At 43.4% G+C, this 288,358-nt stretch overlaps 1 protein-coding gene, 1 long non-coding RNA gene and 1 pseudogene across 2 annotated transcripts; 1 reads left to right on the forward strand and 2 right to left on the reverse strand.

The window, feature by feature from the left end:
- Positions 1–13,545: 13,545 nt before the first annotated feature.
- Positions 13,546–21,417, reverse strand: LOC116974221. Its single transcript, XR_004412310.1, has 3 exons — positions 21,211–21,417; positions 14,437–14,442; positions 13,546–13,560 (listed from the first exon to the last, which is right to left on the reverse strand). It is a non-coding gene; the product is annotated as an uncharacterized LOC116974221 (long non-coding RNA).
- A 16,057-nt stretch (positions 21,418–37,474) lies between these two features.
- grm5 (glutamate metabotropic receptor 5) lies at positions 37,475–215,874 on the forward strand. Its single transcript, XM_033023426.1, has 7 exons — positions 37,475–37,515; positions 38,382–38,617; positions 60,468–60,714; positions 64,389–64,557; positions 119,925–120,051; positions 189,417–190,356; positions 210,026–215,874. Exons 1-7 carry the CDS (start codon positions 37,475–37,477, stop codon positions 210,840–210,842), a joined length of 2,577 nt encoding a protein of 858 aa, XP_032879317.1. The 3' UTR covers positions 210,843–215,874.
- On the reverse strand, positions 178,628–178,764 carry LOC116974769 (annotated as a pseudogene).
- Positions 215,875–288,358: the final 72,484 nt, after the last annotated feature.

The following is a 288,358-nucleotide window of genomic DNA, read 5'->3' on the forward strand; positions in this document are numbered from 1 at the left end:
AGGAAAAAAGTGGCATGAAGCAAGTTCTTCCAACATTCCCAAAGTGAATCTATACCTCTATATTGCTAAGAACATGCCCTGCCTATACCTCAATATATTAAAGGAAAGTTCACCTTATTTTAAGAGCTGTGGTAATTTCAAGCGCACGCATCGCCGGGTGTATGAAAGGCAGCAGTTAATTACCAAGGAATTCACCCCCAGTCACTCATGCTAAATCTGCTGGAGGGACTGAAATATTCAATTGCCCAACACTGTATTTTGCAGGATTACACAACTGAAAATTGACGTTCCTAGGTGCGAAACACAATAAACCGCATTCCTGGCTCATTCTGTTTCTCCCTGAAGATCTGACTGCTTACTTCCTGGGGTGATTCTCCTTTGCTTCTCAGGGCAATTTTGTGGTGGTGATACAAGCAATAATGTTGGCCCTTGATTCACACTCCTTTTTAACGATAGGGATGGGGTTGGAGTCAAGAAATTAGACTCGGCAGAGTCAGGAGAGCCCATCATTAGACACTCTGCGGATATAACACAGCTCCACACTCTGTAAAAAACAAGGAACTGCAGAAGCTGGTTTATACCAAAGATAGACACAAAGTACTGGAGTAACTCAGCGGGTTAGGCAGCATCTCTGGAGAAAAAGGATGGGTGATGTTTCAGGTTTGGACCCTACTTCAGACTGCTGAAATTAGCCAGTCTGAAGAAGGGTCCTGACCCGAATCATCACCAATCCTTTCTCTCCAGACATGCATATGACCCACTAAGTTATTCCAGCACTTTGTGTCTCTCTTCCGCACTATCTGTGCTCTAATGGTGCTTGTATGTGGCACTGACCACCCACAACCAAACTGTCTCCGTGTTGATTCTGTAGACCGCAGACTTCAGTCAAAACTCACGATTCTGTCGTTTCAAACTCTAGGACCGTGTCTCACCTCCCTGAGACCATCATCTTCCCTCCATCAGCTGAATCTTTACCTCTATAGAACATACCATGTCTATACCTCTACATTAACGGAAGGTTCTCCTGCATATAAAAAAACTGTGGCTCAGTTGCCCCATCAATCCATCTAAGCTTGTGGTATTTACTGCTGATATACTGACCATTACCACACCCTATGAGTCGCCATGATCTAGAAATCAATACTTGGCCACTTGCTTGATTGCTGCCTCTGTCCACAAGCACTGAGCTTACTTAAAGGCAAGACTCACTCCTCCACCATCCTGGTCTATGACATTGTTTAGTACCTGATGCTTGGCCACCTCAGCCAGTCCTCGACCTTACCTCTTCCTTCACCTTCCCTCCACCCCCCCAAACCCTGCCTCACCCCCTCCCCTCCCCTCCCCCCATTAATCCCCAGACCCAGCCTTATGAGCCTGTCCCACTTACGCGACTTTTTCAGCGACTGCCGCCACCCGTCATAGATCGTTACAGCTCGCCGTAAATTTTCAACATGCTAGACGCTACGACTCTTTGGACGACTGAGGAGACTATTCACGACCATACAGGCGACACCCAGGTGAAGCCTGTATGGTCGTGAGTAGTCGCCCAAAGAGTCGTACCTTATTCTGGTCGCCGCTAGATTTTCAACAATTTCAGCAACCTGCAACGACCTGTGACGGGTGCTGGCAGTCGCCAAAAAGTCGCGTAAGTGGGACAGGCCCATTAGGCCCAGGCAGCACAATTACATGGAGATTATTTTTTCCACAGGTGGCAGGTGTAAATGTGGGCTCCTCCACTAGATTGAACTGCAGGCAAACCAGATGGTTCAAACCAGAATACTTAAACCATGTTGTGAGTAGGGAAACTGCATTAGAATACCCAAGGCATGCTGTGAGTGGAAGCTGCATACAGCATGCCGCTGGTACGGTACAGGCTGCCTTGTGCTGCCGGCTGGAGATAAATTCCTCCAGTGCATAAAACATCTGATTGAAGCCTGAAATCATTGAAGCATCGAGGTATTCCCCGTAGGACTGGAGCTAAGTAATGAGACAAAGCTAGACGGACCTCAGAGCTGTCAGAATGAAGAGACTGCAGAAAGCTCTGCTGAATTATTGGTTCCATGGTGGCTTTTACAGTTCAGTCTGAAGAATGTGTTGTCAAATCAGAGACAAATGCCTGGGAGGATAGAGTGAGTAAATGAAGAAAATTGAGTTGCTTTGGGAATAAATAGTTGCAATATTTTAATTAGCTGATAAATATATTAAAGTGAACGTAAAACATCAGGGTAAACAATAATGGTTTCTGTTTAGTTTAAGAATGAGATGGGGGGAGGAATTCTCTACAGACACACAGACCTCTCCCACTGCAGACACCATGTCCTTTCCAGCTATCCCTTGCATTGCAGCCTCTATTCTTCCAAAACCCTCCACAGCTTACATACACCTTGGTCACACTTAATATTCTGTCAACACCCCTCTCCCTGTCCTTCGCACAAACCACCTTCTGGCACAATGTGGAACCAAAAAACTGCAGTTGCTAGTCTTCTCTCTTGACAATGGAATAATATGTGGCCTAGTGTATGAAAGATACAATAGTTATAAATTAAGGAGAAAAAATATGGTAACATTATGGTCCTAGAGTAAGAAAGATAGTAATTACAAATTAAAGACAAAATTAGTTTTTTTTTTAACATAATTTGTTAAATAAAAAGTAGCATGACTGACTCCATAGGTTGATTTACTAATGGGCCTGTCCCACTTAGACGATTTTTCAGGCGCGTTGCCGGCAGTCGCCTGAAAAACCGGCAACTGGAACGGCGACTGGCAGAGTGGAACACACACACACACACACACACACACATTGCTTCCTTCACCAGCTCATTATGCAGGCGGGGGACAGTCCGAGTGAAATTCACACAGTGCAAAGCCAAGGTGATACCGCGATGAACAGGAAGGTTGGCGCTGTAATTAAGAGGGCTAAAGCACAGTGTACGGTAAGTCCTTTAAAAGAGTGGGGGAGAGGAGGGAGAAGGGGGGGAGAATGAGTGGAGACAACTTTTAAGAAGCCAGAGATACACGGCTGTGAAGCTCGGCGGACATTTAACATTACCGGTCGGTTATCCTTGGTTCTGAAAACTACTGCTTACTTTTTATTTTCCCAATGAGCCAATGAAATTCACCAGTCAGCACCGGCTACAACCTACGAGAACCTTCGACCTCCTGGCAACCCACTACGACCTCCTGGCGACCCACCTACAGCTGGAGAATTCTCGCTGCTCTCCATGGCGGCTTCATTCTAGTCGCCGCTAATTTTTCAACATTTTGAAAAATGCGCAGCGACCATAATGAGGCCTAGACTAGTTCCCAGAATGCGGGAACTCCTCATGACCTTGAAGGCGACTCTCTGGCAACCACCCACGAACATGTGGTGACCATAGTCTCCTGCAGTGGCCTTAAAAGTCGCCTAAAAGGCCTGTCCCACTTTCACGACCTAATTCACGACCTCTGCCGAGTTTGCCCTTGACTCATACTTACAGCATGGTCGTCACGAGGTCATAAGAGGTCGCAGGAGGTCGTAAGTAGGTCGTAGTAGACCGTGATGCTAGTCGTAGGTACTCGTGGCATCAAGTAGGTCGGGGCGTTCATATCATTCAATGTGATTAACATTAAAATTAACATTCATATTATTCAATGTGATAAGATGTGGCATTCAGTTGCAGTAATTACTTGTACAGAAGCTATAGTTTTTGCAAATTAATTGTGTTTCCCATGTACTGTTGTATGAGCTGCACAATTACATGACCTGCAACTTGATGGCAAAAACACATGGATATCAATAATTTCTACCTTTTCCACTATCAGCTCATTTGGTAGTGTGTTCTGTTGTTAATGTTGCAGTCAAACCTTTGGTAGTGGTGATGCAAACCAGAGGAGATATAAGCACTTTTGGAATGTGTAGTAAGGAACTACAGATGCTGGTTTAAAATAAAGATAGACACAAAATTCTGGAGTAACTCAGCGAGACATGTCTGGGTAGAGGGAATGGGTGACATTTCGAGCTGAGACTGAAGAAGGGCACTTTGTGTCTATCTTCAAAGCACTTTTGGAATATTGGCCAGACTATAATTGCCGTGTATGAATACTGCCACTGCCACTGCTACACGGGTGGTTTTAAACTGAATAAGGGGGGTGGGGTGTCGAATGGGATAGTAGAGGATGGAGTTAAAGGGAAAGGGTTTCTTAAATGTGTGAGCGTAGAGACAGAGGGGTGTAAAATGAGGGTAGAAGCAAGGGGTTTCTGCGGCAACAGACGGGATGCGAGGATGGTGTGCTGCCTTCCTGGTGCCAGGATCCAGGATGTCACGGACAGCGTGCAGAAAATCCTCAAGGGCGAAGGTCGAAGGTGAACATCCGGAAGTGGTAGTGCATGTCGGCACAAACGATGTCGGAAAGAAGGGGATGAATATTCTGCAGCGTGACTTCAGAGAGCTCGGAAAAATGCTGAAAAGCAGGACCTCCAGGGTTGTTATCTCCGGTTTGCTTCCAGTTCCTCGTGCTGGCGAGAGCAGGAACAGGGAGATACGGGACCTGAACGTGTGGCTGAGGAACTGGTGCACGGGGCAGGGATTTAGATTCTTAGATCACTGGGATCTGTTTTGGGGTAAGGGGGAACTGTACAAAAGGGACGGATTGCATCTTAACAGGTGTGGGACCAGCATTCTGGCAGGCAGGTTTGCCACTGCTACACGGGTGGTTTTAAACTGAATAAGGGGGGTGGGGTGTCGGATGGGATAGTGGAGGATGGAGTTAAAGGGAAAGGGTTTCTTAAATGTGTGAGCGAAGAGACAGAGGGGTGTAAAATGAGGGTAGAAGCAAAAGGTAGCAAGGTGAAAAGTAAAAGTGGCAGGCAGACAAAACCAGGGCAAAAATCAAAAAGGGCCACTTTTCAACATAATTGTATAAGGGGTAAGAGTGTTGTAAAAACAAGCCTGAAGGCTTTGTGTCTCAATGCAAGGAGCATTCATAATAAAGTGGATGAGTTGAATGTGCAGATAGCTATTAATGACCATGATATAGTTGGGATCACGGAGACATGGCTCCAGGGTGACCAAGGCTGGGAGCTGAACATCCAGGGATATTCAATATTCAGGAGGGATAGAGAGAAAGGAAAAGGAGGTGGGGTAGCGTTGCTGATTAGAGAGGAGATTAACGCAATGGAAAGGAAGGACCTTAGTTTGGAGGATGTGGAATCGGTATGGGTAGAGCTGCGAAACACTAAGGGGCAGAAAACACTGGTGGGTGTTGTGTACAGGCCACCTAACAGTAGTAGTGAAGTTGGAGATGGTATCAAACAGGAAATTAGAAATGCGTGCGACAAAGGCAAAACCGTTATAATGGGTGACTTCAATCTACATATAGATTGGGTGAATCAAATTGGCAGGGGTGCTGAGGAAGAGGATTTCTTGGAATGTATGCGGGATAGTTATCTAAATCAACATGTAGAGGAACCAACAAGAGAGCAGGCTATTTTAGACTGGTATTGAGTAATGAGGAAGGGTTAGTTAGCAGTCTTGTTGTACGTGCCCCCTTGGGCAAGAGTGACCATAATATGGTTGAGTTCTTCATTAGGATGGAGAGTGACATTGTTAATTCAGAAACAATGGTTCTGAACTTAAAGAAAGGTAACTTTGAGGGTATGAGACGTGAATTGGCCAAGATTGACTGGCAATTAATTCTAAAAGGGTTGACGATGGATATGCAATGGAAGACATTTAAAGACTGCATGGATGAACTACAAAAATTGTTCATCCCAGTTTGGCAAAAGAATAAATCAGGGAAGGTAGTACATCCGTGGATAACAAGGGAAATCAGGGATAGTATCAAAGCGAAGGATGATGCGTACAAATTAGCCAGAAAAAGCAGCAGGACTGGGAGAAATTCAGAGACCAGCAGAGGAGGACAAAGGGCTTAATTAGGAAAGGAAAAATAGATTATGAAAGAAAACTGGCAGGGAACATAAAAACTGACTGCAAAAGTTTTTATAGATATGTGAAAAGAAAGAGATTAGTTAAAACAAATGTAGGTCCCTTGCAGTCAGAAACAGGTGAGTTGATCATGGGGAACAAGGATATGGCGGACCAATTGAATAACTACTTTGGTTCCGTCTGCATGGTCCACTAAGGAAGACATAAATAATCTGCCGGAAATAGCAGGGAACCGCGGGTCAAAGGAGTTGGAGGAATTGAGTGAAATCCAGGTTAGCCGGGAAGTGGTGTTTGGTAAATTGAATGGATTAAAGGCCGATAAATCCCCAGGGCCAGATAGGCTGCATCCCAGAGTACTTATGGAAGTAGCTCCAGAAATAGTGGATGCATTAGTAATAATCTTTCAAAACGCTTTAGATTCTGGAGTAGTTCCTGAGGATTGGCGGGTAGCAAACGTAACCCCACTTTTTAAGAAGGGAGGGAGAGAAAAAACGGGGAATTACAGACCAGTTAGTCTAACGTCGGTAGTGGGGAAACTACTAGAGTCAGTTATTAAAGGTGGGATAGCAGCACATTTGGAAAGTGGTGAAATCATTGGACAAAGTCAGCATGGATTTACGAAAGGTAAATCATGTCTGACGAATCTTATAGAATTTTTCGAGGATGTAACTAGTAGCGTGGATAGGGGAGAACCAGTGGATGTGGTGTATCTGGACTTCCAGAAGGCTTTCGACAAGGTCCCACATAAGAGATTAGTATACAAACTTAAAGCACACGGCATTGGGGGTTCAGTATTGATGTGGATAGAGAACTGGCTGGCAAACAGGAAGCAAAGAGTAGGAGTAAACGGGTCCTTTTCACAATGGCAGGCAGTGACTAGTGGGGTACCGCAAGGCTCAGTGCTGGGACCCCAGCTATTTACATTATATATTAATGATCTGGATGAGGGAATTGAAGGCAATATCTCCAAGTTTGCGGATGACACTAAGCTGGGGGGTAGTGTTAGCTGTGAGGAGGATGCTAGGAGACTGCAAGGTGACTTGGATAGGCTGGGTGAGTGGGCAAATGTTTGGCAGATGCAGTATAATGTGGATAAATGTGAGGTTATCCATTTTGGTGGCAAAAACAGAAAGCAGACTATTATCTAAATGGTGGCCGACTAGGAAAAGGGGAGATGCAGCGAGACCTGGGTGTCATGGTACACCAGTCATTGAAAGTAGGCATGCAGGTGCAGCAGGCAGTGAAGAAAGCGAATGGTATGTTAGCTTTCATAGCAAAAGGATTTGAGTATAGGAGCAGGGACGTTCTACTGCAGTTGTACAGGGTCTTGGTGAGACCACACCTGGAGTATTGCGTACAGTTTTGGTCTCCAAATCTGAGGAAGGACATTATTGCCATAGAGGGAGTGCAGAGAAGGTTCACCAGACTGATTCCTGGGATGTCAGGACTGTCTTATGAAGTAAGACTGGATAGACTTGGTTTATACTCTCTAGAATTTAGGAGATTGAGAGGGGATCTTATAGAAACTTATAAAATTCTTAAGGGGTTGGACAGGCTAGATGCAGGAAGATTGCTCTCGATGTTGTGGAAGTCCAGGACAAGGGGTCACAGCTTAAGGATAAGGGGGAAATCCTTTAAAACCGAGATGAGAAGAACTTTTTTCACACAGAGAGTGGTGAATCTCTGGAACTCTCTGCCGCAGAGGGTAGTCGAGGCCAGTTCATTGGCTATATTTAAGAGGGAGTTAGATGTGGCCCTTGTGGCTAAGGGGATCAGAGGGTATGGAGAGAAGGCAGGTACGGGATACTGAGTTGGATGATCAGCCATGATCATATTGAATGGCGGTGCAGGCTCGAAGGGCCGAATGACCTACTCCTGCACCTAATTTCTATGTTTCTATGTTTCTATGTTTCTATGTGGCATAATACATCATGAAATCTTAAAATTCTCAACACATTAGTTGCCACTCATCCAATCATGTGTATAATTGTGCAAGATTTTCAATTAGAGTTATCTACATATTAAAATTTGTGTCCTTTTTTATATTCTTTACAAATGTACCTTGCTTTGCTCTATTTTGCTATTCCCTGCGCATAATTGTGACATTACCTCTTACTATACTAGTATATGGCCACGGGGTGTATGAATGTTTGTTGACTTCTGAATGAGTTCTACATGCACATGTGTAAGTAAAGATGTGTAAAGCAACACAAACCAATGTTGACCAACATGTGGATGGTGGACCAGACAACAAGCGTCTACGAGCTTTTGCTGTAGATGATGCTTGTGTGTACAAATGCAGCTGTCAAGAGAAAAGTAATTGCACGGAATGCATACAAAAACAGAAGGATAGAAACATACTGACCGACAAAGTTGAAATGTTGGAAGGCAAGGTAGAAGAATTGAAACTAAAACTGAAGAATGTTGCAGCTAAAAAGCATTTTTGTAGCAATATCAAGACCGACAAAAATTTGAGAAGATTGACAGGGCTTTCTTCGAAGGAAGACTTTTAGACAACCTATGCGAGTATGTGAAGCATAAAGCAATGAAAATGCGATTTTGGGAAGGGAAGAAAAAAGTCGTCAGTGCTAAAGTACCAAGAACATTTAAACAATCGCCAAAGATGTCTGGACCAAGTTCAAAACAGCATCAAGGATGAAATGGTACTCGTGTTGATGAAGTTGCGCTTTGGGCTGGTATTTCTCGCTACTTTTTTTGGAGTTAGTGGGGTACATGTTCAGAAATATTCACTACTTGGATGAAATTCCTAGCCATCCAACTGAAACCCCTGATTTTCTGGCCATATAGTGACTTGATAAGGTCCACACAGCCAAAACAGATAATAAATAAATGGCCAGCACTGAGATGCATTCTCGACTGCACAGAGATATTTATAGAACAACCACGGCATCTACAGTTGCAGGCTTTGACATGGTCTGACTATAAGAAACACAACACTGTGAAACTATTGGTTGGAATTGCCCCAAACTACATGATCACATTCTTATCAAAAGCTTGGGGTGGGCGATCATCTGATACACACATTGTTAGGAAGAGTGGATTTTTGAACTTAGTTGATCCTAGGGATTGCATAATGGCGGATAGAGAATTTCCCATTCAAGAAGACTTGATGTTTCGTCAAGCCTATTTTGTGATTTCCCCTCCCAGCAGTAATCATCAAATGACCAGAGAAAAAATCCACAAAACCATAGAAGTTGCCAATGTCCGCATTCATGTTGAACGGGCCATAGGTCGTCGAAGGTTGTTTAACATCCTGAGAAACACTTTACCCATCACTTTAGTTCTGCATATTGATGATATTTTCACCGTCTGTGCAGCATTAATAATAATAATAATAATGGATGGGATTTATATAGCGCCTTTCTAATACTCAAGGCGCTTTACATCGCATTATTCATTCACTCCTCAGTCACACTTTGGAGCTACTTCTGTGGCCACAGCTGCCCTGGGGCAGACTGACGGAAGCGTGGCTGTCAATCTGCGCCTACAGCCCCTCCGACCACCACCAATCACTCACACACATTCACACACAGGCAAAGGTGGGTGAAGTGTCTTGCCCAAGGACACAACGACAGTATGCACTCCAAGCGGGATTCGAACCGGCCACCTTCCGGTCGCCAGCCGAACACTTAGCCCATTGTGCCATCTGTCGTCCCAATATTGGTTGGAATTATGTAATTTACTGCCTCCATTGGTGTGTAAATGAGATGTTTATATGATTTGATATGAACTGAAATCCAGAACTTGCCGAGTTTGCAACATGTACATTTCAACTCAATCAAATTTTTACATCTCTTACATCGTACTTATTCTGCAAAACAGTTTTGTTATCACCATGGATCTATACAGAGCTCATTTCATGCGTTTAATTCATAGTATACATACTTTTTTTCTGACAGTATGACAGTACTGAACTATACATTTAGTTTGTGAAGGCCCAGTGTAGTTGCATTTGCATAAACAATTTTAAGAGAATTTGTTTTTTCAAGCCACAATGACTATTTACTAATAGTTCTACTGTATGTGTGTCTGGATTAGTTCCAGGTTGCATGTCGGGATCTTGTTTTGCATATCTGCTGTGTAGTTTTTAATAGTTCTTCATGTACCAGGTAGAGATAAAATGTTGGGGAAAATCATAGTGCTTTGGAATTGCAAATAATTGATTAAAGCATGCTAGATTATTATTTGGGAGGTGGCATGCCATTGTTGTTGTACGTGCGACAGAGGGTTGCTTGCTAGCATTTTAAGATACAACAAAAACTCAGACCGAAAATGTTATTTTTACACAGAGTTCCGCCCAATACGTAGACACAATTTATGCAGCGCTGCGTTCGCGATTGCTAGCAACGCTCTTTGTTTATCCCAAATGACCTTTGACAAATCCCATGATTCATTGCGCGCGCGAGATACCGAACTCACTTATAGATGCTGCCTTCTTGAGGTAGTGACTCATGTACATGCTGTTGATGAAGGGAGGCAGGGAGGAGGGGTGAGGGGGTTAGACCAGTGCCTATGATGGACCGGGCTGAGACCACCACTCTCTGCGACCTGTTGCATGAACAAGGCATTTTATTGCAGCCTGGTGTATATGACAATAAACTAATCTAATCAACTCATTTGGCCATTCTCATCTTTTTTTCCTTGATGCTATATTGATGACTTAACACTTTAAAAGAAAAGCACTGTGAATTCCAGAAATCTGAAGTGTAAAGTGCTAGAGCATTTATCAGAGAATCCCGTTGAAGAAGGAACTGCAGATACTGGAAAATCAAAGGTAGACAAAAGTGCTGGAGAAACTCAGCGGGTGCAGCAGCATCTATGGAGCGAAGGAAATAGGCAACGTTTCGGGCCGAAACCCTTCTTCAAGCACCTATCAGAGAACCCTAATTTGTAGTACATTGTACTAACACTTCTTACAAGAACACAATGCTATCTGTTACTAATGGTAAGAGACCTTTTTAATTAGGCAACCAGATTAGAGATTTTGAAACTGTTCAGATGAGAAATATAATGCAGTATTACAGGTGGTGCTTGTTAAAAATCTTTTACCCTGTAATCTTGCCTGTATAATTTGCCAAAATCAATTGATGCTTTCAACTTAATTATTTAGCAGTGAAAGCCAGCCTGTTTTTAAACATCTGCAAACTTTCTTTCCTACTGCTTTTCAAAGTTACGTAACCATAAAAAGTTAAAATTATATGTTTTTATTGTGTAACGATTGTAGTACTTCAACGGGGTTTAACTTGAACCAATACAGTTGCTTTGCTAAAACAATGAAGTAAAACTGGTATTTATATCAGCAAGTATAGAATTAAAATTAGCCTGTGCTCTCAGGTTTTGCTGAGAAGAATGGTTTGCAAATTACTCCACATACTGTCAGGATGTGTCTCAGTCTTAATAGAAATAAATAGGAACAAGGCATAATGTACAATTACGCACCCTGACATAGAAATAACATTTTACACAACACATTCTTCGTGCTTGACTAAATTTTTGTGTGTGTTGTTCTGAATAGACCCAATCAAACCAAACCAGACAGAACAAATAGTCTGAGGTAAATTGCTCTGGCACCAACTTCATTTATACTTTATTACTGTTTTAAATTGTGCTCAGCTAAGTGCCAACAAGGTAGATGTTAATGTAGCAGTTTCAAGAGTAGTAATTCAGATTAAGAATGGAAGATGAACTAAAAGCTAAATGATGGGTAACGGCATGGATAACAGGGGCACAGTGGGTTGTGATTAAATGATATCGTAAGTTAGATGCTATGACAATATGTCAGGTTCACCACCCTCTGGCCAAAGAGATTTTTACCCATCTCCATTCTGAAGGTACATCCTTTTATTCTGATGCTGTACCCTCTGGTTCTATACTCTCCAATTACTGGAAACATACTTTCTACGTCTGCTCTATCCAGGCCTTTCATTATCTGGTCAGTTTCAATGAGATCCCCCCCTCAACCTTCGAAACCTTGTTGTGGCTGTTGATACTCAAAATTAACTCAGGAGACGCAGAGAATTCTTCAAGAAGTTCAAACCTTTATTTGCAAATTAATGCTGGAACACTCAAATCACTTGAGTGTTCATTCCAAACCAAGAGCTGTCCCTTTTTATGGCATGTTTAACTCTGTATGTCCCACCCCCGGTGCATTTTCTTCCATACCCAATCACTTGCAGACATTCCCTTATCAATAACCAATCACTTGCAAACATTCCCTCAGCAATAACAAATCACTTGCATTTACTTTTCTCCTCCTTCCCCAGTAATTTTCCATTCCGTAATCCACCCTCGTTTAAACCACATGGCTTCCCCTTTCTTGGGCCCCTTATTTCTCTTAGCTAGGACTTGATACAGAGTTACAAAGGTCATATAACTGTCACCACTGATTTACGCTAGTGGCTGCAAGAGAATCTTGGGCCTCCGTTATCTCTTACAAAAACAATCAAACCAGAATACAAGGGACAAAGGTCTTCACATAAAGCACAAACATGCAGAGTTTCCAAAGTTTTAAAATACAAAGTATAAAACTTAAATATCTCAAGTATTATAAACACCAAGAATATAAAATATAAAGATACTACACTTCTATAACCCCAGCAAGAAAAGGCCCTCATACTTCAAGACAACAATATACAGCACCCAGCACCTCACTTTAAAATCTGCCATGCCCAATCACAACTACAGACTGTGTAGCGAAAGCAGTTAATGTGATATGTAAGAGGTGATGAACATTTGAGGTGGAAATCTGTTGGCAAAATGCTGCATGCAGTTGTCCCTGAGATGACTCAAATGCAAATTCTGGGGAGAAATGTTCCACTCCTGTTACTGTCAACGGATTTTTCACTCATCTACTTGATTCAAGGATGATAAGTGTGAATTAAATAGGGAGTATGGTATTGATTAATTATGATAACTATTGGCAGGGTCAAGCCCATGTAAAAAAATCTGCAGGTATTGCTGCAACAGATGGCACAATTGTCCTGCTGCTGACAATCATGAGGAAGCGGTTGCTAAGAGGTACAGGTATGGTTCACACAGTATCAAATGGAGTCAGTGTCATTCAGGTGTCTGCTAATTTTCCAGACCTGCCTCCCTCCATTTCAAAGTTGAAAGGTCATAACAAGAAGCAGTTTAAATACTATCTACCTCTTTGGTGACCCTCAGGCTGTCCTTGATCTGACTTTGCTGACTTTGCCTTGCACTAAACGTTGTTCCCTTATCATGTGTAGGAAAAACTGCAGATGCTGATTTAAATCAAAGATAGTCACAAAATGGTGGAGTAAGTCAGCGGGACAGGCAGCATCTCTGGAGAAAAAGAATGGGTCGAGACCCTTCTCTTATCATGTATCTATACACTGTAAATGGCTAAATTGTAATCATGTATTGTCTTTATGCTGGCTGGATAGCATGTGACAAGTGCTTTTCATTGTACCTCGGTACACGTGACAATAAACTAAACTAAACTAAGTTGATTGCTTGACAGGTCCATGATATTCAATTAAATTTGAAGAATTTATTACACTGCCAATTTTACTCTCTGCTTCAATTGTACGCCCTTCCTCCCAGTGATTCCCCATGGTTCATTGTCACATAATAATAATTATAATAAAATAAACTTTTTCTTGTGGCATCAAGTAAATTGATTCCAAATAGTTTAAAATAGAAATGATAAAACTTAAATGTTGTCCAAAATGTATTTTCAATTGTTACATAAAAAACAAAATCTTCAAGTTGTAATGAAACAATATTTGTTATAAAACAAAAGCAATGCAGGCAAAGTTTATTTCCTCACCCAAGTGGAGAAATCATACGATACAATGTTTCCATATTGACATATTCTGTTGTGCTGCAGCAAGTAAGAATTTCATTGTCCCGTCCGGGACATATGACAATAAATCACTCTTGGCTCGTGATTCTTGACATTTCACATGTATCTTTTGCAGTTATTTTTCTTGCAATTATTTTACATTTCTTGCAAGAGCTGTTAAGGTTCATTTTCTTGGATGCCTATCCAATTTATTTTTAAATGATAAAAACGAACCTGCCTTCACAAATTCCACACAGCTACCACTCTCTGAGTAAAGAAGTTCCCCCTCATGTTGCCCCTAAACTTTTGTCCCTTAATTCTCAAATCATGTCCTCTTGTTTGAATCTTCCCTACTCTCAATGGAAAAAGCTTATGCACGTCAACTCTGTCTATCCCTCTCATAATTTTAAAGACCTCTATCAAGTCCCCCCCTTAACCTCCTGCGCTCCAAAGAATAAAGACCTATCTTGTTCAACCTTTCTCTGTAACTTAGGTGTTGAAACCCAGGCAACATTCTATTAAATCTCCTCTGTACTCTCTCTATTTTGTTGACATCTGTCCTATAATTTGGCGACCAGAATTTTACACCATATTCCAGAATTGGCCTCACCAATGCCTTGTACAATTTTAACATTACATCCCAACTTCTATACTCAATGCTCTGATTTATAAAGGCCAGCACACCAAAAGCTTTCTTTACCACCCTATCTACATGAGATTCCACCTTCAGGGAACTATGCACAGTTATTCCTAGATCCCTCTGTTCAACTGCTTTCCTCAATTCGCTACCATTTACCATGTACTCCTATTTTGATTTGTCGTGCCAAGATGTAGCACCTCACACTTATCAGCATTAAACTCCATCTGCCATCTTTCAACCCACTCTTCCAAATGGCCTAAATCTCTCTGTAGACTTTGAAAATCTACTTCATTAACCACAACACCACCTATCTTAGTATCATCTGCATACTTACTAATCCAATTTATCACACCATCATCCAAACCATTGATGTATATGACAAACAACAGTTGACCCAACACAGATCCCCGAGGCACCCCACTAGTCACCGGCCTCCAACCTGAAAAACAGTTAACCACCATTACTCTCTGGTATCTCCCACTCAGTCAGTGTTGGATCCATCTTGCTACTCCACTATTAATACCCAACAATTGACCCTTCTTAACCAACCTTCCATGTAAACCTTGACAAAGGTCTTACTGAAGTCCATATAGACAACATCCACCACTTTACCCTCAACAATTTCCCTAGTAACCTCTTCAAAAAATTCAAGAAGAAGTCAAACATGACCTTCCAGGTGCAAATCCATGTTGACTGTTCCAAATCAGATCCTGTTTATCCAGATGATTATATATATTATCTCTAAGTATCCTTTCCATTAATTTGCCCACCACTAACATCAAACTAACAGGTCTATCATTGCTAGGTTTACTCCTAGAACCCTTTTTAAACAATGGAACAACATGCGCAGTACGCCAATCCTCCAGCACCATTCCCTTTTCTAATGACATTTGAAATATTTCTGTCATAGCCCCTGCTATTTCTACACTAACTTCCCTCAATGTCCTAGGGAATATCCTGTCAGGACCTGGAGACTTATCCACTTTTATATTTTTCAAAAGTGGCAGTACTTCCTCTTCTTTGATCCTCATAGTTTCCATAGCTACCCTACTTGTTTCCCTTACCTCACATAATTCAATATCCTTCTCCTTGGTGAATACCGAAAAAATACATTGTTCAATATCTCCCCCATCTCTTTTGGCTCTGCAGATAGCTGTCCATTCTGCCTCTCTAATGGACCAATTTTATCCCTCGTTATCCTTTTGCTATTAATATAGCTGTAGAAACCCTTTGAATTTACTTTCACCTTGCTTGCCAAAGCAACCTCATATCTTCTTTTAGCTTTTCTAATTTCTTTCTTAAGATTCTTTTTACATTCTTTATACTCCTCAAGCACTTCCTTTACTCCATGCTGCCTATAATTATTGTAGATCTCTCTCTTTTTCTGAACCAAGTGTCCAATTTCCCTTGAAAACCATGGCTCTTTCCAATTATTACTCTTTCCTTTCAACCGAACAGGGACATAAATATTCTGTACTCTTAAAATTTCACCTTTAAATGTCCTCCATTTCTGTACTACATTCTTCCCATAAAACAAAATGTCCCAATTCACTCCTTTTAAATCCTTTCGCATCTCCTCAAAGTTAGCCTTTCTCCAATCAAAAATCTCAACCCTTGGTCCAGTTCTGACCTCCTGCATAATTATATTGAAACTAATGGTATTGTGATCACTGGACCCGAAGTGCTCCCCAACACATACCTCCATCAACTGACCTATCTTATTTCCTAACAGGAGGTCCAGCACTGCCCCTTCTCTAGTAGGTACCTTTATGTATTGCTGCAAAAAACTATCCTGCACACATTTTACAAACTCCAAACCATTCAGCCCTTGTACAGAATGTGTTTCCCAGTCTATGTGTGGAAAATTGAAATCTCCCACAATCACTGCCTTGTGCTTACTGCTAATATCTCCTATCTCCTTACATATTTGCTCTTCCAATTCTCGCTCCCCATTAGGTGGTCTATAATACACCCCTATATGTGTTGCTAAACCTTTCCCATTTCTCAGTTAGAAACATAGAAACATAGAAATTAGGTGCAGGAGTAGGCCATTCGGCCCTTTGAGCCTGCACCGCCATTCAATATGATCATGGCTGATCATCCAACTCAGTATCCCGTACCTGCCTTCTCTCCATACCCTCTGATCCCCTTAGCCACAAGGGCCACATCTAACTCCCTCTTAAATATAGCCAATGAACTGGCCTCGACTACCCTCTGTGGCAGAGAGTTCCAGAGATTCACCACTCTCTGTGTGAAAAAAGTTCTTCTCATCTCGGTTTTAAAGGATTTCCCCCTTATCCTTAAGCTGTGACCCCTTGTCCTGGACTTCCCCAACATCGGGAGCAATCTTCCTGCATCTAGCCTGGTGGTGTCTGTCTGTCTGTCTGGTGAACCTTCTCTGCACTCCCTCTATGGCAATAATGTCCTTCCTCAGATTTGGAGACCAAAACTGTACGCAATACTCCAGGTGTGGTCTCACCAAGACCCTGTACAACTGCAGTAGAACGTCCCTGCTCCTATACTCAAATCCTTTTGCTATGAAAGCTAACATACCATTCGCTTTCTTCACTGCCTGCTGCACCTGCATGCCTACTTTCAATGACTGGTGTACCATGACACCCAGGTCTCGCTGCATCTCCCATTTTCCTAGTCGGCCACCATTTAGATAATATTCTGCTTTCCTGTTTTTCCACCAAAATGGATAACCTCACATTTATCCACATTATACTGCATCAGCCAAACATTTGCCCACTCACCCAGCCTATCCAAGTCACCTTGCAGTCTCCTAGCACCCTCCTCACAGCTAACACTGCCCCCCAGCTTAGTGGCATCCACAAACTTGGAGATATTGCCTTCAATTCCCCCATCCAGATCATTAATATATATTGTAAATAGCTGGGGTCCTAGCACTGAGCCTTGCTGTACCCCACTAGTCACTGCCTGCCATTGTGAAAAGGACCCGTTTACTCCTACTCTTTGCTTCCTGTTTGCCAGCCAGTTCTCTATCCACATCAATACTGAACCCCCAATGCCATGTGCTTTAAGTTTGTATACTAATCTCTTATGTGGGACCTTGTCAAAAGCCTTCTGGAAGTCCAGATACACCACATCCACTGGTTCTCCCCTATCCACGCCACTAGTTACATCCTCGAAAAATTCTATAAGATTCGTCAGACATGATTTACCTTTTGTAAATCCATGCTGACTTTGTCCAATGATTTCACCACTTTCCAAATGTGCTGCTATCCCATCTTTAATAACTGACTCTAGCAGTTTCCCCACTACCGATGTTAGACTAACTGGTCTGTAATTCCCCGTTTTCTCTCTCCCTCCCTTCTTAAAAAGTGGGGTTACATTTGCTACCCGCCAATCCTCAGGAACTACTCCAGAATCTAAAGAGTTTTGAAAGATTATTACTAATGCATCCACTATTTCTGGAGCTACTTCCTTAAGTACTCTGGGATGCAGCCTATCTAGCCCTGGGGATTTATCGGCCTTTAATCCATTCAATTTACCCAACACCACTTCCCGGCTAACCTGGATTTCACTCAATTCCTCCAACTCCTTTGACCCGCGGTCCCCTGCTATTTCCGGCAGATTATTTATGTCTTCCTTAGTGAAGACGGAACCAAAGTAGTTATTCAATTGGTCCGCCATATCCTTGTTCCCCATGATCAACTCACCTGTTTCTGACTGCAAGGGACCTACATTTGTTTTAACTAATCTCTTTCTTTTCACATATCTATAATATCTTTTGCAGTCGGTTTTTATGTTCCCTGCCAGTTTTCTTTCATAATCTATTTTTCCTTTCCTAATTAAGCCCTTTGTCCTCCTCTGCTGGTCTCTGGATTTCGACCAGTCCTGCTGCTTTTTTTGGCTAATTTGTACGCATCATCCTTCGCTTTGATACTATCCCTGATTTCCCTTGTTATCCACGGATGCACTACCTTCCCTGATTTATTCTTTTGCCAAACTGGGATGAACAATTTTTGTAGTTCATCCATGCAGTCTTTAAATGTCTTCCATTGCATATCCACCGTCAACCCTTTTAGAATTAATTGCCAGTCAATCTTGGCTAATTCACGTCTCATACCCTCAAAGTTACCTTTCTTTAAGTTCAGAACCATTGTTTCTGAATTAATAATGTCACTCTCCATCCTAATGAAGAACTCAACCATATTATGGTCACTCTTGCCCAAGGGGGCACGTACAACAAGACTGCTAACTAACCCTTCCTCATTATTCAATACCAGTCTAAAATAGCCTGCTCTCTTGTTGGTTCCTCTACATGTTGATTTAGATAACTATCCCGCATACATTCCAAGAAATCCTCTTCCTCAGCACCCCTGCCAATTTGATTCACCCAATCTATATGTAGATTGAAGTCACCCATTATAACGGTTTTGCCATTGTCGCACGCATTTCTAATTTCCTGTTTGATACCATCTCTAACTTCACTACTACTGTTAGGTGGCCTGTACACAACACCCACCAGTGTTTTCTGCCCCTTAGTGTTTCGCAGCTCTACCCATACCGATTCCACATCCTCCAAACTAATGTCCTTCCTTTCCATTGCATTAATCTCCTCTTTAATCAGCAACGCTACCCCACCTCCTTTTCCTTTCTCTCTATCCCTCCTGAATATTGAATATCCCTGGATGTTCAGCTCCCAGCCTTGGTCACCCTGGAGCCATGTCTCCGTGATCCCAACTATATCATAGTCATTAATAGCTATCTGCACATTCAACTCATCCACCTTATTACGAATGCTCCTTGCATTGAGACACAAAGCCTTCAGGCTTGTTTTTACAACACTCTTACCCCTTATACAATTATGTTGAAAAGTGGCCCTTTTTGATTTTTGCCCTGGTTTTGTCTGCCTGCCACTTTTACTTTTCACCTTGCTACCTATTGCTTCTACCCTCATTTTACACCCCTCTGTCTCTTCGCTCACACATTTAAGAAACCCTTTCCCTTTAACCCCATCCTCCACTATCCCATTCGACACCCCACCCCCCTTATTCAGTTTAAAACCACCCGTGTAGCAGTGGCAAACCTGCCTGCCAGAATGCTGGTCCCACACCTGTTAAGATGCAATCCGTCCCTTTTGTACAGTTCCCCCTTACCCCAAAACAGATCCCAGTGATCTAAGAATCTAAATCCCTGCCCCGTGCACCAGTTCCTCAGCCACACGTTCAGGTCCCGTATCTCCCTGTTCCTGCTCTCGCCAGCACGAGGAACTGGAAGCAAACCGGAGATAACAATCCTGGAGGTCCTGCTTTTCAGCATTTTTCCAAGCTCTCTGAAGTCACACTGCAGAATATTCATCCCCTTCTTTCCGACATCGTTTGTGCCGACATGCACTACCACTTCCGGATGTTCACCTTCGCCCTTGAGGATTTTCTGCACTCTGTCCGTGACATCCTGGATCCTGGCACCAGGAAGGCAGCACACCATCCTCGCATCCCGTCTGTTGCCGCAGAAACCCCTGTCCGTACCTCTCACAATGGAGTCTCCCACTACAATGGTGTTGCCTGCCTTAGGCCTTTTTGGTTTTGGCTCAACAGCCCTATTCGCATCACAAGCCAGTCCGCCGCTCAGTGTAAACACCTCTTCTGTCCCGACAGCTTCTAAGTGGGTGAACCTGTTCACAAGAGGTACAACACCCGGGGACGTTGGCATTCCATGCTTCCCTCCCGTTCTCACTGTCTCCCACCTTCTCTCTTCCAGTACCTTAGGTGTAACTCTCCCACCTTCTTTCTTCCAGTACCTTAGGTGTAACGTTCCACCCAAATAGCCTCCTGAGATGAGCCCTCTAATCAATCCTGCCAAAGCACTGCTGTAATATCTTCCCTGACAAGCAATGCAACACCTCTACCTCTTGCCCCTCCAATTCTATCACACCTGAAGCAACAAAATCCTGGAATATTTAGTTTCCAATCATAGCCATCCTGCAACCATGTTTCACTAATCGCCACAACCATACTTCCAGGTGTCAATCCAGGCTCTAAGCTCATCCACCTTTCTTACAATGCTCCTAGCATTAAAATATACCCATTTAAGAACCCCACCACCTTTTATTCTCTGTTTATTATCTTTTTCTTCTTTCTCCCCTACATGTTGGGTCTGACTTCCCTACATTAGTCAGACTTCCTGTCAATCAGGGTCTTGCCACACCCCACAACCATTGGGTCACTCACAAACTCTCCGTCTTTCTCTCTCTCTGTGCCAGAAGTGACTCAAAATTCGAAGGCAACTTTGTTTTAAACAGTATAGGCTGTTGGCTTGTGAGTTAAAGTTTTTAAGCAGCCTCAATTCTCATGCTTTTTTCTCTTCCAATCTTCTTTAATTTATCTGCTGTTTTCTCTCTCTGGTCATCTGCGTTGTTTAACTCTCTCACTGCTGAATTCAATTACTGCTGCTTCTTCCTCTTCTGCCTCAGCCCTTTCCCTTCAGCTTTCTCATCTGCCTTTTCAGTCTCCAAGTCACTATCAGTATCAGTTTCTTCTGGAGGTGCCCTTCCCTGTAGGGGTGCTTGAGCCTCCCCCCCCCCCCCCCCCCCCCCCCCACCCCTACAGGATCTTATATGAGGGAGGTGGTCTACACTATCCCGACTTTGTTCCTCATTTCCCCATCAAATGTGTTCCTTCATCCACCCTCTTCTATAAACAGGGTTGCCTATGTCAGACAAGGGGTCCCCGGGGTTATATCATGTTAGCGCCTTTTATCTTTTTTTTTTTCCTTTTTAACAGTTTCTACATTCCATATTCCTTCGACTGGCAATGATTCATCTCCCAAACATTTGGTTAGCTTATAACTTAATATTCTATAGTCTTTGTTACTTTTAGGATTCAAATTGCACATGTTGCACAGGTGTTCCCCTGTCACTTTAGTACAAATTGTTACCCATTATTGCAGTGTCTTTTAACTCTTACTTAATTGTGAACGACAAGCTTTCTACCTGCGGAGCCAATCATCGACTACTTTCCTAGTAGCAAAATACGGGCGTTCACCCTGTCACTTTTATCCAGATTATTCCTCATAGCTGCGAGACTCTCTCACCCCAGCCACTTTGTGAATGACAACCTTTTTTAGTTTGCAACGCCAATTGCCAACTACTTTCCCAGTAGCAAAATAAAAGACATTAATTTACGACAAACCATTTCTAGTTTGCTCCATCCAATTGCCGACTACTCTCTTGGTAGCAAAATACATACACAATTGGTCTTATCTTTGTCTGTATCAACGATTTTGGCAGGGCACCAGATCAACCTACTACGAAGGACGCAAGTTTTTCCGGGAGCTTCTTCGGGAGGTCGGTCTCAAGGAGTCCGAATAATGCACTTTTTATCCTCCCCATCAGATCCCGGACAAACTATGGCCTCTTACTCAGTCGTCTGTTGATGGTCCCAGCGAAATCCTGCCGACTACGCCAATTTTAAGGTTAATTTTCTTAAAACAGACAACTTACAATAAGTTAGGTAAAACCAATACAAACTTTAATGATCATTTAGCCAGTGAGAGTGCTAGGAGATACAAAGTCAAGCATTCAGCAGATACTTAACTCCTCCTAGGCCATCACTCTAATGAATGAAGACATACAGCATCTTTTTATAGTATTTCAGAAACATAGTCACATGTTTATACAGAGTTGCAGCAATGACGTGTAACATATCAATCACAGCTCTACCCATTCAAAGCATGCTTGTCACTAATACAATACTTCTCATGCTATGGTTATATTGATCACAAACTTTAGTTACGAAACCCCCAAATAACAGGAAGTTAGTGAAAAGTCTATCATCTGCAGTACCTTCTTAAACAATGTAAGGATCCTTATCAATTGCCCACAGAAGTTCATGTATACAAAAACTTCCAACGTTTCAGAAAGCTTATCCTCTCTTAAGGCTTCTGTTTACAGAATCCAGAACCTTCTCAAGAAGTACATCCCCTCTCACCATCATCAATATATTTTCCTTGGGCACAACAGGAAGAAACTTGGGTGCAGTTTGAATGCTGGCCTCCAATTTTCTGATTACCCAGCCCTTCTACAGAACCCAAATTTCAAAGCTTTAATTTACTCAGACCCAAAAACACAAAGAAGTCAAATTAATCTTTACTTAATAAAATACTTAAAATATTCCATTATTAACTAGGATATTATCGGGGCCACCATCATTGGAAAAACCCAAGCTTTGAACTTTGAGATCACAGAAAGCCAAGGTTTGGAATAATTGCCCAGCATTACCAGTGAAACATTATCCAAAATATACAGTCTGTTTTCCACGGACTGCAAAATATACAGTCTGTTTTCCATTGACCTGACAGAAAATAATTTCAGTACACTTAATCCGTTTGAACAAGTGCTCCTACGCTGAGCTTAAATGCGTTGCATTTGATGGTCTGATGGTATAGTGTTCAGTCAATAATCTCGATGTTGTCTCACTGTGGCAAATTCAGTCAATCAATCTGCCGTTTTGAAATAATTTCTCTGAGAGCTGGTGATGTTTTGCAAAAACACAATTGTTTTATAAAAGATTTAAACAGAGACAAATCTACCATCCCTTCAGGTCTAACTTACATCTTTCTGCAGTCCAATAGTAGGAGACTGAATCTTAATGTTTTCAAACAGACAAATAATTGCTGCTCTGCTGTGTGTCATCCAAGTACAAAGCATGCACCATAATGGACACATTTGCACTGATTTTCAGCTGGATTTTTCTTGGACTTTGTTAATTTCCAAAATGCATTTCTTTTCAGTAGCAGCACTGAGTCTAATTGCAAAGAAATATAAATATTTTAACGTAGAACCACAACATAGGATAAAATTTCACATTATTACAGAATGTCAATCTCACAAAAAATGCTGGAGTGACTCAGCAGGTCAGATAGCAACTTTGGAGGAAATGAATAGGTGACTTTTCAAGTCGAGATCCTTCTTCAGAAAAGTGAAACTAGCAGGACGACTAGGTTGGGGGGGATGGAAAGAGAGGGGGAATGCAAGAGTTACTTGATGTTACCCAACACATCACCTATTTTCTGCAGAGATGCTGCCTGACACTTTGAATTATTCCAGCATTTTGTGGCTGTCAATCTCTGACGTGTCTGATGTCATCGGGTGGCGCCGCGCTGGGCAGCCTCGCCAGCAGCTTGTTCGTCCTTTCACCCTTTTTGTTATTTTTAGTCTGTTTAAAAGTATATTCCTGGAGGTTTCTTAGTCTTTTTTATGTGGGGGAGGTGGGGAGGGGAAAGGGGAAACTGTTTCCCAGTCATTTCCTGGTCGGGATGTGTCTATTCTTCCAGTCACATCTTCGCCAGCCCCTCGTGGTCTACCATCTGGATTGGCGTGGCCTTTCCTGCTGGAGACCGGCCAGAGCTTCAGCGGCGCTGCCATTCCATCGCAGAGTGGGCGATACATTACTGGGGATCGCCGTGTGGAGCTCCAGAGTGTTGGCCTACTGATTAACACCGTGGAGCTGTGGTTTGCGGAGCTTCCAGCCGCGGGCCGCGCTGCCTTGAACATCGCAGAGCCTGGGATCTTTGCTGGGATTGCCAATGTTGGAGCTCCGCCCAGCTCGGCCTGTGGACTTCGAGAGCCGCGGTCTCTGGTAGGAAGCGGCTGACCACTGAGTGTGTTCTTCCGTTCCGACGCCGGTGCTCCGATCATCCCGGCGAGAGGCCCTGAAACATCCGGCCGCCGTTGCAGCAAATGCGGAGGGCCCAAAGGCCCCGACCACGGTTGAACAAAGAGGAAGAGGACTGAACTTTATTGCCTTTCCTCACAGTGGGAAATGTTGATTCTGCTGTGTGGGGATGTTCATGTTAAATTCTGTCGTGTATTGTGTTCTTTTTATTCGTAGGGCTGTAAGGTAATTCAAATCTCACAGTACCTATTGGTGCATGTGATAATAAATGTCTCATGAACTCACTGGAACTGTTATATAAGGACCTTTGCAAAATATATTTGATGCTTCTGTTAATAGATCCTTATGCCATCTACTGGCTCAATTCTCGAATTAGACAAACATCATTTATATCTTTCCAATTAAACTGAGATCTCTCCACTGCCCACTGCGAGAAAAATATTTGAAGATGGTAGTGACAGCCAGTATTTATTCTTAGAAAATCATATACCGTAAATGTAATTTACTGAAAGCCCCAAATTGCTCTTAAATTGTAATTTTAGTATTTCAGATTTTAATTTTGCGCTCCTGTGAATCGGCTTGCTCTGCTAGAAGTCTGTTAAAGATTCAGCAGGATTATAATGCAATTATGTTGAACATTAATTTGAACAAGTCAAGATGTGCAGCAACTTTGCAACATTGCTGCCCACCTGCAGCTTTACTCTACTGGAAAATTAAATGGGCATATTCCTAAAAAAACAGTACTTTGAATCACTGACTGGATAATGTGCAAGATACATTTGGGACTGAATCATCCATATAATGCACAGTTGTAGCTAATGTCTGTCTGAAATTCTGTTCAAATTAATTACAGGTTTGGTTTTGAGCTTGACATTAATTTCATTGACCCGTTTGGAACGGTTGAAGCTCATTGTTAAGTGAGGTTTATGGGACTGCAGGGGTGACGGAAAGAAAGGATTTCATACTGTTTGTCCCCTGGTGCTGCGACAAGATGTAACATTCAACCTAGATGCTGAGATAGTAGCAATCCTGCATTTAATAATTTTACACTCTTGCACGTTGGTCTGCATACACAACCCTCCGCTCACCTGCAGAGAATTATCAGAACCATTTTCAATTGAAGCAAAAGCCTGACAGGACTCTTGGCTGTATGCCACTGTTTAAACTGTTTAAATATTCTCAGGTGGTCCAACAATCTTCCTCCAGGTACCTAGTTACAGAGCAGCTGATTAGATGCAACGGCATTCTTTAGCTCTGCATCCTTGAGGCGATTTCACACCACTAGACTGAACTCGTTTTGACTAATCCACCTCTAAATCAGACTGCACTGCCTATCTGGATGCAAATTGTATGAATAATCTCAAAAATTATTATTTCGCATTGTGGCTATGTTCAACAAATAGAAAATTAATTTTATTCATTACCTTATTTATTTATTTCCTCAGCCTGAAGAAGGGTCTCGATCTGAAACGTCACCTAATCTTTTTTCCAGGGATGCTGCCTGACCCTTTGACTTACTCCAGCATTTTGTATCTATCTTCAGTGTAAACCAACATCTGCAGTTCCTTCCTACACGTGAATTTTATTTTATTTTGTATACAAATTGCTGTCAAATAATTCAACCTGGCACTTGCATCCTTGAAGATGAAGACACCCATACGACCATCTAGGGAACAAATCCTGTTTTCATATCTCCTCCATTTGCTTCTGCTCCAACAACCTTCATCTCTTTCACTGAAGATAGACACAAAATGCTGGAGTAACTCAGGGGAACAGGCAGCATCTCTGGAGAGAAGGAATGGGCGACGTTTTGGGACGAGACCCTTCATCCACATATCTCATCACTTTCACCATCCCCTAACGATCAACCTGTTCCATCACTCTCAATTCAAATTTCCTCCCTTCTTTAATCCCGCCCTCTCCCCTCCCCTCTCCCCCATTCTATTCAGTAACATCATGGAAGTATTTCTGATGGTGGTTTGTGTGCAATTGGTTTTGTTTCATTTCCACCTTTTCCCATAACATTTTTAGCTTCTGTCCACGTTCTGTTTTGTATTTCTCCTTCACCCATTACTCTCCGCTTCTCTATTCCTTTTTTTTCATTGCACACTTTTAACCTAAAAGGGAGTCTTGAAGCCAGTGCAGTATTGGTGAGGAATTGGGATGTGATGGGGACGTTGGCAGGGGTGATGCGTAGTATTGGGATGCGACGGGGAAGTTGGCAGGGGTGATCCTTTAGTACGGAGTCTCAATATTCAGTTATTTACCTTTTGTTGCAGTTTGTCAGGATGGTGGGGTTGGTTTCCCTGAATTTATGCCGTGTTAGCCATTGGAGCAGGAATCACATACAGGTTTCAAAAAAAAAAAAAAAATAAGGAAGCCCATCATCTAATGCCAGTGTCAATTAGCGACACCTCCCATTTATTCATTTGCAGTGTGACTTTGGTAAAGTTTTTCCCAATTACTTTGGAACCAAGAAGTGTGCTTGAAAAATGGGGGCTATGCATTCCAATTTCTGGGCGATGAAAGCTCTGGTGAAAATGAACAGAACCTAACTATCCTGAAACCAATTGTTTATGTGTGCCGTGTGTGCGCCCTATGTGCCACCACTGAAGCAATGCTTCCTAGCTGCTCCTCAGATTACACGCTCCTGGTTTCACAACACTCAGATCTCTGTACTTTTCCTTATTACTTTTTACCCAGCTGGGTTCTTCGCTACATGTCCCTGTCATTCTTTTAGCTTATTCGGTTTCATCCATCGTTGTCAGTTTCTTGCCTGTTCTTCCTACTGTTTTCCACCATGGTTCATTGTACAAAGCTTCCTGATGTGCACAGTGGATCCACCACAGCAAGTTGATATCGGAGAAGGAGCATCATGTGGAGTTGATGGGCAGGTCCTCAGGAGCAAAGAGAATAATCAGAATGTGTAATTGTTTCCATTCACCTCTTCAGTGAACAATTTAATAGCAGTCTCACCAAAAGTCAGAGAATATTAAACTCCTTAGCCAGAATAACCCCACAGAGTAAAGAACGTTACAATATATTGAAACAACAAATAACAGATCAAAAAGGAATGTTGGATTTTTGTGACATATAATTAAAGTTTAAGCAGTCAATTTGCAGCTTGATTTGACAATAGATGATTTTGTAATAAACACAGAACTTTATGGCACTTTTCTTCTATTATTTTTGATTGTTTGCAAACGCTGGTAAGATCTCTCATTAACAGCGTGAAATTTGGATAAATAAATTCAAGCTTCTCTAATTTAGATAACACAACTACAGATGAGATGCAATGCTTAACCCACTGAGACTCCATGATAGCAATCCAAAAACAATCTTATTGTTTGGCGCTCAGTCAATAGATCACTGTCTTCTTATCTCAAACTCACATCTACCTTTCCCTTTAAAAATGTGAAAAAAACACCTGCACCAGCTTTCATGTGACAAAGCTGTTCTCAGACTAACAACTTCTGTGGCAGCTCCACATACTGTAGTTCCTCCCAAGGGGATGTCTTAGCAGCACTCGTTATCCACCTGAGGGTGGATTGCTGCTTCTGTGTGAAACTCTGCAATCCGCATCTTTGATGCATGATCTGGGACTGCAGAGAACTGCTCTCAGATGACCACAGCTGAGCTTCCAGTGCACCCCTGTGTGCTCTGTGATAACCACTGCTCTGGAAGGAAAGCTGAGAGCTCAACCATGGTTGTGTGTGGTTTGGGGGGAGGTGTGAGTTGCAAGTTCTGTCTGTTGGATTGGGTTCCTCTAGCTCCTTACCACTGAGCTCAGGTTTTTGGGAAAGCTTCTTCGTGGATCAAGCATTTTATTGTGCATATGCTTCAGCCTCTCTCTTTACTTGACCCACTGAAGTCTTCATCTGAGTCCTTTGCAGCAGAACCCCTGTGCAACTTCATCCCCTACAGGTAGGGCACTTATGATATCGACGCCTTTCAGCTTGGTTGCAGGATTGGGACCCCATTGCTTCCCTCCACATTGATTGTGAATTTAACTATGACTCCAAGTAACCAAAAAAGACACAATGCGCCAGCGTAACTCAGCGGATCAGGCAGCAGTTCCGTAGAACATGGATAGGTGATGTTTTGTGTCAGAACTCTTCTTCAAATTCAAGACACAATGTATTTTCATAGTCTTTGTCATCTTGCTGCCCTCGACTTTAGACAGACTTTAGAGATACAACGCGGAAACAGGCCCTTTGGTCCACCAAGTCCACGCTGACCATAGATCACCCAGCACACTGACCTACCGAAGCCAATTAACCTTCAAACCTGTACGTCTTTTGGAGTGTGGGAGAAATCCGGAGCACCCGGAGAAAACCCACGCAGTCACAGGGAGAACGTACAAACTCTGTACAGACAGCACTCGTGGTCATGTTCATTCAGGAAACTTCCCATGAGTCGAAACAACGTGTGTATACCTCAATATGAACAGCTGCATATAATAATATGAATGATGATAGTGCTTCATAACATTGTACCCAATACACCTTTTGATGTGAATGTCATTATGCAAATTACCATAAGATGTACCAGAAAACAAAATTACATCTATTATAAACCCACTGACTTCCACAGCTATCTGGACCACACTTGTTCCCACCATGCTTCCTGTAAAGACTATCCCCAACTCCAGATCCCTCAATCTATGCCGCATCTGCACCCAAGATGAAATGTTCCATCCCAGGACATCAGAGATATCCTCATTCTTTAGGGAAAGGGGGTTCCCCTCTTCTATCATAGATCAGACCCTCATATATCCTCGATATCCCGCAGCTCCGCTCTTGCTCCCCCTCCCTCCTGTCGCAACAGGAACAGAGTCCCTCTAGTCCTCACCTTCCACCCCTTCAGCTGTCGCATACAGCACATAATGGACATTTTAGCCACCTCCAACGGGATCCCACCACTCACCACATATTCCCATCTCCACTCTTTTCTGCTTTCCTCAGAGACCGTTCCCTCTGCAACTCCCTGGTCAACTCGTCCCTACCCACCACTTTCCCAGGAACTTTGCCCTGCAACCACAGGGGATGCTCCACCTGTCCCTATACCTCCCCCCCTCGACTCCGTCCAAGGACCCAGGCAGTCTTTTCAGGTGAGGCAGAGGTTCACTTGCACCTCCTCCAACCTCATCTACTGTATCGGATGTTCCAGGTGTGGACTCCTATATATCGGCGAGACCAAGCTCAGACTCGTCGATCGTTTCGCTGAACACCTCAGCTCAGTCCGCCTAAACCTACCTTATCTCCCGGTTGCTAAACATTTTAAATCCGCCTCCCATTACCAAACTGACCTTTCTGTCCTGGGCCTCCTCCAGTCAGAGTGAGGCCCAGCACAAATTGGAGGAACAGCACCTCATATTTCGCTTGGGCAGCTTACACTCCAGCAGTATGAACATTGACTTCTCTAACTTCAAGTAACCCTTGCTTTCCCTCTCTCTCCATCACTCCCCCTTACCAGTTCTCCAACCAGTCTTACTGTCTCCGACTGGTCTCTGCTTTGTTGCTACCTTCTCCCAGCCAACAATGATCTATTCTACATTTTCCTTGATCTCCATTCCCTTCGTCCTCTTTCCAGACCTTACAGTCCTTATCTATGTATCTCCCTCTCCCTTGACACCAGTCCGAAAAAGGGTCTTGACCCGAAGCGTCACCCATTCCTTCTCTCCAGAGATGTTGCCTTTCCCGCTGAGTTACTCCACCATTTTGTATCTACTCTATAAACCTACAATGCATCTCCACTGGCCAAAATCTGGCTCAAAAATGGACTTAGGCCACAAATGTTAGGGTAACTCTTCTATAACATAAGGCTAATTGGAAATAACGGTAATATTTTTTCCGCTTGTTTTCTAAATGGTGATGGTAGTTGCTCTGGCATCTCTTGAATGATTTAACATGTCATAAAAACACTGCATCACTTTTCTGGATTTTCATCAACATTGTTGCAGATGAATCTTGGTATCGTTTATTTTAAAGTCTACATTTATGATAATTTGTAATAAAATTCTCATTGTGAAGTGAAGCTAGAGTATTAGGATTGGAAGAGCATGTGATTATGATCCCAGCACCTTGTGAAACCACAACCCCATCTCCTGGGCAAATGGCAGATTCACATGTACCCCCAGATAACAGGTGAGAGTTGATAGGCGGAAATTCCGTGTACAAAGAGGGAAGTTCAAATAAGTGTGATTTTTTTTTTTTTTTTAAAACATGCAATAGTTTTGGGGCTAGGTTGTACTAACTGATGGGCAGGTGGTATTATAAGCCAAGTTCATTTTGGATTTCTGGCCAACTTGAATCAATATTGGAGTCCAAAACGATTGGAGGTCAAGTTCTGTTGCTCCAACTGTTTGCTCCACTGGTAGACTCTAGCAGCGCGGCACTTCACATCACATCCATCCCCTCAGCTCTTTGTCGTGACCAGCTGATGATGGCCAGATGCCCAGATGATGGCCCAGATGAGAAAAATAAAGCATATGTTAAGTATTTAATTATTCTATACCGGTTTAAATTAAATATATCACTTTTTTCAAATCACTGTATGGTTTTCATTACATGATGTAATTAAATTATTTAATAATATTATTCAAATCTATTATGATTTATTTAAACTACTTTTAAATATCTCTGCTTAATAATAAAAACATTTGCCTTTGACACAACTAAAAGATCAGTCAATCCGTCCCGAAGTCAGTGGATCTTAGTTGTACATCACCTCTTCTCTGGGATCCATGCTCCATTTTGTAGGGAACCTCCCGGGTACAGAGGGTCAGCTTTTGCTCCCCTCTGTCTCTGGAGATGTGCATCTCAAGTGGCAGGAGAAAGTGCCTCCAGTGGCAAGATTGAGCATCAAACCAGGGCCAGAGGGTAACAGAAATTATATGGGACAATACCAATCATTAAGTGTAGGATTCATTATCACAAAGGGTGACTAGCAGGTAATATGGTTGGAAGAGGAATAAAATATTTATAAACGCAATAATGATATGTGGAGAAAACAGTATCAAATTGGTGATGGGAAAAATGATCTTGCAGAAACTGAGGAAATGATCGACACACTAACTGGATATTTTGCATGAAGAATCTCAACTATACGATGAATAGAATATGAAGAACATTTTGGTATGGTGGCAATGAATAGGAAACTATTACCGAAAGAAGTTCAAGTTCAAGATCACATTTATTGCCACATGTACAGTGGAATTTGACTTACCATGCAGACATACAATCAAAAAGAGCACAATACACTATAGAATACAACATGAACATCCAACACAGTGGAGTCAACATCCTTCACTGTGGTGGAAGGCAATAATGTTCAGTCAGTCCTCCTCCTTTGTTCATCTGTGGTCGGGGCCGTGAACCCTCCGCAGTCGCCGCTACGGACAGCCCGATTTACAGGCCCTCTCGTCGGGATGCTCGAAACTCCGACGTCGGGACGGACAGACACTCCACGATGGAAAGTCCGCGCTGAGCCCGCTGCTGATGTTCTGGGCCCGACTCTGAGAGAGGCAGCCCCAATCCAGCTGTTGGATAGGAAGAATAGAAAGTGTGCTGCTTAAAAATGTTAATCCCGATATTCTGAAAGTTAGATAGAAGAAGTTTAGGCATTGTTCAATTCAAAAGTTAGGCGAATACACTGGGCAGGCAACACCTGTTATTAAACTGTTATTTAGTTTTGGTCACCCTGCAATAGGAAAGATGCCATTAAGCTGCACATAGTGTCGCCTACTGTTTATAAACGCAAGAAACTATTACCGAAAGAAGTTCACATTCAAGTTCACATTTATTGCCACATGCTGTCTGTAGCGGCGACTGTGGAGGGTTCACGGCCCCGACCACAGATGAACAAAGGAGGAGGACTGACTGAACATTATTGCCTTCCACCACAGTGAAGAATGTTGATTCCACTGTGTTGGATGTTCATGTTGTATTCTATAGTGTATTGTGCTCTTTTTGATTGTATGGCTGTATGGTAAGTCAAATTCCACTGTATCATTCAACAGATGTGATAGATATTCTGTTTATATCACAGAACAGAGGCTCAGCCAGTGTGTCAACGCTCTAACTGCAACTTGCATTTGACTGGTTCCCACCTTCCCTGCTGTGCGTCCAAGTTATAAAGCTATCACCCTGACATCTGATCACTTAACTAACAATGAAGGCCTGCAGGATCTCAGGTTGCAAAATGATTTAGTGCCTCATAGAGAGATAAAAACAAAAATGGAAATTGGATTAAGCTACTTTCTGCCCGATACCGAGATACCCATCCCAAGTAGTAATATCCACATTTTACAAACAGAATATGAAATGCTGAAGAGCCTGAATGAATAATTGATTCAGTGTTAAAATGCAGATCAAATTGTAAAACCAGGCAACAGATGTTTGATAATAAATGTCTGTTGAATAATAAGAGAATAAGCTATTAGATAATGTCACTGCTTGTTATATACTGTAACTTCAGTTTAGCATAACAATCCAAGGCCTTGATTTCAGACAAGGTCATATTTGCCAACTAACTGTTAATGAGCACTGTCATTTTGCTTTATCACCCTGATTATGAGAGATTTATAACAGTAAGGAATTTTATCAGTCAATTACAATTTTTCTTTCTCTTTATTCCCAAGACAGACCTACGGCACACGAGCACAGACATGCATACACACACAAGCACATGCACACGAGCACACAAACACATGCACACACATACACACACACACAGTAAGTTATTAATGCTAGTAAGGATACTTTTTGGAATATAATTCTGCTGGCGGAAAACAGAACAGTAGGCGACACTATTTGCAGCTTAATGGCATCTTTCCTATTGCAGGGTGACAAAAACTAAACATAAAACTCCAATTGCAGAATCTGCATTTATTTTTTTTTTATGCAACTACAACAAAGCTTATTTCCTAACTTAACCTACTTCTGAATGCAAATCCCCAAACTGCTGGAGTGCAGGAAGGAGATTGAGAACTTAGCAACATGGTATCAGGCAATAATCTCTCCATCAACGTTAGCAAGATGAAGGAGCGAGTTATCGACTTCAGGAAGCATGAAGGAGAACTTGCCTCATTCAGCATCAATGGCACCAAAAATGGAAATAGTTGAGAGCTTCAAGTTCCTTTGCATTTCACAGTTTGGTTTGTAAACAACTCTACTCAAGAACACAAGAAATTTGCAGAAAGTTGTAGATGTAGCCTGATCCGTCCACACAGTCCAAGCTCCCCACCATTGATTCCAATACACCATGCTTCCTCGAAAAAGAAGCCAACATAATCAAAGACCCATCCCAGCTATTTCTTCTTCTCCCTGCTTCCGTCCAGCAGATGGTACTGCCAGACTCAGGAACAGCTTTTTTCCCTTCCTTAAGCTAGGATACTGTCCTTCCATAAGCTAGGCTACTGTCCAATTCACCTCTACTACATTGGGGGCATTGGAGTTTGTCTATGGAACTATGCACTACAATGTGCTACAATGCTGAGAACAATACTCTGCACTTTTAACTTCCTCCTGTTCTATCTATTGTACTTGAGTTTGACTTGCTTGTATTTCTGTATTGTATATCTGATTTGTTGGGATTGTGTGCAAAACAAAGTTTTTCACTGTACCTCGGTATATGTGACAATAATAAACCTAAACCTATATCTAAACCTTATCTCTCCACATTTCCTAAACTTTGTGCTGGTAGAATTTTGTTATAAATCTGATTGCTAAACTGACTCGGGAACTTCATACTCTGGTGACACATTTCCGTCACTTCTGAGTGCTGGAATCCCCAATTGAATATGAGTACATTTATCATCACTGAAGCAGGCTCTAACCAGAGAGCAGAGGCTTTGAGTTATTTAAAGGGGTCAATATTAACTGGGTATTGCAGGGGAATCCATGGCATTCATTTTCTCACGTTTTATGTTTTCATTTCTAGAGAGTACACTCCAGCATTATCTGTGGCTTCTGAAGTCTTCACTTCCCTCTAATCCTCCTTCCCCTCAATTTCACGCCCTTACCCAATTCTCTCTGCCTAGTCCTGGGGCCTCTCCCATTCTCACCCCTGATCCGATCTCTCTGATCCCACTTCTGCCCGATCGCTGAATGGCACTCTCACTGTCTGGCTGCAAGCACCCGTCATTCATCCCAATTATCAGTTCTCATCGACTCATCCCTAACCAACCATTATTCCCTGATCCTCTGCCTCCTCCAATTCTCTCGCCTGCAGTGGTTTCCTGCAGTCATTAACTCCCATTCTGAATGACTTCCTCAACTCATCCACTCTTTGCAATAGCCGGTGTTTGCAAATGAAAAGCTTATGAAGTGTTTTATTTTGCCTCCTTCTCTCGTGTGTTACAAGTTGAGTTTAATGCACCATAAACAATGGCTGCCAGTGAGCCTGAACTACAGTAATGTGGACAGTCTGCTCAGTATCATTTTGATATTGATTGGTATTGGTTTACTATTGTCACATGTACCAAGATGCATTGATAGAATTTGTTCTGCATGCTTACCAGGCAAATTATACCATATATGAGTATAACAGGTAATGCAAATAAGCAGAGTGCAGAGTATAATGCTACAGATACAGACAACGTGCAAGTTAAAAATAATTCAATGGCCACAATTGTGGTAGATTGGGGATCGGGACTACATCTTTAGCAAATGGGAGGTTCATTCAAGAGTCTGATAACAGCAGGGAAGAAAGTGTTCATGAATCTGCTGAAACATGATTTCAAGCATTTGTTACTTGTGCCCGATGGGAAAGAGGAGTCAAGTCAAGATGTGTTCATTGTCATATTGAGTCAATGTGGGTATTCAAAACTGCAATTCGGGCAGAACAGTTGCCATACCAAATTGTGATGCTTCCCGATAGAATATGCTTCATCTGTGGAAACTGGTAGGACTGGTTGGATATATGCCAAATTTATTTAGACTTCCAAGGAAGTAGAGGCGTTGGTGTGCTTTCTTGACCATATCTTTATGTGCGAATCAGGACAGATTAGTGGTGATATTTACACCTAGGAACTTGAGCATGCACATTATAATGTCTGACCCGCTGTGTTACTCCAGCTTTTTGTGCCTATCTTCAGTTTAAATCAGCTTCTGCAGTTACTCCCCATACATAATTTCTAGACTAACAGTTTAAAAAAATCTTTGCTATATCCAGGAAGCAAACTGGTTAACTTTGTTTGTCACAACTGAATATGGACTTTATTTTAAATCACAGTGCCAATGCACTAATTAGAATTTAAATGACTTGAAAATTAATTTAATGGATTTGATGGGACCATTTCCTATTCATTTTGTGGTGCATTAATTCAGCATTATTGCACTTTAAAACAATTTACAATTCAAAAGTTCTTAATATGTGCCTATTATTTGTATTTTTCTTTAAATCTTAATGCTTAGAACCTGTTAAGAAGTCCACAAATGGATGGAATTAATACAAAACTGTGATGAATTCACCTGAGGGCAACATGGTTTTTGGGCAAGGTTGGCATCTGGTGTGACGCTTTTTTAAATGGTTCAAAGGAATTTGGAAATAAGAATTATGTCAAGGCACAAATGAAAGAGTTTATTTGTCATATGAACTGGATATGAACCGGAACAATGAAAGTCTTACTTGCCGCAGCTCCAAAGAAATATTAGAGGTGATAATGGAGCATATATGTACACAATAAATTATGAGTTATTCTAGTTAAACTAGAGCATGATGGTGCAAAACCTGAAGTAGTCAGTTCGGGCAAATTGCACTGAGGAACACAGCGGAACAACACTGGATCTCTGCCTCCTGTTCTGCCATATTCACACACCCCGAGGCATGACCTGCTGTTACACTGATCTTGCTCAGCCTGAATGGGCACCACACATTACAAGATCACTTATCCCCTGGCCCATAGATGTGGTCTACTGTCCATTTTGCAATGAGTTTCATTATCAGGAAAAATACTATATTTGGATTATTTTATTTCAGAGTTTTCAATAATTTTTTTTCAAAATATCTTGTCATAGATCTAGAAGTGAGGATGTGAAATGCTGTTTCTTCAGCAATATGAGTAGGAAAATTGAATGTCGCCTATGCTGATATGTCCATGTTGGACATGCATATAAGTATCACTGCTCCTGCAATGCTCCTTTACAGCTCTTTTGGCAAAATTAGTTCTGAGGTAACCTGTTGTTGGGCATTCTCAGACCAACCTTCCCCGTTGCCATCTCTGTGGTATCTTAATTTAAAGGGGCTTCAATAAGTCGGTTCCAGCACAGCACTGGAAACCCTACGAGATAGACTCATTTTAATGTTATCCACAGTCCTCAACACCCCCTTTCCTCATACCACTACCCTACAACAAGCTCAAGCCCCTTTCAGAGCCCTAATCCTTCAAGGCAAGCCCAATTCCCAAGCTCTGATGCTCTGGTACTCTGACTCCAGGCTTCAAACCTTTGACCCCCAGGCCCCAGTCTTCTGATCAAGGTCTCATCCCAGTTCCAAGCTGACCACAAGCCTAGCTCCATGTCCCATTCTTTCATAGTGATCTCCACAGGCTCCAACTCCCGACCCCTCTTCACTCAAAGGTCCAGATTCATGGCCCTGATCACCCTCCCAGACACTGATTCACAGTGTTGATCATTCACCCTACCCATTTCCCAATCTGACATTTGGACACCTGGTAGCCGCATATCTTCCAGACCTAAGATAGACACAAAGTGCTGGAGTAACTCAGCGGGTTAGATGGCATATCTGGAGAAAAGGAATGTGACATTTCGGGTCGGGAAGCTTCTTCAGACTGAAGAAGTTTTCCGACCCGAAACATCACCTATTCCTGTTCTCCAGAGATATTGCCTGACCCGATGAGTTACTCCAGCACTTTGTGTCTACCTTCGGTATAAACCAGCATCTGTAGTTCCTTCCTGCACATCTTCCAGACGTATCTGCTATTTCCCTCTGTGCACTCAGCAACAATAATGTCAACTAACTCAAAGTCACAATGTACAAAGGACATTTTGCGATGAAGAGCCAGCAGCTTCCAACATATTGAATCTCAAGTGGCAGGAGACCCAGCAGAGCATTCATTGCTGCACAGCAGAACAAAGAGTTGATATACTCTATGGCGCTGAAGAACCTCTGGGCTATTTCTCAGCTTAATTTCTACATATATCATAATCTTTATTCATTCACGTGTTAAATGACAATTTTTATTTGAAGGAACTAAAGGATCTGAGAAGGATTTTTTCTCACCCAGAGGGTGGTTGGAATCTCAACCTCAATGCCTGAGTGGGTGATGGTGGTATTCTCATAGCATTTATGAAGTATCTTAATGAACGCTTGAATTACGAAGGCATGTGATAAAGTACTGATAAAGGGGATAAGTGCATTCAGTTTGGTCACAGTGGGCCAAAGGTCTTGTTTCTTTGCTGTATGACACCACAAGATGAGTATATTTGTATACGACAAGCGCATGACATCAGACAAGTATATTCCAATTGAAATAAGAACTCTGTGACAAGACATTGAGAATCCAGTGGGTAAATTTCAGAAGGTTCCTTCATCACAATTGATGCCAAATAACTGGCTGTACAGGGTATCAGGGGTTATGGGGAGAAGGCAGGAGAATGGGGTTAGGAGAGATAGATCAGCCTTGATTGAATTGCGGAGTAGACTTGATGGGCTGAATGGCCTAATTCTGCTCCTATCACTTATGACATTATGACCTGTAGATGTTCAGCATCTCCTGTTTTGAATCCAAATCCTGCACTCACACTTCTTTTTCCCAATAAAATTCAGATAATTTTTTCTGGTTTTATATCCAAAGAAAATAATTGAATTGTAAACTGAATCCACATCAGCTGAGGGTTGACTTGACGGAGGATTTTAAAGTTAAGAACAGGTTTATAGGGTAAACATAATAAAGATATCTCCAGTTTTCAGAAGGGCAAAACTATTGCAAATATGAGAATGACAGAATAACTCTTCGAGGAGATCTAGAAATAATCTCTTTACCCAGTGAATGTACAAAATATGAAACTTGCTTTTATAAGTAGTCAATTTTGAGGAGTTTTTGTCATAATTGGCAGAGATACATTTAAGATAGATAACTATGAATGCTAACCAGATGGGAGGAGGTTGATGTGAAATGTAAGCACAATCGTGGACCAGCTCATGCTGAAGAACTGCTTCCGTACTGCATTCCTAGATTGTTCTATATAAGCAATTACAAAAGCTGCAGGCTTACTGCCTCCCGCATATTTGTAAATAAAGGCCATGTATTTATTGTTGCATCTTTCTGAATTGACATTGGGATACCCTTTTAACATTGACTTTTTTCTTGTGTATCACAGTGATGGCTGGGCGGATAGGTATGATGTGGTAGATGGCTACCAGCGAGAAGCTGCCGGAGGTATAACAATCAAACTCCAATCACCTGATGTGGCCTGGTTCGATGATTACTACCTTCAGCTGCGGCCAGAGAGCCACTTTAATAATCCCTGGTTCATTGAGTTTTGGCAACACAGATTTCAGTGCAGGCTGAAAAACCAACAGCAAGAAGATTCTGACTATAACAAGACCTGTGATGGTAAGGAACAGCTTGGCTGTTGCAAGCTTCTCGTCACCCGTTTCTATTGCAATAATTGATTGGGATTTATGACAGAATATTTTTGTAAATAAAAATGAATAGAAATAGACCTCATGTATCCTGCATTGTCACCTGTCACAAAATATTTCATTACGTATTGTTTAATGAAAATTAATTAAATATCCCTCTTATATAGCCTGTAGAAATATCTTTATCTCCTATCAGGTGAGATTTTATATCAAATAACAACAGAAAGTGCTGGGAATACTCAGCAGGTCAGACTGAATCTATGGGAAGATGAAGACCGTTCTTCAGAACTGGGAAGGAGGCAAAGGAAACGTGTTAAGATGTGAGGAGAAGGGGAGAGGAGTAAGGTCTCTGATAGGATAATAGGGTGACAGTGGGAATAAACTATATACAAGGTTAGCTGACCAATGAATGAACATAAATAAAAGGGCATGGACACAAGAAGGCAGGAGTAGGAGAATGGGCTTGACCTTCACTCCCACAAGGAAAAAAGAAAACAAACAAAAAAACAAACAAGCTGAGCCAATATCACACAGGATGACTGATACAGGCCGAAAAATCAAGTAGCTGGTATTGTAAAATGCAATATTGAGTCAAAAAAGCTGCAAAGTTTTAAGCAGAAGATGAGGCTATACACTTCATGCTTGTTTTGAGCCCCTTTGTAACAGGGCAGAATGCCAGAGACAACAGGAGTGGGAGTGAGACGGAGAGTTAAAGTGGCAGAAATAGGAGCTCAGGGTCATCTCTTTGGACTGAATGCAGGTGCCCAACCAAACAATTGCTCAATAGTGCAACCAGTGTTCACAAGATGGTATCTCTACATTAGAGAAAGCAAATGTATTTCCAATATTTTCTGTTTCTATTCTGGATTTCCAGCATTTGCAATACATTTAAAAAAAATTACTAGCTAATATTTTTTGATTTGAAATCAGTTTAAAGAGGGTGAATTGCTCACATGTTTTGATGTATTTTAGCCAAATGAATCCCCAAAACTAAAACCATGAAATACTGCAAACACCCAGCAGGCCAGGCAGCTTCCACAAAAAGAGAAACAGAATTAATGTTTCAGGTCAAGAACCTTTTGGCAGAATGACCTGAAATGTTAACTCTGTTTCACACAAATGTTGCCTGACTTAGGGTGAGTGTTTCCAAAATGTTCTATTTTTAGTTTGGATATCCAGCATTGCAATTTTTGTGATTTTCAATGGCTCCCCAAGAAGGTTGTAAACATATCCAGTTACAAATGGTACTGAACCTCAGCTGTGTGTTGTTGGCAGGCTGTGAGACGAAACTGTGCATGCTGTGTTGGTTGCTGTATCGCGACCTGCTTACTAGCCAGCCTCATGTTGGGTTAAAAAGTATTGAGTGAGATAGGGGCATACTCAGAAGGGGGTAGTTGGGTGGAGTGTATGAAAACCAAGTTAAACAGCAGGAAATATATATCAGCACATGGTATAGGGGCTTTTCATTCTAAACCTCCCTCATTGATCTCCCCCATTGTCGTGTCCAGTTAATCTTTCACTCAGAACAATGGAGATCACTAGCTTTGTGTATAAAACCATTCAACCAAACTACCCTTTAAAGGGCTTATCTGCTTTACATGTCTTCCAGCATGGACATTGCTAAAATCATTCCCTTTGCTATTTACAATCTGTTTTATGTTGTAATCCTACCCTTTCCTCATTGTAACTAGCTTTATGACCTGTGATGATGGAAGTAAGGCACTTGATGCCAATATGATAATGGAGGCTTCCCCTGACATCTGGTCATTGCCCACATCTCCATAAACATGAGATCATCTGAAGTCCGATGTGTAACTTGGTTTACCAATCCCCATTCATGCCTGAAGAAGGGTTTCGAACCGAAATGTCACCTATCCATGTTCTTTCCAGGGATGCTGCCTGACTTGCTGGGTAACTCCAGCACTTTGAGTCCTTTTCCCATTCTATGCCAAGTTGTCAAATCCTTTTGGTACCCAAGAAAAATGTGACATGAAGTTACTCCCATTAAGATTAACAGTGGTATCTGAAGGGCTCTCATTTCAAGAGCTCTAATGATAAAAAGAAAGATCTCCTTAATATTTATTGTCAAAGGATTTATTTCGTGATTGAGAGAAATATATTCATTTAGAATGTTAATTAAAGCATTGGTCTTTAGACACATCTCAAATCTGAATTCCTTTCAATTGCTCAACGAGTGCTAAACGATCTGTCAGCAGGGAGCAATTCCATGGAATTAGAAAATAGAGTTCAGTCATAATTCTTGGATAGCTATGGAACCAGAGGTTCCACTGATTGGGAAAATATATATCTTGACATTGATAGATTAGAAACAGCTTCAATTAGAATGAAGCCATGAGAAATGAAAAGCCAATCCATCCAAACACATACATATATATATCAATGCCAATATAATATAATACAATATAATATTATAGTAGAATATAATAACTAGTGTAAGCAAAGGCTTCATCTGGTGCAAAAACACTATACAGCTATGAAACAAAGGAGAGCTGCTGATGGTACTCAAGAGGTCAGGAAGTCACTAGTCACTGCCTGCCATTCTGAAAAGGACCTGTTAATTCCTACTCTTTGCTTCCTGTCTGCCAACCAGCTCTATCCTTGTCAATACTCTACCCCAATACTATGTGTTCTAATTTTGCACACTAATCTCTTGTGTGGGACCTTGTCAAAGGCTTTTTGAATGTCCAGATACACCACATCCACTGGCTCTCCCTTATCCATTCTACTTGTTACATCCACAAAACATTCCAGAAAATTAGTCAAGCATGATTTCACCTTCATAAATCCATGCTGACTTTGACCGATCCTGTCACTGCTTTCCAAATGCTCTGCTATTACACCTTTAATGCATTCGGAGGAAACCCTCGTGGTCACAGGGAGAACATACAAAACGACATAAGGACGGCACCTGAGGTCAGGATCGAACCTGGGTCACTGGTGTTGTGAGGCAGCAACACTATCACTGCATTACTGTGCCATCCAAGTTGTGGTTACCCCTTTACAGGAACGACGAGGAAGCTTTGGAGAGGGTGCAGAAGAGATTTACCAGAATATTATCTAGATGAGAGGGTATTAGTTACGAGGAGAGTTTGGACAAACATGGATTGTGTTCTCTGGAGCGTCGGGGGTTGAGGGGAACCTGATAGAAGTATATCAGGCACAAATAAGGATAGACAGTCAGTACCTTTATCACATGGGGAAAATCTCAAAGAATAGAGGGAATAGCTTTAAAGTGAGAGGGGTAAAATGTAATGGTGATGTTACAGGGAAATGTTTTTACACAGAAAGTGAAGGGTGCCCAGAACGTGCTGAAAGCATTTAAAAGGCTTTTGTTTAGGCAGGTGCATCATATGCAGGTCTACGGATCACTTGCAGGCAGAGGAGATTAGTTTAAATTGGCATCATGTTTGGCACAGACATTGTGGGCCAAAGGCCTTATTCCCCTGGTGTGCTATTCTATGTTCTATGTTCTAAGGTCTTGTTTAAATGAGCTGTTGGTCTGATGGGTATCTCCACTGTCCTTGGTCAAACCACTAACTTTGTTTAATTGGCTGCTCTCCTGTCTGTAGACTTGAAGCCTCTGCACTTGATAAAAAAACAAATTTTAACATGAATCCCTCACTATCTTAGAATAAATGGCTTCTAATTTCTATTAAAAGGGTATTAGTTTATTTTGTGGGGGTTTTTTCTACATTGAAAATTCTTGCAGTTTCTTTGCATCATTTTAGGTTGTTTCCATATTTCAGATGTCACAGATTTCTGCAATCGCATATTTGTTGTATTTCTGCATGGAGACGAGGAGACAAAGAGTATAGGACAGAACTGCAGATGCTGGTTTAAATTGAAGGTAGACATAAAATGCTGGAGTAACTCAGTGGGACAGGCAGCATCTCTGGAGAGAAGAAATGGGTGACATTAAGGGTCTCGACCCGAAACGTCACCCATTCCTTCTCCACAGAGATGCTGCCTGTCTCGCTGAGTTACTCCAGCATTTTGTGTCTACCATGCATATTTAGTTTTGTTTATGACTATTGTCACGTGCACCGAGATACAGTGAATATCAGGAGAAATTAGTGAAATTAATTGAAAGGAACTCACATAGATAAGGGGGCTTAGAGGAAGTACAACACAAAGTGCTGGAGGATGTCAGCATATCAAGTAGTATTTGTGCAGGGAATGGTGAGATGATTTTTGAGGATTGGACCATTCACACTTTTTGGTTTGCTCAAGATTCCAGCTTCTGCAGTTCCTTGTGTCGCCTTACCCTTTCGATAGTTAATCAGGAGGAGGATGCGTGTTTCTGGTTGACTGTGGCCAAGGTGGTTTGCATTGTTCCACAAGAACTTCAGTGATACCACACCACTGCATGTATCAGTCATGATCAATGTGGCTTTTTATCTTGAGCTTTCTCAGCCTAGAGCTCCTTGCCAGTTGGCACAGAAGATATCAGCAGGAGACTGATTCCTGGGAATCACTTACCCTCATCACCTTGCAGTGCCCTTCATGAATTGCAAGGCACTTGATTAACATGCAGTAGGTGTGCAATAACCAGCTGCGTGTCACAGAGATTGTTTCCTGTTTCCCTGACAGTTGCTGGGACGTTATGATTTTGCACCAGCCCTTCATGTCCTCCCCTTCAACTTCCATGAAACCACACTTGCTCTCTGACATTGATTTTGCACCAGTCCTTCATGTCCTCCCCTTCAACTTCCATGAAACCACACTCGCTCGCTGACATTGCAAGGTAACTGAAAGGTTGGTGAGTGAGAGATGAGGACAAACTCTTGAGATGTAACCCCACTCTGGAACCTACACTCGACAGCTGAACAATTGACAGATTCTTGATTAATATGGGTTATGGGGAGAAGGCAGAAGAATGGGGAAGGTAGATCAGCCATGAATTGAATGGTGGAGTAGACTCGATGGCCTAATTCTATGCTTATGACAGCCTGATGGTTTCTCCATCCATTGCATGGACCGTACACTGGCATCTGGGAAAGGGAGAGGAGGGGTTGTCTGCCTCATGGTCAACTCTGCATGGTGCTTAGATGTGGCAGTCCTATCCAACTCCTGCTCTCCACACCTGGAACACCTGGCTGTGAAGTGCCGTCCGTTCTACCTACCGAGGGAATTCACCTCCATCTTCCTGACCACGGTCTACATCCCTCCCCAGGCTGATGTCCATCTGGCACTGGGGGAGCTGCACGCCGTGGTCAACAAGCACCAGACGGCTTACCCCGAGGCATATACCACCATAGCCGGGGATTTTAACAGAGCCAACCTTAAGAAATCACTCCCTAACTTCCACCAACATGTCTCCTGCAGCACCAGAGGACCAAACACCCTCACCATTGCTACACCACCATTAAGGATGCCTATCGTTCTATCCCTCGCCTTCACTTTAGTAAATCCGACCATAATGCGGTGCTGCTTCTTCCTGCCTACAGGCAGCAATTGAAGAGCGCACCCCCAGAGGTGAGGACTGTTCAGAGCTGGTCGGGGGGGGGGGGGGGGGGGGGGGGGTTGAGGAACAACTCCAGGACTGTTTGGAGTCTGTAGACTGGGAAATGTTCAGGGACTCGGCAACGGACCTGAACGAATACGCCACGGTCGTTACAGACTTCATAAAGAAATGTGTGGAGGACTGCATCCCAACAAAACCTTCCGAGTGTTTCCCAATCAGAAGCCTTGGATGAACTATGAGATCCGCACTCTTCTGAAGACCAGACACTGGGCATTCATGTCCGAAGATACAGAGGTCTGCAAGAAGTCCAGATACGACCTTGGTAAGGCCATCAAAAAGGCCAAAAGGGAATTCTGCTACAAGCCCAAGGATGAGACGGATATTCGGCAACTTTGGCAGGGCTTGAATGCAATCACCTCCTACAAGGCGAAATCAGGAGGCAGCTCAAATGTCAGCGAAGCATCACTCCCCGACGAGCTCAATGCGTTTGACGCATGCTTTGACAGGGAGAATACTGATGTGCCTTCCCAAGCCCCCATTCGCCGTGATGGTATTTCGGTCACAGTCACAGAGGTTGATGTCAGAAAATCCTTCAGAGGGGTGAATCCTCGGAAAGTGCCTGGACCTGATGGTACACCCGGTCGTGTTCTGAAAACCTGTGCGGACCAACTGGCTGGAGTTTTTACAGACATTCCCACCTGCTTTAAAAGGGCATCAATAATACCGGTGCCCAAGAAGAGCAAGGTGATGTGCCTCAATGGCTATCGACCAGTGGCACTAACGTTTGTGGTGATGAAGTGCTTTGAGAGGCTGATCATGGCACAAATCAACTCCTACCTCGACAAAAACCTGGACCCACTGCAGTTCGCTTACTGCCACAACAGATTAACGGTGGATGCGATCTCGCTGGCTCTCCACTCCATTCTGGACCACTTGGACAACAAAAACTCATATGTCAGGCTGTTATTCATTGACTACAGTTCGGCATTTAATACAATCATCCCCTCCAAGCTGGTTACCAAGCTCTCAGATCTGGGACTCTGCACATCCCTCTGCAATTGGATCATCGACTTCCTCATTTACAAACCACAGTCTGTTCGTATTGGTGGAAATGTGTCAGCCTCTATAGCAATCAGCACATCAGCGCCTCTACTTCTTGAGAAGATTACGGAGAGTTGGTATGTCGAGGAGGACTTGAACTTCTACAGGTGCAAAGTAGAGAGCATGCTGACCGGTTGCATCGTGGCTTGGTTTGGCAACTTGTGCACCCAGGAGCGGAAAAGACTGCAAAAAGTTGTAAACACTGCCCAGTCCATCATTGGCTCTGACCTAGCTACCATTGAGGGGATCTACCACAGTCACTGCCTCAAAAAGGCTGGCAGCATCATCAAGGGCCCACACCATCCTGGCCACACACTCATCTCTCCGCTGCCTTAAGGTAGAAGGTACAGGAGCCTGAAATCTGCAACATCCAGGTTCAGGAACAGCTTCTTCCCAACAGCCATCAGACTATTAAACACAACTCAAACAAAAAATTGAACTTTAATAGCCTATTGCATTTTATATGCTTATTTATGTGTGTATATATATATATATATATATATATATATATATATATATATTCAATGGTATATGAACACACTGATCTGTTTTGTATTTATTTATGCCAACAATATTCTGTTGTGCTGAAGCAGCAAGAATTTCATTGTCCTATCTGGGACACATGGCAATAAACTCTCTTGAATCTTGAACTTGAACTTGAACAATGCCACAACCAGAAGCAGATCTACATGAGTATTCCTGAACAGAGATCAGCCATTAAGGAACAGATCCAATGCAGAAGATAGACACAAAACGCTGCATTAACTCAGCGGGCCAGGCAACATCTCTGGATTGAAGGAATGGGTGCCATTTTGTTCCAATGCCTGCACCATTGGTCTGCAATGCCCTCGACAAAGATTATCCAGTGAGATGACAATTTTCTGATTGATGTTCTGGAATGGAACACAGGTAAAAAAAGTTTAGCACACTGAAAGGGAAATTACGGGAGGGAACAGGACAAACAGAAGAAAGAGTAAAATGATCCTGGTGGTAGGCAAATTTCAACGTCCTCAATTTTAACTGGGGACACCTTACTGTGAAAGGCATGATGAACAAGAGCCTGTTTCTGTGCTCATGTGCTATTAGCAAGCAGTCTTTTGAATTTGAATTCTCATACAGCCACTTTCATGCCCAACTTGGCCCTAAGCCCTCCCATTCTCAAATTACGTTCATCTGCAAAAAGACACCTCATGATATTCATGTCAACGTAGACTGCAAGATCACAACCAGTACAGAGAGGCGCTCTGACCACAAGCATCAGTTATCCCCCTTGTTTGAGAGCTTAAGGGCTAGTTTCTGTTTTCTCTTAGTGAGTACCTTCATTTGACTAGCCCATCCACTTTCACTACCCTCTTCCACCTGTATTTGCATCATTAGTGATGGCAGACCGTGTGGATCTTAAGAAGTTTATGATCAATCTATGACAGAGGGGGACAGGTGAAGGATTCAGTAATTTGCTGTTTCCCAATGTTGGACCCTATCTCTTAGGCCAGCCTGCTTCCGTGAGTTGTATTGGTCCAGTTATGTTCTCATTGCGAGAAATAAAATTAGGTTCCATTCCCAATGCACAACTGCCCTAGTAATGGACTGCAGCTGATCTTGTCCATAAATACCACATCTCTGTCCTTTTTAGCAGAGCTCATCTTAGATTACCCATCGTAGTCTGATTCCTAGTTTGTCCTGGGCCCTCCTCCATTGTCAGAGTGAGGCCCAGCACAAAGAGGAGTAACAGCACCTCATATTTTGATTGGGCAGCTTACACCCCAGTGGTATGAACATTGACCTCTCTAACTTCAAGTAACCCTTGCGTTCCTCACTCTCCATCCCCTCCCCCTTCCCAGTTCTCCAATCAGTCTCACAGTCTCCGACTACATTTCATCTCTCCGTCGTCTCAGGGCATTCCATTCTCTAGGTCCCCATCCCCTCATCTTCACCATGGACTTCCAGTCACTCTACACCTCCATCCCCCACCAGGATGGTCTCAAAGCCCTTCGGTTCTTCCTCGACCGGAGAATCAACCTATACCCGTCCACTGATACTCTCATCCTTACCCTCAATAACTTCTCGTTTGACTCCTCCCATTTCCTCCAAATACAAGGTGTAGCTATGGGCACGTGCATGGGTCCCAGCTATGCCTGCCTCTTTGTCGGGTACGTCGAACAATCCTTGTTCGAGGCGTACTAGGGCCCCATTCCCAACCTCCACCTCCGCTACATCAACGATTGCTTTGGTGCTACCTCCTTCATCCACACACAACTGACTAACTTCATCCGCTTCACCACTAACTTCCATCCGGCACTCAAATACACTTGGACCATTTCTGACACTTTCCTACTATTTCTTGACCTCACTATCTCCATCGCAGGTGATAGACTTCTGACCGACATCCACTATAAACCCACTGACTCCCATGGCTATCTAGACTACTCTTCTTCCCTGCTTCCTGTAAGGACTCCATCCCCAATTCCTCCGTCTATGCTGCATCTGCTCCCAGGATGAGGTGTTCCACACCAGGGCATCGGAAATGTCCTCATTTTTCAGGGAACGGGGGTACCCCTCCCCTAGTATAGATGAGGCTCGCACCAGGGTCTCTTCCATACCCCATAACACTGCTCTCTCTCCCCATCCCCCCACTTGTAACAAGGGCAGAGTCCCCCTAGTCCTCACCTTTCACCCCACTAGCCGTCACATACAACAAATAGTCCTCCGTCATTTTCGCCACCTCCAACGTGACCCCACCACTCGCCACATCTTCCCATCTTCCCCCCATGTCTGCTTTCTGCAAAGACCGCTCCCTCTGTAACTCCCTTGTCAATTCTTCCCTTCCCTCCCTCACCACTCCCTTCCCGGGCACTTTCGCTTGCAACCGCAAGAGATGCTACACTTGTCGCTTTACCTCCCCCCTCGACTCCATTCAAGGACCCAAGCAGTCGTTCCAGGTGCGACAGAGGTTCACCTGCATCTCCTCCAACCTCATCTATTGCATCCGCTGCTCTAGATGTCAGCTGATCTACATCGGTGAGACCAAGCGTAGGCTTGGCGATCGTTTCGTCGAATACCTCGGTCCGCATTAACCAACCTGACTTCCCGGTGGCTCAGCACTTCAACTTCCCCTCCCATTCTGAATCAGACCTCTCTGTCCTGGGCCTACTCCATGGCCAGAGTGAGCACCACCGGAAATTGGAGGAGCAGCACCTCATATGGGCAGTCTTGGGCAGTCTGCACCCTAGCGGCATAAACATTGAATTCTCCAATTTCCGGTAGCCCTTGCTGTCTCCTCCTCTTCACAGCTCTCCCTCAGCCCTCGGGCTCCTCCTCTTCCTTTTTCCTTTCTTCTCTCTGCCCCCCCCCACCCTCCATCAGTCTGAAGAAGGGTTTCATCCCGAAACATTGCCTATTTCCTTCTCTCCATAGATGCTGCTGCACCCGCTGAGTTTCTCCAGCACTTTTGTCTACCTTCGATTTTCCAGCATCTGCAGTTCCTTCTTAAATATTTTATCTCTGTTTGCTTTGTTGTTACCTTCTACCAGCTAACAATGATCTATTCTACATTTTCCCTGATCTCAATTCCCTTTGTACTATTTTCACACCTTACATTTCCTTATCTATACATTTCCTTATCTATGTACCTCCCACTCCCATGACATCAGTCTTAAGAAGGGTCTCGACCCAAAACATCACCCACTCCTTCTCTCCAGAGATGTTGCCTGCCCCGCTGAGTTCGGCATTTTGTGTCTTCTGATTCCTAGCTGTCTTTTGCATCCAGACCCATTTCTGTGTTTTGTGATTTATGACATGTACTACAGAACTAATGAACTTGCCCATTATACAATACTGCATGGACATTTCTCTGCTGGTGTTTGGACACTTCTGAGCGAACAACTGTGCCTTTCCTGAAGGATTGCTCTTCTCTTTCTGCACAGAGGGAGTTAAGTGGCAAACCAAATGTGGCCAAGTGTAAAATGGGACTGCACCCAATTTTCATTTGATAGCTGCCAAACATACTTTTGGATGGATCAAAGCACCCGGACAGAATTCAACTTAGTTTCTAATGTCTATTCAGTGAGCTCTAAGAAATTCAGGAGAATAATTTTTAGTCAGACAATGGTTTAAAAATGTATATTCTTAATGGACATATTTTGGGTTATTGGGTGTGTGCAATGCTGAAAGAAGCTATTCTGGCGACTTTGTTATTAAAACAAAGGACAGTTTACCATTTGTTCAGGGAGTACCTTAATTTTGACTGGGGAAGCTGAGGCCAGGTTCCTGTGTTCCTAATGTAATCTAACTTTAATGAGCGGGACAAATAGGTGCTTTTCCCCTGTTACATTTTTGGCTTGGCTTGGTTCACTTTGAGGCTGGTAATTTCCCTGGTATCTGAGCTACGGAATGGGTGTTTATTTTTAGTTTAGTTTAGAGATACTAAACTATAGTGTGTAATGTATAATTCCTGACGGAGTGATGCCACAATGCTCATCACATCACACTATGCATGAGTGCTTTAACCATTTATTTCACTTATTTCTAATACATGAGCTATTATTTTTGAATTCGCAATTTCAATGTAACAAAGCAACATTTTTAAATTTCTCCTCCCAAGAGGAAACCTACAAATTTTATTTTAGTGGTCAATCATCAACAGTGCTTCATTGTCGCATATACCTGGGTAAAGTGTAATTCCCTGTTTGCATACAATTCAGTAAAAATATTTCTATACATAAGCACTATCATACTCAGGTACAAATGTAAGCATAGTCAGTTACACTAAGACAGTACACAAGTCTCGCCATGTTTCTGGTGCCATTTTGAACCCTTCAAGTTTCAAAATTCTTGTAGATGTAGTGTTGTGACTTGGCCTTAGGAGCCCATTGTCCTGGTGGAGGCCCTGAATCGGAGTTGTGGAGCTCGGCCTGGTGTGCTGATGCTGTCAGTGTCACAAGTTCACAGGTTTTAGAATTAGGCCATTCGGCCCATCTAGTCTACACCATTCAATCATGGCTGATCTCTGCCTTCTAATCCCATCTCCCCATAATCCCATCTCCCCATTGGCTCATAGGGAAAAAAAACCGTAAGCATGAGTTTTCAGAACCAAGGAAAACCGACCGGGAATGTTAAATGCTAGCTAAACTTCACAGCTGTGTATCTCTGGCTTATTAAAAGTTGTCTGGCTTCTTAAAAGTGTCTCCACTCCTTCTCCCCCCTTCTGCCCCCCTTCTTCCCCCTACTTCCCACTTCTCCCCTCCCCGCCTCCCCGCTCTTTTAAAGGACTTACTGTACACTGTGCTAGCAGTCTTTAACCTTCCTGTTCATCGCGATGTGTGCCTGTATCACCTTGGCTTTGCACCGTGTGAATTTCAGACAGCGCTTTCCCTGTCCCCTGCCTTTGCAATGTGTTTGTATGTGTTTGTGTGTGTTCCGCTCTGACAGTCGCCGTTCCAGTTTGCGTTTTTTCAGATGAGTGCCGCGAGCTTGAAGGTCGCAGGCAGTCCGTTGAAAAGTCGCCTAAGTGGGACAGGCCCTTTATTCTTTGGAGTGCATGCTGAGGGGTAATATTATAGAGGTGTTTAAAATCATAAGTGGCATAGATAGGGTGAAAGCACAGAGTATTATTTCCAACGTGGGGAACCAGGAACCATAGTCTGAAGAAGGGTTTCGGCCCGAAACGTTGCCTATTTCCTTCGCTCCATAAATGCTGCTGCACCCGCTGAGTTTCTCCAGCTTTTTTGTGTACCATAGGGCATATGTTTATATTTGCTTTACGGTGCCAGATTGAGCCTTACAGCGCCAGAGACCCGGGTTCAATCCCCACTATGGGTGCTGTCTGTACGGACTTTGTACATTCTACCTGTAATCTTGTGGTTTTCTCTGGGTGCTCCGTTTTACTCCCATACTCCATAGACTTACACGATTGAAGGTTTGGCTTCTGCAAATTGTAAATTGTCCCTAGTGTGTAGGATAGTGCTAGTGTATGGAGTGATTGCTGGTCTGCGCAGCCTCGGTTGGCTGAAGCGCCTGTTTCCACACTGTATGCCTAGAGTTTAAGGTGAGAGGGGAAAAATGTAATAGGGACTTGAGGGGAAACTTTTTCACACAGAATTTGGTGGGCATATGGATTGAATTGCCAGAGGAGGCTAGAGAGGAAAGTGCAATTACTACATTCAAAATACATTTAGACAAGTACATGGATAGGAAGGTTTAGAGGGATAACAGCTAAATGGGAGCAAATTAACTTAGCTTAGAGAGGCCATCTTGTTTGGCATCAATGAGTTAGGCTGAATAGCCTGTTTCCATGCTGTATGAATCTTATGACTTTCTGCATGGAGCAACCAAACATTTTGAAATGGATGGCAAAGCACAGAACACTTACCGTTGCATCAATAGAAAGAAAACTTCCAAATAATTGTATTACTCATACTTTAAAAATCTTTCTGGTTCACTTCACGGTGTATGAGTAGAAACATTGTCAATGCTAAGCACAAATGATCGAATGGTCATTGACATTTCATTCTGTTGAGTCATTTGGGGAATTGATGCAATTTTCTTTTAAAGTATTTCCACAGCAATGAATAGATGTTATTATTATGCATTGGAATATCGAGTGTGCAAGTACCAGCAAAGTGAATGCAAAATGTGGATGTATAAACACTTGATCTAGCAGCAGTATTCTGATTGCTATCCAAGTTAATTTCAATAGACAATAGACAATAGGTGCAGGAGTAGGCCATTCGGCCCATCGAGCCAGCACCGTCATTCAATGTGATCATGGCTGATCATCCCCAATCAGTACCCCGTTCCTGCTTTCTCCCCATATCCCCTGACTCCACTATCTTTAAGAGCCCTATCTAGCTCTCTCTTGAAAGTATCCCGAGAACTGGCCTCCACTCTGAGGCAAAGAATTCCACAGACTCAAACTCTCTGTGGGAAATTTCAAGTTAAAATCTGCTGCCGAGGGGAAATAATGAACTATAGCAAATTGCACAAAGTCTGTAGTTGTTTTCCAGGCCTTCTTCACATTTGACAGACTTAAGTACAAAGGAACAATGGTGTCCATTGACATGTGACACATGTTGAACATCTTTCCTGTGAGCTTGGGCCACACATATACTGTATAGAGGCTAGCCTGAATAAGAAGGGTCTCGGCCCGAAATAGTCTCAAGAAGGGCCTCAACCCAAAACGTCACCCATTCCTTCTCTCCAGAAATGCTGCCTGTACTTCTGAGTTACTCCAGCATTTTGTGTCTATCTTCGATTTAAACCAGCATCTGCAGTTCTTTCCTACACATTTAATCCTTGTGACTGTTCTACTGTTATTTACAGGGGACTTCCATCAGTTTGGAACTGCGCCAACCTCCTTAACGGCTCTCACATGTAGCAGTTCTTACTTCCCATCCCCGTCACTTCAACCTCAATTACTGTTCTGAATAGATGAGATTGAATTCAATTACATAATTAAATATGGAATAAAAATTCTGTCATCAGCAGAGATGATAATGAAACAAGTAGATGACATAAAGATAATACTTGGCTCCCTAATGCCCTCCAGGGAAGGAAATCTGACCATTTCTGGTCTGGCTTGTGGTTGATACTCATCTGCTCTCTGCAAAGGCCTGGCAAGTCATTCAGTTCAAGGGTAATGAGGGATGAGTAATAAATGTTCGGCTTGCCAATGACACCCACATCTCACAATTGACTTAACATAAACAAAAGACAGCTTTTCTCCATTTGAATTATTGACAGTGCACTAAAAATAATCTACTATCAGATCAAATATTTCTTTTGTCACAAGCTGAGTACAGGGAAAACTGCTAATACATAAATAATGCTCTCAGTTTAATACAGCAGTCCTTGCTGCTCCAAACAGCTTTCATTGGCAAATCTAAGTGGAGGATACTTGCACATGGACGTCATTATCCAAAGCTGATAACTGAAAAAGTTAAGGTTCTCTCTCTCTCTGAGACTACCTCACTGCAAAATTCCATCTTCACTTTATATATTTACCACTGATATTTACTAATTCACTAAGTTTTGAATTGACATAAAATATATATATTTAAAATCTGCACCTATTGAGCCAATACCTGTAGATCCAAGTTACAATGAATGCCCTTGTGTGTGTGTATATAAATTCTTATCTTGTCTGTCTGTCCGTCTGTCTGTATGTGTTGTTTGTATTGTTTTGTATGTTTTGTATTTTCCTCAAAACGCAACGCGTTAAAGCCCTATCCCACTGTACGAGTTCATTCAAGAGTTCTCCCTGAGTTTGCCCTGATTCGAACTCGGAAATTTACGGTAATGGCCGCTCGAAAGTACTCGAGGCTCTCATGGACATTTTTCAACATGAAAAATCTTCACGAGTCTTCCCGAGCTTACCTGCCATCAGCGAGTCTTCCCGAGTACCTGCCGTTAGCGTTACGAGCCGCTAAGAGACGTCCCCGAGCTCCGAGGTACCCGCTACGTTCATTCTACGTGCTTACCACGAGTTAGATTTGTTTTGAAACTTGGGAGAGCACTTGAATGAACTCGTACAGTGGGACAGGGCCTTTAGCGCTTACATTTTTACATATTCTGACTCAAGGTTTTGCCCTCCATGCTGTAATCAGGTCCCTTTCAGATTTCGCTATATTTCACGTTATTGATGATTAAAGCTTTAAAAAAGCCAAATTTAACATGAATTTTACTGTTAAAATCCTTCCGGGCAGCTTCCAACACACTTCCATACAAAGTTGCAAGACAGGAACACTCTGAACATTTCACCGCAAATTTGTATTGCAATTGGAACTGCTGTGGAGGCAGGGGAAGTATAATTGGATTTTTTTTTAAAAAGTTCATTGCTGAGGGAGGCAGGGGAGTGCTGGAATCGTACGTTCGGGAACGAGTTGAGTTGGGGGACCACGCCTCCCATGGGGGCTATGGGTTAGTGGTGCAATATTGCGTTGGGGTCCAGGCCTCCCATGTGACAGGGACCCAATGGGTCCCACTTGGTCTAGTATATATATATATGCACACACAAGGGCATTTAACTTTTTCATTTAATTTTTTCAGTTATCAGCTTTGGAAAGTTACTAGACTAAGTGGGACCCATTGGGTCCCATGTTCATACGGGAGGGCTGGTACCCAGACACAATATTCCACCTCTCCACCAATTACTTCAACCCAAACAACCATTTGCAGTGCATTTTTACTTCAACCCAAACAACCATTAGCAGTGCATTTTTACTTCAACCCAAACAACCATTTGCAGTGCATTTTTACTTCAACCCAAACAACCATTTGCAGTGCATTTTTACTTCAAACCAACCATATTTTCATTTTCAAACCACATTAAGGGCACTCATAGTTGAGTAGACATGTGTTCAGTGTTATTCAGAGCTCAGAGAGACATACCATCTGGCTTCCTCCATCTTGCAGAGACTAAGTGAAGCACACCACTTCCGGGTTTTATAGTCCCTCCCCCCTCCCACCAGCAGGGGCAGCAGAGAGAATGGCAATTTAAAAAAAAAGCATTAATATCTCTTTCATTTTTCATCGATGGGAAAAATCCTCCAGTCCCGGAAGGCGGAGGGAGGCTCTGAGCGAGGTGGCCAAAAATGACGGCTGTAGGTGGCGTGGTTCTCTCGGAAATCACAGCACAGCGAGCCAAAAGCGGTCAAGATCGGACTTTTAGTAATATAGATGTACATACGTACTTTTAAAACACTTTCATCTCTTTAATGAAGCATTGTTAGATTCTAACATCAGTAAAGTAGACACAAAATAACATTTTTAATCAATCTATATTTACAGTTTTCTCAGTACTTCAAAAGATGCAAGCAAAATAATGAATAAGAAATGGAAAGGAAAATGAAACCTTTTTAAACAGAGGACCATATAACCATATAACCATATAACAATTACAGCACGGAAACAGGCCATCTCGACCCTTCTAGTCCGTGCCGAACACGTATTCTCCCCTAGTCCCATATACCTGCGCTCAGACCATAACCCTCCATTCCTTTCCTGTCCATATAACTATCCAATTTATTTTTAAATGATAAAAACGAACCTGCCTCCACCACCTTCACTGGAAGCTCATTCCACACAGCCACCACTCTCTGAGTAAAGAAGTTCCCCTCATGTTACCCCTAAACTTCTGTCCCTTAATTCTCAAGTCATGTCCCCTTGTTTGAATCTCCCTACTCTCAGTGGGAAAAGCTTATCCACGTCAACTCTGTCTATCCCTCTCATCATTTTAAAGACCTCTATCAAGTCCCCCCTTAACCTTCTGCGCTCCAAAGAATAAAGCCCTAACTTGTTCAACCTTTCTCTGTAACTTAGTTGCTGAAACCCAGGCAACATTCTAGTAAATCTCCTCTGTACTCTCTCTATTTTGTTGACATCCTTCCTATAATTAGGCGACCAAAATTGTACCCCATACTCCAGAATTGGCCTCACCAATGCCTTGTACAATTTTAACATTACATCCCAACTTCTATACTCAATGCTCTGATTTATAAAGGCCAGCGCACCAAAAGCTTTCTTTACCACCCTATCTACATGAGATTCCACATTCAGGGAACTGTGCACAGTTATTCCCAGATCCCTCTGTTCACCTGCATTCTTCAATTCCCTACCATTTACCATGTACGTCCTATTTTGATTTGTCCTGCCAAGATGTAGCACCTCACACTTATCAGCATTAAACTCCATCTGCCATCTTTCAGCCACTCTTCCAACTGGCATAAATCTCTCTGTAGACTTTGAAAATCTACTTCATTATCCACAACCCCACCTATCTTAGTATCATCTGCATACTTACTAATCCAATTTACCACACCATCATCCAGATCATTGATGTACATGACAAACAACAGTGGACCCAACACAGATCCCTGTGGCCCCAGTAGTCACTGGCCTCCAACCTGACAAGTTGCGACAAAGGTTCACCTGTATCTCCTCCAACCTCATCTACTGCATCCACTGCTCTAGATGTCAGCTCATTTACATCGGTGAGACCAAGCGTAGGTTGGGCGATCGTTTCGCCGAACACCTCCGCTCAGTCCGCAATAACCTACCTGACCTCCCGGTGGCTCAGCACTTCAACTCCCCCTCCCATTCCCAATCCGACCTCTCTGTCCTGGGTCTCCTCCATTGCCAGAGTGAGCAACAGCGGAAATTGGAGGAACAGCACCTCATATTCCGTCTGGGGTCCTTGCGTCCTTATGGCATTAACATTGAATTCTCCCAATTTGGCTAGCCCGTGCTGTCTCCTCCCCTTCCTTAACCCTCTAGCTGTCTCCTCCCACCCTCCCATCCGCCCGCCCTCGGGCTCCTCCTCCTCCTCCCCTTTTCCTTCTTTCTTTCCCCACCCCCCATCAGTCTGAAGAAGGGTTTCGGCCCGAAACGTCGCCTATTTCCTTCGCTCCATAGATGCTGCTGCACCCGCTGAGTTTCCCCAGCAATTGTGTGTACCATCCACCATTACTCTCTGGCATCTCCCATTCAGCCACTGTTGAATCCATCTTGCTACTCCACCATTAATACCCAACCATTGAACCTTCTTAACCAACCTTCCATGAGGAACCTTGTCAAAGGCTTTACTGAAGTCCATATATACAACATCCACTGCTTTACCCTCATCAATTTCCCGAGTAACCTCTTCAAAAAATTCAAGAAGATTAGTCAAACATGACCTTCCAGGCGCAAATCCATGTTGACTGTTCCTAATCAGACCCTGTTTATCCAGATGCTTATATATATTATCTCTAAGTATCCTTTCCATTAATTTGCCCACCACTGACGTCAAACTAACAAGTCTATAATTGCTAGGTTTACTCTTAGACCCCTTTTTAAACAATGGAACAACATGCGCAGTACGCCAATCCTCCGGCACTATTCCCGTTTCTAATGACATTTGAAATATTTCTGTCATAGCCCTGCTATTTCTACACTAACTTCCCTCAATGTCCTAGGGAATATCCTGTTCGGACCTGGAGACTTATCCGCTTTTATATTTCTCAAAAGTGTCAGTACTTCCTCTTCTTTGAATCTCATAGTTTCCATAGCTACTCTACTTGTTTCCCTTACCTCACATAATTCAATATCCTTCTCCTTGGTGAATACCGAAGAAAATAAATTGTTCAATAGCTCCCCCATCTCTTTTGGCTCTGCAGATAGCTGTCCACTCTGACTCTCTAATGGACCAATTTTATCCCTCGTTATCCTTTTGCTATTAATATAGCTGTAGAAACCCTTTGGGTTTACTTTCACCTTACTTGCCAAAGCAACCTCATATCTTCTTTTAGCTTTTCTAATTTCTTTCTTAAGATTCTTTTTACATTCTTTATACTCCTCAAGCACCTCATTTACTCCATGCTGCCTATAATTATTGTAGATCTTCCTCTTTTTCCGAACCAAGTGTCCAATTTCCCTTGAAAACCATGGCTAATTCCGATTTTTACTATTTCCTTTCAACCGAACAGGGACATAAAGGTTCTATACTCTTAAAATTTCACCTTTAAATGTACTGGATTTCTGTTCCACATCTTTCCCATAAAACAAAATGTCCCAATTTACTCCTTTTAAATCCTTTCGCATCTCCTCAAAGTTAGCCTTTCTCCAATCAAAAATCTCAACCCTAGGTCCAGTTCTGACCCTCTCCATAATTATATTGAAACTAATGGTATTGTGATCACTGGTCCCGAACTGTTTCCCAACGCATACCTCTGCCACCTGACCCATCTCATTTACTAACAGGAGGTCCAGCACCGCCCCTTCTCTAGTAGGTACTTCTATGTATTGCTGCAAAAAACTATCCTGCACACATTTTACAAACTCCAACCCATCCAGCCCATTTACAGAATGTGTTTCCCAGTCTATATGTGGAAAATTGAAACCTCCCACAATCACTACCTTGTGCTTACTACTAATATCTGCAATCTCCTTACATATTTGCTCTTCCAATTCTCGCTCCCCATTTGGCGGTCTATAATACACCCCTATAAGTGTTGCTACCCCTTTTCCATTTCTCAGTTCCACCCAAATAGCCTCCCTAGACGAGCCCTCTAATCTACCCTGCCAAAGCACTGCTGTAATATCTTCCCTGATGAGCAATGCAACACCTCCACCTCTTGCCCCTCCAATTCTATCACACCTGAAGCAACGAAATCCTGGAATATTTAGTTTCCAATCACAGTCCTCCTGCAACCATGTTTCACTGATCGCCACAACATCATACTTCCAGGTGTCAATCCAGGCTCTAAGTTCATCCACCTTTCTTACAATGCTCCTAGCATTAAAATATACACATTTAAGAAACCCACCCTCTATTATTCTCCGTTTATTGTCTTTTTCTTCTCTCTCCCCTACATTTTGGGTCAGAGTGCTACCATTCTCTGCCTCCTGCCTCACACACTGACTGCTAGCTTTCCCAATTTGAGTCCCTCCCCCCAACCATACTAGTTTAAAGTCTCCCAAGTAGCCTTTGCAAATCTCCCCGCCAGGATATTGGTCCCCCTCGAGTTCAAGTGCAACCCGTCCTTTCTGTACTGGTCGCACCTTCCCCAAAAGAGGTCCCAATGATCCAGAAACTTGAATCCATACCCACTGCACCAGTCCCTCATCCACTCATTTATCCTCCACCTCGCTCCATTCCTACTCTCACTGACGTGTGGCACAGGCAGTAATCCTGAGATTGTTACCTTTGCAGTCCTTCTCCTTAACTCTCTACCTAACTCCCTAAATTCTTCTTTCAGGACCTCTTCTCTTTTTTTACCTATGTCGTTGGTACCTATATGTACCGCAACTTCAGGCTCCTCTCCCTCCCATTTCAGGATTTCTTGGACCCGTTCAGACACATCCCTGACCCTGGCACCAGGGAGGCAAACTACCATCCGGGTCTCTTGTCTGCGTCCACCGAATCGCCTATCCGACCCCCTGACTATAGAGTCCCCTATTACAATTGCCCTCCTCTTCTTTTCCTTACCCTTCTGAGCAACAGGACCGGTCTTTATGCCAGAGGCCCGGCCGCTGTCGCTGCCCCCAGGTAGGCTGTCTCCCCCACCCTTACTCAAACATGAGTACTTATTTTCAAGGTGTACAGCCACCGGGGTACTCACCAGTCCCTGCCTCTGCCCGTTGCCCTCCCTAACTGTGACCCAGTTTTCTGTCACCCGTGGTCTTGGAGTGACCACCTCCCTGTAACTCCTATCTATGACCTCCTCGCTCTCCCTGAGCAGACAGAGGTCATCGAGTTGCTGTTCCAGGTTCCTAACACGGTCCCTTAGGAGCCCCATCTCGACGCACCTGGCGCAGATGTGGACGTCTGGAGAGCACTCAGCCTCCATGACCTCCCACATCTGACATCCAGAACAGTAAACTGCCCTGGCCCTCATTCTCCCCCTTAACCGAATACAATAAAGCCTTACCCGGGATACAAGCCAATCAGCTGCTTCCTCTAGTCCTGTAACGGCTGCTTCCTCTATTCCGTTCGACCAATCAGAGGCTTCCACCAGCCCCCTTAATTTGAAGTGTGATCTGCGAATGGAACATTGCAGATTTTGGTCGCTCCTCCCTCTGTAACGGCTCCTGGGCCTCTGTTGAGACAAGCCCCGCGATGGTTTTTTTAACTCACCACACGAAGGTCGCTCCTCCCTCTGTAACGGCTCCCGGGCTCTGTGTTGAAACAAGCCCCGCGATGGGTTTTTTAACTCACCACATGAAGGTCGCTCCTCCCTCTGTAACGGCTCCTGGGCCTCTGTTGAGACAAGCCGCGATGGGTTTTTTAACTCACCACACGAAGGTCGCTCCTCCCTCTGTAACGGCTCCCGGGCCTGGACAAGCCTTTTGAGTGGTTCCAACACAGAGACAAGTGTGTAAAAGAATTCAAAAAGGGCATGTAATACAACAGTGGCATTGCAAACTGAAATACTAATTTATCATGATGCAAAGCATTTGTGAAGTCTTAATTAAGACAATATTGAAGGAGAGGAGATCATAATCAGTTCCCTAAAGAAATATGTCAGCGGAGTGTATATAGTGATTATGTGTCTCTTGGGAATACAATAACAGTTGGAACACATGACTCTGATCTAATGATAACATGAGAATAGATAACATCCAAAGGGATCTTATTTAAGCTCCTGTTGCTTTTATGCTCGAAATGTAATTATATAACTTTACGGTGATCTGCGATTTCATGATGAATTAGTTGTAAGTCCAATATGTAAAATCAATCTTTTTGTATTCTTTTTGACACCAGGAAGAGAATCATTACAGGAACAATATGTTCAAGACACCAAGATGGGATTTGTGATAAATGCAATTTATTCCATGGCCCATGCACTACACAACATGCAGCAAAGCCTGTGTCCAGGAGTTAATGGGCTATGCGAGGCAATGAAGCCAGTTGATGGGAGAATACTACTGGAATTCCTCATGAAGATCAATTTTACTGGGGCATCTGGAGATATCATCTCTTTTGATGAGAATGGAGATTCACCAGGAAGGTATGTTATTATCTAACTGCAAAAGCTTTCCATTCATATGGATTATTTGCGATTGTTGGAGATTGTTGGTGCTCAAGGATCGTACTATCATTTATCAAATTGAATAAAGATTGATATATGCCAGCCTGGATAAGAGAAAAATATAGACAAACTGCATAACATTGGCATAAACCATCGCATTAGTCATCATGTACCACCTTAATTTCATAGACTTTTGTAATTCTTAGTTTATTCCCTCATTATCTTCAGTTTTTCTGTTTGGTACAGGTTTTGTTTAAGGCATCATTATTGAATCCCTGCCTATTTTCATTATTTCTATAGTCTCCTAACTCTCAAAAGCTGAAGTGTACATTAAAATGTGGTGTGAAAAATAGTTTAAAGATATTGATTACTAAAGCAAGTGGATTTATTTGGTGTTTAAATGCTAAGTAAATATTTTTGGTAGACCCGTTGAATTTATTCATTGGATGTTATCCAAACTATCACTACGTAAAATATTTATTCCTCATTTTACCCTATTTCTCTTGCCCAAAGCCTTGAACCTGACATTGGTCCTTGTGTTACTATCTCTTTGGAATGGATTGGGTTTTTTACCTACCTTATCTAAACCTGCCATAGTCTTGTATATTTTCATTGTATCTCCCCTCAATTTCCTTTGCTCCACGAGGAACAACTTTGGCTTCTCCAACCTAACCATGTAGCCAAAATCATTCACCACTGGAATCATTCTGAGAATTTTCTTCTGCACCTCATGGACCTTTTAATCCTACCTTGTATGTGATGATCAAATCTGTTACAATGCTCTAAAGGTGCAAGGAATGGTAGATGCTGGAATCATGAGCAAAGCTCAAAGTGCTGGAGTAATTCAGCGGGTGAGGCAGCATTTGTGGAGCGAATGAATAGGTGACATTTTTGTCGGACTCTTCTTCCAACACATATTTCAGGTTGGGACCCTTCTTCAATACTGCAGAAAAGGCATACCCAGAGCTTTATAAAAGATCAATACAACCTCTTTGTCTAGGTACCCAATATGAAGCAAAAGATCCCGTATTCTCTACTAAATACTCTCTCAAAATGTCCAATCACTTTCAAAGATCCATGCACATGAATGTCCCCAAGACCCTCTTTTCCTGATTACTCGTGAGAATTGTACATTATATCTCTATGGTTTATCCATATACTTTCATTTAAAGTGCATCACCTCACACTTCTGTGCATTAAATTCCACCTGCCCCTGGTCCATCCATTCTGTTGGTCTATCTTTTTGCAGCAGCAGATTAGTATCCTCGTGTTTTGACATTTTGAGCAAACATTAACATTTTACTTTGTGTTTGTAAATTAAATGAAATATGTAGAAAATAGCAGTAATGTAACTCTACCATCCACCTGAAAGCAATGACTCACCTTTTCCATGCTTGAGATAATTATTTATACAAGCTGACTCCAACCCTCTTATTCCATGGGTCTCAGTTTTGTTAACTGGACTTTTTATGTGGTGCACTATCAAAAGTTTCCTTAGCATCCATGCAGACAACATCTACTGCATTCCTTCATAAATCTTCTCTGTTTACCATTTAATTTATTTGACACTGGTGTCAATGCGAGAAGATATTTCCAACCAAATTGCCCCCCAGATACGAGGCACTTGTGTCAACCACCTTGTTGGACCTGTTGGACACAAACACCTTGTTGGACCTGTTGGACACAAACACCTTGTTGGACACAAACACCAGGCTGGTCAGGACAGCATATTTCCTCTTTTTAAACAAATGGGATTTTTCAACACTTCAGTAATTTCATGGTTATTGTCACCAGGAGTATGTTTATTTAATTTCTTGAATTTAAATTTCCCCATTGGTGCAATGCTCCGCTGTTAGACCAGCAATTTGACCATTCTGCCACCATGGCTCTTAATTAATTTGCTCTTCATTTCCTCGTCAATTCATGTCAAGTTGTGTTTTTTGTCACATGACCATGTACGGTGAGGTACAGATCCAATGAAAGTCTTGCTTTCAAGAGCATCACAGGTACATCGGTTCAAACAACACACAAAAATATAAATTGTACATAAACTACTAATGAATAACACAAGAGAGTGAAAAGCAAAAGTGTACAAAAATCAAGACAATACAAAAACACAATTTGAAAATCAAGTCTTTGGGTAGTGCAGGAGGTGATCCGTGGTGTTCTGTTGCTGTGAGAGGATTAGTGTTGTACAGGTTCCTTCACAACAGAGTATTTAGTCTAGTTCTTACTCAAAAAATTCACCTGAAATGCATCAGACTCCCTTTCTTTTCTTTTATCAAATTCTTAACCTCTCTCAAGGCCCTGGCATTAATGGATAGTGCACTTAGTCTGTACTGAGGTATTTCCTCTGAAAAGATCACCCATTGTTATGTTGCCTTATTCTTCCTGTTAATCTTTGGTTCCATTTTACTCTAGATCCTTTCTCATCCCATTCAAATTAACACTGTTCCAATCTAGTGGTTTTATATTAGATTGTTCCTTGCCTTCTCCAATGCTAACCTAACCCAAATAATTAGTTTTACACATAGGGCGGTACAGTGGCCAGCGATGGAGTTGCTGCCTTACAGCAGCAGAGACCCAGGTCCAAACTTGACCAGTGGTGCTGTTCGTATGGAGTTTGTACATTCTCCCTGTGACTGAGTGGGTTTTCACTGAGAGCATCGGTTTCTTCCCACATTCCAAAAGTCATATTGGTTTGTAGTTAATTGTCCCTAGTGTGTAGGATAGAACTTGTGTATGGGTGATTACTGGCCAGTGCAGGCACAGAACACGGAGGGCCTATTTCCACACTATCTCTAAATTAAACTAAAATAATCAAGTGTCCTCCATCAGGCATTTAATCCATTTAACCTGCTTCATTCTCCAATACCAGATCCAACAATATCTCCTTCATAGTTAAACTGTGAATGTACCATTCAATACACTTTCCTGGACACATGCAGAAATGTTGTCTTCCCCACCCCCTCCCAATCCTGCCTCTACTACTTCTACCTCTACTTCCTACTTCTTTTGACCAGCATTATCCAGGTCAACATTTGGGTAACTAGAAGCCAACAAAATTGCCACTTTATACCATATAAACATTTCTGACATTTCTCTCCAGTTTTGCTTCCCGGATTCCCACTCTCGAGGCCTTTCTTGTCTTTCTAACAAAATGAATTCCGTCTGTAATCCTTCAAAGATATCCTCTGTTTTCAAACTAGCACAACCAGTCCACCAAGCCTTTTCTCTTTTCCTATCCTTTCTCAGTTTTGTATCTGTTATTATTAAATGCCTCTATCCTCACCATGTTTAATGCAGTTTCTGTTATTGCTCCTCTTTTGTAAGAAGATGATGTTATAAATAGCAGGTATAAAATTCTTTAAGAAATGCAAAAAGTGTTCAAGCTGTTTACTTGCCCCTCTCCTGCCCACCCACAGAAATTAATATACCTGGTCACCTGTATAATTTGTTACAATTAATAAAAAGTGAATATAATTTATCTGCAATTTTGCCTGCCTTGTCCACAATATCAATGTATTTTTTGAAGTTCATCCTGCAGTACTTTCAGCTCAAGTACCATCCAAAACTTATATTCATTCACCTTCATTTTCTTTCATATTTTTAGGATCTTGAGTGATTGTCTAACATTATTTTCTTGCATTTAGGTATGAAATCATGAATTTTAAAAAGCTGAGGAAAGACCATTTTGACTATATGAACATCGGAAGCTGGGAAAACGGGGAACTGAAAATGGATGACTCTAGAATTTGGGTCAATAAAGAACTTGTTGTCCGATCAGTCTGCAGTGACCCATGTGCAAAAGCTGAAATAAAGGTGAGTGGGCTTATTCCTCATGTGCATTGCACATAATATTTAATTTTGCATTGCAAAGGATCAATTTTCATCCCATTTTCTGGACTTCAGGGTATTAGCTATGAGGAGACAAACTTGAATTGTTGGATTTATATATTGTTTTACGTTAATTTGCCTATTAAGCTACAGTAAGAATTTCATTGTTCTATTCCCAGTGCATATTACAGCTAAACACTCTTGACTCATGACACTTGATGATTGACTCTTGAAACAGCAACCAACCACTCCAAAGACGTAAAGGTTTGTAGGTTAATTGGCTTGGTATAATTGTAATTTGTCCCTAGTGCGTGTAAGATAGTGTTAGTGTGTGGAGATCGCTGGTCGGCACGGACTCGGTCAGCCAAAGGTCATGTTTCCGCACTGTATCTCTGAACTGAACTAAACTGAAGGCAATTAAAAATGAGGCAAGAGGGCATCAGTCAATTTAGTTGATTTCTTGGCAATCCTGTGCATGTTTATGCTGCTGGGCAATGCCTTGTTTCAATCGCAAATTGATCACAAATGATTATAAAGCGTGGTGATAGCCATTGATGGGAGATCTTATCTTCACTTCTATGCAAATTATTTTACGTGAAAGCATGACCAAATCGTTCACCTGGTCAAAAAGTATGTTAATGAATTCAGGTAGTTTTTCCTTTCTACTCTTGTAAATAATCGACAAATCTAGAACTAGGCCCTTTGTCACATAGTCTACACTGACCATTAACCACCCATTCACACTAATCTGACATTAATCCCATTTTGTATTCTCCCCACAAGCGTGGCACTATGAATTTGTAGTCACTCAGCCATTCATTAACAGATCTGGGAATACTGCTCTAATGTACAGTATGGTAATTTTTTTCCTTCATGGATAGTGATCTAAATTCTATTTAACAAAGATCGTCCAACTATCTAAGAAAATATGCTCTGGGGCTTACAAAGGCTAATGTATAATACATTATCGCACTTCAAGCAAAATTTAACATTTCTGAAACAAGCAGAATTATGAATTGTATTCCTTCACTTTCTGATGCCTTAGGTCAATAATATTCTATATTATTCTATAATTGGCAACATCAATCAAACTGAAAGTAATATTGGGTCCCACTCACCCAGAAAAGCCTCACTGATTTAGAAATTAATTTGCTACTGCTGAGTCCTAACTTTATTGGTTTTTGTAGTTCAAAGTATTCGAGCAAAGGTTCTTAATATATTTAATTCACAGAATTGTAACTATCCAAGAATGTTGGCTTAGGTAGACAAAAAATGCTGGAGAAACTCAGCGGGTGAGGCAGCATCTATGGAGAGAAGGACTTGGCGACGTTTCGGGTCGAGACCCTTCTTCAGACTGAAGGGTCTGAAAAAGGGTCTCGACACGAAACGTCGCCTATTGTTCAGTCTGAAGAAGTGTCTCGACCCAAAAAGTCACCTATTCCTGCTCTCCAGAGATGCTGTGTTAATGAAGGAACTGCAGATGCTGGAAAATCGAAGGTACACAGGTGCGACAGAGGTTCACCTGCACCCCCTCCATTCAAGGACCCAAGCAGTCGTTCCAGGTGCGACAGAGGTTCACCTGCACCTCCTCCAACCTCATCTATTGCATCCGCTGCTCTAGATGTCAGCTGATTTATATCGGTGAGACCAAGCGTAGGCTTGGCGATCGTTTCGCCGAACACCTCCGCTCGGTCCGCACTAATCAACCTGATCTCCCAATGGCTCAGCACTTCAACTCCCCCTCCCATTCCGTATCCGACCTCTCTGTCCTGGGCCTCCTCCACGGCCAGAGTGAGCAACACCGGAAATTGGAGGAACAACACCTCATATTCCGCTTGGGTAGTCTGCATCCTGGTGGCATGAGCATTGAATTCTTACAATTCCGTTAACCCTTGCTGTCTCCTCCCCTTCCTACCACCCTCAGCCCTCGGGTTCCTCCTCCTCCTTTTTCCTTTCTTCTCCCCGCCTCCCCCTATCAGTCTGAAGAAGGGTTTCAGCCCGAAACTTTGCCTATCTCCTTCGCTCCATGGATGCTGCTGCACCCGCTGAGTTTCTCCAGCATTTTTGTGTACCTCCAGAGATGCTGCCTGTCCTGTTGAGTTACTCCAGTATTTTGTGTCTATCTTTGGAGCATAGAATGTTTGTATATAAACTGCTGACTTTCATTGGAGATATCTTCAGGTGGTCTTGGAAGCTGAACATGAAGCAGCTCTGGGCCTGGAAGTCTCATATAAAAAATAAGCGATCTACACTCTCACAGTCTGCAGTTAGTAAGTCTAGGCCCCTGCAGTGGTCATCCTAATGAAAATCTCCATCATCTGTTTGCCGGGGTCAGTCAGGTGAATGTGGCTGTACCACTTCAGTTTACAGCCCTGTTTATGTGCCACTTAATCTACAAGATAGTGGGAACCCAATTCAAGCCAATTCAAAACAAGGTTGAATATATATGTGGATGATGCAACTCGGGATCAGTTTGCACAAAGTGTGATGTGAGTATGGGACTAGCAGCAGTAATAGCTCCGTTAAAATTATGGAAGGTATGAATTTCAGGTAAATATTTAATTTAATAGGGATTTTGGTTGGTGTTGATGATCATTTATTAACATTAGAGGCTAATGGCACGGCATTTGAAGGTACATTCACTTACATTGACCATTAATGTGAGGTTAGTGAACTTCTTGCAGCTTGGCATCCAGGTCCTCAGCAATTGAATCATGACAGTAACATAGAAACATAGAAACATAGAAACATAGAAACATAGAAATTAGGTGCAGGAGTAGGCCATTCGGCCCTTCGAGCCTGCACCGCCATTCAATATGATCATGGCTGATCATCCAACTCAGTATCCCATACCTGCCTTCTCTCCATACCCTCTGATCCCCTTAGCCACAAGGGCCACATCTAACTCCCTCTTAAATATAGCCAATGAACTGGCCTCGACTACCCTCTGTGGCAGGGAGTTCCAGAGATTCACCACTCTCTGTGTGAAAAAAGGTCTTCTCATCTCGGTTTTAAAGGATTTCCCCCTTATCCTTAAGCTGTGACCCCTTGTCCTGGACTTCCCCAACATCGGGAGCAATCTTCCTGCATCTAGCCTGTCCAACCCCTTAAGAATTTTGTAAGTTTCTATAAGATCCCCTCTCAATCTCCTAAATTCTAGAGAGTATAAACCAAGTCTATCCAGTCTTTCTTCATAAGACAGTCCTGACATCCCAGGAATCAGTCTGGTGAACCTTCTCTGCACTCCCTCTATGGCAATAATGTCCTTCCTCAGATTTGGAGACCAAAACTGTACGCAATACTCCAGGTGTGGTCTCACCAAGACCCTGTACAACTGCAGTAGAACCTCCCTGCTCCTATACTCAAATCCTTTTGCTATGAAAGCTAACATACCATTCGCTTTCTTCACTGCCTGCTTCACCTGCATGCCCACTTTCAATGACTGGTGTACCATGACACCCAGGTCTCGCTGCATCTCCCCTTTTCCTAGTCGGCCACCATTTAGATAATAGTCTGCTTTCCTGTTTTTGCCACCAAAATGGATAACCTCACATTTATCCACATTATACTGCATCTGCCAAACATTTGCCCACTCACCCAGCCTATCCAAGTCACCTTGCAGTCTCCTAGCATCCTCCTCACAGCTAACACTGCCCCCCAGCTTAGTGTCATCCGCAAACTTGGAGATATTGCCTTCAATTCCCTCATCCAGATCATTAATATATATTGTAAATAGCTGGGGTCCCAGCACTGAGCCTTGCGGTACCCCACTAGTCACTGCCTGCCATTGTGAAAAGGACCCGTTTACTCCTACTCTTTGCTTCCTGTTTGCCAGCCAGTTCTCTATCCACATCAATACTGAACCCCCAATGCCGTGTGCTTTAAGTTTGTAAACTAATCTCTTATGTGGGACCTTGTCGAAAGCCTTCTGGAAGTCCAGATACACCACATCCACTGGTTCTCCCCTATCCACGCTACTAGTTACATCCTCGAAAAATTCTATAAGATTCGTCAGACATGATTTACCTTTTGTAAATCCATGCTGACTTTGTCCAATGATTTCACCACTTTCCAAATGTGCAGCTATCCTATCTTTAATAACTGATTCTAGCAGTTTCCTCACTACCGATGTTAGACTAACTGGTCTGTAATTCCCCGTTTTCTCTCTCCCTCCCTTCTTAAAAAGTGGGGTTACGTTTGCTACCCGCCAATCCTCAGGAACTACTCCAGAATCTAAAGAGTTTTGAAAGATTATTACTAATGCATCCACTATTTCTGGAGCTACTTCCTTAAGTACTCTGGGATGCAGCCTATCTGGCCCTGGGGATTTATCGGCCTTTAATCCATTTAATTTACCCAACACCACTTCCCGGCTAACCTGGATTTCACTCAATTCCTCCAACTCCTTTGACCCGCAGTCCCCTGCTATTTCCGGCAGATTATTTATGTCTTCCTTAGTGAAGACGGAACCAAAGTAGTTATTCAATTGGTCCGCCATATTCTTGTTCCCCATGATCAACTCACCTGTTTCTGACTGCAAGGGACCTACATTTGTTTTAACTAATCTCTTTCTTTTCACATATCTATAAAAACTTTTGCAGTCAGTTTTTATGTTCCCTGCCAGTTTTCTTTCATAATCTATTTTTCCTTTCCTAATTAAGCCCTTTGTCCTCCTCTGCTGGTCTCTGAATTTCTCCCAGTCTGCTTTTTCTGGCTAATTTGTACGCATCATCCTTCGCTTTGATACTATCCCTGATTTCCCTTGTTATCCACGGATGCACTACCTTCCCTGATTTATTCTTTTGCCAAACTGGGATGAACAATTTTTGTAGTTCATCCATGCAGTCTTTAAATGTCTTCCATTGCATATCCACCGTCAACCCTTTTAGAATGAATTGCCAGCCTATCTTGGCCAATTCACGTCTCATACCCTCAAAGTTACCTTTCTTTAAGTTCAGAACCATTGTTTCTGAATTAACAATGTCACTCTCCATCCTAATGAAGAACTCAACCATATTATGGTCACTCTTGCCCAAGGGGGCACGTACTACAAGACTGCTAACTAACCCTTCCTCATTACTCAATACCCAGTCTAAAATAGCCTGCTCTCTCGTTGGTTCCTCTACATGTTGATTTAGATAACTATCCCGCATACATTCCAAAAAATCCTCTTCCTCAGCACCCCTGCCAATTTGATTCACCCAATCTATATGTAGATTGAAGTCACCCATTATAACGGTTTTGCCTTTGTCGCACGCATTTCTAATTTCCTGTTTGATACCATCTCCAACTTCACTACTACTGTTAGGTGGCCTGTACACAACACCCACCAGCGTTTTCTGCCCCTTAGTGTTTCGCAGCTCTACCCATACCGATTCCACATCCTGCAAACTAATGTCCTTCCTTTCCATTGCGTTAATCTCCTCTCTAATAAGCAACGCTACCCCACCTCCTTTTCCTTTCTCTCTATCCCTCCTGAATATTGAATATCCCTGGATGTTCAGCTCCCAGCCTTGGTCACCCTGGAGCCATGTCTCCGTGATCCCAACTATATCATAGTCATTAATAGCTATCTGCACATTCAACTCATCCACCTTATTACGAATGCTCCTTGCATTGAGACACAAAGCCTTCAGGCTTGTTTTTACAACACTCTTACCCCTTATACAATTTTGTTGAAAAGTGGCCCTTTTTGATTTTTGCCCTGGATTTTCCGGCCTGCCACTTTTACTTTTCACCTTGCTACCTATTGCTTCTACCCTCATTTTACACCCCTCTGTCTCTACGCTCACACATTTAAGAAACCCTTTCCCTTTAACTCCATCCTCCACTAGCCCATTCGACACCCCACCCCCCTTATTCAGTTTAAAACCACCCGTGTAGCAGTGGCAAACCTGCCTGCCAGAATGCTGGTCCCACACCTGTTAAGATGCAATCCGTCCCTTTTGTACAGTTCCCCCTTACCCCAAAACAGATCCCAGTGATCTAAGAATCTAAATCCCTGCCCCGTGCCCCAGTTCCTCAGCCACACGTTCAGGTCCCGTATCTCCCTGTTCCTGCTCTCGCCAGCACGAGGAACTGGAAGCAAACCGGAGATAACAACCCTGGAGGTCCTGCTTTTCAGCATTTTTGCGAGCTCTCTAAAGTCACGCTGCAGAATATTCATCCCCTTCTTTCCAACATCGTTTGTGCCGACATGCACTACCACTTCCGGATGTTCACCTTCGCCCTTGAGGATTTTCTGCACTCTGTCCGTGAAATCCTGGATCCTGGCACCAGGAAGGCAGCACACCATCCTCGCATCCCGTCTGTTGCCGCAGAAACCCCTGTCCGTACCTCTCACAATGGAGTCTCCGACTACAATGGCGTTGCCTGCCTTAGGCCTTTTTGGTTTTGGCTCAAAAGCCCTATTCGCATCACAAGCCAGTCCGCCGCCCAGTGTAAACACCTCTTCTGTCCCGACAGCTTCTAAGTGGGTGAACCTGTTCACAAGAGGTACAACACCCGGGGATGTTGGCATTCCATGCTTCCCTCCCGTTCTCACTGTCTCCCACCTTCTCTCTTCCAGTACCTTAGGTGTAACAATCGTACTGTAAGACTTGTCAAGGAACGACTCCGTTTCTCGGACGAACCGGAGGTCATCCACTTGCTTCACCAGTTCCCCAACACGGCCCTTCAGGAGCTCTACCTGGATGCACTTTTCGCATTTGTAGCAGCCAGAGGCACCAGCGGTGTCCTTGACCTCCCACATACTGCAAGCATCACACTGAATCAGCTTGCCTGACATCTCCTTCTTTCGTCTCTCCCTCTGCAGTGTTTTGCGTAGTCTCCTCTCCTCAGCCTCCTCTCCGAAGACTCTCGAGCCAAAGACTCGCACTTTTCTCACAGGGCACTTCACTCACTGCCGCTCCCTAAGAGCAGTCTTACTTAAATTGACTGATAAATTGCCTGATTTACCAATTTACAAACCAAATTCCTCAGTTTTCAGCTGTTTTCCCAGCACTGACTCACTTCTCTCCTCCCACTTGGGCTAGAGCCAATCAGTCGTATCTCTTGCTAATCTCCTCCTGCTGCTGCTGTTGTTGCTCCCAAAGCTACAGCAGTTCTGAGTCAAGTCTGCCTGTCCTTGACCTGTACTTAAACTGTTTTCACTTCTCTCCTCCCACTTGGGCTAGAGCCAATCAGTCGTATCTCTTGCTAATCTCCTCCTGCTGCTGCTGCTGTTGTTGTTGCTCCCAAAGCTACAGCAGTTCTGAGTCAAGTCTGCCTGTCCTTGACCTGTACTTAAACTGTTTTCACTTCTCTCCTCCCACTTGGGCTAGAGCCAATCAGTCGTATCTCTTGCTAATCTCCTCCTGCTGCTGCTGTTGTTGCTCCCAAAGCTACCTTCCTGATTTTCTGCACCCACCTCCTGTTGAACACGTGTCTGCAGGATTTCTCGGTCCACTGTATATGTCATGGCTTCTACTTGCACCTCAACCATTGAGGCATCCAGTTCAAGATCATGAAAGCTGGGGCCCTGCCTTCTCACATATTGCACAATGTACTAAAACTAAACTAATAAACTCAGAACTAAACTAAACTAATTTTATTTTGTTCTGTGGCTGAGATGCCCCTAATGCTGGAGGAAATAGTTGAGGCAGATACTATAAAATAATTTAAAAGACACTTGAACAAGTACATGGGTAGGAAATGTTTAGAGTGATATGGGCCAAATGCAAGCAAATAGGACTAGCTTAGATGGGGCAGCTTGGTTTGCATGGACGTGTTGGGCCAAAGCACCCGTTTCCATGTTGTTTTACTCTATGACTCCCTGCATTACTGCCAGTACCTGCACAATGCACCTGAGATGCAGATATGGATTATGCATCACAAACTCACTTTGAGTGGTGAAGCCCTCACATCATATTGGTCCTAAGTTGACATTATCATATTTCCTTATGATGTAGAAGGGGGTCATTTGGCCCACTGAATCAATGTCACCTTAGAGAGTAATCCCATTCCCTGCCCATACTTCTTTGGGATATGGAGCAAATCAGAGCACCTGAAGAAAACCCATACAGTCACAGAGAAGAGTAAAAAATCTCCACACAGACAGCATCTGAGGTGAGAATCAAACTCAGGTTGTTGGAGCTCCGAGACAGCAGCTTAACTGCATGTTTAACATTAACTGGATCTTGGAATCATGATAATGAACAGACAGTTTGAACTGTGTAGGAAAGAACTGCAGATGCTGGTTTAAATTGAAGGTGGACACAAAATACTGAAGTAGTATAGTATAGTATAGTTTCTTTATTGTCATTGTAACATGAACCATGTACAACGAAATTTAAAAATGTCAGCCAGTCAGTGCACCATTCAAACATTTCTAAAAGCTAACGATACATACAAGGTAAAATATTTAAAAAAAGATAAACAACTAAAATAAATATCATGAAAATAGCACGCATAAACACCCAACCCTACATCCTTCTGTCGATTTCACAGTGTACCACAATCCCTTAGTATGTATCGCCCCTGCGTTCCTTGGCGGCTACATTTAGTGCCTTTATAGCAGTGGGGTAAAAACTGTTTTTAAGTCTGTTTGTCCTTGTCCTTGTAGATCTGTACCGTCTGCCTGACGGCAACAGTTCAAACAGGGAGTGTCCGGGGTGGGAAATGTCCTTTATAATACTCTGGGATTTTTTGATGCAGCGGGAACTGTGTAAGTCCTCCAAGGTAAGGAGAGGGCAGCCGACAATCCTCTGGGCGTTGTCAATGGCCCTCTGGAGCGCTTTCCTCTGAGCCGCTGTGTAGCTGGTGTACCATACGCATACACAGTATGTTAGGATGCTCTCAATGGAGCACCAATAAAAGGACAGCAGCAGTCTCTGAGTGATGTTAATCTTCCTGAGCACCCTCAGGAAGTGCAGTCTCTGCTGGACCTTTTTCAGCAGCGCAGAGGTGTTCACGCTCCATGTCAGGTCCTCCTCAATATGGATTCCCAGGAAGCGGAAACCCGCCACCCTCTCCACACAGCCCCCTCTGATAATTAATGGTACCATGTCCGTTTTATTCTTCCTGAAGTCTATTATTATTTCTTTTGTCATTAAGGTGTTGAGGAGCAGGTTATTTTCTCCACACCACACTGTCAGCTGCTCCGCCTCATCCCGGTAGGCGTACTCGTCCCCCCCGGAGATGAGTCCCACCAATCGTAGTGTCATCCGCAAATTTGACAATGGTGTTGCTGTGGTGGGCGGGGGTGCAGTCATGTGTGTAGATGGTGTAAAGCAGGGGGCTCAGCACGCAGCCCTGTGGAAAGCCGGTACTGAGGCTGAGGGCCGTGGATGTGTGATGGCCCATTCTGACTCTCTGGCTGCGACCCGACAGGAAGCTATTTATCCACATGCAGGTGGAGTGTGGAAGTCCCAGGTCCCCCAGTTTGTCCACCAGTAACTCAGCGGGACAGGCAGCATCTCTGGAGAGAAGGAATGGGTGATGTTTCGGGTCGAGACCCTTCCTCAGTCTACCTAGACAGTTTAAACTGATGTGCTGCTGATGTTCCATTCAGCAAACATAATAAACCATGACAGTCCCAGCTTCTATTTTCAGGAACTGTTCAGTTTAACCACCTTATCACAATAGTTCTTCATCAGCCTGAGTAAATAATTAGTCGTGGCTAATTCACTTTTAAGAGCAGTTTGAAATATAGCAGTATTATTCAGTTCATTAAGTAGTTTAGATTCAATTAAAAGTAATTATATACTTAATCAACATCTATCCATTGAGTTTATTTTTTTCCACAGTTTCTAATTAGGTTGAGGTACAGCAATGATCCATTCTCTCTATTTCCAGCATAGTGAGGGACTGACAAGATATTCCCTGTGTCCCTGGGAGCCACATGTACAGGAAGTGTCTAAAGGTGCTTGAAATCATGTATTAAAGTTTCAAAGCTTAAATGGCACCAGTATATTGGCATTTGAATCTTTCCTGAATCATGGATTCCCAAATGTGGCCAATCCTTGGTTTAGTTTAGGAAGGAACTGCAAATGCTGCTTTAAACCAAAGATAGACAAAAAAATGCTGGAGTAACCCAGTGGGTCAGTCAGCATCTCTGGAGAGAAGGAATGGGTGACGTTTCTCGACCCGAAATGTCACCCATTCCTTCTCTCCAGAGATGCTGCCTGTCCCGTTGAGTTACTCCAGCATTGTGTCTATCTTGGTTTAGTTTAGTTTAGTTTAGTTTACTACTGTCACAGATACCGAGGTGCAGTGAAAAGCTTTTTTGGTGCATGCTATCCAGTCAGTGGAGAGGCTATATACATGATTACAATCAAGCTGTCCGCAGTGGACAGATACAGGATAAAGAGAATAAAGTTTAGTACAAGATATAGTCCAGTAATGTCTGATTATAGATAGTCCAAGGGCCTCTGAGGTTGATGGCAGGTGTGGACTGCTCTCCAATTGGTGGTAGCATGGCTCAGTTGCCTGATAACAGCTGGGAAGAAACTGTCCCTGAATCTGGAGGTCTGCATTTTCACACTTCTGTACCTCCAGATGATCGGCCAGATGGAATTCTGTATAACATGAGGGGGATGATTTAAGGAGTAGGATGGAGCAGACTGTGCAGGGATCCACAGGGAATGCAGCACTCTACATTAGCAATGAAATCCACAAGGGCGACCACACCATGAAGATGTACAGTTGACTGCCACGTACCATAAGGCAAAACTCATGTAGCTGCATTAGCGATTTGATTGACTAGCAGTCCCAGTCCCACCCCATATGATATGTTGATCATCACACTGCAGAAGTGTATTTGAGAAGAAAGGGACGAGCCAGAATTCATGATTCTATATTCCTTTTTACTCAGAGGGTGGTGGGCACAGGGAAAGAGCTGCCAGAGGAGGTAGTTGAGGCAGGTGCTATAGCAGCATTTAAAAGTCATTTGGACAGGTACATGGATAGAAAAGGTTTAGAGGAATATGGGAGAAATGTGGACAAATGGGACTAGCGTAGTTGGGGCATCTTAGTCAGCATGGATGTGCTGAGTCAAAGGGCCTTTTTCCGTGCTGTATGACTAGAAAATTCTATGACACTATCATCATGGGTGACATAATAATCGTGAGTTGAAAGCCTACGGTAAGAGTTCTTGGAGCTTTGAGGAAACTAGAAAACAAGATACTAGGAATACACTCTGGATTAGTACTGGTGTCACAGATTCAGATTCAGATTCAGATTCAAACTTTATTGTCATTGTGCAGTGTACAGTACAGAGACAACGAAAAGCAGTTAGCATCTCCCTAGAAGAGCGACAAAGAATATGAGCAATAAATAAATATATTTACGTGCATACAGTCACAGTAGTGCAATTATTTTTTCCTGGTGGAAGGAGTGTTAAGATTCAAGAAGTTTATTGCCATGTCAACAAGTTGATAGGAATGTGTCTTGGTTCGCTCTCAGACAAATACAATACAGTACAATACAACCACCACATACACCACAATAGATAATACAGACAATACCGTACGAAGGACAATATATACAGGATGGACAGTACCCAGCAGCGTCATGTTAAGCGTAAGTGCAAGTGCAAAAGAAAGTGCAGAGTGATTAGTGCAAATTCAAATATCTGATGGCTTGGAGGTAGGTGCTGTCTCTGAAGCGAGATGTTTTACTTTTAATGCTTCTATATCTCCTTCCTGATGGGAGGAGATTAAAGAGGTAATGTGCCGGGTGAAAGTGGTCTGCTATGATTTTTTTGGCCTTTCTGGTGAGTCTTGTTGAGTAAAGTGATGTCACTGAGGGAAGTCTGCTGCAACCGATGATCTTAGAAGCTCGGCGCACTATTCTCTCCAGCCGAATCTTATCCTGCGAGGTTGTGTGACCATACCAGACAAGCATGGAGAATGTGAGTATGCTTTCTATGGTAGACCTATAGAAGTGGGTCATGGCTGGTCGACTGACCCTGAATTTTTTGAGCTGCCGCAGGAAGTAGAGTCGCTGGTGGCACTTACTGATTATGAGACTGGTGTTGAGCTCCCATGATAGGGATTGATGTATGGTGGTCCCGAGGAACTTAAAGGAGGTGACCCTCTCAACCACCTCTCCATTGATGAAGAGAGGGAGGAGGGGGTGGCCTTCTTTCTGAAATCAACAACCAGCTCCTTAGTTTTTGAGATGTTAAGTATGAGGTTGTTGTTCTCACACCACCTTACTAGCTCCTCTACTTCACTACGGTAAACGGTTTCGATGTTATTGGTAATAAGACCTGCCACAGATGTGTCATCTGCAAACTTAAATAACAAGACAGAGTCAGAGTGTGAACAGCAAAAATGTGTGTATACAGAGTACAGAAGAGGTGATAAAACGCAACCCTGGGGGGCGCCGATGTTCAGGAACCTAGCCAGTGAGACATGGTTACCAATTTTTACCACCTGTTTTCTGTCACATAGAAAGCTATAGATCCATTTACATAGAGATGAGTTGACCCCCAGTTCCTGTAAAGTGTGTATCAACTTTACAGGAACGATGGTATTGAATGCGGAGCTAAAATCCACAAAAAGAATGCGAGCATATGTGGATCTGGATTCCAGGTGTTGGAGGATGGAGTGCACACAGAGGGACACTGTATCATCTACACTTCTGTTGGCTCTGTAGGCGAATTGATAGGGATCAAGTGTAATGCTGGAAAGATGTTTGCATACCAGTCCGGGGGGGGGGGGGGGGTGATTGGCAATCGTTGAGGTACAGTTTTGAGTAATGTATCAGCCGCAGGGAAGAAGCTGTTCCTGAAGAAGCTGCTCCAGCAACGGAGAGACCTGTAGGGCCTCCCGGATGGTAGGAGGGTAAACAGTCTGTGGTTGGGGTGAGAGCAGTCCTTGACGATGCTGAGCACCCTTTGCAGACAACGCTTGCTTTGGACAGACTCAGTGGAGGGGAGTGAGGAACCGGTGATGCATTGGGCAATTTTCACCACCATCTGCAGTGCTTCCCGGTCGGAGACAGAGCAGTTGCCATACCATACTGTGATACAGTTGGTAAGGATGCTCTCGATGGTGCAGCGGTAGAAGTTCACCAGAATCTGAGGAGACAGATAGACCTTATTTAGTCTCCTCAGGAAGAAGAGACGCTGGTTCTTGACCAGAGTTGAGGTATTGTGGGTCCAGGAGAGGTCATCGGAGATGTTGACCCCCAGGAACCTGAAGCTGGAGTAACTCAGCAGGTCCGTCAGCATCCTCGGAGAACATGGATAGATGTTGTTTTGGGTCGGGACCCTTCTTCATACTGCTTGCAGGCTTGTGAAACAGGATTGACATGGTGTGAAGGTAGACAAAAGTGCTGGAGAAACTCAGCGGGTGCAGCAGCATCTATGGAACGAAGGAAATAGGCAATGTTTCGGGCCGAAACCCTTCTTCAGACTGATGGAGGGGGGGGGGGGGGGAGGGGCGGGGAGAAGAAAGGAAAAAGGAAGAGGAGGAGCCCTAGGGCTGAGGGAGAGCTGAGAAGGGGAGGAGACAGCAAGGGCTAACGTAAATTGGAGAATTCAATGTTTATGCCGCTATGGTGCTCACTCTGGCCACGGAGGAAGCCCAGGACAGAGAGGTCGGATTCAGAATGGAAGAGGGAGTTGAAGTCCTGAGCCATCGGGAGGTCAGGTTGGTTAAAGCGGACCGAGCGGAGGTGTTCGGCGAAACAATCGCCAAACCTACGCTTGGTCTCACCGATGTAGATCAGCTGACATCTAGAGCAGCGGATGCAATAGATGAGGTTGAGTATGCTGGAATGACTGCTTGGGTCCTTGAATGGAGTCGAGGGGGGAGGTAAAGCGACAAGTGTAGCATCTCTTGCTGTTGCAAGGGAAAGTGCCCGGGGAGGTGGTGGTGCGGGAGGGAAGGGAAGAATTGACAAGGGAGTTACGGAAGGAGCGGTCTTTGCGGAAAGCAGACAGGGGGTGAGATGAGAAGATGTGCCGAGTGGTGGGGTCACGTTGGAGGTGGTGAAAATGATGGAGGAATATTTGTTGTATGTGACGTCTAGTGGGGTGAAAGGTGAGGACCAGGGGGACTCTGCCTTGTTACGAGTGGGGGGATGGGGTGAGAGAGCAGTGTTACGGGGTATGGAAGAGACCCTGGTGCGAGCCACATCTATAGTACGGGAGGGGAACCCCCGATCCCTGAAGAATGAGGACATTTCCGATGCATATTGACAAGATGTGAATTGTGTAGCTAGGAGAAAGAATGTAGGTGGAGGGAAGGGGAGCAGAGGGATCAGTACAACGTCAACTGGGACTCAGGGGAGGGAAGAAAGTTTGGGAGTTTTATGGGGGAGAAAGGGGAGGTATTTTGTAGAGGTTACCTAGAGTTGAGGAATTCAGTGTTCATACAATTGGGTTGTAAGCTACCCAAGCAGAGTAGTTGGTTATTGTTTGGTCAACCAGTGACATTGAGAATAGTTCTGGGTGGTCTGTGTACCAAGTATAGAAGTAAGAATACATTAAAATAGTAAGATTAAACGAGAACTTACCAGTTTGAAGTTTGATCTGTATTTTATGAGGAGTTACGATGAGGGATTACGTGAAGACCCCGTCCAGCACGCATGCGCGACATACTTCAAAGCAGCGTTGTGGAATCACAGAAAACACAATAATTGAAATAAACATAGTAAAGATAAGGAGAACTAAGATACCAGTTGATTTCTATAATTGAGGGTGGGAGCGGAGGGCACGTAATCCCTCATCGTAACTCCTCATAAAATACAGATCAAACTTCAAACTGGTAAGTTCTCGTTTAATCTTACTATTTTACTTCGGAGTCACGTGAGTGCCTACGTGAAGATTTTAAAGCTCTGTGATTTCAAACCGTGTAACAGTCCATACTTCACTCGCTGCCGAAGTCATCCAAGGGAGGAAGTATGTTATCGTAATCAAACCTGAATCGGTTTGTAAAACAACAATGGTATTATTTGAAAATAATAACAAAGAAATTAATGCGCCCCCGGGCTAAATTATATATTTTTTGCAGCGTCTAAAATTCTCTCTGCAAGTGAAACAGGTTTTAATGGCTTGTTGTAGAATGTTTCAAAGTTCTTCCCATGGACCACCCCGTTGTTACCAGGTTAGGTCCAGTGGCACATCCATACTGTTAGCCGCCGACGTGGATGCTGCTCTGGTGGAGTAAGATGTGTAAATATCAGTATCAACTCCAGCAGCTCCCAATACCTGTTTGAGCCATCTAGAGATGGTTTGACTCGGTACCCTGACCCAGTGGCTTTTTTGTGGCTGACCCATTTTGTCTCCCTCGGGAATTTTAGGTTATGTTGATATATTGTGGAAGGTGAGTCATGACACATAACGGTGGTCAGGTGGGTACGCCCAGAATTCCATAATGAGTCCTGAAGTTCCTGGTCTACTCTGTTTTACCAGCTCCTGAATGGTGAATGTTATTTGGTCTGATGTTACGACCATATTGTCCAGTCTGAGTAGGTAAAAGGACTGGCCCCTTATGCTGAGACTAAGCCATCAGCATGGCTGTATACAGGGTAGCTGTTTTCAGAGTAAGGGATCTGGCTGGTGGCCATCCCTTTGGTATGTCAGGACAACGCTGACATCCCAGATCTTGGTATATCTAGGTCTAGGGGGTTTTGAATAGAAGGTACCTCTCATTAATTTGGCCACCAGTGCCTGTCTTAGATAGGCTGACAGTGCACTTCTAGCACATTTGATAGTGCTATAGTTCAGACCTTCATTGTGGTGAAGGCTGGCCAGGAACTCCGGTACATAGATATGGTGGTTGATTAGTAGGTTGTCTCTGTTCTCGAGCAGTATGTTTCCCATTTTCTCACACTGGAGAGATATTGTTTCTTGGTGGAAGTCGGTGAGATGCTGTCATCGTCTCCATGGTCCTATTTGACAATCCCAGGTCCATCAAAAGGTCTTTTTGGAATCTGCAACCCAGTAGGCTTATTCTGTTATGGTATGGGTGACTTTCGCCTGATACAGGGTGGATCAGTAGATTTGGTCCGCTGGGAATGGTCATGGGTTTCAATGACCCTGTCTAGGACCACTGGGAACCATAGTCGGGTAGGCCAGTCGGGTACTACCAAAAAGTCCGAAGCAAAGTTCATCTGTATTTTGCGTAGTACCTGACTGATGAGGCAGAAAGGGGGGGGGGGGGGGAAACATAGAGATTAGTTCCCCCCCGTTCAGCGAGAATGTATCCATCGCCGCTGCCTCAAGGTCTGGTTCCCAAGCGACATACATCGGTACGTGGTGATTCCGTCGGGATGCAAAGAAATCGATATCTCGTGTTCCATATTGCTTTGTAATTTCAGCAAATACTTTGGGGTTTAATATGTCCGCCACAGTATTTAGTTTACCTGGTAGGTAAGTTGCTGATAGCCAAATATGTTTATCGACACACCATTACCAGATTGTGTTGATCAAATTGTCACATGATATCGATTTTATCCCGCCCATGTGGTTAGTATAGGCCACCATTGTGATATTGTCAAATTGTAAATGAACATGCAAAACGGTGCACTTTTGAACAATATGCTTTTAACCCATGGAACGCACCCAACATTTCCAACTAGTTTTTATGTGCAGTGTCTGTAGTAGTGATGACTAGATTAGTCCATCTACCACCTGTTCTGGATATTGGTTATTGATAAATGATGGGACTGGAACTATGCCAAATGTTCTCTTTCCATCATTATAGGTCTGAAATAGGCAATTGCATGGTTCAGTCAAAGTGACCTGTATGTTGTTTAAAACACTAGCACCTTTGCTCTAATGCAAAGGTCCAAGTTAAGTTGCTGATAACACTGCTACTAATTTCCCAATTACTCTTGCCACTTTCTCGAATGGTTGGTTGATTGTTAATCATTAATTTGTTACAGGTTTGTGCCAATTCTGCTGACTTTTCTTTTGGCAACGTTATAGACATGTGGACTGAGTTAATTGAATACCAGATAGTCCATAGTTGTGGATGGTGTCAACGTAGATTTATCTGGATGTATGACAAAGCCCAGGTTAAATACGTTTTTAGTAGCTAATGCTGCTGAATTAGCTAATTCCATGGTTTTGTCTATTGTAAAATATAATCGAGATATGCCATGACAATATGTTTCCTTAATAGTGTCAGGGCTGGTTTAAATATCTTGGAAAACAGTTTTGGCTCATATTAGGCCATTAGTCTATAATTTGTACTGCCATAGTTACCCCATCCAGGTAAATGTTTAGGTATCTTCGATGATCTTTATGAATGGGTACTGAATAGTATGCATCTTTTTAGTCAATGCCTACCATAAAGTATCCTTAGGAAATCCATTGTTTGGCAGTTACAAATGTTTTCCATTAAAGTGTGTATACCTGACGAAAGTATTCAATGTGGTTAAGTCAATGATGGTGTGATATTCACCATCCTTTTTGGTTTTAGTAAATTTAATACGAATTCCAAATGTTCATATTTAGACTTCTTTATGACCCCTTTGTATGTAACTTCTCCAGTTCAGCTTGTCCCTCATGTTTTCTTTTTAGTGAGAGGGTAAACCCCTGTGGGGTGCATGCTGAACTGGTGGCAAGTTTTCTTAAATTCAATTTTTATCCTTGAATACTTTTTGGTATATAACTACCAAGTGTGATAGTTCTTCATGCTTTCACAAACAGGTGTAGTCCCCCCCCCCCCACCCCTGTTAGCACAATCCCCTCACCTTTTATGTGATGGTATGAACCAGACCCACGTACCTCCACTGTTGTTTGGTGGTGTGTTAATTTATTCGGTTTCTGGTTCCTTGTCTGTCGGGGTGGTGCTGTTGGGGGGTGGCGCATTTTCCATGGGGCCCGCTCTGGGCCCTGTCCCGAAAGACTTGCGGGGATGGCATGCGGGCCCCGAGCTTTCACCAGTACCATGAAGTAGACGCCTACTGGTGGATGCATAGAGGTACTGCCGTCTGGGTTTTGCGTGGTTTGCTCATTCCGGGTCCTGCCCTCATGAGGCCGAATGTCTTGGATTCTTCGTCCAGATTTTAGGCTTGATTTGGTAATTCTTTGCCAAATAGCAGGATCTGTGGTTCTGAGGCCGGCGTTCTCACAGTCCTGCGCATTTTTGAGGTTGAGGGCAGGTTTTATGACCTCCTTCCAGTGGTTGCCAATCACATACTGTGTTGCACAGCAGAGTCAGGGTGTTTTGGAATGTCAACCCTGTCTCTGGTATGAGCATGTGAAGTGATAGCCGACGTCAGGGGTATCAACATTTTGCAATTTTAAGTTTTTGGGTTTAAATGCCCTGCTCAATGTACCCCCAGTAATGGCAGGCACATTGAGCAAATGCAATTTTGGGGAGGCGTGATAAAGTCCAACGCCTCAATGACAACCTGTCTTGGAGAGGTTTAAAGGACAGGTAGTAAGCTGGCCGCCAGTTTAGGCTGTTACGGCCGTCTCGCTCGTGGTGTTGCCACGTAGCGGTTCACCACTCCCAGCAGCTCTTCCTGGTCCTGTACCTCAAGCATACTCCCGATGTTGTTCAGCCAGTGACCCCTCTTCTTGACCAGCCCAGCCCTGGTCGCCAACGCTCCCCTCTGTTGAGGGAGATGCGGTGGCCAGTGCTGTTAGTGCACTGGAGCGGTAGTGTTTGTGCTCCCTTGGCGAGCTTGCCCCAGCTCCCGGAGCAAGTCTCGCTGGAGCATTTGCTCCATGAGCCTTTTCATAAGGCTTGAAACGGTCACCTTCTCGCTCTCGGGCGGTAGTCTACCGTGCTGGGCTCTGCTGAGTGAACCAGCTGGTCCGACATCCATGTGCCTGTCTCCAGCCCACTGCTGTTGATCGCCAATGTTACCTTGAGCTGTGCTAGCGGCGCTGGGCTTGGCTCGGAATGCTGTCAGTGACTGTGGACCGCAGCGTTGTGCGGTCCAGGTGCCGCCGGTCGCCCCCCACTGCTGGAATCCTCCTGGTCCATAACAGCCCGATGGGGAACGACCTTCCTTGGTGTTTTCCCCTGTTCTGTTCCTATTTAAAATAAAACAGAACAGGGTTTCGAAAACACCATGTCCTCAGAGTAAGATTTGCTTACCTGAAGGTCCATTTTCAAATTGTTGCGGGAGAGCTCGTACTCCCGTCCGTCGCTATGCAGTGCGTGAGACGCTATGTCGCGCATGCGTGCTAGACGGGGTCTTCACATAGTCACTCACGTGACTCTGAAGTAAAATAGTATAGAGGGTTAAAAGCAGGAGAGGGTTAAAAATACAATAGAATCAGGCAATGTAGGAAATATGAAAGGGTCTATATTTGTGCCAGTACAAAGTGCAGTTTTTGAGATTGGTGAACTTCAGCCAGAAATAGCCACATGGCCATAATAATAATAATAATAATAATAATTATTATTATTATTATTATAATAATAATAATAATATCTTTTATTGTCATTGCACATATGTGCAACGAGATTTGGTATGCAGCTTCCATCCGATGTCATAACTTAAACAACTAATACAATTTAGATTTCGATACCCCGAGAACATGGTTTATAAAGAGAACAGTAAAACAATAAAACAGTCAAAACAGTCTAAAGTGCAAATGTGTCTACCGGGTCGATATGGGACGTGACCATCTGAGGGAGACAGTTCATGGGGGTGGGGGGCACTCAGCAGGGCCGGTTCAGAGCAGCTATAGCTCTGGGGATGAAGCTGTTCCTGAGGCTGGATGTGCAGGCGTAGAAGGCCTTGTAACGTCTGCCGGAAGGTAGGAGTTCGAAAAGTCCATTACAAGGGTGTGAGGAGTCTTTGTGAATGCTGATGGCCTTCCTGAGGCACCGTATGTAGTAGATGCCCTCCAAGGCTGGTAGCTGTGTCCCAATAAACTTCTGCGCTCTGTGGACGACACGCTGAAGAGCTCTCCTCTCCGCCTCCGTGCAGCTGAGATACCACACAGAGATGCCATGTGTTAGTATGCTCTGTGGTGCAGCGGTAGAAGGTTGTCAGCAGCTGTTGGGGCAGACCAGTCTTTTTCAATGTTCTCAGGAAGAACAGTCGTTGTTGTGCCTTCTTGACCAGCGCAGCGGTGTTGGTTAACCATGTGAGGTCTTCTGAAATGTGAGTGCCCAGAAACTTAAAGCTGGACACTCTCTCCACACTTACCCCATAAATGGAGATTGGGGCGTATTCTCCATTATGGGACCTCCTGAAGTCGATAATCAGCTCCTTGGTCTTGGAGGTGTTTAGGGACAAGTTGTTACGTGAGTACCAGTCTGCCAGGTTCTGCACTTCCGCTGTGTAATTTGTTTCATCACTGTTGGTGATCAGCCCGATCACCGTTGTGTCGTCTGCAAACTTGACGATGGTGTTGGTGTCGAATGCAGGAACACAGTTGTGTGTGAAGATGGAGTAGAGCATGGGGCTTAGTACACAGCCCTGTGGTGTGCCGGTGCTCAGGGTGATAGTGGAGGACAGGTGCGGGCCCAGTCTTACTGCCTGCGGTAGTTCCGTCAGAAAATTCAGGATCCAGTCGCATATCGGCTTGGTGGGGGTGACCATGTTGAAGGCAGAGCTATAGTCTATGAAGAGCATCCTCACGTACATGCCCTGTCTTTCTAGGTGAGTCAGGACAGTGTGAAGAGCCAGAGAGATGGCATCCTCTGTGGATCTATTTGCCCTGTATGCAAATTGGTGAGAGTCCAGTGAGGCAGGCAAGAACGGAACTCACTATCAAAACATGGAGGGGACGGGGGACACAATTTTTTGGCGGCCGCGCGCGCATGCGCACACTCACACACGCGCGCGAGGCTTCGGAGGCTCAATCCAGCGCTAAATGCAGCTCAACTGCCTGTCTCACCGGGTTAACTAACAGCCCTGCCTGGCCATATTTCCCGCAAACCCAGGCAGGTTAACCTGGCGGGGATGTCGCCCACCTCTCAAAACATGGGGGGGACGTGTCCCCTCTGACCCCCCCCCCCCCCCCCCGGGTTTTCCGCCCCTGGAGGCAGGGATGCTGGATTTGATGTGGGAGAGGACCAGCCTTTCAAAGCACTTCATGGGTATTGGAGTTAGGGCAACCGGGCGGTAGTCATTCAGGTTGGTGACTTTTTACTTTTTCAGCACTGGCACTATGGTAGCTGTCTTCAGGCACTTGGGGACCATTGCCAGAGATAGAGACAGGTTAAAGATCCTCGTGAATACCTCAGCCAGCTATACAGCACAGTCGTTTAGTACCCTTCCTTGGACTCCATCCGAGCCTGCAGCATTGTGTGGATTGATCCTACGCAGAGCGCACTGTACCTCCTGAGTGCTCAGTGTTAAGACCTGTCCCTCCGCCCTGGCCGGGGTTATTCCACTCCTGGTGGTGTTGCCAGTTTCGAAGCGGGCAAAGAAGGTGTTTAACTCGTTGGCCAGTGTGATATCACTGTGGGGGCAGGCGGGGCTGCTCTTGTAGTCAGTGATGTCCCTGACACCCTGCCACATGCTTCTGGTGTCCGCGGTATTGAAGTGGTCTTCCACCCTTTGCCTGTGGATGTCTTTGGCCTTTTTTATACCTTTGTTCAGGTTTGACCTGGCAGCACTGTATGCAGAAGTGTCCCTGGATTTAAAGGCATTGTTGCGTGCCCTTAGCAGATTCCGAACCTCCTTGTTCATCCACGGTTTCCGGTTTGGGAACATCTTTATTTGCTTGTCCACTGTGACAGACTCCACACAGCAGTTGATGTAGGAGAGCACAGTGGATGTGTACTCCTCCAAGTCTACCTATGTACCACTGGTAGCCTGTTGTGCAAACAGGTCCCAGTCGGACACTTGGTTTTTAAATGAGAATGGTTCAATGGTGGCACAGTGGTAGAGTTCCTGCCTTACAGCAGTTGCAGCGCTGGAGACCCGGGTTCGATCCTGACTACAGGTGCTGTCTGTACGGAATTTGTACGTTCTCCCCGTGGCCTGTGTGGGTTTTCTCCGAGATCTTTGATTTCTTCCCGCACTACAAAGACATACAGGTTTGTAGGTTAATTGGCTTGCTATAAATGTAAATTGTCCCTAGTGTGTGTAGGATAGTGTTAATGTGTGGGGATCGCTGGTCAGTGCGGACTCGGTGGGCCGAAGGGCCTGTTTCTACGCTGTATCTCTAAACTAAAAATGGTCAATAGGCTGGATTCCCGTGAATCACAAGTTGGCCTCAACCTACTGTAGTTCAATTGGATGTGCTGCACTGAAATACATAATTCCATGGCCCTTCTGCGATAGAGTGAGCTACAAATTACAACTAAGATCTGAGACCCTGCCTCTAGCTTCACCTTACAGTATTGGACAGTGCAAGGATATTAGGAGAATCAAAATGGATTAAAATAACAGTGAAAAATATTATTTTAATTAAAAATATATAAATTTAGTTTTCATTTAGTTTAGTTTAGAGTTATAACATGAAAACATGCCCTTCAGCTCATCGAGTCCATGCCAACCATTCACACAAGTTCTATTATCCCACTTTCTCATCCACCCTCTACACATTCGGGGCAATTTTACAGAGGCCAATTATCCTACAAACCTACACGTCTTTCGGATATGGGAGGAAACCATAGCACTTAGAGGCTACTCAAGTGATTAAAGGGAGAATGTGCAAACTCCACACAGACAGCATCCAAGGTCAGGATCTAAGGCAGGTCTCTGGCACTTTGGGGCAGCAGTTCTACCAGCAGTTCTACCAGTGCTACCCTCATGAAAAATACATGACGCTACCATAAAGTAATTAAAGATATAAACATTACAGTGAAATAAAAAATGTAACCAAAAACATTGAGTTAATCTTTCCTTTTTAATGAAGGTCAGTGACTATTTGGATGAGTACATTTCTTGCATATACACAGAATATTGGCTGGCATTAAACTGAGGGTCGGCATTTGAACTGCATCCACCCCCTCAGCTCAGCATGTCTAAACCCACTGCTGGATTCAATGATAAACAGCAAACTACCATTCAGAACAAAACACATTCTGTTTTATAATATCTGGCTGGGGAGAATTCAGCAAAGTAAAGAAAGGAGGAAGGATAAGAACTTTGTTTAAAGGAAATTATCATGGTTCTAAAGATGGATCAATTGTAGAAATTATTTGATTACAGTTCAGATACCGTGAAAGAGTTTTTACATTACTTGTTGTATTTTATAAGCTACCGAATGGCGAGAAACACAGAGGGGAGACTTGTGAGTAAAAAATATGAAAGCTATATGAACTACAATATTCTTGCACTGGGATTAATTTTTAATTCATTCATAGGGCATTGGTATCACAGTATTTATTGTCCATCCCCAATTGTCCTTGATGTAAGTGGTTTGCTGGGCCAATTCCAAGAATTGGTTGTTAAGATTTATCCATATTGCTGAGGTCTGAAGGCAAATACAGTTAATACTCATTATATAACCATGGTGGGGGGGGGGGGATGGTGTCCATTATTGCCAAATGTCTGCTAGAACTGAGTAAGGGGGCGTAAATATGTACAGTATTAGAAAAACGGCCAATGACATACACTAATCAAGATATACAAGTTCTGTTATCCCACTTCCTCACCCACTACCTGCACATTAGGGGCAATGTTACAGAGGTCAATTACTCTGCAAACCCACGTCTTCTGGATGTGGGAGAAAACAATAGCACTTTGGGGAAACTCAAGCAGTCACAGGGAGAACATGCAAACTTCACACAGGCATGATTCAAGGTCAGGATCTGGCAGATAATACTCATTATAATGGACCATGAGGAGGGGGGGGGGGGTGGGGGGGTTGGGGGGGAGTTGTCCATTATTGCCGATTGTCCACTATAACTAAATGAGGGGGGGAGGGAGGTAAATATGTACAGTTTTAGTAAAACAGCAAACAAACATACATTAAACAAGACACATAATACACTGTAATAAAAATGGACTGCTGACGCTGGTTTATACCAAAGATGGACACAAATTGCTTGAGTAACTCAGCGGGTTAGGCCACATAACGGCCGCTCATCTGGTTCCAGCAGGCAGAGGCCCAGTTCAACCTGCGGGGCATCACGGTCGATGCCACCCGCTTCTATTACCTGGTGGGGGCCCTCGACCAGGACACGGTTGAAGAGGTCACGGACTTCCTCGCAGTCCCCCCGGACACTGATAAGTATCTCGGCCTTAAGGAGCTCCTGCTCCAGATTCATGGCCTAAGCAGGATGGAGCGTGCTGCTGGGATCCTGCATATGGAGGGCCCAGGCGACCGACGGCCATCTAGCCTCCTAAAGGAGATGGTGGCTCTACTGGATGGGCACACGCCGTGCCTGCTATTCGAATATACATACCTGCATCTGCTGCCGGACTACATCCGTCTGCAGCTCACAGACGCCTCGTTTGCCGACCTCAGGGCCCTCGGGAGGCGTGCCGACGCGCTGTGGATGGCGCGCCCTGATGACGTCAGCGCGCTGGCCGTCAGCAGAGACGGGGTCGCGCTGAGGCCGACGCGCCCTGATGACGTCAACGCGCTGGCCATCGGCAGGCGCGCCGATGACGTCACCCCGGCAGCTCCCGATTTCCTCCGGTGGGGCGGGGGATCTGTGGAAGGAGTGACAGCTCCAGCCCGACGGCCCGCACGATCGCCCCCAGCGGCAGTGAGGGGTACTGCACCTGCAGTCCATCGCCAGCAAGCTGCAGGCACCACCAGCAGGAGCAGGCAAGCTCCAAGTAACACAAACTTGAGGCGCTGGTGCTATTTCCATCAGCGCTGGGGTGCTGCAGCACGACAATGCCGCCAGCCGTGCACGTTCCCGAGAAATGCCTGGGCCGGCTGCCAATAGTCCCCGCGGCAGCCGGCCAAATTCACCGCCTTTTCGCCTGGGATCAGCGCTCCGGGACCCACTTCCTCGTGGATACTGGAGCGGAGCTCAGCATCCTGCCCCCTTCGCTGGCCGACATTCGTTCCGGTAAGCAGGGGCCCGTCCTCACCGCAGCGAATGGCAGCCCTATCTGCACATATGGAGTGCGCATGGTTCAGATCGTGTTCGGCTCCTGCCATTTCTCGTGGCGGTTCACCATTGCCGACGTCTCCCAGCCATTGCTCGAGGCCGATTTCCTCCGGGCGCATTCCCTCATGGTGGACGTCAGGCGTCAGCATTTGGTCAACGCCGCTACGATGGAGCCGATCACGTTGCGTTTGTATCAACCGGTGGGACGACCCCTGGCGTCCGTGGACTCCCGCTTCGCACGGACCTTGGCCGCGTTCCCAGACATTCTGACCCCGCAGTTTTGATCATCGACCCCCAGCCACGGAGTGGTGCATTTTATAACCATATAACCATATAACCATATAACAATTACAGCATGGAAACAGGCCATCTCGACCCTTCTAGTCCGTGCCAAACACGTATTCTCCCCTAGTCTCTTTAATGAAGCATTGTTAGATTCTAACATTAGTAAAGTAGACACAAAATAACATTTTTAATCAATCTATATTTACAGTTTTCTCAGTACTTCAAAAGATGCAAGCAAAATAATGAATAAGAAATGGAAAGGAATATGAAACCTTTTTAAACAGAGGACTATATAACCTTATAATAATAATAATAAATTTTATTTTTATAGCGCTTTTCTAAGACTCAAAGTCGCTTTACAATAGTAACAGACAATAGCAAACGGAGAAGCGGCGAACAAACAGCGCCAGCGTCCTCTCCGTGCAGCACATAAAGAAAGAATACAGACATAACAATAATAGACATTTAATCGGAATAACATATAATCGGAATATAACAAATAATAAAGACATCACAGAGACACAAATTAAAAACAGAATTCAATCCAAAAACAGAAAATCAAAAACACAGTGTGAAGAGAGAGCAGCGGCAACCAATTCGTGCCAGCGTCCACTCTCCCTTCACGGCAGCCATCTTGGACACAGACCTACAAGACTACAGTTAGACAAAAAAAAATCATCCCCCCACAGTGGATAGCACTGTGGAGGAAGGCACAATGTCCAGTCCCCACCCCATGTTCACCCCAAAGTCAGGCCTATTGAGGCCACCGCAATTGCCTCTACGGAGGCCCGATGTTCCAGGCCGTTCTGGCCGGGTGGTCTTGCCCCGGCGTCGGGAGAGTCCTCACAGCGGCTGGGCCACTTGGAACGGCCGCTTTCTGGTTGGAGCCCGCGGCTGCCGAAGCCGACAAGGCCGCGCCGGTTTGGAGCTCCCAGGCTCCAGATGACAAAGTCGGCGCCGCCTCTCCGCTCCGCAGCCCGCAGCCCGGAGTTGTTGCTCTCGGCGGTCCAGCTCGCCAGAGCTCCAGCGCGTCGCTCCAGCGCGGCGACCCAGGCAAGGCATCGCCCGCTCCGCTCCGCTCCAGCGCTCCAATGCTGTGCCACCGCCGAGGCCGAGGTGCTGGGCGGTTCCCGCCAGGAAACGGCGCTCCAAGCCCGCAGGTAGGCCACGAGGACGGATCGACGGGCAGCCCGGAGAAGAAGCTGCCACACCGACCAGGTAGGGACCTAGAAATTAAGTTACACCTACCCCCCACATTAAAAAGACCATATCCCCTACAAACAAAAAACAGGACTCAGTAAAAACTATAAAAAAAACGGATTTAAAACGGACGGCTGCTGGCTAGCAGCCGTTCACCAAGATGGCTCCTCCTCCTGGTGGAGCCATCTTGTAACCTTATAACCATATAACAATTACAGCACGGAAACAGGCCATCTCGACCCTTCTAGTCCGTGCCGAACACGTATTCTCCTCTAGTCCCATATACCTGCGCTCAGACCATAACCCTCCATTCCTTTCCCGTCCATATAACTATCCAATTTATTTTTAAATGATAAAAACGAACCTGCCTCCACCACCTTCACTGGAAGCTCATTCCACACAGCCACCACTCTCTGAGTAAAGAAGTTCCCCCTCATGTTACCCCTAAACTTCTGTCCCTTAATTCTCAAGTCATGTCCCCTTGTTTGAAACTTCCCTACTCTCAGTGGGAAAAGCTTATCCACGTCAACTCTGTCTATCCCTCTCATCATTTTAAAGACCTCTATCAAGTCCCCCCTTAACCTTCTGCGCTCCAAAGAATAAAGCCCTAACTTGTTCAACCTTTCTCTGTAACTTAGTTGCTGAAACCCAGGCAACATTCCAGTAAATCTCGTCTGTACTCTCTCTATACCTGTACCTGGCAGTGCGCCATTTTCTCTACTTCCTGGAGGGCCGCCCGTTCACCGCCTACACGGATCACAAGCCACTCACTTTCACCCTGGCGAAGGTTTCCAACCCCTGGTCCGCACGACAGCAGCGGCAATTGGCCTACATATCGGAGTATACAACATCTATCCGCTACATCGAGGGGAAAGAGAACCGGGTGGCCGACGCATTGTCCCGCTCCCGCTATCAACGCCGTGTTCGAGGTGGCGCCCGGAATTGACTATTCTGCTCTGGCAGAGGCACAGCTCACGGACGATGAGGTGCCCGCCTACCGGACTGCCATCTCCGGCCTCCGCCTTGAGGATGTCCCTCTTGGTCCTGGGGGAGTGACAATCCTGTGCGATGTGTCGTCCGGTCAGCCGCGCCCCATCGTCCCTGCCACCTGGCGCCGGTGGGTGTTCGAGGTGATCCACGGACTGGCTCACCCTTCAATCCGGGCGACAACGGCACTAGTGGCCGCTCGTTTCATGTGGCGCGGTCTGCGCAAGCAGGTTGGCCATTGGGCTCGCACCTGCATTCCGTGCCAGACGGCAAAAATCCAGCACCATGTCCATGCGCCTCTCCAGGAGTTTGGTCTACCTCACCGGCGATTCGACCATCTCCACGTAGACATTGTAGGGCCTCTCCCGCCGTCCCGGAGCATCACCCACCTTCTTACAATGGTAGACCGCTTCACGCGGTGGCCGGAGGCCATTCCGCTGGACGATACTTCAACGGCTACGTGTGCTCGTGCGTTGTCCGCGCACTGGATTGCTCGCTTCGGGGTGCCGGTGCACATCTCCTCAGACCGGGGGCCACAGTTCACCTCCGAGCTGTGGTCAGCCATGGCTCGCTTGCTGGGGGTGCGGCTACACCACACCAGGGCTTACCACCCGCAAGCTAACAGTCTGGTGGAGAGATTCTACCGGCAGCTAAAGGCAGCACTGAAGGCACGACTCTCCGGCCCGGACTGGATGGACGAGTTGCCGTGGGTCATGCTGGGCATCCGGACTGCTCCCAAAGAGGACTTGGCCTCATCATCGGCGGAGCTCGTGTACGGGTCGCCACTCACGGTGCCCGGGGAGTTCGTGCCGTCGGCGCCGGGGCAGCAGGGAACGCCCTCATCCACCCTAAAGCGCCTTCGCGAGCGAGTTGGCAGGCTCGCACCCGTCCCGACGTCCCGCCATGGGACATTTCGCCCACACGTGCCATCAGCCCTCAGGGACTGCCCATACGTCTTCCTGCGCCGTGATGCCCACCGGACGCCACTCCAGAGGCCGTACGAGGGCCCGTTCCGGGTGCTAGAACACGGGCAGTCGACTTTTGTCCTGGACATGGGGGGCCGGCCGGAGGCAGTGTCGATCGACTGTTTGAAGCCGGCACACCTGGACATTGACCAGCCGGTGCTGGTTGCCCAACCTCGGCCTCGAGGGCGCCCCCCTTCATGGCTCCCTCCGCCTGTCCCTCCACCTGTTCTCCCGCTGGTCCCTCGACCTGTCCCTCCACCTATGCCTCCGCAAGCCCCACAATCGGCTGACTTCCGCACGTGGGCCTGCCGGGTCGTGCGCCCGCCGGTGCGTTTCGTGCCTCTGGTTCTGGGGGGGGGTCCTGTGGCGGCTCCCAAGGGTCGTGCCATCATACTGTCGAACCCCTCGGCACGGGAGTGGTTCAGTCCGGAGGCGGCTCTTAGCCAGAGGGTTTAAAGGCAGGGGTTTGGGTGCCATCTTTCTCTTGTTTGGTCTTCCCTACAACCGGGATAAACATAATTAAAGGTGCCTCTCAAAACACTGGACTTCGTGCTTCCTTTTGAGACCCATGCACTACACAGTAACATTTTACTCTGAGTCAGTGGAACTAGGATGATCCACTGGCTGTGGCCTCCCACTTGTGGAAGGCTGCAGTGAATTGGGAGGGATAGGGTCGGCAGTAGTAATGTCATTAGGAGAAGATGGTGCAATGAGTAAACATTGTAAACAATGCTCTGACACTAAGTGGCGGTAAACACAGACTGAGAAGATTTGCTCCAACCACCTACCACTCCGCAAAACGACTAACTCAATCTGAAGAAGGGTTTCGACCTGCAACTTCACCCCTTCCTTCTCTCCAAAGATGCTGCCTGTCCCGCTGAGTTACTCCAGCTTTTTGGGTCCATCTTCGGTTTGAAACCAGCATCTGCAATTCCTTGCTAAACATTTCAGTCCTGATACAAACAAATGCTTCCGTTATAACTTATTTTGTCCGCTGTAACCATGTGGCCTCCCAGTCTCTGGTACGAGGTTGGTATTGATGGCACTGCCCTGAGCTGGTTCATCTCCTACCTCAAAGGTAGGAGTTTCTCTACTAACATAGGCAATTCTTTCTCCTCCCCAGCTAGCCTCTGCTGCGGGGTTCCACAAGGTTCCATCCTTGGCCCCATTCCCTTCTCCCTGTATATGCTCCCCTTAGGCCAAGTCATTCAAAGACACGGCATTTCCTTCCATTGCTACGCAGACGATACACAACTCTATCTCCCCCTGAAGCCCAACAACCGATCAAATCTACTTAACCTTATCCACTGCCTCGAGGATATAAAGTGTTGGATAGCCCAGAACTTCCTCCATCTAAACGAGAGTAAGTATGAGGTCATCCTTCTCGCCCCCTCGGACTCAATCAAAAATATAGCAGGCAGCCTTGGAAGCCTTACCCCATTACTCAAACCTCACGTCAAAAACCTTGGCGTGATATTTGACTCAGCATTGAAATTTGACAAACAAGTCAATGCCGTGGTAAAAGCTAGCTTCTTCCAGCTTCGGACGATAGCTAAAATAAAACAATTCCTCCAGTTTGACGACCTCGAAAAGATCATCCACACATTTATCTCCTCCCGCCTAGATTACTGCAACTCCCTTTACATTGGCATCAGCCAATCTTCCCTGTCCCGCTTGCAACTGGTCCAGAACGCCGCAGCGAGACTCCTGACGGGCACCCGAAAAAGGGAACACATCACCCCGATTCTGGCATCTCTCCACTGGCTCCCTGTGCGGTTCCGAATAAATTTCAAGATCCTACTTTATGTTTACAAAGCCCTTAACGGGCTTGCCTCCACCTACATCAAAAGTCTACTTACCCACCACACCACCTCTAGGTCCCTCAGATCAGCCGACTTGGGGTTACTGAACATCCCACGGTCTAGGCATAAGCTCAGGGGCGACCGAGCCTTTGCGGTTGCAGCTCCTAGACTGTGGAACAGCATCCCTCTTCCCATCAGAACTGCCCCCTCCATCAATTCTTTTAAGTCGAGACTTAAAACTCATCTTTACTCTCAAGCCTTTCTTGACATCCTCTGAAGGAGGGCTATATGTATGTATTTATGTATGTACTTAATCTATGAACCAATGTTGTATATCGTTAGTACCTCCACCAATGTAAAGCACTTTGGTCAACGAGAGTTGTTTTTTAAATGTGCTATAGAAATAAAAGTGACGACTTTACTTGACTTGACAGTGTTTACTCACTGTTCCTGAAATCTGTTATGAAGAGGTCCATAATACCGACGGTAGTCTGTATTGGCTAGATTGGGTAAGGTTAATGGGTTTGCTTCAACAACAGAAAATACATTTGTTACCCAGAAAATGTTTTTAGAACAATTTGTGTGTTTCATGAAATTAAAACAGAAAATAATTTAATTTTACATTTCAGAATTATCCAATTAAGTTTAATTAAATTTCCCAACTGCTAAGCTAAGATTTAACTGTATGTCTCCAGTTCATCAGTCTAGGACATTGATTGGCATTTAGTAATAATTAACCACTTTGCTACATTATCTGTATTACTCCCACATTGAATGGGGGAAATGGATTGTGTAAACCAGAGAGGGGAGAAACGTTTTTAAGTTGCTGGCCAATAGGGAAGACGCCAATGTTGACAATGGGGAATGAAGTACATCAAGAAAAGAGTCCAGATTAAGTGACCTTGGAAGATCATGCTGTAAGGCTTGGCTAAGATTTGGAGAGGATACACACAAAAAGCTGGAGTAACTCAGCGGGGCAGGCAACATCTCTGGAGAGAAGGAATGGGCGATGTTTTAGGTCATGACCCTTCTTCAGACTGGATCATGCTATAAGGTTAGGCTAAGTTTTGGAGAAGACACTTAATACTGGAGTAACTCAGCGGGACTGGCAGGCTATCTGGAGAGAAGGAATGGGTGATGTTTCAGGTCGAGACACTTCTTCAGACTCTGAGAGGGGGGTGAAAGGCGAACTGAACTGGGAGAAGCATAACTACAGCAAAATAAGGAAAGAGAAATCCACGTTAAATTGGAAAACACGACACTTGTAATTATTAGGCAGCAACGCTTGGCCTTTTAAAGGGGATGGTTCAGATTCAGTCTGGGTGTATTTACATAAGGATGATGCAGAAATCCCTGGATGGCAAATGGATTAGATGACATTGAAAATATCTGCTTGTTTATACAGAGAATCAACCTAAGTGTAAAAAGTACAGAGAAATAAAAAAGATAGGCTGAGAAAGAAAATCTCAAAGATTAGATCTACATGTAATGTTAAAGGAAATCTTAACTTAAAGATTTATCAAAGATAGAGGGAGTAAAATAGAGGTCTATTGATGGACTTGGCTATCAATTCCAATGAGTACTGGTATTGGTTTATTATTGTCATGTGTACTATACCTGAGTGCACATGACAATAACAAATTAATACCAATACCAATAACAGAAAGCACACGGAAGCTACAAACTGACTACCTTGCACCAGTGTTTACCAGTGAGGTCAAGAAAGTCAAGAGTGTTTAATTATCATATACAACAAGAACTGATTGAAATTCTAGATAGACACTAAATGCTGGAGTAACTCAGCGGGACAGGCAGCGTCTCTGGAGAGAAGGAATGGGTGACGTTTCGGGTCGAGACCCTTCTTCAGAATGAAATTCTTACTGGCAGCAGCATAACAGATCTATAAATGCAATACGCAAAGCTAATATACAATAATCAAATAATCAATTAATTAATAGCTGTGATAGTGAGCACACGGTAGCAATAATCCATTTAAGTAGTCTTAAATAGTCTTTAAATAGTCTGTTACAATGCTGATTTACTCTGGGGGTTTTTTTTTAACATGAATTTCAAAATAGCTACATTTGATCTTGACTTGTTCTGCTGCTTGCAAAATGTCACCACACTCTGGCGCCAGTTTTTTTATTGATGCTGCCAAAGCTGTGATAAGTGAAGATGTTGCTGCAATTCTGCATAATATAAAATAGATAAACACAGAAAGAAAGGGCATCTGATGACAGAGAATGGGCAGAGTTCTGACAGAGCCATACATGAGTAAGTGAGTGAGTTGTAGGGAATAAATAGGTAATCAGTTGCTGAATGAGAGAAGACATTGCAGAGACACGGCTTGAGTCTCACATTTCTTCTTAATTGTAAGAGTGATACCAGAGGACCAGAGCATTGTAAGTATTAAATTAAATATCAAATTAAATATTAAATCCTTGTTCAAAGAAGGCAGATGGATAGCCTTTCCTCCTAATCCTCATCTTTCACAGGGACAGAGTCCTCCCAGCCCTCACCTTTCAACCTATCAGCTGTTGCACATAGCACATAATCCTCTGACATTTTTGCCATCTCCAACAGGATCCCACCACCAGCCACGTTCTTATCCCCACATCTTTCTGCTTTCCACACAGACAGTTTGCTTCGCAACTCCCTGGTTAACTCATCCACTCCCACCCAAACTGCCCTCTCCCCAGGTACCTTGCCCTGAAACGTCAGGAGATGTAACACCTGTCCCTATACCTCCTCTCTGTCCAGGGACCCTGACAGTCCTTTCAGGTGAGGTAGAGGTTCACTTGCACCTCCTCCAACCTCATCTTCTGTAGGTCTCTGAAGAAGGCTCTCGACCCAAAACGTCACCCATTCCTTCTCTCCAGTGATGCTGCCTGACCCGCTGAAATACTCCAGCTTTCTGTGACTGCCTTAGGCTTTCCTAGTTCAGTTTGTCTATTGTTGGTTAGCTTTTAAACACAGTTGTATAAAGAGTACATTGGCCTTCATCAGTCTCGATATTAAGTATAGGAGTTGGGATGTTATGTACAAGACATTAGTGAGGTCATATTTGGAGTATTGTGTTGAGCATTAATCACCGTACTGTAGGAAGGATGTTGTTAAGCTGGAGAGAGTGCAGAGAGGATTAGGAGGAACTGAGCCATAGCGATAGGTTGGACAGGTTCGGTCTTTATTCCTTGGAGCATAGGAGAATGAAGAGTAATCTTATAGAGGTGTATAAGATCTTGAGGGGAATAGATGCAATGAATGCAAAGAGTCTTTTACCTAGAGTAGGAGAATCAAGAACCAGCGGACATAGGTTTAAAATGAAAAGATTGAGATTAATAATAAGGGTGTTGGGTGTATGGAACGAGCATTTGAAAGGAGGTAGTTGAGGCAAGTACTCTAACAACATTTAATATAAATTTGGAAAGGTACATGGATAGGAAAGGTTTAGAGGGATATGGGACAAATGCAGCCAGATGTGAATAGCATAGATGGGGAATCAGTCTGCATGGGCATGTTGCGCCGAAAGGCCTGTTTCCGTGCTGTATGACTCTATGACCAGGAAGGTTTTGATCATTTCAGTAGCATAACCTGCATACAGACTGGATTGTATGTTATTTGTTGCTCCTGGTTCCACGTAAGCATTGTTCAAAGATTATGTGTAAAACCTGGTGATGTAATAGTGAAGCATCAAGAAGCCTTAAGGAAGACTGTCACAGACCGATCAACTAGAAAGATATAAATAATATTTGCAAATTGTCTAGCCTCAATAGCTCACTCCACCCTGTCTGTATGTTGGTGCTGTCAGTCAGCTGTCATTAGTGAAGTAATGGAACCCTGGAGCCTTTGTGGTTTTTATGCGTTTTCTGCTGTTTGGAAGCTGATAATCCAGTTTTGAGCTTTATTCCCGACTAATCTGCTTTTGCCACAGATTGCCTTCCAGTCATGGATGTGACCGACAGCCGTGAATTTGTCAATCTTAAGAATAAACAATGTTAGGCTTGAAAGGATGCATCATGAAGTTGCATCTCTATGTTGTGCCAGACGGTAGTCTCCTGTTCATTCATCGCTATGACAAAGCACACAATGAGATTTCATTTAAAACCAAGGCAAAAAGTATTCAATCAAAGAGAGAAAAGGTACATTACAGGACAAGTCTATTTCACCATTCTAACAATAAATGTTTATGTCCAAAACTGCCTCAGGGTAAGATCAGCTTCACCCAACCACTGCACCAGGTGAATGCCTCGTGGAACAGAGTAGAAACATAATTACAGTCTTTCCTCTTCAGAATTTCCCTCATCTGATGAATAAGTCAAGTAACCCTTACACACTGCCTATGAGGCAAGTATAGCTTTCCTCTCATGTGTCCATAGGACCATAGGACATAGAACCAGAATTAGGACATTCGGCCCATAGAGTCTGCTCTGCCACACAATCATGTATGATCAATTTTTCCTTCTCAAGCTCATTCTCCTTCCTTCTCCCTGTAACCTTTGATGCCCTTACTATTCAAGAACCTATCAATCGCTGCTTTGCAAATACCCAATGACTTGCCATCCTCTACCATCTGGAGCAATACATTTCACAGATTCACCACCCTCTGGCTAAATGAATTCCTCTTCATCTCCATTCTAAAAGGTGCATCCTTTTATACTGTTTGTGCCCTCTTGTCCTACACTCTCAGATCTCAAGTAATTGAGATTCTTCAGGTCTGAAGAAGGTTCCTGCCCCGAAACGGCACCTATCCATTTCTTGCATAGATGTTGCCCTACCCATTGAGTTCCTTCAACATTTTGTGTTTTTCTTAGACCTGCATACTGTTCTCCAGGGACAAATTCGCCAATGGCGTATTTAGTTGCAGCAAGACTTCCTTACATTTATATTCTATCCCCTTGGCAATAAGGGACACAGCTCTGTTTCTCTTTTTATTTCTTGTATCAACATACTGACATTTTGTGTTTCTTGTATGATGACTCCCTGATGATTGAATACTCAACCAAAATAGTCTCACACCATTTAAATAATAAACCATCTTTGTCTCCATCCAACAGAAGTGAAAAGCCTCCCGTTGCTCCATTTCATTCTCTAGCTTTCTACTAACACTCCCTTTGTCTACTCATTTAACCTTTCTAGGTTTTTATTTTAATGAGATCCTATGTTGTCGTAAAATTCATCATATCAACCTCAAACGTAGATAAAATACACTTGGTGCCTTCGTCTAAGTCATAAAATGTATAATGTAGATAGTCAAGGCCCTGGCGTTGATCTCTGAGGCACTCCACTAGTTATCGTTTGCCAAAGACCTTATTGTTTTCTATTGTTTTACATGTGTTCGATATGCGCTTGTTCCTTTAATACCACAGCTAGAATAACGCACTGAAATTTATTACTGACAGCATTGTCATGAACATGTTTAATTTACGCATTTTTGAATGATGCATTGCTTTTCATGCATGTAAACCCCTGCACAACACACAAGGTACCTGTACATGCATGGTTACCATATGCGATAAACATTTACGTCAAACTTTTTCAAATGCTTTTGGGAAATCTAAATTTACAATTTTTTTTCCTTTATATAGCCTTCTCATTATATCATCTAATAAGTCAAAACCATTATCTTAAATGAAGAAGTCTGAAGAAGGGTCTTGACCCGAAACGAAATGGGTTACAGAGATGCTGCCTGTCCCTCAGAGTTTACTCCAGCATTTTGTGTCTATCTTTGATTTAAACCAGCATCTACAGTTCTTTGAGAGAGAAGGAACGGGTGACATTTCGGGTCGAGACCCTTCCACAGACTGAGAGTCGGGTGAAAAGGAAACGAGAGATATACGTCACCCATTCATTCTCTTCTGCTGCCTGTCCTGCTGAGACACACCAGCATTTTGTGTCTATATTCGGAAATCCTAATGGTTTGACATCTGGCTAATGCTATGTTCCTTTATGACTCACAATCCCAATGGCTCCTTTCCACTCATTGGGGCCCTGGTTCCCACCCCCACATCTGACTCACCGGCACCTAGTTTCATGCACTTCCTTCCAGATCACCAGGGCAGCAGTTGTTGCTTTCTCTTTCAACTCAATAGGTCCCTATTTCCCTGCACTCTCTAGTAATTCATCTAAACCTACTAGGTTCACTGGAACACATGATTCTACTGAGTATTATTTAAATAAATGTAAATTAAAATTATGTTGCAGTATTAATTTGATTAACATCTATTCATTCCAGAATATACTGCTCATCTGATGCTGCCAAAGTCCTGACATAGTACTCAAGGATAGCATCATAAATTAAAAAAGTTCAATAAATTAAAAAAAAAATTGTATTTGTACAAACAAAGCCCAAAGTCCCTAGTGCAACTAAGACAGTTTGTAGTTCGTAGTTCAGTTGGCATTTGCAGTGCTCAGCTCTGGTTGTTGGGAAGAAGCTGTTCCTGAACCTGGAGGTTATGGTTTTCAGACTCCTGTACCTTCTTCCTAAATGTCAGGAGTGAGATGAGAGTGTGGCCAGGGTGGTAAGGGTCCTTCATGATGTTGGCTGTTTAACAAACACTGTCATTTCCATACTCCCTATATTTAATTATTCTGAATTAATATAAAGAAACAAATGCTTACTTTGGCTATCTGATTTTACCTATTTATAGGAACTGCTAAAAGTAGTTTGTTTTAATATATTTCATGCAAGGTTATAGTAACTTTTTATTTTTTCTTTAAGAATTTATTTCCTTTCCTCCCTGAATCTTCTGGTCTATCAATGTAATGCACAATTTTAAAAGCCATATCTTTCAATATAATACTCTCCTTATCTTCTTTCGTTACCTATTGACAGTTCATTAATCCCACGGGGGCCTGATTCCTCATTTCATTGAAATGAGCAATGAAATATTTCTTTAAATGTCTACCTTTATGCTTTTTAATCCACATTTCCCAATCTACTTCAGCCTACTTGCCTTTTATAACAGTGTAATTCCCTTTATTTAAACTCATAAGCACTATTCCTCAGAGGATCCTTTACTATGAGATTATTATTTCATCTTTTCTCTTTAAACATGTCCTGATGTAAAATAGCTTGCCCCCAGTTGGTTCCACAATTTATCGTTCGAGAAAACTATCTTGAATGCATTCAAAGAAGTCTGTCTCAAGACTACCTGTTCCAATCTGATTTGCCCAGTCATTATGAAAATTTAAAATTCCCATTATTATGCTTGTTGGATACTCTGTCTTCCAGTATAGCTGCTTTTGAGTTATGGCAAGTTATTCCCATCAATGTTATCTTACTCATTTTATTTCTTACCTGCATCTAAATTGATTCTATATCCTGATTGTCTAAGCCAAGAGTCTTTCTTATTAAAGTCCCAACTGCATCCTTTATTATCAGACCTATAATCTCTCCGCCTCTTTCTAATTCTGCCAATCCTAGCCCAGAAACTCTGCAAACATGTCTCAGAAATGACCTTTAGATCAGTTCCATATAATTATTTTGGTGCCATGCATCTTTCCGATTCTGAATGCTTCATGCATTAAGATAAACAGCCTATCATTTTGCTATACTTTCATTTTTCCTGCCTTGATCATATTTTCACTTTATCCGGCCAGCTCATAATATCCTCAAAGGCAGAATGTCAAAATCAATCTTCCTTTCATTGAGAATTTTTTGTGTAATCATCCAATAATTTTCTAAATATGCTGTTACTGCTTCAATAAAAAATCCTAGCATTTCCACATGGCTGGTTAAATAATCTGTATTTCTTTGTTTTCTCCTTCCTATCATTCTTTTTTTCATCATCTACATTATTACCCAGAACCATTACCTATCCTTATGCATAGATATGTTGTAAATATAATATTAATATTATATAAATATACATTTTAAAATGTCTAAGCATTTTACATTTCCCCTGACCTGCAGCCTTTGACATTCCCAACCCTCGCACTATACTTAACTACCACCATCAGCCATTTAGCTTAAAGACAGACCTTGGGCTACAATTTTTTGATTCACCAGGTCACTAGACTCAATCTGATTTGGTGCAGCTTGTGAAATCTTTTTTTTTCCAATACAGAAGCCAATACCTTTTGAATTAAGGGTTTCGGCCCGAAACCAGTCTGAAGAAGGGTTTCGGCCCGAAACGTCGCCTATTTCCTTCGCTCCATAAATGCTGCTGCACCCGCTGAGTTTCCCCAGCAATTTTGTGTACCTTTTGAATTAAATCCCACTTCTGAAGAAGGGTCTCGACCCGAAATGTCACATTTTCCTTTTCTCCAGAGATACTGTCTGACCCACTGAGTTACTCCAGCATTTTGTGTCTATCTGCACTTTTCTTTGAGTACCTTGTTCAAACTTCTAACATTTTAACAACTATGTTAATTTCTATGTGACTGAAGTCGCAATGTTGTGATTACATTTGTGATTCGACGGTTAATTTAAATCTTAGTAATCTGTCAGCAGACCCCTTTTTAATCCAATATAATATCTTACATTTTTGGTTCGTGTTTGGACTAAAACTCCTGGATCTTTCCCTTTCTACTCAAACGTCCTCTCCAACCCCTGCTGATGCCTTTCATCCAGGAACTAGGACATGCTATCAGCCAGGGAGAGAAAAAATCAATTTTCAGAATATACGCTGGTATTAATTTGCTTCCAGTTTGACAATCTACGTGCAAGTGCATTGTTGCTTAGTACGTCCCACTAGTCACTAAATTGGAAAAGCCACAAAAGCATGTTGGAAATATTGCACTGAGAAAGATAATGAAAAAATGTCAGCATGTGATGTTATTGTGATTCACAATTAAATTGAGGGATAGCATATCCAGAGAGCTTGACATTTATTTACAAAGCAGTGCATTTAAACTATTCACGTGTTGAGTCTTCAATCTGCTTATACTGACCAAGCATTCCAGATTGTCCCAGCAATGTTGTATTGGTGAAAAGTGGTTACGCCACATCCTTCTCGTCTCTTACAAGTTCCGATTATGAAAACATATACAGAAACAGAACGAACAACCTCTTCCATGTCGAAAATATATTATACTGCACTCTTCCATTTAAAAAGCAATGGTGAAAGACAAACAACTTGTCAATGTGCACACTTACTAAACAGTAATTACAACAGGGACGGCACAGTGGCACAGTGTTAGAGTTGCTGCCTAGCAGCACCCGAGACCCGGATTCGATCCTGACTATGTGTGCTGTCTGCATGGAGTTTGTACGTACCCCTGTGCCACTTAGGTTTTTCCTGGGTGCTCCGTTTTCCTCCCACATACCAAAGCCATGCAGGTTTGTAGATTAATTCACTTCTGTAAATTGTCGCTATTGTGTAGGATAGAACTGATGTACGGGTGATCATTGGGCGGCGTGGGTTGAAGGGCCAGTTTCCACATTGTATCTCTAAACTAAGCTATTGTAGTGGCGCTTGCTGGCACACACAGGTATCGAACCCGGCGTTCGGAAGCCGCAGTCACGTGACTCGTGAGGGGCCGCTGTTTTTGCGCGGTTTTGCTTTCGCCCCCCATTTGTTTGCTGACCACCGTTGTGGTCAGACGTGTTTGCAGAGACCTGTATGCCAAGGAGTGATTGTGTTAATAAATCAGTTCAGAAAACTTGGTTGTCGTCTTTGCATCCGCCAAAATATTCTGATAATTGTTTTTTTGGAAGGTAGACACAAAATGCTGGAGCATTTCAAGATTCAAGATTTAAGAGAGTTTATTGTCATGTGTCCCAGATAGGACAATGAAATTCTTGCTTTGCTTCAGCACAACAAAATATAGTAGGCATGAATACAGAACAGATTATTGTGCCCATATACCATTATATAAATATATACACACATGAATAAATAAAACAGATCAAGTGCAAATAAACAGATAATGGGCTATTAATGTTCAGAGTTTTGTTTGAGTTGAGTTTAATAGCCTGATGGCTGTGGGGAAGAAGCTTTTTCCGAACCTGGACTTTGCAGTCTTCAGGCTCTTGTACCTTCTACCTGAAGGTAGCAGGGAGATGAATGTGTGGGTCCTTGATGATGCTGCCAACCTTTTTGAGGCAGCGACTGCGATAGATCCCCTCGATGGTAGGGAGGTCAGAGCCGATGATGGACTGGGCAGTGTTTACTACTTTTTGGAGTCTTTTCCGCTCCTGGGCGCTCAAGTTGCCGAACCAAGTCACGATGCAACCGGTCAGCATGCTCTCTACTGTGCACCTGTAGAAGTTAGAGAGAGTCCTCCTTGACATACCGACTCTCCGTAATCTTCTCAGGAAGTAGGGGCGCTGATGTGCTTTGTTTATAATTGCATCAGTGCCGTGGACCAGGAGAGATCCTCAGAGATGTGCACGCCCAGGAATTTGAAGCTCTTGACCCTTTCCACCATCGACCCATTGATATAAACAGGACTGTGGGTCCCCATCCTACCTCTTCCAAAGTCCACAATCAGTTCCTTGGTTTTGCTGGTGTTGAGGGCCAGGTTATTATGCTGGCACCATTTGGTCAGTCGGTCGATCTCTCTTCTATACTCTGACTCGTCCCCATCAGTGATACGTCCCACAACAGTGGTGTCGTCTGCGAACTTGATGATGGAGTTCGCACTATGACCAGCTACGCAGTCATGAGTATAGAGTGCGTACAGCAAGGGGCTGAGCACGCAGCCTTGAGGTGCTCCCGTGCTGATTGTTATCGAGGCTGACACCTTTCCACCAATTCGAACAGTCTGTGGTCTGTGAATGAGGAAGTCGAGGGTCCAATTGCAAAGGGATGCGCAGAGACCCAGTCCTGCGAGTTTGGTAACCAGCTTGGAGGGGTTGTATTAAATGCCAAGCTGTAATCAATGAATAACAGCCTGACATATGAGTTTTTATTGTCCAAGTGGTCCAGAGGTCAGAACCCTTCTTCAGACTGAAAGTAGAGAGGGAGAACTGGAGGTAGGAATAGGCCAGAACAGATCAGTGCTGGCATAGGAAAAGGATTCTACTGCTGGCACCAAAACATCACTTGTTTCTTCTCTCCAGAGATGCTGCCTGACCCGTTGAGTTGCTCCTTAGTGTCTATCTTTGGTATTTTACAGCATCTGCAGTTCCTTCCTATGCTGTTTTCTAGAATGTAGGAAAGAGGAATAAATATGAGGATACCATCATCTCCGGTATTCTTTGGCCCACTGCTTGATACAGACTACCTGACTGCCATTTAATTATCTCAAATACTGTCTCCTTCATGAGAGTGGAGCAATGCCTGCCTGTTTGCCAGCTGGCTGCTGGTTGTGCCTGTGATGTGACACTTCATCCTGTATGAGAGAGGCCACTGTGTTAGTGAGTTTCTCACAGTGTGTGGGTGATGTACTTGTTATGAAAGCTGTGACATGTAGGTGTGAAGTCAAAAGCACTATCAAAACTCACTGAGCCTGGGATTGGAGCCTTAGAAACAGACAGCACAGAAACAGACCGCTCGACTCACAGTCTGCCCTGACCATCAATCACCATTTTTGCACTGATCTTACCCTAACCCATTGTATTTTCCCCAATTCCCAACAACTACATCACATTTTACCATCACCCATACACTTGAGTGGGGAGCAACACAGTGGCCTAATGGTGCTGTTGCTGCCTTATAGCCCTAGAGACCCGTGTTTGATCCTGACTATGGGTGCTTGTCCGTACGGAATTTGTACGTTCTCCCCGTGAGCTACTTGGGTTTTCTCCAGGTGCTCCGGTTTCCTCCCACACGCCAAAGATGTACAGGTTTGTAAGTTAATTTACTTGGTATAATTGTAAATTGTCCTTTGTGTGTGTAGGATAGTGTTAATGTACAGGTATCACTGGTCGACGCAGACTTGGTGGACCGAAAGGTCGGTATCTGTTCTGTTTCTCTAAACTAAACTAAACTACATAGACAAACTCTCTTATCAGTTCATCCCTCACACTCGCTGCAACATGAAACGTAAAGGGCCTGTCCCACTTAGGCGATTTTTTAGGCGACTGTCATAGTCGAAGCAGGTGGTCGAAAAACCGGCAACTGGACCCCCCTACGACAATGTCTACGACAATGTCTACGACAATGTCTACGACAAGCTACCACCTAGTTGACGACAACCGCTGACCCATTAGGACGTCCACCGACGACCAGGCCTACGACAACCTACGACCACACAGGCGACAACCTACGACAACCGAAGTCAACCTACATCCACCAGTGACAAGCTACGACACTGTCAGCGACAACTGAAGACAAATGAAGGCAATTCAGTCGCTGGTACCTGTTGCCGGTTGACGTAGGTTGACGTAGGTAGTCGCCAATGGAATTCACCGAAGTCAGCACTAGTGACAACCTACATCACCTAGCGCCAACATATGTCATCCTGGCGACAACCTACGACAGCACTTACATCAGGAGAAGTCAAGCTACACTCATTGGTGTCAAGACCACTGTCGCCGAAAAATTTGAACATGTTGAAAATCCAGCGGCGACCAGAAAGACGCTACGACTTTATTCAACTACGACGCATTTGAATAAAGGGGACTATGGGGCCAAGAGGGAGGAGCTGGCCAAAGTTGACAGGAAAGATACACTAGCAGGGATAACAGTGGAACAACGATGGCAGGTGTTTCTAGGAATAATACAGAAGGTGCAGGATCAGTTCATTCATAGGAGGAAGAAAGATTCCAAGGAGAGAAAGGGACGACCATGGCTGACAAGGGATGTCAGGGACAGTATAAAAATTAAAGCAAAGAAGTACAACGTAGCAAAGATGAGCGAGAAGCAAGAGGATTGGGTAATGTTTAAAGAACAACAGAAGATAACGAAAAAGACAATACAGGGAGAAAAGATGAGGTACGAAGGTAAGCTGGCCAAGAATATAAAGCAGGATAGTAAAAGCTTCTTTAGGTATGTGAAGAGTAAAACATTAGTTAAGACCAAAGTTGGACCTTTGAAGACCGAAAAGGTGAATTTATTAAGGGGAACAAGGAAATGACAGATGAGTTGAACAGGTACTTTGGATCTGACTTCACTAAGGAGGACACAAACAATCTTCCTGATATAGTAGTGGCCAGAGGGTCTGGGGTGACGGAGGAACTGAAGGAAATCCACATTCGGCAGGAAATGGTGTTGGATAGACTGATGGGACTGAAGGCTGATAAATCCTCAGGGCCTGATGGTCTGCACCCCAGGGTCCTTAAGGAAGTGGCTCTAGAAATCGTGGATGCATTGTTGATAATTTTCCAATGTTCTGTAGACTCAGGATCAGTTCCTGTGGATTGGAGGGTAGCTAATGTTATCCCACTTTTTAAGAAAGGCGGGAGAGAGAAAACGGGGAATTATAGACCAGTTAGCCTGACATCGGTGGTGGGGAAAATGCTGGAGTCAATTATAAAAGATGAGATAACTGCACATTTGGATAGAAGTAACAGGATCAGTCCGAGTCAGCATGGATTTACAAAGGGGAAATCATGCTTGACTAATCTTCTGGAATATTTTGAAGATGTAACTAGGAAAATGGACAAGGGAGAGCCAGTGGATGTAGTGTACCTGGACTTTCAGAAAGCATTTGATAAGATCCCACATAGGAGATTAGTGGGCAAAATTAGGGCACATGGTATTGGGGGTAGTGTGCTGACATGGATAGAGAAGTGGTTGGCAGACAGGAAACAAAGAGTAGGGATTAACGGGTCCCTTTCAGAATGGCAGGCAGTGACTAGTGGGGTACCGCAAGGTCAAGCAAATTTGCAGATGACACAAAGCTGGGTGGCAGTGTGAACTGTGAGGAGGATGCTATGAGAATGCAGGGTGACCTGGACAGGTTGGGGGGGTGGGCAGATGCATGGCAGATGAAGTTTAATGTGGATAAATGTGAGGTTATCCACTTTGGTAGCAAAAACAGTAAGGCAGATTACTATCTAAATAGCGTCAAATTGGGAAAAGGGAAAGTACAACGGGATCTGGGGGTCCTTGTACATCAGTCTATGAAAGAAAGCATGCAGGTACAGCAGGCAGTGAAGAAAGCGAATGGCATGTTGGCCTTTATAACAAGAGGAATCGAATATAGGAGCAAAGAGGTCCTTCTGCAGTTGTACAGAGCCCTAGTGAGACCACGCCTGGAGTATTGAGTGCAGTATTGGTCCCTTAATTTGAGGAAGGACATTCTTGCTATTGAGGGAGTGCAGCGCAGGTTTACAAGGTTAATACCTGGGATGGTAGGACTGTCATATGCTGAGAGAATGGAGCAGCTGGGCTAAACTCTGGAGTTTAGAAGGATGAGAGGTGATCTCATTGAAACACATGTTTCGGGAACATGTTTCCCGCCTCTATTGTGCCCAAGCCCTTAACAATCTTATATAAGGGCTTGGACATGCTAGAGGTGGGAAACATGTTCCCGATGTTGGGGGAGTCCAGAACCAGTGGCCACAGTTTAAGAATAAGGAGTAAGCCATTTAGAACGGAGACGAGGAAACACTTTTTATCACAGAGAGTGGTGAGTCTGCGGAATTCTCTGCCTCAGGCGGTGGAGGCAGGTTCTCTGGATGCTTTCAAGAGAGAGCTAGATAGGGCACTTAAAAATAGCGGAGTCAGAGGATATGGGGACAAGGCAGGAACGGGGTACTGATTGGGGATGATCAGCCATGATCACATTGAATGGCAGTGCTGGCTGGGAGGACCAAATGGCCTACTCCTGCAGCTATTGTCTATTGTCTATTGTCTATTGACTCTTTGGGCGACTGAGGAGACTACTCACGGCCATACAGGCGACTCCCCGGCGACCATGTGGCAACAGCCTAGTCACCTGTAGCCGCCTAAAAAATAGCCTAACTGGGACAGGCCCACTGTCTTCTCTCATTTCCAATTTTGATGAAAGGTCATCAACATGAAATGGAAGGTTTGTTTCTCAGATACTACCTGATCTGATTAAATTCAACCAACATTTCCTATTTTTATTTAGAAACTAGACTAAGTGGGTCCCGTTGGGTCTCAGGCACACGGGAGGCCTGGTTCCCCAACACAACCCATTCCCCAATGCAATATTCCACCACTCACCCATAGCTCCTAACTGCACAGGCGCGGCTGACGGGTTCCCGTTGTGACGTCCCTGATCTCTCCACCCCCACTCTGCCTCTTGCACTTCCCCCACCCCCCCCCCCCCCCCCACGCACTCACTCCATCCCCCCCCCCCACCCCCCATCCACTCTTAGCAGCACTCCGGCAGCGCAGCCATTCCCGCCCGTTGGGTTCGCATTGTGATGTAGAACGTGCAGATATTACTATGCAGACGCAGCTGATGGGTATGTGGGAAGGGGGTGGTGTGTGGGGGGGTTGTGGGGGAGGGGGGGTGTGGAGGAGGGGGGTGTGGGCAGGGGGAGGGGGTTGTGGGCGGGGGAGGGAGGGGTGTGGGCGGGGAGGTGGGTGTGTGGGCAGGGGGGTTGTGGAGGCGGGGGGGAGAGAGCTCGGAGAAAATACGATGGTTGCGGGCGGTATCACGGGGGAGGGGGGCTGAAGCTAGCGATTGGGACCAGAGGGGAAGGGACTGGAGCGGACTCACAGCGGTCGCTGGTCTGCTGGTCGCCGGTCGCTAGACCGCTGGTCGCTGGTCACTGGTCGTTCTCATCCGTCGAGATCAGATTCTCCGGTTTCCGTTTGGCAACATTTCCCGGGACGTGCCGGGCCGGGCCGTTTCCAGTCCCTCTGAAAATTGTGTCCAGTTGTAAACCTCCACCGGCCATCCACCACTCCAGTAAAGACTTGATGGCGCAGGTAGGGGCGGACCGTCCCGTGTAGTGACAGGAGAAAAGACCAATCCACGCGGCGCTGAATGGCAGGAGAGGAGATCGATCTGCGCACATTCTTTAAGATTTTTAAGATTTTTAAACCTCGCTAAAATTTACATTAGACCACCGATTGGAACAAAACTTGTTGCAATCGCAGCGCAGGAGTAAGTAAGTAACGGTGAGTAAGTTGGCGAAAAATCGTAGCACTATTGCGTAATGTTTCTGTAAGATCCACCCTCAATCTTCTAAATTCTAGCGATTACAAGCCGAGTCTATGAAGAAAGACTGGATAGACTTGGCTCGTACTCGCTAGAATTTAGAAGATTGAGGGGGGATCTTATAGAAACTTACAAAATTCTTAAGGGGTTGGACAGGCTAGATGCAGGAAGATTGTTCCCAATGCTGGAGAAGTCCAGAACAAGGGGTCACAGTTTAAGGATAAGGGGGAAGTCTTTTAGGACCGAGATGAGAAAAACATTTTTCACACAGAGAGTGGTGAATCTCTGGAATTCTCTGCCACAGAAGGTAGTTGAGGTCAGTTGATTGGCTATATTTAAGAGGGAGTTAGATGTGGCCCTTGTGGCTAAGGGGGTCAGGGGTTATGGAGAGAAGGCAGGTACGGGATACTGAGTTGGATGATCAGCCATGATCATATTGAATGGCGGTGCAGGCTCGAAGGGCCGAATGGCCTACTCCTGCACCTATTTTCTATGTTTCTAAGATCAGAGCTTTAGTTATGTATAGACAGGAATTGCAGATGCTGGTTTACCAAATAAAAGACACAAAATGCTGGAGCAACTCAGTTGGTCAGGCAGCATCTCTGGAGATCATGGATAGATAACGATTCGGGTCGGGATCCTTCTTTCAGACTAATTGAATCAGTCTGAAGAAGGGTCCTGTCCCGAAAAACAGCACATATCATGTTCTCCTTGGATGCTGCCTAACCCGCAGAGTTACTCCAGCATTTTGTGTTCCGTTTTACATTTTCTCATCAGCAATCTCTGCACAAAAACCTTTTACTATCCACAGCCATCAAGCAGAAGGTCAATCAATGTGCTTGAAGGTCACTTGCTGACACGTACCTGAATTGTGGATTTCTTTATCCTGTCTTCTTCAATTTGCTTTTACAAATAAGCTATGCTAGCCGTTATTCCATTGAATGGACAACTCCAATCATCCTGAATTGTTGCCTGTCACTTCATTGCACACTCCCTCTTTAGCTTTTCCAAAGGACACACTATATTCTGCTGCATCTCAATCCTAAGGCTTGCAGAATTTTACACTGCTGTCTGTAATTGCCTTTTAAATATTCCATTCAACTGACTTTTAGTTACACTCCTTTATGGTCTCAGTTTTATACTAATGTGCTCTATGCAAGTTCAGGCCTGCAGATAGGAAGGACTGCTGTACTAATGAATTTGCATTTATACAGCAAACTGTGCCAGCTTGATTTGGTCATGATATGTTTTCCTCCGTGTCTAATGACCAGGGGTTTGATTCTTAGCACGAGATTGGAGTACAATCAAGATTGTTTTTTATTATGGTATTGTCATGCATATTAGAACCTGTGAGATGAAAGTCATAGAGTTGTGATGTAATATAGTACAATAAAAAACCCTTCAGCCCAACTTGTTCATGCCAGTTAAGATGTCCCATTTAAGCTGGTTCCATTTGATGTGTTTGGTCCATATCCCACTAAACCTTTCCTATCCATGTACCTGTCCAAGTGTCTTTTCAATGCTGTTATAATACCTGTCTCAATCACCTGGCAGCTTGTTTCATACACCCACCCTCTATGTGGAAAAAGGTACCCCTTATGGGCCTGTTCCACTTAGGCGACTTTTTAGGCGACTGCAGGAGACTATGCAGTTGCCACAAGGTCGCCACATGTTCGCGGGTGGTTACCGGGGAGTCGCCTTCAATGGTCGTGAGGAGTTCCTGCATTCTGGGAACTAGTCGCGGCCTCTTTATAGTCAACGTGTTGAAAAATTAGCGCCGACCAGAATGAAGCCGCCACGGCGAGTAGCGAGAATTCTCGTGCCGTAGCTGGGTCGCCAGGAGGTCCTAGTGGGTTGCCAGGAGGTCGAAGGATCTCGTACGTTCTCGTAAGTTGTAGCCGGTGCTGACTGCTGAATTTCATTCGCTCATTGGGGAAAAAAACATAAGCAGTGGTTTTCAGAACCAAGGTTAACCGAACGGTAATGTTAATGTCCGCCGAGCTTCACAGCCGTGTATCTCTGGCTTCTTAAAAGTTGTCTCCACCCCCCTCCCCCCCTCCCCCCCTCTTTTAAAGGACTTACCATACACTGTGATTTAGCCGTCTTAATTACAACGCCAACCTTCCTGTTCATCGCGGTGTGTGTCTGTATCACCTTGGCTTTGCAAAGTGTGAATTTCACTCAGACAGTGCTCCCCCGCTTGCCCTGTCCCCCGCCTGCATAACAGACTGGTGAAGGAAGCGATGTGTGTGTGTTACACTCTGACAGTAACTGTTCCAGTTGCCGGTTTTTCAGGCGACTGCCGGCAACTTAACAATCGCCGACAGTCACCTGAAATATCGCCTAAGTGGGACAGGCCCATTAGGTTCCTGTTAAATCTGTCCCCTCTCACTTTAACCCCATGTCCTCTGGTTCTTGATTCTCCCACCCTGGGTATAAGACTCTGTGCCTTCACCCTATCTATTACCCTCACTATTTTTATACACCTCTATAAGATCACTCCTCAGCCTCCTGCATTTCAAGGAATAAAGTCCTATACTGCCCAATCCTTCCTTGTAGCTCAGGCCCTCAAATCCCAGCAACATCCTCATAAATCTTCTCTGCGCCCTTTCCAGCTTAATTACATCCTTATGTGTGAAGCCACTATTGAAGGATCAGATTTTAAACAAAGGTCCGTTTTGCCGAGGCAGTGAGTGTAAAGGATCCTAAAGACTTTTACAAAATGAATATCGTCCATCCATGTATTAATCAACATTTCTACCTCGCTAATAATATCCAAAACAAATCTGGTGCTTAGGAGGTTTATCGCATGAAAATTGGCTGCTGAATTTTCTGGCATGGAAAATTTGTGACTACCTCAAAAGTAATTCATTTTTATGTATTGCTTTGGGACTCCAGAGAACATTAAATTGGAATGCTTCTTTTTCATAATTTAGATCAGAACATTCACTTATAATAGAAAATTAAAAACTGCTCTTCAGCCAGAATTCTCCCACTGGGGCAGAATTGTTAATTCTTCACAATACAGGAATATTTAATGTTCTGGTTTCTGCTGCAAACAAGGCAGATTCTTTATCATCACCTCTCCCTCCAGCAATAACAAGATCCATAATAAAACATAGATTTTTTTTTTCAAATTCATTTAAAATTAATACATTGTCAGAGTATTTCTCTAACGTCAGTCGTTTACTGGCAATGGTGTTCATTTTTGCATATAACTTCAGATACCTTGTGACAGGCAAAAATTATAATGTCTGTAACCAAAGAGGTTGATGTGGGCAAAACCATAGGCATCATTTATATGGACTTCAGCAAACCCTTGGATAAGGTTCTGCATGGTTGACTGCTCTGGAAGGTTACATCGAAAAAGGGTCTCGACCCGAAATGTAACCTATTCCTTTTCTTCAGAGATGCTGCCTGACCCGCTAAGTTACTCCAGCATTTTGTGTCTATCTTTGCTGGTGGTGGGAGATTGTTTTGTGCACTGGATGCCTGTGACTAGTGTGTGCCGCTGGGCCCATTGTTGTTTGTCAGCTATATCAATGATTTGAATGAGAATGTACAAGCATGATTAGAAAGTTTGCAGGTGATTGAAATAGTTGTATTGTGGACAGAGAAGATAGTTATCAAGAATTACAGCAGGACCTTGAGCTTCTTCTTCTTGCATATGGTGTGCACAGCGTAAAGTTGTAGGACAACATGTTCTATTTGATCTTATTTGATTGTGCATGCTAGGTTGATTGCATTCGTTGAAACAGAGCAGACCACATTAAGGTTGCAATCTCCCACCACAATAGGACCTTGATCAGGTTGGCAAATGGGCCGTGGTATGGTAAATAAGGTTTAGTTCAGATAAGTATAATAGACAATAGGTGCAGGAGTAGGCTATTCGGCCCTTCAAGCCAGCACCGCCATTCAATGTGATCATGGCTGATCATCCCCAATCAGTACCCCGTTCCTGCCTTCTCCCCATATCTCCTGACTCCGCTATTTTTAAGAGCCCTATCTAGCTCTCTCTTGAAAGCATCCCGAGAACCTGCCTCCATCGCCCTCTGAGGCAGAGAATTCCACAGACTCACCACTCTCTGTGAGAAAAAGTGTTTCCTCGTCTCCGTTCTAAATGGCTTACTCCTTATTCTTAAACTGTGGCCCCTGGTTCTGGACTCCCCCAACATCGGGAACATGTTTCCTGCCTCTAGCGTGTCCAAACCCTTAACAATCTTATATGTTTCAATGAGATCCCATCTCATCCTTTTAAACTACAGAGTGTCCAAGCCCAGCTGCTCCATTCTCTCAGCATCTGACAGGCCCGCCATCCCGGGAATTAACCTTGAAAACCCGCAATGCACTCCCTCAATAGCAAGAATGTCCTTCCTCAAATTAGGGGACCAAAACTGCACACAATACTCCAGGTATGGTCTCACTAGGGCTCTGTACAACTGCAGAAGGACCTCTTCGCTCCTAAATTCGATTCCTCTTGTTATAAAGGCCAACATGCCATTCGCTTTCTTCACTGCCTGCTATACCTGCATGCTTACTTTCATAGACTGATGAACAAGGACCCCCAGATCCCGTTGTACTTCCCCTTTTCCCAATTTGACGCCATTTAGATAGTAATCTGCCTTCCTGTTTTTGCTACCAAAGTGGATAACCTCACATTTATCTGCATTAAACTTCATCTGCCATGCATCTGCCCACTCCCCCAACCTGTCTAAGTCACCCTGCATTCTCATAGCATCCTCCTCACAGTTCACACTGCCACCCAGCTTTGTGTCATCTGGTAATTTGCTAATGTTACTTTGAATCCTTTCATCCAAATCATTGATGTATATTGTAAATAGCTGCGGTCCCAGCACCGAGCCTTGCGGTACCGCACTAGTCACTGCCTACCATTCTGAAAGGGACCCGATAATCCGTACTCTTTGTTTCCTGTCAGCCAACCACTTCTCTATCCATGTCAGCTCTCTACCTCCAATACCATGTGCCCTAATTTTGCCCACTAATCTCCTATGTGGGACCTTATCAAATGCTTTCTGAAAGTCCAGGTACACTATATCCACTGGCTCTCCCTTGTCTGTTAGCTACATTAGCTACCCTCCAATTCACAGGAACTTATCCTGAGTCTATAGAACATTGGAAAATTATCACCAATGCATCCACGATTTCTTGAGCCACTTCCTTAAGTACCCTGGGGTGCAGACCATCAGGCCCTGGGATTTATCAACCTTCAGTCCCATCAGTCAATCCAACACCATTTCCTGCCTAATGAGGATTTCCTTCAGTTCCTCCGTCACCCCAGATCCTCTGACCACTACTATATCAGGAAGATTGTTTGTGTCCTCCTTAGTGAAGACAGATCGAAAGAACCTGTTCAACTCATCTGCCATTTCCTTGTTCCCCATAATAAATTCACCTTTTTCGGACTTCAAGGGTCCAACTTTGTTCTTAACTAATTTGTTGCTTCGTTCCTAACAAGATGTTGGGAAGCCAAACCCTGGGGAGGATATTCACAGTGAATGGAAGGACCCTGGGGAGTGTTGTGGGATGGAGGGATCTAGGAGGGTATGAACATAATTTCCTGAAAGTGTCGTTGTAGGTAGATAGGATGATGAAGACAAGTTTTTGGCATGTTGGCCTTCACCAGTCAAGGGATCTGATTATAGAAGTTGGGACAATATCTAACAGTTGTACTAGACATTGGCAAGATTGCTTTTGGAGTACGGTGTTTAGTTCTGGTCAAGCTGCGATAAGAAAGATGCCATCGTGTTGGAAAGAATACAGAAAAGATTTCTGTGGATGCTGCCAGGACTTGTGAGCCTGAGCTATAGGCAGATGATGGGCAAGCTAGGATCTTATTCCTTGGAGCATAGGAGACTGATCAGGTGATCTTATAGATGTGTATAACATCATGTGATGAATAGACCGGGTGAATGCACAGAGACTTTTTCTCAGGGTAATGGAATCAAGAACCAAATGGCATAAATTTAAGGCGAGAGGGGACAAATTTAATGGCAATCTAATGGGAAACTTTCACACAGTAGCTGGTGGGAATATGGATGAATTACTGAATGAAGTCAGGTACTGAGGCAGGTACAACAACAACATTTACGAGACATTTGGAGAGATAGATGGAAAGGAAAGCATTGGAGGGACATGGGCCTGGTGCAGGTAAATATGAATTTGCTTGGATGGGGCATCTTGGTTGGCATGGACAGTTTGGGCAGAAGGGCCCATTTCCGTTCCATATGATTCTGTGACATGACTCTATGGTTCAGATCCTCCAGCCGAACACCAGCATTTCTCTCAGATTACACATACCTGCAAAGGTCCTAGATTCCGAATGACACCCTCACTGCCTGATGTCTAATACTGCATCAATGGTTTTCCCATGGATTTCACCAGGATAACCTCTGCAGGCTTCCTCCATTACTCCCATTGTTTTTCCTCCCAACATTCTCATCAACTCCCGCCTAATTCTACCAGTCACCTCCATACTAAAGACATTAGCCAACCAAACTGCATGCCTTTGGGGTGTGAGAGGAAACCAGACAGGGCCGGCCTTAAGCCAATTGGACCAATTGCTGACAATTGGGCCCCGCGCCTAAGGGGGCCCCGTGCTAGAGTAATCTACTCTCGGCTCGCTAGATCTACCCCGGGTGGAGGGGGGAGAGAGGGGTGGAGAGAGAGTAGAGGAGTGGAGAGGGAAGAAAGGGGTAGAAGGGGAAGGGGTGTGAGGGAGAATGGAGAAGGGGGAGAGTGGGAGGTCCCTCACGGTCCCAGGGCAGCGCTCCCGCCCCTCCAGTCACCGTGCTTCACGCACACAGCACAGGCTTCACCCCTCTCTCTCCTCGGGGAGACATGGTGAACAATACAGGGACGGCCGGGTGTTGGAGGTTTATAAACCTCGGCCTCAGCTCACACCCGTCCGCCCGGACCCCGGCATCCACTCCCGCTGCCGGCCCTCTCCCACCCTTCTCTCCTTCCCTTCCCTCCCTCTCTTCCCTTCTTCCCTCCCTCCCTTCTCTCCTTCCTCTCTCTTCCCTTCTCTCCTTCCCTCCCTCCCTTCTTTCTCTCCTTCCCTCGCTCCCTTCTTTCTTTATTTCCATCCCTCTCTTCTCTCCTTCCTCCCTTCTCTCCTTCCCTCCCACACACATAACGCACAGACAACCAACACACACACATCATGCACAGACAACGAACACACACACAACTAACACACACACGCAACTAGATTATGATGAGGTAGAAGCCCAAAGGGTAGGATGGGGTTGAAGCCCAAAATTTAATGCCTGGACTGGTTTTTTACCAATGGTTATTGGTTTTCAGGATCTATTTAATTAAATTACTTTTTTTTTCATTTCACAGGCACTAAAACAAGTGCTATTGTAACGATGTACTTTTCGTGATCTACACATTTTGTTTGTTACTTGCAGGCTTACATGTATGCAATTTTATATTAAAATGTAGCTTAGATCTGTTTGGTCCATTAACTCGCAGGCACTTTTTAAGCGCACATTTTGATTACTTTCCATTCTACCATAGAGATATAAAGTCTATAATAGACTTTATTTATATTTATATGATTCTACAGACCTTGGCTGGGAACCTGGGGCTCACCAAAATTGTTCCCAATTAGGCCCCACACCTCCTAAGGCCGGCCCTGAAACCAGATCAACTAGTAAAAGCCCACATTGTCACATGGAGAATGTGCAAACTCTACACGGACAGCATACAAGATCAAGATTAAACTTGGGTCTCTGGTACTATGAGGCAATGGCTCTACTGGCGGCACCACTGTGTCTCCTGTATCATGCATCGGATTAAACCTGGCATGCAGAATCAGAAAATGGCTTTTGGAAGAATAGTAAATAATTTTTTCAGAAACAGAAGCTGAAGGTGCTGACAAAAATTCAGGTCAGGCAGCATCTTTGGAAGGAGATACAGTCAACATATTGGGTGTTTGTTTTACATTTTTTCACCGTTGAATAGTGATGCAGTTTTTAAACAATATAATTATTTTTTAGCAGTTTAAAAAAAAATGTTTTTATTCTTATTTAGTCAGGGACATTCAAAACACTTGATTTCAGTGCCCTGGCAGGCAATCAGCAAGTATGGAATCCAACATATTTTCCCTACCACACTGCTTAAATATTTAGTTTATAAGCCTGTACTTGGACTCAGTCATGATGTATTCACTCTGTCAGAGCAGCTGACTTGATGACGTGCAAAACTCGATATAAAAACGAAATCGAAATGTCTTTGTTATATAAAATACAACTGCATGTGAACCTTGCAAATATAGGTTTTGAAAAGTCCTTACAATACAATACAATACAATATTTATTCCATGTCATTTGAAACCTCAGTGAAGCTCAAACGAAACTCTGTTTCTACAGCCATACAAACAAAACAATTCCTACAAGACACACAAACAATTCAATTCACACAAACATCCATCACAGTGAATCTCCTCCACACTGTGATGGAAGGCAAAGTCTTTTCTCTCCCCTGCACCATTTTTCTCCCGATGTTGAAGCCCCAGGAGGGCGATGGTAAGTCCCACGCCCATTTAAGGCCGCGCGGGGCGATGTACGGCCCCGCTCCGGGTTGTTCCAACCCCGCGACACGGGCCGGAGAAGTTGCGTTGCGGGAGCACCGAAAAGCGGTCTCCCACCCGGACCCGCGAGCTTCCGATATCACAGTCCACCGGCCTGCAGCTGTTGCCTCCGAGCTCCGAAGTCAGGCCGCAGCAGCGAGCCACCACCGCTCCCCACACTTCGAGGCCGGCTAGCCCCACGATGGTAAGTCCGCAGCTCCGCGACTGGAGCCCCCAGGTAATTCCGGCTGGAGTGCTAGGCCCCAACGACAACGGAGACTCGACAGGGAAATGGTCGGGTCTCCCGTGCAGGGAAGAGATTTAAAAGTCCCCCCCCCCCCCCCCTCCACATATACACAGTTAAAAACAGTATATAAAAAAACACGAACAACTGCATTTAACTAGACAAAAATTTTTTTTAAAGACAGACAGGCTGTAGGGGGCGCTGCAACGTGAGTCGCGCCACCGCCTTCTGACAGTAGATGCAAGTGCTTCTGAAAAGATGCCAGCGACATCCAAACTCCATGTAGCTTCACTGGTGTGTTTGATTAACACAAATAAAAAGGACACCTTTCAATTATCTCTTACCATTTTCTGTGTTTCTAATTTCTCTGTGTAGGTGATTCGGAAAGGAGAAGTGAGCTGCTGCTGGACATGCACCTTGTGTAAGGAAAACGAGTTTGTGTTTGATGAATACACCTGCCAGGCTTGCCCCCAAGGTTCTTGGCCAAATGAGGATCTCACAGGTAGGAAATGGAACGAATACTACAGTGATGATTTGTCACAAGATCTGAAACTGTCTGGGTGCCGAGTAACCTTTCTGCGATGATAGACTAGAATAAACGGTTGTGTTTACTTAAATTATTTCTGCAGTCCGAGTCCACCACCATCTGACTGGAACTGGGATTCAAGGAGATATTTTATTTGAATTTGTGATTTTGATTAAATGTTAATCTGCAGTTGATAAGTGTCTTCAAAAAGTATTGATTCAACAAGAAATATACAAATGAATTGTTTACTGCAGAAATGGATGAAAATCTGTGAGAAAGAGCGAGTACCTGATTTGTGCTAAAAATAATTGCCCTGTATAAATGTGGAAATCAGGCACACATTTGAAATAACAAATCAATTCAAGTGAAAACAGATATTCAAAGTCAATAAGTGCAGCAAACTGAATCCCCGGAGAAGAATGAGCATAAGTATAAATTGATTGGAGAGTCAAAAACTCAGACTATTTGCTCCATCAATTCATTCTTTTTCTTCTATTTCATTATTTTGATGTGATTGTATTTTTTTTCTCACTGCTTCATTCCTCAAAGAACGGTAATACCTTTGGAGAGTAAATGAATTCAAGAATATTTGGACCACCCTCATATACAGAGTAACAGATCTTTAGAACAGTACGTTATTGGTGAGCTCATTTTGGAGAACAATCCAATGAGCTAATTTCTCCGCTCTTGCACCTTATTGTTAGATCAAATAGTTGGCCAATTCCCTTTTGAAAGCTTCCAATGATTCTAGTTGCACTCCCATTTCAATCACACATGACAATGTCTAACCATTTATTCCATAAACAATGCTTCCCCATAAAACGTATGCATTTGCCATACAAGACTGAGATGCATCCCATCAAAATATTATATCTGGCACATATGTAGAAATTTGAGAGAATCCTTATGAACATGCAAAATTCTCTGCCACTTAAGAAAGTGAATAAGCTGGTGTACTTTATTGATCACTGAATCATTGTGAAGAGACCAAGTTTGGTTACTGCCGATATGGATGCCGACGAACTATAAGCTGTTGACCAGCTCTACAGTAGCTCCCGTGATGTAAAAAGGGATGTGTTCTCCACCTTGCTCCCTGAGGTTATTTTCACCACCGCCACCCACCGCCACCAAATTCCATGTCTTAGTCTTCTCCAAGCAAAAGAGAACAATGCTAGATTTTCCATTCTCTCCACAAAAGTATAATACCTCATACGTTTAACCACTCTATAACTGCGCTAGAACATCTCATCACTGCTTTTAATAGTGTGCTATCTAGGATTGGACACAGTATTACCATTTGAGCTGAATTGATGTTCATGTAGAGATACATAATTAAGCTGACCTTGATTTTTTGGTTTCATCATACTCCCACTGATAATTCATTGGTTTTCAATTGCTATATTGTTGCTTTGTTAGTCCTGCGGTGCTGCCATTATGCACAAGAATTACTCTGTTCCTGCACTTCTTTGTAATAGTGCCTTTGTAAAAAATCTCTCTACTCATTCAAAAAGGTTCATTGTATTTTATTTGGAATGTATCTCACCTTCCATCTGTCCATTCATTCTAACAGACTCTCTATTCACTACCTCTCCCCTCCCCCTCCATTAGATTTCTAAGCTTATGCAAAATTCTGCAAATTCTGCACCTGGTCTAAGCAATTAAAATATTCCATAAAAAGCAGCACAGTGTGTATTGAGATCTATTGAGCACTCTAATGGCATTGTACTATTGGCCTGCCAATAGCAAGATGGAGGTACAGATATGTAGTCCAAAAGATTTCCAAAAGATGCCAAAACAACATGGCTGTCTTAGTGACGACAGATGGCACAATGGGCTAAGTATTCGACTGGCAACCGGAAGGTAGCCGGTTCGAATCCCGCTTGGAGTGCATACTGTCGTTGTGTCCTTGGGCAAGACACTTCACCCACCTTTGCCTGTGTGTGAATGTGTGTGAATGTGTGTGAGTGATTGGTGGTGGTCGGAGGGGCCGTAGGCGCAGAATGGCAGCCACGCTTCCGTCAGTCTGCCCCAGGGCAGCTGTGGCTACAGAAGTAGCTTACCACCACCGAGTGTGACTGAGGAGTGAATGAATAATGCGATGTAAAGCGCCTTGAGTATTAGAAAGGCGCTATATAAATCCCATCCATTATTAGTGGGTGACGTTAACTTCCCCAATATTGGATGGGCCTTGCTCACTGCCAAAGGCTTAAACAGGGCAGAATTTGTGAGGTGTATCCAAGAGTGTTTCTTGAAACAGTATGTGGATAGTTCAACCCGACAAGGGAACATAATGGACCTTGTATTGGGAAATGAGCCTGGCCAGTTACAATTAATGATCATTTGGGGGATAATGATCACAGCTGCATAAGTTTTCAGATTGTGTTGAATAGGGAGAAGGCTAGACTTTGTCGGAAGATACTAAATTGGAGCAAGACAAATGGCAACGTTGTTAGGCAGAGGCTCGGGAACGTACATTGGGAGCAGTTGCTATTAAGTCCACATCTGACAAGTTGAAATCATTTAAATGCCAGTTCATCAAGTTTGTGCTTATGGTCAAAATGAGAAAGGAAGATTTAAAATGATGGAAACAGACAGGGCTTTTGAGGAATATAAAGAAAGGAGGAAAGAACTCAAACTTGTATTAGAAGGGCCAAAAGGGGCCACAAAATTGGTTTGACGATTCGGATTAAGGAAAATCCCAAAGCTTTTTGTACCAACATTAGAAACCAAAAGGAAACCAGGGAAAAGGATGGAACACTCATGGATGAAGGGGGAAATTTGTACCTGGAGTCTGGGAATGTAGGTGAGGTACTAAATGGATACTTTCCATCTGTTTTCACCAAGGGGAAAGATATGGACAATGAGATCAGTGTGGAAAATACTAATATGCAAGGACAGTTTGAGATTAAGGAGGAAAGGGTGTTGGGGCTCTTGAAAAACATTAAGATGGATAAATTCCCAGAACCTGATGGGATCTAGCCCAGGTTATTGAAGAGATTACAGGAATCTTGGTGAAGATCTTTGTGTCTTCTCTAGCTATAGGCGAGATCCCAGGAAACTGGAGAGTAGCTAATGTTTTTCCTTTATTTAAGAAGGAAAGTAGCAAGAATCCAGGGAATTATAGGGTGGTTATCTTCATATCAGCGGTAGGAAAACTATCTGAGAGGACTCTTCGAGATAGGATTTACTCCCATTTAGAGCCATGCGTTAATTAGTGACAGCCAGAATGGCTTTAGATGGCAGTGGACATTGCCTACATGGATTTTAGTAAGGCATTTGATTAAGTCCCCCATGGTGGGCTGATCCAGAAGATTAAGATGCACAGGATTAACAGTGACTTGGTCAGATGGATTCAGAATTGGCTTACTGTTAAAAGGCAGAGTATTGGGGTAGAAACAAAATATTGAGGCAGGAGGGCTGTGACCAGTGGAGTTCCGCAAGGATCAGTGCTGGGACCACTGCTGTTTGTGATAAATATATAAATGACATGGACATAAACAAAGACGGGTTCATTAGTAAATTTGCAGATGACACCAAGATTGCTGTGGTGGCAGACTGAGGAAGGCTGGCAAATTTATATAATGAGTTATAGATCAGTTACAGAAATGGGCAAAGAAATGGCAGATGGTACAGAGGGATAGTAGTCCATAATTCCCTGAAAGTGTCAATGCAAGTAGACAGACTGGCAAAGGAGGCATATTGATGCTTGCTTTCATAGGTCAGGGCATTGAGTACGATTCAGAAAGTCATAATGCAGCTTTATAGGACTTCAGCTAGACTGCATTAGGAGTACTGCATGTAGTTATGGGTGCCCCATTGCAGGAAGAATGTGAAGGCCTTAGAAGGGTGCGGAGGAGGTTACCCAGAATGAGGCCTGGATTAAGGGGTATTAGCTTCAGGGAGTGATTGAACATACTTGAATTGTTTTCTCTGGAATGCTGGAGGTTATGGGGTGACCTGATAGAAGTATAATACTCTGAGAGGCATAGATAGAATAGACAGTCAGAATCTTTTTCCCAGGATGGAAAAATCAAATACTAGAGAGTATAGCTTTACGATGAGAGGGGCAAAGTTTAAAGGAGATGTGCGGGGCAAGTTTATTTTTAAACAGAGGATGGTGAGTGCATGGAACATATTGTAGGGGGTAGGGTGGTTGAAGCAGATATGATAGTGGCATTTAAGATATTTTTGGATAAGCATATGGATGTGCAGGGAATGGAGCAATATGGATTATGTGCAGGCAGATTAGAGTTGATCTTGGGTGTCATGTTCAGCACAGACACGGTGGGCTGAAGGGCCTGATCTGGTGCTGGTCCTGGTCTATGTTCCGTAACATTGCAAGACAGGCAAAAGTTATTCTACCTTTTCTGTTCTGAAATCTAATTTGCTTTCCCTAGAAGACTCAAGACAATAATTTCTGATGTGTTTCATTCACTGTAATAATTACAAGTTAAGGTATTATCAGGAATGTTACCAGGAAATGTCTAAAAGTACAAAGAGTACAATTACAGTATAATAACTCACAATAATCTACATAGATTACTAATAAACATGCTCAACACATTTGCCCAGATAGTAACTCCTAGCTACATTAAGATTTAATAGAAATGCAGTTTAGTGAATGGGCAGATCAATAGTGATTAGAGTAGACTTTAGTGAGTAATTAATCATATTGCCTTCCTCAACTGCAATACCAAAATATGGTGTTTTCATATTTTCTATTATATCCAAGTCCCTCAATTTCCTATTTCACTAGTTTTTCATCATGTGAGAATAATGTGTAGAGTTAGGTTTTTTCTGTCCCCTGCAGCAAAAAAATAAACTGCTGGAACAACACAAGTCAGGGCGACAATTGGACAATTTCTCCCCCCCCCCCCCCTCCCCAATAGAACTGTTGGACCCCCTCGCTTCTTCCAGCCATCTGTTTGCTCCAGATATCGGCGTCTCGTGTGTCTTTCTTTTCTTTCCCTGCTGCATGAATAATTAGCAAAGGTGCAAAGCAGTTTGTTAAATATTCCATTGTCTGAGAAACTTCCTGTCAGAAATTACACAGAAGCATCAGAATGTTTTTCATTCCTTGAAACAAAACCTCTTTGGTTCCTTGATGAATGCTGGTGTATAAAATGTGGTCAATTTATCTGGTCAGTCAAGTTATACATAATATAACTGCAAGAGACCTTTCAGGGGTAGTTAGAGATTGGACTAAATGCTGGCACAGTGATGAGAGAGAGACCTTGCACAAGTGGCATTGCACATGACCACCTTCTGTTTTACTCCATCAAAAAAAACTTAACCTGGTTAGTCAAAGATAAAAAATTAAATCCATAGAAGCTTCCCCATCATTGAAGTGAATCTCAATGGTCAATGGTTCTTTATTGTCACATATGCGCAAAGTGGAATTATTTTGCACAATGCACAAATACAGTCACCATATTATAATAGCATTTATCAAGGAACCAAACAGTTTTATTTCATGAATAATCTGCCTGGCCTATAAATGAGCTGGTTTATCGAATCTCCTTTCTCAAACACCATTGTAAGTTTTGCAATCATACATCTAATGGACTCAACCTTGGTCAGTAACTCTTCAATTTCTATGCTTACTTCTTTTCATCTGCTCCTGACTGATTGCACACATAGTTGCCAGCCTCTTTTACTTAACTCTATTTCAGTCAGTCTCTCATTAACTTCCTTGGTCCAAGTTGCTCAAGCAAATCTCTTTCCATGTAAACACCAGGCCAAAGTGATCATTTTTGTGACATTTGCTTTGCTTGTTTGTTCTCTTCATTTTTTTGCAATCAACCAGATTAACCAGATTATCTCTTGTGTTTTCGAGCTGGTTTAATCAAATGCCCCACATTTTCTGACATTTTATTTGCACTTTTATCATTCAGAGAGCTTTAGAATTTGTTTCTATTCTCTTTTCCTTCCAATCTTTAAAGATTAAAGGGTTAACATTTTCACGCAAAGTGTGGTGGTTGAGGCAGGGACTATCCCAAAGTTTAAGAAACAGTTAGACAGGTACATGGATATGAAAGGTTGGGAGGGATATGGACCAAACATGGGCAGGTGAGACTAGTGTAGCTGGAGCATGTTGGCCGGTGTGGGCAAATTGGGCTGAATGGCCTGTTTCCACACTGTATGACTATGATTCACCATTAGACTAATGTATTCTACCTCTGAAATTTGCCTAAGCCAGAATCTTCTTCAATCTGCTGCAATTAATCCTTTGGCTATTATGCATTTTTATTCTACATTGTTCCTTTCTTTCCCCATAGCTACTTTGAACCTTATGATATCACTATTCACAAGTTCAAAGCTGCCCCACAATTCTGAGATTCTCTGTTCGCTCTATATATGGGTGCCTCTGGGTTTGATCCTGACCGTGGGCGCTGTCTGTGTGGAGTCTGTACATTTTCCCTGTGACCATGTGAATTTCCTCCAGGTGCTCCAGTTTCTCCCAAAGATGTGCAGGTTAATTGGCCTCTAAATTGGCCCGAGTACATGCAAAATTTGGATAGCATAGATCTGGTGTGAACAGATGATGGACGGTTGGTGTGGACTCAGTGGACTGAAGTGCTTGTTTCAATGCTGTATCTTTCCATACTATTCATATTAGCTTATGAAAAGGAACAAATCATACTCATCCTTTCCACTGCAACTTGCTGCCCAATTGCTTAATCAAATGGTCACTGCATTCAACAAATAGCTCATCTCAGTTTTAGCAGCTGAACAGAGTACAGAAGAACAGGGACAGACAGAAGGCAGCTGTAATCAGGCCAGTTAGCAAATACAAGTGGATATAAACATGGCCATAGAGAACCAATAAGTATTATAACTAAATAAGGTAATGACAGATGTCTACAAAACAGAAAGTACAAGCCATTAGGTGATAACAGTGAACTATAATAGTAAGATTAAACAAGAACTTACCAGTTTGAAGTTTGATCTGTATTTTATGAGGAGTTACGATGAGGGATTACGTGAAGAACCCGTCCAGCACGCATGCGCGACATACTTCAAAGCAGCGGTGTGCAATCACAGGAAACACAATAATTGAAATAAACATAGTAAAGAAAAGGAGAACTAAGATACCAGTTGATCTCTATAATTGAGGGTGGGAGCGGAGGGCACGTAATCCCTCATCATAACTCCTCATAAAATACAGATCAAACTTCAAACTGGTAAGTTCTCATTTAATCTTACTATTTTACTTCGGAGTCACGTGAGTGACTACGTGAAGATTTTAAAGCTCTGTGATTTCAATCCGTGTAACAGTTCATACTTCACTCGCTGCCGAAGTAATTCAAGGGAGGAAGTATGTTATCGTAATCAACCATGAATCTGTTTGTAAAACAATAATGGTATTTATTATACAATAACAAAAAGAAAATAATGCTCCCCCGGGATTAAATTATATATTTGCAGATTCTAAAACTCTTTCTGCAAATAAAACAGGTTCTGCTAACGGCTTATTGTAGAACGTTTGGAATGTTTTCTCCATGGACCACCCCGCTGTAGCCAGGATGTGGTCCAATGGCACATCCATCCTTTTAGCCGCCGATGTGGATGCTGCCCTGGTGGAGTGAGATGTATATATGTCAGTATCTACTCCAGCAGCTCCCAGTACCTGCTTGAGCCATCTTGAGATGGTTTGGCTCGACACCCGACCATGAGGTTTCTTGTGGCTGACCCATAGGGCTTTTTCTCTCCCTTGGGAATCTCTTGTTGTGTTGATGTAAACGAGTAAATGAGTCATGACACATAACCGTGGGTCAAGTGGGTATGCCCGGAAATCCATAACTAGGCCTGAAGTTCCTGTTCTGCTCTGCTTTACCAGCTCCTGAATAGTGAATGTGATACGGTCTGGTGTTATAACCATGTTGTCCAGTCGCAGTAAGTGGAGGGACTGGACCCTTTGTGCTGAGACTAGTGCTATCAGCATGACCATTTTCAGGGTTAGCTGTTCCAGGGTGAGAGACCTGGCTGGTGACCATCCTCTTAGGTATGTCAGGACAACACTGACATCCCAGATTTGGGTGTACCTAGGTCTAGGGGGGTTGGAGTTGAATATCCCTCTCATTAGGTTGATCACCGGCGGGTGAGACCCTATGGCCTGTTGTCCTGGCGCCTGATTTAAGTAGGCTGACAGAGCATTTCTGGCGGTATTGATGGCGCTGTAGCTCAGTCCTTCATTATGGTGAAGGCCGGCCAGGAACTCCAGTACATTGGTTACGGTTGTAGATGAGTATGTTGTCCCAGTTTTCGAGCAGTATCTTTCCCATTTCCTTATGCTCGATAGGTATTGTTTCCTGGTGGACATACGGTGGGACGCTGTTATCGTGTTCATGGTCCTGTTAGATAATCCCAGGCCCAGCAGTGGTCTTTTCAGAATCTGCAACCCAGTAGGTTAATTCTGTCATGGCATGGATGACTTATGCCTGACACCGGGTGAATCAATAGGTCTGGATTACTGGGAATGGTCATTGGAGTTTTGATGTCGACGACCACTGGGAACCATGGCTGTGTAGGCCAGTCGGATACTATCAAAATATCTGAAGCAGAGTCCATCCATATTTTGCGTAGTACCCGACTGATGAGGCAGAAGGGGGGAAAGGCATAAAATAAATAGTTCCCTCAGTCCGGCGCGAATGCATCTATCGCTGCTGCCTCAGGGTCTGGTTCCCAAGCGACATACATTGGTACCTGATGATTTAGTCTGGATGCAAAGAGATCGATATCTGGTGTGCCATATTGCTTTGTAATTTTAGCAAATGCTTTAGGATTTAACATTCATTCGGTGTTATCATTGAATTTGCGTGACCTGGTGTCTGCCACTGTATTTAGCTTACCTGGTAGGTAAGTTGCTGATAGCCAAATATGTCTATCGACACACCATTGCCAGATTATGTTGACCAAATTGTCACATGATATCGATTTTATTCCGCCCATATGGTTAATATAGGCCACCACCATGGTATTATCAATCTGTAAACGAACATGCAAGTGGTGCATATTCATAGAATATGCTTTTAAACCATAAAACGCACCCAACATTTCCAAATAATTTATGCCCAGTGTCTGTAGTAAAGATGATTCTAGGTTAGTCCATCTACCACCTGTGCTGGATATGGTATTAGTTGCTCCCCAGCCTGGAGCACTGGCATCTGTTTGTATAGTTAACATTGGGTTAATGATGATGATAGGGCTGGAACTATGTCAAATGTTCCCTACCCACCATTGTAACTCTGATATTGCTTCAATGGGTAATTTCATGGTTCGGTCAAAGTGACCTGTATGTCGTTTTAATGCCTGCACTTTTGCGCTTTGTAGGTTTTGATAGTGCAGAGGTCCAAATTGTGTTGCTGGAAATGCTGCTATTTTGCTACTATTTTGCCAATTACTCTTGCCACTTGTCGGATGGTTGGTCGATCGCTAACCATTAAATTGTTACACGTCTGTGCCAATTCTGCTGCTTTATCTTTTGGCAACGTTACAGACATGTGGACTGAGTTAATTGTGAATCCCAGATAGTCCATAGTTGTGGATGGCGTCAACTTAGATTTATCTGGATGTAAGACAAATCCCAGGGTTTCAAACAATTGTTTGGTAGCTAATACAGCTGATTTAGCCAATTCCATGATTTTGCCTACTATTAAGATATCATCAAAATATGCCATGACAATATATCTCTGTTTTCTTAATATTGCCAAGGCTGGTTTTAATATCTTGGTAAATAGTCTTGGGGCTGATGTTAATCCATTAGGCAACGCTTTAAACTGCCACATTGCCCCATCCAGGTAAATTTCAGGTATCTGCGATGATCCTTTTGAATGGGTACTGAATAGTAGGCATCTTTTAAATCGATGCTTGCCATAAAGTATCCTTTGGAAATCAGTTGTTTGGCAGTTACAAATGTTTCCATTTTGAAATGTATATACTTAACAAAGTTATTTAGTGAGGTTAAGTCAATGATGATGCGACATCCACCATCTTTTTTGTTTTTGGTAAATATATTTGAGACAAATTCCAAAGGTTCATGTTTGGATTTCTCAATGATACCCTTTGTAAGTAACCTCACCAGTTCTGCTTGACCCTCTAGTTTTTCTTTGACTGAGAGGGTAAAGACCCTTTGGGGTGCATGCTGAACTGGTGGCATATTTTCTTGAATGAATTCTATTTTGTATCCACGAATACTGTTAAGTATATAACTATCATTCGTGATAGTCCTCCATACTTCCATGAACAGGTGTAATCTCCCCCGTTAGTACAGTTCCCCCACTTTTTATATGCTGGTAGGAACCAGACCCACCTACCTCCATAATTATGGGTGTGTTCCTTTCTTCTGTTTCTTCATCTGTCGTTGTACTGCTGGATGTACTGCTGGGTGGGGGTGGCGCATTTTCCATGGGGTCCGTTCTGGGCCCTGGCCTAAAAAAGGCTTTCGGGGATGGTATGCGGACCCCGAGCTTTCACCAGTCCCATGAGGTTGACGCCGACTGGTGGACACGGTGGGGTACTGCCGTCTGGGTTGTGTGGGTCTGCTCATTCCGGGTCCTGCCCTCATGAGGCCGAATGCTTTGGACTCTTCCTCTATGTCTTTTACTTGTTTGGGCAAGTCCTTACCAAATAGCAGGATCTGTGGCTCTGAGGCCGGTGTTTTGCACAGTCCTGCAAATTTGGTATTGAGGGCAGGTCTTATCTCCTCCTTGCGGAGGTTGTTGATTTCATATTGGGTGTTACACAGCAGAGCCAGGGTGTCTTGCTGGTTGGTGGTCATGTCCACCCCATCCACGGAACGAGCATAGGATGTTATGGCTGACGTCAGGAGCTTGAGGATGCGCTGCAATTTTAGTTCCTGGTTTCGGATACTCTGCCCAACGTACCCCCAGATTTGGCTGTTAACGGCCGGTACGATGAACGAAATGCAGTTCTCCGGAGGCGAGTAGATTTCTAGTGCCTCATTGACTACCTGTTCTTGTAGGGGTTTGAAGGACAGGTAGTCAATGCTGGCCGCCAGTTTTGGCTGGAACGGCCGCCCTGCTCGTGGTGTAGCCACGTAGCGATTCACCACACCCAGCAGCTCTTCCTGGTCCTGTACCCCGTGCGTACTCCCGACATCTTCGGCCAGTGACCCCTGTTCCTGACCAGCCCAGTCCTGGTCACCAACACTGCCCTCGGCTGAGGGGGAAGCGATGGCCAGTGCATTGTAAGGCACTCCCTTGGCGAGACTGCTCCAGTTCCCGAAGCAAGTGTCGCTGGAACATTTGCTCCATGAGCCTTTCCATGCGGCTCAGGCGGCTACCTCTGCCGCTCTCAGGCAGCGAGTCTTCCTCGTCGGAGTTATCAGAGATGACTGGCCGGTCTGATTTTCTTTTTGATTTACCTCCAGTCCGCTGCTGTTGGTCAAGCTGCGCTAGCGGTACTGGGCTCTGCTCGGTATCAATGATTGTGGACCGCAGCGTGTGCGGTCCAGGTGCCGCCTCTCGCCCCCCCCCCCCCACTGATGGAACGCTCCTGTTCTGTTGGAGTCGAACGGGGGGGGTGGTCTTTTTTCCCTGTTTTGCTTTGCTCATTTTCCAGCTTTTCTTGATCTGGAGTGCACAAAGCAGAACAAAGTTTTGTAATTACAACCTCAGAGTAAGTACTTACCTGACGGTCCGCATTTTTTAAGCTTGTAGCGGGAGCGCCTGTACTCCCGTTCATCGCTGTTGCACTGCGTGAACGCTCAAGTCGCGCATGCGTGCTGGACGGGTTCTTCACGTAGTCATTCGCGTGACTGCGAAGTGAAATGATACCAATACATTGAATTGTGTTTCATTGCCATGTGTTCATCAATTGGCTTCTTTCCATGGAACAAATAGAAGTCACAAAATTACTGGCCAACCAATCTTTCATATTACAGGTATTAATTTAAAGTTGACATTAATTTCTAGCCTAACATTAAATTATGGGACGGGAATACTAAACAAGATCAACTGTAATGCTGTGTTATGGTTATTAATCTCGCCATTTTTGCAGACTGTTATATGATTGCTTTGTCAAAGATGAGTTGCTGTATTCCTCAGCTGAGGGTTTAATTTTGCATACGTCAGTTGATCGTGAAGGATGAGAAGGACCATCAAAAGATTAGCTCTGTCATAGGAGAGCATGAATCATTTAATGCACAATATATTAGTTGTGGTGACAATTTAACTCAAGAGAGTGTTTAATTTTCATATGCGCCGAACCAGAACAATGAAATTCTTACTTGCAGCAGCACAATAGGTCTGTAAACACAGTGATCAATAGATAACATAATAAACAAACAAATAAAAGTTCAATAAATAAAAAAAAACAATACAGTGCAGAAGAAATAAAGCCCCAAGTCCCTAGCGCAACCAAGACAGTTTGTGGTTTGAAGTATAGTTGATGTTTGTAGTGTTCAGTAGCCTGATGGTTGTTGGGTAGAAGCCGTTCCTGAACACATAGGTCACGGTATTTTAGACTCCTATACTTTCTTCCTGAGGGCAGATGTGAAACAAGAGCGTGGTCAGGGTGGTGTTGGGTCCTTGATGGTGCTGGTTGCCTTTGAGGCAGTGCTTCCTATAGATCCATATGGAACCAAAGGAGCTTTTCTTATCCATTATTGTATTGCATATCTGTGTAAATCAATGTGCACACAAATATCCTAGGAGCGCTGAGTGGTGTACATCACAGTACTTTGTGCTATTTAGGAGTGACAAAGAGGGGCTGTCATCATGCATAATGCCAGAATATCTAAGCACTCCAGATTTTTATCCGACATGTTCTTTAGATGTGTATGTAAAGGTGCAGCAAGTAAGAATTTAATTGTTCCGGTTCATATCGAATGCCTAGGACAAATAAACACGCTTGGATAATGTGGTCGTCTCTTGTCACTTTGGCTGGAGTAGCAATGCAGTACAGTAATTAAATCTTGAACTGGGCATCTTGAACATGACAGCTCTGCTCGCTCGCTGTCTTTCTGTTAAAAAAAGAAGAACCATCTTAGGCACATCTGTCATTTCATTTGACAATAGGGATATGGTGCGTAGGCAGTCCTTATGACTGCAGAGGATGGGGTTATTCTCCTTATCAAAGACAAATAAAACTGCATATGCCAGTTCTGCCAGAGACTGGGCCAATTGGGATCATTTGATCTTGCATAATTATTCACCAGAATCAACACTTTCATTAATGTGGCTCAGATATAAATTAGGACTTTGTTCAACAGTAAAAAAGACGAATACCATTTGAATAAAATATGGAAATGGCCATATACACACTAAATAACAATGTCCATCCCATATTTTTGTCAATCTTATTTCTAGGCTCAAGTTAATTGCAGGGTTAACTCTATCTGCAATTAAATTACCAGCTAGCTGTTTGTTACCTCAGCTACAAATTAATGATATTATTAAACGTTGATATTTTACTCTGTTTAATTTTGTTTATTTGAGATACCTTGCCTATCACTCCAATTCATATATTAACTAGTACGGAGAGAAGGATTATGCGCACAATTTGTTACTGTTTTACCTATTTGAGATTTTAACATTGATATCCGTACATTTTGTTCCTTTAAACTGACGATTTTTTTGTTTTGCTTTTATAAATCTTCAAATTAATCTAATTTATCTCTGGAAAATAGATCAAGTGCTCTGTTAAAAGCTATTCTCCAAAAAAATACTGTTTCTGTTCCATAAAACTAGGACCTTTAAATTTCATGAGAATATCAATTTGAATATTAAATATTATTTGATTTGAGTTACTATTAGCAGGTGCTTCAGTTAAAGTATCAAATACGTTCTAAATCTTATCTGGTAAGACAGTTTTGTAGGTGATCTTAATTTATTTAAATAAACTAAAAATAAGCATTGTATGTAACAATGTTATCTGACTTGCAATGAATTAGTATGTATTATTTTTCTCAGTTTTCATAGAAATTTAGGGTAAAATAATCACTGTTTTCCATATGTTCTCTTCTTGCAAAGTAATAAGCCAGGTGGGGAAGATTACATTCATCTACTTGAACTCATGTACATTTATTTCATAAATTGAAACTGCTCCAATTCCACAACAAATATCTATTGATATCACTATTTAAACTATTCAAAGGTAGACAAAAATGCTGGAGAAACTCAGCGGGTGAGGCAGAATCAATCAATCAATGTTTTATTCGTAACTTGCACTGGAAGTGAATTTGCCAGCAGCGGTCCAATTTAAAAAAACACACAAAAATGCAATAAAAATATAACACAAACATCCACCACAGCATTCATTACTGTGGTGAAAGGCACAAAATTAGCACAAAATTAGCTCCATTTCCCCCGTGGTCAGGACCTCAACCCTCCGCAGTCGCTGCTGCAGGCATCCAGATGTGTAGACAAGGTAATGTCCAGGTAAGTCCTGAATCGGTGCGTCCCCACAGGAGAATGCGGCTTCAAGTTGCTGTAGGCCAGGGGCCGGCGGACGATGCATCTAAGTCCGCTTTGGGGGCCGTGCGGATGCCTAACAACACCCAAGGCAACTGGTCGACCTAGTCCGGATCCGTGGACAGTGCCTTAAGCGCCGTCTTGAGGTGGCGGTGGAACAGCTCGATGAGCCCGTTAGCCTGGGGGTGATAGGCGGTGGTGTGATGCAACCGCGCCCTGTACAATTTTGCCAGTGAAGTCCACAATGAGGACGTGAACTGTGCCCCCCGGTCGGTAGAAATATCTGCCGGAACCCCAAACTGAGCAATCCAATTGGTCGCAAGGGCCCGGGAACAAGATGCGGCGGAGGTGTCCGAGAGCGGAATAGCCTCAGGCCACCTCGTGAACCGATCCACCACTGTGAGGAGATGTGTGGCGCCGCGGGATGTTGGTAACGGGCCTACCAAGTCGGCGTGGATGTGTAGAAACTGGCCTGAAGGGACAGCAAAGTCTTGCACTGGGGGCCGTACATGCCGCTGCACCTTGGAAGTTTGGCAGGGGTTGCAGGCTCGAACCTGTGCCAGACAAATTTGTCTGTCATCAGCGCGGAGGTCGCCCGGATTGAAGGGTGGGCCAGGCCGTGGATGGTGTCGATAATCCGACGTCACCAACCCAGGGGAACGATGAGACGAGGTCGGCCGGTGGAGATGTCACACAGCACCACCATGCCCGAGGGCCTGAACGGAGAGTCGGCCAACCAAAACCCAGAAGCAGCTGTCTTGTAGTCCGCCATCCCATCGTCTGTGCGCTGCTCTGCAGCCAAATCCCCGTAATCCACGCCGTGGTCCTAGGCCACCGCCGCTGGGAGGGCCGGGACAAGGCGTCGGCGACTGTGTTGCACTTGCCACGGATGCTCACGATGGCCCTGGAGTTAACAAGGAAACGTAGTCCAGAGTGGCGGTCGCGCACGTAGAGGCGGTTGTTCGGACCGATCACGATCGCCTCTACTGACGATCGGCCGAGGCATTTCCCAAAAATGTGTTGGGTGGTCGGCATCGGCGGGCCTCAGCGCCACAGCGGAGATGGTAAAAACACCAATGGCGCTTTCCAGCGGCTGTGGCTCTGCGACGGTAGCAGTGGGTGGAGCGTCTCTGCGACCTCTGCGAGGCGGCTGGTGTGCGTGCACGGACACCCGGTTTATAGACCCGCCGTCCTGTTGCTTCACGAGCCACAACTCGTCGGCCCGTTCTGCGACCTGCATGGGGTCGGTGAAGTCGGACCCGGCGAGAATCAAGCGGGTGTCATCTGGCATTTGCTCAAGAAATGCCTGCTCGAACAGGGGGCACGGGCGATGGCCATCCATCAAGGCAAGCATCTCGCTCATCAGTGTGGACGGCTTGCGGTCGCCCAGACTGTCCATGTGTAGGAGGCGGGCGGCGCGGTCTTGGCGGCTGAGGCCGCATGTACGGAGCACAGCCTTGAAGCCGTCGTACTTCGCGAGCGCCGGTGGATTCTGTAAGTACGGCAGTAACCGCAACGCCGTCTCCTGGATGATTCAGATTCAGATTCAGATTCAATTTTAATTGTCATTGTCAGTGTACAGTACAGAGACAACAAAATGCATTTAGCATCTCCCTGGAAGAGCGACATAGCAAATGATTTGAATAAATAATAATAAGTGATAATAAGTGTCCGGGGGGTGGGGGGGTGATTGGCAGTCACCGAGGTACGTTGTTGAGTAGAGTGACAGCCGCCGGGAAGAAGCTGTTCCTGGACCTGCTGGTTCGGCAACGGAGAGACCTGTAGCGCCTCCCGGATGGTAGGAGGGTAAACAGTCCATGGTTGGGGTGAGAGCAGTCCTTGGCGATGCTGAGCGCCCTCCGCAGACAACGCTTGCTTTAGACAGACTCAATGGAGGGGAGCGAGGAACCGGTGATGCGTTGGGCAATTTTCACCACCCTCTGCAATGCCTTCCGGTCGGAGACAGAGCAGTTGCCATACCATACTGTGATGCAGTTGGTAAGGATGCTCTCGATGGTGCAGCGGTAGAAGTTCACCAGGATCTGAGGAGACAGATGGACCTTCTTCAGTCTCCTCAGGAAGAAGAGACGCTGGTGAGCCTTCTTGATCAGAGTTGAGGTATTGTGGGTCCAAGAGAGGTCATCGGAGATGTTGACTCCCAGGAACCTGAAGCTAGAAACACGTTCCACCTCCGTCCCGTTAATGTGGATGGGGGTGTGCGTGCCGCCCCTGGACTTCCTGAAGTCTACAATGAGCTCCTTGGTCTTCTTGGAGTTAAGGGCCAGGTTGTTGTCAGCGCACCATGCTGCTAAGTGCTGGACCTCCTCCCTGTAGGCCGACTCATCATTGTTGCTGATGAGGCCAATCACCGTTAGATCATCTGCATACTTGATGATGGTGTTAGTACCATGTACAGGTGTGCAGTCATAGGTGAAGAGGGAGTAGAGGAGGGGGCTCAGCACACAGCCCTGTGGAACGCCGGTGTTCAGGGTGAGGGTTGAAGAGGTGTGCTTGTCTAACCTAACAGACTGGGGTCTGTTGGTTAGAAAGTCCAGTATCCAGTTGCAGAGGGAGGGGTCGATGCCCAGGTTACCGAGTTTGGTGATCAGTTTTGATGGTATAATGGTGTTGAATGCTGAGCTGTAATCGATGAACAGCATTCTTACGTAAGGGATGAGAGCCCCGACCACGTGCAAATACTTAGTGTCATCAACTACAATGTTCCGCAGGTGGAACTGAGCCTCCATGTGTGCAAACCAGACCTGTGACTGCTCTGCCCAGAACACGGGTAGCTTGAGGCCCACAGCGTTTTGCTGGGCAATGGGGATGGCAGAGGCTTGCATGTTGAACGTCCAAAATGCAGTTGGACACGTCGAGGTCACCAGTTTGGCGAGTCGAGACAGTGTGTATGCAAAAATTCTTTATTTCGGGAATGAAAAGTTACAGCAGGTTCTTGATCAGCTGGGCAAGTGGGCTGAGGAATGGTTAATGAGATGTAATGCAGATAAATGCGAGGTGTTGCATTTTGGCAAGTCAAACTTGGACCTACCCAGTGAATGGCAGAGCCCTGGGGAGTGTCATAACCCAGAGGGATCTAAGAGTGCAGGTACACAGTTGCAGGTCATGGGTCACATTCGCTTTTATTGTAAGGAGATTGGAAAATAAACGGGGATCATGAGTCGCTAAAGTATGCCAAATACAACGATGTTGGTTCTACTCCCGTGACGCTAGGATGACCCGTTACAGCAAAAAGTCCATGCCTAAAACACCCACGCTCATGTGACTTCTCCAGCCAATCACGAGGGTTCGGTTACACAGAGCCACCACCAGGTGTCGCTACACCTGCACATTCCTTTGATGAGATTGCCCTTATCTAAACTCAAGGAAATATAAACTAAATGCATGCACCTTGGCCATAGAATTTAATCGTTTAAACCTTGTTTCCATTCTGGTGAGTCTGCATTGTAGACATAAGGATGCTGGAATCTTGAGGAAATACACGACATGCTGGAAGAACTCAATGGGTGAGCAACTGTGGAGGGAATGAACAGACCCTTTTTCAGACTGGTTGGTGTAGGGAGGAGAAAATTGGAAATGAGAAGTTGGGGCAGGACAAAGCCTGGAAAGTGATAGTGAACACAGGTGTTGGGGGAGGTGGGGGGAGGTGGGGGGAGGGGTGTGATTGGAAGATATTGAGGAAGTGACAAAGGCTAGAGTTGAAAAGGAGATAAAAAGGTGCCAGATAAGGAGAGAAGGCATGGGTTTGAATGGAGGGTGGGATATGAATGGAAGAGGACAAGGGGAGAGGGGAAAATTAGTGATAAAAGGACAATAGGGGGCTTGGGGATTTGGAGACCAACGTGGGAAGGAGAGAGGACCAAGATGACTGGGTAGTGGGTGGGAAAAACATGTGCGTGGCAGGGGAAAGGAAGGGGGTGTGGGGGTTATGTTACTTGAAATTGGAGAATTTAATTTTCATATTGTAAGCTAGGGAAGTGAAATGCAAGGTGTTCCTCCAGTTTGCACTTAGCCTTACTCTGGCAGCCTGCAGTTTGTATATGACCATTGTGGTAAATCTGTATTGTACTTCTCTCAAACCCAATATCGTTCCAGAGTGTTGTACAGAAAAATAAAATCCTCATGAGATTGACCACATATCTGACGGCCAGTAGCATGATCCCCGTTTATTTTCCAATCTCCTTACAATAAAAGCGAATGTGACCCGTGACCTGCAACTGTGTACCTGCTCTCTTAGATCCCTCTGGGTTACGACACTTCCCAGGGCTCTGCCATTCACTGGGTAGGTCCAAGTTTGACTTACCAAAATGCAACACCTCGCATTTATCTGCATTACATCTCATTAACCATTCCTCAGCCCACTTGCCCAGCTGATCAAGATCCTGCTGTAACTTTTGATAACCATCTTCACTATCTACAATACCGCCCACTTCAGTGGCATCGATGGTGTATGTTCAAAGATTCCTTTTCAAAATGAATAACATGCACTGCATATTAATATTCCATGCATGCTAATGGTCTCAATAGCACGCCAGCTGAGCACTTCAATAACAAATGTCCTCAGTGGTTGCTACCTACCTGCCATCATCTCCTCCAACGTGACTTCTGCTGTTAGCTTTGTGCACATCAGCACTTTTCTCGGGATTGTGTTTCTCCTTTTCAGAATTTACACCACCTTTTCCTGTAATTATTTAATACAGTGACATTATTTAATTTTGACAAGTGACAATGGAATTTTTAATCTCATCTTCCTTTTATAATTACCAACTACATTGCTTATTCCTTCCTGAGGTTTCACAAGTTGGTTCTGCCACAAGAACAAATGATAATAAAAAAGCAGCTCAAACAGCCCACATAGACTGTTAGGATTCAGGACCTCGGAGAGTACATGGGCTGAACACACCAGGGATCATGGATTCATTCATTGATCCTGCTGCGGAACGATCTGAGATTATCATTCCCTTGTTTAGATTCTAATCTAATTTATAAATATAACATTGTCACAATAAATTGAGAGCATAATAATGAGAGCTGTTGAAACATTTACCATAAAATATGATTTTTTTTTTTAAATGAAAATAAACATCTAAGTTAATCATCAACTGTTTGAGAAAGATTGTTCAATGATTCAAATGAGACTTTATCCAAATGTATTATTATGGGCAACCTGCAGTCTATATAAAGAGAAACAAACATTTCATTACTTGGCGATCGCTTCGCACAACACCTCTGCTCGGTTCGCAATAACCAACCTGATCTCCCAGTGGTTCAGCACTTTAACACCCCCTCCCATTCCGAATCCGACCTTTCTGTCCTGGGCCTCCTCCATAGCCAGAGTGAGGCCCACTGTAAATTGGAGGAGCAGCACCTCATATTTCGCTTGGGTAGTTTACACCCCAGCGGTATGAACATTGATTTCTCCAATTTCAGGTAGTCCCTGCTTTCTCCCTCTTTCCCCTCCCCTTCCGAGCTCTCCTACAGCCCACTGTCTCCGCCTCTTCCTTTCTTCTTCCCACCCCCCCTCCCCCCCCCACCCCAACATCAGTCTGAAGAAAGGTTTCGACCCGAAACGTCGCCCATTTCCTTCGCTCCATAGATGCTGCCTCACCCGCTGACTTTCTCTAGCATTTTTGTCTACCTTCAATTTTCCAGCATCTGCAGTTCCTTCTTAAACATTTCATTTCACAAATCTGATTCTGTAAAATTAATTTTGTACTTACTCTGGCATTCTTTTAATAGTGAGGATCACAAAACAGCTGTTGATTTGTTGCTTTTATTGGCACTGTACCTCTTGTACATGGATGCTGTTAATAGCTCTGTTCTGTTTGGAGTCAAAACGGTTGGGGAAATATTTGTTTGGAGAATCTGCACTGAACCAGCCTCTGAGCCGAGTGGTACATGTGACGGAAGCGGTCCTCAGGGTGGCTTGATGACTCCAGCAGTTTGCTTTGCTGACACTTTGGCGAGATGCTGCCAGGCTGCATCCATGAGGAATGTGAAGGAAGATGGCAGCTGGCAGGCAGGCTGTGACGGTAGATTAACCAATGGCCCACTCTGTTTCATCTATCACTCTCTGCTGTTTTGAAAACTATAATACATATAGAACGTTTGGACAACACGTCAAGTATCCACATTATTAATATTGTCTGGCTAGTATCACTTTACAACACTACTAGTAGCAACTGGCTCCGACTTCACGAGTCTCCTGCACAGTAGTTTAGTTTAAAGATACAGCATGGGAACAGAAAAGTCCTCATCGACCGTTGATCACCACACTTATTCTATGTTATCTCGCTTCCTCAACCACTTCCTACACACTAGGGGCAAATTTTCAGAAGTCAATTAACCTACATACATGCATGTCTTTGGGATATGGGATGAAACCAGAGCACTTGGAGGAAACCCACGTGGTTACAGGGTGAATGTGCAAACTCCACGCAGGCAACACAGTTCGAAACCGGGTCTCTGACACTTTCAGGCAGCAACTCTAACAGCTGCGACACTATGCCGCCCATAAATGAGGTAATTTGACTCCTTCCAAAAAGTATTCAAATCACCTAAAAATGTATGTTATGTAATGCTTTGGTAAAGGAGGGAATTATAAATAGTTGTGTAGTAGATTAGTTTGGTGCTTAGGCAAGATGGACAACTTAAACAAGCAGTGCAAGTTGGTGATTAGTTTCTCATCTCCTGCCTGTGTGTAGATTCACCAGTATTTGAACAGATAACAATGATAAATCACAGTAGTTAAACTGTACACTGTTAGTCTGCATTCAGGCAGCTGTTTCAGTCATTCTGGTGTGGTGAAGTCAACCTCACTAATGGATTAACTTCCAGCATCAACACCCCCATTATAACATTTCAAGATTGAGACATGAAAAATTAACTTCAGCACTAACCTTCATTGAAAGTGTTATGACAAATTGGCCTTAAGGGGGGATGGGGAATGTTTGATCTTCCTCAGTAAGAAAGACTCTCCCTTAGTCGGCACGGTGGTGCAGCGGTAGAGTTGTTGTCTTAAGGTCCTGTCCCACACGTGTCCTTGGCACGCAAATTACATGACCTCATGGTCGGGTTGAGCCGTGACCGTCCCGCGAAAGCCGCTCGCGATTTCATGCGTACGCACAGCCGTCTGGAGCGCATGACGTAATTTGAAGATGGACACAAAGCTGGAGTAACTCAGCCGGACTGGCAGCATCTCTGGAGAGAAGCAATGGGTGACGTTTCGTGTCGAGACTCTTCTTCAGTCTGAAAAGAAGGGTCTTGACCCGAAACATCACCCACTGCTTCTCTCCAGAGATGCTGCCGGTCCTGCTGAGTTACTCCTGCATTTTGTGTCTATCTTCAATTTTCTTGGTCCGGCTCTGGGAGTAGAAGTGGGGGTGGATCCATGAGCCCCAGGCCGAGCTCGGCGATCATTTGCCTGCTTCTGCTGCTGTTGAAGGTGAGACGTTGCGTCGCGCCAGGGTCTTGGGCCTGTCCCACTTTGGCCGTCAGTTCCGCGACAGGCCGTTGGCGCGCAAAGATTTAGTTCGCTACAAAAATTTTGGATCCCCGCGCGATGTTGCGCACAACTACATGCCCCTCCACGCTTCTCAGTGGGACCGGCCCTGCGCGGCCATACGATGCCCGTGCACCTCAACGCGACCATGAGGTCGTGTAATTTGCGTGCCAAGGACACATAAGTGGGACAGGCCCTTTACTGCTCCAGTGACCTGGGTTCGATCATGACTACGGGTGTTGTCTGTATGGAGTTTGTACATTCTCCCCATGACCTGCATGAGTTTTCTCCAGGTGCTCCAGTTTCCTTCCACACTGTACAATGTTGTAGGTTAATTGGCTTTGGTAACATTTTAATTGTCCCTAGTGTGTAGGATAGTGTTAGTGTGCGGGGATCGCCCATTTCCACCCTGTATCTAGGTAGTGACAATCCTGCAGAGTGTCCCACATTACCTCTATACCTTTCCTATTGTTCAATCAATGCAGCTCCTCCTAACAACTATCCTCACTATCAGAAAACCTCTGCATACATTCCTCCCACTGTTATTGCTTTGGCATTTCCCCAGAGCTCTATGCTGCTTCACTCCATTACTTCAATAGGATTGTCTACCCATCTGTAAATAAAATGCTGCCTTTACATTGACCCCACATACACAGCTCCCATCTAAACCAGTGTTTCCCTGAAGGCAACATTCCTTTGAAAATCAATTTAATCACAATTTTTTTTTTTTAAAGTTCCCACTTTTTCATGTTATTTCTATGACCCCAGTCTATTGAGCTTGCTCTGGTCCTCCACTACTTTCCCAATATGATATTTCAGTACCCCACTGGGGCTCTCTGTGATGGTTAGAGCCAAATACTTCTTCTTCCAAGATAATGAGATCCGCAAACAACGCATCATTCTCCGACATTCCTGTCACCTCAAACGTGATCCCACCACTAGTCATATCATTTCATCCCCAGTCCTTTCCGCCTTGGTCAGAGACTGCACACTCCGCAACTCCTTGGTTCACTCATCCCTTCCCACCCTAGCCACATCCTCCCCAGGTACTTACCCTTACAACTGCAGGAGATGTAACACCTATCCATATACAGCCTCTCACAGCTCTAAACATTGACCCCAACAGCCCTTCCATGTGAGACAGAGCACGAGCACCTCATATATCTCACCGACAGCATCCGGTGTCCCCGATGTGGCTTCCTGTACATTGGCGAGACCAAGTGTAGACCTGGCAACCGTTTTGTTGTTCACATGCTCAGTGCGCCAAAGCCTGTTGGATCGTCCAGTAATTAACAATTTTAACTCTGCTACCCATTCTCATCCTGACCTTTCTGTCCAGGGCCATCTCTGTCACCATGGGAGGCTGCATACAACTGGGGCAACGACATCTCGTATTCTTTTAGGGTAGCCCACAATTCAATGGTATGAACATTGAATTCTCCAATTTTAAGTAACTACTAAACCCTCCTCCTTCCCCTCTCCTTTATTTCCCCCTAAACCACTCCTCTTGCACACTCTCTCCTCTCCCCCCTCTCCTCTCCCCCCTTCCCTGTGCCCCATCTGGACTCATACCCATTTCTTTCCTCCCCTTCTATTTACATTCCTCTAGCTTCACAATTCACAACTCATCAATACTTGCGTCTCACACCTTTACCATACTGAATACTATATATACTTTAAATAGTATAATGAATCAATCCATTAAGATTTGATTTAACAAATTCAAATACCAAAAATTAGACAAAGGCTTATAGAATCCAAATTCTTTATATTGATTTTCTACAAAGATTTGACCTGAATCATCAACTGAACACCTCCACTCAGAATGTCACACATGTCAAAGCATGGCCCATGATTTCAACTGTGTAATCTCCTTATTTGTATCTCCTTAGAAATAGGAATATCGTAATGAACACAATTAGTAGCTCTTTAGTTTTAGATTGGGTTTAGTTTACATGGCCGTGGGTGTGATGAGGACCTCAAATGAAATGATTCAGCAATAGTACTTAAAGTTACCTAAAATTGGAGAATTCAATGTTCATACCATTGAATCAGGACACATTTTTGACATGGATGCCAATATTTATACTAAGATTTACCTAAGTATATCCACTGATGAAAAATTACACAAGGTGCTGGAGCAACTCATTGAGCCACTGATGTCCTGGTTTCCATTGCTGGTTGGACCCAAGATGAGGACAACAACTTCTGCCCTACTGCATCCCCTACTGGCTGTCCTGTTCTGCACTGGAGAATATCCCTCATCGAATCACACTGAACATCACAAACATTCAAAGTCTTTATAAATTTACAAGTTACAGGAGTAGAATTAGGCCATTCGGCCCATCAGGTCTACTCTGTGATTCAATCATGGCTGATCTATCTTTCCCTTTCAATCACATTCTCCTGCCTTCTCCCCATACCCCTATATTAAGTCTTCAGGCAGAGCCTCACCTGCTGCAGAAGCCATTCTGCGAGCCTGTCTGCACTGTGACAGACTCTGCATTTCATTCAACCATTCCAATGTCCCTAGGCTGGGATTACAATGCGTAACTGCACCCTTGCAAAAGCCAACACAAACAGCCTGGCTCAAGAGCTTAAATCAGCCCCTTTGGAGTAATGGAAATCTGTCCCATTTTATAGAATGAGACACAAAATGCTGCAAGTGATGGAATCTTGTGAAAATAACAAACCACTGGAGGTACTCAGCAGGTCAAGCAGCATCTATGGAGGGAAATGGGCAAAAAAACAAGACTCTTGGGTCTCTCCTTCAGGTTGGAAGTTGACCAAACTAATAAATAAAATAAATAACGCTGAAAGTTTGTAGTTGAATCTTCAAATGTAAAAACAGTATTAAGAACTTATTCTAACTTCACAGAGTTCACCAAATCTGACCCAAGCAGTCAATGCTAACAAACAGAAATGCTCTACAGCACAAACCTATACTTATCCCAGCAGTTGTACGCTTACATGCACAAAAACAAAGCTGTCTCAATATCACATTCATCCATGGCTAAGAACCCATGAACAGCCCCGATGCAGGCACAGTAATATGTAAATTTATAACAAGCTCCTTTGGCTCAACTTTTATTTTTCAGCAGCTTCAGAAGGAAATGGAGACTAATTAAAGTAATTAAAGAAAATATTAGAAGCAAAGTTTTTGAAAGAGTCACAAATAATTAACCTGTTGATTTCTTCTTTTAAAAATTGATTAACTGGCTGTTATCATACCAGACACTTCCTCCAGCAGGAAGTCACTCACCATTCCTGTCGACAACAGAGGATAAGTGCGCAACACTCATAAGACTCATCTCCCTGTTATTTTGATGCAGCAGTTATCTAACCTCTTAAATGGGCAATGCCCTCTGTTTAAATGGAAGTCAGTAAACTCATTCAAATTGGATGGGCAATTATCTGCTATTATCTGGCAAGTATAATTTAATGGTGCCAAATTAAGGATAGCTTTTTTGTCACAGGTCGTACTTAGAATTGGTTAATGACTACAATGCTCATTTTATAACAGGTGCGATTTCTATATACAAATGCAAAACTTGGAGTTGCTTGACATCTGCAATAAAGACATGTAAATGTTTGAATACTGACTGACTAGCATCTTTGGAGGATGGAACAAACTTAACCTTTAAAGTCAACGTCAAATCATCCGCATTTATAAAGTGGTGTTTGTGTAAATAAATATCACAAGGTATTTTGCCGTGGCATAAGGAAAACATTTGACCCAAATGATAACATATTATGAAGATTCACTAAAATTGGTTCATAGAGATTTCTGAAACAGCAGTGAGAAAATTTCAGAGAAGGGAGCAAAGGAGGTGGAGGGTGTGGTAAAAAGTGGATAAGGATATTCAAGATGATAGGGCCGAAGAAACGTAAGGAGTTGTAGTTGGAGGAGATCACAGATCACAGACAAGGAGGTCCGTTTTAGGGAAAGTTAAACACAATGGCAACTTTAAAGTTTTAGTTCAGTTTTAGTTTAGAGATAAAGTGCGGAAACAGGCCCTTCGCCCACTAAGTCCACACTGACCAACGACCACCCCGTACACTAGCACAATCCTACACAGTAGGGACAATCTAAAAAATTTGCAGAGGCCGTTTAACCTACAAACCTGTCTTTGGAGTGTGGGAGGAATCCGGAGCACCCGGAGAAAACCCACGTAGGTCACAGAGAAAAGGTGCAAACTGCATACAGACATCACCCAAGGTCAAGATCAAACCCGGATCTCTGCCGCTGTAAGGCAGCAACTCTACCGCTGTACCACCGGGTTACCCACAAGTTGAACCATTGGTTGTATAACAACCAATACAGTCATTGAAAATACTAAATGGTGAAAGAATGAATACAAATGTACATTTTCAGTGGCACTGATTTAAAAGGTGATTGTTAGGATGTGGAATCATGATTTGGTAATCAGAAAATATATGAATGCATGCAGTCTGATGCAGCTATGGATAGTGACCAGGAATGAGTTGGAGCTAACAATGAGGCTGTAAGGTTCATGAGAAATAACTAAAAGCTAGGTACAATTTTCCCAAGGTTTAACCAAAGGAAGTTTTTACCTGATCAGAGTTGATGCAAGATACGTTAGTTGATAAGACAGAGGTAGTGAAGGTATCAAAGAAAGTGGTGGAAATATAGGGATGGATGTGTTAACTTACTTTGGAAGATGAGCTAATTAGCTTTGCATAATGTTACCAAGGATAACTTTGTAAATTTGTACTTTTGTAACTTTGTCGGTGCCAAAGTATAGCGACATGTGTACTGCCTAGGTGAGGTCTGTTACATGCTTTTACTGGGGTTGTATGCAAATAAAGCATCTCACTGTACTGAGGTACATGCAACAATAAAATATCAATGAGTCCTTGAACTTGTGAATGAAGAAAACACATTGCCAATGATATATCCTTGGGATTACAGGGAGATGGTGGTGCAGGAGTGAAAAGAGAAACTAATGCTGGAGATATATCTAGGGTGGTGGAGAGGGTTAACGTGGTAGAACCAGGACCACAAATAGGCAGGTCAATTCTACAGAAATTTGGAGGATAGGATGATGTGGATGATGGTGGTAGAAACTAGGTTGGGACTCTACACATCAACACGGATGGCATCTATTAGTCAAGCTATGGAGGTTTTTAAAGTCAGGTCGCATACTGTAAGGTAAGTTTCTGAGCAAAGTCATTTCTCATCACAACTCATAGTTCTTATTTCAAAGGAGTAACAAAACACCAACGTTTGAATTTCACCAGATTTAACATGTTATTTTACAGGTAGTTTAAGACCTACTTTGGTGACTTAGGAATAACCCAGAGCCATTGTTTCTCCTCAAAAATAAAATGGATATTTACAGGAATAAAATGGAAGTTGACAAAAAATTATAGGGAGTTATGAAACCTGCGTCCTTGTGCACAATCCATTTGCTGTGATAAATAGGAATAAGAAAACAATCTGTGACTGAACATGAACAACAGCCAAATCCAAATGTAAAAAAATCACTCTTCCATTATCCAGCTCTAAAGCAAAATGAAAACCTGGCTTGCAGCCAAGAGAACTGGCTCACTGCCTAGTTTCTATTTTACCATTGGAAAAGGATAACGAGGAATATATCCCTTAAGCATCAGCTTTGGGCCAGATAGATCAACTAGTTTAATTAAACTCTGGAGAACTTCTGTCCATCACTAAAGCTAATCATCCAAATAACAAACACAGGAAGATTCTGTTCTGGTTTCTGTGTCAATTCTTCCTCAGCTTGTCTCTAAATTAAGTGCACCGTGTATTCCTGGATTACCTTGCCTGTGGAAGTGAAGGTTATCATTAGCTTGAACTTCAGTTTATTGCAGGTGGTACTGACTGATGTGTGAAATATATCGTAGCTTGTAGCTCAATGCGACCATCATAGTAACCCTACGCTTAAAAAGAGGGGAATTCATCCCCTTGTCATTGAGTGGAGAATAGCAGATAACATGGGGATATGAATTTATGCCAGTTAAGGTCCAGAAAGTGAAAGCAAAACTCAGATGGATAATTGTCTCCTAACCTTCTCTATACTGCTTCCAAAGCATTTATATATTTTCTTAAGTAAAAGAACCTACATTGTACATAATACTCTAGATGTAGTCTCACTGATGACTGAAGTACCCTCCCTACTTTTGTATTTGATGCAATTCTAATCTAATCATAATAAATGATTACTCTCTGATAGCTTTGCCAATTACTTACAGCAAGGGCTTTCTAGCTATTTACAAATCATATACGATGTCACCAAGCGTAGGTTGGGCGACCGTTTCGCCGAACACCTCCGCTCAGTCCGCCTTAACCTACTTGACCTCCCGGTGGCTCAGCACTTCAACTCCCCCTCCCATTCCCAATCCGACCTCTCTGTCCTGGGTCTCCTCCATTGCCAGAGTGAGCAACAGCGGAAATTGGAGGAACAGCACCTCATATTCCGTCTGGGGTCCTTGCGCCCTTATGGCATCAACATTGAATTCCCCCAATTTGGTTAGCCTGTGCTGTCCCCTCCCCTTCCTTCACCCTCTAGCTGTCTCCTCCCACCCTCCCATCCGCCCGCCCTCGGGTTCCTCCTCCTCCCCTTTTTCCTTCTTTCTTTCCCCACCCCCCATCAGTCTGAAGAAGGGTTTCGGCCCGAAACGTCGCCTATTTCCTTCGCTCCATAGATGCTGCTGCACCCGCTGAGTTCCTCCAGCAATTTTGTGTACCTACGATGTTACCAAGATCTCTCTGGACTTCAGAGCTCTGCAACCTCTCACCATTTAAATAATTCAAATGTTCCTACCAAAATTAACAATTTAACATTTTAGTTTAGTTTAGTTTAGAGATACAGCGTGGAAACAGGCCCTTTGGCCCACCACCAATCCCTTCAAATTAACACTTTCCTATACACACTAGGGACAATTTATATTTATATAAAGCCAATCAACCTTAAAACCTGTACGTTTTTAGTGTGGGATGAATCCGGAAATCTCGGTGAAAACGCACAAGGTCACGAGGAGAATGTGCAAACTCCATACAGACAAGCACCCGTAGTCAGGATCGAACCCGGGTCTCTGGTGCTGAAAGTTCTGTAAGGCAGCAATTCTACCGCTGCACCACCGTGCCGCACCACAATACTGTAAACATTTTCCTTCAATAGACTTCATTAGCTAGATATTTGCACTTTCACTTAACTAATTTATATCCCCTTGTAGTCTCCTAATGCCCTCATCACAACTTACCTTCCTACCTATCTATGTCATAAATAAATTTAGCAAACATACCGACGGTGCCTTCAAATATTTAAATGTCACTGAAATTAGGATGTGTGCTGTGGTCATGGTTACTGGCGGCTGCCAGGAATGAATCATGGAAAATTCAAATGGTCTGGAAGATTAGGACCCATGGGTCTATGGTTGAACTAGCCAATTGCATACAAAATAGTAAGATTAAACGAGAACTTACCAGTTTGAAGTTTGATCTGTATTTTATGAGGAGTTACGATGAGGGATTACGTGAAGAACCCGTCCAGCACGCATGCGCGACATACTTCAAAGCAGTGGTGTGGAATCACAGAAAGACACAGTAATTGAAATAAATATAGTAAAGAAAAGGAGAGCTTAGATACCAGTTTGATCTCTATTATTGAGGGTGGGAGCGGAGGGCACGTAATCCCTCATCGTAACTCCTCATAAAATACAGATCAAACTTCAAACTGGTAAGTTCTCGTTTAATCTTACTATTTTACTTCGGAGTCACGTGAGTGACTACGTGACGATTTTAAAGCTCTGTGATTTCAAACCGTGTAACAGTTCATACTTCACTCACTGCCGAAGTCATTTGAGGGAGGAAGTATGTTATCGTAATCAACAATGAATCTGTTTGTAAAAAACAATAATTGTGTTTATTAACAATAACAAAAAACAAATTGCTCCCCCGGGCTAAATTATATATTTGCAGATTGTAATATTTTCTCTGCAAATGAAGCAGGTTCTGCCAACGGCTTATTATAAAAAGTTCGGAACGTTCTTTCCCCAGACTACCCCACTGTAGCCAGGATGTGGTCTATTGGTACGTCCATTCTCTTAGCCGCCGACGTGGATGCTGCCCTGGTGGAGTGAGATTTATACATGTTAGTATTTATACCAGCGGCTTTCAGCACCTGCTTGAGCCATCTTGAAATGGTTTGGCTCGTCACCCGACCATAAGGTTTCTTGTGGCTAACCCATAAGGCTTTTTCACTCCCTCGATGGATTTTAGTTGTGTCAATATAGTTCAGTAGGTGGGTCATGGCACATAACCGTGGTTCTGGTGGGTAAGCCCGGAATTCCATGACTGTATTTGATGTTCCTGGCCTGCTCTGTTTGACCAGCCCCTGGATAGTAAATGAGACATGGTCTGGAGTTATGATCATGTTGTCCAGTCGTAATAGGTGAAGTGACTGGACTCTTTGTGCTGACACAAGTGCCATCAGCATGACCGTCTTCAGTGTTAATTGTTCCAGGGTGAGGGACCTGGCTGGTGACCATCCCCTGAGGTATGTCAGGACCACACTGAATCCCAGATATGGGTGTACCTTGGTCTAGGGGGGTTGGAGTTGAATATCCCCCTCATGACTTTGACCACCAGCGGGTGGGATCCCATGGCCTGTTGTCCTGGTGCCTGTATTAAATAGGCAGACAGAGCACTTCTGGCTGTGTTAATGGCGCTGTAGCTGAGTCCTTCATTTTGGTGAAGGCCTGCCAGGAACTCCAGTACATAGGTTACTGTTGTGGTTGAATAAGTGGTTCCTGTATCCAAACAGTATTTCTCCCACTTCTTGATTCTTGATAAGTATTGTTTCCTTGTGGATACATGGTGGGATGCTGTCATGGTGTTGATGGTGTTTTCTGACAATCCCAGGCCCAGCAGAGGCCTTTTCAAAATCTGCAACCCAGGAGTTTAATTATATTGTGGGATGGGTTGCTTATGCCAGATACTGGGTGGGTTAGCAATTCTGGGCTACTGGGAAAAGTCATTGGGGTCTCGACGATCATGTCGAGGAGCACTGGGAACCATGGCTGTGTAGGCCAGTCGGGTACTATCAAAATACCTGAAGCAGAGTCCATTTGTATTTTGCGTAGTACCTAACTGATGAGGCAGAAGGGAGGAAATGCATAAAAGAAGAAATTTCCCCAGTCCAGCGCGAACGCATCTACAACTGCTGCCTCAGGGTCTGGTTCCCAAGCGACATACATAGGAACCGACATACATGAAGAAGGGTTTCGGCCCGAAACGTCGCCTATTTCCTTCGCTCCATAGATGCTGCTGCACCAGCTGAGTTTCCCCAGCAACTTTGTGTACCTTCGATATTCCAGCATCTGCAGTTCCCTTTTGAATACATAGGAACCTGCTGATTTAGTCTGGATGCTAATAGATCGATATCTGGCGTGCCATATTGCTTGGTAATATTAGCAAATACTTTGGGATTTAACATCCATTCGGTGTTATCATTGAATTTGCGTGACCTGATGTCTGCCACTGTATTTAGCTTACCTGGCAGGTAAGTTGCTGATAGCCAAATATGTCTGTCGACACACCATTGCCAGATTGTGTTGACCAATTTGTCACATGATATCGATTTTATGCCGCCCATATGGTTAATATAGGCCACCACCGTAGTATTGTCTATTTGTAACCGAACATGCAAGTGATGCATATTTGTTGAATATGCTTTTAATCCATAAAATGCACCCAACATTTCTAGATAATTTATGCCCAGTGTAAGTAGTAATGATGACTCTAGATTAGTCCATCTACCACCTGTGCTGGATATGGAATTAGTTGCTCCCCAGCCTTGAGCACTGGCATCTGTTTGAATAATTAACGTAGGGTTAACGATGATGATAGGGCTGAACTATGCCAAATGTTCTCTACCCACCACTGTAGCTCTGATATTGCTTCAGTGGGTAATTTCATGATCCGGTCAAAATGACCTGTATATCGTTTTAGTGCCTGCACTTTTGCTCTTTGTAAGTTTTGATAGTGCAGAGGTCCAAATTGTGTAGCTGGAAATGCTGCTACCATCTTTCCAATTACTCTCGCCACTAGTTCGAATAGTTGGTCTATCGTTGACCATTAAATTGTTACATGTTTGTGCCAATTCTGCTGTTTTGTCTTTTGGCAAAGTTACATACATGTGGACTGAGTTAATTGTGAAGCCCAGATAGTCCATGGTTGTGGATGGCTTCAACTTAGATGTATCTGGATGTAAGACAAATCCCAAGGTTTCAAACAATTGTTTGGTAGCTGACACAGCTGATATAGCCAATTCCATGGTTTTGCCTACTATTAAGATATCATCAAGATATACCATGACAATATGTTTTTGTCTTCTTAATATTGCCAAGGCTGGTTTTAGTATCTTGGTGAATAATCTTGGGGCTGATGTTAGACCATTAGGCAATGCTTTAAACTGCCATCGTTGCCCCATGCAAGTAAATTTCAGGTATCTGCGATGATCCTTATGAATGGGTACTGAATAGTAAGCATCTTTAAGGTCGATGCTTGCCATGAAGTATCCTTTGGAAATCAGTTGTTTGGCAGTTACAAACATTTCCATTTTGAAATGTATATACTTAACAAGCATATTTAGTGAAGTTAAGTCAATGATGATGCGACATCCACCATCTTTTTTGGTTTTAGTGAATATATTAGAGACAAATTCCAAGGGTTCATGTTTGTTTTTTTCAATGATACCCTTTGTGATTAACCTCACCAGTTCAGCTTGTCCCTCTCGTTTTGCTTCTTGTACATCAGTGGAGCTGCATACTAAATCTCGTTGCACTGACGTGCAATGACAATAAATGATATATATTATTATATTATATTATATTATTTTTCTTTAACTGAGAGGGAAAAGACCCTTTGGGGTGAGTGCTGAACTGGTGGCAAGTGCTGAACTGGTGGCAAGTTTTCTAGAGTAAACTCTATTTTGTATCCATGAATGCTGTTGAGTATATACTTGTCATTCGTGGTAGACTTCCATGCTTGCACAAACAGGTGTAATCTCCCCCACTTTTTATATGCTGGTAGGAACCAGACCCACCTACCTCCATGGTTACGGGTGTTTCTTCTGTTTCTTTGTTGGGCGATGAGTCTTCTGATGTGTTGTCTGATGTGTTGCTGTTGGTTGGGGGTGGCGCATTTTCCATGGGGTCCGCTCTGGGCCTTGGCCTAAAAAAGGCTTCCGGTGGTGATGTGCGGACCCCGAGCTTTCACCAGTCCCATAGTGTTGACGTCGACTGTTGGACGCGGTGGGGTACTGCCGCTTGGGTTTAGTGGGTTTGCTCGTCCCGGGGCCTGCCCTCATGAGGCCAAATGTTTTGGACTCCTCCTCCATGTCTTTTACTTTCTTGGAGAGGTCCTTGCCGAAGAGCAGGATTTCTGGCTCTGTAGTCGGCGTTTTGCACAAACCCGCGTATTTCGGGTTGAGGGCAGGTCTTATAATCTCCTTACGGAGGTTGTTAATTTCGAACTGGGTATTGCACAGCAGTGCGAGTGTATCCTGCTGATTCGTGGTCATTTCCACCCCATCCACGGAACGAGCATAAGAAGTGATGGCTGACGTCAGGAGCCTGAGGATCCGCTGTAGTTTGAGCTCTTGATTGCGGATGTTTGGCCCAACGTTCCCACAGATTTGGCTATTGACAGCCGGCACGTTGAGCGAGGCGCAATTCTCAGGGGCCGAATACAGCTCTAGGGCCTCATTAACTACCTGCTCCTGTAGCGGCTTGAAGGACAGGCAGTTAATGCTGGCCGCCAGTTTTGGCTCTAATGGCCGTCCTGCACGTGGCACCCAGCAGCTCTTCCTGGTCCTGTACCCCAAGCGTACTCCCGACATCTTCGGCCAGTGACCCCTCTTCTTGACCAGCCCAGCCCTGGTCGCCAAAGCTGCCCTCGGATGAAGGGGAAGCGATGGCCAGTGCATTGTGAGGCACTGTGGTGGGAGTGCCTGAACTCCCTTTGCGAGACTGCTCCTCTCGAAGCAAGTCTCGCTGGAGCATTTGCTCCACGAGCCGCTCCAAGCGGCTCAGGCGGCTCTCTCTGCCCCGCGAGACGTCCCCGTCCGAAGAATCGGATACCACCGGCCGGTTGGTCTTCCGTGCTGCTTTACATCCAGCCCGCTGCTCAGGCTGCGCTAGCGGGACTGGGCTCGGCACGGTGTCGGGATAGCGGATCGCTGGGTTAGCGGTCCTACCGCCTCTTGCCCCCCACTGATTGAACGTTCCTCCGTTGGAGTCGAACGGGGGGCGGATTTCTTGGCTTGTCTTGTTTTGCTCATGTTCTCCCTGGTGAGACAAAACAAAACACTTCTTTTTCGGAAAATACGACCTCAGAATAAACTTACCTGATGGTCCGTCTTTTTTAAGCTGTAGCGGGAGCACCTGACTCCCGCTGCATCGCTGCTGCACTGCGTGAACGCTCATGTCGCGCATGCCTGCTGGACGGGTTCTTCACGTAGTCACTGACGTGACTCCGAAGTAAAATTGGATTGGTGATAGGAAGCAGAAAGCTGTTTTTCATTTTGGAGATGGACACAAAATGTTGGAGTAACTCAGCGAGACTGGCAGCATCTCCGCATAAAAGGAATGGATGACCTTTCGAGTTGAGTCCCTTCTTGGCCTGTGGCCAGTGGTGTGCCGTTAGGATCAGTGCTGGGTCATAAATTGTTTGTTATTTATATTTATTTATGAGTGGGATGAGAATGTAGGTGGCATGATTAATAAGTGTACAGATTATACCAAAGGGAAGATAGCAGCGTAAGGCCACAACAGCATATAGCTCAACTGAGAAAGTAGCCAAGGAAATGGCAGATGCAAGTTAATACTGAACTAAAGTGAAGTGATGCTTCTGAAGAAGTTAAACCATGCAGAATATACACAGTGAATGGCAGTTCCTAGTGGCCTACATGAAGACCAGATACGACCTTGGTAAGGCCATCAAAAAGGCCAAAAGGGACTTCTGCTCCAAACTGGAGGACGAGACAGATGTTCGGCAGCTGTGGCAGGGTCTGAATGCAATCACCTCCTACAAGGAAAAACCAGGAGGCAGCTCGAATGCCGGTGTAACATCACTCCCTGACGAGCTCAATGCGTTTTACGCACGCTTTGACAGGGAGAATACTGATGTGCCTTCCCGATCCCCCATTCGCTGTGATGGCATTTCAGTCTCAGTCACAGAGGCCGATGTCAGGAAATCCTTCAGAGGGGTGAACCCCCGAAAAGCACCTGGACCTGATGGTATACCCGGCCGTGTTCTAAAAACCTGTGCGGACTAACTGGCGGGAGTTTTTACGGACATTTTCAACCTCTCACTTCTGAGGTCTGAGGTCCCCACCTGCTTTAAAAGGGCATCAATTATACCGGTGCCCAAGAAGAGTAAGGTGACGTGCCTCAATGACTATCGACCAGTGGCACTAACGCCGGTGGTGATGAAGTGCTTTGAGAGGTTGATCATGGAGCAAATCAACTCCTACATCGACAAAAACCTGGACCCACTGCAGTTCGCATACCGGCACAACAGATCAACGGTGGATGCGATCTCGCTGGCCCTCCACTCCGCACTGGACCACTTGGACAACAAAAACTCATATGTCAGGCTGTTATTCATTGATTACAGCTCGGCATTTAACACAATCATCCCCTCCAAACTGGTTACCAAACTCGCAGAACTGGGTCTCTGCGCATCCCTCTGCAACTGGATCCTCGACTTCCTCGTCCACAGACCACAGTCTGTTCGTATTGGTGGAAATGTGTCAGCCTCAATAACAATCAGCACGGGAGCACCTCAAGGCTGCGTGCTCAGCCCCCTACTGTACTCACTCTATACCCATGACTGCGTAGCGAACCACAGTGCGAACTCCATCATCAAGTTCGCTGATGACACCACTATTGTGGGGCGTATCACTGATGGGGATGAGTCAGAGTACAGAAGAGAGATCGAGCAACTGTCCCTATGGTGCCAGCGCAATAACCTGGCCCTGAACACCAGCAAAACCAAGGAACTGATTGTGGACTTTGGAAGGAGTAGGAGGGGGACCCACAGCCCCATTTATATCAACGGGTCGATGGTTGAAAGGGTCAAGAACTTCAAATTCCTGGGGGTGCACATCTCTGAAGATCTTTCCTGGTCCGAGAACACGAACGCAATTATCAAAAAGCTCATCAGCGCCTCTACTTCCTGAGAAGATTACGGAGAGTCGGATTGTCAAGGAAGACTCTCTCTAACTTCTACAGGTGCACAGTCGAGAGCATACTGCATCGTGGCTTGGTTCGGAAATTTGAGCGCCCTGGAGAGGAAAAGATTACAAAAAATAGTAAACACTGCCCAGTCCATCATCAGCTCTGACCTTCCTTCCATCGAGGGGATTTATCGCAGTCGCTGCCTCAAAAAGGCTGGCAGTATCATCAAAGACCCACACCATCCTGGCCACACACTGATCTCCCTGCTACCTTCAGGTAGAAGGTACAGGAGCCTGAAGACTGCAACAACCAGGTTCAGGAATAGCTACTTCCCCTCAGCCATCAGGTTATTAAACCTGGCTCGGACAAAACTCTGACTATTAGCAACCACTTTCTGTTATTTGCACTACCAGTTTATTTATTCATGTGTGTATATATTTATATCATGGTATATGGACACATTTATCTGTTTTGTAGTAAATGCCTACTATTTTCTGTGTGCTTAAGCAAAGCAAGAATTTCATTGTCCTATACAGGGACACATGACAATAAACTCACTTGAACTTGAACTTGAACTTGATTGTGGCAGAACAGAGGACCTTGGGGTTCAAGTGCATTGTCCCCTGAAAATAGCATATGGCATACTGGTCTTCACTGGTCATGACACTGAGTACAAGAGTTGGGATGGGATGCCAAGTTGCACAAAGCATTGGTTAGGCTGCACGGAGTACTTTTTGCAATTAATGAGATTTATCTTCAATATACTGCAGAAGAGCTTTCAAAGCAGTAACTACCAGAAAGACGTATTTAAACTAGAGAAGGTGCAGAAAGGTTTCACAAGGATGTTGCCTAGATAGGAAGGCTGCAGTTATAAAGAGAAATTTGAAAGAATGAGCCTATTCTCCCTGGAGCACAGGAGGCTGAGAATTGACGTATAACTATATAAAATTACGAGAAGCATAAATAGTGTAGAGAGCCAGTGTGTGATTTCAATGGTTGGGATGTCTAAGTCAAGAGGACATGGTGAGATGGAGGAAGTTTGAAAAGTATCTGAGGGATACATTTTTCTCACATAACGTAGTTGGTATCTGAAATTAGATACAGAGTAGGTGGAGGCAGGAACAATATCAACATTTAGGAGGCATCTGGACAGAAGTCTGAGTGAACAAAGCATAGAGAAATATGGAATTAATACTGGCAAGTGGGATTAGTATAGCTGACATGGTAGTCAGCATAGACACCGGGGGCTGAAGGGCTCGTTTCTATGCTTACAACTCAATTACCATGTGTGTATGTAATGCAGTTAACTCTTGGAAAGCATTGCTGTATTTTTCAAAGACTTGTTTGTTTTTGCAGTTGATGGCATTTTTCTTCAGTGTACTCGAGAACCATATAACCATATAACCATATAACAATTACAGCACGGAAACAGGCCATCTCGACCCTTCTAGTCCGTGCCGAACACATAATCTCCCCTTAAGAGCTTAAAAGTTGCACCTTGTTCATCCGACTCCTGTTCAGTAAACAACTCATCAAGTGCTTCAAATACCTCACCATCCATCACGATGTGACAAAGAGCATAATGTTTTCATCAGTTTCATATTCATCTTCATCCCATTGGGACAACAATTTGATCAAGTTGGTAATCTTCAGCTTTGTAATTTGTGACAATGCAAAATGAGAGACATGTGGTGAACCTGTAATTCATTGGAAAGGGACCTGAAGATATTTACAGGAATGATACCAAGGATGAAAAATGAGAAGACTTGCAAGAAATCATAAAGCTTTTCACCTTAGTACCTTAGTACACTGACATTAATAAATCTAAACCTAAACCAAAATGATGGATGTGGTGGTGGGCTGGAGTGGTAGGGCAGAGAGAGTGGATAATGCAGAGAACAAAAAAATATTTCCCCTGCTAGGATGGTTGACAAAAGACACTAGACAATAGGTGCAGGAGGAGGCCATTCGGCCCCTCAAGCCAGCACCGCCATTCAATGTGATCATGGCCGATCATCCACAATCAGTACCCCGTCCTGCCTTCTCCCCATATCCCTTGACTCCGCTATCTTTAAAAGCTCCGTCTAGCTCTCTCTTGAAAGCATCCAGAGAACCTGCCTCCACAGATTCACAACTCTCTGTGTGAAAAGGTTTTTCCTCATCTCCGTTCTAAATGGCTTACTCCTATTCTCAAACTGTTTTATCAGTGGAGACAAATACAGAGCAATTGGGAATAGAAGCACTGCAGATATCACATTTTCTTTTATGAAGTGAATTTTTGTGTTCTGCTCAAAAAGATGGTGGAAATGAATTCAGTAATCAGGGAATTTGGATAGACATTCACAAAAAGACATGTATGGAAATGGTACCAATTGATAATCTCTTTCAAAGAACCGGTACATGCACAATGGGCAAAATAATTTCCATCCAAGCGATAAGATTCCACAATGTCACGTTCAGTCAGAAATGTATTCATATTGGTAGTGCTCTCAAAAAACTTTCCTCATGAGGGCAAAATCACGGAGCAATGATCAATTCTTATATGCTTTAAACAGTCATTTCTCAACACCTTCATTTTTTTCCCTTCAACAGTGATGCAGCTGGTAGAGCCGCTACCTCATTGCACAAGAGACTCAGGTTTGATCCTGACCTCAGGGGCTGTCTGTGTGTATTTTGCCTGCTCTCCCTGTGACCACGTGGGTATCCTCTGGGCACTCCGGTTTCCTCCCAAAGACATGTGGGTTTGTAGGATAAATTGCACCTAGTGAGTAAGGAGTGGATGCCAAAGTAGATTAACATAGAACTAGATTGATCAATGGTTAGTGTGGACTAGGTGGGCTGAAGGGCCCGTTTCCAAACTGTATCTTTCAATCAATCAATTCAATCAAAAATAACCAGTGTTGGAAGTGATAGGCTGCTATTGACAATATTAAAAGATAAGTACAGTCACTAATTATTAGCCATGAAATCTGTCCAGATATTGCAGCCCTGAAGTAATGAAATACTGACAGATGCATCCCATAAATTAATCTCTCCATCACTGGCACCTGAGAATGCAGTAGCCGAGGTCGCAATCTGTCTTTCTGCTTCCCTTTTGTTCCATGAAACCTATACAAAGCTCTGCACCCCCACCAGGAAGGCCTTAAAGCCCTCTGTTTGATCCTATACAGAGAAACTTACTCTCCAAAGCTCGACCATGTAGCTTTGTCAGTATGTGTTTGATAAGATGGCTGAAGAAGATCTTGGCATGATTTTGCTCCCTTGATGATTCTATTTAAATGGGATTTATGGTAGTGTTATGTGCGGTGCTAATGCTGGGAAGTGTTATAGAAGTGAATGACAATAGCAGATTTTCATCACATAGAAACACAACACGTTTCCAGAGCATCATCTCAGCAATCCTAATAGTCTAGAATAAGTAGTTATGCAACATTTCCGTGCCCCTCTGACTAGAGGCACCTACAGTAGTTTAGTTTAGAGATACAATGAGGAAACACTCCCTTCAGCCCAACAGGTAGACGCAAAATGCTGGAGTAACTCAGCGGGATAGGGAGCATCTCTGGATAGAAGGAATGGGTGACGATCCAATAGACAATAGACAATAGACAATAGGTGCAGGAGTAGGCCATTCGGCCCTTCGAGCCAGCACCACCATTTAATGTGATCATGGCTGATCATCCTCAATCAGTACCCCATTCCTGCCTTCTCCCCATATCCCCTGACTCCGCTATTTTTAAGAGCCCTATCTAGCTCTCTCTTGAAAGCATCCAGAGAACCTGCCTCCACCGCCCTCTGAGGCAGAGAATTCCACAGACTCCCAACTCTCTGTGTTTCCTCGTCTCCGTTCTAAAAGGCTTACTCCTTATTCTTAAACTGTGGCCCCTGGTTCTGGACTCCCCCAACATCGGGAACATGTTTCCTGCCTCTAGAGTGTGCAAACCCTTAACAATCTTATATGTTTCAATGAGATCTCCTCTCATCCTTCTAAACTCCAGAGCGTACAAGCCCAGCCACTCCATTCTCTCAGCATATGGCAGTCTCGACATCCCGGGAATCAACCTCGTAAACCTACGCTGCACTCCCTCAATAGCAAGAATATCCTTCCTCAAATTAGGGTACCAAAACTGCACACAATACTCCAGGTGTGGTCTCACTAGGGCTCTGTACAACTGCAGAAGGACCTCTTTGCTCCTATATTCGACTCCTCTTGTTATAAAGGCCAACATGCCATTCGCTTTCTTCACTGCCTGCTGTACCTCCATGCTTGCTTTCATAGACTGATGAACAAGGACCCCCAGATCCCGTTGTACTTCCCCTTTTCCCAACTTGACACCATTTAGATAATAATCTGCCTTCCTGTTTTTGCTACCAAAGTGGATAACCTCACATTTATCCGCATTAAACTTCATCTGCCATGCATCTTCCCACTTCCCCAACCTGTCCAAGTCACCCTGCATTCTCATAGCACCCTCCTCACAGTTCACACTGCCACCCAGCTTTGTGTCATTTGCAAATTTGTTAATGTTACTTTGAATCCCTTCATCCAAATCATTGATGTATATTGTAAATAGCTGCGGTCCCAGCACAGAGCCTTGCGGTACCCCACTAGTCACTGCCTGCCATTCTGAAAGGGACCCGTTAATCCCTACTCTTTGTTTCCTGTCTGCCAACAACTTCTCTATCCATGTCAGCACTCTACTCCCAGTGCCATGTGCCCTAATTTTGCCCACTAATCTCCTATGTGGGATCTTATCGAATGCTTTCTGAAAGTCCAGGTACACTATATCCACTGGCTCTCCCTTATCCATTTTCCTAGTTACATCTTCAAAAAATTCCAGAAGATTAGTCAAGCATGATTTCCCCTTCGTAAATCCATGCTGACTCAGAGCGATCCTGCTACTGCTGTCCAAATGTGCGGCTATTTCATCTTTTATAATTGATTCCAGCATCTTCCCCACCACCGATGTCAGGCTAACTGGTCTATAATTCCGTTTTCTCTCTCCCGCCTTTCTTAAAAATTGGGATAACATTGGCTACCCTCCAATCCACAGGAACTGATCCTGAGTCTATAGAACATTGGAAAATTATCACTAATGCATCCACAATTTCTAGAGCCACTTCCTTAAGTACCCTGGGATGCAGACCATCAGGCCCTAGGGATTTATCAGCCTTCAGTCCCATCAGTCTATCAAACACCATTTCCTGCCTAATGTGGATTTCCTTCAGTTTCTCCGTCACCGTAGATCCTCTGGCCACTACTATATCAGGAAGATTGTTTGTGTCCTCCTTATGGCCCCATAGTGGAAGACAGATCCAAAGTACCTGTTCAACTCATCTGCCATTTCCTTGTTCCCCATAATTAGTTCACCTTTTTTGGTCTTCAAGGTTCCAACTTTGGTCTTAACTAATTTTTTCCTCTTCACATACCTAAAGAAGCTTTTACTATCCTCCTTTATATTCTTGGCTAGATTACCTTCGTACCTCATCTTTTCTCCCCGTATTTTCTTTTTAATTATCTTCTGTTGTTCTTTAAACATTACCCAATCCTCTTGCTTCCCGCTCATCTTTGCTACGTTGTACTTCTTCGTTTTAATTTTTATACTGTCTCTGACTTCCCTTGTCAGCCATAGTCACCCCTTACTCCCCTTGGAATCTTTCTTCCTCCTAGGAATGAACTGATCCAGCACCTTCTGTATTATTCGTAGAAATATCTGCTATTTTTGTTCCACTGTCATCCCTGCTAGTGTATCTTTCTTGTCAACTTTGGCCAGCTCCTCCCTTATGGCCCCATAGACCCCTTTATTCAACTGTAACACTGACACCTCCGATCTACCCTTCTCCCTCTCCAGTTGTAGATTAAACCTGACCATGTTGTGACAATACTTCCTAATGGCACATTAACCTCGAGATCCTTTATCAAATCCAGTTCATTACATAACACTAAATCCAGAATTGCTTTCTCCCTGGTAGGCTCAGGTCGACCAGTGATCCCAGCACACTGGCAATATCCTACACCTAGTAGGGACAATTTACAATTTTACCAAAGCCAATCACCGTTTCACTCTGCCTTGTCAAGCCTGTCCCAATACATCACTGCAAGTATTCTTGTACCTTGCTAATTCACTCATCCTCTTTCTCTGCACTTCTTCACTGCTGCCCATTTTAATATTTATGAATTTAATCTGCCTTCCCCACAATGAACAGTGCATTAGTTTGGTGAACAAGCCTGTGTAAGGAGGAGAGAACCATAACAACAGGGAGAGAACTGATTAAGAGGAGGAAGACATGGAAAGTAGTGGCCTTCCAATAACTTTGATGTTGGGCAGTAGGAGATTTCCCACCCACTTACTAATACAATTAAATATGCCACTCTTAGTCTTGACTTGATTTGAACAGCGATTGAAGTATGGTTTAGTTTAGTTTAGAGATATAGGGAAGAAACAGGACTTTCGGCCCACCGAGTCCACACTGACCAGCAATCCCCACGCACTAAAGCTATCCTACACACACTAGAGCCAATGCACTAAGAGCTTCACCAAATAGAAACCCATGTACCTGAATTCTTTGAAGCGAATCCTGTGCACTTGATTTTACTGCTTTTGGCCACTGGAACACAAGGGGGAGCTGGCATGAGAATGTTTATGTACTTTATGTCAAAGTGTGCACATTGTCAAGTAGCCAAACATACATTTCACAGATTGTTCATACTTAGCCAGTTATTGCTCAGTGCATAAAAATCAATGTTAAAATGTCAGTGAGGGGGTGACGAAAGTGGCGGCATTCTTGTGCAGTTGAACACGTTAATCACAACCACATCTGATCTCAAGAGTCAAGAGTGTTTAATCGTCCTACACACCGAATAATGAAATACTTACCACAGCTTTAGAGGCACATTAATGCAACAAAAAACAAATAAACATGCTAAATGTAACTCCACTTTTTAAAAAGGGAGGGAGAGAGAAAACGGGCAATTACAGACCAGTTAGTCTAACATGGAAAATGGTGAAATCATTGGACAAAGTCAGCATGGATTTATGAAAGGTAAATTGTATTGTATTGTATTCAAATTTATTGTCATTGTCTCAATTAGAGACAACGAAATGAATTTTCCTTACAGGCAGTATCATAAAAATAAATAAATAATAAATAATAAAACATATTAAAAATAAAATTGAATTAAAAAAAGAAAAGCACAAACACAGAAAGTCCACGACACAACATAACACAGTGGCACCAAGGTGAGGAAGGCACCATAGTCCAGCCAGCCTCCCCTCCGATCTTCCCAGATGTTCATCCGTGGTCTGGGCCTTCGGAGCACCCGCAGTCGCCGCACCGGGCGGCCCGATGTTCAGGCCCTCACGCCGGGCTGGTGGAACGCCGACGCCGATCCCCGACGGTGAACATCTCCTCCTCAGCGGCCCGGACCTCCTGATCAGCCGCCTCCCACAGCCGGAGTCCGCAGCTCCCGAGTCCGCAGGCCGAGCCGGGCGGAGTCGCAGGACCCCGCGTTGTTGATCATCGCCGCCCACGTTGGGAGCTCCGCAAACCGCAGCTCCATGATGTCGGTGCAGCAGGTCCAGCACTCCGGGCTCCAGACGGAGATCCCCGGTAAGGCATCGCCAGCCCCGCGATGTTACAGCGCTGTCCCGCCGCTGCTGGAGCTCTGGTCGATCCCGGCAGGAAAGGCTGCGCCAATCCAGTAGGTAGGCCGCTGGGGGGGTGAGGACGCGACTCGAATAATAGTCGCGTCCTCTCCAGGAAGCGACCGAAGGACGGTATCCCCCTTACCATGCCCTCTTCCCCCACATAAAAACATAAAAAACACACTTTAACATAACTAAAAAAACAAAAAAACAAAAAGATACCGGGCTGAAGGTGGAGGCTGCTGGCACCAGCGCCACCGGAAGTACAATGATGTCTGACGAAATCATGTCTGACGAATCTTATAGAATTTTTCGAGGATGTAACTAGTAGAGTGGATAAGGGAGAACCAGTGGATGTCTTATATCTGGACTTTCAGAAGGCTTTCGACAAGGTCCCACATAAGAGATTAGTATACAAACTTAAAGCACACAGTATTGATGTGGATAGAGAACTGGCTGGCAGACAGGAAGCAAAGAGTAGGAGTAAACAGGTCATTTTCAGAATGGCAGGCAGTGACGAGTGGGGTACCGCAAGGCTCAGTGCTGGGACCCCAGCTATTTACAATATATATTAATGATTTGGACGAGGGAATTGAATGCAACATCTCCAAGTTTGCAGATGACACAAAGCTGGGGGGCAGTGTTAGCTCTGAGGAGGATGCTAGGAGGCTGCAAGGTGACTTGGATAAGCTGGGTGAGTGGGCAAATGCATGGCAGATGCAGTATAATGTGGATAAATGTGAGTTTATCCACTTTGGTGGCAAAAACAGGAAAGTAGAGTATTATCTGAATGGTGGCCAATTAGGAAAAGGGGAGATGCAATGAGACCTGGGTGTCATGGTACACCAGTCATTGAAAGTAGGGCAGGAAGAAAGCGAATGGTATGTTAGCATTAATAGCAAAAGGATTTGAGTATAGGAGCAGGGAGGTTCTACTGCAGTTGTACAGGGTCTTGGTGAGACCACACCTGTAGTATTGCGTACAGTTTTCGTCTCCTAATCTGAGGAAATACATTCTTGCCATAGAGGGAGTACAGAGAAGGTTCACCAGACTGATTCCTGGGATGGCAGGACTTTCATATGAAGAAAGACTGAATAGACTTGGCTTGTACTCGCTAGAATTTAGAAGATTGAGAGGGGATCTTATAGAAACTTACAAAATTCTTAAGCGGTTGGACAGGCTAGATGCAGGAAGATTGTTCCCGATGTTGGGGAAGTCCAGAACAAGGGGTCACAGTTTAAGGATAAGGGGGAAATCTTTTAGAACCGAGATGAGAAAAACATTTTTCACACAGAGAGTGGTGAATCTCTGGAATTCTCTGCCACAGAGGGTAGTTGAGGCCAGTTCATTGGCTATATTTAAGAGGGAGTTAGATGTGGGGCTTGTGGCTAAAGGGATCAGGGGGTATGGAGAGAAGGCAGGTATAGGATACAGAGTTGGATGATCAGCCATGATCATATTGAATGGTGGTGCAGGCTCGAAGGGCCGTGTGGCATACTCCTGCACCTATTTTCTATGTTTCTAAACACATTTTTTGTGTGTAATATTTGATAACCAGATCATTATAGTGCAAGCCAAAGCATGTAGTGCAACCTATTAAAAACCATAGATGTATGACCTAATGTGTAATGTACCATGTAAGGCATAATTGTAAGACAAAACATATTTCTTCCCTTATACAATAGAACTGCTTTGTGCAACTGAGCCAGCAGACCACAGGGATGTTTATTTAAGGAAAACCTCTCTTCATTGGAAGTCACAGGATTATAACAATCCTTGTATTTATTTGTGTAGGAAGGAAGTGCAGATGTTGGTTTACATCAGAGATAGACACAAAATGCTGGAGTGACTCTCAGCGGTACAGGCAGCATCTCTGAGGAAACGGAATGGGTGATATTTTGGGTCGAGACCCTTCTTCAGACCGAGAGTCAGGGGAGAGGGAAACTATAGGTATGAAAAGGTACAAAGAACAAATGAAGGAATGATATGAAAAAAAAATCAAAGCTTTTTCTCCAGAGATGCTGCTAGACCCGCTGAGTCACTCCAGCAATTGGTGTCTAACTTCGGTGTAAGCATCGGTTTAGTGTCTAGCACCTGCAGTTCCAACTACACACTATAAAAAACCATAGCAGTTGCAGGTGAGGTAGGGTTGTGGTTTGGGTTATGAGTGGTGGGGGTCAACACCCATGAAGGACAAAGCAATGTACGCCACTTGCTGCAGCCTCCTTCATTCTTGGAGTCCGAGTTAGCAAACAGACAGTGATGAAACCAGTCAGTATGCTCTCTTCTATACCTCTGTAGAAGTTTGATAGATTCGGCCATGTATTGAGTCGCCTAAAATTGCTGAGGAAGTAGAGGCTCTACCTACTTGAAATCAACAACCAGCTGCTTGATCTTGCAAACATCATGACCAGGATTGTTGTTCTGGCACCATTCAATCATGTTATTGATCTTCCCCTGTAACTCCAACTCAATGCTAACAGTTATTCAAACAGCAGCAGTGGTATTGCCAGCAAGTTTAAAGATGGAGTTGTAACTGTGTTTGGCTACCCAGTCATGTGTAAAGAAGGAGTTGAACGGGGAACTGAACACACAATTCAATTCAATTCAATTCAATTCAAAGCACTTTATTCGTCCCCGAGGGGCAATTTAAAAAGGCGCATTACAGTAGCTTTTAAAAAAAAAGAGGGACACAATCAACAAACATAAGCAGCACGCATACTGCACAATCAACCAACACACGCATTTCACAGACACACTGCACAATCACACAACACACACCGCACATCAACATTCAACACATAGCAATAGTTTTTAAAGTGCTTCCTTAGTGCTTCAATTAAAAAGTGCATATAAAAGGTTATTTCATTTCATATGTTCATGAGTCAGTGATCAGCATTAAGAAGCTGGACAGCCCTGGGGGTGAAGGTTGCCTTCCTCCTCTGTGTCCGGCAACCCGGACAGCGGAGTCTGCGTCCTGAGGGGAGCCACTCAAACTCAGGAAACAGGATGTGAGAGGGGTCCTGAAGAATCCTGCGTGTTAACTTTACAGACTGTTGGTCGCATAGGGCAGTGAGAGTTCGGACGGGCTGCTCAATGATTTTTGAGCAGACCTTGACCACATTCAACAGGCGGTTTCTGTTTTGCAGGGTGATGGAGTGGAACCAGCTAGTGAAAGAGAAGGTTATTACATTTTCAATGAATGCGTAGTAGAATGTGGTGAGAATGTCTTTGTTAATCCCAAATGACTTCAGCTTCCTGAGTAGGTACTGTCTCTGATGGCACTTTTTAAGGATTTCCTCTGTGTTAGAGGAAAACCTTAGCAGGCTGTCGAAGGCTGTTCCCAGGTATTTGTATACCTCCACTATCTCCACTGGCTCCTGCTGGATGATAGTGGTGGCTGCCTCAGCCATCTGTCTCTGTTGGGAGGAAAAGGTCTTGAGGTGCCCCAGTGCTGATGGTCAGCGAGGAGGACATGTTATTGCCTGCTCATACTGTTGACGTCTGCTGATGAGGAAATTGAGGATGCAATTGCATAGGGTTGAGCAGAGAAGCAGTGTGCTGAGTTTGATGGTAAATCTAGAGGGGGTAATGGTGTTGAACGCCAAGCTTTAGTCATTGAATAACACACTGACATATGTGTTCTGGTTGTCCAAGTGGTCCAGTGCAGAGTGGAGAGCCAGAGAGATCACATCCACTGTTCATCTGTTGTGGCGATAAGTGAAATCAAGTAGATCCAGATCTTTACCAAGGCATCATAGCCAATCTGAAAGTCTTGCAGAATGCATGTGAAGCGTGAATCTTCATGCATGGTATCCTGCTGTAGCTAGAGCTCATTAAGCAGCATTCTCACTGATGATTGTGGTCATGGCTTTGAATAAAAAGATGTGCAAAAGGTCAGAATCGTCTGGGGAAAAGGCACCAAATTTTTTATTCCAAACTGGACAATGTGATGATCATAGACAAGATCTGAGTAATCAAATCAAATCAAACGTCACTTTCATTCCCACATGCCTCTACCCACCACCTCTTCACCAACGGGCGGTGACGGGCCTGCGTTTTCCTTGCGTTCTCCCTATGACCACGTGGGTTTTCTCTGGGTGCTCCGGTATCCTCACACATTCCAAAGAAGTACAGGTTTATAGGTTAATTGGCTTCTGTCAATTGTCTCTAGTGTTTAGGATATAACTACTGTACGGGTGATCGCTGGTCGGCCAGACTCGGTGGGCAAAAGGGCCTGTTTCCACCCTGAATCTCTAAAGTAAACTAACCCATAAAAAAACCTCACTAACAAAATGCAGTAGACCTTCTCCCATCATTGTAATGGAGTAGAACCCATTGTTGGCTTCTGCAGCAGACTTGCAAACAAATGTACTTAAGTGAGACTATTTCCTTCCTTGTTTTCCATTCATTTTCCAGGTTATTTTTACATATTTATCTGAGGTCTGTTCTAACAGTAGTCTCAAACTTGCAATGAATGTTGATTGCCATCACTATTCCATGCCAAGTGCCATTCATGCACAGCTGCACTGTGTATAATTCAAAGCCACATTATGCTTCATGCACCATAGAAAATCACAGCCACCAGTTTTGCAACTCAGTTCATCTCATAGAATATATCACGTGCTAATGCTTTAAATCCAATTGCTTCCTTTCGTGTGTGCGAATATTTTGTGGGTTCCAACTAACTCAAAAAAAGACACAAAGTGCTGGAGTAACTCAGCGAGTCAGGCAGCATCTCTGGTGCTGCCTGAACCACTGAGTTATTCCAGCACTTTGTGTCTTTTTTTGTAAACCAGCATCTGCAGTTCCTTGCATTTACAACTAACTTAACTTTGAGAGCCATATTTCACATTATACCATCAGATATAAACCAGCTATCGCTTCAAATTACTGCGCATTAATATTAGATTAGTTTTGCCATATGCACCCGGGTACAATGACATTTCTAGTTCACATGAAGCTCACAGAGTAAATAGTAATGATAAATACAACACTATGTACAGTAATGATAAATACAATAATAAGTACAATGACCAGTGTAAAATGATAGAATGATTGCAATGCATTGATGCTGCAGCCAACAAGGTACATCAAGCCTTTACTAAGGAGACATGATATTTGGCATGTCTTCCATGATTCTTACACATTTCTACAGATGCCCCATGAAAAGCATACTGTTGCGTTGCATCACAGCTTGGCTTGGGAATAGCTCTGCCCAAGAATGCAAGGAATTGCAGAGTTGTGGATGTAGCCGGGTCCATCATACAGGCTAGATGTCTCACCATTGACTACATTGACCCATCACACTGTCTCGGGAAAGCAGCCAAAATAATCAAAGTTTGGAGATAGACACAAAATGCTGGAGCAACTCTGCAGGTCAGGCAGCATCTCTGGAGAAAAGGAACTAGTGATGTTTCGGGTTGGAACCCTTCTTAAGGCTCAGTCTGGTCTGACTCAGTCTGAAGATAGGTTCCGGCCTGAAACGTCATCTGTTCCTTTTCTCCAGATATGCTGCTTGACCCATTGAGTTGCTCAAGCATTTTGGGTCTAAGCCAGCATCAGCAGTTCCTTCCTACACATAATCAAAGTCTAATCCCACCTCGGTCATTAATTCTTCTCCCTGCCCCCATCTGGCAGAAGGTACAGAAGCATGAAAGTGTGCACCACCAGACTCAGGAACAGCTTCTTTGCCTCCCTTATCAGGTTTCTGAATGATCCTTCCATAAGCGAGGGTACTGTTCGATTCACCTCTACCCCTTTGAGGACAAAGCATTCTGTCTAAGGAATTGATTGGGTACAGTGTGGTACAATGCTGAGAACTATTTTCTGCCTTCTGTATCTACATCTTTGGTCCATCTATAATACTTGAGTTTGAATTGATTGTATTTATGTATGGTATAACTGATCTATTTGGATAGCATTCAAACAAAAGCTTTTCACTGTACCTCAGTACATGTGACAACAGTAAACCTAACCTAACCTAGTATTAAAGAATATTTAAGTACAATAATGGAAGAACAAAAATGAGGTAGACTAGAGAGTAAGAGTATGTTGCACACCTCTGGGAATGAGATATGAAAGATGAAAGAAGAGTCAGGTATCTTCTCCCAGAAGTAGAAGAGAGAAAATGGAATGGCCAGGGTGATTGTCATCTTTAACAATATTTCCAGATTTCCTAATGCGTCACACTATGAAAATGAACTGGGTGGAAGGAAGTAATGAGCCTGTGATTGACTGGGCTGTATTCACCATTCTCTGCAAGTTCAGACAGTCAAGAGCATGGCACTTGCCATAACAGGCTTTCAACACTTTCTGTTGCTTTATTGAAACTCGAGAGAATCTTCATGGAGATGCCAAATATTCTCAGCAAATGTCACCTATTCATTTTCTTCAGAGATGCTGCCTGGCCTGTTAAGTTACTGCAGTATTTTTGTGTCTCTCTTGTATAAACCAGCATCTGCAGTTCCTTGTTATTACATTAAAGTAAAAAAGCTGATGTGCTTTCTTATTCTCCAAATCGGTGTGAAGGGACTGGGTTACATTGCTGGTGCTGCCTTATGGGTTTGTCCCACTTGCCGATTTTTTAGGCAACTGCCGGCGACTGTCATACAGGTCATGCAGGTCGCCGAAAAAACGGCGATGACCTTCGTCATTCTGGCGACAACGTAGGACAGCACCTACGTAAGGAGAAGTCAAGCTATGCTCATTGGCGTCAAACCCACTGTCGCCAAAACATTTTCAACATGTTGAAAATTTAGCGGCGACCAGAAAGACGCTACGCCTTTTTGCGCGACTGAGGAGACTACTCCAGGCGACCACCGGCAAACATGTGGCGACAAACTAGTCACCTGCAGTTGCCTAAAAAATCGCCAAAGTGGGACAGGCCCATAAGTTGCAGATGGAGGCCCCAATGTCATGGTCCATAATTTAGAGATGAGTTTATGAGTATTATGGAGTCAAACACTGAGCAATTAATGGCATCCTGACATAGATGTTCTTATTGTTGTAGGAAGGAACTGCAGATGCTGGTTTAAACTAAAAATAGACACAAAATGCTGGAGTAACTCAGCGGGACAGGCAGCATCCCTGGATGGAAGGAATGGGTGACGTTTCAGGTCGAGACCCTTCTTCAGACTGAGTCAGAGGAGAGGGAATGACAGAGAATGGGAAGTGTCAGGAGTGAAAATGAGAGAAAGGGGATGGAGAGCAAGGAAAATGTGGAATAAATTATTGTTAGTTTGGAGAAGGTAACAACAAAACAAACAGAGATTAAAATGTAGCTTGGAGAAGGTAACAACTAGGAAAATATACCTAACTTATGTGTTTTTATTGTCAAGGTGATCCAGAGCTGAATATAGTGCAGGAGAGATAGGGTCCTCTGTAGATCTATTTTTTTTCTGTACTCAAATTGCAATGGATTTAGATTATCTGGAAGAGTGGTGCAGATGTGGCCATTAACAATCTTTAAGAGCATTTCATTCTGGTTGATGTTAGAACTATTGGACAATAGTCATTGGGTCAGCTCACTTTATTTTTCTGACGGCTGGAATGATGGAGGTTTCCTTACATCGGAGAATGTAAGTGATATTGTTGAACATGAGTTTTAACCTGTGATCACATAGACATAGTGTCCCAAAACCAGACCCTCAACAATTAACAGGAGATTGGAGATATATTCACACTTGATTCTTGCATTTTAGATATGTGAGATAGTTAACAAAATTAGATTATGAGTGTAATCCATGCAATGGCTTTCTGAACACTCGAGTTTAGAACGTTTCATTTTTTTTATTACTTTAAATTCTTGAAAATTTCATTGGGGCAAAGCAGAGATTGATCAAATATATTAATTTTAGTTGTTAAGAATCAACATTAATGACAAGGAGAAAAGCAATAGTAAGCAATTTCTGGGTCAATGGAAAAATGGACAATAATGGACAATAATGGACGTCAGATTAAAAGTTGCTGCAGATAGAATTTTAAATTTGACCCTTATAGTTGCGGTCAGAGGGGATGTACAGTATTTCTTTAAAATGCAAATAAATCCAACTGAATCAAAGCACCATTTTGCATGCACATTATTAGTACACTTTTTATATAATGCCTTAAAGGAAATGCTTTGGAAGGTCTCTCATCTTGTGTTTAATATGCCTGAGTGCTTGCTTTTTGCTTTCATGTGAAAACAAACCATTTAAGCTGGTTCAGTGATGATTTGCTTTAAAATGGAGATTATAGGTCTAAATAGTACCTTTTTGAAAATCAGGCTTACAATACTCCTGTAAAAATAAAAGCAGGCAATGGCCTTAATGCATGTCAGTTAAATGTGTTGCAAGATATGGACGAAGTCTGCTTTTATACGTGTGTGGTGTGTATTATGGGGAGAAGAGCAAATTACAGAGATATGCATATGTTTATTTGGACACCCATATCCAGGCATTGTGTGAGACCACGAGTATGTTGAGTGAAAAACCACAAGGATGTTGGTGTCAACTGTGCCTTAACAGGTGTAGGAAGGGACTGCAGATGCTGGTCTAAACTGAAGATACTCAAAAAGCTGGAATAACTCAGCGGAACAGGCAGCATCTCTGGAGAGAAGGAATGGGTGATGTTTCGGGTCGAGATCCTTCTTCTGAAGTAGGATCTCGACCCGAAATATCACCCATTCCTCTCGCCAGAGATGCTGCCCAGCCCGCTGAGTTACTCTAGCTATTTGTGCCTTAACAGGTATTAATGACTGAAGATAGACACAAAATACTGGAGTGGCTCAGTGGGACAGACAGCATCTCTGGGGGGAAGGAATGGGTATTAATGACCGTTCGTTGACCACAACTTAATCCACTACTATGTCCATCAATCTAGCCCAAAAACAATGGTGGCAACGGTGCTACTGCCTAAAGAAAATCACTGTCACAGGCTTCAAGATCCACAGAGAAAACCCTTGCATCAACAGCACATAGACAAGATGATAGCTTGCAAGCAGCAGGAATCGTGGTGTTCTCAGTGACTACACTGCTCTGTAATCCATCATAATTAGTTCCTGCGAAAAAACTCCAGGCTTCTCTACCAGAAAACATCAGTCCAGGTTTGATGATGCTTTTGGATGAGATATGGATTGCATGCACAGATGGGAATAGTTTATTTTGCATCATGCTCAACACAGATATTGTGGGCCAAAGAGCATATTCTCTAGCTCAATTTTTCTAAATTTTCCTGTTAGGAAATGAGACGGGACAGGTGGCGGAGGTATGCGTTGGGGAGCACTTCGGGTCCAGTGATCACAATACCATTAGTTTCAATATAATTATGGAGAAGGTCAGAACTGGACCTAGGGTGTGATAGAATTGGAGGGGCAAGAGGTGGAGGTGTTGCATTGCTAGTCAGGGAAGATATTACAGCAGTGCTTTGGCAGGATAGATTGGAGGGCTCATCTAGGGAGGATATTTGGGTGGAACTGAGAAGTGGGAAAGGTGTAGCAACACTTATAGGGGTGTATTATAGACCACCAAATGGGGAACCAGAATTGGAAGAGCAAATATGTAAGGAGATAGCAGATATTAGTAGTAAGCACAAGGTAGTGATTGTGGGAGATTTCAACTTTCCACACATAGACTGGGAAACACATTCTGTAAATGGACTGGATGGTTTGGAGTTTGTAAAATGTGTGCAGGATAGTTTTTTGCAGCAATACATAGAGGTACCTACTAGAGGAGGGGCAGTGCTGGACCTCCTGTTAGGAAATGAGACGGGACAGGGGGCGGAGGTATGCGTTGGGGAGCACTTCAGGTCCAGTGATCACAATACCATTAGTTTCAATATAATTATGGAGAAGGTCAGAACTGGACCTAGGGTTGAGATTTTTGATTGGAGAAAGGCTAACTTTGATGAGATGCGAGATGATTTAAAAGGAGTGGACTGGGACATTTTGTTTTATGGGAAAGATGTAGAAGAGAAATGGTGGACATTTAAAGGGGTAATTTTAAGAGTACAGAATCTTTATGTTCCTGTTCGGTTGAAAGGAAACAGTAAAAAATTGGAAAGAGCCCTGGTTTTCAAGGGAAATTGGACATCTTGTTCGGAAAAAGAGGGAGATCTACAATAATTATAGGCAGCATGAAGTAAATGAGGTGCTTGTGAAGTATAAGGAATGTAAAAAGAATCTTAAGAAAGAAATTAGAAAAGCTAAAAGAAGATATGAGGTTGCTTTGGCAAGTAAGGTGAAAGTAAATCCAAAGGGTTTCTACAGCTATATTAATAGCAAAAGGATAACGAGGGATAAAATTGGTCCATTGGAGAAACAGATTGGGCAGCTATCTGCAGAGCCAAAAGAGATGGGGAAGATATTGAACAATTTCTTTTCTTCGGTATTCACAAAGGAGAAGGATATTGAATTATGTGAGGTAAGGGAAACGAGTAGAGTAGTTATGGATACTATGAGTTTCAAAGTAAAAGAAGTACTGACACTTTTGAAAAATATAAAAGTGGATAAGTCTCCAGGTCCTGACAGGATATTCCCTAGGACATTGAGGGAAGTTAGTGTAGAAATAGCCGGGTCTATGACAGAAATATTTCAAATGTCATTAGAAACGGGAATAGTCCCCGAGGATTGGCGTACTGCGCAGGTTGTTCCATTGTTTAAAAAGAGTTCTAAGAGTAAACCTAACAATTATAGACCTGTTAGTTTGACTTCAGTGGTGGGCAAATTAATGGAAAAGATACTTAGAGATAATATATATAAGCATCTGGATAAACAGGGTCTGATTAGGAACAGTCAACATGGATTTGTGCCTGGAAGGTCATGTTTGACTAATCTTCTTGAATTTTTTGAAGAGGTTACTAGGGAAATTGACGAGGGTAAAGCAGTGGATGTTGTCTATATGGACTTTAGTAAGGCCTTTGACAAGGTTCCTCATGGAAGGTTGGTTAAGAAGGTTAAACTGTTGGGTATAAATGCAGGAATAGCAAGATGGATTCAGCAGTGGCTGAATGGGAGAAGCCAGAGGGTAATGGTGGATGGCTGTTTGTCGGGTTGGAGGCAGGTGACTAGTGGGGTGCCTCAGGGATCTGTGTTGGGTCCTTTGTTGTTTGTCATGTACATCAATGATCTGGATGAAGGGGTGGTAAATTGGATTAGTAAGTATGCAGATGATACCAAGATAGGGGGTGTTGTGGATAATGAAGAGGATTTCCAAAGTCTACAGAGTGATTTAGGCCATTTGGAAAAATGGGCTGAAAGATGGCAGATGGAGTTTAATGCTGATAAATGTGAGGTGTTACACCTTGGCAGGACAAATCAAAATAGGACGTACATGATAAATGGTAGGGAATTGAAGAATACAGTTGAACAGAGGGATCTGGGAATAACCGTGCATAGTTCCTTGAAGGTGGAATCTCATATAGATAGGGTGGTAAAGAAAGCTTTTGGTATGCTAGCCTTTATAAATCAGAGCATTGAGTATAGAAGCTGGGATGTAATGTTAAAATTGTACAAGGCATTGGTGAGACCAAATCTGGAGTATGGTGTACAATTTTGGTCGCCCAATTATAGGAAGGATGTCAACAAAATAGAGAGAGTACAGAGGAAATTTACTAGAATATTGCCTGGGTTTCAACACCTAAGTTACAGAGATAGGTTGAATAAGTTAGGTCTTTATTCTCTGGAGCGCAGAAGGTTAAGGGGGGACTTGATAGAGGTCTTTAAAATGATGAGAGGGATAGACAGAGTTGATGTGATCAAGCTTTTCCCTTTGAGAATAGGGAAGATTCAAACAAGAGGCATGACTTCAGAATTAAGGGACAGAAGTTTAGGGGTAACATGAGGGGGAATTTCTTTACTCAGAGAGTGGTAGCGGTGTGGAATGAGCTTCCAGTGGAAGTGGTGGCGGCAGGTTCGTTGGTATCATTTAAAAATAAATTGGATAGGCATATGGATGAGAAGGGAATGGAGGGTTATGGTATGAGTGCAGGCAGGTGGGACTAAGGGAAAAAAGCTGTTCGGCACGGACTTGTAGGGCCGTGATGGCCTGTTTCCGTGCTGTAATTGTTATATGGTTATATGGTTATATGCTTTTCCAAGAAAATAGGCTATTTCAAACAAAATAAACCGAAACGTCACCTATTCCTTTTCACCTGAGATGAGTTACTCCAGCTTTTTCACTGCCTATCTTCAGTGTAAACCTGCATCAGCAGTTCCTTCCTACAAAAAAATAGTTTAAAAATTCTCCTGCAGTTTGGCTTTACACCTCTATTTGTTGGTCTTGCTTGTTTATGCTTTCAAGATGCCTTACTTAGTGGATTTGAGTTTATTACCTTTTGCTGTTTATAATCAGTAAAGGAAGGCTACTTAGATCCTTGCAGTGCTGGGACCAGAGAATTCCTGTAGCATTGAAGGTCTTCTTAATTACTGAGATGAGCTGTCAAACTGCTGCATATTTAAAGAAGAGAACAAGCAATAAAGCTGGTTAGATACCTCCAGGACTCCACTTCAATTTACATGAATACACTGAGCTTGAAAATATGACAGAAATGTTGACTTGATAGCCAACTTTGCATAATCTTTCATTAAGATGATTGTAGTCATAATATTCAAATTAAAAACATGATTGTCTCATTACACTGACTACGATGACTAAAGATTATGCATATAATATTTTTAGGATCAGAATGTCTTGGTTTTCTTAACTGAAATGAGTGCTATCCATGGGGTGGGAGATTGCAACCTTCACGTGGTCCGCCTTGTTTCGACGAATGCAATCAACCTGGCGTGCACAATCAAATAAGATCAAAAGAACGTTGTCCTACAACTTTAGGCTGTGCACGCCATACGCAAGAAGAAGAAGAAGTGCCATCCATGGAACCTGAATTCTGACAAAGAACTGTGAGTGATGTGGTGTTGGAGGGAATTGTTTGTCCTCCTGATTCATCCAGAATACTAGAATTAACTTTTCTTTTGGTGACCACTTCTGAGATCACAGTGTTTGATAGAAAATCTCAGAAGACCTAAGTACTTGCTTAGATTTCTGGTGCCCAACTTGGCCAAATTTTCCTTCCATATGCAAGGAAACAAACGGTTGTTTCCAGGCACTTCATGAAACAAAAGTTGTCGGGTTTAAATGTCTGTAAAATAGATTGAAGAAGATCAATGTCCACTTTGGTACTTAGTGGATCTCGCTTGAATACGTCATAATCAAATTTTTAAATGAAAATTTAAACTTTGGGTGTATGTCCAGTTGAGTAATTCCTCAATTCATTCTATTGAAGGAAATGCTCGGTAAAATGCCTTATTGACGTTCGGCTATCCTCTACTCACCCTCAGTCTATCTCTGGCCGTGCAATGCAATAAGAACACAAGAAACAGGAGGAGGAGGAATAATCACGTGCTTCCTCAAACTTTTAATTTTGTATTTTTTATCTGCCCAATATTGTTGGAATACATTGGAAACCACCTGGATTGATTTTCAGAAGGCATTTTACAAAGTCTTACATAAAAAGCTGTTTTACAGAAATGAGACGCATGCTGGATTGGCAGTAAAAATTTAACAAAAAGAATCTAAGGACAGGAAAAAAAAAGTCATATTACATGGTTGACACATAAAGCTGGAATAACTCAACGGGTCAGACAGTATCTCTGGAAAAAAAGGGATAGGTGACTTTTCAGTCTGAAGAAGGGTCTCGACCTGAAACATCATATTCATTTCCCCAGAGATGCTGTTTGACCCGCTGAGTTACTCCAGCTTTTTGAGTCTATGTTCGGTTTAAACCAACAACTGCTGTTCCTTCCTACACATCCTTCATATTACATGGTTGTTCTGACAGGTTGATAGAATGTACTAGTGTTACTCTGGGGTCAGTGCTTGTAGCGTTTGGTGCTTTTGGGATATATATTAGTAGCTTGAATGTGGATATGTGGGGTGAAATTTCAAAAATGTGTCAGCATCACCAAGCTTGGAGGTACGGCAGGCATCACGCTGATAGTAAATAGACTACCATAAGATACAGATAAGCTGGCAGAATGCCCAGACAAGTGACAGATGAAATTTAGTGCAGACAAGTGTGAAGTGATACAAATTGGTGAAAAAAATGAGACGAGTCAATGCTTACTAAATGGCACAATTCTCAAAGGTGCATATAAACACAGCTACTTTGCTGCAAATTTGCATAAATATTTGACAATGACAGGGCACTTTGAGAGAGCAGTAAGTGAAGCATTTACAATTTTGGTTAGAGGGATAAAATAGAGAAGCTGCGAGGGGCTATGTCAAACCTTTATAATACACTGGTTAGTCCATAACTTTAGTATTGCATCCATTTATGTTCTCCACAATGTTGGGAGGATATAAAAGGTCCAGGAGTTGTGCAGAAAAAAAATTGCTAAATAGTTTTAGGGATATGTGATTTTATCCTCCAGCCTACAGAAGACTTAGACTTTAGAGATACAGAGTGGAAACAGGCCCTTCAGCCCACCAAGTCCATGCGGACAAGAGATCACACCGTACATTCTCACTATTCTACACACTAGGGAAAATTTACTATATTACTGAAGCTAATTAACTTTTATGTCTTTGGAGTGTGGGAGGGAACTGGAGCACCCAGTAAAAATCTACAAGGTCACAGGTAGAACGTACAAACTCCGTACAGACAGCATCCATAGTCAGGATTGAACCCAGTTCCTGGCGCTGTAAGACAGCAACTCTACTGCCGTGCCACTGTGCCACCCTTTTTTATTAATGCAAGCGCAGTCCCCCACTGCCACAAATTTTGCAGTTGAGTATCTTGCAGGCGTCAGCGCACTCGAACTGCAATGGGATAACCTCGTCCTGGGAGATCTGCCATTTTGACCACTGTCTCTCTCCTACTAATTAAGATTCTGGGGTGAGAGAAAATTTGAGATCAATATCCTGATGGATGTAGATAGGGTAACTAGAAAGAAGGTGTTCCCATTGTTTAAAGACCACAATACAAAATCCTTCAAAGTGATGGGGATAGATTGATTTGATTAAAAGATACAGCATGGAAACAGGACTCACTGAGTCCATGCCAACCACAGATCTTCCATTCACTCTAGTGCTATGATATCCCATTTCACATCCACTCCCTCGACACCTGGGGCAATTTACAGAAGCTAATTAACCTACAAACCTGCCGGTCTTTGGCATGTGGGTGGAGTGGCCGAGCTCGGGGGGGTACGGCGTTCCCAGCCCGAGGGAGGAGCGGTGCCCAGTCGGGGCGGCCCAGCCCGAGGGAGGAGCGGCGCCCAGTCGGGGCGGCCCAGCCCGAGGGAGGAGCGGCGCCCAGTCGGGGCGGCCCAGCCCGAGGGAGGAGCGGCGCCCAGTCGGGGTGGCCCAGCCCGAGGGAGGAGCGGCGCCCAGTCGGGGCGACCCAGCCCGAGGGAGGAGCGGCGCCCAGTCGGGGCGGCCCAGCCCGAGGGAGGAGCGGCGCCCAGTCGGGGCGGCCCAGCCCGAGGGAGGAGCGGCGCCCAGTCGGGGCGGCCTGGCGCGAGGCTGAGGCGGTAACGGCACTCACGTGAGGGCGATCCGGCTCGGGGCTGGGACGGTATTCTGGCGGTGGTGGCCTGAGTCCGGGGTTCGGCCGCGGGCCAGCGGCTGCGTCAGCAGTACTGGTGGGCGGCAGCTTCGACCACCCCGGGCCGCGGTGTTTGAGCCGCGGGACAGTTGTAACATCGCCCGGGGGGTATCGCCTCAGCGCAGAGGGAGAAGAGGTGGGAAGAGACTGGAGACCTAAGACTTTTGCCTCCATCACAGTGAGGAGATGTTGGGTGGACTCACTGTGGTGGATGTTAATATGTGTTTATTGTTGTTTTTTTATTGTATTGTATTGTATGTATGACTGCTTCAATTTCGTTCAGACTTCGGTCTGAATGACAATAAAAGGTAATCTAATCTAATCTAAAAAAACTGGACCTTCCGGAGAAAACCCACGAGGTCAGACGGGGAACACACAAATTCCACACAGACAAGATCAGGACCAAATGGTTTTCTGGTGCTGTGAGACTACAGCTCTAACAATTGCAATAATGTGATGCCCTGAATGTGAGGAAAATCATTTATTTAGAAAAAATCTGAAAATTTCCATCTGTTAAAATGCTGAAAGCATGGGCAATCATGACTTTCAAAAGGGAATTGTAGAGGCATTGAAGGGAATATCATTTTCAATATGTAGGGAATATCATTTTCAATAAGTAGAGCAGTAGTAGCGAGAGTACTTGTACCATGTACAATTCTGGTCGCCACATTACAGGAAACCGATTGAAATAAATTTAATTTCTCATTTAAAGATACTTAACATTACACAGTATACAATTCCAGCATAATCTCTCCACTCTTATGTTGTCTAATAAAGGAAACCATCCCAAGTCCTCGGTCTGAAGAATGGTCTCTACCCAAAACGTCACCCATTCCTTCTCTCCAGAGATGCTGCCTGTTGTGCTGAGTTACTCCAGCATCTTGTGTCTATCTTTGGATTAAACCAGCATCTGCAGTTCCTTCCTACACAAACCACCCCAAGTGTCCTTTTCAGTCTAGTTATTGACCTGTTCTGTTACCCTGAAGGATCTTCTGTTCCACCACGTCACTCGGTCCTCCCTTGTGGCCAAATCCATGTCCTTGCACTTCTCTGGAATAGATTCCACTTCTCAATATTGCACCAAACTGACTTTTCTATATCTTCCTGCATTCTAAATCCTGCCTCTACACTGTCAACCACATGGACAACTATTGTTACACCTGCAACAATCTTTCTTATTCTCCCTCCACTTAAGTCCATATTACAAAAAGCAAGGGATGCATTTTGAGCACTATCGACTACTCTGATAATTCATATCCATCACAACAGCACTCATCAACCTTAACATTTGCTTTCTGCCACAGTCCATTTTGGATCCAATTTGCCATTATCTCACAAATTCCAGGAACTTTCACTTTCGTTTGACCAGAGTGGGTATTTGTCAACATCCACTCTCACAGGCAGCCTGTGCACACAAAGCAATTGGGTGATTCATTGACGGAGTCCCACCAAGTTTCCCAGCACACCAACATGCAACAACAGGGAAGGCAGGAATTTGCACCAGCTTCCCAGCGCCTAGTTTTCTGATGCAGCCAGCAGGGAAGGGCAGGAGTTCACGCCAGGTACCGCATTCAGCAGCGCAGCCAACAACACATCATATCTCTGTTTTAGGTTATAAAGGCTCCTTTTGGTGCTGAATCCAGTAGTGCTCTGCAAGGTGGGACGACAGATGGCACAATGGGCTAAGTGTTCGGTTGGCAACCGGAAGGCAGCCGGTTCGAATCCCGCTTGGAGTGCATACTGTCGTTGTGTCCTTGGGCAAGACACTTCACCCACCTTTGCCTGTGTGTGAATGTGTGTGAATGTGTGTGAGTGATTGGTGGTGGTCGGAGGGGCCGTAGGCGCAGATTGGCAGCCACGCTTCCGTCAGTCTGCCCCAGGGCAGCTGTGGCTACAGAAGTAGCTTACCACCACCGAGTGTGACTGAGGAGTGAATGAATAATGCGATGTAAAGCGCCTTGAGTATTAGAAAGGCGCTATATAAATCCCATCCATTATTATTATTATTAAGGTACTAGATTCCAGGACTTCACCCAATTGGTCCCTTATAGGTGCTGAGCTACACAAATATCCATCTTGCGCTAATCCTGTGGAAAGTATGACACCTAAATTGGAACTGTCAATTGGGAATGAAAGGATCCACAATTACATAATTTAAATGATTCATTAGTGTAGATAACCCTTGTTATAACAGGCCTTTATTGTCGATTGTCCACTTTAACCAAGTAAGTAAAGGGGGGGGGCTGGTAAATATGTACAGTATTGGACAAACAGCCAATAAACATACACTAAACCACACACTATAAAGAGGAAAGGACACAAAATCCATAATATTTTAAACATTGTAAATACATTTTTTTAAAGTTTACATTTAATTTACCTTTTGTAGATGAAATAGTCTGATATGAATGGACGGCTCAGTTACAACTGATTTCAAGGGAGAGAGAACGGGAGGGTTTTACTGTCATATGTACCGAAACGGAAGAATGACATTTTTACACAGCAGGACAACAGATATGTAAACATAGTACCCTGTAACACCCATAATAAACAACATAGGAGCCTATTTGGAGGTTGTAGTGTTTAATAGCCTGATGATTGTAAGGAAGTTGGTGTTCCTGAACCATCACGTTATTGTTTTCAGGCTCCTTCTTCCTGGTGGCAGGAGTGAAATGAGAGTGTGTCAGTGTGGTGTGGGTCTTTGATGATGCTGGCTGCCTTTTTGAGCCGGTGACTCCTGTAGATCCTTTCGATGGTGGGGAGGACAGTACCAATGATGGACCGGGCAGTGTTCACCACTTTTTTTCAATTTTCTTTGTTTTTGGGTGTCGAGTTGCTGAAGCAGGCTGTGATGCAATCAGACTATGTGCTCTCTACTGCACTTCTGTATAAGATCAAGAGAGAATTCTTCGACGTACCGAATCTCATCACTCTTCGAAGGAAGTTGACACATTGATGGACTTCCTTTATGAGTGCATCAATGTACTAGATCTAGGACAGATCTTTGGAGATGTGCACGCCCAGAAATGAGAAGTTTTTGAGTCTCCCCATCACCGTCCCATCGATGAAGACGGGTTTGTGGATCCTCGTCCTTCCGCTATTTTGTCCGCTTTAACCAAAATCTCTCATAAGAGAAGGTAAACACAAAATGCTGGAGAAAGTCAGCGGGACAGGCAGCAGCTCTGGAGAGAAGGAATGGGTGAAGTTTCGGGTTGAGACCCTTCTTCAGACTGATGATTAGAAATCCATAATAACGAGGGTAGACTGTAGTACCATTCTGTATCATTTCTCTCATACTCTGCGTGATGAAATATACGCATAAGCATAAGTCACTTGGCTTATGATTCTTACTTGAGTTTTGGAGCCTGCATTAACCAAGGTAATTCTGTCTGATTTTATCCATTGCTATCTGATTCAACAGTTCAAATAAGGTGATGACAATGACATCAACTTGCAGATCATAATTTTTTAATTATCTGGCAAATCTTTGCAAAATACATATTTCTTCTAGTTCTATAAAGAACTCTTCTTTCAGTCATAAAACACAAATTGTTCATTTGTTGCCATTTACATATTTGTACTTATCTTCCTGAAGATATTGTTCAATGAATGCGTGTTTAATATTGCAGTTAATCTTACTGTGAAGAAAACGGTTAATATAGGAAGGAACTGCAGATACTGGTTTACACCGAAGAAAGACACAAAATGTTGGAGTAACTCTGTAGGGACTGGAGCGTCTGAAGAAGGGTCTTGACCCAAAACATCACCCATTCCTTCTATCCAGAGATGCTACCTGTCCTGTTGAGTTACACCAGTATTTTGTGTCTATCTGCAGGTGAATTTAGGAAATTGAGTAAAAATAAAATAGATCTGCAGTGAACAGATTTGCATTGGTAATGAATGAGTTTTTGTACAAGGCATTATTAGACATGAAAGTTGTCTCAGTGGTAATATAGGCTTGACATATCTGAGGAATACAAAGCCATCAGTCTATCATGGAATTGACCATGGCTTTGAAGTTTGAATGATCCCATAGTGCAGATAAATCCAGAGGTTCCTAACACTGACTCAATCCACCTTTCAGAGTGTACTGTTTGCATAATCTTGAGAACCTGACAAAACATTCCTATCTATATTACTAAAACTCTGTTCTTGACCGGTTTTGGCGATCTGTGCTGCGATTTCCGAGAGAACGCCGCCACCTACGGCCGTCATTTTTGGCCACCTTGCTCAGAGCCCCCCTCCGCCGCATGTGTGCCGAGGATTTTTCCCGTCGATTAAAAATGACAGATATATTAATGTTTTTACAAAATTCCCCATTCTCTCTGCTGCCCCCGATGGCGGCAGGGGGGAGGGACTATAAAACCAGGAAGTGGTGTGCCTCAACCAGTGTCTGCAAGCTGGAGGAAGGCAGAGGGTCACGTTTCTCTGAGCTGTGAATAACACTGAACATATGTCTACTCAAATGTAAGTGCCCTTAGTGGTTCTAAAATGCTTGCAGAATGTGTCTATTGGTTCTAAAGCTTGCAAAAAAAATGTCTATTGGTTCTAAAGCTTGCAAAAAGTGTCTCTATTGGTTCTAAAGCTTGCAAAAAATGTCTATTGGTTCTAAACCTTGCAAAAAAATGTCTATTGGTTCTAAAGCTTGCAAAAAATGTCTATTGGTTCTAAAGCTTGCAAAAAAATGTCCATTGGTTCTAAAGCTTGCAAAAAATGTCTATTGGTTCTAAAGCTTGCAAAAAAAAAGTCTATTGGTTCTAAAATGGTTCATACTAGCGCTCCAGAAAGTCCCCCCCCCCCCCCCCCCTCCCCATTCCTCCTGGTTGGCATGGCTTGGGTGTGTCTTGAAATTGAAAGGCACTACTTACTGCAAATGGTGGCATGAAGTTGAAAGGCACTACTTACTGCAAATGGTGGCTTGGGAGCTTTGGCTTGAAGTTGAAAGGCACTACTTCCTGCAAATGATGTATTGGGTGTGTCTTGAAGTTGAAAGGCACTATTACTGCAAATGGTGGCTTGGTTGCTTTGGCTTGCAGTTGAAAGGCACTACTTACTGCAAATGGTGGATTGGTTGCTTTGGCTTGACGTTGAAAGGCACTATTACTGCAAATGGTGGCTTGGGAGCTTTCACTTGAAGTTGAAAGGCACTACTTACTGCAAATTGTGGCTTGAAGTTGAAAGGCACTACTTCCTGCAAATGATGGCTTGGGTGTGGCTTGAAGTTGAAAGGCACTACTTACTGCAAATGGGGGTGTGGGTGCATTGGCTTGAAGTTGAAAGGCACTATTACTGCAAATGGTGGCTTGGTTGCTTTGGCTTGAAGTTGAAAGTCACTACTTACTGCAAATGGTGGCTTGGTTGTTTTGGCTTGAAGTTGAAAGGCACTACTTACTGCAAATGGTGGCTTGGGTGTGGCTTGAAGTTGAAAGACACCACTTACTGCAAATGGTGGCATGAAGTTGAAATGCACTACTTACTGCAAATGGTGGATTGGTTGCTTTGGCTTGAAGTTGAAAGTCACTACTTACTGCAAATGGTGGCTTGGGAACTTTGGTTTGAAGTTGAAAGGCACTATTACTGCAAATGGTGGCTTGGTTGCTTTGGCTTGAAGTTGAAAGTCACTACTTACTGCAAATGGTGGCTTGGTTGTTTTGGCTTGAAGTTGAAAGGCACTACTTACTGCAAATGGTGGCTTGGGTGTAGCTTGAAGTTGAAAGACACCACTTACTGCAAATGGTGGCATGAAGTTGAAACGCACTACTTACTGCAAATGGTGGATTGGTTGCTTTGGCTTGAAGTTGAAAGTCACTAATTACTGCAAATGGTGGCTTGGGAGCTTTGGTTTGAAGTTGAAAGGCACTATTACTGCAAATGGTGGCTTGGTTGCTTTGGCTTGAAGTTGAAAGGGACTACTTACTGCAAATGGTGGCATGAAGTTGAAACGCACTACTTACTGCAAATGGTGGATTGGTTGCTTTGGCTTGAAGTTGAAAGTCACTAATTACTGCAAATGGTGGCTTGGGAGCTTTGGTTTGAAGTTGAAAGGCACTATTACTGCAAATGGTGGCTTGGTTGCTTTGGCTTGAAGTTGAAAGGGACTACTTACTGCAAATGGTGGCTTGGTTGCTTTGGCTTGAAGTTGAAAGGCACTACTTACTGCAAATGGTGGCATGAAGTTGAAAGGCACTACTTACTGCGAATGGTGGCTTGGGAGCTTTGACTTGAAGTTGAAAGGCACCTCTTACTGCTAATGGTGGCTTGGGTGTGGCTTGAAGTTGAAAGGCACTACTTACTGCAAATTGTGGCTTGAAGTTGAAAGGCACTACTTACTGCAAATGATGGCATGAAGTTGAAAGACACTACTTACTGCAAATGGTGGCTTGGGTGCTTTGGCTTGCAGTTGAAAGACAGTACTTACTGCAAATGGTGGCTTGGGTGCAATGGCTTGAAGTTGAAGCGTTACTTACTGCAAATGGTGGCATGAGGTTGAAAGGCACTACTTACTGCAAATGATGGCTTGAAGTTGAAAGACACCACTTACTGCAAATGGTGGCTTGGGAGCTTTGACTTGAAGTTGAAAGGCACTACTTCCTGCAAATGATGTATTGGGTGTGTCTTGAAGTTGAAAGGCACTACGTACTGCAAATGGGGGGCGTGGGTGCATTGGCTTGAAGTTGAAAGGCATTACTTACTGCAAATGGTGGCATGAAGTTGAAAGGCACTACTTACTGCAAATGGTAGCTTGGGTGTGGCTTGGTTGAAAGGCACTACTTACTGCAAATGGTAGCTTGGGTGTGGCTTGAAGGTGAAAGACACCACTTACTGCAAATGGTGGCATGAAGTTGAAAGGCACTACTTACTGCAAATGATGGCTTGGGTGTGGCTTGAAGTTGAAATACACCACTTACTGCAAATGGTGGCTTGGGTGCAATGGCTTGAAGTTAAAATGCATTACTTACTGCAAATGGGGGCGTGGGTGCATTGGCTTGAAGTTGAAAGGCACTTACTGCAAATGGTGGCTTGGGAGCTTTGAAGTTGAAAGGCACTACTTGCTGCAAATGGTGGCTTGGGTGCTTTGGCTTGAAGTTAAAAAGCACTACTGTAAATGCACTTACTTCCTGTTTGCACTGTATATTGATTTTAGATAAAACGCTACCACTTACGGCTGTGATTTTTGGCCATCTTACTCAGTCCCCCTCCGCTGAGCAGATGCAGAGAATTCTTCCCATCAATGAAAAATAAAAGTGTTATTAGTTTTTTTTTAAATGTTGAGAATCTCTCTCCTGTCAATCACTCCATGAAAGCCACACCTTTTCCGGTGGGGGGGGGGGGAGGGGTTATAAAACCCGGAAATGTGGGTGTGGCTCAGTCTCTGCAAGATGGAGGAGGGAGAGGTCACGACTCGCTGTTTTTAGTGGCTTTGCACCCTACTTCAAATGGTATGAAACTGCACTTGAATTTGGTGGCCTTGCACCCTGCTAGAAGTGGTAAGAAACTGCACTTGAATTTGGTGGCCTTATACCCTGCTTGAAATAGAATTTCAAGGATTAGCCGTGAGTCAACTACCAGCCCACCAGCCGTGAGTAAGTGAGTTGCCAGCACAACAGGCTTGATTGACTGAGTCGCCAGCCCAAGAATCCATTTGGCGCACAATTTGCATACTAGCCCTCTGGAAACCAGTCCCTTCAGCCCATAACACCCATACTAGCGCTCCAGAAAGCCCCCCCCCCCCCCCAACTGGCCACCAATATTAGAATTGGTGGAGAGGTGGAATATTGCGTAGGATGATCAGCCCTCCTGTGTGATGCTGGGACCCAACGGGTCCCACTTAGTCTAGTAATTGTATAAAAATCCATTATATCTTTTGTATGAGATTAGCCAAATTTTTAAATGACATACAAAGCTTAACAATTTTTCTGTCTCCAAAAATAAATGCATGGATTGTGATATCCTAAAGAAATTATTTCATAAGAAAAATAAATATTGCAATAAAAATATTAATTATTAAGAATGTCTTTAACTGCTGCTTTAATTTTATGTGCATTTTCCAAATTTTACTTTACATGCTGTATAATATTTGAAATGCTGTTTGAATATTGTGTATATTTACTTCCTTGTTTGCTGTCTATGTGACTATGTCTTGATATGATGTCTAACAACAATTAACATAGGGAAGGTTGACATCTACACAATAAATATCAGTGAATCTTTCTCAGCAGCTCTTGTGGCTTGTGGCACCATCACCTCTAGACCTAATCTCAAAATGTAAGAGCATAGATTTGTCAAGGAAATAATCAAAATATTCTGTTTAGTGTAGTTGTATAAATGTGGGCTTGGCGCTAATGCAATAGGATAATTGTAAATGACCATAATTAATGCCTTAAATCATTTCTTTTTCTCTGTAGATAGTGACTGAAATCAGTTTGAAAATGTTCTGACAACCTGTCAGTGAGATTCAATAAAGTGGATTCAAGATTAACCTTCCCATTGATTTGATAGTTCATTAGGTTATATACAATACTAGACCAAGTGCAGACCCGTTGGGTCTGTACTCCCAACGTGCGGTTGTGGGGGGGTGGGGGGGTGGGAGGCGGCATGCAGCATCACATACACTAACTATTCCAACCCCCCCCACCCCCCCCGCTAATTACCCCCTTGATATTATATTAATATTATTAATTTGCTCCTTTTACCCCATAACCACCCTATCTACTGACGCATAGCCCCCAACTTGCAGTCACATCTAGAGAGGGGAGGGGGGGGGGGAGGGCGGGGGTAGAGAGTGAGGGCAGAGAGAGAAGGGGCAGATACAGAGAGAGAGACAGAAACACAGAGAGAGGGGCAAGAGGGATAGGGGGGTGGAGAGGAGGATAAGAGGGAGGGTGGGTGAGGGCGGAAATGTGGGGGAGGAGAGAGAGGGTGAGAGTGAGGGGGAGAGAGAGGGGGTGCTGAGAGGGGGGTGAGGTGGGGAGCAGGGAGGGGGGAGGGTGGAGGGCAGAAGGTAGGGGGTGTAGAGGGGATGGAGGGAGGGTGGGGGAGGGGATGGAGGGGATGAGGGGAAAGAGGAGGGGAGAGAGGGGGGAGAGAGGGGGGGAGAGGAGAGGTGGGGGGAGGAGAGGGGGGGGAGGAGAGGGGTGGGGAGGAGAGGGGGGGAGGAGAGGGGGGGTGAGGAGAGGGGGGAGAGGAGAGGAGGGGAGGGGAGAGGAGAGGAAGGGAGAAGGGGGGAGAGGAGAGGGTGGGGGAGGAGAGGAGAGGGGGGGGAGAGGAGTGGGTGGGAGAGGAGGGGGGGAGGAGAGAGGGGGAGAGGGGGGGGAGAGAGGAGAGGGGGGGAGAGGAGAGGGGGGGGAGAGGAGGGGGGGGAGGCGGAGAGGGGGAGAGGAGAGAGGGGGGGGGAGAGGGATGAGAACCTAAAAAAACATTTTAGAACCAAAAAAGACACATTCTGCAAGCATTGTAGAACCAAAAGAGACACTTTTTGCAAACATTTTAGAACCAATAAACACTTTTTGCTAACATTTTAGAACCAATAGACACATTCTGCAAGCGTTTTAGAACCACTAAGGACACATACATTTGAGTAGACATGTGTTCAGTATTCACAGCTCAGAGAAACGTGACCCTCTGCCTTCCTCCAGCTTGCAGACACTGATTGAGGCACACCACTTCCTGGTTTTATAGTCCCTCCCCCCTGCCGCCAGCAGGGGCAGCAGTGAGAATGGGGAATTTTGTAAAATCATTAATATCTGTCATATTTAATCGACGGGAAAAGTCCTCGGCACACATGCGGCGGAGGGGGGCTCTGAGCGAGGTGGCCAAAAATGACGGCCGTAGGTGGCGGCGTTCTCTCGGAAATCGCAGCACAGATCGCCAAAACCGGTCAAGAACAGAGTTTTAGTAATATATAGATTATGTTCATATGTTTTTTTTCATTTGCAGAGTGTGAAAATATTCCAGTGAAATTCCTCAGATGGGGAGATCCTGAGCCCATCGCTGCAGTTGTCTTTGCCTGCCTGGGTCTCCTGGCCACCATGTTTGTGATGTTCATATTTATGGTCTACCGTGACACCCCTGTGGTCAAGTCGTCCAGCCGGGAGCTCTGCTACATCATTCTAGTGGGAATCTTCCTTGGATACCTATGTACTTTCTCTCTCATTGCCAAGCCCCAAAAGATTTACTGCTATCTTCAGAGAATCGGCATTGGCCTGTCCCCTGCCATGAGCTACTCTGCTTTGGTGACCAAAACCAATAGAATTGCAAGAATCCTTGCCGGCAGCAAAAAGAAGATCTGCACCAAGAAGCCAAGGTTCATGAGTGCTTGCGCCCAGCTGGTCATTGCCTCCGTGTTGATATGTATTCAGCTAGGGATAATTGTTTCTCTTTTCATCATGGAGCCACCGGAAGTCATTCACGATTTCCCAACTATCCGAGATGTTAAGCTGATATGTAACACCACCAACATAGCTGTCGTTGCTCCGCTTGGATACAATGGTCTTCTGATTTTAAGTTGCACCTTCTATGCTTTTAAAACTCGGAATGTCCCTGCCAATTTCAATGAAGCGAAGTACATTGCATTTACCATGTACACGACCTGCATCATCTGGCTCGCCTTTGTCCCAATCTACTTTGGAAGCAATTACAAGATCATTACCATGTGTTTCTCTGTTAGTCTAAGTGCCACGGTGGCACTCGGGTGTATGTTTGTTCCGAAAGTGTACATCATACTGGCCAAACCTGAACGGAATGTACGCAGTGCCTTTACCACGTCCACTGTGGTCCGCATGCACGTTGGAGATGGGAAGTCATCCTCTGCTGCAAGCCGTTCCAGCAGTTTGGTTAACCTTTGGAAAAGGAGAGGCTCATCGGGGGAAACTCTAAGGTAAGAGTAATAGTACTAACCAAATCATCAACTCTACTAAGGATATATTACAAGAGACTTTTTGCTGCATGCTTCATCTTCAAAATTGGTTGGAAATAATACTTTTAATCGTTTTGTTAGTTAGATGATATAGACCCTAAGGTTTTGTATTATTGAATGATGAGCATAGATCGAGTGGATGTGGAAAGGATGTTTCCACTGGTGGGAGTGTCTAGGTCCATTATAGCCTCAGAATTAAAGGGCGCTCTTTTAGAAAGGAGGTGTGGAGGAACTTTGTTTGTCAGAGGGTAGTTAATCTGTGGAACTTATTGCCACAGAGGGCTGTAGAGGCCAAGTCAGTGGATGTTTTTAAGGCAGAGATAGACAAATTATTAATTAGAATGGGTGTCAAGGGTTATGGGGAGAAGGCAGGAAAATGAGATGAGGAGGCAGAGATCAGCCATGATTGAATGGTGGAGTAGACTCAATGGGCCGAATGGCCTAATTTTACTCCTACAACTTGTGAACTTGTATTTCGATACCTACACACAAATGTTTGCTATATTGCTCAGTCATTTTCATCTCATCATAATAGCAGTAGAGGCAGTAATCTTTTTTTGTGTTGACTAAGTTAACATCCCCACTATATTGAAAGAAGAATGGAAAAATTGTTGTAAATATTTGACTCTGGGGAAATGATTTGATTAGTTTCAAATTAATTACACAGAATATCTAAAAACTGTGATACAACTCACAATGCTTTTTATTAGATGGTTAAAAATAAGTTGAAAATTGCTTTACCATGATGGAACTAAGTCTCCTTTCCAAAGTTATAGCCAGGCCAGGCTTGTTTGGTTTGTTGATTATCCAATGACTGAAATGCTGATTAGCAAAATCTAGATCAGAAAAATCAAAGGAGATTATTGTCCTTTCCACCTGGTGTCATAACACCTCACAACTCAATAGTAACTGAAAATGACACCAGGTATTCACAATGGTATACAATATTCATAATGTATACTTAATGCAGCATATCTCCTTCATAGTTACCGTGACATTCTGTAGTTACACATAGATGAATCATTTTAAAAGCAGTGATGAATCAGAGAAAAACCAGAGATATGCTAAAAAAAAAATCAAAAGGCATTTAAATATTTCCCAAATTGGCCACAATGACAAATTCAAGGAGAAGACTGTTTTTCTTCTTTGTTACTGGGATCTGCAACTACATTTCAATGATGTTGGGCCAGGCGATTTGGAATCAAATTGTTGTCCATGCCCTCTCTCCGCCAATGGTTTCCTGGGCTGGTTGCAATAGCTGAGGGAGCTGATTCTCCACACCCAGAGGATGAGTACAAGTCCACAGGTTCACAAGTTATTGGAGTAGAATTAGGCCATTCGGCCTGTCGAGTCTACTCCACCATCCAATCATGGCTGATCTCTGCCTCGTCCCATTTTCCTGCCTTCTCCCCATAACCCTTGACACCCAATCAAGAATGTGTCTATCTCCGCCTTAAAAATATCCACTGACTTGGCCTCCACAGCTCTCTGTGGCAATGAGTTCCATAGATTAACTACCCTCTGACTAAAGAGTACAACCTCAGGCAGGCTACCACTTAGGCACCACTCTGAAACTCGCTACCACCTTTGACATCAAATGTATTTACCTCCGCACTCCTAACCTCAAGGCCTGGAAACCTCATTCGAGGAAATTCGACTGGGCCTAGTCTTGGGATCAGAGAAACAGATCTCCCAGCCAAATGCTGGGAATTTCCAGGGCATCTAGGATCCTTCATTGGGATTTTCATGTTATTCAGCCTCTTCTGCCATAAAGGGCCACATAAGCCTATGACAGATAAATAAGAAGATCTGAATGCCGGATATTCCCTCCAGAACCAATGGCCACAGTCAGGCAGAACATACAAAAGCTTTAAAGCATGTCCACTAGATTCAAGGACATTGTAAAACAAAGTTATGTATAAAAAGAAGGAGCACTTCGCCCATGAGTACTCCTGAAATAAATATTGTTTATGACAAACCAGAGCATTTATAGTGGAAATCTAGACATTAGTAGATTTATTCACTTCAATCGCAAGTTACTCTGAAAGGATCTGACATTTCTAACTTTGAACTGGTTATTATGGCATCACAATCAAAACAGATTATCAATTCAGCTAAATGTTTGTGTAGTTATTAAGTAGGTGTTGTTTTAAATACATCTTCTTACAAAGTGACTTTCTCCCTCGGCTTGCAGTTTCTGTTGCTCACCACAGCAATTCCTTCCTCTGGCTTTCAATGTTCATTCATTTTGTCAGGTATTAAATCAAAAACTCCATCAGGAAAGGAGAACCCCATATCTAATTACAGCAGCGCTTTGGTGACACCACCCACTGTGATGCCAGTTCAAACTTGGGGAAAACAACATTAAAAAACATGGTGACGTAGCAATAAAGTTGCTGCCTTACAGCACCAGAGACCCAGGTTCGATGTTGACCACGTGTGCCGTCTGTATGTACAGAGCCCTAGTGAGACCACACCTGGAGTATTGTGTGCAGTTTTGGTCCCTTAATTTGAGGAATTTGAGGAAGGACATTCTTGCTATTGAGGGAGTGCAGCGTAGATTTACAAGGTTAATTCCCGGGATGGCGGGACTGTCATATGCTGAGAGAATGGAGCAGCTGGGCTTGTACACTCTGGAGTTTAGAAGGATGAGCGGATATCTCATTGAAACATATAAGATTGTTAAGGGCTTGGACACGCTAGAGGCAGGAAACATGTTCCCGATGTTGGGGGAGTCCAGAACCAGGGGCCACAGTTTAAGAATAAGGGGTAAGCCATTGAGAACAGAGGCGAGGAAACATTTTTTCTCACAGAGAGTGGTGAGTCTGCGGAATTCTCTGCCTCAGAGGGCGGTGGAGGCAGGTTCACTGGATGCTTTCAAGAGAGAGCTAGATAGGGCTCTTAAAAATAGAGGAGTCAGGGGATGTGGGGAGAAGGCAGGAACGGGGTACTGATTGGGGATGATCAGCCATGATCACACTGAATGGCGGTGCCGGCTCGAAGGGCCGAATGGCCTACTCCTGCACCTATTGTCTATTGTCTGAAATTTGTACATTCTGCACCTGAACTACATGGGTTTTCACCGAGATCGTTGGTTTCATCCCACACTCCAAAGATGTACAGGTTTGTAGGTTAATTGGCTTGGTATAAATGGAAATTGTCCCTAGTGTGTGTAAGATAGTGTTAATATGCGGAGATCGCTGGTCGATGCAGTCTCCGTGGGTTTCCGTGCTGATCTCTAAACAATACTAAACAGATTACAAAATAAAACAGCAAAAGTTATTTAAAAGGAAAGTGCTAGGTTGACTGCCAAACCACTCTGATGAGGGAAGTTTGAGACCTGGGTAATGTTAATTTACAGCCTGATCCGCATGCGTAGTAAGGAACTGCAGATGCTGGTTTACACCGAAGATAGACACAAAATGCTGGAGTAAGTCAGCGGGACAGGCAGCTTCTGTGGAGAAAAAGAATAGGTGACGTTTCAGGTCAAAACCCTTCTTCAGACCAAGAGTCAAGGGGAAGGGAAACTCAAGGTATGAAAAGGTTCAGAACGAATCAGAGCCGGCACCGATAACCAAGGAAAGATGTGCCTGCTCACAGTAAGTGGCTCACTCAGATGAGCAGTGGGAAACTGTAGCTGGTGGTTATCAGTGCTCAATACCTGCGAACACTACAAGTTTGACCCAGTCTCCGATAATCAATGAAACACCAGCAGTACACAGACTTTGCCTTGTTAGGTCTCAACCACAATTGAAAAGTTCCTGAGTATTAATCATTTGTTGCTAGTTTGTATCAAATGAAAGGTCACTGAAGCTCAAGTATGCTATGATGAAAGAGTTTAGGTGGGCTTTAGTTTGGAAAGGAGAATAAAGCCCCTGTCCCACTTTCCCGAGTTACTCACGAATTCTCCCAAGTTTTCCACTTGATTCAAACTCGGAGAAAGTCCGTAGCGAGTCCGTAGGAGTCCGTAGGAGGCCATAGGAGCCCGTAGATATTTTGTAGCGGCTCGTAATGCCAACGTAGGTACCCGGGGCATCAAGTAAGTTGGAACGTTTTTTCAGCATGTTGAAAAATGTCCACGAGTAAAAAAAATAGCCCCAAGTACCTACGGCTGGCATCTCCGAGTTTGAATCAAGGGGAAAACTCGGGGGAATTTGTGAGTAACTCGGGAAAGTGGGACAGGGGCTTAACATATTGCATCAGTGTTAATATTTTATTCTTTGGTGTTCAGAAGAGCAACTCTGCTCCTTTGAGTATTACATAAAAGTTGGCAACACATTTTTGGTTTTGGTAATGGTTTTAGTTCATTATTGTCACATGTGCCGAGGCGGCATAGTGGCGCTGCGGTAGAGTTGTTGTCCCACAGCGCACGAAACCCCGGTTTGATCCTGACTATGGGTGCTGTCTATATGGAATTTGTACATTCTCTCTGTGACCGTGTCAGATTTCCCTGGTTTCCTCCCACACTCCAAACACATATAGTTTTGTAGGTTAAATGGCTTATGTAAAATTGTAAATTGTCCTTAGTGTGTAGGGTAGTGCTAGTGTACTGGGTGATTGCTGGTCGCCGTGGACTCTGTGCACCGTGGGCCTGTTTCCATGCTGTATCTCCAAAGTCAAAATACAGTGAAAAAATTGGTTTTGTGTGCTATCCAGGTAAAACATCGATACAGGCTTACAATTAAAACCAGACATTAGTATAACAGAGAAAGGTGGCAGCATGCAGAATATAGTGTTACAGCTACAGAGAATGGGCAGATTAAAAAAAACACAAGGGCCACTGTGAGGTGGATTGGGAGATCAGGAATGCATCTTTAAAAGATGGAGACCAACGCATGAGAAATCTGTTCAAGGGTGACGGTAACAGGAAGAAAAGGGAATGTTTATGGTCCTTGATTATACAATATGATGCGATAATGATACGATAGAACTTTATTTATCCCAGGAGGGAAATTGATCTGCCAACAGTCATAAAATACACAATGCATGTAACATATGTTGGTGGCTTTCTCACAATAGCATGAAGTGTAGAAAGAATCCACGAGTAGGGAATTGGTTTCTGTGATGGACTGGGCTGCATCAACAACTCTTTGCAATTGTTTCCAGTGTTGGGTAGAACTATTGCCAATCCTAGCTGTGATGTATCCTGGTAGGATGCTCTCTGTGGTGCACATGTAGACATTAGTAAGACTCATTTTTTAGATTCCTGAGGAAGAACATTCTTTGCTGTGCTTTCTTAGCCACACATTCACTGTAATTGACAAATTGTTGATGATATTTATGCCTAGGAACTTGAAGCTCTTGACCATTTGGGGAACTTTTTCCTGAGTACATCACTGGGACGAATTTCTGCTTTGGAAGCCAGTTGGGGTCCTATATAAAAAACAATTCCTAATCTGCAGGTTATGAGGAAGATATACATTTTCAGAGAGTTAATCGCAGCATGTATTCTGAAAGCTGGTTAACTCTCACAATTTTTCTTCTTGGGTTAATTCATCCCATAGGGATGCGACGACCTGATGACTTCTTTTCATTGCAACTATTCATGTATTGGTAGCTTTCTTATGCCACCATACTTTCACCTTATTTTATGCTATGATTGATAGAGAAAAAGGTACTTTCTAGTGCGTCCAGATCCATAAATAAATCCAGAACAAGAGTCAAGGTTATGCTTCATATAAAAATACAGACTGTAAATAGCTAACAATAATGTTGAGATTCAGATGGATTGAATGGTGATTCCATTGCTAAATGCGTCAGGGGAAATCAAAACAAATGTTTTGTATTTACCCCAGAGAGGATCACTGGTCATATTTCTGTTTCCTAGCTAACTTAATTGGGCTATTAGTGTTAATTTTGCTAATGTTATGGGATTTGTGTGATATTGAATGTAATTTTCTAAGGGCTATGCTGAGTTTAAAACAAAATTGTTTTATTTAGCTATTTAATGTTGTATTCCTATTGCAAATTCAGGATGCAAAGATGAAAGGATATATTTTCTTTGGTCACTATATTGGGTCATAATTATTTATGAAATAACTTTAAACTTAAACAATGATGTAAAACAATCATAAATATCACCCCAATAATATAAGATCACACTTTTAATCACAAAATCCTTTCAAGGCAGATATAATTCAAATCTCACAATTAGATTAGTCTAATTAACAGATTAGGTGTTTCTACTTAATAGAAAATTAACATGTGGTTTCCTGAGCAACAGCCAAACTGCTGGATGGTTTTGTATTTGTGTTTGGGCAGAGTGACCTGTATTTCAGTAGGAAATTCCCCAGGTCCTTACCTTTCACCCCACCAGCCTGTACATACATCATTCTAATGCTGAAAGAACACAGCGGGCCAGGCAGCATCCATGCAGGGCCATTCCTATTGTTTTCTTTAACGAAGTACTTCCAAAACAGGTGACCCACATCAAGACTAAACAGCCCATGTATCTTAACCTGGGTGAATTGGGTTGTGGGGTGTGATTACCCATACTGCTGCTAAATTTGAACACGTTATTAAGAACTAATACAAAACAAAATAGAGTAACTGCAGAACTCCGAGCTGATTCCCTGTCATTCTGAAATCTATTAATAGAGGCAGCAACAATGGGGTCTGATATCAATCTTTTTGGTTCACTACAGACACTTTCCTACTGAACCACTGGTCACCCAGCCCAAATACAAATACAGTAAACACCCCTGGCCATTCGGGTTATGCAAATTAACCCTTACGAAACTCACAGCATATGTTCCATGCATGAAACCAAAATAAACTAATCTCATCTGCCTGCACATGATTCATATCCCTCCATTCCCTGCATATCTATGTATACATTTAAAAACCTCTTAGATGCCACTATCGTATCTGCCTCCACTACCTTCCCCAGCAACTCATTTCAGACACCCATGACACGCTATGTAAAAAACCTGTCCCTCACATCTCCTTTAAGATTTGCTCCTTTCACCTTACGGTTATGTCCTCCAGTCTTTGACTAATCTAGTATCTAGTTTGGAAAGGAGGTTCTGACTGTCTACCCTATCTGTGCCTCTCATAATTCTGTATACTCCTCTCAGGTCTCCCCTCAACCTACAGTGTTCTAGAGAAAACAATCCAAGTTTGTCCAACCTCTCCTTATAGCTAATACCCCCTAATCCAGGCAGCATTCTGGTAAATCTTGTCTGCACCCTCTATAAAACCTCTACATCCTTCCTGTAATGAGGCAACCAGAACTGCACGTAATGCTCCAAATAAACCCAGGTCTCCTGTACCGTTTTGAATATCATATGGTAATCGGGAATGATCTTGAACATGGTGGCGCAGTGGTAGAATTGTTGCCTTACAGCGAATGCAGTGCTGGAGACCCAGGTTCAATCCCGATTACATTGCTGTCTGTACGGAGTTTGTACATTCACCCCGTGACCTGCGTGGGTTTTCTCCGAGATCTTCGATTTTTTCCCACATTCCAAAGACGTACGGGTTTGTAGGTTAATTAGCTTGGTAAATGTAAAAATATTGTCCCTAGTGGGTGTAGGATAGTGTTAATGTGTGGGGACCGCTGGTCGGCGCGGACCCGGTGGGCCGAAGGGCCTGTTTCCGTGCTGTATCACTAAACTAAACTAAATTCACCTTCTGAGTCACTGGGAAAGTGCAGTATCTAAGCCGGAGGCTCACTTCTTAGATGCTGGCAGAAAAATGTGTGCAAACTTGAATGTGTTTGCCTGTTGTACATCTGACAAACACTGACGCACCACAAATTTTCCGATATGACTATATTAAGCAACGATGCATGTGGAAATTTGCAACTATTGGGACATTAAAACCTGTTCTAACCCTAGCCTGCTATTGAAGCTGTACATTTAGACATTAGCTCTCTGCAACATGATTTCAATGGCTACATGCTTCAGTTAGAATATATACCTGTAATTCCTTAATTCAACAGATTTAATCAGCTACTAATAAACTCAAGCATCACAGGCCCTTAGGAGGATACCCCAAGCACCTGCACTAATAATTGAATGTGTCCTTCATTTAAAATGAAATACAACTTTCAAGGAATTAACTAACTAAATCATAAATTTCATTTATTTTCAATTAATTTAAATGCATCCAGGGAATTTCTCAGCTGTCAATACCTGCTTCTATTCTCACCTTTCCTGGCTGTTACATGTCCTGTACAAAAAAAAACATATAACGCAAGTTTATTTCCAAACTGTTTAAATTCAATTAATGTCAGTCTTAAAATATTTACTTCAAAGTAGCCTTCCAGCTCTTTATTTCCCCCATACTCTCAAACGATTGAGTTGTCAACACTTCAGCCTGACTAAATAAAGGTTAAGTAGATCTCATATTATTTTCATTTTCAATCAATAATTTTTCCTGGCAAGAAAGTCCACAGCCATGAGAATGAAGATACAGATCACATCTGAAATAACGAGGATCCTAATGTTTAGGTGTCAATTACCAGTGGTGAGATGGCGAGATTCTGTTGGAAGCAAAAAAATTGCTTTGTTGATTGTGTCACACTGGAAGTACGACCATGATTATGATTTGATATTTGGGGAGAAATGTACATTTCTTGTAATTTCTCAATAAAACTCAGAGATTGAATTTTTCATGGTTCTTTTGGTTAAGGCTTTGCAATCCAGTTTTGGTGTTACCTTGATTAGATTCTGAATAGAGAAGTCGCTTCAAATACAAAACGAGGTCTGGGTACTTTTGGTCAGGATCTATGTCATGTATCTGATGAATTCCTGGAGTGAGCACATCAGGAGTGATGCCATGCTGCCAGTAGTTAGTGCAGCTGTCTCACAACTCCAATTTCATCCTCGCCTCTGGTGCTGTTTGTACATTGTCCCTACGGCTATGCGGGTTTCCTCCTGGTCCGCTGCTTTCCTCCACACCACAAAGATATGCTGGTTGGTTAATTGGCTCGTGTAAAATGCTCCAGTTGGTGGCAGAAGAATCAGGGAGCATGCTGGCAGCATTTGGTAGAATGTGCGGGAAGGAATTGCAGATGCTGATTTACACTGAAGATAGACACTAAATGCTGGAGTAACTCAGCGGTCAGGCAGCATCTATGGAGAAAGGAATAGGTAACATTTTGGGTCGAGATCCTGCTTCAGACTGAGAGTCAGGGGAGAGGGAAACTAGAGGTATGAATAGGCACAGAACACATCAGAGTTGGCACCGATGCCTAAAGAGCCCACAATGGTTCATGTTGGCTGTGGAGGAGGTGATAACGAGGGGCGACACAAAAAGCCGGAGTAACTCAGCGGGTCAGGCGGCATCTCTGGAGATACGAACAATAAATTTGCAGTTGTTTAAGAAAGAACTGCAGCTGCTGGAAAAATCGAAGGTAGACAAAAATGCTGGAGAAACTCAGCGGGTGAGGCAGCATCTATGGAGCGAAGGAATAGGCGACGTTTCGGGTCGAGATCCTTCTTCAGACTGGTGTGGGAGGGGGAGCGGGAAAAAGAAAGGAAGAGGCGGAGACAGTAGGCTGTGGGAGAGCTGGGAAGGAGAGGGGAAGGAGGGAGAAAGCAAGGACTACCTGAAATTGGAGAAGTCAATGTTCATACTGCTGGGGTGTAAACTGCTCAAGCGAAATATGAGGTGCTGCTCCTCCAATTTGCGGTGGGACTCATTCTGGCCATGGAGGAGGCCCAGGACAGAAAGGTCAGGTTCGGAATGGGAGGGGGAATTGAAGTGCTGAGCCACCGGGAGATCAGGTTGGTTAATGCGAACTGAGTGGAGGTGTTGGGCGAAGCGATTGCCAAGCCTGCGCTTGGTCTCACCGATGTAGATCAGTTGACACCTGGAACAGTGGATGCAATAGATGAGATTGGCGGAGGTGCAGGTGAACCTCTGCCTCACCTGGAAAGACTGCTTGGGTCCTTGGATGGAGGGGAGAGGTAAAGCGACAAGTGTAGCATTTCCTGCGGTTGCAATGGAAAGTACCAGGGGAGGGGGTGGTTTGGGTGGGAAGGGATGAGTGAGCAAGAGAGTTGCGGAGGGAAGGTTCTTTGCCGAATTTGGAAAAGGGTGGAGATGAGAAGATGTCTGCGGAAAGAGGAAAGGAGAGAGGATACGTTGCTGGCAGAAAAGTGGGGAATGTTGTGTGTGCCCTGAGAACTGGTCACGTGTCAGAAGGAAATTACATGAAAAGAATGAAATTATTCATGCAATGTCCGTTTCTGCCTGAGATTTCAGCGAGTAGTTATTGCAGAGATAGGCATGTCTTTGTGCAGGATTTCAGTGATTATCTTTAACCAAAACAAAACATGAATGTGCATGATCAGTCACTGCTTATCCTCATGTACCATGGAGACCCCACGTCCGGTTGGAATCTGAACATAACACACATCCCTTTGATTCAACTAATCAATGCACAATCGTTAGTCACACCCCACCCCCCAAAAGTAATTTGTACTCTACTTTCAATAACATCGTTTCCTCTGCTGACTGCCTGTGTTCACCTCTCTCTGCTTTTCTGCAGAGGTTAATTGGATAACAAGATTGTCCCTATGTTTATCTCTTCTCTGCCCTGTAGCTATTCCACAGACATGCTGAAGACTATACCTTAATGAAGTATTTCCTACATATCTCCATCTGCCGTGTCCTCCTTGGCGTGCTATTTTGCAGACCTACGTGTCTAGTTGCCATGAAATGAATAGAAAGATTGCTATAATCCTGTGACCTCCAATGAAGAGAGGTTTTCTTTAAATAAACATCCCTGTGGTCTGCTGGCTCAGTTGCAAAAAGCAGTTCTATTGTATAAAGGAAGGCATATGTTATGTCTTACTATTATGTCTTACATTCACAAGTTCACAAGTTATTGGAGTAGAATTGGTCCATCGAGTCCACTCCACCATTCAATCATGGGTGATCTCCGCCTCCTAATCCCATTTTCCTGCCTTCTCCCCATAACCCTTAACACCCGTTCTAATCAAGAATTTGTCTATCTCTACCTTAAAAATATCCATTGACTTAGCCTTCACAGCTCTCTGTGGCAATGAGTTCCACAGGTTAACTACTCTCTACTAAAGAAGTTCCTCCTCACCTCCTTTCTAAAAGAGAGCCCTTTAATTCTGTGGCTATGACCTCCTGTCCTAGACTCTCCCACCAGTGGAAACATCCTTTCCACATCCGCTCTATCTTTGCCCTTCATTATTCTGTCAGTTTCAATGAGGTCCCCCCTCAACCTTTTAAACTGCAGCGAGTAGAGGCCCTGTGCTGTCAAACGTACATTGTACATAATACATTAAGTCATACATCATACAGTGTAATCAGACATCTCCAGGCATGGTGATTACAACATCAACAATGTAGAAACGTGTGTGTGTGTTTGTGCATCTGTGTGTGTATGTGGGCAGAGGTGGTAGGGGGTGTGGTGGGTACAGCAGATTACAGATACTATCCCCACACATCATGCAGAGCAGACTGACTTGAATTGATTACAACATATTAATGAAGAATTCCTTATACCTATACATTAAATGTCTTGCCACAAATTGGCTACATTTCCTTATGAGCATAACTATGATTTATGCACAAAATACAATTTTCCTTGATCAGCACCATTCTGACGAGTTAAACATTGGTTGACGTGTTTAGCCCTTTGAACTATTGCTGAATGAATATTGGTGAGAGGCAACTGAAAATAATGCACATAACAACATGTGGATTGAATTGGTAGAGAGATGCATCGAGGAGCAGATATTTGACGTCAATGAATTCTACAGTCATTTGATGATGAGAATTCACTCCTAAAACTACAACACAGGTACATTCTAAGCCATTGCACCAGCCAATCATTTCAAGGTATATGATCAATAACTGGATCTAATCAACCAACATATTCCTGCACAAATAATCACTTTATACAGTATGTGAGTGATGTTTCAGGTCGAGACCTTTCTTCAGTTTGAAGAAGGGTCTCGACCCGATGTGTCACCCATTCCTTCTCTCCAGAGTTACTCCAGCATGTTTTTGTCTATCTTTGGTGTAAACTAGCATCTGGAGTTCCTTCCTGCACATCACTTTACATGTACTCTCATACATAACTCCTTCTCCTACAAAATATCTCTTTCATTCCATTTTAAACTCCCTCAGTGACCACAATATTGTTGTTTCAATAAAGTCATCCCTAATATGTCACTTTTTACATATAAAATAATTTATCAATAAATAATTTAAAATTAAGTATTGACTGAGCAGTGTTATAATTGAAGGAAAAACAACTCAATTTTCTACAACCCACTGCATGTAAAATTATTCCCTACCTTCCCTGCTGGCCCTTCTAATGATGGGACCCTTAACCTGAAACACTAAATCCATTTCACTTTTCCAGAATGTGTAGGAAGGAATGTGTAAGGGCGGCACGGTGGTGCAGCGATGGAGTTGCTGCCTTATAGTGCCAGAGACATGGGTTCAATCCTGACTATGGGTGCTGTCCGTACGGAGTTTGTACATTCTTCCTGTGACTGCATGGGATTTATAAATTCTGTCGCTGGACATGTTAATTCTAGGAATGCCAGGTATCAATCTGTTACATATTCTCCAATGTAGCCTCCATAAATTACAGAGTCCAAAGCTGCTTACAGTTCTCCCAGTGTGGTCCAACTAGGATCTATTAGTGGAAGAGAAAACACAAGCTGGTCTTTCTGAATACTTAAACAAAATCACATGTTATTCACATTCCCACAATGTTAAAATTACCCACACATTGTTCCCAAGATGATAAGTAGTTCATTGCCTCCAAAATATCAAATGTATATTTCCAGATTCTTTCAGATAGAATGGTGAAAATAGGGAGCTCACTGGCCATGTATAGGTTGAAGGAATCAAAAATAAGGGAGACAGAATCCAGGGATTTAGGTCAGGGTAGGTTGAGTCACTCATTGACCAAGGACTTGAGATTCTGTGTGATTCCATGGAATTCCTAAACATGGGAATACATTTCCACACTTGTGCTTAGTTGCCCCACAGAACATCAGGTTTTATATTGCAACAGTTCTTAAATAGTGGGAAATTGAAGTGAATTATTATGTTGTCCACTTACATTTCATGTTATTGTGTTGCTTTTCTATTCTGTACCTGAAGTTCAATGGGCTGAATAGAGGTCTGATAATCTGGTTTGTACAGTAAATAATAACCCTTTGCATTTGAATCAATTTGTTGATCTTCATTAAAAAGATCAGTTGCATTTTGGTGTTTTGTTCAGTTTTGTTCATTCCACTATATATTTTCTATCTACTTAACAGCAGCTTAATATATTTTTAACTATATCTATTATATTTTTCTTCTTAATAGTTTAAATTCATTTAAACATTTTTTCATAGTCTCTGGATACCAGAGACTTTTTGAAAACACTGAAAATGCCTTTGGCTTGAGGCAGTACTAAGCATGTGACCACACGTCACAGCAACTGAGGCCTAGTACCTACTTGCAGCCTGCTCTGTCCTATGTCAAGGCCATGAGGTGGAGGCCTTGGTCCATGACTCTGTGGGCACTGAGCTGGTCGGTGCAGCACTGCTCAAGTCTGGTAGAAAGGATGGATCAAGTGCACTTTGGCTCATGGATATTTAGTTTAGCTTAGTTTAGAAATACAATGAGGAAACAGGCCCTTCGGCCCATCAAGTGCGCTGACCAGCAATCCATGCACACTAACACTATCCTACACACATTAGGGACAAGTTACAATTATATCAAGCCAATTAGCCTACAAACCTGTATATCTTTGAGTATAGGAGGAAACCGGAGATCTTGGAGAAAACCCATTCAGGCCACAGGGAGAACATGCACACTACCTACAGACAGCACCCATAATCAGAAACAAACCCAGGTCTCTGACATTGTAAGGCAGCAACTCCACCACTGTGCCACCGTGCCACCCCATCTGAAGTATCTAGTTTTTCTGTACTTTTTTTTAGCATAAGGGGAAAAAAATCATAAATTAACCTTCAGGAAGTTATTTAAAATGCACGCCTGACCCAATCTGAACTCTGACTCATTCTATAATGCGCCAGCTGCTGGTGATTTTGTCACATGCTGTTGCCCATGGTGACAGCTAAGTTCCATCCATATTTATCTCTATTGGGATGAAGTAAAATGAAATAACACTGAAAATAAAAGCTATTGATTGCCGCAGATCACGCAATGGAAGCATTTATTTCTGTTTTCCTGTGCTTCAGCATAAAAAAAAGAGAAATGTTCTGTCTACGAATATTCCTCTCCATTCCGAAGGTCTTGAAAATATTTGCCATTAGGGGACGTTTCCAGATCTATATATATGATTCCAGGAGTGAGTGGGTTAACTTATGATGAGTGTTTGATGGCACTGGGCCTGTATTCACTGGAGTTTAGAAGAATGGGGGGGGGGGGGGGGGACTTCATTGAAGCGTACCGAATAGTAAAAGGCTTGGATAGATTGGATGAGGAGAGGATGTTTCTACTAGCAGGAGAGTCTAGGACTAAACTGCGGCCCATGGTTCTGGATTCTCCCAACATCGGGAACATGTTTCCTGCATGTAGCGTGTCCAATCCCTTAATAATTTTATATGTTTCTATAAGATCTCCTTTCATCCATCTAAATTCCAGTGAATACAAGTCCAGTTGCTCCATTCTTTCATCATATGACAATCCCGCCATCCCGGGAATTAACCTCGTGAACCATTGCTGCGCTCCCTCAATAGCAAGAATGTCCTTCTTCAAATTAGGAGACCAAAATTGCACACAATACTCCTGGTGTGGTCTCACCGGGGCCCTGTCGAACTGCAGAAGGACCTTTTTGCTCCTATACTCAACTCCTCTCATTATGAAGGCCAACATGCCATTAGCTTTCTTCACTGCCTGCTGTACCTGCATGCTTACTTTCCCCTTATCTCCCCCCTCGACTCCATTCAAGGACCCAAGCAGTCGTTCCAGGTGCGACAGAGGTTCACCTACACCTCCTCCAACTGTCTACTGGCTTACTTTCAGTGACTGATGTACAAGGACACCCAGATCTCATTATACTTCCCCATTTCTTAACCTGACGCCATTCAGTTAATAATCTGCCTTCATGTTTTTGTCACGAAAGTGGATAACCTCACATTTATCCACATTAAATTGCATCTGCCATGCATCTGCCACTCACCCAACCTGTCCAAGTCACCCTGCATCCTCATAGCATCCTCCTCACAGTTCACACTGCCAATTTGTGTCATCTGAAAATTTGCTAATGTTACTTTCAATCCCTTCATCTAAATGACTGATGTATATTGTAAATTGCTGCGGTCCTAGCACCGAGCCTTGCGGTACCCCACTCGTCACTACCTGCCATTCTGGCAGGGACCTGTTAATCTCTACTCTTTGTTTCCTGTCTGCCGACAATGTCAATACCCCCAATACCATGCTCTAATTTTGCCCACTGATATCCTGTGTGGGACCTTATCAAAGGCTTTCTGAAAGTCCAGATGCACTACATCCACTGGCTCTCTCTTGTCAAAGTTAGTTTCTGCTTCAGATAAGTATCCTCATCGATAACTCAGGGCCTGTGATTTTGATCATGTACGACAATAGAAATATAAATAAGACAAATGTAAAATGGTCTGCCGATTTGGTCTTGCCTGGATCATACAGTCATTGAAAGTCAAAATTGGCCTTTCTGCATTCAAATGTGGTCCTGTATTCCAATAGAGCAATGGCTGGAATGCAGATGCAAGTGTAAATTCTGATAAAGGCTGCCATAATGTTGCAGCTCAATAATTTAAATTACATTTATGAATAAAAATGTTGTGAGGAAAATCAATGCTGAATTCACAGTCAGTTAAATACAAACTGAGTTTTCATGTCAGAGACCAGAATAAATCTGACTGCTTTGGCATTTTGCCTGGTTTTAATCGCCTTCAAGATAAAGCCTGAAGCACTCCAAACACACTGTGTGTTACTTTTAAGAGTAGTGACAGCAACGGTCAAACTGAATATGGTTATTATTTCAGATTCTCCAGAAGTAAAATATGACTGCAGGAACACCAATTTATATTACCCACAATAATCAGCGTAAAAGCCCAGCGAGGAAGACTAATTCAATGTGTCTGACACCAGGGCACACTATGCCACAGCTGCCCAGAAAAATCAGACTATTCCATGTAACATCTGCAGACTTCAGAACTATACCACAGAAGAGAAAAAGAAGGAAAAATTAGTTAACTGAATTCATACCCTTAGTTTGTGCTTTGACTGCAGAATACAACATGTTTTAAAATTGAATGAGATCACAAGTGATAGGAGCAGAATTAGGCCATTTGGTCCATTAGTCATGGCTGATCTATCTCTCCTCCTAACCCCATTCTCCTGCCTTCTCCCGATAACCTCTGACACCCATACTAATACATTAATACATTGATAAATATTGTGTAAAGAGGAAAAAAAATCATATAAAGGCAAGTATGAGGGCACATTTGCTAAACTGATATTATGTTCTTGCAACTCTCTTAATTTCCTTGCAGAGGAATATATAATCCATAAATCAAAATGCCATCAATTGATCAGCGGAAGACATGATGTCCAATAACAGTGAATTATGTTACGTTAATTAATTTGGTCGGGGTGAAATAAATGTACTGTTGCTTGTTAGATACTCTTAATTATTTAACACTTCCCACAGTATTTTTACAAATTCTCTTTTGTACTACATGCCTGTTATGCACTATTTCCCTGATGAGAGGACCGGTTAGTGATCATCCTTGTGTGACCATTGTATAATCAGATAGTGTGAAGGAGGTTGACCCGACTGGTCTTACTTCAATTGGGCCTTTATTGGTCTTAATACCTAACATTCTAATGTAACAGTACCCCCTACTGTACCAGTGCAGCACTTCATTGATGTTACATGTAATTTCTAGTGCATTTATCTTTTGCTGGGGGCTCATGTCTACTCAAATAGGACAGGACAAAGCCAAATCACTTTGAACTCCATTATTTGCAGAGAGATAGTCCCAAGGATTAAAATGGAATGCACTATATTATTCTCTTGTACTTACCATTTTCAAGCAGAGGTGTTTTTATTTGTGCTGTGCTGGGTTTTACTTAGTGGCATATAATAATAGAAATTACACAAGTATTACAGTAATTCAAACATATAAATAGTATGACCGCTGAGGACAAGGTGGTTATGTGGTAGAACCACCAAACTGATCTCAGTTTACTTAAAGGTGGCACAATGGCACAGCTGGTAGACCTGCTGCTTTACAGCACCAGAGACGTGAGTTCAATCCTGACCTCGGGTGTTGTCTGTGTGGAGTTTCCATGTTCTCTTTGTGACCGCATGGGTTTCTTTGGGTGCTCTGACTTTCACCCCGCATGTCCCAAAGATGTGTGTGTTTATAGGTTGATTGGTCTGTAAATTGCCTCCAGTATGTATGGAGTGGGCATTTCCTCCAGCTTACAGTCCAGTGGTATGAATATTGATTTCTCCAACTTCAAGTAACCCCGGCTTTCCCTCTCTCTCTATCCCTCCCCAACCCAAGTTGCACCAGCTTCTCGTTTTCACCCAACAAACAGCTAACAATGGCCTGTTTCGTTTATCATTGTTACTTTTTTGCATATCTTTCATTCATTGTTCTTTATCTCCCTACATCATCGTCTATCTCCTCGTTTCCCTTTTCCCTGACTATTTTGAAGAAGGGTCTCAACCCAAAACATCACCCATTACTTCTCTCCATAGATGCTGCCTGTCCCGCTGAGTTACTCCAGCTTTTTGTGTCTATCTCGAGTGTGTATGGAATGGATGCAAAAGTGGGATAACATAGAACTATTGTGAATGGGTCTGAAGAAGGGTCCCCACCTGAAACGTCACATATCCCTTTTCTCCTGAGATGCTGCCTGTCCCACTGAGTTACTCCAACATTTTGTGTCTTTCTTTGGTCGATGGTCAGTGTGGATTTGGTGGGATGAAGGGCCTGTTTCCATGCTGTAGCACTAAACTAAACTAAACTAAACTAAACTAAACTAAACTAAACTAAACTAAACTAAACTAAACTAAACTAAATGAAACTAACCTAAACTACTTGACACCAGTACACCATGTACCATGGATACATGAACAGTAGAGATTGACACAAAATGCTGGAGTCACTCCACGTGTCAGGCAGCATCTCTGGAGAAAAGGAATAGGAGGCTCTTCTTCAGACCCAAAAAGTCACCTATTCCTTTTCTCCAGAGATGCTGCCTGACTCGCTGAGTTACTCCAGCATTTTGTGTCTATCTTCATTGTAAACCAGCATCTGCAGGTTCTTCCTGCACATGAACAGTAGAAGATAGTCTCCAATGTCTTAGTATCTGCTATATCAGTTCACAGCAATGTGATGCTTAAGATTAACATCTCCAATACAATAATCTCTCAATCCATCAGCTCATTAATTAAGTACTAAAAATTTTGTTTACAAGGTTCTGATATACTGCGTAAATAAAATAAAATTTTCACCTTGAAATTATTGAATCAACTCTGATAGTATGCATTCTGCCTATAATTCTATAACTCGACACATTCCATGCCTGTTGGGAATGCAATATAAATTGCTGCATGCATCCATTTGACAAATAGAGAAATGTCATCTATAGGCAATGGATACCCAAAGATTCAAAATGTTGGAGCCCCATTGAACAAGGGGCTGAATCTCACAGAAATATGCCATTCTGGGACTTCTGCACATGTACTGCCAAACATACAAGTCCCACACATCTTGGCGGATTTCGGAAGGCCAATCTGTCAACTAGTCCAGTCATTGTGCCCATTCTTGCCGGGTGTTCTCCCATTTACTGAGGATTTGCCTCGCAGATCCTGCCCAAGGGGATTGTGAGGCAAACGTTTTGGAGGCAAAAGATAAATTTTAAAATGTTGTTTTTTTTTACTTCATAATTTGTTTTTAAGTGCTTGTTATGTTATAGCTTGTTCTTTATGCAATTTAAAGAATGTTTATTGTTTTAATTAATTTCCTTTAACTTTGGTGTCTTGGGCCCAGAGCCTTCTCACTGCACTATCAAAGATTGCCACTGCTGAGGACATATCGCTGAACTCTTGGGAAGCAGACTTGGTCAGAACCAAAATGACAATTGCTCATGGCGGGAGTGCAGGCTATTGTCAGTGAGTTCCAGTGTATTGGCTTCAGAGGCTGCAGTCAGGCCCACGCATTTCCTCAAGGAATTCATTCAACAAAATATTACACCTGAGATAAATGATCTCCACCAGCTACAATCATCTTCTCTTTATCTACTATAGTTCTTTTGTGATCCCTATTAGTTTCACTAGGTCATTTAGCAGAGCTTCATGATACTGAGCATTTCCTCAAGGAATTAATTCAGCAAAATATTACACCTGTCTAGGTCTAAAGTTACTTTGGTATTGTAAAGTTACCTCTGGATTTCAATTCTTGTGTCAGTGTTTGAGCTAACAATAGAACGTAGTTGAAATGTAGCTGGTAGTCAAGTAGTCCTTATGAAACACAAGGAGAGACTCGGTGAGCATATTGTTAATAACTAAATGCAATTGTTAATACTGATGATGTCAGGATTCCTGATGATTGAGAATTAATTTACAAGGTAGACATTCACTAAAACTCCTTTTATCTTTTGATTCAATTTCTAGCTCCAATGGGAAATCTGTAACCTGGGCGCAGAATGAACGCGCTTCCCGAGGTCATCACTTGTGGAAGAGGCTGTCTGTTCACATAAAGAAAAAGGATAATACATCAAAACAATCAGCCCTCATCAAACCTTTCTCCAAGAGCTCTGAGAGTCGGCAAAGCAGCCACGGCTACCCGGACTCGAGTATTAAATGTCTGTATGATGTGTCCGAGGCAGAGGAGCACTACCCTGTCCAGTATGTGCCGCAAACACCATCGCCCATCAGCATCGTGAGCCACAGGCCCGCAACTGTCAGCCGGGCGGAAAACGACATGCCGACATTCCAGTCTGAGCATGTGCAGAGAAGCAGCTCTTCCCAGGGTTCGCTGATGGAGCAGATCAGCAGCGTGGTGAACCGCTTCACAGCCAACATCAGCGAGCTGAATTCCATGATGCTTTCGTCAGCTCCTTCAGGAGTAATAGGAGCGTCTCCCATCTGCCCATACCTGCTTCCAAAAGAGATCCAGCTGCCTGCGCCCATCACGACCTTTGCAGATATCCAGCCCCTCCCTGCTATCGAGGTGAATGGTCGCTCACAGCTCACAGGAGGTGCTTCAAACACGAGCGTCAAAGACGGCACCTCTGAGACTTCAGTGGTTAAGACAGACTTTGAAGAGCTTGTGGCGCTTACTCCTCCTTCACCCTTCAGAGACTCTGTTGATTCAGGGAGTGGTTCACCTACCTCTCCTGCGTCAGAATCTGCACTTTGCATTCCATCGTCCCCCAGATACAACACTCTTGTTCTGCGTGACTACACTCAAAGCTCCTCGTCTCTGTGAATGTATAATGTCTGATGATCTAGCAATGAGCTGAAGCTAAAAAGAAAACCTTCATTGACTTTAACCTAAACATAATTTGTTTTACTCATGTCAACAAATATTGGCAACGATCCTCCAATGGTTGAAGGTGGAATTACTCTGAATGTTGGAATCAAATGAATTCCACAAGCAGTTTGAGAACAGCATTTTGGTAGAAAACTGTCTGCTAGTGGCCTTAAACCTTGTGGGTTCCTATCACATGGATTTTTACTTGTATTTGGAAAGAGGGCTGGGAAGAGAATGACTTGGTTAGATGGTGTTAATCGCTTGTGCATTGATCACAATGACAGCTCAATAAGAAAACCCATGATTGCAGTTAAAGTTGACTTCAAGACTTTAGCAATCTGCTACAAAGATTGTTATTATCTATATCCCTGATGTGAAACTGCAGACCTTCTCAAACGATTGAGACCAAAAATGAATGTAAATTTGTAAGATGAGGATCATAGTATCCAGGACCAAAAGGACTTCCATTTTTGTATGAAAGAGGTGGGGTGATCCATGGGAAGGGAACATATCTATGACCAACTTGTAAACAGCTGGAAAGGATGTGTATACATTATATGAAACATATCATCTTGCATTAGGAACAAATTGTTGAAGTTGCAGTATCCCTTGACCTTGGCTCATAGACGTGTTAGAGTTGACAAAATTATATTTATACAATTGCCAACAAATATGTTGGTGTGATTGACGGTGGCTTTACATTACCCAGTAACGGAATATGTTTTACTACATTAATTTTACCCTGAATTTTCAAACAATTTCATGAATTACTGAACTTTAATTTTCTTTGTGAAATGATGGTTTCCTAAATCTTGTGATAATTTTGATTGCATTATCAAATTATTTAATATTGTTTAGTAAGTGTAATTACAATTAACATGAACAATCCCTCTCTAATTAAAAACATTGAAAACCTTCACATGGGTACTTAGAGGATATTAAATTAATTAATACTATAGAATACATAGCTGAATTGTTGCATTGCTTGAGTTATTATTATATTAATTTTACAGTATTAATTAAAAAGTCGCATGTTTTCAAAACCCATGTTTATACTGGTAATCCTGCCAAATGGGAAGACTGGCGTAGCATGAGGAAATCAACTAAACAATTCAAATGCATTATTCCCATTGGGTGGCATTATTCAAGTGCTACATTGTCTTTTAATTGCACATTTGCAGTTAGCATGTGAGTAGACTGGAATCAAATTTCTAGGTGGCCACACAATTGTAATTGAAACTATACCAGTAATTTCCAATATTTCTCCATTTTATTTCGCTATTTTTCTGTTGGCTTTATTAGATTGTATTAGCAAATTTTGAAACAAAAAATTCACTTACCCCATTTAGGAAGTAAGTAACCTCAATATAGAGAATACATGAGGAAATTTGTCTACTAATTACATGGAAGTCCGTGTCATTAGCGAATTTGTCCATGTCATTAGTTAGCATTTTATCTTTCTCGAGAGAAAAGGAAATTGTTGCTAATAATGACAAATTGAAATTTGATTTTTTTTTCAAATGGCTTAGCAATCTCTATGTAGACAGTGCTAACCAAAGGGATACTGCATCTTTAAGTTACTCCCATGTCACACGTGAATGTTTTAAATAATGCAAAAAAAAGCTTTGAGATTCAAAGCAAATCATGAATATTCATTTCAATGAAGAACAATACATATTGAAATAAATGTTCAGAGGTTTACGTGAGTGTGCATGAATTAGGATGCACACATGTTGGTACATAGTGAAATGAACATGGTATAGGGATAGAGAATAATTTTAACAAAGTCCAAACAATGCAAAAAAAAACTTTGGCAGTTTGATTAGAACTCAATTTTATTGGAGATGGTTGGATGATTGAAGCAAGATACTTAAAAAAATTAGAAATTAGTATGGTTTGCTGCAAGTTTGCAGTTATGGTTTTATTGCTATTTACCCAGTTCAAGGATGATGACATCTTGACCATCACAGTTTTAAAGTCCTTGAGTAACTTTCTTCAAACATATTAAACATTCCGCCTTCATATAATTTATGCTCACGCAATTTAAAAAAAAATGAGGAATCAGTCTGGTGAAGGCAAAAATAATTTAATACGATATAAACAACTTGTTACTTCAAATGATTTAAAATTTGATTCAAGGTTGCTAGTTTAACGTATATCTTTAAATAAGGGGTGTTCATTTGTCAGTCAGGATTTTGGCAATCCTATTCATTGGTAAGAGACGTATATAGTTAAAGCAAGTAGCAAATCAGGCATTATATGTGGGGAGATGAGACTTTTCAATGTCTAAGATGGCAACCCTTTTTAAAAGAAATGGTTGAATCCAAAATATTAACTCATCTCACACTCTAGAAATTCCATCTTCTATGTTAATTACTTCCAGTGTTTTCCATTTTACTCTTGGTTGCACTGTTTATTTGCAGTTTATTATGTTAGAGTTTCTTTTTATCATAAATCTCTCTTTTCATTCATTCTAGCATTGGATTTTAGTTGCATTCTGTTGGAGGAACATAGATTAACGCCTTTGACTTCACACATGCAATTATAAATTAAGGAGACCGTTGTTACACTTCTCCAGTAAAATCTAGATCAGTAGTTACAGATTAATCAATGCATAATTTCAGTTAATAATGCATGTCGTCACGATTACTAATCTTACACTTTTCATGAATTTACATTTTTGTCAGTCTGTTGGGAATAACAGTCTTTATTCTAACAATCAGATAGCTTTCTGTATTCTCCTCCAAAACCATCTGAGTCCACATCACTAATCTGATGCTTTGAATAAACATTACTGTACTTCCAAGCAGTCCACTTTAACTTGGGGGAGAGGAGCAAGAACTGCATCTTTTCAGCTCCTCTTTCTCTTTTGTTTCTGCACTACTCACACAACAATCTTTCTTGCCAGTTGCTTGTTTTGTTGCTGGACAAGGTGACATCATAAAGATAGCCCTGCGCACACAAACATAGAGTAGTAACCACATTTTATCCATAAACTCTGTGCTGCAGGAGCTTTTGCATAATAACAAATAAACTGGTAAATACTCGCGAACAATAATGAATTGTGAAGGTGTGCATATTGGAATGAATTTAGCACAGAGCATACTTAGTCATAATAAATGCTTATTGTAAACTATGATACACAATACAAGTTGTCCAGCCATGAGAGACAACACTGACCTTTGCTGCAGAATTAAGATATTTGGTAATAACACAGCTTTTTGACACCTAAGGCTCATTATAACTTTACCATAAAGTGAGTTTCTTCTGGACATAAAACCATAAACATTCTTGCATCTGCTCCATATCTAATTTACAAATAAAGTTCACATCTTACTCATTGCTAAATAATTTGTTCATGTTCCGTAACTAACTTCATTATAATTCAATAGTTACAAGGCACCATTAATATCCTCTAAATTAAACTGGAACTTTTTTTTGCATTTGGAAATTTACAAACGATGAACTTCTATAAAGATTAGCCAGATTGAGATAAGGGTGGTGTAAAACTTGTTTTTTTGTGCACCTTCTAATTCATTGTGAGGTTTGACTACAAAGGCATCAGTCGAACAGAAAGTTTACACTTCCAGAAGTTCACAGGTGAAAATGTTGGACAACTTGTACTACTGAAAATATACTATACCGTTGATGACAAACTGGGGCATATCTGCAAAGAATGTAGCCCCATTTTATTTGTGTTTAAATTGATTATTGATGTTTTGAAAGTGCAAAACTGTGACAAGGTATATTAGATTAAAGCAATAATGAACGCAAAACTAGTATCAGTACAGGCTCGGTCACAATAAATCCTGTATGTTTTGTGATAACTTTAAATTTAAAAACTGAATCCAAACATCTTTGAGTTCATTATTGTGCAATACATCTATATTAATATATTGTCTAGTTTACATACTATATTGTATAAAATGCAAGGATTAACATATATTCTTGTATTGTTAAGTGACTAGAGATCATGGCCACATGTAGTTACTAAGGTGAATTTCAGAGATGGTTCAGTAAATGAAGAATTATTATTGGCACAGTTACTTTGCTTCTTCCTTTAATGAACACTGTTCTTGCTATTTTTACCTTAGCAACAGCCTTAGTAATGTTGTGCAAACATTATATTCATGGGCACATGCAACATTTTGCTGCAATTGATCAAATAGATGTGGAATGTGTTATGTAACCACTTTAAATGAAGGCAGCAGTTGATTTTTTGCAAATGGCACTTGCCATGTTTCTCTAACGCTGGTAATATTTTTGATTGCTGTTTTTAAGAAGACAAGCAGACGAGTGCCAACTTTTAGATTTTATTGTGGGCTTCAAGTGCTTCTACTTTTGTTACTTATCTTTGATACGTTGTGAAATTTCAATCTCTTTTGTGAAATAGCAGACTGCATTTTTTTCTAGTTTCTTGAGCAGCGCAAATATAAAATGTGAGGTGACGAGAAAACATGTTGGGGTTTCATTTCGGTAGATATTTTACCAACTTAATCTTATTGTGCTACCTCTTTGATCCACATTCCCTTCTGCTTATTTATAGCCTCATGAAATCTGGACGCATTGGATGTGTCATTATTTGAAGAACAAGCTGGCATGATTTTGATACTTTGGAATGCTACAAACACTGCCTGACTATTTTATCACTGTGGGAATAACTCGCAATCCATTTTATTATTTGTAGAATGAACATCATCAAGCCTATCAATAATAGTTTGAAATCAATGGTTGGGTATATGCTGCGAAACTAGAATTATATTTAGTCTGTCTTAATGCCAGTACAGTATTAATTTTGTTATGTAGAATGTAAAATAGCCTTATTGCCGTGGAACTTGATACATTTTTGGTATTATGTGCTGCTGTTCTTTTCCAGCAAACCCGTCTAGCTTTGTAAATGCAAAAAAAGGTAAATTATTTCAACCATTTCTAGTGGCACATTTTGCTGTTTGTTAGTCAAATTGTTTTCTCCTGTTAAAAAATGTGAAGTGTTTATGTATAATACAGAGTTTTTTGAATATTAAAATTATATTATAAAATATGTTTTCATGATGCATGTCTTATAGTGTGGGATATGGTTCTTAACAGAGAAGCAAACACTGCAATTTATATCTGTGTCACCCAGAATAATACATTGTAGTAAGCATATTTTTATTTTTATTAATGGGCTGCCATCAATAGTTTGATTGAAAAATAATGACTTGGACAATCTTATTTTAAATTGTACTTCCCATTCAATCCTTCATAACTTCTATGAGCTTTAACATGAATTCCTATTCTTGAAGAAGGGCCAATGCTGTAAATGAAGCTTGCATAATATCCCAACAGTTAAAAATAAAATGTTAATGACTCTTTAAATGTCAATTTGTTTTGAGAAAAATAAATAGGCACTCAATCTTATTAGATTGTCATGGTTAATTTCACCACCATCATCATAGACCCATTCATAACAGTGCATCTCAGCATCACCAGAAATATAGATTTGTGACTGGAAAGGTGTCGTTAATGTGAAGAATTCCACAAAGTTAACTCAAAGGCCATTCTAGAAAATCATAAGGTTTATGACTTGACTGTATGCTAATTTTCATTGGGGAAATATAATCAATGTCACAACCCTTATAATTCTGCATAATTCATGTACACCTCCCTGTTTCGTCCTGATTTATCACTTTCATTCTTTGACCCGGTAATAGTCTGCACTATGGTCCTTACTCCTTAATCTTGAATTCTTGTAAAAATATATGAATCCCTTGAGACACAGCAAATTATTCAAAGTGAATGTCATCAGTCAATGTGGAATCCATGAAAGGCAATATATTTTCAAAATTCCTTAAACGGCATGGTATCAATTAGAGCTGACAATTAATTGACATTAATTCTCATAACAGGATCACAAATAAGAATATTATTTATTAATTCTTTGATCATATGTGTCATTGAAAAATAGCATCAGAGTCTCAACAAATCAAATAAAGTCTCCCACATACATTTCATATTCGTCACTCCCACTGCTGGATTCCTCTTGACCTCCACTGCTTCAATGGCGTGCAGTGATCTCAAGGAACACAAGTCAAGGTAGCAGGAGCATCTGAATGGGAGTGAGAGGGTAGGGATCATTTAGAGAACCAGGGCAGAGAGAAGTGGGAGAACAAGAAGAGAAGGGAGGGGTGGGGTCGAGAGAGAGACAACAGAGAGGGTAAAAAAGGTAGAGAGATAAATGGAAGAGCGGAAAAAGGGAAGGGGAAGAAAGGTGAATGAGAAGTCGAAGGGCAAAGATAGTGCAAAAGATTCAAGATTCAAGAGAGTTTATTGTCATGTGTCCCAGATAGGACAATAAATTCTTGCTTTGCTTCAGCACAGAATATAGTAGGCATAAATAAATACAGAACAGATCAGTGTGACCATATACCATTGAATATATATATACACACATAAATAATCAGATAAAGTGCAATGGGCTATTAATGTTCAGAATTTTGTTTGAGTTGAGTTTAATAGCCCAATGGCTGTGGGGAAGCAGCTATTTCTGAACCTGGATGTTGCCGATTTCAGGCTCCTGTACTTTCTATCTGAAGGCAGCAGGGAGGTGAGTGAGTGGCCAGGATGGTGTGGATCCTCGATGATGCTGGCAGCCTTTTTCAAGCACCGACTGCGATAGATCTCCTCGATGGTAGGGAGGTCAGAGCCGATGATGGACTGGGCAGTGTTTACAACTTTTTGCAGTCTTTTCCGTTCCTGGGCGCTCAAGTTGCAGAACCAAGCCACGATGCAACCGGTCAGCATGCTCTCTACTGTACACCTGTAGAAGTTCGAGAGAGTCCTCCTTGACATACCGACTCTCCGTAATCTTCTCAGGAAGTGGAGGCGCTGATGTGTTTTCTTTATAATTGCATCAGTGTTCTCTGCCGGAATTAGAATGATGGGGAAGGAGACTGAAAAAAAGAGGGTGCAATGATTTCACAGCCACATTAAGGTAAAGTACACTTACATAAACTAGGGCCAGTTGTATGTTTACAAGGCAGATCTGGGGTGGAAGATTGCAAACTTCACGTGGTCCCCCTGTTTTGACCAATGCAATCAAACCAGCGTGCACAATCAAATAAGATCAAATAGAACAAGTTGTCCTACAAATTTAGGCTGTGCACGCCATACGCAAGAAGAAGAAGAAGAAGAAGAAGAAGAAGAAGAAGAAGGCAGAACTCATAATCTATATCAAATCTTCAAATTCCTGCCATTGACTGCTTGTTCCAGTCAATATCATTGCTACATTGTAACAAATGAGACATGCTGCATGACTCTCCTGTTCAACATCATCAAAATATGGCCACAAGCACAGCTGTACAGAGTACAAGGTGGACAAAAGTGCTGGAGAAACTCAGCGGGTGCAGCAGCATCTATGGAGCGAAGGAAATAGGCAATGTTTCGGGCCGAAACCCTTCTTCAGACTGATGATGGGTGGGGGGGGAGAAGAAAGGAAAAAGGAAGAGAAGGAGCCCGAGGGCTGAGGGAGAGCTGAGAAGGGGAGGAGACAGCAAGGGCTACCGGAAATTGGAGAATTCAATGTTTATGCCGCTAGGGTGCAGACTGCCCAAGCGGAATATGAGGTGCTGCTCCTCCAATCTCCGGTGGTGCTCACTCTGGCCATGGAGGAGGCCCAGGACAGAGAGGTCGGATTCGGAATGGGAGGGAGAGTTGAAGTGCTGAGCCACCAGGAGGTCAGGTTGGTTAATGCGGACCGAGCGGAGGTGTTCGGTTAAACGATCGCCAAGCCTACGCTTGGTCTCACCAATGTAGATCAGCTGACATCTAGGCAGCGGATGCAATAGATAAGGTTGGAGGAGATGCAGGTGAACCTCTGGAATGACTGCTTGGGTCCTTGAATGGAGTCGAGGGGGGAGGTAAAGCGACAAGTGTAGCATATCTTGTGGTTGCAAGGGAAAGTGCCCGATAAGGGGGTGGTGCGGGAGGGAAGGGAAGAATTGACAAGGGAGTTACGGAGGGAGCGGTCTTTGCGGAAAGCAGACAGGGGGGGATACAATATGGGGGGACAGAGTACAATATGTCCATGCACATTGTACCAACACAGATCATCCTAACGTTTACAAGGACATATTTTTGGCTGTAGTCTTCATATATCAACAGTGATGTGCAACTAAATTATTAATACATACCACCCACATTATTATATCTCACTTTGTGATTTAAATTGTTAACTATAAAGCCAATCTAGTACAGGCCTTCCTGGGTAAGAAATGGGTTACGTATTACGGACAACCGTAAGTCAATTTTGTCCATGAGTTGGGAAAAACACATAAATCATTCAATATGGCTTATGGTTTCCCTCTCCTCTGACTCTCAATCTGAAGAAGGGTCTCGACACGAAACATCACCCATTCCGTCTCTCCAGAAATGCTGCCTGTCCCACTAATTGACTCCAACATTTTGTGTCTGTCTTTGGTGTAAGCCAGCATCATTTCATTCCTACATAATATAGTAACCATACCTTTATGGCATCAAAAGCACTTAAGGCTGATAAGAAAGAAAATCACTAAAAGTGGAGAGAGATAGGAAATTAGTTCTGCCGTTTGTGGAAACTTACACATATACATATGGCAGAATTTCAATTGAAAAAAATCAATAATTACGTGAGCTCATTTGTATGTAGCGGTGGCCATGACTCAGTCGTCCATAAATTGGCAATAGTCTGCAACTGGTTTTTGACATCTTCCTGATATGCTTTTGGAATGTTTTGTTCTGCATTTGAACTCAAAGGAGATCCAGGACTGTTTGGAGTCTGTAGACTGGGCAATGTTCAAGGACTCGGCAACGGACTTGAACGAATATGCCACAGTCGTTACAGACTTCATAAAGAAATGTGTGGAGGACTGCATCCCTACAAAAACCTTCCCAGTGTTTCCCAATCAGAAACCTTGGATGAACTTTGAGATCCGCACTCTCCTGAAGTCCAGACACAGGGCATTCACCTCCAATGATACAGTGGCCTACATGAAGACCAGATACGACCTTGGTAAGGCCATCAAAAAGGCCAAAAGGGACTTCTGCTCCAAACTGGAGGACAAGACAGATGTTCGGCAGCTGTGGCAGGGTCTGAATGCAATCACCTCCTATAAGGCAAAACCAGGAGGCAGCTCGAATGCCGGTGTAACATCACTCCCTGACGAGCTCAATGCGTTTTACGCACGCTTTGACAGGGAGAATACTGATGTGCCTTCCCGATCCCCTATTCGCTGTGATGGCATTTCAGTCTCAGTCACAGAGGCCGATGTCAGGAAATCCTTCAGAGGGGTGAACCCCCGAAAAGCACCTGGACCTGATGGTATACCCGGTCGTGTTCTAAAAACCTGTGCGGACCAACTGGCGGGAGTTTTTACGGACATTTTCAACCTCTCACTTCTGAGGTCTGAGGTCCCCACCTGCTTTAAAAGGGCATCAATTATACCGGTGCCCAAGAAGAGTAAGGTGACGTGCCTCAATGACTATCGACCAGTGGCACTAACGCCGGTGGTGATGAAGTGCTTTGAGAGGTTGATCATGGAGCAAATCAACTCCTACCTCAACAAAAACCTGGACCCACTGCAGTTCGCATACCGCCACAACAGATCAACGATGGATGCGATCTCGCTGGCCCTCCACTCCGCACTGGACCACTTGGACTACAAAAACTCATATGTCAGGCTGTTATTCATTGATTACAGCTCGGCATTTAACACAATCATCCCCTCCAAACTGGTTACCAAACTCGCAGAACTGGGTCTCTGCGCATCCCTCTGCAACTGGATCCTCGACTTCCTTGTCCACAGACCACAGTCTGTTCGTATTGGTGGAAATGTGTCAGCCTCGATAACAATCAGCACGGGAGCACCTCAAGGCTGCGTGCTCAGCCCCCTGCTGTACTCACTCTATACCCATGACTGCGTAGCGAACCACAGTGCGAACTCCATCATCAAGTTCGCTGACGACACCACTATTGTGGGGCGTATCACTGATGGGGATGAGTCAGAGTACAGAAGGGAGATTGAGCAACTGTCCATATGGTGCCAGCGCAATAACCTGGCCCTCAACACCAGCAAAACCAAGGAACTGATTGTGGACTTTGGAAGGAGTAGGAGGGGGACCCACAGCCCCATTTATATCAACGGGTCGATGGTTGAAAGGGTCAAGAACTTCAAATTCCTGGGCGTGCACATCTCTGAAGATCTTTCCTGGTCCGAGAACACTAACGCAATTATCAAAAAAGCTCACCAGCGCCTCTACTTCCTGAGAAGATTACGGAGAGTCGGATTGTCAAGGAAGACTCTCTCTAACTTCTACAGGTGCACAGTCGAGAGCATGCTGACCGGTTGCATCGTGGCTTGGTTCGGCAATTTGAGCGCCCTGGAGAGGAAAAGACTACAAAAAGTAGTAAACACTGCCCAGTCCATCATCGGCTCTGACCTTCCTTCCATCGAGGGGATTTATCGCAGTCGCTGCCTCAAAAAGGCTGGCAGTATCATCAAAGACCCACACCATCCTGGCCACACACTCATCTCCCTGCTACCTTCAGGTAGAAGGTACAGGAGCCTGAAGACTGCAACAACCAGGTTCAGGAATAGCTACTTCCCCTCGGCCATCAGGCTATTAAACCTGACTCGGACAAAACTCTGATTATTAACAACCACTTTCTGTTATTTGCACTTTACCAGTTTAATTATTCATGGGTGTATATATTTATATCATGGTATATGGACACATTTATCTGTTTTGTAGTAAATGCCTACTATTTTCTGTGTGCTTAAGCAAAGCAAGAATTTAATTGTCCTATACAGGGACACATGACAATAAACTCACTTGACTTGAGATTTAATTATCAAACTGCTTAGATTTGATACTTCACTTCCTAAAGTCTGCACTGGATCCAACTTAAATATTTTCTCATGATCATCTGGTTCACTCACTCTCCATGCTTTGGTTCATCTGGACGGCATGGTGGTGCAGCAGTAGATTTGTTCGATCCTGACTACGGGTGCTGTCTGTATGGAGTTTTTTAAAATATTTTTCCCGTGACCTGCGTGGGTTTTCCCCGGGTACTCCAGTTTCCTCCCACACACTAAAGACGTACAAGTTTGTAGGTATTTCACTTTGGTAAAATTGCAAATTGTCCCTAGTGAATAGGATAGTGTTAGTGTGTGGGGATCGCTGGTCGGCGTGGACTCGGTGGGCTGAAGAGCCTGTTTCTGCGCTGTATCTCTAAATTAAACTGAAACTAAATTTCCAGGACAGATCATTTGACCTATGTGATTTTTAACTTCAACTTTAACCATTAATGCTGTTCCAACCTCCTGGTAGATGGACTAAATGCCAAATCAGACTTGGTTTGCCTGAAACTGCATGCTTCGGGCTAATGTCATACTGACCTTTTGTGACTCAGCTTTTAGGTGAATAATGGTGAAACATATTCTCAATCTTATCATCAAAAGATTTACAGATATGCTACATTTCAACATTAGGTAAGTAATGCATGGTGTAACTTATTATTTATACAACATTTGTTTTTAGAGAACACATTTTAACTATTCTGACTTACTTCTTTGGTGCTCCATATGAAGCAGGATAATATGAAGGAATGATAGCCATTCTTTAGTCATAGTCATTCTTTAGAATTATAGACGTGTACAGCACTGAAACTGGCTCTTCTTCTTGCTTATCTACACGGATCCCATTTTCCCACATTATGACTGTATTTTTCATGCTCATGTGTTCTAGGAGCAGTTCTGTGATCTGATCTTGGAATAGGGTCCCCTAACAAAACTAATCATTACTCTCCTTCCTTCTCAATTTGTGCATAATTGCACTATCTCCGTGTGAAAGTGCAAGAATCAACAATGTTAGGTTACTTTTTGCCCAACATCATTCAGATCATAAGACTATAACATATAAGAGCATAGTTAGGCAATATGGTCCATAGTATATAAAATCATGAGAGGAATAGATTGGGTAGAGTCTCTTGCCCATAGAAGGTGAATCGGGGACCAGGGGACATAGGTTTAATGTGATGGGGGAAAGATTTAATAGGAATCTGAGGTGTAACCTTTTATCACAAAGGGTGGTGGGTGTATGGAACAAGCTGCCAGAGGAGGTAGTGAGGCAGGGACTATCCCAACATTAAATAAACAGTTAGACAGGTACATGGATAGAATAGGTTTGGAGGGATATGGACCAAACGCGGGCAGGTGGGACTAACGTAGCTGGGACATGTTGGCCAGTATGGGTAAGTTGAGCCAAGAGGCCTGTTTCCACACTGTATCACTCTATGACTATGAGTCTGCTCTTCCACTCGTTCATGGCTGATCTATTAAGACTGAAAAAGGGTTCCATCCCAAGACATCGCCTGTCCATGTTCTCCTGAGATACTGTTTGACCCACTGAGTTACTCCAGCATTTCTTGATCTATCACTGACATAATAAACCCACACCACCTCCTGAATCATCACCTGCCAATTTCAACTCATAGTTATCACATAATGAAAAAGATAGCATTAGCCCCCAGCTGTTTTCAACAAGTCAAGCAACGACGTGAACAGTAGAGCAGGATCTGGAAGGTAATGCAATACTCTATTATCCCTGAAATGACACAAACTTTTTTTTTTTCACACTTGCGTCTTCTCTGTTCTTCTTCAGTTCCGGTCAAACAACAATTCGTCTTGATTATTTGATTTATGATGTACCCCTTGAAAGATATTATCCACTGTGGCCTGGAAAATCGTGAGTGAATACTTGACCCGTTGTTGTAAGTTTATATATTAATGGTGATCTTTGGGGTGTTTAATAATCAGTTTCCGCTAATTATCCTTGAGAACACTGAATTGTGCATTGACATGGTAGTTTTATGAACTACTTTGTTCCTAATTCTGCACACAAATGTGTATTGGATATTGTTCATCATCTGCAACTTGTCATCTCCATGTCAGAGAGGAAAGCAAACATCAATGATAACTTTCACCTTCACTTTCAGATGGCAATGTGGACATGAGAGGAAAGATATTTGAAGATCAAGTCCTCAAAGTCAGCACAAAATTTTCATTCCTCATGGCTGCCCTCCAACTTCAAAGACATGGACTACCTATAGCAGGCTGCTCAGAGTATCCTGAGCACTATTTGCACTCCTCAAACTCATCCAAATGTGCTGGCAAGGTAAGTGAACCACTGAGTCCTCCAAGGATGCTGCCTTACCTTCTAAGTTACTCCAGCATTTGTGTCTTTCTTTGAACTAATGTCAGCTTCCATTCCTAGACCACCAGTCCCAACATGAAGATTACAATGACACTCAGACATCTTGTTTAGGCAAGCCACATGGATCACACACCTGACAGCACATTCCAAGAACAGGCAAAAGATTTCCAAGCAGATAGAAGAAATGTTCCAAGGCTGTACTCAAAGTTTTCTAGTAAAAGTGTAACATCCCCAAAGACTCCTGCAAATTACTGGACTGTGATCACTCAATATGGAGAACAAGTGGGGATGGCACTGAGAACCGAGTCCCTTCTTGGTAGCAGGAAAAGTGCATCAGAAGAAGCACATAACTTCCCCAACTAACTACCTGAGGAAGGATATTTTAGCTATTGAGGGAGTGAAGCGTAGGTTCCCTCACCCACCCTCTTCTCCTCCTCTCCACCCCCCTCTCCCTCTTGCCCCTCTCTCTGTGTCTCTGTCTCCGTCTCTGCCCCTTCTCTCTCTGCCCTAACTCTCTACCCCCGCCCCCCCCCCTCTAGATTTGACTGCAAGTTGGGGGCTATGCGTCAGTAGATAAGGTGGTTATGGGGTAAAAGGAGCAAATTAATATATTAATATAATATCAAGGGGGGTAATTAGTGTGAGTGCGGGGGGGGGGGGATAGTTAGTGTGTGTGACGCTGCATGCCGCCTCCCCCCACCCACAACCGCACGTTGGGGGAACAGACCCAACGGGTCTGCACTTGGTCTAATTTTACATATAAACTTGCTTCTTGGGATGACTTTAATCAATCCTCTACATGCGAAAATGTGATTTGGGCCCCATACAAACCGGCAGTGTTTTTTCTGCCGATATGGGGTTCAAATTCACCGCAAATGCAACGTTCCAATCGATCGCGTTCCAGAAGCAAGATGAATAAAATGCCCATTTTTTTTGGACAACGTCATAAGCCGTCTAAATTGTCTATATTTTATGTTATTCTCTCGCTCCATGATCATTATTTTTAAACTAAATATTCACAACAGTTTGAGTCACATGTATTGTGCAAAACACAATAATTTGATTATATTTTGGGTGGATGTTTCTATATTAATTTATGGGAATTAAACATTACATTCCTTCCATCTGGGATATAAATTCATGACAGTGAGATTTAAAAATCATGTTATATTGTGAATTATTGTGTGAATGGGATGAGTTTGTTATTTGGATACTTAGGCTATTTAAAAAATATATCCTTTTCTTAAGAAATGGAATCTACAGGACATTGTTAATGGGAAAGTAGTGGGCAGAAAGGCATGTCATGTGTGGTTTGAAGAGCAACAAATTGTAGTTTACAATGCCAACATTGAAAAGTTAAGGGAAAACAAGGTGTACAGAGTTGCTTATTGGTTACAATCTGAGGAGTATGATGATGCTACTGATTATGATATGCCAATGTACCAGCTAGCAACTGATCTTCTCCATAAAGACTTGGTCTATTGCTAGAAATTGTAATTTGTTTACCTATCTGTTACAGATTTACAGCATATAATACAATAATATTAAAGTTCTGATCTTGAGAATATCACATTTTTTGAATTTTCAAGGCAGTCTGGGTGTTTATCACTATTTCCGTCACAACGGTCAATTTTGTAATTAACTACAATTAGGTAATTAACTAATTATATGCTTTAATTTCAGTTAATCCAAGTAAGATGTTTTATATTTGTTTCAGAATGCTTCAATCTACAATAACTGAAAATTTCATTCAGTTCTCTTGATTTTTTAAAAAGTTATGGGCTTTCGACTGTCCTCGATCACAGCTTTTGTGTTAAGTCAATGGAAAAGCAATAGGGAACAAGATGCTAATTTCCGAGTATGAAAATGGCCATAACCTTTTTAATACTGAAGATATGAAAGTGAATTAGGTGTCAAATTAAACTCCTTTTTATGCTTTATCTGATGTGATAAATTGCAGACTTGATTTTTTCGTCTGTGTGTGTGTGTGTGTCAATCTGGTTAAAATCAGGTTAATTCCTATCTTCCAAACGCTAGACCACAGCCTTCCCATTTTCACATATCTTACTCACATTTTTCCCATGGTCGCCATAAACATCTTCCCGTCGCATTTTAACCTATATTTCCAAAGTTACAGCCTTTTAAAATAACGAAAACCAAGTTTTAAACCTAGTTTTTAACAAACTTTCAACCCGCTTCCAAAGTGAAATCCCTTCACAATGCCCCTCAATGAGAGGGTGGGCAGGCGGCAGGCAGCAGCTTCGAGTGACGTCAGGGGCGGGAGGTGCAACAGTGCTCCAACGGCAGTTTCCACATTTTAAAACTTCGGGAGGGAGGGGCACTCCAGCACTCGCGATGAACGAGAAGTGGCAGCGTCTGCCGGCGCTCGACGCCCGACGCTCGACGCCCGACGGCCAACGCCCGATGGGGAGGGTGGTGTGGCGGGCCCAGCCCGGCGCTGGAGCTGGAGTGAGGACCGAGCCCGGAGCTTGAGATGGGGCCGTGACCGAGGCCGAGAAAGAAGCCGACGCTGGAACCAAGGACAAACCTGGGTCCGGGGTCAGGAAAGATCCCGGAGATGAAGTCGGGGCCTGCATTGGAGCCCAGGCGGCGGCCGAGCTGACGGCTGCAGTCTACAGACAGGGCCGGGCCGAGTATGAGAACCAGGCCGAGTTCCAGGCCCTGGCGCTGCTCTATGACCTGGGGAGGTCCTGGGGCAGGGAATGGGAGTAAGGGAAGGAGAATGAGGGAAATGTGGAGGAGGGAGATGGTGTGGGGAGTGGGGTGGTAGAGAGAGATGGGAGGGGAAGTGGCTTGTGGAGGAGGGAGATGGAGAGGGGTGGAGGTGGGAGATGCCCCTCCCTATCTACCCTCACTCCCACCCTCTCTACCCTCTCCCCCTCTACCACCTCCCTCCCCCTCTCAGCCCTCTCTCCATCCCACTCTATCCCCCTCCCTCCCTTTCTACCCCTCTACCCTCCCTCTCTACTGCCCTCCCTCTACCTCTCAACTTGGTCTAGTAGATTATAAAAATGTAGAAATATGTTCTGTATTTAAAATGCAGCTGCTTTAGTTTTTTACTTTGGTTGATATACTTATAAATTAATTTTAGGTTTTCCCGTCATTTCTGGTCTGCGAACAGTTGACCACTATTATTTGACTGATGCGGACCAATTTTTACCTGAATTATTGTATGTACGGATTTTGTGTGGATTTTGATTTATTGACAGCATTTAGACTTTTAGACTTGAGACTTTAGAGACACAGTGTGGAAACGGGCCCTTTGGGCTGCCGAGTCCACGCCGACCAGTGATCACCCCGTACATTAGCACTATCCTACACACACTAGTGACAATTTTACAGAAGCCAATTAACCTGCACGTCTTTGGAGTGTGGGAGGAAACTGGAGCACGTGGAGAAAACCCACGCGATCACAGGGAGAATGTGCAAACTCCGTACAGACAGCATCCATAGGATGGAACCCGGGTGTCCGGCACTGTAAGGCAGCAACTCTTCACTGCACCACTGTGCCGCCTACATTGTCTTTCAGATTTAAACATAGTCATCAAAAGATAAGACTTCCCATTATTGGCTCAGGCCTTCATTGCAATACAAAAATAACACATCATGTAAAAGTTCATGGATTCTTAATTAATTATTTTTGTGAATATATTTTAGAAACATAGAAACATAGAAAATAGGTGCAGGAGTAGGCCATTAGGCCCTTCGAGCCTGCACCGCAATTCAATATGATCATGGCTGATCATCCAACTCAGTATCCTGTACCTGCCTTCTCTCCGTATCCCCTGATCCCTTTAGCCACAAGAGCCACATCTAACTCCCTCTTAAATATAGCCAATGAACTGGCCTCAACTACCTTCTGTGGCAGAGAATTCCAGAGATTCACCACTCTCTGTGTGAAAAATGTTTTTCTCATCTCGGTCCAGCAGCACAGTCCCCGCGATGTGGAAAAACTCAACAGTGATTCCCATCCCAAAGAAGGGCACCACCAAGGTCCTGAATGACCTTGGTCCTGAAGTGGCTCTCACCTCCCTGGTCATGAAGGCCATGGAGAGGATCATCAAGGAGCACATCACCAAGGCAACTGGCTCGATGATGGATCCATTGCAGTTTGCTTACCAGGCTGGCAGGGGTGTCGATGACGCAAAAATATTCATCTTAAACACCATCCATAAGCATCTGGAAATCCCCAAGACCATAGCCAGACTTTTGTTTGCAGACTTCTCATCAGCATTCAACACCATGCAGCCACATATTTTGGCTGAGAAGCTCATCACCCGCTTCCACCTCAACCACCAACTCACTCTGTGGATTATAGACTTCCTCACCAACAAATGAACCACACCTTGTCCGACACCCTCTTCACCTTCACTGGCTCTCCACAAGGCTGTGTCCTCTCCCCACTTCTCTTCATTCTCTACACTGATGACTGCAGATCCACCCAGCCAAACTGCCACTTTGTAAAATTTGCTGATGACACAGTCCTCCTGTCTCTGCTTCCCAGCCATACACAACATCACAGCTCAGCCCTGCAGGACTTTATAGTATGGTGTGAAAAGTCTTGTCTTGAGCTAAATATAAGCAAAACCAAGGACATGATTGTGACCTTTTCCCCCCAACAGAGACAGATGGCTGAGGCAGCCACTACTATCATCCAGCAGGAGCCAGTGGAGATAGTGGAGGTATACAAATACCTGGGAACAGCCTTCAACAACCTGCTAAGGTTTTCCTCTAACACAGAGGAAATCCTTAAAAAGTGCCATCAGAGACAGTACCTACTCAGAAAGCTGAAGTCATTTGGGATTAACAAAGACATTCTCACCACACTCTACTACGCATTCATTGAAAATGTAATAACCTTCTCTTTCACTAGCTGGTTCCACTCCATCACCCTGCAAAACAGAAACCGCCTGTTGAATGTGGTCAAGGTCTGCTCAAAAATCATTGAGCAGCCCGTCCGAACTCTCACTGCCCTATGCGACCAACAGTCTGTAAAGTTAACACGCAGGATTCTTCAGGACCCCTCTCACATCCTGTTTCCTGATTTTGAGTGGCTCCCCTCAGGACGCAGACTCCGCTGTCCGGGTTGCCGGACACAGAGGAGGAAGGCAACCTTCATCCCCAGGGCTGTCCAGCTTCTTAATGCTGATCACTGACTCATGAACATATGAAATGAAATAACCTTTTATATGCACTTTTTAATTGAAGCACTAAGGAAGCACTTTAAAAACTATTACTATGTGTTGAATGTTGATGTGCGGTGTGTGTTGTGTGATTGTGCAGTGTGTCTGTGAAATGCGTGTGTTGTGTGATTGTGCAGTATGCGTGCTGCTTATGTTTGTTGATTGTGTCCCTCTTTTTTTTTAATAGCTACTGTAATGCGCCTTTTTAAATTGCCCCTCGGGGACGAATAAAGTGCTTTGAATTGAATTGAATTGAATTGAATTGAAAAGATTTCCCCCTTATCCTTAAACTGTGACCCCTTGTTCTGGACTTCCCCAACATCGGGAACAATCTTCCTGCATCTAGCCTGTCCAACCCCTTAAGAATTTTGTACGTTTCTATAAGATCCCCCCTCAATCTTCTAAATTCTAGTGAGTACAAGCCGAGTCTATCCAGTCTTTCTTCATATGAAAGTCCTGATATCCCAGGAATCAGTCTGGTGAACCTTCTCTATACTCCCTCTATGGCAATAATGTCTTTCCTCAGATTAGGAGACCAAAACAGTACGCAATACTCCAGGTGTGGTCTCACCAAGACCCTGTACAACTGCAGTAGAACCTCCCTGCTCCTATACTCAAATCCTTTCGCTATGAATGCTAACATACCATTCGCTTTCTTCACTGCCTGCTGCACCTGCATGCCTACTTTCAATGACTGGTGTACCATGACACCCAGGTCTCGTTGCATCTCTCCTTTTCCTAATCGGCCACCATTCAGATATTAGTCTACTTTCCTGTTTTTGCCACCAAAGTGGATAACCTCACATTTATCCACATTATACTGCATCTGCCATGCATTTGCCCACTCACCCAGCCTATCCAAGTCACCTTGCAGCCTCCTAGCATCCTCCTCACAGCTAACACTGCCCCCCAGCTTCGTGTCATCCGCAAACTTGGAGATGTTGCATTCAATTCCTTCGTCCAAAACATTAATTTATATTGTAAATAGCTGGGGTCCCAGCACTGAGCCTTGCGGTACCCCACTAGTCACTGCCTGCCATTCTGAAAAGGACCCGTTTACTCCTACTCTTTGCTTCCTATCTGCCAGCCAGTTCTCTATCCACATCAATACTGAACCCCCAATACCGTGTGCTTTAAGTTTGTATACTAATCTCTTATGTGGGACCTTGTCGAAAGCCTTCTGAAAGTCCAGATATAACACATCCACTGGTTCTCCCTTATCCACTCTACTAGTTACATCCTCGAAAAATTCTATAAGATTCGTCAAACATGATTTACCTTTCATAAATCCATGCTGACTTTGACCAGTTTGATGCCATCCCCAACTCCACTACTACTGTTAGGTGGCCTGTACACAACTCCCACTAGCGTTTTCTGCCCCTCAGCTCTACCCATATCGATTCCACATCCTCCAAGCTAATGTCCTTCCTTTCTATTGCGTTACTCTCCTCTCTAACCAGCAACGCTACCCCACCTCCTTTTCCTTTCTGTCTATCCCTCCTGAATATTGAATATCCCTGGATGTTCAGCTCCCAGCCTTGGTCACCCTGGAGCCATGTCTCCGTGATCCCAACTATATCATAGTCATTAATAGCTATCTGCACATTCAACTCATCCACCTTATTACGAATGCTCCTTGCATTGAGACACAAAGCCTTCAGGCTTGTTTTTACAACATTCTTACCCCTTATACAATTATGTTGAAAAGTGGCCCTTTTTGATTTTTGCCCTAGATTTGTCTGCCTGTCACTTTTACTTTTCACCTTGCTACCTATTGCAAGCACAGAATTTTCATTTTGATTATGCACATCTCTGCTGAATACTTGCAAAACATTGCACATTTTTGCATTTGTATTCTGAATGTAGTCTCTGGATAACTTGGCGTTATAATCAAATTAGATTTAGCATGCTGAATACATCCTGTTATTAAATCATAAATGATTCATCATTCAATCCTTGAAATTAATTATTTTAATATAAATCTACAACAAGATATAATTTGAGACATGAAAAGATACGGTATTGGATTAATGGACACAAAAAAAACCACATGGTGTTTTAGATCAATTTATATAATTGAGAATGGATTATCAGATCAGTATCGCATTACTGTTTGTGGGAGTTGGCTGTGCTTAAATTGGTTGCAATGTTTCCTATATTATGGATTCAGAAGAAGGGTTTGATTTGTTATAGCAAGAATCTGAGACGGAGAATGCATCAATATAATTGAAAATCATTCCTATTTCTAATGCAATTGCTATTAAATTTTATGTTCTTAAATTCTATCTCCTTTGTGATCATCTTCTGCCTTGCGCTGCATCTATTAATTTCAGAGGACTCGCAGGGTTAGACTGGATTATACAGACTAATTATCATTTTCTCCTTGAAGACTTTTCGGTGACCTTTTATTCATGTACAAATACCAAGAGGAGAAAATTGTACCATGCTGGATTTGAGCCAGCCTGCACCAATAATACATGCATACACAATATTATAATGATTAACATGCTACGGCATTAGCATTTCACTCAACTTCCAACAAATATAAAATTATGAGAGGCATTAATGGGGTAGACAGTAAAAAACTTTTTTTCTAGGATGGAAATATCAAAAGCCAAAGGGCTTGGCTTCAAGGTGAGAGGTGCAAAGTTTAAAGCTGGTGTGCGGGGCAGGTTTTCTACACAGATAGTGGTGAGTGCCTGGAACGTGCTGCCAGGAATGGTGGTAAACACAATTGTGGCATTTAACATACTTTTGGATAGGTACACCGAAATGCAATGAATGGATAGACACGGATCACGTGCAGACAGATAAGATTTGGTCTTGGCATTACTGTATGTTCGTTACAGACATTGTGGGCCAAAGGGCCTATGTTGCACTGTTCTATGTTCTAAACCTGCTCGGAATGAGAATTTGCTGAGAAAGTGTAAGTGATGGGGTGGTGGACTTGACGTTCTCCACTGTTCATGCCAGTTGTCTGATAGTGCAATAGCTGAATAGGCACAGCTCAGTCTAAGAAGGTCAATCTCACATCTGTGTTACGCAGATGTACATGTAATGAACTTCCCTAATACAGCTGCAACCCACATGGAACTTTTGTAGACAGAACAAGACGCACACAACTTAATAGCGAAAACAATAGCGGAGAAAGAAACAGAGTTAGCATTTTAAGTGGATGTGATTTCATCTGCGAAGAAGTCAGAAATGTGCAAATTTCGATCATGAGAATGACTAAAGTAAATCAGTGTTTAGTATCTTTCAGTCTTGCAGTAATTGCAGTTTTGTGAGCCAGCGCACCCCATATGGGTGTTATCCAAACCTATGCTCATTTGGAATTCTGTAAAGCCCTCTCATTATGTGTCAAATTTTCCACAAAGAAATTGGTGAAGGTGAAAATGATTACTGCAATGAGGTATCCAGATTGACCGATGTTGTATAAGCCTCCAGGACGTTTGAAGAAGCCTGCATCCTGGAGATTCAATAAAATGACATTTACTCTCAGTGGGACTCACTACATCTCAGAATTACAGAACTGTTCCCTGTGAAGCCCTATAGGCTAAAACAACAACCCCGAGGCATTCTCAGGCATGTTAGCTGGGTCTGTACACACAGCAGCATGGATGAAAGATGTTCCAGACATCTTAGATTAGGCACAAGGAAAGATACTTTGCGTACTTTTATTCATTCTACTGCAAGAATTTAAACTAGGGCACATTCATTTGCAAGGCCATTCCCATAATAAGAATATATAATTAGCAATGTTACAACATTTTGAGATTTTAAAAATCAAGTCTGCAATTTATCCCATCATATAAAGCAAAAAAAGAAGTTTAATTTGACACATAACTCACTTTCGTATATTCAGTATTAAAAAAAGTTATGGTCATTTTCATACTCGGAAATTAGCATCTTGTTCCCTATTGGTTTTCCATTGACTTAACACAAAAGCTGTGATCGAGGACAGTCAAAAGCCCATAACTTTCTTAAAAATTAAGAGAACTGAATGAAATTGTCAGTTATTGTAGAATGAAGCATCCTGAAACAAATATAAAACATCTTACTTGGATGACCTGAAATTAAAGCATATAATTAGTTAATTACCTAATTGTAGCTAATTACAAAATTGACCGTTGTGACGGAAATAGTAATAAACACCCAGACTACCTTGAAAATTCAAATATGTGATATTCTCAAGATCAGAATTTTAATATTATTATATAATATGCTGTAAGTCTGTAACAGATAGGTAAATAAATTACAATTTCGAGCAATAGACCAAGTCTTTATGGAGAAGATCATTTGCTAGCTGGTACATTGGCATATCATAATCAGTAGCATCATCATACTCCTCAGATTGTAACCAATAAGCAACACTGTCACCTTATTTTCCCCCAACTTTTCAATTTTGGCATTGTAAACTTCAAGTTTTTGATCTTCAAACCACGCATGACATGCCTTTCTGCCCAGTACTTTCCCATTAAGAATGTCCTGTAGATTCCATTTCTTAAGAAAAGGATAATGTTTTAAAATAACCTAAGTATCCAAATAACAAACTAATCCCATTCACACAAGAATTCACAATATAACAATATTTTTAAATCTCACTGTCATGAATTTATATGCCAGATGGAAGGAATTTAATGTTTAATTCCCATAAATTAATCCAGAAACATCCTCTCAAAATATAATCAAAATTATTGTTTTTTGCACAACACATGTGACTCAAACTGTTGTGAATATTTAGTTTAAAAATAATAGTGAGGGAGTGGTTTGTGAGATGGAAGATCAGACCAGGGAGTTGCAAAGGGAGTTTAGAGATACAGCATGAAAACAGGCCCATCGGCCCACCGAGTCCACATCGACCAGCGATCACCGCACATTAACACTATCCTACACACACCAGGGACAATTTATACCAAGCCAATTATGCTACAAAGCAGTACATCTTTTGGAGTGTAAGAGGAAATCGAAAATCTCAGAGAAAACCCACGCAGACATGGGATGAATGTACAAACTCCATACAGACAGCGCCCGTAGTCGGGATCGAACCTAGGTCTACGGAGCTGAAAGCGCTATAAGGCAGCAACTCTACCGCTGCTCCACCATGTCGCCCTGTAAAGAGTATCAAAGTCAAATGTGGGTCCCTTGAAGGCAGACACGGGTGAAATAATTATGGGCAACAAGGAAACGGCAGAAGAGTTGAATACGTACTTCGGATCTGTCTTCACTAAGGAAGACACAAACAATCTCCCAGATGTACTGGTGGACAGAGGATCTAAGGGGTAGAGGAACTGAAGGAAATTTTCTTTAGGCGAGAAATAGTATTGCAGGCCCGTACGAAGCTTTTCAAAAAGGGGGGTGGCATGACAGGATTACAAAAATGTTAATGTGAAATAATGTGCGTGTTGCGCACGTTACGAGCGGGAAGCGTGAAGTCCCTCGATGCCGGGGTCCAGGGCCTGCTTAAGGGCCCTGGAAGCTCAGGGGTTTTAGATGCTCTCTGATGCATTCTGAGCCTTATTTTGGAGCAATTTTGCACCAGATTTATGGCCAATATTTCAGAAATTAACTGGAATCTGAGAGGTAGATTTTTCACACAAAGGATGATGGGTGTATGGAATGAGCTGCCAGAGGAGGTAGTTAAGGCTGGGACTATCCTAATGTTTAGGAGACATTTGGACACGTACATGGACAGGACAGGGCCCAAACGCGTGTGAGTGGGACTAGTGCAGATGGGACATGTTGGTCGGTGTGGGCAAGTTGGGCTGAAGGGTCTGTTTCCACACTGCATCATTCTATGACTAAAAAGTTAAGAAGAAAAATGCATGTAGATAAGTAGAGCAGATTTGAAAGAGGAGTGAAATGTAAAGGCAGAGAGAGGTTTATGGGTGGAAAGTAACATAGGAAAGGAGAGGGGTGGGTGGGCTTGGGCAGATGGGTGAAGCGAAAATAGACACAAAGTGCTGGATAACTCAGTGGGTCAGGCAGCATCTGTGGAAAACATGGATAGGTGACATTTCACAGAGTGCTGGAGTAACTCAGTGGGTCAGGCAGCATCTGTGGAGAAAAGGTATAGATTATGGTGCCCGGAAGCTGAAGCAAAGATGTCGAAGCCAAAGTACGGAATGGAAACGAGGCCGAAACGCCAATAAACCGAAAGAATCCGAAGACGAAACGCCTACTAACCGAAAGGATGCTGGAGGATGAAGTGCAGGCCCAGATTGACTGCGTTATCCACAGATCTATTGGCCCAATATGCAAACTGCAGAGAGTCCAGCAGGGGGATTGTGATATTTTTCAGCTTGGCCAGCACAAGCCTTTTCAAGGGTCTTCATGACTACAGAGGTCAGTGTGACAGGCCTGTAGTCATTAAGACAAGTAATCCTTGTCTTTTTGGGTACTGGGACAATAGTGGAGACTTTGAAGCAGACAGGTACATGTTTTGCAGGGAATGGTTAATATGAATAATTGGGTGTGAAGTGGTGATTTGAGTGGGGTGGGTGTAAAAGGGCCCAGTCTTTGCAGACTGAGGTCAGGCTGTGAGTGGGTGTGAAGTATTGGTTGGGGTGGGAAAGGGTCCACTCTTTTCCTACTGTAGTCTTGCCTTAAGTAGATGTGAAGTGGTGAATGGGAAGGAGATGGTCCATTATTTGCAGACTGGGGTCTGGCTGTGTTTGTTGGAGAGGGGTTAGCAGGGTTACGTTTCTGATTTTCAAACCTGCTGTAAAACTCATTCAGGTCGTTGCTCAGCTGACGATTGTCTAAAGAGCGGGGCGGGGCGGGGGGGGTTTCCTCTTGTAGTTGGTAATTTCTTGCATGCCCTTCCAAACTGAAGAAGAATCATTAGCTGAGAACTTGCTCCTCAACTTCTCAGAGTACCTTTCCTTGGCAGCTCTGATTCCACTTCTCAGCTCTTTATCGATTAGGCTATCTTTTAACTCTTTAACGATTAGGTTAACGGCTTGACGCATATTTGCCCCCACCCCCATGATCTCAAAATGGAAATGTTACATCTATATATAATGATCCCATTAAAATGTGTATTTATGTCACAAACTATGGAATTTATATTTTTCAGTATTATTATCAAGGAAAAGAAAGCAGTTCCAATTGTTTGATATTATTTGATATTGTTTAATATTATTCATATGGAGGAGAAAATATAATAGCTCTAAAACGTACCTTAATTTTGCAATGTCACTAAAGATAATCCCCCTTTCCCTCTGCCCTCCACCTCTCTCTCCCTCCCCATCTCTCGCTCTCCCCTCCCCTCCTTCCCCTCTCTCTCCCCTTCACATCCCTCCCCCTTCACATTCCCCCTCTTTCACTTCCTCCCTCCCACGCAGCGTTGGAGGGCCCGCGGCGGGGGGGGGGAGAGAGATGCGAGAGTCCGCAGGGGGGGGGGGCGCGAGAGGCGAGGGCCCGCGGGGAGGGGGCGAGAGTCCGCGGGGGCGCGTGTCCGCTGCGGGGGGGGGAGAAAAGCGTGGGCCCGGTGGTAGCGGGGGTGGCGTGGGCCCGACGGCGGGAGAGGCGAAGGCCAGGCCGGAGTGGCGTCTGTTGTCGAGGTTACGGCCGCTGACAGTCGTTCCCACTCTAGCCAGGCGACGGGAAAACGGTGGCGTGGGCAGAAGGTGGAGTGGGCCCAGCGGGGGGGGGGCGTCGGGGGAGGCAAGGGCCCGACGGGTTTAGATCCAGTCGTTCTCGATCCCGCCCGGCAACGGGAGAACGGTCCCCCCCCCCCGGGTCGGAGAAACGGAGTTTGCAACCCAGGATAAGAAACAGACTCAACCCTCCCGCAACGCAACTCCTTACCCAAAGTAGACACGAGGCTTCGAGGATATCTCTCAATGTGTGGAACAAAGGCTCCTCTAGTATCATTGGTGTGGAGTGAAAATTGAATCGGTGGGCGGCGCGACTCTCGTCAGCAGCGGCCTCTGCAGTCCATCTGCGTTTTTTATTATTTATGTCTATGTTTTTATGTAGTTTTTGTTATTTTTGTTGGGGTATGTGTGTGGGGGGGTGGGGGTGGTGTGGGGGGGTTGGGGGTAACTTTTAAATCTCTCCCTGCACGGGAGACCCGACCTTTTCTTTGTCGGGTCTCCGTTGTCGTTGGGGCTGCAACGAGGAGCGGCCTCCAACAGGAAGACCGGGGGCTGTGGTGCCGACTACTCACCTCACCGTCGCGGAGCTGGCCGAGTCCAGAGCGGGTGGAGCTGTGGTGGGCGCTGCTGCGGCCCGACCCCCGGAGATTCGGTGGTTGCAACTGCGGGTTTGGCGGACGGCGACACCGGGAGCCCGCGGGTCCCTGGAGGGAGACCGCTTTTCAGGGCTCCCGCAACGGCGACTTCTCCCGCCCGAGTTGCGGGGTTGAAGAGCTCCTGGAGCGGGGCCTTACAGCATCGCCCCGCGCGGCTTGGAATGGCCGCGGGAGTTTGCGAGCGCGCACCGGGGGCTCTAGCACCAAGACCCGGTGCGCGACCTTGCATCACCCGGCGTGGCTTTAATGGCCACGGGACAATCGCCATCGCCCGCCGGGGGCTTTGACTTTGACTCTGACATCGGGGGGGAGAGTGCAGTGGAGAGATAAATTTTTTTGGCCTTCCATCACAGCGATGTGATGGATGTTTATGTAAACTGTGTTGTGTCTTGGATCTATTTGTTTGTAATGTATGGCTGCAGAAACGGCATTTCGTTTGGACCTCAAGGGGTCCAAATTACAATAAATTGAATTGAATTGAATTGAAAAAAATTGATCTAATCTGATCCCGCCCGGACCCACTGCGCACGCGCGGAGATACAGCGTCATGTTACGTCCCTAGTGCGTCACCGGCTTCCCCCAATGGGTAAACGCTGATTGCGCTCCAATTTTTTTTTTCCTCGGGAATTTTTCTTACTCTGAAAATAAGGGGGGTGCGACGCACCCAACACACCCCCCCTTCGGATGGCCATGTATTGGGTAGGCTAATGGGACTGAAGGATGATAAAACACCTGGATCTGATGGTCTGCACCCCAGGGTCCTCAGGGAGGTGGCTCTAGAAATAGTGGACGCATTGGTGATCATTTTCCAATGTTCAATAGATTCAGGATCAGTTCCTGTGGATTGGAGGGTAGCTAATGTTATCCCACTTTTCAAGAAAGGAGCGAGAGAGAAAACGGGGAACGGGGAAGTCAGCCTGACTTCGATGGTGGGAAAGATACTGGAGTCAATTATTAAAGAGGTAATAATGGGGCATTTGGATAGCAGTAAAAGGATTAGTCCAAGTCAACGTGGATTTATGAAAGGGAAATCATGCTTGACTAATCTTCTGGAATTTGCTGAGGATGTGACAAGTAAAATGGATGAAGAGGTGACAGTGGATGTAGTGTATCTAGACTTTCGGAAAGCCTTTGATAAGGCCCCGCACGGGAGACTGGTGACTAAAATTAGAGCACATGGTATTGGGGGTAGGGTGTTGACATGGATAGAAAATTGGTTGGCAGACCAGAAGCAAAGAGTAGGAGTGAACGGGTCCTTTTCAGAATGGCAGGCAGTGGCGAGTGAAGTGCCGCAAGGCTCAGTGTTGGGGCCGCAACAGTTTACCATATATATTAATGATTTGGAAGAGGGAATTAGGAGCAACACTAGCAAGTTTGCGGATGACACAAAGCTGGGTGGCAGTGTGAGCTGTGAAGAGGATGTTAGGGGGTTGCATGGTGACCTGGACAGGTTGAGTGAATGGGCAGATGCATGGCAGACGCAGTATAATATAGATAAATGTGAGGTTATCCACTTTGGCGGCAAAAACAAGGGGGCAGATTATTATCTCAATGGGGTTAGGTTAGGTAAGGGGGAGGTGCAGCAAGACCTGGGCATCCTTGTACACCGGTCACTGAAAGTTGGCTTACAGGTACAGCAGGCAGTGAAGAAAGCTAATGGAATGTTGCCTTCATAACAAGAGGATTTCAGTATAGGAGTAAAGAGGTTCTTCTGCAGTTGTATAGGGCTCTGGTGAGACCAGATCTGGAGTATTGTGTACAGTTTTGGTCTCTGAGTTTGAGGAAGGACATCCTTGTGATTGAGGCAGTACAGCATAGGTTCACGAGATTGATCCCCGGGATGGCGGGACTGTCATATGAGGAAATATTGAAAAGACTAGGCTTGTATTCACTGGAGTTTAGAAGGATGAGGGGGAATCTTATGGAAACATATAAAATTATAAAAGGACTGGACAAGCTAGATGCAGGAAAAATGTTCCCAATGTTGGGCGAGTCCAGAACCAGGGGCCACAGTCTTAGAATAAAGGGAACGTCATTTAAGACTGAGGTGAGAAAAAACGTTTTCACCCAGAGAATTGTGAATTTATGGAATTCCCTGCCACAGAGGGCAGTGGAGGCCAAGTCACTGGATGGATTTAAGAGAGTTAGATAGAGCTCTAGGGGCTAGTGGAGTCAAGGGATATGGGGAGAAGGCAGGCACGGGTTATTGATAGGGGACGATCAGCCATGATCACAATGAATGGCGGTGCTGGCTCGAAGGGCCGAATGGCATCCTCCTGCACCTATTTTCTATGTTTCTATGTAATATCTATCTATCTATCTATCTATCTATCTATCTATCTATCTATCTATCTATCTATCTATCTATCTATCTATCTATCTATCTATCTATCTATCTATCTATCTATCTATCTATCTATCTATCTATCTATCTACCTATCTATCTATCTATCTATCTATCTATCTATCTATCTCTCTATCTATCTCTCTACCTATTTACCTATCTGCCTATCTACCTATCTACCTATCACCAAAACTCTCATCTTGTTTGTTTGTGTATATGTGTGTTCCCGAAGTATAGCCAAAACGGTACACGATAGCGCTACAATTTTTGGCCCACCTTACTCACCATTGTCTTGCGATGTAAATGAAATGAGTTTTGTTCAGATTGATGTTATACTTTACAAGTTATTAACATTTAAAACTTAAAATAACTTTAAATAGTACCCCCACTTGCCGGCCATGCCTGCGCAGTTGAGGGAGGCTGTGGGGGGTGGGATAGGGGGAGGTGAGGAATGGGGGAGGAGGGGGATAGAGGGAGAGCAGGGGATAGGGAGGGGTGAGAGGTTATGGAGGGACGGAGGGAGTGATTGAGGGTAGGGGAAAGGAGTGGGAGGGAGAGGTGACGGAGGGAGTGGGGGAGGGAAGGAGGAGAGGAGAAAGATAAGGAGGGTGAAGAGGAGGGGGAGCAAGTGCTGGGGATGAGGGGAAATGGAGGAGGATATGGGTAGGAAGAGGGATGATGAGGTAATGGAGGACGGGAGGGGGAAGAGAGGAGGGGAGGGAGGGGTGAGGGGAGGAAGCAGGGGAGGGTTGGTGGAGGGTGGGGAGAGGGAGGATAATGGAGGAGGGGTATATGGATTGGAGGGAGAGTGAGATGTGTTCACATTGATCTTATATTTTACAAGTTATTGACATTTTCAACTTTAAAAACGTTGCAGTTGCGCTCCCACTTGCCGGCCGCGTCTGCGCGGTTGAGAGAGGGTTGCCGTCACTTGCGTCACAACGGGGATCTCTGGCTTCACAGCGGGAACCCGTCATCCAAGTCAGCGCAGTTGGGAGCTATGGATGAGTGGTGGAATATTGCGTTGGGGACGGGGCCCAACAGGTCCGCACTTGGTCTAGTTCCTTCTAAATGCTGAAAGGGAAAGGGAAAAAATATATATTTTTGTGGAGGAATCTTGTTGGAGCTGGCCTTCAGATATAGTTGAAAATAATGAGTTTAAAGTAATCATTAATCTACTGGTAAAGGAAGAGCCAGCTAAGAATCAGTATAACATGACCCTGAAGCCTCAACTATGAAACCAATTAGGATATGTATCAAATAAGTGTTGTACCATTCCTTGCACTAACTGCTAAATCTTGCATGTTTCTGGTATTTACACGTAATGCACAGTGTCCAATAAGCAACACATTTCACTCGTCACAAGATGAGCAAATCTGCATTCAGAATTTTAATTTTTTTTAAATTAATTAATTAAATAATTTTTTTATTTATTAAAAATAAATGGTCCAATTTATTGGGCAATTATGTTTAATAGATTTTACAACAGAGAGAGTGGCTAAGCATTTGCAAATGAGAAAATAACGTCTTTTAAATCAATACAGGAAAACTGTAAATATGTCAAATGGTGGAACTATGGAGATTCTATGTATGCAAACTAAATGGAGATGGAGAAACTAAGAAGATTAAAGACTAACAAAACCTCAAATTTTCATTTCCATCTCACACCATGAAAAAGTAGATGAAATTACTGGTGTGTTAATTATTGATAAAATTACAGATCAGATCTTTCAAAAATTTCATGGCGCGTAAATGATCCGTTGGATTGGAATTCTTTTAATATCTTTCTAAATAACTATAAATGATAATTAATAATAAATATTCTCAGCGTGCTTGTCCCACCAGGGGCCAGCACACCCTCTACCACTGCTGATCATCTGATCATCTAGCTGTGCTTTTACTCCCTGCGTACAACCAAAAACTGAAGCAGGGAGATACAATACGGAGAGTCATTTTGGTGCTGGTCTGTGGAGAACAATGACATCCTAAGCGACTGCTTTGAGTCAGTGGACTGGTCAATATTCAGGGAATCTGCAGCCAAACTGAACGCGTACGCCAATGCTGTGACTGACTTCATCAGCAAGTGCATAGAGGAATGTGTGCTGAAGATGACAATTCCAGTGTTCCCCAACTAGAAACCATGGATGAACCGTGAAGTCCATTTCTAGGCCAGGACTGCTGCTTACTGGTCAAACAATCCTGAGCAGTACAAGATACCTTGCAATGATATTCACAAAGCTATCAAGAATGCTAAGAGACGATAGCAGGCCAAACTTGAGTCTCAGTATAATCACTCGAACACCCGTCGACTGTGGCAAGGCCTGAGTACTACAACTGGTGCCAATGCGAAGTCAGGCAGCATCGCTGGTGATAGTGCGGCCCTCCCTGATGAACTGAATGCATTCTATGCTTGCCTTGAGCAGAACGCCAACAGAGCAATAACATCTGTCCCATCAGACTCATGTATGCCTTTTCCCAGGGTCACTGTTGCAGAAGTTAGATCGGCCTTCCTAAGGGTGAGCCCACGGAAAGCAACTGGGCCAGATGGAGACCCTGGCCGTATCCTTAGGAACTGTGTGGACCAAATTACAGGAGTGTTCACGGACATCTTTGATCTCCCCCTACACCTTTCTGAGGTACCCATCTGCATCAAAAAGACCACTATCATCCCAGGGACAAAAAAAACCCCCAAGATATCATGGCTTAATGACTATCGTCCAGTTGTCTTGACATTCACCATCATGAAGTGCTTTGAGAGGTTGGTTATGGCACACATTGAATCCAGCCTACCAAGCAGCCTTGATGCACTGCAGTTCAAGGCCATGGCTAAGAAACCACACGAATGCCTCTACTTCCTTAGAAGACTCAGGAAGTTTGGCATATCCACAACAAACCTCAATAACGTCTACAGATGCACCGTAGAAAGCATTTTATCAGGATGCATCAGCTCCATCCAAGACTGAAAGAATTGCAGAGTAGTGGACAAAGCCCAGACCATCACGCAAACCAACCTCCCGTCCATTAACACTATCTACACTTCAGGCTACCTCAGTAAGGCCACCAGCATAATGAGGACCAGTCTCACTTCTCCCCTCTCCCATCAGGCAAACTCATACCTCCAGATTCAGGGGTAATTTTTCCCCCAGCAGTTATCAGGCAACTGAACCATCCTCTCATCAGCTAAAGTGCAGTCCTGATTTCCCATCTACCTGATTGGAGACCTTTTAAATATCTTTAATCAGACTTTATTGGACTTTATCTTGCACTAAACTTTGTACCTTTTATCCTGTATCTGTACACTGTGGTTGGCATGATTGTAATCATGTATAGTCTTTTCTTTGACTGGATGGCGTGCAACAAAAGCTATTCATTGTACCTTGGTATACGTGATAATAAAAAACTAAACTAAACTTTTTTTAAATAATAAGAGATTTACCAAACATAATTGGGTATGAGAATTATTTTACAAACAATTTTTGGGACATTGTTCTGCATGAAAACTGCTGAAACCAATCTCCATCTACATTTTTCAGCGTACGTAGGGTGATCAGTAAATTAAAGCAAGTGATATGGCAGGAGGCAACTTTCTCAATCACTATTGACAGCAGTTGCTCTCAACCCTTTATCATCCAATATTCATTTGTAGATACAATGGCCAGTTGCAGGTGAGTAATTTTGGAAAAACACCTTTGTTTTGGAATCAAATTTGATGCATAAATCAATGCAAATCAGCAGCCCAGATATCATTACTCCTCCTAGCTAAACTTTCTGAAAGGTTGAAGTCGATACAATCATCTACAATAAATCTACAGTGGCAAATGACCTATTCATAAATGGTTGGGGGAGTCCAGAACCAAGGGTCACAGTTTAAGAATAAGGGGTAGGCCATTTAGAATTGAGATGAGGGAAAACGTTTTCACCCAGAGATTTGTGAATCTGTGAAATTCTTTGCCACAGAAGGCAGTGGAGGTCAATTCACTGGATATTTTCAAGAGAGAGTTATGCCCCTGTCCCACTTTGGAAACCCGAACGGAAACCTCTGGAGACTTTGTGCCCATACCCAAGCTTTCCGTGCGGTTCCCGGAGGCTTTTGTCAGTCTCCCTACCTGCTTCCACTACCTGCAACCTCTGGCAACCACCTGCAACCTCCGGGAACCGCAGGGAAACTTGGGTGGGGCGCAAAGTCTCCAGAGGTTTCCGTTCAGGTTTCCTAAGTGAGACAGGGGCATTAGATTCTGCTCTTAGGGCTAATGGAATCAAGGGATATGGGGAAAAAGCAGGAATGAGGTGCTGATTTCGGATGATCAGCCAAGATTATATTGAATGGCGGTGCTGGCTCGAAGGGCCAAATGGCCTACTCCTGCACCTATTTTCTATGTTTCTATGTTTCTATGAATGTGGATTCAGGAGGGCGGATAGGAGAGACTAAAGAGCCTGTTCCACTTTCACGACCTAATTCACGACCTCTGCCGAGTTTGCCCTTGACTCATACACGCAGCATGGTCGTCACGAGGTCGTAGGAGGTCGTAGGTAGGTCGTAGGTAGATCCTGATGCTAGTCGTAGGTACTCGTGGCATCAAGTAGGTTGGGGCATTTTTCTAACCTGATGAAAAATGTCCACGGGTAAAAAAGGTCGTGAATTAGGCTGTGAAAGTGGGACAGGCCCTTAACTATATCTTTGCATCTAATGAAGTTCCTGAAAATCGTAACATTTGTTACAGACTAATATTTATCAAGGCATTCACTGATGAAATATTTTTCAAATGCAAACCAAATTAGTAATGAATAACGTTATTACATTTTGCACATGTATAACATTTTTCAAATAATTGCCATGACCCTCTTTAGTCATATATTAGAACACTTCTGTTTTTCAAATATAACATAATTTTATGACATGTCTAATAAAATTTATGTCATAATGATGTTATCTGACAACTCATTATCTTTCCTATGGCTGATTAACATTTCTCATTTAATTCAATATGGATTCAAGTAGTACAAGTGTGAAAATAATAGCACATAATTCTAATAGAGTGATTATATCATTCCTTAATTTAATAAAAGAATATTGTGAACACTTGCCAACACCAGTAAGAAAGATATTTCAGAAAATAATTTATCTTGGTTTGTACACAGATAAAATAATTTATCTACATCGCCACAGCTAATTATAAATCTTTTGGTGGAGGACAACATCAACATCATTTGGCCAAGTCTACTCAAACCCAGTGCTGTAACTCCGACCCAGTGTCGCTGCCAGAACCACAGGCATTTATGAGAAAGTTAAGACTCTACATTGTTAACAACTTTGGACTTGAATCACAAATGGCTCTGGAAACGTGGTGACTCTCAGTGTCGAAGGCCGCGGACGCCAATAGGATCAACAAACTCATCATGAAGGCTGGCTCCGTCCTGGGGGCAGAGTTGGAATCATGGGAGATGGTCTTGGAGGGGAGGGTGCTCCTCAAACTGCGGAGCATCGTGGACAATACAGCTTACCCCCCCCCCCCCCCTTGACACACTGGTCAACATGAGGAGTACCTTCAGCAAAAGATTGGTTCCACCAAGATGCAGGACAGAACGCCACAATAAATCCTTCTTCCCACTGGCTATCAAGCTTTACAACTCCTCCCCCTTCTGTTGTGGGGTAGACTGAGAATGACTCTCCTCACCCCGACCCCTCCCCAATCTTTGCATATCCTCCCCCCAAGCCTTTCCACTCATCACTTTAATTTCATGTTTCATGTATTTTGTGTTTTTATGACTGTTGACAGATCAATTTGCCTCCTGGGATAAATAAAGTTCGATCTTTTCGTATCGTAATCTAGTATTTGTACACTCTTGTTGTTAAGTTTGATTGCTCCTATGTATAGTAAGATTTTTACTGATCTGCATGCAAAAAAAAGGAATTTCACTGTACTTTAAAACATGTGACAATAAATTCCCATTGTACCATTGTACCAACAACAAGCACTAACCGTGGAATAAGGTTCAAGACTTCAGTGTCAGTCCAAAGAGAATTTGGGAAATTTTAGATTTACTAGACCAAGTGTGACCCTTTGTGTCCCGCACCCTCAACGCGCGGTAGCGGGGGGGGGGGGGGGGGGCGGCCTGCACACACACACACACACTAACCACCCCCCACACTAACCACCGCCCACACACCCACACTCACCCTTGATATTATATTAATATTATTCATTCACTCCTTTTTCCCCATCCACCACCCTCTCCACACGCATAGCCCCAAACTGTGCAGGCGCGGCTAAAGACGGCGAGGGAGGGGGTTAGCGAGGGAGGGGGAAGGGGTAGAGAGGGAGACGGTGAGTGGGGTATAGAGGGAGGGGCAGGAGGGGTAGAAATTAAGGGGCAGGGGGTGCGCGTGGCATCACAGAGTAGGGCTAATCCCCGAACGCAATACTCCTCCACCCATCCAAAGGTCCCAATACTCACCACAACCCACAGAGAGAGGGTGGTAGAGAAGGAGGGGGGGAGATAGAGAGGGTGGGGGCATAGAGGGAGGGGGGCTGAGAGGGAGGGGGCAGAGAGGGGAGGCGGGCAGAGAGGGAGGGGGAAGAGAGGGAGAGGGGAGAGGGGTAGAGAGGGAGGGGGAGGGGGATAGAGAGGGAGAGGGTAGAGAGGGAGGGGGAGGGTGGTAGAGAGGGAGGGGGAGGGAGGTGGAGAGGGAGCGATAGGGGGTGCACGCGGCGTCACATGTGAGGGCTGGTCTCCGAACGCAATACTCCACCAATGTGTTAAAAGTGGAATAATAGAAATAAGCTTCCTATCTTTTTATAAAAATCAGGAAATCTCCCTATGTATTACTCATGAAATTTGATGGGTTTATTATTTTACAATATCAGAAGTAATATTTTATGCAATACATGGCACTCTAATTTACTGCTGAGATCCAGCTGTGTGTTAACTGACTGTGCCTTTTAGGGTAATGCAAGTAGGTTAGAGGAAATCACTAGAAGTGATGGGTGGTAATTGGATTGCTTGGGGCTCTGCTCATTTTTGTTATGGACACTGCTGAATATTTTTCACATTTGCAGATAGACATCAGTAAATGGACTAGAAAAGTCATTGTATATCACAGTCTTGATTGCTACTGCTAAAATATCTGACATCTTGAATTTGCTATGTATAATTCACATCAGCTGTAAATCAAATTGGTTGAACACAAGAAACTATGATAGTGGGAATTTCAAGAGGATGTGATCTCACTGGCTGTCCACTCTGCACTGGACCTCTTGGACAATAACAACACGTACTTCAGACTGTTGTTCATAGACAACAAGGTGCACCTCAACGCTGTGTACTCAGCCCTCTACTCTAATCATTCTATACCCATGACTGTGTAGCTAGACAAATTTCCAACTCCATCTTCAAATTTGCCAATCACACCACCGTTGTTGGACAAATTACGGTTCTGTTCGTAAGATTAAGCATTTTGCATTAGGACAGCTGAAATATCCTTATTCTGGGAACGTGAGTAATTGGAAGGTCAGCCAGCTCCCAGCACCAAACATGGTGTCAGAATCTTTGAGCCATGTCTCCAACTCTTTTGCCTGAATTTATTTTAGTTTATTATTTTATAACGGACCATCGGCCTGTTGTCATGGCAGGATCGCTTCGTAAACCCGATCCTCTGATATTCGACAGTGAACTTGCCGAACGTTGGTGAATCTTCGAGGTGGAATTTGGAATTTTCATTGATGCTGCCCACCCGGGTGTTGCTCCCCACACCTTTGCATCATTTTTCCTCAATGTAGCGGGCACAGAGGCTGCCCTGCAGGCACAGGATTTTGATTACGCCCCAGAACATACCGATGCGGTAACACAGGTTGTGACCCCACCTGCCTCCTCCGAATTTTCCGTGACCTGTGCCAACTTCACACTAACGTTATCAGGGAGCACCCCAATTTCTTTTCCCGTAGTCAACATGAGGGTGAAACGGTCGAATCCTACATCGGTGCCCTGAAGAGCATTGCTGCCAGATGCCACTTCCAGGACCGCGACGTATTCCTCCGTGGCAGACTCGTATATGGCATCCTGAATGACAAGGTGAGAAATGAACTACTCCGGAATGAGGAGCTCACACTAGCTAAGGTTCAACATGTACACTGACACCCATACCAAATCCCTGGGATTGGGACCCCACTCTGCCTATAACGTCCATGCCTTCTATAGGTCCCTGCGACAAACATTAACAACCCCTCGACAACCATCTACAGCCCCAGGGAGGGTAACCGACCCTCTGGTCCATAACTGTGGTAATTGCGGTGGCTCACACCTGAAAATTTGTGAGCAATGCATCGCTTACGGCAAAACATGCCTCTACTGTAAAAATAAAAGAACACTTTATCTGGTACTGCTGCGCTCGTGATAACAGGGTCCAGCCACAACAATCTCCCTATGCGCTCGAGCCCACACTTTCCCACGAGGTACTGATTGCGAAAGGAGCTCCAGCAGAACCACAACCACTGCACCTGCTAGAAGACAGCCAAAACATGCATTCCTGTATACCCAGCTCACCGTCGTGATCCCTTGATAGATACTGGGGCACGGTGGAATGTTCTGTCCTTATCGGACTTCCAAAGAATTCACAACAATGAAACTGTCATGAAAACAAACTCCAAGTTACATCCATTTGGTGCGGGGTGGGGGGGGGGGGGGGGGAGTTGCAACCAGTTGGTAAAGTCACCCTACAATGCCATAGAGCATCTTAAGTTTACAATCTGGATTTTTCATTGAAGTGCCCCTCCTTCTGGCCATCGATGCATGCCATGATATGGGCCTAGTCACCTTCGGCAAAACTGTGTACCAACTATCTACCTCTCAAAGTCCCACCCAACAACTACTCATACAATACTAATACCTTTTTGACTACCAGCTGGGCATGCTTCCCACTGAATACAGCATTGTGACTGACAAGGAAGTCATACCTGTCGTTCGTTGTCCATACCGAATCCCACACGCAATGAAGGACTGCATCAAAACTGAACTAGACAGAATGGAAACACTGGGCGTGATAGCCCCTGTCAATGACCCCTCTTCCTGGGTCTCCACCATGGTCGCAGCAGTCAAGAAGAACAAAGACGAAATAAGGATTTGCATCAACCCTAAAGACTTAAACACCGCCATCAAACGACCACACCACCCAATGCGGATGGTCGAAGAAGTCGCAGCCAACCTGGGTAAAGCCACAGTCTTCTCTGTCCTAGATACAAATAACTCATTTTGGCAAATACCGCTAGACCATTCAGCCTCCATGTTAACCACATTTGCGACACCCTTCGGACGCTACCGATTCTTACGAATGCCATTTGGCATCAAATCAGCCAGTGAAGTTTTCCAACGTACTATGGAACAGCTCTTTACTGGCTACCCATGTGATAAAATGACAGACAACATCCTGATCACCGGACGCAATGCACAAGAACATGAAACCTCAAACTCAACCCCCTCAAGTGCAGGTTTCGGGTCGACGAAGTGACTTACATGGGCCATGTGTTCACCAACAATGGCCTCAGGCCAGACCCTTCCAAAACCATTGCCATCAATGAAATGCCAGCACCTACAGATGTGACAACTCTACACCAATTTCTAGGCATGGTAAACTACCTGTGAAAATTCATCACATACTTCAGCAAGCTGTCAGCCCCGCTGCGATAACTGACCCGCAAGGATACGCACTGGTCCTTGCAACAGCACCAGCAGAGGGCATTTCAAACCCTCAAACACCTAATGTCTTCCGCCCCAACCCTCACATACTTCGATGCCGAGATGCCTCCCACTATGGACTGGGTGCCGCTTGCCTACAAGACGATGGGAAGGGTCACAGTCCGGTTGCCTATGCCTCCCGTACCATGACTGACACTGAACAGCGCTACGCTCAAATCGAGAAGGAGCTACTCGCGGTAACTTTTGCCTGTAAGAAATTCAAGGACTTTATCTTTGACAACCCGATCACGATTGAAACCGACCACCAGCCCCTGGTCAGTATCCTCAGTAAACCGATCCACACGGTACCAGCACAGTTACAACGCATGATGATGGAACTACAGAAGTATGACATCAGACTAACCTACAAACGTGGTAAGGACATGCACCTAGCTGACACCCTCTCACGGGCACCTCGCCCAACCTGTGAAAAACACCTGTCTGATGATGAGCACGAGAGGTATACGGTCATGATGGCCTTCTGCCTTCCATCCGCGGGCTTAGACATCCTGGTGGCACAAACAGCTGCTGACGAAACGCTAAAATCGCTTGCCACTGTCACCCGCCATGACTGGCCAGACAAACAGCACCACCTGCTGCTGGCTACCTGCCCATTCAACCCTGTCCGAGACGAACTGGTCATTCAAGATGGCATTATAATGAAAGGACATAAAGCAGTTTTCCCGACGTCTCTTCACAACAAGTACTTTGATATTGTCTGTGGGGGCCATCCTGCTGCAGAAATAACACTCCGACATGCAAAAGGTGTGCTTTTCTGGCCTGGCATGGCTGCCTGCCCGATTTGCAACAGCCTGACCTCGCACCAACAGAAACAACCACTTCTCCTGCACCTTGCACCGGACTTACGCTGGTCCACAGTAGCAGCCGACATCTTTGAGTGGCACGGCAAACAATACCTGGTTCTTGTCGATCCCTACTCAGGATGGTTCGAAAACGACCTGCTCAGTAGCCCGACCTCAGCCATGGTCATTCAAAAACTCACTCGCCACTTGTCTGTCCATGGAGCACCCCTCAAGCTACTCTCAGACAATGGAACTCAATTCTCCGGTCAGCTCTTCAAGGATTTTGCGAAATGCTGGGATTTTCACCACACCACCAGTAGCCCCGAGTACCCGCAGTCCAACGGCCTGGCCGAGCGCGCGGTAAGAAGTGCAAAAGAACTAATGGAACACGCACACAGGGCCGGCTCTAATATCTATCTCGACCTACTTAACCTATGAAACATTGTCCGCGACCCTCTCCTGGGATCTTCAGCCGAACGACTCATGTCACGGCTAAAGCGCTCCACCCTGCCTATGGCCAGGCAACTGCTAGAACCACATGTTTGTGCGTCATCGGCGATCCAATCCCAGCTCCAACACCGCCACGACATACAAAGAAAATACTATGATAAAACCAGCTCTCCGCTTCAACCGCTCAACAAAGGACAGGTTGTCCGCTTACGGTCGCTTAGAGCCTATGACCGCCTCGGAGTCATTCTGGGGTCAACCGCGGAGCCACACTCATACCTGGTCAGTGTTGACAACGGCATCTATCGACGCACCCGCCAACACCTCTTCCCGGTTAATGAACCGGCACCTTCCCATCCTTACCCTGACCAGCCTGTCGGTCTTCCACCACGCTCCATGAATGACTCTCCAGCGATTCCTCTACAGGTGCCAGCGCCATCCCTGCCTTCCCCGGTGCTCCCATCTCCTCCTCGTTCACCCGATAAGGGACTTGCTTCCTCAGAGAAGGATGAGGCACACGATGGGTACTACCTTACACATGCAGGTCGTGTCTGCAAGCCAAACCCGCTGATTGGAAAGTTCACCGGCAAAACTTGAACAGTGCATGACCCGTTTAGTTTTATGTGCTCACATATGCACAAGCATGTACAAGTAAAATAAGAAATGCACACACCTTATACCGGTGTATGACAATATATACTCCACTAACTACTATATGCTTTGCTTCTTTAAGAGGAAGGATGTAGATTAACCCTTATTAATCCATGCCATTTATAATCTCCACTACACATGTATGCATGCCACCCATTACATGGTATTATGGTGCTACACGGTACTACACTAGCTTGGTCAGCCAGCTGGGTATGAATGGCTGGCAGTTTAAATGTTCTGGATTACTTATGGAATAAAGACTAATCTTTCACAATGTGTGTTGTCGTGGATCATTTACAAACACCCACATATCCCTTTTCTGATAGAAAGCAGGTAGAGTTCCCTTGGCTCTCACCTTTCACCCAACTTGCCTCCATATATATCATCCTTCACCATATACACGAGCTCTAGCAGGATCCCTCCACCAGTCACATCTTCCCCTCTCCTGCCATTTCTGCTTACCCTAGGGACCACTCTCTTTACAGCTCTCTGGTCTGCCCATCCCTCCCCACCCACACACACCACCGCATAACTTTTTGCCTGCAATCTTGGGAGGTGCAACACATCCCTTCACCTCCTCCCTCACTACTGTCGAGGGTGATGAACACCCTTCCAAGGTGAGGCAGATTCACGTACACCTCGTCCAACCTGATCAATAGGGTGGCACAGTGTTAGAGTTGCTGTCTTACAGCACCAGAGACCCAGGTTCAATGCTGACTATGGGTGCTGTTTGTACAAAGTTTGTACGTTCTCTATGTGACCACGTGAGTTCTCTCTGGGTGCTTTGGTTTTCGTCCACTTTCCAATAATATGCAGGTTTGTAGATTAAGTGGCTTCTGTAAATTATCCCTAGTGTGTAGGATAGAACTAGTGTATGGGTGATTCCATGTGGACTAATTGAGCCAAAGGGCCTGTTGGCATGCTATGTCTCTAAACTATTGCATTCAGTGCTCGTGTTGTGGTTTTCTCTACATTGGTGAGACCATGTGTAGTCTAGGTAACCGTTTGCAAAACATCTGTATTCTGTCTACATTGGGCATCTTGAACTTCCAGTTACATGGCACTTCAATTCCCCTTCCCATTCCCACACTGACCTTTGTAGTTTAGTTTAGTTTAGAGATATAGCGCGGAATCAGGCCCTTTGGTCCACCGAGTATGCACCCACCAACGATTCCTGCACACTTACACTCCTACACATACTCGGGACAATTTTACATTTATACATTTTAAAGCCAATTAACCTACAAACCTATACGTCTTTGGAGTGTGAGAGGAAACCGAAGATCTCGGAGAAAACCCACACAGGTCATGAGGAGAATGTACAAACTCCATACAGACAAGCATCCGTGGGCAGGATTGAACCCGGGTCTCTGTAAGGCAGCAGTTCTACCGCTACGCTGCCGTGCCGTCCTTCTCTCTCTCTGTCTCTGTCTCCTGTCTCCTGTCTCCCCTTAACCTTCTCCACTGCAAAGGTAGGGCCAAACACAAACTAGAACAACTCATATTCCATTTGGATAGCCTCCAACCCAATTGGATATACATTGAATTTTCTAATTTCAGCTAGCCCACTCACCCTAAGTTCTTTGTTCATCTTTTCCATTGCACCAGCCCTTCTCCATCTGGCTCCAATTGCCCATCATTGCACCCCTCCTTTGGCTCCATCTGTAACCCGTCAGCTACTGTCCCAACACTTCCCCCACATTCCTAAACCACTGGTCATCTTTCCCCTTCCCTGCACAGTGTTGATGCAGGGTCACTCCCAGAAACATCAGTGCATCCCTTTTACCTCCATAGAAACTGCTCCACATGCTGAGTACTTCCAGAAGTTTAGTTTTTAGTTTAGGTTATTAACACATGTACTGAGGTACAGTGAAAAGCTTTTGTTGTATGCTAACCAGTCAGCAGAAAGACAACACATGATTACAACCAAGCCATCCACAGTGTGCAGATACATGATAAAGGGAATAACATGAATAACGTTTCGTGCAAGATTAAGTCCAATAAAGTCTGATCAAAGATAGTCAGAGGGTCTCCAATGAGGTAGATAGTAGCTCTGGACTGCTTTCTGTTTGTTGGTAGGATGGTTCACTTGCTTGATAACAGTTTTACACAACTTGCTTGTCCATAGATTGCATCCTGGAAAGGAAATGAATGAATCTTTTAATGGTTGTTCTTTAAACATTGGACACATACTTATGCATGGAATAATAAAATCATCCAGCGCGGACACACGTCATTTGGCTCAATGCACCTGAGCCAACCACAGGATGCCCATACGTATTAATACCTTCACCCAGCACTTGGTCCTTAGCCCTCTGTGCCCATGTGATTCAAATGCTTATCTAAACACTTCTTAAATGCTGTCATCAACTCAGCTTCAGCCACTATTGTTGGAAAAGGTAATTCAGCGTAAATTTCCCTGGGAACAATTACAGATTTCATATTTTGGGTTAATTAAATTATTAATCCCCAATTGGTTTGCATTGACCATGAGTTAATTACTTGTCCCAAAATACATGGCCATTTTGGGGGGCTTTCAAAAATAGCCTTCTTCCTATCTGGAAAATTTTGGCTTGAGCCTGGGACTGCATGAGATCTTCATTTGCTAATGATTTAGATCAGGTCATGGAAACAGTTTTTAAGAACATATTTAATCTGGGAAATGAGGCAAGAAGTGACAGACAGCCCTTTTTGATGCATCTGCCAGTCTCACAGATTCCATGCTGGTAGGTCCATATGTCGTATATAATTTTAAGATTTGGAAATCAGTCAAGATTATGAATTTATGTGAATTATTAGTGTTTGCAGAGGTAATCTTTATTCTGAATCTAATCTTTTGGTGTTTGTTTTACTCAGTACTGAGGAATGGGGTTAATCAGCATTTATTAATCATCCCTAATTGTACCACCTTGTTGAACTGCTACAACCATTCTGGAGAAGATATCCAACAGTGATCATGTTGGTTTCAGGAATTAGATCCAACAATAGTGCAGGATGGTGTGTAACCGGTGTGGAGAAAAGCCTGCCAGGGAATGAAGTTCCCAGAGCATCTTCTGCCCTTGACCTTCTTGGTGGAAGAGGTCAGAAGATTGGAAGATGTTGCTGAAGTAGCTTGAGTGCCTGTAGTACATTTGTACGTGGTAAATACTGCAGTGCACTGGAGATGGAGGAAATTAATGCTGAGGCTGGTTAATGGGGTGCAAATCAAGTGTGTTGCTTTGTTATGATCGGTGTCAAGTTTCTTGAAAGTTGCTGGCAAAGTGGACATCAGAGCAGTTACAAAGTATTCCATTACATAAAGATGGTGGAAAAGATTTGGAGCATAAAGGGCCTGTCCCACTTGGCCGTCATTTGCGTGCCATTTACGTGACCTGGTAGCGTGTGGGTAGCACGAGACGAGTGCATGGAGTGGCGTGGAGGAGTGTGGAGTTGCGCACGGTATCGCGCAGTGCGCTAGGATTTTGTGCTGCATGAAATCTTCGCGCGCCACCGGCCTGTCGCGTAAATGACGGCCAAGTGGGACAGGGTGATGTTTCGGGTCGAATGGGTGACGTTTCGAGTCAAGACCATTCTTCAGACTGAAACATCATCCATTCCTTTTCTCCAGATATGCTGCCGGTCCCGCTGAGTTACTCCTGCATTTTGTGTCTACCTTCAATTTAAACCAGCATCTGCAGTTCCTTCCCACAGATTAATTTGGTCTGCAGCTTGCTACTTTTCATTCACCTCTCTTTTTGAATAGGGGCATTACAAGAAACTGGAACATTTTAGAAAATCATCATAAATATCATAAACTGGGTAAATATCATAAACTGGGTATTCAAATGACGTCACGCACTCCAGACGACTGTGCGTATACGTGATGACGCGCGCGACAGTCACTACCGGCCTGTCGCGTAAATGACGGACAAGTGGGACAGGCCCTTTAGGAAATGAGTCACTTACTGGAGGATACTCAGCCTTAGATCTGCTTTTGTAGCCACTTTCTTTTGTGGCATGTCAACTTGAGTTCTGGTCAATGGTAATCCCGAAGATATTAATGGTAGAGGTTTCTGTGATAACTCTTTTGAATATCAGGAAAGAGTAGATAGTGTTTTTTGATGAACATCATCATAGTCCTGGCACATTTGTAACACAAATGTTACTTGCCTCGTAATAGGTTGTGCCCATAGACCAACCTAGGCTTAGTCCTGCTTCACGCAGGAATCGGCTGCTTCATTTTCTGAGGGATTAATCATTGTGCAACCATTTCTCAGTTTGCTGCTTGCGGTCTCCACGCGAAGGTGCTGACTACATTTCATGCTCACTACCCAAGGAACAAAGGGCAAAGTAAGCGAAGCAGGAGGCTCACGAGGATGGCCGGCTTTCATGCTGTGCAAACTGCCATTAACTGTACATGTATTGCTTTTCAGGCAGAGGCTGTTAACTCAGGTGCATCACAACCAGTATGGATTCCACTCCTGCAGCGTCACAGGTAAGACATCATGCGGCCCAATGCCCAGAGTACTGAGAAGAATGTACAGCTCACAGCATGTGTCTTGAGATCCACACTGCCACCTACAGCATGGGTCTTTAAAAGGAACAGGAATCACTGTCACAGCAAGTCAATACTCTGCCCTTTCATAATTCCTACAGGAACAAGACTTTCATTTTATCCTGTGCTTGAGTCTGTATCAAAGCCACATGTCATTTTGTCAATGGATATGTGACACAACGTTTAACAAGTGGTGATTCTTTTGTTCCCTGGCAATCCTTTGAGCCCTCCGATTCCTCAGAAAAAAATAAAGATTGGATGATAGACAGCTAGGGCTATCCACTAACAAAATGTCATGGACAAAGCACAAGTGGAAACCGTATGTAAAATGAAAGTTGTAGAAAGAAATAACTGTGGATGCGTGTTTACAAAGAAACGTCAGAGTGCTGGAGTAACTTGATGGATTGGGCAGCATCTCTGGAGAACATGTTGAATTACTCCTGCACTTAGTCTTTTTTTTACATAAAATGGAAGCTTTGTTACAGTAACGACTGTGACAGAGTAGAAACATTGATTTCCAGTGCCTTTTAAAGAAAACGCTCTTCGTGGAAGAATGGATGTAGCTTCATTGTGTTAAGAGTGAGAGAGAAATCAGTATTAAATCATGTGTATGGTTGATTAACTGGCAGCATGTGCAAACAGTGTGATATTGTGATATTGTTTTAAGGGTCACATCATGACAAAAACGTTATTCAATCTTTTTTAGAGATTAAACCTATCACCACATATTGCTAAAAACAAATGGATTGAGTAGAATATATTGTGTACAGCTTTGTAGTCTGTGGAATGAATTGGCTATATGGGGTAATGGTTTTTGCTATTTTCTATATGTTATTAGCTCTAGTATAAAATAAAGCAAAGGAAATGGAGTGATCAAAGGACAGGGCATCAGGGATGAAAATACTTTTGGTGCATTGGTTTTATCAGTGGGAGTATTGTATATAGAAATTGGGAGGCCATGTTACAGTTGTATAACCCATTGGCGAGACAAAAGAGTATTGCCTTCATTTCTGGTCACTGTGTTATAGGAAAAATGTTGTCAAGCTAGAAAATGTGCATAGAAGATTTACGAGGATGTTGCCAGGACTAGAGGGCCTAAGCAACAGGGAGAGGTTGAGTAGGCTAGGACTTTATTGCTTGGTGTGTAGGAGGATGAAGGGTGATCTTATAGAGGTATTCAAAATCACGAGAGGAATAGATCAGGTGAATACAATGAGTATTTTGCTCAGAGTAGGGAAATCAAGAAACAAAGAGCATAGGTTTAAGGTGAGGGGGGAAAGAAGTAATAGGAACCTGATGGGCAACTTGTTTATACGAAGAGTGTTGAGTGTATGGAACAAGTTGCTGGTGGAGGTAGTTGAGGCAGGTACAATCACAACATTTTAAAAACATTTAGACAGGTACATGGATAGGATAGGTTTGGAGGAATATGGGCCAAACACAGGCAGATGGGTTTAGTATACAGGTAGATGGGGGATGTTGGTTGGCATGGGCAAGTTGAGCCTGTTTCCACACTGTATTACTCCATGACTATGATAGGAGGCAGAGTTGAGGGGAACATATTTTTTTTTTCCCAACTGAAAAATGGTCTCCAGGAGTATTGGATACAAAAGCAAGGATGCCATCCTAATATTAAAAAATCACTGGGTACCCTCAGCTGCAATATTGTGACAGCAGACTTAAGGAAGGTTTTCTATATCAACTACAAAACTTAAGGGATCAAAAACTTCAGTTACAGGGTTGTTCTCATCCAGGGGTGCATTCATTTGCTGTTCCATATCATGAATAGCTTTGATAGACTAAATTTAAAAAAAAACTAATTCTATTGACAGTAGGTCCATAACCAGAGGACATAGATTTATGATGATTGAACAAGGGATGGCCAGATGGAGTTGTTGATGATTTCCATTAATTACCAGGATTGAGTTCGTTTTTCAAGCAATAATTCAAACAGTTTATTATTTGATCTGGTAACCATATTTAAAAGAAATATTTAGAATTGTTCAAATACTTCTTCTTGAAGGGAAACAAAATGATACAGGGCGAATGGCAGCAAGGAGCAGATTAATCTGAGAACTCTTTCCAGGTTTGCAGTACAGGAACAATGATTTGAATGATGTCCTTCTGCACATATCATATTGTGTCCTGTGATTCTATGATAGACCAGGGAAATAATTGAATAATAATTGTAGAACAGGTAGAAGTTTCAATAATTATTTTTTTGTTCAGATTAGAAAACCATTCAGCAAAGGGACAGATTAACATTTTTTTTAAACAATGAACTTTGATGGAAAAACAGAATGCCCAACATAAAACAAAAATGAAATGTGAATCTGCACCATTTTTTAAAATTGCTGTGGATAAAACTAAGGAAATTAACATATCTTATATTGTTTTATGAAAGTAGGGTATGGGAAGCTAGAGAAGAGAGGTACAGGTACATTGGAGTGAGTGACCTTCTTTTGACCTATTTTCCACATGGCTTTTACAATCACAGAAGTTTGGATTGAAACTTTGTTCAAAACATTAAAAAAATAAAAATTTGAGCAGAAATTGTCTCTCCACTTCTTTGAGTAGAAGTGACCGTGTCATTTTCCTGCTTTCTCCCCATTTCTTATTATGAATGGAAACCTATCTATCCAATACACATTTAATAGCAATGTTACAAAATTTTGAGATTTAAAAAATCAAGTCTGCAATTTATCCCATCAGATAAAGCATAAAAATGAAGTTTAATTTGACACCTAATTCACTTTCATATCTTCAGTATTAAAAATGTTATGGCCATTTTCATACTCGGAAATTAGCATCTTGTTCCCTATTGCTTTTCCATTGACTTAACACAAAAGCTGTGATCGAGGACAGTCAAAAGCCCATACATTTCTTAAAAATTAAGAGAACTGAAAGAAAGTTTCAATTATTATAGATTGAAGCATTCTAAAACAAATATGAAACAATCTTACTTGGATGACCTGCAATTAAAGCATATAATTAGTTAGTTATCCAATTGTAGCTAATTACATCATTCAATTACTAGATCTAAACATCTATCAATTTCTTAAGAAAAGATCAACATTTTTAAATAGCCTAAGTGTCCAAATAACATACACACAAGAATTCACAATATAACATGATTATTAAATCTCATTGTCATGGATTTATAGGCCAAATGGAAGGAATTTAGTGTTTAATACATGCAAATTAATGGCCATTTAAATCATCTTGCGAGTGGATTTTTCTGGAACGCGATCATTTAGAACGTTGCAGTTGCAGTTGCAGTGAATTTGAACCCCATGTCGGCATGAAAAATACTGCCGGTTCGGATGGGCTCCAAGTCACCTTCTCGCAACTTAAAATTTTGATTAAAGGGATCTTAAGAAGCACTTTTTAATGTAAAAATAAACAGCCTATCTTGCCTTGTCCCCTACGTGAGATCCGTCCCGTTGTCGGCGTTCGCGGCTTTAGAAGATGATTTTTAATTTACTATAGCAATTAAATTATCTAACTTAGTTTAAAAATAACTGCAGAGAACGAATGTCGCAGCGATTTTTCGTCAGCAACTAAACAGGCTGAACAACATCGATTTCAACAGCCTGGAGGAAACGGCGTTTTAAACCCGCCCCCCTCTCAAAGGCACCAAAGTCGCGCACACGGGCAGTGACAGAACTGCAGCGCCGCTGAAGGTAAGTTTTGCAACATACCTACATTTAAGTGCTTGGCCTCCATAGCTTTCAGTGGTAAAGAATTCCCAAGGGTCCCCACCTTCTGAATGAAGAGATTTCTTATCTCATCTTTGAACAAGTCCTTAGATATATAAACCAACAACTTCTCCACATCAGGTATTTGTAAGCCAAAGCCGAAATTCCTGGAGAGTTTCAGAAAAATATGCAAAATAATCTGCTATTTCCTCCCATATGTCTTCTACTGTGGATTGGAACCCATATGGTCCTTGGGATTGTCAATATAAGCATCATTAATTTCTCAAAAATCTGATAAAATTAATTTTATCGAGTTCCAGTCTTTGATTTATTACTCATTTTCTTGAGATATCATGTTTATTTTATCATGCAGGAAGGAACTGCAGATGCTGGTTTACACTGAAGATGGACACAAAAAGCTGGAGTAACTCAGCGGAACAGGCAGCATCTCTGGGTAGAAGAATGTGTGTCGTTTTGGGTCGAGACCCTTCTTCAGACTGAGAGTCAGAGGAGAGGGAGCCACAGATTTAAGGAAGTGTGAGTTGTGAAAATGAGACATCAAAGGGGATGAGAAGTGAGGAAGATTTTTTGTTTTAAATTTTGAATCTCTCTCATATAATATTTGTGCCATACTTGAAATCTAACTCCTATGGGTTTTAGAAGGAATCATTTTCAATCTGTTAACATCAGGTTCATAGAATCATGCAGCATGGAGCCTGGTCCTTTAGTGCCCACTGAGTCTATGCTTGCTGACCACCAAGCAACCATATATACTAACCCTGCTTTAATCCATTTTATTCTCCCCATTCACCAACCTGCCTCAGATTGTACCACTAACACTACATCCACACCGACATAGTAAAAGCTATTCACAATGGACACTTAACTTACAAACCCACACATCATTGGCAAATGGGAAGAAACTGGAGTACCCGAGGAAACCCACCTCATCACAGACACAGAAGATAATAATAATAATGTCTTTATTTATATAGCACATTTTTAGTCAACTTGCATTGACCCCAAAGTGCTTCACATAATTACATTCACACACACAGGCAAAGGTGGGTGAAGTGTCTTGCCCAAGGACACAACGACAGTATGCACTCCAAGCGGGATTCGAACCAGCTACCTTCCGGTTGCCAGCCGAACACTTAGCCCATTGTGCCATCTGTCGTCCACAGATGCAAAATCCACCCAAATAGCATTAGAAGTCAAGAATGAAATGAGATTATCAGATCTGTGAGATAGCTGCTCTACTAATGTGCAACTGTGCCACCATTTTCAAAAGGAAATTTGATAGAGTTCTTCCAAAGATAAAATGGAAGATGATGTAAGAAGATTGTAGGGTTGTTTGGAAATATAAGGCTACTGAGCCTGTTGTTTCCAAATCTTGGGATAGCTGTTCTGTACTTTATATTAACGATTTATTTTTACTCATGTCTTAGCCATTCCCTGAGGATAGAGAATGACTTACGTCCAATCTGGTTTTGTTGATTCTGAGATAACCATTGAGGCCAATTTGCAAACCACAGACTCTTGAACGAATGGTCAGAACATGCCTGAATGGGAAGGTCAATTGGTAATTTGAGAGCTGGTGTTTTCCTTCTTCCATATATGCAGGGCTTCTGTGTGTTCCAATGGATGGACTTCATGGTCTCAGTCCAATCCCAAATGTTCTTTCTGCACTGTAAATAGTCAAGGGCCAGGACTTCCTAAGAACTAGTGGGAATGCTGGAATTTTTTCCAAGGAGTTTTTGAGAACATCCTGAAATCCTTTCCTCTGTCTGCCTGTTAATGTCTTTGCTCGATGGATCTTGGAAGAGAGTAAATGTTTCAGATACTGGACATGCGAATAATAATGTTTGCCCAAAGGAGCCAGATACATATACCTACAGCCTCAATGCTGGGGCATTGGCCTGGCACAGGACACTGAAGTCAGTTTGCTTATTCTTCCAGTGAATTTGGAAGATTTTGCAGTGGCAGTGTAAGTATTATCTTTGTAGTGCCTTAAAATGCTCCATTATTGTAAACAGTCCAGATCTCAGAAGTAAACCCAAAACAGTTTCCACTGCTGTCCATGTGTTTTGTGGTTTGAACTCTCAATCTTCAAACAACAATTATTTTAAGAAGGAACTGCAGATGCTGTAAAATTGAAGGTACACAAAAATGCTGGAACTTTCCTTCCTTCTTCCCGCCACCCCCTATCAGTCTGAAGAAGGGTTTCGGCCCGAAACGTTGCCTATTTCCTTTGCTCCATAGATGCTGCTGCACCCGCTGAGTTTCTCCAGCATTTTTGTGTACCACCAATTATTTTAAGTTGTTGAAATGCAGTGCTGGCACATTGAAGGCAATGTGAATTTCATTTGAGGATGTCTGCCTTTGCTGAGAGGTAGCTCCTGAGGTAGATAATTGGTTCTGAGTAAGTCATAACTATGATCCTTCTCAATTGCCTCCTCCCAATAGTTGATGAACTGATCCCTGCAATGCAGTGGGGATTCAGTTCATCTAGAGGTAGTTTTTGTGATGATCACACTGTGGCAATTCCCAGAGAACTGCTGAGAGCTGCTCCAAACACTATGCAATGCCCTTTTCTACCTCAGTAATTCCTTTGATTCCATGAATTGCTCTATGGCGCATTCTCTAGTTAGCTGTCCGTCATAATCCATACCAAAAGATCTACAATTGAGCCAATGTCCATGAATACCAACATGAAACAAGACTGGTTCGTTGACTCTACACTGTTTTCAACCTCTCCCATTGCAATCTATATACATTTTCTGCTATTAACTATTAACCTTAGACTACAATTAGTTCTTCATAGTTTGTTCTTAAAACCTTTTACATCACTTTACCCGTGCTTTTAATCCAGGGTTTTTATTCCTACTATTAGCTCCACATATTAAGTTTGATTCTAATTCCCATATTTCCTTCTAAAAAAAATCCATGTTGTTTTATCTGTCCCTTTTCTTTATTGGTTTGAAAATTACACACACAGTCCATCAGGTTACAGATACAATACTGACATTGATGTGTTTTTCTTAATTGTCAAAATTAAGAAGATTAAGAAATTAAGAAGTATTAATCAGCCAGAAGTTCCTGACTCTAAATGTTTTTTGTCTAATCCCTTCTCAGATACTGCCTGGACCACTGAATTCCTTCAGTACTTTGAGTTTTGCTTACAATGTCAGCATCTGCCGTTCCTTGTGTCTCAATGTGTTTTTATCGTGATAATGTTCCAGCAAAGTACAGTGTGAGTTCAAAGCTGAACATAAAAATCCTGTTAACATTATTCACTATTAAGCTGATTCCAGCATTTTTGTTTAATTGTTTTCCCCCATCTGTTTTTCCTGGTTATATGCACCAGAACAAGGTAAAAATAATGTTATATTCTCTTCCAATTTTTTATCCTGTCATGAAGCAGTAGTTATAGATGTAATCATATTATTTGTTATACTTCAACTGAGAAACTATGGTTCTCAACAGGGGAATTTCTAGCCAATTTAGTTTAGATAGTTTAGATAGATTCCAGCTTAGCGATACATTGCGGAAACAGGCCCTTCGAACCACAGAGTCTGTGCCGATCAATGATCACCCATTCACGCTAGTTCTATCCTACACTCTGTACAGACTGCACCCGCAGTCAGGATCGATCTCGGGACTCTGGCAATGTAATGCCCCTGTCCCACTTAGGAAACCTGAACGGAAACCTCTGGAGACTTTGTGCCCCACCCAAGGTTTCCGTGCGGTTCCCGGAGGTTTCTGTCAGTCTCCCTACCTGCTTCCACTACCTGCAACCTCCGGCAACCACCTGCAACCTCCGGGAACCACACGGAAACCTTGGGTGGGGCGCAAAGTCTCCAGAGGTTTCCGTTCAGGTTTCCTAAGTGGGACAGGGGCATAAGGCAGCAAGTCTACCCTAAGATCATAGAGCTCTAAGATTTTTGGGTCTACCGCTGCACAACTGTGCCTCCCATTCATGTCTACTTCTTATTCACGTCCGGTTTCTAACTATTGCCTGAACCTCTGGAGACTTTGTGCCCCACCCAAGGTTTCCATGCGGTTCCCGGAGGTTCCCGGAGGTTTCTGTCAGTCTCCCTACCTGCTTCCACTACCTGCAACCTCCCGCTTCCAAACAACCAGGAAACAGGATTAAGACTATTTTCTTTGTCCTTTCTAGAAGGCAAAATCATGAAATGAAAAAGAACCTCTCCCAATACCTAAAAAGAATAACTATTGGGGATGATAACTGACTCTCTCATTGCTGAAACAATGTTAACCAGACGACATTTGTATGAGTTTAAAAGTTTATTTAAATATGTTCTTTGTATTAACAAAGCACCAGACGGATGGTGTGAGAAAATGTGTGGCCTAGAAATTTGATAGTGTTAAAGATTTATTTCAATCCTACCTGGTCAAAAAATGTTTTTGACAGAATGGAATGCAAAATGATCATTTACAATTATTTTTAATTAGTTTAGTTTACGTATACCAAGGTACAGTGAAAAGCTTTTTTAGTTTGTCTGCTATCCAGTCAAGAAAAGACTATACATGAATACAATCAAGTTGTGCACAGATAAAGGATAAAGGGTACAATATTTTAGTGCCAAGATATGACATTGAAGTCTGATAAAGTCTGATTAAAGATAGAAAATACTTACCTGATTACTGATCAGGAAAAAGATCAGTAATTATTTTTATCAGGTATAAGAATGCTACACATGACACTAAGATTGGCCGAGATATAAATGCCAGCTTGCCCAATTCACTCAATGAAGTCAACCCACTAAATTCCTCTATCGTCGTTGGTCCTGGACCTCTAATTGAATGACCTCAATGCCTCAGTTTTTTGATGGTTAAGGTCACCAAATCTCCTTTTGCCCTGTACACCCAACTATAAATATTCAATCTGATCCACTCTCCATTTCTCAGTCTTAATCCTCTGATTCATCTTTATTTGCCTGACCCAATACTCCCCAATCCAAAACCTCTGATGTCTGACCTGTAGCATGGTCCTGGCACAGATTAACCCAATACACCTTTTATGCCATGACGCCATTGAAGTTTGTAGTTGATGGCATAGTTTTGAAGAATTATTGGTGTACTGCACAATACCAGACATAGTGTTCACTTTAGTTTAGTTTAGAGATACAGCGCGGAAACAGGCCCAACGAGTCCGCATCGACCAGCGATCCCTGCACATTAACACTATCCTACACACACTAGAGACAATTTACACTTATACCAAGCCAATTAACCTACAAACCTGAATGTATTTGGAGTGTGGGAGGAAACTGAAGATTTCGGAGAAAACACACACGGTCACAGAGAGAACGTACAAACTCTGTACAGAATGCACCCGGAGCCAGGATCGAACCCGTGTCTCTGGAGCTGCAAGTGCTGTAAGGCAGCTGCACCACAGTGCCACCCATGCACTCGTTTTTAGCTCCATAATTATAATTTTTAAGACCAATGAACATGGACATATTGATTAATATCACTACAGCTTTTGAGTACATGCACGTTCAAAGAATGAACCCCTGGCCACATTGTCACTTTGTATACAATCATTTTTCTAACACTGTATGTTTAGTGGATCAGTGGGTCAGGCAGCAACTCTGGATAAAAGGAATTCCTTTTCCATAGAGTTGCTGCCTGACCCGTTGAGTTACTCCAGCATTTTGTGGTATCTTTGGTGTAAACCAGCACTTGCCATTCCTTCCCACACTTTGTTTAGTGACTCATTATTTAACATGCCTTTACAAACATGTTGTTGTTGTTCATCCTATGTAGTCGAAGAAGACCATGACTTCAGTGTTTTTGTTTGTGGGTCCGGAGGTGACAGGTGAGACCGATCCGGAAGGCTCGCCCGCATATCGGACACAGTTGGGTGGGCACTGCAGTCGAAGTTGAAGTGATTCGAGCCTTTACAAACGTACTTCCCCTGAAACTGTACGTTGTGTATCTCCAAATTAGACAGACATAACAATAGAACAGTACTGAATAGGAACAGGCCCGATGTATAACGATTTGTGTCTACTCATGTCTTAGCCATTCCCTAGGGTGGAAGGATTCCCTCTCTCTCCATCCCTTCTCCATCCTAGTTCTCCGACTAGTTTCACTGTCCTGATTAATTTTATAGTTTGTATGTCTCACTGTTACCTTCCCCTCATCTAACATTGAACCATTCTACATTTCCTTTACCATTGTCTGCTTTGATCTGTGGTTTTCACATCTTACCCTTCCATATCTCTATTTTCCCTCTCTCCTGACTTTCAGTCTGAAGAAGGGTCTCAACCTGAAACGTCACTCATTCCTCCTCTCCAGAGATGCTGCCTGTCCCGCTGAGTTACACCAGCATTTTGTGCCTGCCTTCTCAGATACTGCCTGATCCACTAAATTCCTTCAGCACTTTTTGTTTTGCACAAGATGCCATCATCTGCCGTTCCTTGTGTCTCAATGTGTTTTTATCGTGATAATGTTCCAGCAAAGTACAGTGTGAGTTCAAAGTTGAACATAAAAATCCTGTTAACATTAATCACTATTAAGCTGAATCCAGCATTTACTGTTTAATTGTTTTCCCATCTGCTTTTACTTGGTATATGCACCAGAACTAGGTAATAATAATACTGTTATATTCTCTTCCAATTTTTTAACCTGGTGATGTAGCAATAGTTTTAATTGTAATCAGATTCTTTGTTATACTTCAACTGAGAAACTATGTTGGGACGACAGATGGCACAATGGGCTAAGTGTTCGGCTGGCAACCGGAAGGTAGCCGGTTCGAATCCCACTTGGAGTGCATACTGTCGTTGTGTCCTTGGGCAAGACACTTCACCCACCTTTGCCTGTGTGTGAATGTGTGTGAGTGATTGGTGGTGGTCGGAGGGGCCGTAGGCGCAGATTGGCAGCCACGCTTCCGTCAGTCTGCCCCAGGGCAGCTGTGGCTACAGAAGTAGCTTACCACCACCGAGTGTGACTGAGGAGTGAATGAATAATGCGATGTAAAGCGCCTTGACTATTAGAAAGGCGCTATATAAATCCCATCCATTATTATTATTATCAACAGGGTAATTTCTAGTCAATTTAGTTTAGATAGTTAGGTTAGAGATACATCGTGGAAACCGGCCCTTCAACCCACCATTCACGCCAACGAACGGTCACCCATTCACACTAGTTCTATCCTCCACTCTGCACTCATAGTCAGGATCGATCCTGGGACTCTGGCAATGAAAGGCAGCAGCTCTATCGCTGCACCACTGTGCCTCCCATTCTTGTCCAGCTCTTATTCATGTCCAGTTTCAAACTATTGCACAGCCAGGAAACAGGATTAAGAATATGTTTTCTTTGTCATTACCAGCAGACTATACATGAATACAATCATGAAAGGAAATCAGGTTGTCCTTTATTTCATGCCTCTACATAAAAAATAATAACTATCGGGGTTGATAACTGCCTGCCTCACTGCTAATATAACATAAAACAGATGACATTTGTAGGAGTTTAGTAGCTTATCTAAATATGTTCTTTGCATAAACAAACTAGATACATGATATGAGGATATGATCTACCTGTAAATTAAATTCAATGTCCCAAGTAATGCAAATATAACAACCATAAATAAAATGTATGGCTGCGAAATTTGATTGCGTTAAAGATTTATTTCAATCCTACCTGGACGAAAATATGTTTTTGACAATGAATTGCAAATTGATCAATTCCAATTAGTTTAGTTTAGTTTAATTATTGCCATATATACCAAGGTACAGTGAAAAGCATTTGTTTGCATGCTATCCACACAAGAAAAGACTATACATGAATACAATCAAGCCATCCACAGTGCACAGATACAGGAGAAAGGACACAACATTTTAATGCAAAGATGTAACATTGAAGTCCGATTAAAGATAAGTATTCCTATACCTGACTCTTAGATTGGTGAAGACATAAATGCCAGCTTTCCTAATTCCCCCAATGAAGTCAGCCGACAATCTTCCACTGTCCTTGTGAATACAGAGCCTCTAATAGCCTAATAGTATAGTCTGAATGCTTCAGTGTTTGGATGGATCAAGTCACCAAATCTCCTTGTGCCCTGATCACCCAAATATAAGTAAGCAATTCGATTCACTCCCCTTTTTTCAGTCTTGAGCCACTGATCCATCACCCTGATCCCCCACCCCCCCCCCCCCCCTCCCAATCTAAAACATTTGAAGGCTGATTACAGCATGGCCCTGGCACAGACTAGCCCTAAAAATCTGATTAAAGTACAACATTTTGTGCCATGACGCCATTGAAGTTTGTCATTGATGGCATGCAGCTGAAGAAATTATGTCACTACACGATGTCAGACATAGTGTCTTCACCTCCATATTACAATTTATAAGGCTTATGAACATGGATCTATTGATTAAGATCACCATTACTTTTGATTATACGCACTTTCAAGTAATGAACCATTGTCACATTGTATACAATCATTTGTCTAACCCTGTGCTAGTATAGCGCCCGAGTGGGTCAGACAACATTTCTAGAGATAAAGAATTCCTTTTCTCCAGAGATGCTGCCTGACCACTGAGTTACTCCAGCATTTTGTGATATCTTTGGTGAAAACCAGTATCTGCAATTCCATTCTACACTAAATTAACGGCTCATTGTTTAATATACCTTTACAAACATACTTTCCCTGAAACTGTGCAATGTGCATCTCCATATAAGACATAGAAATAGCTATAGAGCAGTAGATAACAGGAACAGGACCAGTCCCACAATATCTGCCAAACACGTGCCAAGATGAACTAATCTCCCCTGTCTGCATTTTCATGTGCCTATCCTAAAGTCTCTTAAATGCCACTATTGCATCTGCACACATCGCCACCCCTGGCAGCGTGTTCCAGACACCCACAATTCTCTATTTAAAAAACTGGCCCACATATCGCCCTTAAAATTTGCCCCTCTCACTCTCATGCCCTCCAGTCTTTGACATTTCATCTCTGGGGAAAAGGGTTCTGATTGTCTACCCTACCTATGTGTAATTTTACATATTTCTAACAGGGCAAACTGTAGGAATTCATCAGGCAAACTGTATGAAACACCAATCAGCTCTCTGATTAATCCGTTTCTCCTCTTCGTTTGGCATCATTGGACTGTATGCTCATGCTCTTTTTTTTAATGGACTCATATAGTGATCCTCCAGTTCCCTGTTGGCAACATTCATCATCAGCATTTATGCTCTTTTAGGCGCAATGCTCTTTCATGATGATAAATGCCGCTGGCAGAAGGCTAGAGGATGCCTTGCCATGGCCAAACAGTCAGAATTGGCACAGTTTCCGTACTTTACTGGTCGGCCCTCCAATCTGAGCTTCAAAAATCTTTGCCTCGTATCCTCACATAATTTACTCATCAAAATAGCTTTACAATGGAGAGAGTGTGCCATTAAATGAAAGTTGCAAGTAAAGTTGTAATCAGAAACTAGGAAAAAGCAGACTTGGCAAAAAATATTTTTATGTCAGTTTTCACAGTAGATAGTAACGATAAATTACCAGCGATAAAACAGATGACAAACTCTTTATTTTGTTGCTTCCAACTCATTCATCCCAGTGAAACGTTCTGCTCAAATGACATGTATTTATCTTTTCACATATTAGCAACCTAAATGGACTTTCCATACCTCTGCTCTATAGTCAAAACATCTAGCATGAAATATAACACTAGATTAAAAAAAAGCCAGAATTACACAAAAGATCAGTCCGTAAAATTAAATGTGGTGTTAATTTCATCAAATTTGAAATTAGACCAAAATAACAGGCCCAAAACAGGCCCTTAATTACCCATATATGCTGAGCACTCAACCATGTTTATGCCCACAAGTTTCCACAGAAGGCCGCAATGATATCTTCCAAATAATTTTAAACCACTTCTGTATTTTTTCTGCTGACACTTAGATTTCGAAAACATGTTTAACAGTTTATCTCCTTATCGCTCAATAGTTTATTTCCTTATTTCCTTATGTAACTATCAATGGTGTTAGCCGAGAATCTTGATTGATTTATTGTCGCATTAAATCACTGAAAACGTACCTGCCATTGAGTGAAGCACAATAATAACCATTTCTGTGTTGTTTGGCATCAGTCTGAAATTAGGTTTGCGAGGTTCACTGCGTGAGTTGGGCAGCAAATTACATCATTGCATGTACAATGTTCTTTTCGGTACAGTAGAGCAAAATTAAATTGTTTATCCTGGACTTAACTATTAATGGATACTACAAGGACTACCTGGTCTTCATAGAGCAGTCCTAGACTGAGAACACAGAAAGATACTGTACGTCCTATACTTATCTTTAATCTTCTTGTCTCCAACAAGCCTGATATCAACATATCCTGAAACTATCGCTGATGCCTACCCGTCATCCCTCCTGTTAGCTCAAGCTGACACCATACCAAACGTAGACTGGGCGATCGTTTCACTGAACACCTTTGCTCAGTCCGCCTGATCTCCCGGTTGTTAAACACTTTAATTCTCCTTCCCATTCCCGCACTGACTTTTCTGTCCTAGGCCTCGTCTATTGTCAATATATCTGTCTATAATCGCAAATTGGAGGAACAGCATTTCATATTTCGCTTGGTCAGCTTTCAGCCCAGTGGTATGAACATTGATTTCTCTAACTTCAAATAACCCCTGCATTCCCTCTCTTTCTGTCCCTCCCCCACCCAAGACACACCAGCTTTTCGTTCTCACCCAACAAACAACTAGCAATGGCCTGTATCATTGTTACTTTTTTGCATATCTTTCATTCTTTGTTCTATATCTCTCAACATCATCGTCTATATCTCTCGTCTCCCTTTCCCATGACTTTCAGTCTGAAGAAGAATCTCGACCCGAAACATCATCCATTCCTTCTCTCCAGAGATGCTGCCTGGCCCGCTGAATTACTCCAGCTTTTTGTGTGTATCTTCGGTTTAAACCAGCATCTGCAGTTCGTTCCTACACCACACTCAGTCTACTGTCTTTCCAATCCACCCAGCCCTCAACAACCTCCTAAAACAATCAACGTTCCCTCAATCCTCCAATCCATCCAGGAACTGAAACCCAGCTCAATAATCTCCCCTCCAGCCCTCCAATCAGGCTGTGAGCCCTCTTCCTACCACACTTACCATTTCCTCCTTAGCATTCCCCAGTTGTCCCAGGTCTATCCACACACTGGGCTCCACTTGACATATGCAAAGCCCCTTCAGTTGTACCCACAATCCTGGAGCTAGACCTATTGAAGGTTGAAATTGCAGGTCTAAGATGAAATCAGCCACTGGTGTGCAGCTGCTTTGAGCACCTACCAGATCTTTTTAGATGCAGTAGAAATCCAAGATTTTTATTTTCAAAATTGCCCTCTTCCTGCAGTCCCAATACAAAGAATTAGAATATCAGTGTGTGTATACCGAACTAAAAAAGTTGCACGATTCACCCCTGCTGAAAGTAGTTCGGCAGCAGACATTCTGAATTCTGCTACTTTAATTACACACTCAATATTGCTGAATGCGAACTTCATACAAGCGAAATAGGCTTTCAGATTGAAAACCTTTCACCCTACTTTGAGTAATGCTGCACCTCAGGATAATTAAAAGTTGGAAACACACACAAAAACTGCAGATCAGAAACAAAATCAGAAATGCTGGAAGAACTAAGCTAGTCAAACAGCAACGGTAGAGATAATGACACAGGAACTGCAGATGTTGGAATTTTGAGCAAAAAGCCAACTGCTGGAGGAACTCAGTGGGTCAGGCATCAACTGTGGAGGGAATGAACAGGCAATGCTTTGGCCATACTTCAAAACGTTATCTGTTCATTCCCTCCCCTGACCCATCGGGTTGTTCCAGTAGTTTGTTTCTCAGAGGAAAGAGAAACCAATTAATTTTTTAGATCATTGACCCTTTCCCAGAAATGGGGAAAGAATGGAAGGGTTACAATTTTCAAAGCTAAAGGGAGGAGTGGGTGTAAGGTGAAAGACTATAATGGAAATAGGTTAAGATAGATCAGGAGCATGAGTACTGACCATTAACAAGATAGATTATAAAATCAAAATGAGAAAGGGACATAAGCATGATAATGGGAATTCGTGAGAGAACAGATTACTTGGAGAATTCAATATTCATCCCAGAAGCAAAACAAACAAACTGCTGGAGGATCGAACTGCATCTGTGGATGCAAACGGATAACTGATTATTATTATTATTTTTTAATAGCTGTGTATATGTGGGGGGTGGTGGGGGGAAACCGTTTTAAATCTCTTCCCTGTGCGGGGACCCGACTATTCCCTGTCGGGTCACGGATGTCGTTGGGCCTAACATCGTGGAGCCGGCGGCGACCTCCGGCCGGGACTAACCTGAGGGCACCAGTTGCAGAGCCTGCGGAACTGACATCGCGGAGCTGGCCAACTTCGGAGCGGGAAGAGCTGTGGTGGTGTGCGACTGCGACCCGACTTTTGGAGTTCGGAGGCACCGGCCGCAGACCCGGTGGACGGGAACATCGGGAGCTCGCAGGTCCCTGGTGGGAGACCGCTTTTCCGAGCTCCGCAACGGCGACTTCTCCCGCTGGAATCGCGGGTTTAAGGACATGGAGCCGGGGCCTAACGTCGCCCGGAGTGGCTTAAACGGCCTCAGGACTTACCATCGCCCACCGGGGGCTTTAACATCGGAGCCCCAGTTCGCCTCGACACTGCAGTTGGACTGCTGAACCACGGGAGAAGGAACAAAGGGAAGAGATAAAGACTTTGCCTTCCATCACAGTGAGGAGATGTTGGAGACTCACTGTGATGGATGTTTATGTAAACTGTGTTAAGTGTGGGTCTTGGATTGTGTTGTAATGTAAAAAACTGTAGAAATTATATTTCGTTCAAACCTAGGTTTGAATGACAAAAAAATTGCATTCTATTCTATTCTATTCTATTCTATTCTATTCTATTCTATTCTATTCTATTAAAATGTAGGTCTCATCCAGAAATGTCTAGAACATAGAATATAAAACAGTACAGCACAGGATGGGGCCCTTCAGCCAAACATGATGCCTAGCTGAACTGATCTTAAGTGCCAGTACAAGATTCATATTCCTCTACTCCCCACACTTCCATGTGCCTATCAAAAAGCCTCTTAAACACCACTATTGTATCTGCCTCCACCACCAACCCTGGCAATGCCTTCCAGGCCACCACAACCCACTGTATAAAAAAACATTCCCCCTCTCACCTTATAGCTACGCCCTCTGGTGTTGGACATTTTCACCCTGGGGAAAAAGATTCCTAAAGATTCCCTATCTATTGCTCTCATAATTTTATATACTTCTACCAAGAGTCCCCTGAACCTCCGATGTTCCACAGAAAAAAATCCAAGTTATCCAACGTCTCTCTGGAGCTGAAATTCTCTAATCCAGGCAGCATTCTGGTAAACCTTCTCTGCACCCTCTACAAAGATTCCACATCTTACCTGCAATGAAGTGATCAGAACTGCATGCTACACTCCACAACTACGAACTTAAAGGAAAATGTGTGAGAGTGAATGCCAGATGGCAACCAATAATGCCTTAATTATGATAGATCTCATCAGAGATTGTTTGGAATTCCAACCACATCCTTCCATCTGCACTGTAAAGTAGTATAACACAATGTAATTCTGATGGTAGAGTTCTCACACTTGGGAGCAAAATGATACAGAAATAAAGAATTACCCAGGAGATTATCTATATATTTCAAATTCTTTACATGCCACCCATTGTTTGGACACAATAGGTGCAAATGTATTCCAATCCCGATGCTATATATGATGCACATGCAACATTTGTGTCATCATATTGAGAGCAACATTTGTTGCTGGTGAAGTGGAAGTACAGAATGAACATATCATGATATCAATCAGTCTGCACTGCTGATTTGATACTGGTTCCCAATATCACATGTTCAACAATCATAGGGGCTCTGGAGAATTATCAAATACCAAACATTGATTGGAATAAATTGTGTAGATCCACATCACACTTTGTGATAGTTTTCAAAGTCTGCAAGGTGTAATTTTACTGAAGGAAATAAGGACCTTCACTGTGAAGCTTCAGTGCCCGGACAATGGTTGCTTTCATTACTCTGCTCAGGAGTGCAGCATTAATGGAAGAGTGAGGGCACTGAAAACATGACAACTGGCCATTAGAGGTAGCAAAAGCAAGGAAGGAAAAGTTCCCGGCTGAGAATCTATTCAGTGAGGCCACCTCTTCGCAGAATGTGAATTTGCAAAGAGAGTCTGTAGAAGGTTGCAAGGAACCCTATCACGGTTTATCCTGAACAGCTTTGTAATAGAGGACTCTCTGATTTATGAACTGTTCTCAGGGACACATTCAGAGATGGGCGTCAAGTGCTGCTGGAAAGTCATAAACTAGGTGAAAGACGCTCTTTGATCTGCCCAAACCTTGTTGACCTCCCAGCAGAGCAAGTTGTCTGTCAGTGAATGTTGCCAACTGGCCCAAGTCTTGAGTCGTTCCGCTGCTGCACATTGGTGGGCAGGGTGTGGTGGAGACGCCTCTCAAATAAGGTAAGGGTTATCACCCCAGGGGGCCACATGAATCCCAAGGGTGCCGGGCAAAATGATGAATGAATGAATGAATGAATGAATGAATGAATGAATGAATGAATGAATGATTGAATGAATGAATGAATGAATGAATGAATGAATGAATGAATGAATGAATGAATGAATGAATGAATGTTTATTGGCCAAGTATGTTCACATTTAAGGAATTAGCCTTGGTGCTCCACTCTCAAGTGACAAGATGACATACAGTGATAATTAAGAATGACACATAAAACATTAAACATTAATAATAAAACATTTTCAATTAAACATGTGAATTAAATAAAATACCAGAACAAAAGGAGGCTACAGATTTTTGCTTATTGAGTAGAGCTACTACTTGTGGAAAAAAGTTGTTTTATGTCTGGCTGTGGTAGCTTTGACAGTCCAGAGTCGCCTTCCAGTTTGTGGCCAGGGTGAGAGGGGTCAGAGATGATCTTACGCGCTCGCTTCCTGGCCCTTGCAGTGTACAGTGTGTTAATGGAGGGAAGGTTGCAGTCAATAACCTTCTCAGCTGATCGGACGATTTGCTGCCGCCTCTGGGTGTCGTGCTTGGTGGCTGAGCCAAACCAGACCATGATGGAGAAGGTGAGGACAGACTCTACAATGGCCGTGTAGAATTGGACCATCATTGCCTGTGGCAGATTGTGTTTCCTCAGCTGCCGCAGGAAGAACATCTTCTGCTGTGTCTTTTGACTGTGGAGTCGATCGTGGCTCCCCCCCATTTAAGGTCCTTGGAGATGATGGTTCCCAGGTACTTAAAAGACTCCACAGATGCGAATGTGGTGTTGTTGATGGTGAGTGGGGTGAGGGGAGGGGGAGCTCTCCTAAAGTCCACAATCAATTCCACTGTCTTAAGAGCATTAAGTTCCTGGTAGTTGCGATAGCACCAGGCTGCCAGCTGTGTCAATTCCTGTCTGTAGGCAGATTCCTCCCCATCCTGGATCAGTCCAATCAGGGTTGTGTCGTCCGCAAACTTGAGAAGCTTGACAGAGGTGTCTGTGGAGGTGCAGTCATTGGTGTAGAGAGAGTAGAGGAGAGGGGAGGGTGCGCAACCTTGCGGTGCTCCTATGCTGGGGGGCTGCGGGTCCGAGATGAGGTTTCCAGCCTCACATGTTGCTTCCTGTCTGTCAGGAAGCTGGTGATCCACTGACAGAGGGGTTCAGGAACAGTCAGCTTGGAAAGTTTGGAGTGTAGTAGCTCTGGCACAATGATGTTGAATGCAGAACTAAAATCAACAAACAGGATCCTCGCATTGGTCCCCTGGCAGTCTAGGTGCTGGAGGATGAAGTGCAGGCCCAGGTTGACTGCGTCATCCACAGATCTATTGGCCCGGTATGCAAACATAACAGTCAAAAAGGCACAACAGAGGATGTACTTCCTGCGGCAGCTGAGGAAACTGAGGCAGCTGAGGAAACACAATCTGCCACGGGCAATGATGGTCCAATTCTATACAGTCATCGTAGAGGGTTAGTGATATTTTTCAGTTTGGCCAGCACAAGTCTTTCATGACTACAGAGATCAGTGGGACAGGCCTATAGTCATTAAGACCAGTAAAATCCTTGTTGTTTTGGATACAGGGACAATAGTGGAGACCTTGAAGCAGACAGGAATAGTATAGGTTTGCAGGAACTGGTTGAAAATGTCTGTGTAGACCGGTGCCAGTTGTTCGGCACAGAGCTTGAGAGTAGAGGGGGAAACATTGTCCTATCCTGGAGATTCCGGGCTTCTCTGTATTCTGAACAGCCTCTCCCACCTCCTCAATTTATATTGTCGGTGATGGAGAAGTGGCCAGATTGATGTTGGGCAGCACCGAGGGGGTAGTGGACGAGCGCCCAGTCTTTTGCAGTCAGGCTGTAAGTGGATGTTAAGTTATGATTGGAGAGGGGTGGGTGGGAAAGGGTCCAGTCTTTTCAGACTGGAGTCATGCTTTAAGTAGGTGTGAAGTGGTGGTTGGGGAGGAGTAGGTGGGGAAGGGTCCAGTCTTTGCAGACTGGAGTCAGGCTGTGAGTAGATGTGAAGTGTTGGTTGGGGAGGGGGGGAGGGGGTACCAGGTTTAACTTTCTGTTTATCGAACCGGCAGTGGAACTCGTTCAGGTCATTGGTCAGCTGACAATTGTCCAAAGAGCGGGGTGTTTTCCTCGTGTAGCTTGTGATTTCTTGCACGCCCCTCCAAACTGAAGAAGAGTCACTAGCTGAGAAGATGCTTCTCAACTTTTCAGAGTATCTTTTCTTGGCATCTCTGATTCCTCTTCTCAGCTTGTACTCCGCCTGCCTGTGGAGGTCTGCATCCCCGCTCCTGCAGGCCTCCTCTTTAGATTGGCGGAGTTGTCTGAGTTCTGCTGTAAACCAGGGCTTGTTGTTGTTGAACCATGTCTGGGTCCTAGCTGGAATGCAACTCTCCTCACAAAAGCTGACATATGATGTCAAGGTGTCTGTATACTCATCAAGGTTTGTGGTTGCTTCCCTGAACACATTCCAATCAGTGCAGTCAAAGCAGGACTGTAGGTTTTCAATGCCCTCGCTTGTCCACCTTTTCGTTGTTCTGACCACAGGCTTAGCAGATTTTAGTTTCTGCCTGTAGGTCCGAATAAGGTGAACTAAACAATGATCAGAGAAACCCAGATCCGTATATTTGTGAATGATATTTGTGAACACTACGATACAATGCAAATAAATGTACGTATAGCCTCTGAGAATGTCGAAATCATTTTTACATAGTGCTTGATTTGAATATATTTTTTTATTCTGAATAAAGTTTATTTTGATTAATTAAAAAAATTGAGGGTATTTGGGAACCTCTTTAATCACATAGTGAAATCTTCAATGCCTGGCAATACCTACCTTAGGAAGGAACTGCAGATACTGTTTTAAACTGAAGAAAGACATAAATTGCTGGACGGGCAGCATCTCTGGAGAGAAGGAATGGGAGTCGTTTCGGGTCAAGACCCCTCTTAATAGTACTGGGAGGGGGAGCTGGCACTGGGATGTTTGTGCTGTATTCTGGCAATTAGCTGAAAAATTGCAGTTCCCCATTGCATCATGCTTTGCGAAAACCAGGCTATTGCAGGTTCTGAATGCAGGCTGTGGAACATCATTATTTTGTCCAAAGTGGCACCATTCACAATGCTCTTGTGAAACAGACATTCTTTATGTCTGAGTTTTGTCCCATGAGGTTTGGTGGAAATACTGACATAAAGGAGCAGTTTATTTGCACGTACCATGAGTTTGGCTTGGCTCGTCAGTGGACAGATAAAAAAGGTTTAAAGTTTTAATTTCTTCTCCAGAGATTTATCTCAACATCATGACTGAAATTGGTTTAGGTCACTTGTAATATAACTTAAAATTATGATGTTATAACATTAACATTATAATATCAGCTGAGGCAATAACTGCCGTGGTGAGAATGGAGGAGTTTGCATCCCAAAATAATTTAACAGAGGAATCACCAAGGTAGCACCTGCAGGCAGAGAAATGAGCAGATCATTGATGGAAGATGGTTATTGGCAGGTTATCAACTAGAATGTTTGTTAGTGTAATGCAGTATATAGCTTGCAACAAGTAAGGGTAAAGAGAACAGAAAACACTAGTAGTGAAGAAGTACAAAATCTATATGAAACATTATTTAGTGCAATTGATGAAAAATTAATTATTGTAGAAATTATTGGAGAAAAAAAAATTACATTTTGTATTGTACTTCAAAACGGAACGCGGTGTATGTCAATTGTGTCCCGAAAGGCAAAGAAATATGTGTAGGAAGGAACTGCAGATACTGGTTTTCACTGAAGATAGACACAACATGCTGGAGTAACACAGTGGGTCAGACAGCATCTCTGGAGAGAAGAAATAGGTGACGTTTCAGGTTGAGACTCTTCTTCAGACTCTGAAGAATAGTCTGGTCTCTACTTGAAATGTCACCTATTCCTTTTCTCCAGATATGCTGCCTGATCCACTGAGTTACTCCGGCATGTTGTGTCTATCTTCAAGGCAAAGAAACAGTAGCTCATAATCATATTGCATGCATGTGAGGGCTGAAAATGCAGATCATCTGTGGGTGCATCTCAAAGCAACTGATGGAAAGCTCTAGAATAAGACTAGACTAAGTGGGACCCATTGTGTCCCAGCATCACACGGGAGGGCTGGTCACCCAAAGCAATATTCCACCTCTCCACCAATTCCAATATTGCTGGCCAGTGGGGGGGGGGGGGGCTTTCTGTTGTGCTAGTTTGTACTATTTGTTATTTGTTGATCACACACACCCTCCACCTTACACAGACACTCACACACAGACTCTCTCTCACATACACACTCTCTCACACACACACACACACACACACACACACACACGCACACACACACACACACACACACACACACACACAGACAAACACATTCATACACAGACAAACACACACACACACACACACACACACACACACACACACACACACACACACACACACACACACACACACACACACACACACTCATTCACTCACACACACTCACCCAATACTAAAATGTCAAGTAACTTCAGAACGTGTTGAATATACAGTGTGTAAAACAAATGTTTAAAGCCTCCTGTAGAGGCTGCTGGTGCTGAAGCAAAAACGTGTTTTAAATAACATCCAACAAACACACTCACCATAGACAGAGCAGTCAGCTCTCTTAGATTATTCAACGGCGCCTGCACTCGGCGCCATCCTGACGTCACCCTCTCGCTTCTTGCCACGAACCGGAAATGACGCACTCAGCGCCAGCATACCATAACCAGAAATGACTTAATCGGCACCATCTTGCAACTAAGCAAAAATCACAGAATGAGCACCAATTTTGAAATTAAACACAGTCCTGATCTAATAAAATGTTTATTCACGCTTTATCCATCCGAAAACTGTTGCAAGCAAGCCCTTTAAAAGCCAAGCCAATTGGGCAAAAACACTTTGCAAGCCAACAAAACACGTTTGCTGAAAGCCCTTTAAAAAGCCAACCCATTTGGGCAAAAACACTTTGCAAGCCAACAAAACACATTTGCTGAAAGCCCTTTAAAAAGCCAACCCAATTGGGCAAACACTTTGCAAACAACAAACACATTTGCTGAAAACCACATCCCAGGGACTCACCATGGAGTAAACGTGCATTCAGTGTTATTCGCAGCTCAGAGAGCCATGTCCCTCTCGCTTCCTCCGTCTGGCAGAGACTGAGTGAGCCACGACACTTCCGGGTTTTATAGTCCCTCCCGCCTGTCACCAGCGGGGGCAGCAGAAAGAATGGAGATTTTTTTTTTAACATTAATATCTCTCTGATTTTACATTGATGGGAAAAATCCTCCAGTCCAGTCTCCAGGAGGGGGGCTCTGAGTGAGGTGGCCAAAAATGACGGCCATAAGTGGCGGCGTTCTCTCGGAAATCACATCACAGTAAGTCAAAAGCGGTCAAGATCTTAGTTTTAATAATATAGATAGATGTTAAACTGCCTTATCTGCTTGAGAGCACAAGATTATTAACACTTTTTCAGGATAGAGCTGTTGATCTGGAAAGACCACAAGATACATTTATAAGTGGACTCAAGGGGAAAAATAAACGGCCAGAAAGAATTGGTTGGAGAGAATAATAATTAGCATCAAAAAGTTTAGCAGAAATCAGAACAGTGCTTACATTGTGGTTACACAAAATTGCTGGGGAAACTCAGCGGGTGCAGCAGCATCTATGGAGCGAAGGAAATAGGCGACGTTTCAGGCCGAAACCCTTCTTCAGACTGATGGGGGGTGGGGGAAAGAAAGAAGGAAAGGGGAGGAGGAGGAGGAGCCCGAGGGCGGGCAGATGGGAGGAGACTGCTAGAGGGTTAAGGAAGGGGAGGAGACAGCAAGGGCTAGCCAAATTGGGAGAATTCTATGTTAATGCCATAAGGACGCAAGGTCCCCAGACGGAATATGAGATGCTGTTCCTCCAATTTCCGCTGTTGCTCACTCTGGCAATGGAGGAGACCCAGGACAGAGAGGTCGGATTGGGAATGGGAGGGGGAGTTGAAGTGCTGAGCCACCGGGAGGTCAGGTAGGTTATTGCGGACTGAGCGGAGGTGTTCGGCGAAACGATCGCCCAACCTACGCTTGGTCTCACCGATGTAAATCAGCTGACATCTAGAGCAGCGGATGCAGTAGATGAGGTTGGAGGAGATACAGGTGAACCTTTGTCGCACCTGGAATGACTGCTTGGGACCTTGGATGGAGTCGAGGGGGGAGGTGAAGGGACAGGTGTTGCATTTCTTGCGGTTGTAAGTTATGGTATTGTGATAGCGTTTCTACACTCAAGGTAGAATGTTCTGTTAAAGGAAACAGTGTAAAATCAACCATTTTGTGAAGGTTTGTCATTTAGCAAGCCCAATATATCAGAACTCAACAAAATGCTGAAATTGATGCTGAGATGAACAACAACTCTGATGCATACATTTAGTATTTACCTCATTCATTTGGGCCCTAAGCCCAAACAGAAGGAATTACTCTAAACTAGCAATGAAGATAAGCTCACAAAAAAAACATACATTGACTGTATGGACATTAAAGGGCCTGTCCCACTTGCCGATTTTTTCAGCTATTGCCGGCATCATTGACTGACGTATCAGGTCACCGAAAAATATGTGGCGTGATACGGCGTGATGACATATGACGCAGCAGTGATGCGGCGTGATGACGTATGACGCGCGGTGTTTTTTCAAATGTCGCAACATTTTTTTGTCGCCGTTGGATTTTGAAATGTTCAATATCTTTTGCCGACCCTGATATGACGCCGGCAGTCGCCGATAAAATCACCAAGTGGGACAGGCCCTTAACAATGTGGAAAAACAATGGCACTGAGCGATATCAAAGCTACACTGGACTGTGTTTCAGTATCTAATGTGGAAACGCATCATGGAAACCACATCTTCTTGTGGTATTGCACATTGTCTGCAAGGTTTGCGTAATAGTCATGAGGAACTCATGATCACACCGCATTCAGATCTTGTGCCGTAAGCTAATAAAATTGACATCTCGCAGTTAGTTATTAACATCGCTCAGAAAAGGAATCATGAAAACTTTAAAATTGTTTAACAGATGTATGGTCCACATGAAATTACTGTTTGGTTGAACACCAAATCAACAAATGTTTAGCATGTCTGTAACCACAATGTAACACTTAGCAAAACAAATATAAATGTCATTAACCCACAGAACATGGTTCAATGTTAATGTTGCTTTTAAAGATCTACAACACTTGTGATCATTCATTTACAATTATTGACAACCAATGGAAATCTCGTGTTATAGAAATTGTTAGTTTTACATCCATGAAAGCTACCACCCAAGGCTTGATTGTATCTTCACACTGTTTGCAAGGGCAAATAATGGACAGTTGCTCAACAGGGTGGCTTCAGGAAGTTTGCAATTTATAAAAATTGTCAGTCATTGTGAAAGTTGAAATTTCAGCTAAAGGCAGGATCAGGACGTGGTGAGTCACCAAGCAAAAGCGGCCTGTGTTCTTAATGGTGAGAAACAGCACCAGGCCCATATAAAGTGCGCTAACTCACGTTTGGCATCAGAAGACTTAAAAGACAAGTTTAACATAACATCAACAAAAATAGGCTGGTGTGTGCACACCATGAAATGTACAATGCAGTAGAAGATACAATATAGAATAGAACAGAAGAGGGACTGGCTCTTCGGCCCACAATGTCTATGTTGAACATGATATCAAGATAAACTAATCTCATCTGCCTGCACATGATCCATGTCGCTCCATTCCTTGCAGATCGATGTGCCTATCCAAAAACCTCTTAAATACAGCTATCGTATCCACCTAAACCAGCACCTCTGACAGAATATTCCCAGAACCCACCATCCTCTGTGTAAACGACTTGCCCCACACATCTCCTTTAAACTTTGTTCCTTTCACCTTAATGATATGCACTCTAGTCGTTGACATTTGTTCTGTGGGAAAATGGTTCTGACTATCATATCCGTGCCTCTCATAATTTCATATACTTCTGTCAGGTCTCTCTTCAATCTCTGATCCAAGTCTGTCCATTATCAGTTAGTTAGTGGGGCCGGGGGGGGTTGTGGGGACGGGGGATTGTGGGGGCGGGGGGGTTGTGGGGATGGGGGATTGTGGGGGCGGGGGGGTTGTGTGGGCATGGGGAGTTGTGGGGCTGGGATTGGTTGTGGGGGCGGGGGGGTTGTGGGGGCGGAGGGGGTTGTGGGGGCAGGGGGGATTGTGGAGGGGTTGTTGTGGGAGTGGTTGTGGGGGCGAGGGTGGGATGTTGAGGAGCAGCGAGGGGGCCAGAGGGTTAGTGACTGGAATTGGCGGTGCGATCAGGACTCACAGCGGGCGCTGGTCGTTCTCCTCTGCCGGGATCAGAGTCTCCGCTTTCCGTTTGTCGACATCGGCGACATCTCTGACTCCAGGCTGGGTCTTTGACTCTGGGCTGGGTCTCCCACGCTGGGCTGGGCTAGGCTGGGCAGGGCAGGGCAGGGTCTCCGACGCTGGGCTGCTTGGGGCTGGATTGCTTCAGGTCACTTTGGGTCCCTTCGAAAATTGTGTCCGGTTGGAAACCTCCGCTGGCTATCCTCAGCTCCAGTAAAGAATCGATGGCGCAGGAAGGGGTGGACCATCCCAGGGAGTAACAGGGGAAGAGATGAATCCGCGCGGTGCTGACTGGCAGGAGAAGAGATTGATCTGCGCACACGCGGTTTTTAAGATTTTTTAAACCTCACTGATTTGTATGTCATTCAACCAATCGGACCGAAACTTGGTGCAATCACAGCACAGGATAACAGTGAGTGAACTGGCAAAAAACGTAGCGCTATCGCTAGTCGTTTTTGTGCAAATAGAAAGACCGTGCAATCCGGAAGATAACAAGATCAGAGGTTTAGTTATGTATAGAAGATATTCAAGCCAAATACTGACTAATGTTCAGTTATTAAACAAGTCAAGGCATATGGCAATAATGCAGGAGTGTGGTGCTAAAGTAAAAAAATTCAGCTGAGCCTACAGATATACTGGATGATTGGTCCAATTGTGTTTCTATTTTTTCTGTTCGTATGTAGAAGACTTGGGGTACGTACAAAGGGGTTAGCTTTACATCAATATGTTATTTAGCATTATAAAAATAAATGTTTAATTTGTGTTGTTTTTTTCTCACCATGGTCGACAGGAGCCTATGATAGTCAGAAACAAGGGGAGATTAAATATTGAACTTTGTGAATGTGGATTTGTGGTTATGTTTATCATAGTCATGCTAGTTTTCCACATAGGTCTCAACCACAAGAAAGGCAACTCCCATATTGCCTCTCTTCCGTCCTCTTCTGTCAAAGGCAGTGAATTTGTTTTTAACCTCTCCAAGCAACAGAATTATTGTTTGACTTTTTCACCAGTCTTTGGAAAGCTGCAGAAAGAAGGCATCCTGACTGTGTCAGAATAGCAAGCATTTGCCTGCTTGATTCACTGTGTTTGATCATGCAGTCGCTAGACGTTAACACAATGGAACCACTTTCAAAACTGTTACATCTAAGAACTGAAAAGAAAGTTGATAAAATGGTACACATACAGTATACTCAATAACACAATGCAACAAGAAAGACTGTAACCCCTGCAAAGATATACATACATTCCACTCATTGGGGAACAAGAAATGTGACTACTTTACTTTGGATAGAGAGTGTCAATAAATGGTTTTGCACAACACCTAACAGCTAATTAGAAGATAAGACCAAGTGCTCCCCCAACGCATCCGTTCCCTACCCGTAGCCCCCACGCGAGGCGTGGTCCTCCAACTCAAGCCATTCCCAAACGTAAGATTCCAGCACTCCCCTGCCTCCCTCTGCAGTAGGCTTTAAAAAATTCCAATTTCACTTGCCCTGCGTGTTGCAATAGCAATTCGCCCTCCCCCTCCTGTGAGGTGAAAAATTCAGAGTGTTCCTGTGTTGCAACATTATATCGAAATGTGTTGGAAGCTGGCAGGAATTATTTTAACAGTAAAAATCTTGTGAAAGTTGGCATTTTTAAAACTTTAATCATGAATAACGTGTCAAATATATAACATAGGAAGAAATCTTCAGTGAAGCTGAGCACTGCTAGCCGAGCCATTGTGACGTCATCAGTTGAAGCTGGTCATTTTAATTTCAGTCTTTTGACTTAAAATTTTTTTTTAACCAGTAATGAGTCGAGAATAAGTTGTGAAATAAAGCATAAAATGTTCAGCCTCGAGGGGAAAAACGTGAATCAGAATATGTAAAAATCTTGTGAAAGTTGGCATTTTTAAAGCTTTAATCGCAAATAACGTGTCAAATATAGGATGAAATCTTCAGTGAGGCTGATCACTGCTAGCCGAGCCATTGTGACATCATCAGTTGAAGCTGGTCCTTTTAATTTCAAAGTCTTTTGACTTTTTTAGACTTTTAATCAGCAATGAGTCGAGAATAAGTCGAAAAATAAAGCATAAAATGTTCAGTGAAGGTGTTTTCGGCCTCGAGGGGAAAAATGTGAATCGGAATATGTAAAAATGTGATCGTTACCGCGTAGTGTTTTTTGCGAAGAACTTTAATCAGTAATAAGTCGAGAAATAAAGCATAAAATGTTCAGTGAATGTGATCTTTGCATAGAGGGGGAAAATCTGAATCAGAATATGTAAAAACCTTGTGTAAGTTGGCATTTTTAAAGCTTTAATCGCAAATACCATGAAATATAGGATGAAAACTTCAGTGAAGCTGGTCACTGCTAGCCGAGCAATTGTGACGTCATCAGTGAAAGCTGGTCGTTTAAAATTCAAAATCTTTTGACTTTTTTAAAGTTTAATCAGTAATAAGTCGAGAAATAAAGCATTAAATGTTCAGTGAAGGTGGTCTCTGCCTATAGGGGAAAAATGTCAATCAGAATATGTAAAAATGTAATCATTACCGCGTAGTGTTTTTGTGAAAATGTAAGACAACCACATATACACACACATATACACACGTACAAGATCAGAATTTTAGTAAGTATATGATTACAAATATCTTGAGAACGAAACCTTCATTATGTTGTGTGAAAATAAAACATGCTACATGAAACAGGTATTGCAGCACAAAAATTGGCAGGAATGTTCACTGCCATACTTCGTAAATTAATAACCTTATATCACTCATCTACCATTGAGCCAGATTTTAGTTGTAGGATGTATGGTGGAACTTCATTGAAACATTTATTGAACATTAAAATAGTGAAAGGCTCGATAGCATAGATGTGGAGAGGATGTTTCCACGAGTGGGGGAACCTAGAACCAGAGGCCACAACCTCAGAATAAAAGGACGTACCTTTAGAAAGGAGATGAGGAGAAATGTCTTTAGTCAGAGGGTGGCAAATCTATGGAATTCATTGCCACAGATGGCTATGGAGGCCGTCAGTGGATATTTTTAAAGCAGAGATTTCCAGGTTCTTGATTAGCAAGGGTGTCAAAGGTCACGAGGAAAATGCAGGAGTATGGGGTTGAGAGGGAAAGATAGATCAGCCATGATTGAACCACGGGGAAGACTGCAAATTTCAAATTAATGGGACATAAATTGACCACTATAAACTAAGCACAACTATTAATAGTGTCACAAGAAACTGCAGATGTTGGGATCTTGAGCAAAATACAAAGTGAATGAAATTAGCAGATGGACAGATAATATTTTAGGTCAGGACCATTCTTCAGACTGTTCATGGTTAATCAGTCTGAAGAAGGGTTTCGGCTCGAAACGTCGCCTATTTCCTTCGCTCCATAGATGCTGCTGGACCCGCTGAGTTTCTCCAGCATTTTTGTGTACCCACGGGGAAGACTCAATGGGCCGAATGGTCTATTTCTGCTCCTATGACATGAACTTATGAATCAGTTCTATCAGGCTAATGGCTAATTTCTACAATGGCTGTAAATAAATAATTTTGAAAATAACTGATGTTTCGAATATCAGGAAATTCTAGCCTAATCAAAAACAGGCTTGCTTACATGCCATTGAAATGGTAAACATTTTACCCAAAGCTCCCAAATTCATGCAAATAATAAACAATCCTTCCATGATTTTCACCCTTTAATCTAAAGCTTTACCAGCTTTTTAAGATATTTTTTTATTTGTTATTGTACAAAAAAAATCAAATTTCCCAATATCAGATTGACAAGAAAAAAGGCATAAAAGACAATAATAATAATAATAATAATAATAATAATAATAATAATAATAAACTAGAATTAACCAGTCTGATAATAAGCATTATGCAATGTGAGAGCATACATTGATTGGAGCAAAGGGACACAAACCAAATTTAATAATGCAAATTTCAAATTAATGGGACATAAATTGACCACTATAAACTAAGCACAACTATTAATAGTGTCACAAGAAACTGCAGATGTTGGGATCTTGAGCAAAATACAAAGTGAATGAAATTAGCAGATGGACAGATAATATTTTAGGTCAGGACCATTCTTCAGACTGTTCATGGTTAAACTGAGCTAGATAGAGCACAAATATAGCGTAGTCAAGGGATATGGGGAGAAGGTAGACAAAAGTGCTGGAGAAACTCAGCGGGTGCAGCGGCATCTATGGAGCGAAGGAAATAGGCAACATTTCGGGCCGAAACCCTTCTTCAGACTGATGTAGGGTGGGGGGGGGGCAGGGAGAAGAAAGGAGAAAGGAGGAGGAGGAGCCCGAGGGCCGAGGGGGAGCTGAGAAGGGGAGAAGGGGAGGAACGGGGTACTGATTGTGGATGATCAGCCATGGGTTGAATGTCCTACTCCTGCACCTATTGTCTATTGTCTAATCCTACAGACGAACTGTAGGAGGCAAATAATTATTGGATTAAATGCAAACCCTGATGGTATTATTAAAAGCCAAAACTTGATTTATGTAGTTGCACAATCACTATCAACAAAAGATTAAAAAAACACTACCAAGATAAAATAAACTTTGAGACATGCAACAGAAAAAGTTGAAACATGACTTTTTGGAAAGCAGCTGAGGGATAAAATGAAAATAATAAGTAATGCAAAAAGAATATTAAACAAAAACAAGAGAAGATGGGATACAATAAAATAAAATATGTTAGGATGAAGGAAATCATAGACTACTGATAATCAACAGTAAAATACATCAGGCCAGCTAAAGTAAGGACTATGTCTGTGAAGTTAGGAGATGAATAGCTGAATTAACCGAATTTATTACAAGAATATGAATAAGAGAAATAGAAGACAGATTAGACTATTCAGCTCTTCATGACTTCCCCATCATTCAGTAGCTTCACGGCTGATTGTTGACCACCTTGCTGTTTTCCTGGGCAGACCTCACAATGTTTGATACTCTTAATTTCTTAAAGTACATCAATGTCTGAAATGCTTTAAACTGAATAGTTGAGAGCAAAGTTCACCCATGGAGAAATTTAGAAAATTAAAGACAATGTACAATGTAATAGTAGAGAATAAAGATCTTCATGCCGATAACCAGAATATACCAGGAAGGAACAGAATTTACACAAATGCAGTGGCAAATTAGTTGAAAGTGGTAAAAAGGCTAAATTATTTGGGGGTGTTTTAGCATACTCGTCATTTGCAAGACGGTAGATGAATTGATGACACAGATGGAAAGAAATAGCTCTCACCTAATGGCCACAAAGGAGGTGTAATTGCATAGGTCCTCGACATTTCAGGATAGGCAGAAAGGAAAAGTAGAACAGGTCTGTCATAAAGGATGAGATCAAACAATAATGCCTCAGAAGTATAAACGTAGAGTCAAACGTAGAGTAAGTCTGAAGAAGGGTTTCGGCCCGAGACGTTGCCTATTTCCTTCGCTCCATAGATGCTGCTGCGCTGAGTTTCTCTTGCATTTTTGTGTACAAACGTAGAGTCAACTTGGGAGAAGATAAGAAATAGCAAGGTAATAGGACACTGGTGGGAGTAGCCTATAAGCCTCATAGACTCTCCTTGACAATAAGC

This window comes from Amblyraja radiata, chromosome 6 (genome assembly GCF_010909765.2).
Source record: "Amblyraja radiata isolate CabotCenter1 chromosome 6, sAmbRad1.1.pri, whole genome shotgun sequence".
Lineage (NCBI taxonomy): Eukaryota > Metazoa > Chordata > Chondrichthyes > Rajiformes > Rajidae > Amblyraja > Amblyraja radiata.

Bases quoted from the DNA above. Each gene is read 5' to 3' on its own strand.
- grm5 (XM_033023426.1), top strand. From the start codon at position 37,475: ATGAGTATATTTGTATACGACAAGCGCATGACATCAGACAA. The intron at 37,516-38,381 runs GTATATTCCAAT...TGTGTATCACAG, and splicing joins AAGCGCATGACATCAGACAA to TGATGGCTGGGCGGATAGGT. The intron at 38,618-60,467 runs GTAAGGAACAGC...TTTTGACACCAG, and splicing joins CTATAACAAGACCTGTGATG to GAAGAGAATCATTACAGGAA.